The 276796-nt window shown below is 34.5% G+C and overlaps 6 protein-coding genes across 13 annotated transcripts in view; 2 read left to right on the plus strand and 4 right to left on the minus strand.

Annotated features, from left to right (window-relative positions):
- LOC101894539 (CUGBP Elav-like family member 2) overlaps window positions 1-7437 on the plus strand; it is a 382563-nt gene extending 375126 nt beyond the window's left edge. For 3 of the 5 annotated variants that reach the window (XM_059124770.1, XM_059124768.1, XM_059124772.1), the window contains 2 exons: window positions 3912-4055; window positions 6355-7437. In XM_059124770.1, the coding sequence (XP_058980753.1) occupies window positions 3912-4055; window positions 6355-6626 (416 nt within the window). In that variant the 3' untranslated portion in view covers window positions 6627-7437. The remainder of the gene's footprint in view (window positions 1-3911; window positions 4056-6354) is intronic. The other 2 variants (XM_059124771.1, XM_059124769.1) reach the window with 1 other exon arrangement.
- A 20932-nt stretch (window positions 7438-28369) lies between these two features.
- On the minus strand, window positions 28370-29068 carry LOC109612109 (uncharacterized). Its single transcript, XM_020035879.2, has 2 exons — window positions 28732-29068; window positions 28370-28665 (listed from the first exon to the last, which is right to left on the minus strand). The coding sequence occupies exons 1-2, from the start codon at window positions 28870-28872 to the stop codon at window positions 28471-28473; spliced, it is 336 nt and encodes a 111-aa protein (XP_019891438.2). The 5' UTR covers window positions 28873-29068; the 3' UTR covers window positions 28370-28470.
- Window positions 29069-40696: 11628 nt separating this feature from the next.
- Window positions 40697-41119, minus strand: LOC101894859 (inactive lysozyme 1A-like). Its single transcript, XM_011293180.3, has one exon. It carries the CDS (start codon window positions 41117-41119, stop codon window positions 40697-40699), a length of 423 nt encoding a protein of 140 aa, XP_011291482.2.
- A 15556-nt stretch (window positions 41120-56675) lies between these two features.
- On the minus strand, window positions 56676-239909 carry LOC101894701 (uncharacterized). 2 transcript variants are annotated; one of them, XM_059124566.1, is made up of 6 exons: window positions 239623-239909; window positions 201079-201370; window positions 112668-112850; window positions 89533-89681; window positions 85644-85949; window positions 56676-57561 (listed from the first exon to the last, which is right to left on the minus strand). In XM_059124566.1, the coding sequence occupies exons 2-6, from the start codon at window positions 201143-201145 to the stop codon at window positions 56764-56766; spliced, it is 1503 nt and encodes a 500-aa protein (XP_058980549.1). In that variant the 5' UTR covers window positions 201146-201370; window positions 239623-239909; the 3' UTR covers window positions 56676-56763. The 2 variants fall into 2 exon arrangements, with proteins under 2 accessions (XP_058980549.1, XP_058980548.1); XM_059124565.1 differs by lacking the exon at window positions 239623-239909 and adding an exon at window positions 201551-201751.
- Window positions 239910-258083: 18174 nt separating this feature from the next.
- LOC131803399 (CBY1-interacting BAR domain-containing protein homolog) lies at window positions 258084-264414 on the plus strand. 3 transcript variants are annotated; one of them, XM_059124681.1, is made up of 6 exons: window positions 258084-258394; window positions 258459-258618; window positions 260877-261017; window positions 261093-261584; window positions 263206-263364; window positions 263992-264413. In XM_059124681.1, the coding sequence occupies exons 1-6, from the start codon at window positions 258255-258257 to the stop codon at window positions 264343-264345; spliced, it is 1446 nt and encodes a 481-aa protein (XP_058980664.1). In that variant the 5' UTR covers window positions 258084-258254; the 3' UTR covers window positions 264346-264413. The 3 variants fall into 3 exon arrangements, with proteins under 3 accessions (XP_058980664.1, XP_058980666.1, XP_058980665.1); XM_059124682.1 differs by having other exon boundaries at window positions 258281-258402; window positions 263992-264414; XM_059124683.1 differs by lacking the exon at window positions 263992-264413 and having other exon boundaries at window positions 258092-258394; window positions 263206-263669.
- Window positions 264415-266691: 2277 nt separating this feature from the next.
- On the minus strand, window positions 266692-270715 carry LOC101895324 (heat shock factor-binding protein 1). The gene is made up of 2 exons (XM_005187265.4): window positions 270387-270715; window positions 266692-267450 (listed from the first exon to the last, which is right to left on the minus strand). Exons 1-2 carry the CDS (start codon window positions 270483-270485, stop codon window positions 267295-267297), a joined length of 255 nt encoding a protein of 84 aa, XP_005187322.1. The 5' UTR covers window positions 270486-270715; the 3' UTR covers window positions 266692-267294.
- Between the last annotated feature and the right edge of the window lie 6081 nt (window positions 270716-276796).

The following is a 276796-nucleotide window of genomic DNA, read 5'->3' on the forward strand; positions in this document are numbered from 1 at the left end:
TTTGTTCAAGGACCCCAATTAAAAACAACAATAGAAAAGCCAGCAATAACAAAGGATACACAAAACAAAAAGGAGTAACATGCCATTATTATATTTTCTTTGTGAACGATTTGTGCAATTGGGCGCCACTTTTGCAATGAATTGTGTGTTATTTCTTTTCGCCCGTTTTATTTCCCATTTTTTTAATCAGGGTTAACAAAACAATGGTTTCGCACAAAAAACATAATGATTTAACATTTGAAGTTCACACAAGTGTATGTATAATATGTTATACATATGTGTGAAATACATATGTTTATGAATACGCCGAAACAGTGGCATATAAAGGGAGAGATAAAAAAAAACCGCAACAAAGTCAAACGCCATAATTTTTACATTTTTTTTTTTAATTTTATTGAATGAAAGCAAAAAAGATCGGAAATAGCAACAAATTTTAGAATAACTTTAGATTTGTACGAATTGGTCACCTTTGGCACGAGTTATGGACTTCAAACGGCCAATGAAACCGTCACACGCTGCCTGAATGTTACTCTGCGGTATTTTGGCCCATTCCCGGCGAAGCGCTTACTTCAGGTGATCAACACCTTGGTATTTTATAGTGCCAACCTTGCCTTCCAAAATATTCCAGACACAATAGTCCAACGGATTGGCATCCGGAGATTTCGGTGGTCATTGTGCGCTGGAAATGAAGCGAGGAACCTCATTTTGTAACCATTCTTGGGTGGCGCGTGCTGAGTGGGATGGTTCTTAGTCCTGTTGGAATGTCCAAGGTCTGCGTTCAAAAGGTTTGCGTGCCCAAAGATTCAATACACCCTCCAGAATATTTTCGCGATAATATTCTGCATTTATTCTGATGCCACGGACATTTAATACGAGCGGAGAGCGACCATCGGCTGTTATGGCGGCCCACACCGTCACCATGGCCGGCGCTTGAGTTCTGGTGGCCAAGCGAAGGTGCACATTTTCAGCTGACCTCTTTGGCAAGTAAACACGATCATTTTATTTACCAACTGCTGAACAAGGAATATTTTCTCATAGGAGAAAACCAAATTCGACAGCAACTCTTTAGCTCTTTTGAGTCCAATTTCTTTTTGTTGCGGTGTAAGTTCTTGCACTTTTTGGAATTTCAATGGCTTCACCCCGAGCTCATTTTTAAATATTTGCCGAATGGAATATTGCGATATGTTCAGCTCACGAGCCATTTTTCGGCCACTGCGATGCGGGTTTCGATAAAGTGGCTTTTTTACTTTTCAAACCATTTCTTCTGATGTTTTCTTCCGTCCACTTTCTTGACGTCGGTCTACGTTACCAGTTTCACGGTAACGAGTGATGGCACGAGACACAAAAGATTTATTCACGTTTAAATGCTGGAGTGCTGTAACGATAGCGGCTTGTAGTTTCCCAGCTAAATATAAAGAGATCACACTATTACGCTTGAATTCCAACCCAAATATTTTTTTCTGGAAAATTCTCAGTAAAATGCTTTTCTACGCTTGTAAAGAATATAATGAGGTATCACTGGAATAATTTTAACAGCTGTCGGACGAGTGGTTTAGAAATGACTGCAGTCTGAAATTGGTTGCAGTTTTTTCATCTCACCCTGTAAGAATTAAATGAAGCAGAATAATTTTTAAATAGACGAACTACATCTATAAAGGGCCAGTCAGACTCTTTATTGAAATACTGACAGAAATACCAGCAAAACTACCTTAAGGAGTCTATATACATGGCCATGCTGAAGGGGACCTCAGACAGTCTATTTCCATAGACCAGCTGAAGCTCGGGCTTCAGGCAGTCTATTTTCATAGACTAGCTGAAGCTCGGGCTTCAGGCAATCTACTTTCATAGACTACCTGAAGCTCAACCTTCAGGCATAGTCTATTTTCATAGACTAGCTGAAGCTCGGGCTTCAGGCAGTCTACTTTCATAGACTAGCTGAAGCTCGGGCTTCAGGCAGTCTACTTTCATAGACTAGCTGAAGCTCGGGCTTCAGGCAGTCTACTTTCATAGACTAGCTTAAGCTCGGGCTTCAGGCATAGTCTATTTCCATAGACTAGCTGAAGCTCGGGCTTCAGGCATAGTCTATTTCCATAGACTAGCTGAAGCTTGGGCTTCACGCAGTCTATTTTCATAGACTAGCTGAAGCTCGGGCTTCACGCAGTCTATTTTCATAGACTAGCTGAAGCTCGGGCTTCACGCAGTCTATTTTCATAGACTAGCTGAAGCTCGGGCTTCACGCAGTCTATTTTCATAGACTAGCTGAAGCTCGGGCTTCACGCAGTCTATTTTCATAGACTAGCTGAAGCTCGGGCTTCACGCAGTCTATTTTCATAGACTAGCTGAAGCTCGGGCTTCACGCAGTCTATTTTCATAGACTAGCTGAAGCTCGGGCTTCAGGCCGAGTCTATTTTCATAGACTAGCTGAAGCTCGGGCTTCAGGCCGAGTCTATTTTCATAGACTAGCTGAAGCTCGGGCTTCAGGCATAGTCGACTTCCATAGACGAGCTGAAGCTCGGGCTTCAGGCAGTCTATTTTCATAGACTAGCTGAAGCTCGGGCTTCAGGCAGTCTATTGCCATAGACTAGCTGAAGCTCGGGCTTCAGGCAGTCTATTGCCATAGACTAGCTGAAGCTCGGGCTTCAGGCCGAGTCTATTTTCATAGACTAGCTGAAGGGCCGCTGGCCTCAGGGAGTCTATTTCCATTGAAGGGGACCTCAGGCTCCTCCAGACTCCTTATGGAGTCTATTGCCATAGACGAGCTAAAGGGCCGATTTTATGGATATTTTTTTCTGCAATATTTTTTTCTCTTTGGCGCAGGGTATTTCAAATGTATCTCTTCCTAACTTTCGAGGATTTTTAAATATTTAAAAAATGTTGTTTACCCCGAGGGTTCGATGTTAACGTGTGAATATTTTTTTCAGTATATTTTGTGTTATTTATGTATTTTAATAAAGATTCCCTCCAAAAAAGCAACCAAAGCATTGCAGGGCTATGGAACTATATATGTGTGTGTGTGTGTGTTTGTATGTTCGTTTGTATCTGTAGTTATGCTAAAAAATCCCTCTCCGAACGGAAAGAGCTTAAAATTATTACACACTTGTATTCGTATAATTAGAAAGGACTTCACACAGGGGCAACAATTAAAACCAGACAATTACAAAAACAAAAGCAAAGCAAAACAAAAACAACAACAACAACATGCATTCAACATTCATTTATTGTTGTACAACGAAAGTTGTACATTTTCACAAACACACACACTCACACACCATGGCATAGACAATTGAATCCTTTGGTGAATGTCCTTGTTAAACATATTTAAATTTTGTTGTTACCTCCAAAATCCTCACCCCCAATCCTCTCACTTTTTTAGAGTATTTGTTAGCAAGGATAATATTAAACGTTGTTATAAGTCTATTATTATATTTTCTCTTTGTGTGTGTGTATGTGTGTGCGTATGTATTTGTGTGATTGTTTTGTTTTCCAAGTGTTGAAATATATTATTTTTATCTGCAAGAGTTGTTATCTACATGTGAATATATGTGTGTGTGTCCGTTGCTCCATAACATAAGGTCCCTTGCATTCACCATTTGTTCCATGTCCTCGAAAGGGCAAATTTGTTTGCTCTCTTTTCTCCTGGCCATGCTACACTTTCAATACCTCCCCCCCATCCAAAACCCAGTGGAATATTCAAAATAATTATTACAACAAGTTACGAACGCTGTACCCTCCTCAACATTCAGAATTTTATAATGTCCGTAATTTACCCTTTTCTACACAGACACTCTCTCACACACACACACGCACATTAAATGTTTAAAATAATTAAATATTTAAAATGATTTTTTCTTATTTTTGTTCTTTTTTTTTTCTATTTTTTTCCTTTTGTTTTTGCCTCTCCTTTCATTTAGGGACTGGTGCAGATGCTCTCACATCACAGTATGCCCCAACGCTTAATCCACTGACCAACGGTGCCTATGCTGCCGCGACCGCACCACTTGCGGCTACAGCACTGCAGGCAGCCGCTGCTGGTGTGGCTGGAAAACAAATTGAAGGTAAGTACACGGGTTAAGATTATGTTGTTGTTGTTGTATATTGGTGCTATGGGAAATTTTAAATTTGGGGAAAAGAAGTTGTTCATCGAAGGAAAATCCAGGAAATTTTGTTTTAAAATATTTATCTATCCTTTAAAGTTAAAATACCTTTAAGTGATCTTCAATGGATCGAGTGAAGTCAAACAATTTTCATTAGACAGTCTTCTGTAGTAAATTACCACTTTATTGTCTTTTATAGACAGACCAAAAGTCAAGAGACTTTTTAAAGCCTTCTCTCTATACAAAACATACTTCGTAGATCCTCTGGAGACGGAAGACTCTTCAAACGACTTCTTGACTCAAAAAACTCAATAGCGGTCATTCAAAGTTCTCTCGAGACAAAATACCCTTCAGAAATTTGTATTGGAGTCACTTTAAAAGTCTTCTAGAGACAGAGAACACCTCTAAGGGCCAGATACAGGGAGTCTATTGCCATAGGAGAGCTGAAAACCGGCTTGAGGGAGGGGGTTGCCATCAAAGAGCTGAAGGCCCGGCTTTAGGGAGTCTATTGGCGCAGGGTAATCCATTCATCTTCTTCATTGGTCATGTAACCCCTTATTGTTTTCTATAGGCAGACTAAGAGTCAAGAGACATTCTAAAGCTTTCTATTTACAGAACATACTTCGAAGATCCTCTGGGGACGGAAGACCCTTCAATCGAATTCTTGATTCAAAAAACTCCATAGAGGTTTTGTAGAGAAAAAGGGTCATTCAAAGTTCTCTCGAGACAAAATACCTTTCAGAAATTTGTAAATACTGGAGTCACTTTTAAATACTGGAGTCACTTTAAAAGACTTCTAGAGATAGAGAACACCTCTAAGGTCTTCTTGAGACAAAATACCCTTATAGGGCCGGCTTCATGGAGTCTATTGCCATAGACGAGCTGAAGGCCCACCTTCATTGAGTCTGTTGCTATAGACGTGCTGATGACCTGACTTCATCGAATCTATTGCCATAGACGAGCTGAAGGGCCGGCTTCATTAAGTCTATTGCCATAGACGAGCTGAAGGCCCACCTTCATTGAGTCTGTTGCTATAGACGTGCTGATGACCTGACTTCATCGAGTCTATTGCCATAGACGAGCTGGAGGGCCGGCTTCATCGAGTCTATTGCCATAGACGAGCTGAAGGGCCGGCTTCATCGAGTCTATTGCCATAGACGAGCGGAAGGTCCGGCTTCAGGGAGTCTATTGGCGCAGGGTAATCCATTTTCATCTCCTTCATAGGTCATCTAGACACAGATGACCCTATAAAAGTCTTCTAGAGAATGAAAATTCTAAAGGTCGGAATAGGCCTTTAGAGACAGGATGTCTTTCAGATATTTTATAAACAGAAAATACCTTCAAAAGTATTTCAGAGAAGGAGAGACCACATCTTAAAGACCTTCCAGAGGCAGCAGGCCTCCCAAGGTTCTTCCTTCGTAGGAGAAAAACGTTTCAAATGTCGTTTAAAAGCAGAAGTCTCCTTAAATAGTCTTCCACCGGCTGAAGGTCCTTAGAAGATAATTTATAGCCCGAAATTTCGATGGCTGAAGGTCATTATTAGGTCTTCTTAAGATAGAAACCACCTTTAAAAGGGTATGGGACAGGAGACCCTTCGAAGGTATTGATGAAGACTTATTAGCTATTTGTTTTAGGCGGGAGATCCTTTGAAGGATTTCCAAAGGCAGAAGGTTTTTCCAAGATCTTCTTAAGACGTAAACCCCTATGGGAACAGACTGGCTGAGGTTCTCGTTTACAGAAAGGCCATCAGCAGGTCGTCTATAGAAATAGACTCGATAAAGGTCTTCAGCAGCTCGTCTACAGAAATAGACGTCGTGAAGCCGTGCGCAATATTCAATTTGGCAAATATTGAAAAATGAGCTCGGGGCAAAGCCATCGAAATTCGAAAAAGTACAAGAACTTACACCGTAACAGAAAGAAAATAGACTCAGAAGAGGTAAAGAGTTGCTTCGCTTGACCGAAAATGGTGAACTGTCGAATATATGTTTCTCCGATGAGAAAACATTCGTTGTCCAGCAGTTTGTAAACAAACAAAATGATCGTATTTACTTGCTAAAGAGGTCAGCTGTTTGAAGGCCATAATTCGACCAATTCTAAACTTATTCTAAAATTTTATGCTATTTCCGACATTTTTGCTTTCCTTTAATTGAATTGAAAAAAAATAAAAATTATGTCGTTTGACTTTGTTGCAGTTTTTTCATGTCACAATTGTGTTGTGTGTTTTTTTTTTTTTCTAATATTTCTCTTTTTACCATTCCAGGTCCCGACGGCAGTAATCTCTTTATTTACCATCTACCTCAGGAATTTAATGACACCGATCTCGCTTCAACATTTCTGCCATTCGGTAATGTCCTATCGGCCAAAGTGTTTATTGACAAACAGACAAATCTATCCAAATGTTTCGGTTTCGTTTCGTACGACAATCCCCATTCGGCTGGAGCAGCCATCCAAGCGATGCACGGATTTCAGATTGGCACCAAGCGGCTCAAGGTGCAACTAAAACGTTCCAAAGATGCGGCAAAGCCTTATTAGACTTAATGAGAATGCGTATGTGTGTGTGAGAGAGAGAGAGAGAGAGAGTGTGTGAGAGCGCGGTTAAGAAATTAGGAGAAACACAAAAACAAAACAAAAAAATTAAAAATGTAGTTAATTTTGTAATTTAACTAAGACAAAAAAACACAGAAAAAACAACAAACAAACAAATGTTAAAAAAATTCATTCTAAATGTAATATGAGTGCCTTTAGTCTTAAATATTAGAAGAAGAAAAACAAAAAACATAAATATATAGAAGTAATATTAACAAATAATTAAATAATAATTTAAATAACCAAAGGACCAATAATTAAATATAAAATGTTTTCTTTTTTGTTTTTTTTTTATTTTTTGATTTTAATGTTGAAATATTTATATACATAAATGACACATTGTTTGAATAAAGTTAAATATATCTATACAACCACAAAAGAAAAAAAAAAACAAGAAAAACAACAGCAACAAAGAAATATGTAGTAAAACCAAAGAACATGAAAAGAGAAAAGAAATAACTAAAGAAAGGCAAAAATCGCCAGAGAAAAAATAACAAAAAAAAATACAAATGCATAAGTCATATCTTATTAAAAATTAAAAAGAAAAAATATTGACTTTTTCAAAAAGTGGTCTTGGGTTTCATTTTATCCGATCCCATCGCCTTGAGTTGGTACTGCTTTAAACAAAATCCTGTTTTTGTTATATTTCATAAATTTTAATGTTATATTTTCTCATAACCCCAAAAATCTACAACTCCTCCAAAATTTAAAGAGCATATTTTTTGTGGTCAACAAAAAACGAAAAAAAAAAAATAAATATTTGTTGTTTATTTTTTAATAGTTTTTTTAAGTCAATAATAAATAATAATACACCTAAACCTATAGTTTACATTTACTCATATATATTCTACATATATATATATATATATATATATATATATATATATATAAAAAATAAATCTATAAATATACATATATGTATTTCAAAGCCAAATAGTTAAGTAAATTTTGTCATAAATTTTTAAATGTGTTAGACGCAAATTACAAAAAATAAAAATAAAAAACAAAAAGATCTATATCATTTCTAATTGAAAAACAAACAAAATATATCCCCACCCCACCCTTGTCATATACCTACCTACATATATATACATTTATGTGCAATTATTTATAAACATAGAAATGGAAAACACATAATAAAGTGTGAAGTATAAAAAATAATAAACTTATCATAGAATTTTGTTTAGTTTTAAGTTAGCAAAACAAAACAAAAACAAAAAAGAAAGAGGAAGAAATAAATATTTACATTCTAATATTGTTAACCGGCAAAAAGGATGAAAAATGATTGTTTTATTTAGCATGTTTGCTTTCAGAAGGCAATATTTGATCTGAAAGTAGATTGGAATTAAAAAGGTAAGTAAAAGAGACGGAACCGAACTTTTGATACTCTCCAACATTAGGAGGGAAACACGTATAACGACTAGGTATTTGAACAAGATATGTAAGCATTCCATTTAAAATGTAAAATTCTGGAAATGGATCCATTCTTGTTTTTTTTAATTTCGCAAAAAGCATTTTATTGGTAATTATCAAAATACAAATATGGAGAAGTACCTCAATATATTGGATTTTATTACCGACAAATATCAAATAATTTCGTCGAAAATATGGCCAACTAAAATCATAAAAAACTGAACTGCCTGCTGGATTACATTATTTATTATTACTTATAACGATCTTTAAGTACAAAATTTAAAACACTTCCGTTCAAAAGTCGGAAGCTGGTTTAAAAATGGCTTCCATACGATATTTCTAGTATGGTCTGAAACGTTTGGTATAGCAGTTTTCTAATAGTGTTTCATTTATTGTAATAGCCTTATTCTAACAAATTAAGGCATATACATATGTTCCTCAAATCCCACTCTAATTATATCCCCAGCCATATGGGTAGAAAGGGTGCGTATCATTTGATACGGCCAAAACGTACCCGTACCACTTCTTCTGGTACCTCTCATAAGTTCGTAAAACGCAAAATGACCATCCGATTCCTTTCAAACTTGGTACGTATTAATATTTCTATCAACAAAAGGTCTGTTCTTTTCTGATATCGGCCAACTCATTCTGGTACTTCCCCCAACAAAGCTAACATTTTTAAAAAACTTTAAGGGTCATAAAATGCGAATTGAGCATCCAATTCTCTTAAAATGTCACACATACCGAACTAAAGCAAGATCTGGTGTGAAGATGAAATATATAGGACATGTCCCTAAAAAGGATCAACATCTTGAATAATTATATCTGTCATAAAATGCGAAAAAAGCATCCGATTGTATACACATTTCACACATCTCAAGATCTGGAGTGAACATAGGATAGATCGATTCACTCCTTCTGATACCTCCTCCAACAACGGGCCAACATTTTGAATATCCATGAAGCTCATAGAACGCTTAATGAGCATCCGGTTCCTTTAAACCTCGTCACACCTTTATATTTATATCAACACAAGATCTGTTGTGAATCTGGTAGATATCGGCTCACTCCTTCTGGTACCGACCCCAAAAGGACTCAACATTTTGAATAACCCAAATGATCACTAAAAGTGACTTGGACATCCGATTCTCTTCAAATTTCTCACATCGCAAATTTTCTACTTAAACAACATCTGGTTTGAAGATGGAAGATACAGGACCATTTGTTATGGTCCCTTCCCCACAACGAACCAAAATTTGGAATAACCCAAACTCTAATAATATTGCGAAATAAGTTTCAGATTCATTCTAAGCTTCACATATTTCAATATTTCTCCTAACACAAGATCTAGTGTGAAGATGAAATGTATCGGCTCCCTATTTCTGATACGTTATAATTAAATCTCTCATAGCTTTTCAAACTTTGTTTATCTAAATATTTCTCTACACCAGAGATCTAACGTGAATATGGAACTTATCGACCAACTCCTACAAGTCAAGTCAGCGATTTTCATCAAACTTCGTGCATCTCAATATTTCTGTTAACCATAGATCTAAGAGATATTTCGGTCTACCCTTTCTGGTTAAAATTTTAAACCCAATTCTTCCTATAGAATTGTACATAAGTGTCCGATTTTCTTTAAATTTTATTTTTATTAGTATTATATAAAGATTTTCCAGAAATGATCCCATATTATATATAAAGTACAAGTAGTAGTCCACATAGACCAAATCTGACACCTATATATGTAAACAAACAGTTATTGACTGAGGATACACATCTGTCGGCAACAGACGGGTTTGCTTATAAACGAGCTACGTAAAATCAATGCTCTAAGATTCAGAAATTCAGTTACCTTTCTGGTCTATATTTATTAGTGACGCCTAAAAGCAGGCAACATTTCTAAACAACATTATTTTTGTGTTTTTTTCTTGCAAGCTATTACATTTAATGGATCTAGTACGTCATTTTTATACCCTCATACCATACCATAGTATGGATGGTATATTATGTTTGTCATTCCGTTTGTAACACCTCGAAATATACATATTAGACCCCACTAAGTATATATGTATATATTCTTGATCAGCATAAAATTCTATGTCGATTTAGCGATGTCCGTCCGTCTGATCATCTGTCCGTCTGTGGAAATCACTCTAGCATCCGAACAAATTGGAGTATATTGATAACATTTTCCTCGAATGTATGTATGTATGTTATGTCTGCATGACTTTTGTTGTTGAAAATATGCCATGTATAGCCCCCATATAACGGTACCTCCCGATATTCGTTATTTTAATGATTTTAGCGACAGTATTCATCGGAATTGTTTCAAATTTGATATTTGATGTTCGTAATGGATACTACAGCCTAAGACAGAAAATTATCTGTGCAGGTCCACGTCTTCGCATAGCCCCTATATAACGGAACCTCCCTATATTCGGTATACTGATGATTTTAGCGACATTATTCACCGGAATTATTCCAAATTTGGTATTTGAAGTTTTTAATGGATACTACAGCCTATAACAGAAAATTGGCTGTGCATGTCCACGTCTTCGTATAGCGCCAATATGACGGTACCTCCACATATTCGGTATTTAGATGATTTTAGCTACGTTATTCACTGGAATTGTTCAAAAGTTTGTATTTGAAGTTTGCAATGGATATTATAGCCTAAGAGAGAAAATTGCTTGTACAGGTCTACGTCTTCGTATAGCCCCCATATAACGGTACCTCCCGATATTCGGCATTTTGATGATTTTAGCGGCATTATTCACCGGAATTGTTTCAAATTCAGTAATTGAAGTTTGTAATGGATACTACAGCTAATGACAGAAACTTGTATGTGCAGGTCTACGTCTTCGTATAGCCCCCATATAACGGTAGCTCCCGATATTCGGTATTTTGATGATTTTACCGACATTATTCACCGGAGTTGTTTCAAATTTGTTATTTAAAGTTCGTAATGAGTACTACAGCCTATGACAAAACATATTGTAAGCAGGTCCACGTCATCGTATAGTCTCCAATAACAGTGTATATATAAGTGGTGGTTTCCGAAAGTTTTTTTTTAATTTTTCAAGTTCCTTCCAAATGGTGGAGGGTATTAAAAGTTCGGCCCGGCCGAACTTAGATGCTTTTTTACTTGTTTCATGATCATGCAGTTGCGGAACTTCCTCGAATCAAATGCTATTTGTAAATATTCGAATACCGTACACCACATAGTGGTAAAGATATATAGCTATAGTTCCCATATATATGCTTCATCCGATTTGGGGTTTTAAGTCCCTCACATGCGTAATATGCACTCCATATGAATGATATTTGGTACCGGACTTCAGATATTGCTCGAAAATACCTCTGTCAAATTTTATCGAGATCGATTTAGATTAGGATATAGCTCCCATGTACATATATCTTCAACCGATTTCGGGTTAATTGTGCACCAAATAACCAATATCAGTCCAAATTTGGCATATCCAACTGAATTCTGTCTAAAAGCAAGTACATTCAATTTGGAGAAAAATCGGTTCATATATAGCTATAGCTTCCATATATATGTTACTTCCGATTTGGTGTTTAAGTCCCCCACATTCGTAATATGCATTCGACAACTATGATATTTGGTACCAGATATCTTTTAGAGCTCGGATCGCCAAGATTTGAATACAGCTCCCATATATATATCTTTAATCCGGTTTTAGGATTATTGTGCAAATAATTGCTAATATCAGCCCAAATGGAGTGAATTACGAGACTCCCATTTCCATTTTGTAGAATTCGGTTCAAATATATATATTTTCTAATATACATACACTCTATAGCAATGTTATTTGGTATAAAAGATAAAAATGTCTCCGTCAAATTTAGTGAAAATCGATTCAGAATTGGATATGCCTCCCATATATTAGTTCCCTCTGAAACCAAACTATAACTGCTCTAAAGCCAATTGTTGAAAGGTGGTATGATCTACTTCAAATAAATTCCTTTATTTCGGGACCTCTACTAAATATGTATAGTCGTGTAGGGTATCATGGTTATTATAAAAAACATGATTTTCCTCGGAAAACATGGATTTTTTAAAACCATGATTCAGGGAATCGGCTGCAGACTTGTAAAAATACTTGTTTTTTTTTTTCTTGTGCACATTTTCTATTTCGATAGGCTTCTATTTCTTCTTTTATATATATTTTGCATCTGTGCTCACTGCTTGATTGTTCATTGGCATAACTTTACTCGCAACATATGTATGTTCCTGCCACTGCTGCTGCTCTCTTTTTTTCTTCCATTCCCTTTGGGAAGTTTGCGTCTTCTTATAATAAATTTGATTTTCACATAAATAAACTGTCTGGCTGCTAAACATCCGTGCCAACTTAAGAAAACATAAACTGGCTTTTTCCGCTTTTCCGCGTCTGACATGGCTGTTTACATACGCCTCAGAATGCAAATATGTTTATCAATGGTGTTGGTGGATTCAGGCGATTCCGTTTTTTTATTATAGCGCCAGCTAGCTTAGGGCTTATATGCTCTCAATTTTCGTCGCAAAAAAAAAAATAGGAAACAAATAACATGACTTCCGATAAACCATATTGTCGGCTAAGCCAAAAGGCAGTTTTGGAGTGAATGGGCGGAAGGGAGAGGTGAATAATATTTGATTGAATAGATTTTATAAATTATTTAAATGTGTTTAAAGATAGGAATTAATATAAACGTTGCTAGAAATTGATACTAAACATTTTTTTTGGAGATTGCACTTTCTTTTTCTTTTACATTTGATTCTCTGTAAGTAATAAGTCATTTTCTAATCCTTGTCCATTTTCGTTTCAACAAAACTCTTTGTGATTGTGCAAGGAATTCTTCGCCTCAATGTCACAAATGCAAGATATGTGGCACTTTGAATGTAAAAAGAAAAAAAGGAGATTTCAATGAATCCCATGACTGTTTGCGAAACGAAAGAACATTCAATGTCCTTTTCACAGTTCTCTCTCTCCCTCTCTCTTTACATGTACATGCATACCCTACACTATTCGGTGGGGTAATGGATTTAATATAGATTTTTGTTGTACAGAAAACATTGATACTGGCAAAAATTGGAAAGGGAACGTACCACTTTTAGGGTGCCCGGAATTAATCTCCATGCCAATTTTGGGGATAATGTCCGGTTTTTTCTCTTAACCTCCATAAGGAATCGGGGTTGTGTCCGCTACCAAAACGGACTTAATCCCATGGGGACTATGACGGTTTACTGTTGCGATTATGCCCAGAATGCAAACAATGGGCTGTACTCAGATTGACCTGAAATTTTTATCACAGGTAGGTATTTTTAACCTGATTACGGCAATGTAATTTATTCGTGGAGAAAATACCCGGTTATTCGAAAGTCCGACAACAAAATCTGGGTTCTATCCGGTTCTGCAAAACTAATATATAAACAATTAAAAAAACCGTTCCGAACTTTGAATACCCTCCACCATTTGGAACGAATTTGAGAATTCTCAAAAACAATAAAATCCGTTAAAAATTCTGTTAAAATCATAAAAATACCAAAAGTAGCTATTATATTAGGGTCTATACGACGAGATGAACCTGCATAGGCAACTCCTGTCACAAGCCATTACAATATTCAAATGCGAATCTTAAAAAGAAATCGGTTATAATGTCGTTAAAATCAAAATACCGAATATCGGGATGTACAGTTATATGGGGGCTATACGAAGACGTGGACCTGCACAGACAATTTTCCGTCTTAGGCTGTAGTATCCATTACGAACTTTAAATACCAAATTTGAAACAATTCCGGTGAATAAATTCGCTAAAATCATTAAAATACCAAATATCGGGAGGTTCCGCTATATGGGGGCTCTACGAAGGCGTGGACCTGCACAGAGAATTTTCTGTCTTAGGCTGTAGTATCTATTACGAATTTCAAATACCAATATCAAATTTTGTAATTCCAGCCCTATCCTTTCAACCAATACCAAATTTAGTACCACTTACTACTTTTCGTACGAATGTAGTACACATTTCCGAAACCAACACCATGTGTCCAGGCTGCACATGCCTGTTATGAGGTTATGGGGATATATGGGACGACACTTTGTGTAAACGACCATACTTTCCAAAATGACACTTTGTGCAAACAACCATAATTTTCAACACGACACTTTGTGTAAACGACCATACTTTTCCACATGACACTTTGTGCAAACGACCATACTTTTCAACATGACACTTGGTGTAAACGATCGTATTTTTCAAAACGACCATACTTTTCAACACGACAACTTGTGTAGACGACCATACTTTCCAACATGACACTTTGTGTAAACGACATACTTTCTTTTGTACTTTTTGTACAATTATGGTACACATTTCCTAAACCATGTCTATACCTCAATTCTAGATACCAACAGTGATATTAATACCCAATTTCAGGTATTCAGCTCTACTTCTTCTTCAAATAATAAACTTAGTACTAATTAGTACATCTCGCACAATTATAGCACATATTTCCTTAATTTCTCAATCCCAGATACCAACAGAGTCCTCAATATCAAATTTTGTAATTCCAGCCATATCTCTTCAACAAATACCAAATTTAGTACCACTTACTACTTTTCGTACGAATATAGCACACATTTCCGAAATCACCAACATATGTCCAGGCTGCACATTCCTGTTATGAGCTTGGATATAGGGGACGACACTTTGTGTGAACGACCATACTTTTCAACACGACACTTTGCGCACACGACCATACTTTTCAACACGACACTTTGTGTAAACGACCATACTTTTCAACATGACACTTTGTGTAAACGACCATACCTTTCAACACGACACTTTGTGCAAACGACCATACTTTTCAACACGACCCTTTTTTTCAAACAACCATACTTTTCAAAAATATCTCAATTGCAGATACCAACAGTGCCCTTAATATCAAATTTCAGGATTACAACTCAAATATCAAATATAGTACCATTCAGTACTTTTTGTACAATTATGGTACACATTTCCCAAACCATGTCTATACCTCAGTTCTAGATACCAACAGTGATATCAATACCAAATTTCAGGTATTCAGCTCTACATCTTCATCAAACAACAAATTTAGTACTTCTCGTACAATTATAGTACACATTTCCGAAATTACCTTTATTTCTCAATTCCAGAAACCAACAGAGTCCTAAATATCAAATTTTATAATTCCAGCCCTATCTCTTCAACCAATACCAAATTTAATACCACTTACTACTTTTCTTACGAATATAGTACACATTTCCGAAATCACCACCATATGGAACGACACTTTGTGTAAACGACCATACTTTTCAACACGACACTTTGCGCAAACGACCATACTTTTCAATATGACACTTTGTGTAAACGACCGTACTTTCCAACACGACACTTTGCGCAAACGACTATACTTTTCAACACGACACTTTGCGCAAACGACCATACTTTTCAACACAACACTTTGTGTAAACGACCATACTTTCCAAAACGCATTTGCAAAACCACCTCCATATCTTGACCACAGACACCAACATTGACATCTTTATCAAATTTCAAGATTTCAGCTCTATTTCTTCATCCAGACCAAACTTAGTACTTTTCGAAAATTATGGCACGTTTTTCCAAAAAACCACCTCCATATCTCAGATACCAACAGTGCACTTAATGTTAAATTTCAGGATTTCAACTCTAATACCAAATATAGTACCATTCAGTACTTTTTGTACAATTATGGTACACATTTCCCAAACCATGTCTATACCTTAATTCTAGATACCAACAGTGATATCAATACCAAATATCAGGTATTCTACTCTACTTCTTCATCCAATACCAAATTTAGTACTATTTGGTACTTCTCGTACAGTTGTTGTACACATTTCCGAAACTACCTTTATATCACAATTCCGGGTACCAACAGAGTCCTCAATGTCAAATTTTGTTATTCCAGCCCTATCCCTTCAACCAATACCAATTTTAGTACTATTTTACTATTTTTCGTACGAATATAGTACACATTTCCGAAATCACCACCATATGTCCAGGTTGCACATGCCTGTTATGAGTCTGGACATATGGGAAGACACTTTGTGTAAACGACCATACTTTTCAACACGACACCTTTGCGCAAACGACCATACTATTCAACACGACACTTTGTGTAAACGACCATGCTTTTCAACACGACACTTTGTGTAAACGACTATACTTTCCAACATGACACTTTGCGCAAACGACCATACTTTTCAACACGACACTTTGCTCAAACGACCATGCTTTTCAACACGACACTCTGTGTAAATGACCATATCGATTTTTACTAATGGGATTCCATTTGTTGACAACCGCTCTGTAAAATTAACGAACAGGGCTTCGATTAAAATAATACCGCAAAAATCATACAAATCCAACATGATACTTTGTGTTAACGACCATAGGTCATTAAACGAAAACAAAAAAAATATTAAATTTTTTTTTTAAAAAAATATGAATATCTTTATCCATATCCCTTTTGACGTCTTGAAAAAATATTTGTAGGAAATCCACGTCAGATGTCCAGGCTCACAACAGACCTTGAGTTATCAAAAATGTTTGTCTTTGTAAAATTTGAAGAGAGTTGGCTGCTTTCTTTATGCTTTGTTTTACAAAAATCTTGAACCCTACGTGGGGGAGGTACGAGAAAAAATGGTCCCATCCCTACCATTTTTATAACAGATCTTGTGCTGATAGAAATATGGAGATGTGATAAGTCTAAATGAAATCGGATGTTAATTTCGTGTTCTATTCATTGCTTCATTGATAATCAAAAGTTTTATCCTTTGTGGGGGAGTTACCCGAAGGAGTGGACCAATATATCCCATCTTCACAGCAGATCTTTTCTTAGAGAAATAATTTGTTAGTAGAAATAATGGGAGGTGTGAAATATGAAGAGTACCGGTTGCTTATTTCGGATTTTATGATGGTTTTAGTTATTCAAAACTTTGACCCTTTGTGGGGGAGGTGCCAGATGGTCCGATCTCTATCATCTTTATAACAGATCTTCTGCTGATGGAAATATTGAGATGTACCAAGACTGAATGGTATCGGATGTTAATTTCACGTTTTATGATCTTTATGTGTATTCAAAATGTTGACCCTTTGTGGGGGAGGTACCAAAAGGAGTGAACCGATATATTCCAACTTCAGACCTGACCTTGGGTTAATGAAAATATTGTGATGTGTGTAATTTAAAGACAATCGGACTCTTGCATCACATTTTATAGGAGCTATAATTTTTCAAAATATTGACCCTTTGTGGGTTAGGTACTTGATGGAGTGTATCGATATTGTCTATTTGATATATACTGATGCAAATATTGGAACAAACTCGGTTTATGGTTTCTTTTTATGTGCAGCAAAATATTTAATTTTGAAAATTTCGACCTTTTGTGGGGCGGTACTAGAAGGAATGGACCGATATTGCCCGAACTCTGAACTCGATCCAAGTTTGATATTAATATTACGATGTACCAAATCGAATATCCCCTTCAAGAGTTATCGTGCAAAGCAGCCAGTCAGACAGACGGACGGCCGAAAACCTTCAGATCGACTCCAAAACGGATTTGGTTCAAAGAGACCTAGGGTCTAAAACCGTTATTTTGATGAGACACGTTTTGGCCGTATCAAATTATTTATATTAACTCTATCCATATGGCTGATGGTATAACCAGTAAAGAAAGTCTTAAAGTCGGGCGGGGCCGACTTTATGATACCCTTCACCACTTTGCTAATTTAGTAGAGCTCCGCATAACAATTAAAAGTTTTTATGGGATAATTCAATCATACACGCTATGATTATAATTATAATTTAAAGTTCAACGGAATAAATATGCCGAAGCATTTGTATCTTTTAAATTCGGACTTGTATTGCCCATTTGGTGCACAATTAATTTGAAATCGGATAAAGATATATATGGGAGCTATATCCAAATCGGAGTCGATCTCGATAAAATTTGGCAAATATATTTCTGAGCTGTATTTCATATATTTTCCTGAATATCGTTGTTACGGAGTGCATATTACGGCTGTGGGTAACAAATATAACAAATCGGATGAACAGTGTATATGGGAGCTATAGCTATATCTGAACCGAACTTCACCAAATTTGGCATACTAGCTTCTAGACTCAGTTCGGTCGTATGTGCCAAATTCCATCCCATTTGGGCAAATATTAGACGTTTGGTGCACAATAAAAGGTAAATCGGACGAAGTTATATATGGGAGCTATATACAAATTTGAACCGATCTCGATAAAATTTAGCAAATTTATTTCTGAGCTGTATTTGATATATTTCTCCAAATATTGTTGTTACAGAGTGCATATTAACAAATCGGATGAACAATATATATGGGAGCTATAGCTATATCTGAACCGATTTCGATCAATTTTGGCGTACTTATTTTTAGGCCTAATTTGGTTGAATGTGCAAAATTTCATATATTACACGTTTGGTGCACAATAAAAGGAAAATCGGACGAAGATATATATATGAGCTATATCTAAATTTTGACCGATTATCTCCAATTTCAATAGGGTTCATCCTTGGGCCAAAAAAATGTTGTTTGGAAAATTTTATCTCAATCGGATAATAAATGCATTTTGCATTTTGTTCACAAGAATACATGGACAGACGGACGGACAGGCGGACTGACATGCATAAATCAACTCAGAAAGTGATTCTATGGAGATCCTCAAAAGTAACTATGGGTCTATCTCGCTTCCTTCTCCGTGTTACAGACAAATGCACAAAGACATAATACCCTTACCACTATGTGGTGTAGGGTATAAAAACGATAAATAAAATTCACAACATGGCTACAATCGGTTGATAACCTACTTCGTAATGAGTATTTTTGCTGGGAAGTATTCATATAGTGGTATCCGGCGATCACATTCAACCACTTTTTCCTTTATTAGCTGCTTCGTTTTTTTTCTATTTCATTGCCACTTTCTTTGGCTATAAAAATACATTTGCTTTGGCATTTGTTCGGTATTTGCTTCAGCGATACGAATATATATTTAAATGTGTGTAACATGGTGCAGTGTTTTCATCCTCGTCAGCATCGTCGACATCACCATCATCGCTGCAGCAGCAGCTGCATTCTAAAGCAATCCTTTAATCCGCCACTAACACTGAGAGCACTGAGAAACCATTGGAGGACAAAACAGAACCCACTGCATTGGCATGGATCTTGCCAGCCAGTCAACCATCCAGTTACCCAACCAGCTGGCTGGCTGGCTATAACATTTTATCCTTAAAGTTATAAATCAAAATGTCGACAGCTTTGCTCGTTTTGTTGCTCGTGACGTTGAATGCAGTGCAGCGGTAAGCGTGTTAACATATGAAATATGCAAAAGTTTAACCTTTTGATATCCCTATTACTTAGTTTCTGTGCTTTTCTTAAACCCCCTACTCGATGAAATGCTGAAATGAAATGGGAGGGGTGGAGGGGTATATGATAATGGCCGGGGAGTGAGATTCTCTAAAGTGTAATATATTTGTCGCAAATGGGTAACGGGTGAATAATGAAAGCTTGAATTATTTGCTATGGTCAAGGGAGGAATATTTTATTTAAATTATAAATAATGTGGAGTCGTGGAAAAGAAGGCGAGGGAATGGATTTTGAGAGGATAAATGTGAGGTTAGGTATTTAATTGGTACTTATTTAGACTCATTTGAAAATTAATAAGGGGTAGCTTATACATCGGTAATGCGACATTTTTATAAATCAGCCATGTGGCCACAGAGGCTATACATCATTTGATACGGTCACAAACGCTTTTAGACCCTAGGTATCTTTGGATCAAATCCGTTTCAGGACATTTGCAGTCGATCTAGCGATGTCCATCCGTCCCTCTAGCTGGCTAGCGCGCACGATAACTCTCGAAGGGAATATTTGATTTGATCTAAACTAGGTACATCGTAATATTATTATCAAACTTAGATCGATTTCGGACATGGTCAATATCGGTGCACTTCTTCTGGTACCTGCACCACTAAAGGTCGACATTTTCCAAAAAAAAAAAAAAAAAAACTATTTTACTGCACGATTTTATTACAGCTTTGCAAATCCCAACATTTGTATTAGTGCTTAGTTAGGTGCGAAAATGGACAATATCGGCCCACTCCATAAAGTACCTTCCCCACATAGGGTCAACATTTTGAATAATCATGAAGCTTATAATATGCGAAATGAGCACCAGTTTCCTCCAAACTCTACACATCCCAATATTTTTTATAAACGCACTATCTGCTGTGAAGTTGAAATATATATCGGTCCACTCCTTCTGGTACCTCCTCACAAAAGGTCGAAATTTTTAAAACAAAAAAAAAAAAAAAATCCGATTTTGCTCCAACTTTGCAAATCCTAATATTTGAATCAATGCTAGGTCAGGTGCCAAAATGGACAGTATCGGTTCACTCTATCAAGTACCTCCTCCACCAAGTGTCAACATTTTGAATACCTCCTATAAAATGTGATGTTATTGTCTAATTGCCTTTAAATTACACACATCACAATATTTTTACTAACCCGAGGTCCAATATTTTTATTAAGCCTCTCTCACAAAGTGTCAGAATTTTGAATAATCTAAACGATTGTAAAATCGAAAATATACATCTGGTTCTCTTCATATTTTACACATCCAATTATTTCTACTATGACAAGATCTTCTGTGACGATGGGATATATCGGACCACTCCTTCTGGTACCTCCCTTACAAAGAGACAAAATTTTGAATAACCAAAAAACGTTACAAAATTCAAAATAAGTATCTTCTCTTCCAATTTCACGCATCCATTTATTTCTAATAACACAAGATCTGCTGTGAAGACGGAATATATCGGTTCACTCCTTGTGGTACCTCCCTCACAAAGAGTCAAATTTTTGAATATCAATGAAGTTTATAAAACGCGAAATTAACATTCGATTCCATTCAGACTTGGTACATATCTATATTTAAATTAATGCAAGATCTTTTACAAAGATGGTTAAGGTAGGACCATTTTTTCTGGTACACCCCTCCCCACAAAGGGTCAAAATTTTGAATGTCCATGAAGCTCACAAAACGCGAAAATAAAATCCGATTGCATTCAGATTAACTACTTCACAATATTTCCATCAACACAAGATCTATTATACATATGATGGAGATCAGACCAGTACTTCTCGTAACTCCTCCACAAAGGGTCAACGTTTTGAATAACCAAAACGAATATAAAATCCGAAATAATTATCCCCCCAACATTATTTCTACTAACACAAGATATGATGTGAAGATGGGATATATGAGTCCAATCCTTCTGGTACCTCCCCACAAAGATTAACATTTTGAATATACATCAAACTCCTAAAATAACAGCCGATTCCACCGTTCAGACTTGGCTCATCTGAATATTTCTGTTAACACAAGATCTGTTATAGAGATGATAAAAATCGGACCGTTCCTTCTGGTACCTCTCCTCCCAAGGGTCAGAATTAACCAAAACTATTATAAAATCCAAAATAACCATCCGGTTCTCTTCATATTTCACACATCGGATTATCTTTACTAATATAAGATCTGCTGTGAAGACGGAATATATGCTACCTTCCCCACAAAAGGTCGAAATTTTTAATATCTATTAAGCTCATAAATCCTGAAATTAACATCCGATTCCATATAGATTTGGCACATCTGAATATTTCTATCAACACAGAATCTGTATAAACTCGGTAGAGATCGGATCATTCCTTCTGCTACCTCCCCACAAAGGGTTAACATTTTGAATAACCATGAATCTCATAAAACGCGAAACGGACATCCTATTCCATTCAGACTTGTGACATATCAGGCTGGGAGAGATCGGACCATTTCTTCTGGTATCATACACCACATAGTGGTTTGGGTAAAGACACAATGCATTTGTTTGTAACATGGAAAAGGTAGCGAAGTAGACCTATAGTTACTTTTGAGGATCTCTATAGAATCACTTTCTGAGCCGATTTATACATGTCAGTCCGTTCGTCCACGTATTTTTGTGAACAAAATACAGGTCACATTTATTATCCGATTGAGATGAAATTTTCGAAGTAATAGTTTACGAACCCTATTGAAATTGGTTAGAATCGGTTCAAATTTTTATATAGCTCTCATATATATCTTCAACCGATTTCGGGTTAATTGTGCACCAAATGGTCAATATCACTCCAACTGACCTTAATTTGGCAATTCCGACTGAAAATAAGTACTTAAAATTTGGTGAAAATCGGTTCAGATATATCTATATCTCCCATACATACCTTTATCCGATTTCAGTTTTTTTGTACACCAAATGGCTAATATCAGCCCATATGGACTGAATTTTGGCAATTCCGACTGAATTCATCTTAGAAACAAGCACTTCAAATTTGGTGGAAATCGGTTCAGGTGCAGCTATAGCTCCCATATATAGGTTTCATCCGATTTGCTGTTAAAGTTGCTCACATACGTAATATGCACTCCACAACAATAATCTTTGGTACCAGATATCAGATACAGCTCAGAAATAAGTGTTTAAAATTTTTCAAGATCGATTCAAATTTAGATATAGCTCCCATATATATCTATATTCGATTTCAGGTTTTTTTGAGCACCAAATGGTTAATTTCAGCCCAAACTGATGGAATTTTGGCACTTCCAACGGAATTCAGTCTAAAAGCAAGTGCTTCAAATATTGGTGAAACGCGATTCAGATATAGCTATAGCTCTCATATATATGTTTCATCCGATTTGGTGTTAAAATCCCTCACATACATACGTAATATGCACTCCACAACAATGATATTTGATACCGGACATCAGATACTGCTCGAAAATACTTCTACCAACTTTTATCGAGATGGGTTGAGATTTTTATATCTTTCCTTAGATATACATCTCCATCCGATTTTAATGTTATTGTCCGCCATATATGTAATATCAACCCAAATTTGATAGATTTTTTCATATTTAACCGAATTTTTCCATTTGGCGAAACTCGGTCCGGTATATCTATTGCTCCAATAAATATTTATACCCTACACCACATAGTGGTAAGGGTGTTATGCCTTTGTGCATTTGTATGTAACATGGAGAAGGAAGCGAGATAAACCCATAGTTACTTTTGAGGATCTCCATAGAATCACTTTCTGAGTTGATTTATGCCTGTCCGTCCGTCTGTCCGTCCGTAAGTCCGTCTGTCTATGTATTCTTGTGAACAAAATGCAGGTCGCATTTATTATCCGATTGAGATGAAATTTTCCAAACAACATTTGTTTGGCCCAAGGACGAACCCTATTGAAATTGGAGATAATCGGTAAAAATTTAGATATAGCTCCCATATATATCTTCGTCCGATTTGCCTTTTATTGTGCACCAAACGTGTAATATCAGCCCAAATGGTATGGAATTTTGCACATATAACCAAATTAGGCCTGAAAATAAGTATGACAAATTTGATAGAAATCGGTTCAGATATAGCTATAGCTCCCATATATATTGTTCATCCGATTAGTTATTTTTGTCCTCCGCAGCCGTAATATGCTCTCTGTAACAACAATATTTGGGGAAATATATCAAATGCAGCTCAGAAATACCTTTGCTAAATTTTATTGAGATGGGTTCAGATTTGGATATAGCTCCCATATATAACTTCGTCCGATTTACCTTTTATTTGCCCAAATGGGATGGAATTTGGCACATACGACCGAATTTAGTCTAGAAAGTAGTATGCCAAATTTGGTGAAGATCGGTTCAGATATAGTTATAGCACCCATATATATTGTTCATCCGATTTATTGTATTTGTTACCCCACAGCCGTATTATGCCCTCAGTAACAACGATATTCAGGGAAATATATCAAATACAGCTCAGAAATATCTTTGCCAAATTTTATCAAGATCGGTTCCGATTTGGATATAGCTCCCATATATATATTTATCTGATTTCAAATTAATTTTGCACCAAATGGGCAATACAAGTCCGAATTTAAAAGATACAAATGCTTCGGCATACTTAGTCCTTTGAACTTTACATTATAATTAAAACTTTTAATTTTTATGTGGAGCTCTACTAAATTAGCAAAGTGGTGTAGGGTATCATAAACTCAGCCCCGCCAGACTTTAGGAATTTCTTTACTCGTTTTTAATATCATATCATGCACTATACAGCAATGTTATTTGGTACTAGAGGTACAAAAGCCTCCGTCAAGTTTGTCGAAAATCTATTCAAGTTTGGCTATAGTTCCCAAATTGTGACTACTCTAAAGCCTTGATAGGTATTCAAATAAGGTTTATAGTTGGTTTTTGCTACGTGAGATATTCTAAATGCACATAGTGGTGTAGGGTATCATATAGTCGGCCTTGCCGAGTTTTTACCTCTCCTTACTAGTATTTATAATGTTTTTGTGTCATGTCGTGGTTCGGAAATGTAGATATGCATTATGTCTATTTTTTATTGTTTTATGTCTTTGCTCTAAACTTTAATTAAACTTTATCGGGTCCAAAAAATGAATGCGTTCTTCAACCAATAATTGTCCACTTTCCCAGCTCTAAAATTAAATCCATCTCAAAAAATTTAAGATTTTCAATGAATAATTAATATTGCTGCTCATTATTCATATTGCTCTCATTATCCTTGTTTACAAATAGCCGAAAACTTTCTCCTTGTTCTCGTTATGATGATTTTAGTTGCGTTGCAGTTTGTTCGTTGCATTCGTCCATAGCTTTGGTTTTGTCTGTATGTGTGTGTGCGTTTTGGTTTCCAAATATTTATTTAAGCACTGCTTTGTTTTTCTTTCTTTGTCAGCGGACACTCAACAAAAATCCCCAAAGTTCAAAAAGTCTCATTAATATCGGATTAAATCACCAAGAGAGAGAGAGAGAGAGGGAGACAATAATGACATTGTCACCAAATATTTACAAAACCAAAAGCCACAACATTTTCAAGCAAACTGCCATCGAAGAAGAAACTTCTTCAGCAGCTCTAGCAACTGTCAAATTGCAATGATAATATCAACAGCAACAACAACAAACAACAGCTAAAACTGAAAGGGATAAAACTACCACAAACAACCAGTCGAGATGAACAAAAAGTTGTTAAAAATTAGTTGCACTGCAGTTTTTTGTAGTTGTTTTTGTTTTTAGTTCCAGTTGCAATCGCCGCCAGACAACTGCAAATTGTAGTGTCCTCTGTGATGTTAAAGAAAAACACTATCACCATCCACCCCAAAATTACAGTGATGACAGCAATAGAATATCACCGAATCTGGGGAGTTGAGCTGATACCACTTGAAAGCTGGACAAAAGTTGGAAGCGTGATGGTGTTGCTGATTTTGCCGAAAGTCAAGAAGAAGAGCTAAAAACAAATACAAAACTTGGAACTCCAAGAAAAACAATTTCCTGATAGCTAAGATCATCTCAGCAAAAAGGGAAATTAAATGATGACAATGTCTTCGTCTTGGTTCAGGAGCAGAAGGAAATCTTTATGGAGGAAGTTGAAGGGACAGGAAGTCTATTTATACGACACAAAGGTTTAAGGCATCTTCATCGAAAGACGAGCAGAAGAGCCTCAGGGACTCTAGATCGGAGGAAAACCTGGAGGATCTCAGGGAGTCTACTGTGAACGACTGGCTGAAGAGCGACCAGGTAGACTCAATCGATAAAGACGAGGTGGAGAGTCTATCTACATAGGCGAGCGGGAGGGCCTCAGGGACTCCTCCTTAAAATATGAACTGGAGGGCCTCAGAAAGCCTACCATGATAGACGAGATGAAGGATTTCATCGAATTCAAAAAGTTTGGGGTTCACAGAGATAACAGGGCTATAGCCAGGGATATATTTGCTGAAGGGCCATACAGGTAGTCTATCCACATATGTATGTTTTGAAGGGTTAAGGATGTTAGGGAGTCTTCATCGAAAGAAGAGCTGAAGGGTCTTAGGGGCTCTACATCAGCAGAAGAGCAGGAAGACCTCAGGGGGGTCTACAGCGATAGACGAGCTGAAGGGCGACCAAGTACAGAGACAGAAAAGCTAAGGTGCCATTCAGGGAGTCTACATTGATAGACGAGCTGGAGGAAGGCCAAGAAGAGTTTGTCGACACATAAAACCTGGATAGTCTATCGACATAGACGACGTATAGGGCCAGTCAGGGAGTCAGGGAAATTGCTTTAGAGAATCATCATCGAGAGATAAACTGGAGGGATTCAGGAAGCCAACCTCGGTAGACGAGCTGAAGAATCTCCGGGAGTCTATTTCGATAGACGAACTGAAGACCATCAGAAAATTTGCATCGATAAACGAGCAGAAGGGTCTCAGAGAATCTTCATCGATAGACGAATTGAAGGGCCTCAGGGAATCTACCTCAATAGACGAGCTAAAGGATCTAAAGAGGTTTATACCGATAGGCGAGCTGAAGAGACTTCGCGAAGGCAACATATTAATACGTGTTAAATCTCCAGTCGGGAGCTAAAGGAAGGTTTATCTATATAGACGAGCTAAAGGGCTAGGGAGGCTAAGAGGACTTAGAGGAGCTGAAAGACGGGGGAGGCTATATGCATTGGCATAAGCTGAATGGACAGAATGTACACTTACACAGACTAGCTGAAGGACTAGACATTTATGTGAAGGACCACTGGTTTACCTGAAACACTACAGGTTTATCTGAAGAGCCAGAGGTTTATGTGAAAGGCCAGATGTGTACCAGAATAGCCTTAAGTATATTTGAAGGGCTACAGGTCTATATTAAAAGTCAGAGTTTTTTCCGGAGGTTCCAGATTTGTGTCTGAAGGTCTCAGAGGTCTATCTGAGTGATCACAGAGATATGAAGGTTCAGAGGTTTATTTGAAGAGCCGCAGATTGGTTTAAAGGGTCAGATATCTCTCTGAAGGCAGATGTCTATTTCAGGGGCTTTCGGACAGTTCTGCATTTAGACAGACCCGTGGCCATTGGTAGCTCTGAAATGCCTCAGGTCTATTTGAAGGGCTCAAGGTCTGTCGAAAGGGCTAAAGGTTTATCTGAAGGTCTAGAGGTCTACCTAAAGGGCCCAGAGGTTTAAGGGTTCACAACTATATTTGAAGGACCGGGGGTCTATTAAAAGTCCTTTCTGACCGCAGGATTATTTGAAGAGCCAAAGGATTATCTTAGATCTGTCTGAAGGGACATAGGTCTATCTGAAGTATCAGAGGTCTACCTGAATGGCCAGAGGCCGATCTTAAGGGCCAGAGGTTTAGCTAAGGACAAGAGATCTTTCTGAAGGGCCAGAAGTCTAACTGTAGGAGCAAAGACATGTCTGAAGGACAATAGGTCTGTTTATAAAGACTTCCTTAAATTAGTCTATATAAACTACTGTTCAGCTCGTCTATGAAGACACCCTCAGGTTTGTCTATAAAGACTTCCTCATGTTCGTTTATGAGGACACCCGTGCCGCTCGTCTATGAAGACTCCCGTGCTGCTCGTCTATGAAGACTCTTGTTCAGCTTGTCTACTCGTCTTCCTTCGACTCGTCTTTACAGTACTCGGATAAAGACTCCTTCGACTCGTCGAAAAAAACTACCTTCGGCTTACCTATAAAGACTCCCTTTGCCTAGTCTATAAAGACTCCTTCAGATCGTCTTTTAAGACTACCATCGGCTAGTTGATAAAGACTTCTGTTATCGTCTCAGCTCGTCTACAGAAAAAATTAGCTGTAATTTCGTATTTGGCGTTCCAATTTGTTCAAAAGTATTAAACCGGTTTACGTTTTGGTATAACCCTCTTGTAACGATTCCGCCAGATTTTGGGTAATTTAAGGACTCTTTTTATGAACGTTAATATCCTGAATTATCCGTAATCATAACTCCGTACTTTGTTACAATATATGAGGAAAAAAATTCAGTTTGAAATCGATTTAGGTGGCGCCCAACTTGCAAGAAGCTAACTTGTTCCCATATAAATTAGTAAAAAAAATTAATAATTCGAAGGGGGCCAGTTTCAACTTGTATACGCCCTGGAGAGCTATAACTAAGTTGTGCTTTCTCCCTCTATGTTTTAATTCATCTAAAATCTAGCAGGGGACTAAAAATGTATTTCTTCTTCGGTAATAGGTCCGAGATAAAAATAACATGTTTTCTCTGAGAATGAAAAATTGTTCACAAGTTTTAGACTGCAAAGCAATAATATATTTACAAAAATTAAAATAGAATGAACTACATTTTACTTCACACACACACACATATATGCACATAGAAATTTGATAATAATTGACAACTTTTATAAACATACACATAACAATCTTGAAATTACAGATTGAAATAAGGTCATCTGAATTGAACCACTATTACGGCCTGTGCTTCTTGGAACTACTTCGCTCAGTGGTTTTTTGAACATTTCCGATATGAACCCAACAGATTATAAGACCCATGGGCTTTTTCTTATATTCTAAATAATGATTGGTTCTATAGTCGCCTTGAGGTATATAACCGGGTAAATTCATATCATTAATATGATAACCAGTCAGAGTGTAGTTGAAGTTCTGTGAAACCAAAAAACGAAAATCTTTAATGTCTCTAATCTCAAATTTATGCTAAAGCTCTACTACCTTACGAAGTGGACATGTCGGCACTACATTTAAGAATTTCTTAAAATTATCCACATAGGCCACCAGAACTTTCGTTTTCAGAGCCACATCGAGTAAATCACAGGCATTGACGGTTAAATCGAATATTTTTCTGGTTGGCATATTTTTACGATAGAAATGCACCGTTGTTCGTATACTGAAGTCCGATAGTACCGATGCTAGTTCCAATCTTCCGTAAATTAATCCCAAATTATTGGTATCGTTTCGTACGCTACACTCAAAATGTCGTATTCGCGAGGTGTTGTATTGGCAAGAAATTTGAGTGAATTGAATGCCATAGTTGCGCTAGAAAATTGAAAAATTTTATAATTTTATATTCGGAAAAATATACTTATCTAATGAAAATTACCTCAGCTTTAATTGTCAGTGCAAGGAAATAAAGACTAAATATTAACAGAATAATATTTAAACGACTTCCTCGTTCGGCAAACATTTTGAAACTACTTAAATGTTTTATTACAAATTGGCCAGTTTTAGGAAATTTTGTCGCTGAAATGCCAGTACACTGAGAAAAAAATTACATTTCGATGCTAAATAAAAAATTAGTGTAAAATATCTTTGTAAAATTCTGTATAAGGCAAGTCGGCCCATACTAATGGCGATTCAGGGGAGTATTTCGAAATAGTAGAGTTTTGTCATGTTATGGGAGTACCAGGTACCTGAAATTTCTTTTTGTGTTTTTTATACAAATTCTCATACAAATAAAGCAATTGAAAAAATATATACCCATATGGGTATAATTATAAATCAATTTATTTTAGATTGAATTCAGATTAAACGTCTGCATTAAAATTTAAATAAAAAACCACCATAAATTCAATGCCGGTAAATGATTTAAATATTTATAATAATCGCCATCACCATCAATATATATGGCAAATCGAACTTGTTAAACCATCCAATGAACTGGTGATGGTGACAAATCTATGTTAAAATAAATGAAAAATCAGTAAGTTCAGGCGGGCCAAACTTTGAATACCCTCCACCATTTGGAAGGAATTTGGCAATTATCAAAAAAAAAAAATAAATAAATAAATAAAATAAAATAAAATAAATAAATAAAAATATAATAATTATAATAAAATCCTTCAAAAATTCTATTAAAATCTTAAAAATATCGAATGTAGCCGTTATATTAGGGTCTATACTACGACGTAGACCTACACAAGCAATTTTTGCCGTAAGCCATTACAATATTCAAATGCGAAACTTGAAAAAAAATCGGTGAATAATGTTGCTACAATCATAAAAATACCGAATGTCGGGAGGTACCGTTATATGGGGGTTATATGAAGACATGGACCTGTATGGCCTATTTTCAATACCAAAAGCCCTGCAGACATATACATTTGAGTAAAATTTTATCAATCTACTTCAATTCGTTCGGAAGCAAGAGTGATTTCTACAGATGGGCAGACGGATAGACGGACGGACATCGTTAAATTGACATATAATTTTGTGCTGATCAAGAGATTATATACTTTGTGGGATCTAAAATGTACATTTTGGAGGTGTTACAAACGGAATGACAAACATAATATACCCTCCATATTATGGTGGGTACTAAATCGGTGAATAATGTATCATAAAAATACCGAATATAGAGATGTACCATTATATGGTGGATATATCAAAACGTGGACCTGCATTTTTGCCATAGTTTGGACCTGCATTTTTGCAATGTTGCTAAAATCATCAAAATACCGAAAATCAGGGGTACCGTTATATGGGGGCTATACGAAGACGTGGACATGCACAGACAATTTTCTGTCATAGGCTGTAGTATCAATTACGAACTTCAACTACCAAATTTGAAAAAATTCCGGTGAATAATGTAGCCAAAATCATGAAAACTGATCTGTTGACCTTTTTGGAGGGGGTACCAGAAGGATATTGCTAATTTCCGAACTCGATCTAAGTATGATTATAATATTGTGATGTACCAAGTCGGATACTTCCTGGGTAGGGTCAGGAGATTGAAGTTTATTTTTAAGTATTTAGTGGTTAAAATTGACCAAAAATGGGTGATTTTGCAGCTGCTCTACAGGCTACAATAATTAACCAATCAGCGGAATTTTGCATGAGCTTAGAGTTTATGGCTGTGCAAAAGCCTACCAATTTGGATGGTCATCTGACAACAAGTAGATGGTAAAATGGAGCATGACTTTTGTATAAAAAAAATTGAAAAAAATCCATTAAACTGCAAATATTTCTAATCCCGGCAAAATCAGGCGAAGCGGAGCAAAGATGATTGAAAATAATTTTGGGATTGAAATGAACCAAACATTCTTGAGGTAAAAGCCATACCATAGCTTCTACTATTAAAGTTTTTTGGTTGTTTGGTTTTTGGTGTAATGCTCTTAAATAGAGGACTGCAGTCGCTTTAAAGAACCCGTTGTACCACAAATAACTTCACTTGGTTGCTTCATAAAGAAGCCTCCTCAGCTAACCCAAATTTTTTACAATATCTTCAAATTTATTTTTTATAAATTGCAAATCGAAAAAAACACAGATTAAATTCACATTTTTATATTTTTTTTTTTTTTTTTTTGAAATATTTTTATGACCTTTTTCGAGCCGGAAAATACCAACGACATGGTCGAATATAAATCCAGAGCATATCGGCTCAGAGCCATTGTTGCAAATAAATGACTTTGAAATGCCGGAGAACCGAACGGAACGGATGAATGAATGGATGGATGGCTTAATGCAGCCAGCCAGCCATCCAACCAACCGTCCATCCATCCATCCATGTGAATGAACCGGCCAAATGACAGTGGAGTTGGGTGTCACAACGTTCCAGGTAAAATCACTCAGTCACCCGACAGAATTCATAACTATTCTTGTTAAAAACATATTGCAACAACATCCAATGGCCATTGCAACAAATTGCATGGCATTTTACTCGTATTGTCCTCTTTTTTCCCTGCCACTGATGCAATACTTGTATTTTGTGCCTAATAATTCATGTTACATTTTAATAAAAATGCTGAGGCTTAAAATTAAAAAAAAAATGGTAAAAAAGGATTGGGCAATAGCCATAAAACGCCTACATCTGTAGAGATTTGTAGGTGTCTAAGTGTGTGTTTCTATATTTTGAATTAGTTGGCGTTTTGAAATTATGAGGGTAGTTAAATAAGAGAGATATTAAAATTTTAAAAATATTTTTTAAAGGAAAAACGTGGATTTTTGAAGAATATTTTTTCAAGGACCAGTAGACCAATAAACGTGGATTTTTAAAGGATATTTTTTCAAGGAACAATAGATGTGGATTTTTAAAGAATATTTTTTCAAGGACCAATAAACGTGGATTTTTAAAGAATATTTTTTCAAGGACCAATAAACGTGGATTTTTAAAGAATATTTTTTCAAGGACCAATAAACGTGGATTTTTAAAGATTTTTTTCCAAGGACCAATGGACCAATAAACGTGGATTTTTAAACATTTTTTCCAAGGACCAATGGACCATTAAACGTGGATTTTTAAAGATTTTTTTCCAAGGACCAATGGACCAATAAACGTGGATTATTAAAGATTTTTTTCCAAGGACCAATGGACCAATAAACGTGGATTTTTAAAGGATTTTTTTTCCAAGGACCAATAGACCATTAAACGTGGATTTTTAAAGAATTTTTTTCCAAGGACCAATGGACCAATAAACGTGGATTTTTAAAGAATTTTTTTCCAAGGACCAATAGACCAATAAACGTGGATTTTTAAAGAATTTTTTTCCAAGGACCAATAGACCAATAAACGTGGATTTTTAAAGAATTTTTTTCCAAGGACTAAAAGACCAATTAACGTGGATTTTAAAGAATATTTTTCCAAGGACCAATGGACCAATAAACTTGGATTTTAAAAGAATATTTTTCCAAGGACCAATGGACCAATAAACTTGGATTTTAAAATTTTCCAAGGACCAATGGGTTAATAATCGTGGATTTTTATAGAATTTTTTTCCAAGGACCAATAGTCCCATAAACGTGGATTTTTAAAGAATTTTTTTTCAAGGACCAATAAACCAATAAACGTGGATTTTTAAAGATTTTTTTTTTCCAAGGACCAATAGACCAATAAACGTGTTCATCGAATATACAAAATTGTCAAACAAAACTTTCAAACTTCATATTCATTTAATTTTGCTGACTGCAACACGATACGCGACAAATCCTGTAAATTCATATTTTTTCATAAACGCGAAAGGTGGTCAGATGGATGGATGGATAGAAGTTCCGATGAAATAACACCATTGTGAATCTGTAGCTGCCGGTGTCTCCCCCAATGGATAGATGGTTGGTTGGAGTAAAATATTCAACCACGGCCACTGAGGGCTGTTGCTGACATATCCGCTTTGTTGGATTTTGAAAACATAAATTGTTTATAACCGAATAAAAAACCCAACAAGGGAAAATACACCAAAATGCAATATGTATGTATGTATGTATGGCACCGGAATATATTGGCCAAAAACGTATCAACGTTGTGGTATGTTTGTATGTATATTCGCTTGTTTATTGTCATATGTATATCCCGAGTGTAAAGTTATTTATAAACGAAAAAAACACAAAATATTTCAGCTAGGTGAGGCAGCACAACAAAATAAAAAAGAGAATAAATTTTTTCGTTGTTGTTTTTTTTTCGGATTTTTATATATTTTTTTTTTTTTTGTTGAATGCCTTTTTTAAATGTTGAAATTTTTGGTTCTTTGTTTTGTTTTCCCTTTTTGGGATTAGAGCAAACAAATATTAATGTCACTCCTATTCCCTGTTGTGTTGTTAGAAACGTTTTGTGTCCCCGCCCCATCGCAAAAACATAAAAATACACAAATTTTAAATTGTGTTTATGATCCAACATTCAAATTGTATTTATGCTCCATTGCAAAATTTTTATTAAGCCATCATGTTAAACAATTAAGTGGCAGGTGGGGTGATTTGTAGAGAAATGAGATTTTATGTGCACATTTTGGAAAGGGCTAAAATATACATTAGGAGTCTATTTGAGGCAAAATTTAAGTATCAATTAAATATTTAGATATATATTCTTTTATGTATTACATCTGATCAATTTGCCCGATTCAGGCGAAATTTTGCACAAATAATGTGTTTGACCCAAAGACGAACCCTATTAAAATTGGAGATAATCGGTAAAAATTTAGGTATAGCTCCCATATATATTTTCGTCCAATTTGCATTATATTGTGCACCAAACGTGTAATATCAGCCCGAATAGTATGGAATTTTGCACATACAACCAAATTAGGCCTGAAAATAAGTATGCCAAATTTGATCGAAATCGGTTCCGATATAGCTATAGCTCCCATATATATTGTTCATCCGATTTGTTATTTTTGTCCTCCGCAGCCATAATATGCACTCTGTAACAACGACATTTGGGGAAATATATCAAATGTAACTCAGAAATAGCCTTGCTAAATTTTATCGAGATCGGGTTCTATTTGAATATAGCTCCCATATATATCTTCGTCCGATTTGCTTTTTATTGTGCACCAAACGTATAATATTAGCCCAAATGGAATGGAAGTACCAAATTACGATCCAATTGAGTCAAGAAACCAATATGTCTAATTTGGTGCAAATATAGATATCGCTATAGCTTCCATATATATTATTCATCCGATTTGTTGAATTTGCCCTGCATAGCCGTAATATGGACTCCTTAGTAACGATATTCGAGGAAATATATCAAATACAGCTCAGAAACAACTTTGTTGTAAGAGTTCGGGTTAGGAATTTTTAGTGTTTAAAATGCATAATTTATTATACCCTCCACCTTGAAAAGCAGGGTATATTAACTTTGTCATTTGGTTTGCAACATCCCTTAATATTCGTCGTAGTCAACATAAAGTATATAAATTCATAATCAGCTTAAAATTCTAAGTCGATTTAACGATGTCTATCTGAATGTCTGTCTGTCTGTCTGTTGAAATCACGATACAGCCCACATTATTTGACGTGGACTTTCAAAATTTGACAGAATTGTTTGTATTATGTCTATTATGGTTGGTATAGAAAATTAGATGTATCAGTCCACGTTTTGGTATAGTCGCCATATAACGGTACCTCACGATAGTCGGTATTTTGATGATCTTTGGTACATTTTCCCACCAATTAGTCTAAAAAATTGTATTTGTAGTTCGCTATAGGTTGTAGCTCCAGTGGCGGAACATTGTATAGCCTCCATATTTTTTTCGTATAGCCTCCATATAACGGTACCTCCCGATATTCGGTATTTTGATGATTTTAGCTAAGTTTCTCCACCAATTTTTGTATTTGTAGTTCGCTATGATTTGTAGCTCCAGTCGCGGAACTTTGTATATATGGGTTCACGTTTTCGTATAGCTTCCATATAAGGGTACCTCCCGATATTTGGTATTTTGTTGATTTTTGTCATATTTGGATTTGTCTAAAAAGAAGTATTTGTAGTTCGTAATGGGTTCTAGCTCGGATGGAGAAATATTGTACATATAGGTCCACGTTTTCGTATAGCCCCCGTACAACGGAGGTATTTTGATGTTTTTACTCACATTTTTCCACAGACTTGTCTAAAAATTGGTATTTGTAATGGGTTCTAGCTCCGTTTTCCTATAGCGCACATATATCGGAAACTTCGGATATTAGGTATTTTGACGATTTAAGCCACATTTTCTAATAAATTTGTGTGAAATTTGGTATTTGTGCTTCATAATAGATTCTACAACCTCATACCGATCTTACTGGAGTTTATAGTTTAAAGTGGAACGCGTTTTACCTATATGGCATATATTCGTTCAAATTATCTAATATTTCCCATATAACGGCATTCGTAAATATCCGGTACATTGATTATTTGCATCACATTTTTGAAAAGATTTATCTGAAATTTGGTAATTGAAGTTCGGAAGGGGTAGTTATTCTTCTGACAGGAAATATGCCTATATAAGTTTACATTTTAGTATACTCCCAATATATCGGTGCCTCTTAATATTCAATATTTTATTGATTTTAGTCTAATTTTTTGGATTTTGTTCAGGAATTCGATGAACAAAATTCATAATATGTACTTATCTATCAGGCAGAACTTTTTATACCCTACAACACAAGGTGGTCAGGGTATTATGTCTTTGTGCATTTATTTGTAACATGGAGAAGGAAGCGATATAGGCCCATAGGATCTCCATAGAATCACTTTCTGAGTTGATTTATGCATATCAGTCCGTCTGTCCGTCCGTCTGTCCATGTGTTCTTGTGAACCAAATGCAGGTCGCATTTATTATCCGATTGAGATGAAACTTTGCAAACAACATTTGTTTGGCCCAAGGACGAACACTACTGAAATTGGAGATAATCGGTAAAAATTTAGATATAGCTCCCATATATATCTTCGTCCGATTTGCCTTTTTATTGTGCACTAAACGTGTAATATCAGCCCGAATAGTATGAAATTTATTTCATACTATTAGGCCTGAAAATAAGTATGCCAAATTTGATCGAAATCGGTTCAGATATAGCTATAGCTCCCATATATATTGTTCATCCGATTTGTTATTTTTGTCCTCCGCAGCCGTAATATGCACTCTGTAACAACAATATTTGGGGAAATATATCAAATGTAGCTCAGAAATACCTTTATTAAATTTTATCGAGATCGGTTCAGATATAGCTATAGCTCCCATATATATTGTTCATCCGATTTGTTATTTTTGTCCTCCGCAGCCGTAATATGCACTCTGTAACAACAATATTCAGGGAAATATGTCAAATACAGCTCAAAAATATCTTTGCCAAATTTTATCGAGATCGGTTCCGATTTGGATATAGCTCCCATATGTATCTTTAACCGGTTTCAAATTAATTGTGCACCAAATGGGCAATACAAGTCCGAATTTAAAAGATACAAATGCTTTGGCATATTTAGTCCTTTGAACCTTAAATTATAATTATAATCATAGCGTGTATGATTGAATTCTCCCATAAAAACTTTTAATTATTAAGTGGAGCTCAACTAAATTAGCAAAGTGGTGTAGTGTATCATAAAATCGGCCCCGCCCGACTTTAGGACTTTCTTTACTGGTTTTATGTAGGTCTACGGTACCGCCAATATTTGGTATTTTGATGATTTTAGCCACATTTTCAATGGAATTGTGTTGAATTAAAATTACGAAGTCCTTTATTTGTGCCCCTGACAGGAATTTGTTTATACAGGTCCAAGTTTTTTACAGTCCCGTGTAACGGTACCCTATCATTCGGTATTTTTATAATTTTAGCCAAAGTTTGCAACTGGATTGTTTCGAATTTGGTACTCAAATTGATACCAAGCCGAAAATTATGTAAGTAGATTTACGATTTGGTATAGTCCCATTTTAATTTTTTTTAGACTTTCTGGGTTCCACCTAAATCCGTCTTTACTACATTGGTGTCTTGGTGTTGGTGTTTTTTAAATATCCATATATTTATTAAAAAAAAAGTATTTTCGAAATAATTTCCTTTTACAGTTTGACTTCATTATTTAATAAATAAATCATAGCCCACTTGACAGATAGTTAACCATAATTAATTACAGCATTTTATACATATGAATTAAATGGTCGCCATGTGGATGGGTGTGTGTGTGAGTGAGTGTACGTCTGGTCCATGACGGTTCATATACACATATCAGCCAAACGGCCAACCAAACAGCCGACCGACCGTCCAACCAATACTGTTTAATGAATAATTAATGTCATCACAACCACTAACACCTCGACTGCATTCATTAATTTAACACATTTTGTAAGGCCTTGTTAAAATGGCTTACAGCAACACACACGCATACACCCTGTGCACACAAACACATACACACACATTTTGCATAATCCAACTTAATTAAAAATTTAGCAAATATTTTATAAATAAATTTAAAATGAATATAATCAAGAGTCAGTCACTGCCCAATGAGTGAGAGAGCGAACGACCATCAACGTAATAAAATCGAGAATTATGTTGCAAAAACCAAAAACATCTACAACAACATGGATGAATGAATGAAACAAATTAAATTGGCGGAAACGGAAACTGCAATCGAGCATACGTAATTTTAATATTAAAACAATGTACTCGGGCAGGACCAAAAATTACATGAGCAGATTATTAAAAAGCTATGCCGCGTTGTTGGTCCAAATGCAAAATCCATAAGTCAACATTAATCGCAGGCTCATGGCGGAGAATTCAAATGTGAAGAGCGCAACGTATGTTTGGCATTTAATTGCATGAGAGGCTGGATGACGTGCAGGTGTGTATGGGTTGGCGCGAAAATATGGTCAATTGAGAAATCGTGGGTAGGGCTTTAAAGTTCAAATATAAATATGTGACAAAATTACAAAAAAGTCGAAAAATTAAAATACAAAAATATCATTACGTGATATTTTGTGATGTGGAAACAGATCAATAAATTTAAATTAGTATTAAAATATAAACATTTGTTTAATTAAAAAAGTAATAACATTTCAAAAATCTTCTGAAAAACTATTCTTTAGAAATCCTTAAAAATATATATTTTTTAAAAATCCACATTTATTGGTTCTTGAAAAAACATATTTTTAAAAAATCCACGTCTATTGGTCTGTTGGTCCTTAAAAAAAAATCTATAAAAATCCACGAATATTGGCCTGTGATTGCTTGATTTTTTTTAATTACGATTATTGGCCTTTGATTGCTTGATTTTTTTTTAATTACGATTATTGGCCTTTGATTGCTTGAATTTTTATTTAAATCCACGATTATTGGCCTGTGATTGCTTGAATTTTTTTTTTAAATCCACGTTTATTGGTCTGTTGGTCCTTTGAAAAATATTTCTTAAAAATCCACGTTTATTGGTCTGTTGGTCCTTCGAAAAATATTTTTTAAAAATCCACGTTAATTGGTCTGTTGGTCCTTCGAAAAATATTTTTTAAAAATCCACGTTAATTGGTCTGTTGGTCCTTTGAAAAATATTTTTTAAAAATTCACGTTTATTGGTCTGTTGGTCCATTGAAAAATATTTCTTAAAAATCGACGTTTATTGGTCTGTTGGTCCTTCGAAAAATATTTTTTAAAAATTCACGTTAATTGGTCTGTTGGTCCTTTGAAAAATATTTTTTAAAAATCCACGTTTATTGGACTGTTGGTCCTTTGAAAAATATTTTTTAAAAATCCACGTTTATTGGTCTGTTTTAAAAATCCAAGTTTATTGGTCTGTTGGTCCTTTGAAAAATATTTTTTAAAAATCCACGTTTATTGGTCTGTTTTAAAAATTCAAGTTTATTGGTCTGTTGGTCCTTTGAAAAATATTTTTTAAAAATCCACGATTTCTGGTCTGTTTTAAAAATCCACGTTTATTGGTCTGTTGGTCCTTTGAAAAATATTTTTTAAAAATCCACGATTTCTGGTCTGTTTTAAAAATCCATGTTTATTGGTCTGTTGGTCCTTTGAAAAATATTTTTTAAAAATCCACGATTTCTGGACTGTTTTAAAAATCCACGTTTATTGGTCTGTTGGTCCTTTGAAAAATATTTTTTAAAAATCCACGATTTCTGGTCTGTTTTAAAAATCCACGTTTATTGGTCTGTTGGTCCTTTGAAAAATATTTTTTAAAAATCCACGATTTCTGGTCTGTTTTAAAAATCCACGTTTATTGGTCTGTTGGTCCTTTGAAAAATATTTTTTTGAAAATCCACGTTTTCTGGTCTGTTTTAAAAATCCACGTTTATTGGTCTGTTGGTCCTTTGAAAAATATTTTTTTAAAAATCCACGAATATTGGCCTGTGATTGCTTGATTTTTTTTAATTACGATTATTGGCCTTTGATTGCTTGATTTTTTTTTAATTACGATTATTGGCCTTTGATTGCTTGAATTTTTATTTAAATCCACGATTATTGGCCTGTGATTGCTTGAATTTTTTTTTTTAAATCCAAGTTTATTGGTCTGTTGGTCCTTTGAAAAATATTTTTTAAAAATCCACGTTTATTGGCCTGTTGGTCCTTTGAAAAATATTTTTTAAAAATCCACGTTTATTGGTCTGTTTTAAAAATTCAAGTTTATTGGTCTGTTGGTCCTTTGAAAAATATTTTTTAAAAATCCACGTTTATTGGCCTGTTGGTCCTTTGAAAAATATTTTTTAAAAATCCACGTTTATTGGTCTGTTTTAAAAATTCAAGTTTATTGGTCTGTTGGTCCTTTGAAAAATATTTTTTAAAAATCCACGAATTCTGGTCTGTTTTAAAAATCCACGTTTATTGGTCTGTTGGTCCTTTGAAAAATATTTTTTAAAAATCCACGTTTTCTGGTCTGTTTTAAAAATCCACGTTTATTGGTCTGTTGGTCCTTTGAAAAATATTTTTTAAAAATCCACGATTTCTGGTCTGTTTTAAAAATCCACGTTTATTGGTCTGTTGGTCCTTTGAAAAATATTTTTTTGAAAATCCACGTTTTCTGGTCTGTTTTAAAAATCCACGTTTTCTGGTCTGTTTTAAAAATCCACGTTTATTGGTCTGTTGGTCCTTTGAAAAATATTTTTTTAAAAATCCACGTTTATTGGTCTGTTGGTCCTTTGAAAAATATTTTTTTAAAAATCCACGTTTATTGGTCTGTGAGTCCTTGAAAAAATATTCTTTAAAAATCCACGTATGTTGGTCTGTTGGTCCTTAAAAAATATTCTTTAAAAATCCACGTCAATTGGTCCTTGAAATAATATTGATGCTTGAAAAAATATTCTTTAAAAATCCACGTTTATTGGTCCTTGAAATAATATTTTTTTAAAAATCCAAGTTTATTGGGAGTCCTTGAAAAAATATTCTTTTAAAATTCAAGTTTCTTGGTACTTGAAAAAATATTCTTTAAAAATCCGCCCTTAAAAAACCAAATTATTTTAAATTCCACAACATTTTATTTTTCCATCACGAAATTCCCAATTTAAAAGCACGAATTCACACTTGGCAATTTACCCTCACAGAACTTCAGGGTGGACCATGCCTTCCAGCCCTGTTCCTTCTTCACGGTGAGAGCACATTTAATCGAATTATCCAAATTGTCCAACAAATCGTTGCAGGCAATTTTACAACCATTGGCCGTTTTACGGCCGCTGGCATCCTTGCACCACCAACGGTTGTTTATCTGGAACACACCATAATCCCGGGTCCCGTCACGATTCTTAGGTCCAACAACGTGCAGGCGATAATTAGATTCACGGTCCGCAATACAAGCCCATTTGGGCAGCTCTGATTTGGGTACACCCATGGCGTACATTCGCTTCACCAGCGTACAACGATCTATGGTTACGCCGCAGGTTGGTGCCACAATGGCTAAAACAGCGATCACAGCTACGAATATTTTCATTTTTCTTCTGACAATAGAAAAGTTTTAACAGAAATGATAAAAACTAGTCCAAAGGCTCGTCTTTTATAGGAAGTCGTTCCGATTTAAATGTCAAACAATTCATTGCTGATTGAATCGTATTTGTTCAAGTGAAAAATAATTAATGACGTCCATCTTAAAATAAAACTATTTGCGTTGTTTTTTCATTTCATTTGAAACTAGAAAGGCTTAAAATGATAAACAATTGGAAAATAACTCTATGAAATGTGTCTTAAATCTATAAACAGCTCTCTTCGTGTACATATTTAAGAACGTGCCGGAAACAACGCAATTCTTTCGATGCAGGTGAAAAAATAGTATAAAATAAAAGAAAATAATTCATTAAGGAAGAGGGTGAGGTCTTATTTTAATAGAAGACGTTTTAATCGACATAAATGGAAAAAAGGCTCTCTTCTAGACCATGAATAATAAGGACTCATTTTTTGAACTCCTCACTATCAAGTTCACCTTATTGTCGTCTTCTATGGATAGAAAGCCTAGGGATCTTTTATATATTTAGGACTTTTTTTGGTATATTTTATGAATTGGAGACCTCAAAAACGTTCTAACAAGACATGAGACCTTTTTGGGGTCTTCTATAGATTTAATACCCGGTAAAAAAAAAAAAAAATTTAATTGGTCGGACCGAAAATAGTATTTTTGAAAGATCCTCGCTTTTAGACTGAATTCGGTCGGATGTACCAAAATTTAGGTTATTCGGACTGATATTAGCCATTTGGTGCACAAGTAAGCCGAAATCAGTACGGAAGTTATATCTAAATCTGAACCGGACTTGATACAATTTGGCAGAGGTATTTCTGGACTGTATCCGATATCAAACATCATCCTTGTGGGGTGCATATTACGAATGTTGCGGACTTAAACACCAAACCTATATGTGGGAGTTATAGCGATATCTAAACTGATTTACTCCGAATTCCATGTACTTGCCTTTAGACTGAATTCGGTCGGATGTACCAATTAACCCGAAATCGGGTTGCAAAACTGCAACCATCTTCAGACTGCTGTTATTTCTAAGCTGAGACCAAAAAGCATTTTAGTGAGAATTTTCCAGAAAAAAGGTTATTCGTGATGAAATTTAAGCGTGATAGTTCTTTAGCGAATTATAATTGGCTGAAAAACCACAAGTGGCTATCGTTAGAGCACTCCAGCATTTAAATGTGAATAAATCTTTTGTGTCTCGTATCATCGCTCTTTACCGTGATACTGGTAGCGTAGCCCGACCTTAAGGAAGTAGAGGGAAGAAAACAGCAACAGCAGCAGAAATGGTTCGAAAAGTAAAGAAGTGACATGATCGAAACCCACGTCGTAGTGGCCGAAAAATAGCTCGTGAGCTACACATATCGCAATATTCCATTCGGCAAATATTGAAAAATAAGCTCGGGGTAGAGCCATTGAAATTCCAAAAAGTGGAAGAACAGCAACAGAAAGAAAATATACTCAAAAGAGCTAAAGAGTTGCTTGGCTTGGCCGAAAGTGATGAACTGCCGAATTTGGTTTTCTCCGATGAGAAAACATTCGTTGTCTAGCAGTTTGTAAATAAACAAAATGATCGTGTTTACTTGCCAAAGGGGTCAACTGAAAATGTGCACCTTCGGTTGGCCACCAGAACTCAAGCGCCGTGGTGATGGTGTGGGCCGCAATAACAGCCGATGGTCGCTCTTCGCTCGTATTAATCGACGTGACATCAAAATAAATGCCGAATATTATCACGAAAATATTCTGGAGGGTATATTAAAGCCTTCGGCACGCAAACATTTTGGCCGCAGACCTTGGCATTCCAACAGGACTCAGCACCACCCAATACTGGTTACATAATGAGGTTCCCCGCTTCATTTCGAGCGCACAATGGCTACCAAAATCTCCGGATACCAATCCGTTGGACTATTGTTTCTGGAGTATTTTTGAAAGCAAGGCTGGCACTAAAAAATACAAAAGTGTCGATCGCAAGTGCCAAAATATCGCAAAGCAACATTCGTTCAGCGTATGACATGTGACATGTTTCATTGACCGTTGAAGGCCATAATTCGTGCCAAAGGTGACTAATTCGAACAAATCTAAACTTATTCGAAAATTTGACGCTATTTCCGACATTTTTTGCTTTCATTCAATAAAATTAAAAAAAAATGCAAAAATAACGGTGTTTGACTTTGTTGTAGTTTTTTTATCTCACCCTGTAGAATTTGTAATACTTTTCTTACCGTCTTAATACGAATGTCCAAAACCCTGCCTTATCACATACACGAAGACTAAATTCCGTGCACAATTTCAAGATTCTTAATTCAGCCTTTAGTCTTTTTATAAAACACCTTATTGAGTTCAGCCATTTTTCGGAAAACGCTCACAGCTATAAGAGTTTTAAAATTCTTATTGGTAATTTGAGATGCGATGTTTAATAGATTCAGATTTTCAGATCTTCCGTAAATATGAGATTACGGATAGACATACGATTCTCTGATATATTCTTTGTTTAAGAGATAATTTGATAACATCCCCTTCGAGTTGAACTATTTATACCCTGCACAACACTGTTGTCAGAAATACCTCTGTCAAATGTGATCGAGATCGGATCAGACTTGGATATAGCTTCCACATGTATATCCTTATCCGATATCAGGTTTATTGTGCACCAAATGGCTAGTATCAGTTCAAATGACCTGAATTTCGACTGAATTCATTCTAGAAGTAAGTACTTCAAATTTTGTGAAAATCGGTTCCGATAAAACTATAGCTCCCATATATATGTTGCATCCGAGTTGGCGTTTAAGTCCCTCACATGCGTAATATGCACTTCACAACAGTGATATTTGGTACCAGATATCAGGTAGAGCCCAGAAACACTTCTACAAATTTTATGAAGATCGGTTCAAAATTAAATATAACTCTCATGTTTACCTTCAACCGATTTCGGGTTAATTGTGTACCAAATGGCCAATATCACTCCAAAAGTCCTGAATTTTAGAATATCTGACTGAATTCAGTCTAGAAGCATATATATCGAATTCGGAGAATATCGGTTGAGATATAGCTATGTCTCCCATATATAGGTTTCATCCGATATGGTGTTTAAACCCCCCACATTCGTAATATGAGCCCCATAAGAATGATGTTTGGTATTAGATATCAGATACAGCCCAGAAATACATCTGCCAAATTGTATGAAGATCGGTTCAGATTTGGATATAGCTCCAATATATATCTTCAACGGATTTCGGGTTAACTGTTCACCAAAGGTTCAATATAAGTCCAAATGACCTGAATTTTGAGACATCCAACCTAATGCAGCATAGAAGCAAGTACATCAAAATTGGTGAAAATCAGTTCAGATGTAGCTATAGCTCCAAAATATATGTTTCATTCGGTTTAGTGTTTAAGTCCTTCACATGGGTAATATGCATTCGACAACAATGATATTTGGTACCAGATATTTTATAGAGCTCGGAAATACCCTTGGCAAATTTTATCGAGATCGTTTAAGATTGAGATGGTGATAGGTGGTATGATCTACTTCAAATAAATTATTTTGTTACGGGAGCTCCACTGAATATGCATGGCGGTGTAGGGTATCATATAGCCCTGACCGACTTCTGACTCACAATTTTTTTAAATTCACAATTATGGCTCTGAATATCCCGTTTTGGCCTGAAAATTGTTTGTTCTTGTGGCTTAGGATACCAACTGCTTAAGAAATCTATATCTGCTTCTGTGAATACCCCCGAAATAAATTATTTAAAAAAATTAACTTTTGAGGCTGTGGGTATATTTAAAAAAAATAAATAAATAAAAAAATAAATAAATAAATAAACAAATATTAAAAAAGGCGCGTGTGCAGCTGTGTCTATTTCTGAATATATATTTGAAATATCTGCGTTCATGGCGGTGGATGTTCTTTACAAATTAAAAATTAGTAGCTGTGGATATCCTAAAAATATTATTTAAAATTTCAAATTTGTTTGCTGTAAATATCATTGACTTTTTAAATTCATATTTGTGACGGTCTATATATCTGAAGAAAATTATTTAAACAATGCGTGTTTAGGGCTAAACAAAATTACTTGAGGAATCCATGTTTGTGGAGGTTGATACCCTTGAAAATAAATGTTACGAATCCTTAAAAAATGTATTCAGAATTTTACGAATTTGAAAAATCTTCTATGGTAGCGTGAGATGAGGTATATTGTAGATCTCTTTAAGGTCTTCCATAACTTCTATAGAGATAAGATTTTTGTGAGATATTCTATAAAGTTAAGTTAAGCTATTCTTATTATTATTTAGGGTGCAATAACAGGAATTTATAGTTCTTGAAAACAAAAACATATTTTCCCCATGGCTTCCCTAACAAACACGTTGTGGAAAATTCCAATTCCTCTTCAACATGTACCCTAGATGGGGTTCTTTAAAAAGTGATTTTTATTATTTTTTATATTGTTTATTTGTTATTTTTTCCCTTCTATTATTAACAACGACATTTGGTCCTGCCATATTCTAACGAACATAAATGAGACTATTCTGAACTTAACATTCACTTCCATTGAAGAGTAAAGTTGTGTTTAATGCGATTATTTAAATATTGTGCAGATCCTGATGGGGCAATGTGCAGGAATCTTGATGGCAGGAAAAACGACAACAACAACAACATGACAACAAATTGTACAAGCAAATATAAAAAAAAATAAATGCGGACAGAAACTATTTATGGCAGAGTAGGGGAATCTAGCTTCAGTCTGGCATAACTGAGGGGGGATTCCTGCAAAGGGTATGATACAGACACATGAAAATAATTTAAAATATGTGAAATTTTGCAGAACGCCTTATATACAGGGTGAGATGAAAAAACTGCAACAAAATCAAACGCAATCATTTTTAGATTTTTTCTTAATTTTATTGAATGAAAGCAAAAAAATGTCGGAAATAGCATCAAATTTTAGCATAAGTTTAGATTTGTTCCAAACGGCAAATGAAACCGTCACACGCTTCCCGAATGTTGCTTTGCGGTATTTTGGCCCATTCCCGGCGAATCGCTTGCTTGAGGTTATCGACACTTTGGTATTTTTTAATGCCAACCTTGCTTTCCAAAATACTCCAGACACAAGAGTCCAACGGATTGGTATCCGGAGATTTTGGTGGCTATTATGCGCTGGAATGAATCGAGGAACCACATTTTGTAACCATTCTTGGGTGGCACGTGCTGAGTGCGAAGGTCCTAAGTTCTGTTGGAGTGTCCAAGCTCTGTGGCCAAAATGTTTGCGTGCCAAAGGCTTTAATACACCCTCTAGAATATTTTCGCGATAATATTCTTGTATGGCGCGTGCTCAGTGCGAGGAGGGCTGTTTCCTGATGTCCACGGCCTGCGGCCAAAAGGTTTGCGTGCCCAAGGCCCTCCAGAATATTTTCGCGATAATATTCGGCATTTATTTTCATGAGCGGAGAGCGACCATTGGCTGTTATGGCGGCCCACACCATAACCATGGCCGGTGCTTGAGTTCTGGTGGCCAACCGAAGGTGCACATTTTCAGCTGACCTCTTTAGCAAGTAAACACGATCATTTTGTTTGTTCACAAACTGCTGGACAACAAATGTTTTCTCATCGGAGAAAACCAAATTCAGCAGTTCTCCACTTTCGGCAAAGCGAAGTAACTCTTAAGCTGTTATGAGTCTATTTTCTTTTTGTTGCGGTGTAAGTTCTTGCACTTTTTGGAATTTCAATGGCCATACGCCGAGCTCATTTTTCAATATTTTCCCAATGGAATTTTGCGATATGTTCAGCTCACGAGCAATTTTTCGGCCACTGCGACTCGCGTTTCGATCAAGTCGCTTCTTTACTTTTCGAACCACTTCTGCTGATGTTGCTGTTTTCTTCCGTCCACATCCTTGACGTGAGGCTACGGTACCAATAGCATGGTAACGAGCGATGGTACGAGACACTAAAGATTTATTCACATTTAAATGCTGGAGTGCTCTAACGATAGCCACTTGTGGTTTTCCAGCCAAATATAATGAAATCACACTATCACCCTTAAATTCCCTCACGAATAACTTATTTTCTGGAAATTTCTCACCAAAATGCTTTTGGACGCTTGTAAAGAATACAATCAGCTGTCGTTGGAATAATTTTAACAGCTGTCGAACGAGTGACTTAGAAATGACAGCAGTCTGAAGTTGGTTGCATTTTTTTCATCCCATCCTGTAAAGACTGTACCAAATAGGGGACGATATGTAAACCTTTATTATCTTGCGATGGAAAATATAACAAATTACTTAATAAATTTTTCCAATCCATTTTGAAGGTATTTGGAACTACACCAAGAGTACAAGGACTCTCTCAATATTTTAAAGGATTCTAGGAAATATTTCAAAATGTTATAGATATCAATGAATAATTCAAATAAACATTTCAAAATCAAAACCCAACCCTAATCCCATTATATAAACTATAAATATTTTTCAAAATATCATTTTTCGAATTTCAACCCTCCAGTAGAATAAAAACTAATAATTCTTAAAAATTAAAATTAATTTATCAGCTAGACTTTAAAAAATTTTTAAAAGAAATATCCTTATTTGCTTGTTAGTCCTTAAAATTTTGTAAAAAGCATCGTTTATTTACCTATATGTCCTTTAAACATTATTCTTCAATTCCCGAAGTTCATTTGCTCGTTGGTCCTTAAAAAAATAGTTGAAACCAATTTTATTGGTCTGTTGGTCCTTGAATAAAATTTTCTTTAAATATCCACATTTAAGGGTCAATTGGTCCGCAGAAATATATATGTAAAAATCCACGATTATTGGTAAGTCCTTCAGAAATTATTCTTAAACAAGTAAAAAAGCTATAAGTTCGGCTGGGCCGAACTTTGAATACCCTCCGCCATTAGGTACAAATTTGCAGTTTTCAAAAAAGAAAAAAAAAATCCCTTAAAATCCGAACTTCAAATACCAAATTTGAAATAGTTCCGGCTCATTTTCTTAGGCTGTAGTATCCCATTATATCAACTATGAATATAATTTCAAAATTACACCCATCGAATTTCAAGCCCCCTGTAGAACATCCTTTTATTTCCACGATGATCACTTTCCGTACAACCACCCTTGACATCGTCATTCATTTCTCGCAGCATCGTTGTACGTCATCATCATCGTCGTTCCCTCTAATCGTTTTAGTTGTTTTGTATCCTTGCATTTATCCTAGGCCAGACATGAAATTTACATTTCCGTTGAATGTGACCCAACATGGGAACGAACGACTGAGCGATGCGGGTGATTGCCGTTGTCGTTGTTGAATTTCAAAATCCCAACCTAAGTAGGAATATATTTTTATAAATAATGATAATTCTTACAGTTATATGCAATGCATTCAATTCGCCATTCATTCATTCATTCATTCGTTCCATTTGTTGGTTAAGTACAATTGTCATGTTATTCTTTGCTCTTGAATGAATGGCATGATGACAACGATACATACATATATATATCATGGAAAATATGTAAGGGCCTCAACAGCGAAGGGATAATTTCCCATAAATGATAATAAGGATTATTCGCAAATATTTTAATAGAAGGAAAATTGTCGAACAATAGGATTAACATTAATATTTTTATTTTATACAATTGCATAAGTATAGTTCTTAGAAAATACATATAAATACGAAAATAATGTAAATAATTGAAGGTGTGGCTTTAATTGGAGTAATTTTTTTAAATTCTGAGTTGTTTCCTCCGCTCAAATTTGGAAGTAAGCATAATTGTTCTTTTATGTTCAAGGGTGATTTGATCCCTATTCAATAGATCATAATAATCAAATATATGCTGGATAAGTCCTTGAAAACATATCATTAAATATCTATAATTATAGGTCTAATGTTCTTAAAAACTATTCTCAAAAAAAACTGTTATTAGCCTAATATTTTATTTTAAAACATGCACCATTATTTCCGCTTATTTGTCTTATAGTCCTTGAGAAAATAATACTAAAAATCCTAGGATATCGCTCTGATGGTTCTCGAAAAAAATATTTGTGAATAATAAACAAGTCTTGGTCTACTGACCCTTAAAAAATTAAAACAAGTAAGTAAAGGCTACAGTCGAGCGGGGCCGACCGTTGGATACCCTACAACACAATACAGTTTACATAGGCGAAGGAATACTCGAAGGAATTCCACAAGATATTGTGACAAATAATAAAAGAAAACCATCAGGTTTCGTTCTCTAATATTCCAATAATAACAACTTAATCTAATTTGCACATTTCCAATTTATTGGTAGATGTTGCACTTAAATGGTCTTCCTAGATCTGGAACCAATATTTCCCAAAGACCTATAATCTTTCAGAAGTGGCAAAAGATTAACATTTATTAGTGGTTTTTGACTGAAACCCATCTATATGAGATACAGACATTTGCAACAAAATCAGCGTTAACGAAATAGTCAGAAGTGCGTCTTTCCTGTATTTGTCAATTCTCCAAAAAGTCACTGGAGTGGACATTTTCGTATTTTGTCTACAAAAGTTGCCAAACTATATCACACATTGAATGTTTTTGGATGGCCATCCAAAACTGCTTGGATTTTGCAATGTCCGGTAACCCCCATTCAAATGTGCGTGAGGATCGGGCTGACAATTTTGCAGTTTTTTTGTCCATTTCAACCCCTAAATATATGGCGATTATCTCCAAAAAGAGTAGGCTTCTATTCTGACCCTCATCTTATCCCCATGCAAAATTTCGTATGGATCGGGCCATAAATGCGATCTGTATATGATATCCTGATATCCTAACTACTTAGTTTTGTTAGCTGTAGAAATATTAACAAATGTTTAATTCAAAATGATAATATGCCAAAAATATGACAAAACTGAAAAAATTTGAGAAAATATTACAAAATCAATATTTTCATCTTTAGAGAAATATGTTTATGCGATTTTTTAGGCGTTTTTTCTTTCCTGCGAAGAGGCCATTCTGAATTAATGAGAACTGTCGAAATCAGTTCAGCCGTTCTCGACATATAAGAGATCTTTCAAGCATATCTTCTTTGATAGACATATATATCCCACATATTTTGCTATATATCCGATTTGTTGGATGTTAACATCAATGTAAAGATTAGAAGTAACCTTGTCATGGCTTTGTAATTTAGCCGGGATTTAAAATATTAAAAATTTTGAATTTTTTCAACACAAAAGATATGGTCTATTTTACCCGCTAAATATTATCCGATGACCACCCAAATTAGTAAGCTTCTTCCCCGCCCTAAACTCTAGCTACATGCGAAATTCCGTGTTGATTGGTCTATAATTGCGACCTGTATAGCTACTGCAAAATCCGAAATATTTTCAGTATTTGGTCCATTTCAACCCCTAAATATTATGAGATCATCTCCAAAAGAAATAGGGTTCTATTCTGGCCCATTCTAAATATCGTGAAGATCGGACCATAATTGCGACCTGTAGAGTGATTACAAATTAACATGGACAGACGGACGGACGGACATGCATAGCTAGATCGACTCAGCTCGGCGAGCTAGGAAGACCCATATATACTTTCCTATGTGGGAAACCAATATTTCGAGGTGTTACATAATTTTTGGGCCAATCAAACTTATAATACCCCCAACACATAGTGTTGTAGGGTATAAAAATTCGATTTTAGCCTAGATGAGCTTCAAAGGAAAAATCCTCAGTTATTGGACCTTGGAAAATTAATTAATAAAAGCTGTTCAATCTAAGGGGAAAAATGTTTAAATGAATTATACCCTCTGCCAATATCCATTGAATTAAATATATTTTGGCTTAATGGGGGAATTTCCTTAATGGGGAAATTTCCGAACGAGTGGGTCGATATTGTCCGTTTCGATGTGACATAAGTCTGTTATAAATATTTCAACGTGCCAAATTTGTAGTATTTTTTCGCATTTTATGAGAGATATAATGTACTGAAATGTACCTTTAGTTACTAAAAATATATGGATGTGTGATGTTTGAAGAGAATTGGATGGTTATTTCGCATTTCATGACATATATAATTTAATCAAAATTTTGACCCGTAGTGTGGAAGGTACCAGAAGATATAATTCATCTTCATATCACATCTTGCGTTGGTAAAAATGAGCAATGCGAAACTCGAAGTCAATCGGACAATTATTTCACACTTAATAAGAGAGAAAATGTTTACCCTCTGTGAGGGAAGTGTGACTTAGTGCCAGGCGCCAAAAGTAGTAGTCCTTAATGTTTCATTTTCACCCCAGATCTTGCCTTAGTAAGCATATTGGGATGTGTGAAATTTTAAGAGAGTATGAATGCTCAATTTCCTTTTTATGATCATTATTCAAAATGTTTACCTTCTGTTGTGGAGGTACCAGAAGGAGTGGGCTTATATCTGCTATTTTTACACCATATCTTGTGTTGCTGTGGGAAGGTACCGGAAAGAGTGGAACATCTGCGAACTCCACCTAAGTTTGACAATAATATTACGATGCTCCAAGTGTTAACATAATCGTACACTCCTTCCGAGATTTATCGTGTGCACCATCCAAACAGACAAATAGTCGAACGATGATGTTACCCATCTCCGGACTTGATCTAAGTTTGACAATAATATCACGATTTACCAAGTTTGGACCAAATCGGGTATTCCCCTAGGAGTCATCATGCGCACTAGCCCTACAAACGGACGGACACCACTATATGGACTCCCTAAGGAGTAGCAGAATGAGCGGACCAATAAAGCCCATCTTCAGACCTGATCTTGTGTTTATAGAAATATTGGGAAGTGCCGAGTTTATAAAGAATAGGATGCTCATTCCGTGTTTTATGAGCTTTATGGTTATTCTAAATGTTTAGCCTTTCTGGGTGAGTTACCAAAAGGAGTGGTCGGTCCTATCCGTTTTTCATCCAGATTTTGTGTTGGTAAAAATGTTGAAAACGTGTGTGAAATTTTAAGACAATCGGACTTTTTTCACATCTTATAATTATTCAAAATGTTGACCTTATTTGGGGGAGGTAATTCATATCCTTTATTCTTTAAATATCCACATTTAAGGGTCAATTGGTCCTCAGAAATGGTAAGTCTTTCAGAAATTATTATTAAACAAGTTAAAAAGCAGTAAGTTCGGCCGGGCCCTCCACCATTTGGAACGAATTTGAAATTTTTCAAAAAATAAAATCCTCAAAAAATTCTGTTAACATTTTAAAAATACTGAATAAAGTCGTTATATTGGGGTCTATACGACGAGGACCTACATAGGCATTGTTTGTCATAAGTCATTACCATATTCAAATTCGAAACTTGAAACCTGCATAGATAATTTTCTGTTATAGGCTGTAGCATCCATTACAAACTTCAAATACGACATCTCAAACAATTTTGGTGGGTATTGTAGCTAAACTCGTCAAGATACCGAATATAGGGAGGTACTAGTATTTGTGCCTATACGAAGTGCTGGACCTGCACAGACAATTTTCTGTCACAGACTGTAGTTCCCATTACGAACTTTAAATACATAATTTGAAACAATTCCGGTGAATAATGACGCTAAAATTACCAAAATACCGAATATTGGGAGGTACAGTTATATGGGGGCTATACGAAGACGTGGAGCTGCACAAACAAATTTCTGTCTTAGGCTGCAGTATCCATTTCGAACTTCAAATACCAAGTTTGAAACAATTCCGGTGAACAATGTCGCTAAAATCATTAAAATACAGAATATCGGGAGGTACCGTTATATGGGGTCTATCTATACAAGAATGCTCTTTAATTTGTTTTATTTTTTATTTCGGATGTTGTCCAAAAATTATTGCAATCGATTGTCTAGTCATTTTTTAAAAGTTATTAACTTAATACGTTCACCTGCATTTGGATTTTTTTTCACATCCAGAGAGGTAACGCTACATGGGGACTATACCAAAATATATACCTATGTTAAAACGTTTCTGTAAGATGGTTCTCTACCCTCAAAGTGGCCTAAATACACATTTTTAAACAAATAGATTTAAAATGTGGTCAAGACCTGGAAATAGGTAAAATCAGGATGTATCATTATATGGTCGCTGATCCTAAAAATTTAACTACATTTAATGCTTTCTGTGCACAGGTTTTTGGCTAAGGCCGCAGAAATAGCTTAAATAAGAGGATACTTTTAAATGAAGGTTGTACTAAGACGTGGGTCTATATTGATATTTCTGGAAAGGTTGCTTTCTTTTTACTATGAGCTGAAATTACCACAGTTTGCTGAAATTGGTATAAAAAATATGCATAAAATGTAAAAAAAAAACTTGAAATTGGGTTATACCTTTATATGGGGGTTATCAAAACGTGAACCGACATGATCCATATTTTCTATAAATGACTCTACTTGTAACTCAAAGGCCTGTATCAATTTTTGAACCTCTATCTCAAATTTTGCGTAGTATAGAGCTAAATATTTGAGATCCTTATGCATGGCTGATGTTTGATGTAATGAACCCTAAAAAAGTTTGGCTAGGAGCCCCAAACAATTTTAAGATTTTGATCTACTAACCGAATACTATCACCTCCATTATAAATTTCCCACCCCTCCGTCTGGTTGTTGGACAGATTTATTTATAAAAATCAATTCATAAAAACTCATGATTAAGCTCATATTAATATTTCAGACCGATTTTTATATAAATATTACTTACCTAAAAAATCAAATTTTACAAATTAAATTTGTCATTGTAATAACTCTTGTTCAAATATAGCCATAAAATATTTATATTAACTTACCTTCTGTTATAATTTCATGCTCAAATAGACAACAAATAGCCGTAGATATTAAATGTAAATAAATTATTAATTTTTTTATTATTTTCCACAAAGTACTAAAAATTTGAAATAAATTGCCTATATACATTTATTTGTTTTCATTTATTTATTTATTAAAATATTCAAATTTAAATTACAGTTCATTTAGAGAAAATAATTAAGCATTTGCCGTAACTGAATGAATAAATATATATTTGGTTACAGTTCATTAAATACGTGAAAAAAAAATAAAAAACTTAAAAATGCATTTTTTAGTAGAAAACTGGTAAGGATCTTCTGTCTAAATAAGTTGTGTTAAATGCCATCCATTTACCTGAAACCCCTTTGAAAAAAGTTGTTAATTGTCTTTAATCTATAGAAGGGGTAAAAAGGTTTTTTTTCGCAGAATACCATTAAAGAGACTTCCATTTATGGAAGGCTTATGAAAGGTCTTATAAAATACATATCTGTGATTGGTATAAATATCTTAATCTATAATCGTCCTTATCTCAAAATCAGCAAGGAAAAGTTAAAAGTCGGGCGGGGCTGATATTAGCTATCATTTGCACAATCAACCCTTAACCGTTTGAAGATATATATGGGAGCTATAGCTATATCTGAAGCGATTTTCACCAAATTTGGTGCGCTTACTTCTATACTGAATTCGGTCGGATGTTCCAAAATTGAGGTCATATGGACTGATATTGGCCATTTGGTACACAATTAACCCGAAATCGGTTGAAGATATATATGGGAACTATATCCAAATCTGAACCGATCTTGATAAAATTTGGCAGAGGTATTTCTGGACTGTATCTGATATGTAGTACCAAATATTTTTTGTAGAGTGCATATTACGAAAGTGAGGGACATAAACACCAAATCGGATGAAACATATGTAAGGGAGCTATAGCTATATCTGAACCGATTTCCACAAAATTTTATTTACTTGCTTCTAGATTGAATTCATTTGGATGTGCCAAAATTCAGCTCATTTGGACTTATATTGGCCATATGGTGCACAATTAATCCAAAATAGGTTGAAGATATATGTTAGCTATATCTTAATCTGATACGATTATCACTAATTTCAAAAGGATTCGTTCTTGGCCCAAACAAATATTGTTTGCAAAATTTCATCACAATCGGATAATAAATGTGACCTGCATTTTCTTCACAAGAAAACATGGACGGGCGGACGGACAGATGGACAGATATGCATAAATCGACTCAGAAAGGCTGTAGTACCCATTAAAAACTTCGAATACGAAATTTAAAACAATTCCTGTCAATAATGTCGTTAAACTCGTCAAAATACTCGTCAGAATATCGGAAGGCACGGTCATATGGGGGCTGTACGCAAAGGTGGACCAATATGACCCATTTACGAACATAATCTGCCTGCTGGCAAAATACAATAAATTCGTGAAATTGTAGAAACTCTCCTAACTATAGGGAATCTGTGAGTTGGCTTCTTTATATAGAGGGTCTTGAAAAATCTTCGTTTTATAGAAGACCTTTGAAAGGTCTCCGTTCTCCGTTAGAGTTCGTCTGAGGGGATTCGATCTAAAGGATTCCATTAAAAATCTTATATCTATAACATAACAGTTAAAGTAATGCCTACATTTATAGAAGGCCGTATATTCTACAAAAGACATGTTTTCACTGAAAATCTGCATAAGGTCTTATATCCATTGTAGACCTCGAAAAAGTATTCTGCAAAAAAAGATCTGTTAAATTTCAACTGTACATAAAATACCTCAAAGTCGGTTTCTATGCATTAAGCACCTTTGAAAAGTCTCTTATATCTAAAAGACCTGAAAAAAGGTCTACAATATATTTAAACGGTCTTTAGTCTACGGAAAACCTAGAGTTCGTCTATATTTTTTAAAAATTTATGCACGTTTAGACCCATAGATTACCTGTAAAAGCCTATTTTTCTCTAAAAGACTTCATCCCAAATAAAACGCTTTTGCTGTGTTCCAGAACTGCAAGAATGTAATTATTTTTTTATGATAATCTATTTTCCCTTTATAATATGGAAAAAAAAAATGCAAAACTGGTAGACTCTTGCAGGTTCTGGAACAGAGCATTCAGTTTTAAACACTTGACCATATTCTGTAATTTATTTTTTCGATAACAAAAATTTATCGATATTCGAGATTCAAAATAAACATGATGCTTGTGTTGCTACTTAGAATAAAAAATATTTGTTTTCTCTGTTGTTTTTCTTTTCTTTACATAAATAACAAAAATAACATACTTTCGATTAATGAGTGAGTATACGACGACATGACATAGTTAAATAATTTTGGCGAGAGAGAGAGTGCAACTGAGATGACTAATACAACTAAAAAAGTAAAATGACTTATAATTAAAAATAAACATAATTATCCAATAAAAAAATTTGTGCTTCGAGAAAGATAAATACAAAAACAAAAAAAATAAAATCTCATCGTTTTTCTGCTTCGCTCTTCATTCATTCATTCTTTCATTAGATAACTATTGTTGTTATTTGTGGTGAGTGGTTGGGTGGGTGTGTGTGTGAGTGTTAGCAGGGGTGCTCAAAAAGAAATATCTGTTTTCAGTCAAATTTCTCTTTGCTTATTTAAATCAAGAACAAAACAGTGTTAAGTCATTATTTATACAAATATTTTTTATCCATTTGCTTTATAAACTATTTTGGCAAACATTCGTGTTTAAAAACAATTAAATAGAACAGTAAAATATAAAGAAAAACATAATTTTAATTTTCTCTTAAATTATCTCTTTTTTCTCTTCATGTTCTAGAACACGGTTTTGAGCACCCCTGGTGTTAGTGAGTGACATGATTATTATTATTGCCTTTCATTTCTATTTCATTTCACCGCTAAATGACGATAAATGTTCTCCATCATCTTCTGAGCCATCTTCATCTTGTGTCGGCTGACTCAAGGATAACTTCTCAAATTTGGGCATTGCGGCCAGTTTCTGTTTGCCACCAAAGACATCAATGAATTCCGCATCCGGATTTATTGGGAGATCGGGTGCATCATTAACGGCAATGTCATTGGACAAATCAACTGGTTCCACGTCATAGACATCGATGTCATTGCTTAAATCATTATTTTCTTTATTCGGTGCTGAGCCCCACTCATCATAGAATGTGGGATGCATGTCGGCGGCCTCATCCTCATCGTCGTCGGAGGAGGAAATATCTTCACGGGGCTTGGTGCGTATTGCAGCAGAAGCGCCGGCATCATAATTGGAGTGTTTCACATCTTCGTCATCCTCGTCATCGCTGCTGTCGAATTCATTCCGTCTATCCGAAAACTCTTCAGCATTATTCAATGCGGACGATTCATTTAAGTTGTCATTCACATCCTCGGCATCCTCATTATTTTCAATTGTTGCACCGCCGCCATTCATCGATGATGACGATGACGACATATTGGTTTCAAATTCGTTATTTCCGTTTCCGTCGTTGTTATTTTCGTTGGCATTCAACTCTTCTTCTGCCCCAACCTCAGCCTCGTCGACACTGTTGTCTACAACGAAATTCAATTCTTCAGCATTGGTTGGCAACATTGTTGTTTCTTCCGAGTCGATGTCTTCACTTAAGGATGTTACTGTTGTTGCTGCTGGTGTTTCGACAATGTTTTCCCTCGAGTGCTGTGTCGTGGAAGAAGGATGCAAGTGCAAGGTGCCAGAGGGGAAGATGTAAGAAATTGGTGCATTATTGAAGTGGAGTGCAATTATTATTATTTTTATGTTGCGACACAGAAGTTTTGAAGTAAATGTGGGTGCAGATGTTGTTGTTGTTTTGTTTTTGACACAACAAAACCAATTGCATTATTTGAGAGTATCGTGGTGGGATTCAAACGTCACAGTGCAAATTATTGAATTTTTAGGTGGTGGTGTTGCAAATATTAAAATAAATAGAAAAAACAAAAGAAAATAATTGTTAAATGTGTGCAAGAAAATAATACAATTAGAAAGGGAAAATTAATAATTTTTATTTTTAATAGCAAATAAAAGATATACTTTTTTGAGTCCCTTTATGTAAAAAACTAGAGTCTTTTAAAACCCACGTTCTCAAGAGGAAAAAAGGGTAATAAAGTGTGGTTATCGAAATGCATATTCCTTATATTCATTATTTTTACCAGTAGGCACGTTAAGTTCGTAAATGGGTCCACCTATAGCCCCCATATAACGGTACATATATTCGGTATTTTTATGATTTTAGCGACATTATTCACCGGAATTGTTTTAAATTTGGCATTTGAAGTTTGTTATAGATACTACAGCCTTAGACAGAAAATTGTCCGTGCATGTCCACGTCTTCGTATAGCCCCCATGTAACAGTACCTGCCGATATTAGGTATTTTAATATTTTCAGCAAAATTATTCAAATTTCATATTGGGAGATCTTAATGGTTACAACAACCTATGGAAAAAAATTCGTATACAGGTCCACGTCTTCGTATAGCCCTCCCGATATTAGGCATTTTCATGATTTTATCGAATTTATTCTCCAGAATTGTTTCAAATTTGGAATTTAAAGTTCGTAATGGATACTACAGCCTATGACAGGAAATTGTCTGTGCAGGTTCACGTTTTCGTATAGCTCCATATAACGGCAAAGTTTCGCATTTGAATATTTTAATGCCTTATGATAAAAGTTACCTGTGCAGGACCATGTCATAGTATAGACCCAAATATAAGAGTTACATTCGGCATTTTTAAGATTTTAACAGAATTTTTAACGAATTTTGTTTTTTTTTTCAGAATTGCCAAAATTCGTTCCAAATGGTGGAGGGCATTCAAAGTTCGACAGTTTTGCAAGGCAATAAATCCGTTTTAATATAAAAAAATTTAAGAATGCATATTTTCTTTATTTTTTCATTATACAGGGTGAGATGATAAAACTGCACCCAACTTCAGACTGTTGTCAATTCTAAGCCACTCGTCCGTCTGCTGTTAAAATTATTTCAGTGACAGCTCATTATATTGTTGACAAGCATACAAAAGCATTTTGGTGAGAATTTTCCAGAAAAAAATTATTCGTTATGGAATTTAAGCGTGATAGTGTGATTTCTTTATATTTGGTTGGAAAATCACAAGTGGCTATCGTTAGAGCACTCCAGCATTTAAATGCGAATAAATAAATTTGTGTCTCGTACCATCGCTCGTTACCGTAATGCTGGTAGCGTAGCCCGACGTCAAGGAGGTGGACGGATGAAAACAGCAACATCAGCAGAAATAGTTCGAAAAGTAAAGAAGCGACTTGATCGAAACCTACGTCGCAGTGGCCGAAAAATGGCTCTTGAGCTGAACATATCGCAATATTCCATTCGGCAAATATTGAAAAATGAGCTCGGCGTAAAGCCATTGAAATTTCAAAGAGTGCAAGAACTTACATCGCATCAGAAAGAAAATAGACTTAAAAGAGCTAAAGAGTTGCTTCTCATGTCCGAAAGTGGTGAACTGCCGAATTTGGTTTTCTCCGATAAGAAAACATTCGTTGTCCAGCAGTTTGTAAAAAAACAAAATGATCGTGTTTATTTGCCAAATAAGTCAGCTGAAAATGTGTACCTTCGGTTGGTCACCAGAACTCAATCGCCGGTCATGTGGGGCGCCATAACAGCCGATGGTCGCTCTCCGCTCGTATTAATCGACCGTGGCATCAGATTAAATGCCGAATGTTAACGCGAAAATATCCTGGAGGTTGTTTTAAAGCCTTGGGCACACAAACATTTTGGCCGCAGACCTTGTATATTCCAAGTGAACTCAGCACGCATCTCCCAACAATGGTTACAAAAAATACCAAAGTATCGATCACCTCAGGCAAGTGCTTCGCCGTGAATGGGCCAAAATACCGCAGAGCAAGATTCGGGCAGCGTGTGACGGTTTCATTGGCCGTTTGAAGGCCATAATTCGTGCCAAAGGTGACCAATTCGAACAAATCTAAACTTATTCTAAAATGTTATGCCATTTTCGATTTCAAAAAACATTCTGAAATAAATACAACTAAGCATATCAGAAAGTCGATAGAGAAATAAGAACATAAACTTCATAATAATTTGTATTTATTTTACAGCTGATAACAGAAACAAACATTGAATGAATTATAGTACAAATGATTTTATGACGAGGAACTCTGCAACTAATTGGCACTAACATCGCCACCGTGGCGCAATTGGCTAGCGCGTTCGGCTGTTAACCGAAAGGTTGGTGGTTCGAGCCCACCCGGGGGCGTAAAAATTTTTTATGATATTTTCAACTGCCATCATATATTTCTAGACGTTTTGTTAGCAGACAGAATCAGTGCCTCTTGGAATTAAACTATTAATTTACTTTTTGTAGACCAATCGCATTTTTACTAAAAGAGAGGCCTAACTGAAAAAATGCATTTGTGAGTTAGTGATTTCTATATTTACTACGAATCTTACATTTTAAAGCCTCCTCCATAGCATGGAGGTTATATTAAATTTGTCATTCCATTTGTAACACCTCGAAATATAATATTTAAATTTTAAAATTTTAATTCGATTTAGCGATGTCCGTTGGTGTGTCTGTCCGTCTGTGGAAATCACTCGAGCTTCCGAATGAAATGAAGTAGGTAGGTAGTAGTAGTGCAGAACTTTTGGTATTGAAAATGGGTTACGTACGTTATCGTTTTGGAATAGCCCCTATATAACTGTACCGAAAGATTTAAGTTTTTTTTTTGTGTTTTAGTCACCATTTTAGCTCGAATTTGCTGTAACTTGGGAGTATGTGTTCCCATCATGAAAATAATAGCCCTGTATAGAACTTTTAAAACTTTTCACCGGAAATATTTTATGCTTGGAATTTGAAGTTCCTAATGGGCAATACATCTTATGACGGAAACTTGCTCATACAGATCCACGTCTTCGCATAGTCCCCATATAATGGTAACTCCCTGAATTCGGTGATGATTTTAGCAGTGTTTTCGAAAGATTTTTTTAATTATTCCATATGGTGGAAGGTATTCAAAATTCAGCCCGGCCGAACTTTCTGCTTCTTTACTTGTTTTTATACCATACAACACTATGTGTTGGGGGTATTATACATTTGATTGAGCCAAAAATTATGTAACACCATATAGGAAAGTATATAAGGATCTTCCTATCTCGCCGAGCTGAGTCGTCCGTCCGTCTGTTAATTTGTAATCACGATCTTCACGAAATTCAGAATGGAGGTGGGGTCAGGGCCAGAATAGAAGCCTATTGATTTTGAAGCTGATCGCATAATATTTAGGGATTGAAATGGACCAAAAAATGTTTTCCTGATTTTGAAGTTGCTCCACAGGTCGCAATTGCAGACCAATCCAAGAGGAGTGGGGCTAGAGCTTAGGGCTGGGCAGAAGCCTTCCAATTTTTTTGTGGTCCTCGGGATATATTTAGTGGGTGAAATAGACCATAACATTTGTGTTAAATAAAAGTCAAACCGCGAAAATTTTTAATCCCGGCGAAATCACAAATAGACGAACAGGTCAATTCTGACCGTTACGTAGATGCCAATAAATATATCGGATATATAGCGAATCATATACAATGTGTATATACAAAGGAAGGGGGTGTTAGCTAGAATGTTTATATCTCATGAATGGCTGGAATGACAAATTTTATCAATTCAGAATACCCTCTTGGCATAAAAGTATAAAATCTAAAAAAATCGGATAAAAATATGACAATAATGTTTTGTGGTATTTTGTGCCTTTTTTTTCATATTTTTATCGCATGCGACTTTTTTAATTTGACTTATAATATTGAAGTGTACATTTTGGAATATTTTTTTACCTTACAACACAGGTTGGGGTTATTGTATACCAATTGCATTTATCTTCCGATCCTCACGAAAATTTCCATAAGGGTAGGGTTAGGCTCAGAAGGGCTAGGCTTATTGTTTTTAAAGAAACCAAAGGACACGAAATCAAGGAATGGACCACTACTTTTGTGTGAAAAAATACCAGCATTATTTACAGGCGATATCCGCAATACACAAAAAGTGAATTTCGGGCTTTTTTATGCTGATTTCGTTGACTAATATAGCCAAATATCGTAGACAAGCAAATCATATAAATGAGTCTAAATTTAAAGATACGGAGTGGCCTCTTGCTTTTGGAGATGATCGCAAAATTTTAGCGGTTCAAATGAACCAAAAACAGAAAAAATTTCCTGATCACACAATTGAAGCCAATCGACACGCCTGAGAACAGAGTTAAGGACAGGGAAGAATTCTAGCATTTTGGATGACCATTGCTACTGCTAATATCTGAGTAATGCTATATGACATAATTTCAAAAGCGAAATCTTCCAAAATAGATTTGGACATAAGCGTGCCTCTAACATATTGTAGTGTTGTAGGGTATCACATGGTCGGCCCCGTACGACTATGACATTTGCTTACTTGTTTTCGATATTTGTAGAACTCAAGGTGTTACAATTTGTTTAGTGGGAGTTGAAGACATAAATTCACAAAAAAGCATATTCAATTAATGAAGCCCTCAAAAACTTCAGCGTAGGTCTGATCTTGCAAATATATTTAACATTGATAACTGAGGTCCTCTTCGTAAATAAAGGTCTACGTTGTTTTATTACTTTTGTGTAATAATTTTAGTTTGAAGAGTAAAATTTAATCAGTTAGATCATTTGTGTGGGTTTTTTTAAATCTGATTATTTTGAGAAATGGCACTTTCTGAGTAAATGAGCAAAATGTTAACATCTTTCCAGTCATTTTTAAAAATTTAAGAAAAAAAATTAGTTTTTATTCATTTTCCCAAGTTTTGGGTAGATTGTTATCCACTATTTTCATCTTTTTTTTTAATTTTGAAACACTTCATTGGCTTTGTCATCAACCGAAAAATTTGTATGCAAAACATTGTCCTTCACGTTGGTTTAACACATTACAAAATTTATTTTTAAAAGCCGACTCTTGTTTATGCTTTTTGTTTCTTTTATTTTATTTTTTATAAATTACCTTTACGTTTGATTTATTTTTTATTAACCGTTAATTGTTTTGATGTATTTAAAAAGAGCTCTTGATGTTGACAAATAAATTTCCTGAAATTAACTGTGAGCCGAGAGTAATTCATGAATGGCTTTTATATAATTTCATTGGGTATGAGTAAGAACTGTTTAATTAAGAGAGTCTGACGACGAACATAAGTTTAAATTCTCTTATAAATGTGGGCTCTTTACAAAAAATAATATTGTTGGAGTATTTCAAATACTGTTTATACCCAACAAGACTATACTTTGAAAGCAAAATAGTTTTGATTGGACATAAAATTTGGTAATACATCGAAATCTCGGTCTTTGACCCTTCATATATTATAGCGATCATTATATCTATCTATGTATGTGTATGCCCGTCTCTTGATCTAAGTTAATTAGTAATCAATCTACGAGTCACAATTACGGTCCGATCCTTACCAAATTTGGTATGGAGTTAGGGTCAGAATAGAAGTCTATCGCTTCTGAAGGAACGGACTAAAAACATGCCTTTTTTCAGATTTTACAGTCGCTCTAGAGGTCATAACTGTACACCAATCGATGGTAATTTTGCATGGGGTTAGAGTTTAGTACAGTGCAGAAGCCTTAAATTTTTTATAGTTTCAGTTAATATTTGGTGGGTGAAATGTTACATAACTTGTGTGACTTACTACCATTTCCATTTAACTTCCACTATTTGAATGCTAAAAGTCACTACCCTACTAAATCTGAAAAACTTGAAAATGACACTTCTGACCTTTAAATTGCTGCTTATTTAATTGACATATACCGTTAGATATTTCAGATGTAGACAATTTTAATTCGGAGAGAATAATAGAACAGTTTTTATCTCTTAAAAGTTTAAAAATATTTCATTTTTAAGATGAGTATAATAGTAAAACCATTGTACAATGGACCCACTTAATTTTTTTCGTTCTAAACTGTTTTAACTTCTGGTTATGTGATCTATGATATCATAGAAACCAATAGTGACCTCAATTCTAGCTCTAGCTCTATCCCTTTACCCAATACTAAATTTAGCAACATTTAGTTCGCACTTCCGAAACAATCTACATCTCCCCCTTCCTAGACACCAAAATTAGTAGCATTTAGTACTTTTCGAACAATTAAATACACAGTTTCGAAACTAACCCACATCTCAATACCAGATACCAAGAGAGACATCAATATCAATTTTCGAGATTCTATACTTTTCTTTAGTACTTTTCAGTACTAGAATTTTTTTTATAGTACTTTTCATATAATTTTAGAACACATTTCCAAAACCACCTGTATATCTCAATCCCTCTCAACCACAAATGCCAACAGTGACATCCATTTCAAACTTAAGAATTTCATCTCTATAACTTCCCCCAATACCAAAATTCAACCAACTTCAGACTGCTGCCATTTCTAAGCCACTCGTTCGATAGCTGTTAAAATTTTTGCAGTGACAGCTCATTATATTCTTTACAAGCGTACAAAAGCATTTTGGTGAGAATTTTCCAGAAAAAATGTTATTCGTGATGGAATTCAAGCGTGATAGTGTGATTTATTTATATTTGGCTGGAAAACTACAAGTGGCTATCGTTACAGCATTTAAATGTGAATAGATTTTTTGTGTCTCGTACCATCTCTCATTACCGTGATACTGGCAGCGGAAATGGACGGAAGAAAACAGCAGCGTCAGCAAAAATCGTTCAAAAAGTAAAGAAAGGACTCGTCGCAGTGGCCAAAAATGGCTCGTGAGCTGAACATATCGTAATATTTCATTCGGCAAATATTGAAAAACGAGCTCGGGTTAAAGCCATTGAAATTCCTAAAAGAGCAAGAACTTACACCGCAACAGAAAGAAAATAGACTCAAAAGATCTAACGAGTTGCTTCGCTTGGCGGAAAGGGGTGAACTGCCGAATTTGGTTTCCTCCGATGAGAAACCATTCGTTGTCCAGCAGTTTGTTTCCTTGCCAAAGAGGTCAGCTAAAAATGTGCACCTTCAGTTGGCCACCAGAACTCGAGCACCGGACATGGTGATGGTGTGGGCCGCCACAACAGCCGATGGCATCAGAATAAATGCCGAATATTATGGCGAAAATATATTCTAGAGGGTGTATTAAAGCCTTGAGCACGCAAACATTTTGGCCGCAGACCTTGGACATTCCAATAGGGATCAGCACCATCGCACTCAGCACGCGCCACCCAAGAATGGTTACAAAATGAGGTTCCTCGCTTCACTTCCAGCGCACAATGGCCACCAAGATCTCCGGGTAGTAATCCGTTGGACTATTGTGTCTGAAGTATTTTGGAAAACAAGGTTGGCACTAAAAAATACCAAAGTGTCGATCAACTCAAGCACGCGCTTCGCCGGGAATGGGCCAAAATACAGCAGAGCAATATTCGGGCAGCTTTTGACGGTTTCTTTGGCCGTTTGAAGGCCATAATTAGTGCCAAAGGTGACCAATTCGAACAAATCTAAACTTATTCTAAAATTCGGTATTATATCCGAAAATTGTTACTTTCATTCAATAACATTTAAAAAGAAAGAAAAATTATGGCGGTTGACTTTCCAAATTTATACACTCCATTTTAGAGTTCTAGCCCTACTGCTTCCTAAACTACAAAGTGTACCATATGTAGTACCTTTTAGTACTTTTTGTACCGTTCAAGAACGAATTTCCAATATACCAGCCTTATCTGACCCCTTCGGACCACTCAAAATTTCAAGATTTTTGCTTCAGCCGTTTGTCTCGGTCATTTCCTCAAATACAAAGGGTACCATATTTAGTATCTTTTCATAATTTTCGTTCCGTTCAAGAACGAGTTTTCAAACACAAAGCCTTATCAACACTGACTCTCCTGCCAAGACTGACTCTCTAAGGACAAATATTAATTTATTTTAAAACAAAATGAACAACAAAACCGTTTTGGCCAAAAAAAAAAAAAATTGGATAAGAAAATAGAATATATTTCGATATACTTTAAATAAATATTGCCACATTATTTCACATTCAAGGAATGGTGCTGCTATTGTAGGCATATTTTCAATATTTTATGCATTAAGACCGCAATTGCGGTTGAGTTCTATTTAAATTATATTTATTTATATTGAGTTCTTGCAATTGCATATCGTTATTCCATGACCTTTTGATGTCATCTTAATTTCTAAATAATAAAATGTAGAATACATATCTGAACAATGAATGATGTCAGGTAAATTGGGAAAACCTTTTCCATTCATTATCTCAAGTACATGCGAACTCAAAAGGTGTCTTTTCAACACCTCAGATTCATACTCTTTATTGTACGTTCATTCATTGTCGCAGTTGTAGTCAACAATTAAAAGAAGAGAATAATATAAAAGAGAAAATGCATTGTTAAATCTTCATCTCTTTTCGGCATATTTATTAAAAACTAAGAGATGTTTCAAGCTCACATTTGGAATAGAGCTTTCAGCTCTTTGTGTATTACTGTCGAGTTTCTCTTAAAAACAAAACTCTTTAAGCTCAGACAACAACAATGTGTTATTCATCCATTTTGTTTATGGTGATCTCTTTCATGTACCCAAGCCTAGCTGTTAACAAGCATAGCGTCAAATAAGCTAAATATATCGCATGGCGCTGTTTGGTATGCATGAATCATCGCCAGCTTCGAGACAATAGATCGGTGTTCCTCAATGTGCGTTTGAATATTAAAATTTACGGAACAAAATAAGTAAATACAAAACAAAAACATCATTTGATGGATTATTAATTGTTGACGAGGTGGGTATAGAAAGGTCGTTAAATAATTAATAATAAATGTAATTATAATGAGAGAGATATTTATATTAAAAAAAATAATATTTATAATAATTATTAATAATAGTAATAATATAGGATATATACATTTTAACAAATTTTCATTGTTTTGCATTAAAAGCGGTCATATTGCGAGAAACTTGGGCGGACCGTTAAATTTAAATTTAAGTGCATTCAAATTGAAACTTTGAATTTGAATTAATGTTAATATGAATATGTGTGTGTATGAAATTAGAATACGAATACGGTAATCCGAACATTGGCCTTATTTAAATTTCCACGTATACTTAATGTGGTTGGCTATATTACTGATATGTCTAAGGATACTCCTTGCCAGGTTTTAAAGATGTTTAAAGCTTTTGTTGCTATCATTCTTTTTTTATTTATATTCAATTAACACAGTTACCTAGCCCATAGGGCCATGGACGGTTCCAAAAACTTCTATACATAACAAATTTCTAAAATTTATATAACACCCTCGTACTTCATTTGTATGATTGACCGCACTGAGATTTTACAAAATTAAGTCACTACCGTGTGACCGCTGTTGTCATGTTTGAAATTCCAATGAAGCACTGATGATGATGTTGGGTCGGATGAGGATTTCTAAGAATTCTGATTGATTTGTTCGAGCTGCACACAAGAAATGCATGTTCTCCTAGAAAATGCATCTTGGAGTTTCCATGACGGAAGAGAAACTAGGGTAAATAGGAAGAACAATTATAAGTTATTGTAAAAAAACTATTGCTCTTGGCATACAGCTTTTTCTATGAAGACCACCACATATCTATAGGGAGACACTGATGCTCTCGTCGTCCTTTGAAACTTCCTGGCTCACCAGCTCGTCTATAAAGACTCACTGGGTCTCCAGCTCGTCTATGGAGACTCCCTGGGTCACCAGCTCGTCTATAGAGACTCCCTGGGTCACCAACTCGTCTATGGGGACTCCCTGGGTCACCAGCTCGTCTATGGGGACTCCCTGGGTCACCAGCTCGTCTATTGGGACTCCCTGGGTCACCAGCTCGTCTATGGGGACTCCCTGGGTCACCAGCTCGTCTATGGAGACTCCCTGGGTCACCAGCTGGTCTATGGAGACTCCCTGGGTCACCAGCTGGTCTATGGGGACTCCCTGGGTCACCAGCTCGTCTATGGGGACTCCCTTTGTCAACAGCTCGTCTACGAAGACCCCCTGGGGTCACCAGCTCGTCTATGGGTCACCAGCTCGTCTATGGCTCGTCTATTGAGACTCCCTGACCTTCAGCTCTTCTATTGAGACTCCATGACCTTCAGCTCGTCTATTGAGACTCCCTGACCTTCAGCTCGTCTATTGAGACTCCCTGACTTTCAGTTCGTCTATTGAGACTCCCTGACTTTCAGTTCGTCTATTGAGACTCCCTGACCTTCAGATCGTCTATTGAGACTTCCTGGCCTTCAGCTCGTCCTATGAGACTCTCTGGCCTTCGGTTCGTCTATGGAGACTCCCTGGCGTTCAGCTCATCTCTTGAGACTCCCTGGCCTCCAGTTCATATATTGAGATACCCTGACCTTCGCTTCATCGTTGGAAACTAATTGACCTTCAGAGATTTTCCCTGATTCTAACTCGACTGTCGAAACTCTTTGAGACTACAGCCCGATTGTTGTGATTTTTTTAGGTTCCAGCCCGATTCTTGAGACTATCTGACCATTCAGCTCGACCCCCGAAACTCCTTGATTTTCAGCTAGTCTGTCGAGACTCTCTGAAACTCCAAGCGAGATTGTTTTAGACTCCAGCCCGTTTGGCGATATTCCTTTAGACTCCAGCTAGTCTATCGACAACATCAGCACGGCATCCAGCTTGTCGACGCTCTGGCCTCCATCTCGTGCATATCGAATCAAGCTCTTTCCACATTGACTACATCGCCTCCAGATCATCTATATAGAATATTTGGCAATATTCAATATCGATTATTTGGCCTTAAGATTCTTTGGCCTCCAGCTTGTGACTTCCTTCAGCTCCTCTATCAATAGAGACACTCTGACCCATCAGTTCGTCTATGGGTAGATTCTTTCTGACCGTAGACTCCCAGGATCGCCTCATCGATATGGCTTTCGTTATGACCTTCATCAGGTCTTGTGGTGACGGAAGACATTTTTTGGGTCTTCTAAGGAGAGATGCGCTTCGTTAGGTCTTCTAGGGAAAGAAGACTTTTGTCAGGTATTCTGAGAACGGAAGTCGTTCGTTAGGTGTACTGGGCCTTTGTCTGGTCTTCTAGGAATGGCACATCGTCGCCAGTTCTTTTTGGCACAAAAGACTTTAGTCAGGTCTCCAGAGGACGAAAGACGTTCGTCAGGTCTTTTGGAACATCACCAGCTTTCCCAAGGACAAAAGAGCCTATGTAAACCTATAGGCAAAACACCGCTGCTGATCATCTATAGAGTGTAAATACCGATTATGGCTTTGGAGGGTACCAACTAGGGCCAAATTTAAACAGACTACGTCAGCCAACCTTAAAGCCAAATTCATCAGATGCCAAGACTCATCCCTGGCTAAGTGCAGTACACTCATACCCTAGGAAAAATTCTCAGCAAAGTCTACTTTAATTTTTCTCCTGCCCCAGCAGTTCCATAAAGGCTTGATATATTCTTGCTCATGATATCGTTGGTAAATACTTTTCGGTCTAGCTCTTTAGCCCTTTGCTCTTACCCTTCAGCTCATCTATTAAGACTCCACCTTTCCTATATCGTTTTCCTGCCCTTCAGCTTGCCTTTGGAGACTACCTGATCCTATATCGTCTCTATACCCCCTTGTAGCTCGTACATGAACTCCATCTGACCTCATATATAAATCTTTTTGGAACTCATTTATGGCCCCTTTTAAGCCTTGCCTATAGACACCCTTTAAGTTCACCTGCAGCCTTCCTCGAAATTATTCTATAATCTACCTTTGGGCTTCCCTAGAGGCACCCTTTAATTTCATCCATATCCTCCGTTTTGAGTTTGTATGTAAGTCCAATTTAAGCTCTTGTATAAACTCCCTTTATGCTCATCTATGGAAATATAGCGCCTTCGAGCTCGTCATCAATATGTATAACCCGTAATCACTGCCCTTTAATTGTGTAGATGGCTTATTCAGATTTATATAAATATAATAATTTAGAATTAAATCTCTAGTATTTAAAAATAGCTACTAAAAAAATTAATAATCATTTGAAAAATGTGACAGCGATTATTGTCTGTAATTCGAGAAAATTTATTCCGTTTTTTCTGTTGGTTACTTCCCATAATTTTTTAGCAAATAGTCATTGGGTTTTTTATTAGTTGCTCAACAACAACAACTACAGTGGATATGTAAATATTTTAAAAATGAATATTTAATTAGATGCAAAGAATGATATGTTTAATTTTGCTCATGTTAAATATTAGTTGGTGTGTATGTTTGTTCATACAAACATACACAAGTATATATTTACATATATCACTTGCAGATAGTTAGCAGAATTAATACCCTATAATTCAAGTTGAGAAAAATTATGAAAATTAAAAGATATCTTCCACTCTGTGATTATTGAGTTGGAAATATTGAAAATTCCATTACTCCCGACCCAAATTTATTTTGAAGTATCATCGAGGGAGGAACTCATAGAGTACACTGCTCGGTAATTTGTAATGCCCTTCCAAAATACTAAATATATATTAATGATTAGGTATTAGGTTCCATAAAAGGCATCCTTTTGATTTCAATTATTTGGAATTTCGAGTGATCCACTTTGTCTTGCATTTTGAGTTCTTATTTCAATACTCCATTAAAAATACCGCTCTTTCGCCATCCACATTGCCATGCCATCTCATTATATGTTAATATTAACATTAACACACACACAAAAAACTATATTTAATTTATTCAAATATCAGACATTCAGTTATTATTGCATTTCATTTCATTTGTATCCTTGTAGTTGTTGTTGTCTTGTTTTTTTTTCTCTGTATTTGTTGTTACAGTTCATCTGTATTGGCGAAAAAACAACAACAACTTATTTATATCTGATTCGAAATGTCAATAATTAATTTATTTTTTATGTTTATGTCCATTCGATTTCTCTCTTTTTTTTTGCCAAACTCGGACATCAAAGCTAATTGAATTAAATAATAATAATAACATCAACGGTAATACAAAGTCGATATTCTAGTTATAAAAATGTTAATAATAAAAGTTATGTTTAATCAAGCCACTGCTGAATTAAAAAAAAAGCATTTCAATGAAATTATGTGATTTTCTATTGTTGGGCTTTTTTGGGAGCAGAGGTATGCGGAAATTGATTTGATTACACAGGTTAACAAAGTGAGCGAAATTCAAAATAAAAATAGAAATTTTAGGATTGAATCCTTTATTGATTAATTTCAATTAATTCCACCATGATGAGAATTTCATACATATTGTCATGTCTTGGGTTAAGGACAGGTTAATAAATTAATTTATCCCAAACTTGGTGACTGTAAGTGGTGAGGGTATTATATCTGTGTGAATTTATTTGTTGCATGCAGAATGAAGCGAGATAGACCAATGGTTACTTCGATTTATTGCATGCATGAATTCATCCTAGAAACAAGTACTTCAAATTTGATGAAAATCGGTTCAGGTATAGCTATAGCTCCCATATATATCTTCTAACCGATTTGGGGCTTTATGTCCCTGACATGCCCCAAATACCTATGTCAAATTTTATCGAGATCGAATCAGATTAATATATAGCCCCCATATATATACATCTTTGACCGATATCAGGTTTATTGTTCATCAAATGGCTAATATCAGTCCAAATGATCTGAATTTTGGCACATCCAACCGAATACAGTCTGGAAAGAATGACATCAATTTTCGGTTCAGTTATAGCTCTAGCTTAAAAATACCTGTGCCAAATCATATCGAGACTGCTTCAGATTTTTATATAGCTTCGATATACACCTTCATCCGATTTTACGGTTAATGCTCTCCATATATGTAATATTAACCCAAAATAAATATAATTTTTCATATTCAGCCGAATTTTACCATTTGGAGTGAATTTTTCAAAAGAAGGCTTTATTCAAGTACCTTTTGAGAAATAAAGTTGGATTTTTCAAAAGAAGACTTTTTTCAAGGATCTTTTAAGCAATAAAAGTGGAAAGGATCTTCTGAGCAATAATCGTAGATTTAAAAAAAAAAACACTTTTTTCAAGGACCTTTTCATCTACAAATGTGCATTTTTTAAAGAATAAGTTTTTCACGGACCTTCTGAGCAATAAACTTATATATTTTAACAAAGACTTTTTTGTAAGACCTTCCAAGCAATAAACGTGGATGTTTTAAAGAAGCCACTTTTCAGGGCAATAAACGGGGATTTTTAACGAAGACTCTATTCAAGGACTTTCTGACCAATGAACGTAGATTTTTTAAAGAAGCCTCTTTTTAAGGACCTTCCTGGATTTTTTTAAAAAAAAACTTTTTTCAAGGATCTTTTGAGAACTAAAAAAGTATTTTTCAAAAGAAGACTTTTTTTCAAGAACCTTCTGAGAAATAAAAGTGGATTTTTCAAAAGAAGACTTTTTTCAAGGACCTTCTGAGCTAAAAACGTGAATTTTTTAAGGGCCTTCTGAGCAACAAAAGTGGATTTTTTAAAGAAGATTTTTTTCAAGGACCTTCCAAGCAATAAACGTGTATCTTTTAAAGAAGATTTTTTAAGGGCCTTCTGAGCAACAAACGTGTTTTTATAAAGAAGATTTTTAAGGACCTTCTGAGCAATAAATGTGGATTTTTAAAGAACACTTTTTTTAAAGAATATATCTTTTAAGGACCTCCTGAGCAATAATCGTGGATTTTTAAGAAGATTTTTTTCAAGGACCTTAAAAGCAATAAACGCAGACTTTTTAAAAAGATTTTTTCAAAGACTATCCAAGCAATAAACTTGGATTTTTTAAAGAAGACTTTTTTCCAAAACCATCCGTGTAATAAACGTGGATTTCTAAAGAAGACTTTTTTAAGCGCAGATTTTTTGAAAATATTTCTTCAAGGACCTTCCAAGATCTTTTTCAAGGACCTTCCAAGCAATAAACGTTGATTTTTTAAAAATATTTTTTCAATGACCTTTCCAGCAATAAACGTGTATCATTTGGAGCCCCTAATATATCTAAGCCTTTCAGCTGGTCCCCACATAAAGAGGACCCCCTATGGCTGGGGTGTTAGGCGACCATGTGCATATCATAGTTACAAATTTGCAGTAAGTTACCGACGGAGCTTCGTTGATACCTGGGCGCCGAATATGTGGTTTAGCTACTATATCCTTGTCATGGAATGGAAGGGTCGCACTGAGTCCCCTCATAAAACTATGACAAATGGAAGATGAAAATATAAATGAAAGCGTACCGCACAACAGCATGTAATACGCTAAATTATAACGGATATGGGACCGCTAAGGCTGAGTCAGGATAGCATTCTAACATTCTGGAAAAGTTCCGAATATGAATATTACGATAATACATGCCTTGATTACTTGAATGGAAGATGCAAGGATTGTCAACCTGATTAATCGCTAAAATATTAAAAAGACGGAAAATACCGACAAGCCCATGCTTTCAGGGAGGCCAAATCCAACGAGGCAAAGTACAAAAATGTATATCATTGAGCGGTGATGCGTCGAAACCTCATTGATAATGAGTTGCAGCTTATCAGAATGAACCTTCAGTTCGTAAGAAGCTTAGACAGGAATTATTCGCATTGACATCGCTATGGTAGGGAACTATTATGTGGTTTTCGTTTTGCTTGATGGATCAGGTGCTCTACTTCAGGGTTCTTGCCTAAATGGTACGTAGTTTACTGTCCCCAGGCTAACAGGATTCGTTAGCTGAAAATATATTTTTTGACTGGCTCTCATTAACGTAGAGGTTGGCGTATACCTATAACTAACCTAGGAGCACCGATATGGGTTCCCGATTATCTATGTCTCTTACACGACTCGAACATATACGGTTAGATCAACAGAAAGAAAAACTCGAAACCTTCCTCTAAGGCCCCAAAACTGAACCAGCAAAATTCATTAGTTGCTGTATCACTGTTGAAAGAGGTAAAAAACATGTGGGCATGACGGAGTCCGATACAACGAGCAGGTACAGTCTCAGCCAGTGGCTGTGAAGAGGGGAAAAGGAAAATGAGGCGAAGAAAATTGCAAGGCATAGAATAAGAGTTCCTTTTGAAAAAAAATGCATATCTGTCCATGTTTGACAATAAGCCTAATATAGCCAGTCTGACTATTTTTATACCCTCTGCCATATGTCTACAAACTATATATGTAGTTTGATACAGTTAAAAATGTGTCTCATAGGAATTATGGCTTAAGAGCCTAGGCCTTTTTGTACCAAATCCATTTCATGAACTTTGGAGACGATCTTATTATAAAACTTAGATTGAGTCCGGATATGGCAATACCGGTCCACTCCTTTTGGTACCTCCCGCACAAAAAATCTAAACTTTCACAGAGCAAAATATACCTCAAAATTTTGCAATTACAAAATCTGGTGATTTACATTACTTATAATGCTTATAATTAACAAAATAAGCATACAATTATTTTAATTTCCCTTTTTATCCAAATACAAGTGCATACACAATTTTTGGTGAGAATATGAGATATAGCGGACCATCCCTACAAGTAGTCAAAGGATCAACATGTTGAGTACTTATAACCCTTATAATATGTAAAACAAGTCAGTGATTCTCATTAAACTAAGATCATCTCAATTTTACAGTTGACCCGAGATCTGATGTGAATATGATATTTTTCGATCCACTCATTCTGCGTATCTGTTTAAAGTTTCTGAATGCAAGGCTAAATATGATAAATAACCATAACCTCTCAAATCATTTTTAAACAAATTCACTCGAATTGTTATTGGACCTTTGTTAATGTATATATTTTTTAATTATATAAATGGCATATCAACGAAATATTTTTTTGTAAAAACAGGAATATGTATTCGTCAATAATAATATTCAATCGAATTAGTTTATATTTTGACATAAAAGAAAGTAAACAAGTAAAAAAGCTGTTTAAAGTTTCTGAATACCCTTCACCATTTGGTACAAATTTGGCAATCTTCCTAGGAATAAAATCCATTAAAAATTCTGTTAAAATCTCAAAATCACCGAATGTAGCCATTATATTAGGGTCTATACGAAGTACCATTATATGGGGGCTATACGAAGACGTGAACCTGAGCAAACAATTTTCTGTCTTAGGCTGTAGTATCCTGTAGTATTTCGAAGTTCAAATACCAAATGTGATCATCAAAATACCGCATATGGAGAGGTACCGTTATATAGTAACTATACCACAACTTGGACCTACATGGCCCATTTTCCATACCAAAAGTACTGCAGATATAATATACGTTTGAGTAAAATGTTATCAATCTACTTCATTTCGTTCGGCAGATAGAGTGATTTTCACCGACGGACAGAAGGATATTGCTAAGAATTTTATGCTGATCAAGAATATATATACTTTGTGGGGTCTAAAATGTATACTTCGAGGTGTTGCAAACGGAATGACAAACTTAATATACCCTCCATACATACAAAATAATACCGTCAGAATGTAACCATATTTGTAATTAAACAATTTGAGAATATTTATACATTCAAATCATCTTTACAAAATATTATTCATTTTCTTTAGATTTTAATAGAATTTGCTTTTTCAGCATTCTGTTTTTTTTAATTGTCCAATAATATTCCAACCGATATGGTAAAAATGACAAGCAATCTTTTTGACTCAAAAAGTTCGGATCAAAATTCACTTTTATGTGACAGTGAAGATGTACTAATTGACTTTTCTATTTCTTTGAAGAACTCCTAAATAAGTTTGCATAAATAGGATAAACTTCTCAAATAGATTGAAAAGAATAAACGATATATTTAGGGTATAAACGATATATTTAGTAAATGAATTTGTTTATATTCTAATAATAAATCATCTAAAAACTTGACTTCAAATTAATTTTTATTCACATTATGTTTTTACTGAAAGAAATTCCTGCGGCTTCGATTCCTGATTTTTATTTAAATTCCATTCAAGTTTCAACAAAAATGTTGTATAGTATAATAAACTCTTCATATGTTCATTTATACATTCAAAATAAGAATATTACCTTAGGCATATGTTGTCACAAAAATACAAGTTTTAAATCATCATTTTAGCCTGTCATCAACATGTAAAGTCGTGTAATTAAATAATTAAGCAACATGAAAAAAATCAATAACATTTATTTGTTTTTGTCAGATTTCGTTTGGGCTTCAGGTTTATTTATATTATTAAATTATATGCTAATTATTCATTTAAAAATTCTATTATTGACAAGTAATAATTTGCAGGACCCCCCTCTGTGGTGCTTAAAAAGTAATGCTGCTGTGGTTGAAATTGATTTGAAATGACTTTGTTTTTTTTTTTTTTTTTTTTGCAAGAATTTCATTTTTTGAATATTTTAATATGAAATGTAAAAATTGTGAAATGCATAAAATACATACTGAATGTATACACCTGTATGTGTATGTGTGTGTTTGAGTGTGTGTGGAAGGGTAAGTGTTTCTTTCCTCTCCCATTGCCAACTACTTAGCAAATAACCTTTTCCATTCGTCCTCCTCCACCTCACAACTCATTAATATTAAAATATCAAAAAGTTTAGTTTTTGCTCACTTTGTTTTCGTTTTTTTTTTCTTCTTCGTCCACAAGCATTTTTAAGTAGTTTTCATTTCCATTTTGTTTTTATTGTAGCTGCTGTTTGCTTTTTAGTGTGTGTGTGAACAATTTCGTTTTTCCTTTCCATTACCTTACTTCTCGTAGCTAATTTTAGTCAAGTGTTCGCCGTGGATTGCAAGTGGAGAGGAAAAAACTCTAATTGAAAACAGAGAGAACTTATTTGAAATACTTTTTTTTGTTTTTCGGAAAAAAAAATGTGCAACAATGTGATTTTGGAGGAATGTAACGAATTTCGGAGATGTACTATTGAAGAAAGAGAATATAAGATTTCAATAAAAGATATTTTCTTGACTTGTTTTATTTTAGATTTTTACCCTTTATTAGCTTAGATTTTAAGGTATACTTTGTCAAGGACCATCAGCGCTATAATTTTTGTGCTATTTATGAATTTGTACTATTTTTTCCCAACTTTTTGGTATTCTTTGGACTTTCAGGGCTATAGATTTACATTTTTTGTCTCTTTACTACCAGGGCTACAGGACTGGATTTTTAGAAAATAATTCTTGATTTTTCGGACTTTTTCAATTAATATAAGGGTTTTGTCTTTTAATGATATCTTATTTGACAAAAATATAAGCATTTTTTTTTTGAAGATTTTTTAAGGACTATTATGACTATGACTTGGAATTTCAAGAATTTTGGTACTTTTCAAAAAAGGAGTACCTCTTATCAGCGGAGATTTCTATAGTTTACTTTTAATGAATTTAGGAATATAACTATTGATTTATATGAATATATGTTTCATGGTATATACGAATTATCAGCGCTAATGCAATTTGTTTTTCAGGGCTACGGTGGAGTTTTAAGAACAACATTTCAAGCAGTATCAGGATTAAAGTGCGGATTTGTTTCAAGGACTATAAGGACAAGGACAAATCGTAACAAAAACATGGATTTTTATACCCTACACCACATAGTGGTATTATGTCTTTGTGCATTTGTTTGTAACATGGAGAAGGAAGCGAGATAGACCCATAGTTGCCTTTGAGGTTCTTCATAGAATCACTTTCTGAGTTGTGAATAAAATGCAGGTCGCATTTATCATCCGATTGTGATGAAATTTTCTAAACAATAATTGTTTGGCTCAAGGATGAACCCTATTGAAATTTCTGAGAATCGGTAAAAATTTAGATATAGCTTTCTTATGTATCCTCAACCGATTTGGGGTTAATTGTGTACCAAACGACTAATTTTAGTCCAAATCAGCTGAATTTTGGCACATTAGACCGAATTCAGTCTAGCAGCAAGTACATTAATTTCTAAGAAAATCGGTTCAGATATAGCTATAGATCCCATATATATGTTTCATCCGATTTGGTGTTTAAGTCCCTCACACTCGAAATATACAACAATGATATTAGACGACAACAATGATATTAGACGCCAGATATCTTATAAGGCTCCGAAATACCTTTGCCAAATTTTATAGAAAACGGCAAAGATTTTAATATATCTCCCGTATACATCCTTAATCTGATTTCACGTTTATTTTGCAATTTATGGCTACTATGAGCCCAAATGGAGTGAATTTCGGGTGAGATGAAAAAACTGCAACCAACTTCAGACTGCTGTCACTTCTAAGCCACTCGTCCGACAGCTATTAAAATTATTCCAGTGACAGCTCATTATATTGTTTACAAGCAAACAAACCCATTTTGGTGAGAATATTCCAGAAAAAAAGTTATTCGTGATGGAATTCAAGCGTGATAGTGTGATTTCTTCATATTTGGCTGGAAAACAACAAGTGACTATCGTTAGGGCACTCCAGCATTTAAATGTAAATAAATCTTTTGTGTCTCATACCATCGCTCGTTACCTTGATACTGGTAGCGTAGCCCGACGTCAAGGAAGTCGAGGAAAAAAAAACAGCAACATCAGCACAAATGTTTCGAAAAGTAAAGAAGCGACTTGATCGAAACCCGCGTCGCAGTGGCCGAATCATGGCTCGTTAGCTTAACATATCGTAGTATTCCTTTCGGTTCACACTAAAATATACCATAGTGTCGATCATCTCAAGCAAGCGCTTCGCCGGGAATGGGCCAAAATACCCCAGAGAAACGTTCAGGCAGCGTGTGACGGTTTCATTAGCCAATTGAAGGCCATAATTCGTGCCAAAGGTGACCAATTCGAACAAATCTAAAGTTATTCTTAAATTTTATGCTATTTCCGACATTTGTTGCTTCCATTTAACATATTTTTTTTTAAAATGAAAAAATTATGGCGTTTGACTTTGTTGCAGTTTTTTTTATCTCACTCTGCATAGGACCCATTGAAGGTCTCATATCTATAGAAACCCCAAAAGAGTTATTTTATCAATTCATTTATAAAGTCTTCCAGCTATGGAATGGTTTTGGTAGGCCTGCTATTAAAAAAGTTATCTTTTAAGAGGTCTTCTATCAACAAAAAGTCTAAAGGACTTATTAAAGGCCGTTCATATATAGAAAAAAGGAAGATTGTTGGTACGTCGACGAACTATAGAAGACCTTTAGATGTCTATAGAAGACATTCAAGATGTGTCTTAGCTAAAGAATTCCATCAAGATGTCTTTCTCTTTCTCTCCGTTTGTAACTCATCGAAATAATCATTTTAGACCCAACAAAGTATATATATTCTTGATCAGCGTAAAATTCTAAGACGATTACAGGCAGGTCAAGTTCGAAGATGCGCTATATTGGTCCACGATATCATATAGCCCCCATACAACGGTACCCCCGATATTCGGTATTTTCATGATTTTACCACATTTTTCAACGGAATTGTTTGATAATCCACACAAGGAGTTCTTTGTGAGTACTTTACTCCCTGAAAGAAAGTTGTCTATATAGGTCTACGATATCGTATATACCTCCGATATTCGATATTTTCATGATTTTAGCCACATTTTTCAATGGACTTGTCTGTAATTCCACACAAGGGGTTCTTTGTGAGCGCTTTAACCCCTGACATAGAGTTCTCTATATAGGTTAACGATATCGTATAGCCCTCATATAACGGTACCCCCGATATTCGGTATTCTGATGATTTTAGCTATATCTTCCAATGGTATTGTCTGAAAATCCACGCAAGGAGTTCTTTGTGAGCACTTTTGACTATATAGGTCTACAATATCGTATATCCCCCATATAACGGTACCCCCGATATTCGGGATTTTCCATTTACCAATGGAATTATCTGAAAATACACACAAGGAGTTTCTTGTGTGTGCTTTACCCCCAGACATAGATTTGTCTATATAGGTCCACAATATCGTATATCCCCCATATATCGGCACCTTCCGATATTAGGTATTTTAAAGATTTAACAGAATTTTCAATGGATTTTATTTTTTTGAAAATTTTCTAATTCGTTCCAAATGGTGGAGGGTGTTCAAAGTTCGGCACGGCCGAACCTACAGCTTTTTTACTTGTTTCTATTGAACTTGTTTAACCATTCTATTGAACCAGTTTAACCATTTAATAATGCCCATTTACAAATTTCGTAATACATTCACAATGCCCACCAAGCGCTGCGTAGCGTACAAATGACGTAAAAGTGCTCTCAAGCCGTGTATGAAATAAGCACGAAATTGTAAGTCAGCGGGTGTAGTAAAAATTTAGTTTTCCCAACTGTGTTTTTTTTTTTTTTTGCATTTACTCTTTTCTATTTTTGCACACTCATATGCTTGAGTTAAACATACAAATATATTATCAGTGTCCTTCAAAAATGTTCAAGAGAAAGTGGATGAAGGTAAATAAAAATTCATTGCATTTAAAATTAGTAAAAATATTACCTAAAACAAGAGGGAAGAGGTAAACGATGGTTATAGGAACAATGTTAGGGAATGAGTGCTGGTTAAAAATATACTACACCACCATTTTTATACCCTCCACCATACAAAGTATGGACGGTATAATAAGATTGTCATTCCGTTTGTAACTGATCGAATTAATAATTTTAGACCTAAACAAGTAAGCAAATGCTACAGTCGAGCGGGGCCGACCGTTGAATACCCTACAACACTATAATAAACGATACAGTTTATATAGGCGAGATACTCGAAAGAATTCCACAAGATTTTGTGACAAATAATAAAAGAAAACAATTAGGTTCCGTTCTCTAATTTTCGAATAATAGCAACTTCAACTAATTTGCTCATTTCCAATTTATTGGTAGATGTTGCACGTAAATGGTCTTCCTAGATCTGGAACCGATATTTCCCAAAAAAATGAAAACAGACATTTGACTATATTCTTCAACGAAATCAGCGTTAAGGAAATAGTCAGAAGTGCGTCTTTCCTGTATTTGTGAATTCTCCAAAAAGTCACTGGAATCGACATTTTCATATTTTGTCTACAAAATTTGGCAAACTATTTCACACATTGAATATTTTTGGATGGCCATCCAAAACTGCTTGGCTTTTGTAATGTCCGGTAACCCCCATTCAAATGTGCGTGAGGATCGGGCGACAATTTTGCAGTTTTTTGGTCCATTTCAACCCCTAAATATATGGCGATCATCACCAAAAAGAGTAGGCTTCTATTCTGACCCTCATCTTATCTCCATGCAAAATTTCGTAAGGATCGGGCCATAAATGCGATCTGCATATGATATCCTGATATCCTAACTACTTAGTTTTGTTAGCTGTAGAAATATTACCAAATGTTTAATTCAAAATGAAAATATGCCAAAAATATGACAAAATTGAAAAAATATGAGAAAATTTTACAAAATCAATATTTTCATCTTTAGAGAGATATTTTTATGAGATTTTTTTAGACGCTTTTTCTTTCCTGCCAAGAGGCCATTCTAAACTAATGAGAATTTTCGAAATCAGTTCAGCCGTTCTCGACATATAAGAGATTTTTCAAGCATATCTTCTTTGATAAACATATATATCGCACATATTTTGCTATATATCCGTTTTGTTGGATGTTAACATCAGTGTAAAGATCAGAAGTAACCTTGTCATGGCTTTGTGATTTCGCCGGGATTTAAAATATTCGCGATTTAATGAAAAATTTTGAATTTTTTCAACACAAAAGATATGGTCTATTTTACCCGCTAAATATTATCCGATGACCACCCAACTTGGTAGGCTTCTTCCCCGCCCTAAACTCTAGCTACATGTGAAATTCCGCGTCGATTGGTCTATAATTGCGACCTGTATAGCTACTGCAAAATCCGACATTTTTTCAGTATTTGGTCCATTTCAACCCCTAAACATTTGGCGATCATCTCCAAAAGAAATAGGGTTCTATTCTGGCCCCAGTCCCACCTCCATTCTAAATTTCGTGAAGATCGGGCCATAATTGCGACCTGTAGAGTGATTACAAATTAACATGGACAGACGGACAGACGGACGGACGGACATACATAGCTAGATCGACTCAGCTCGGCGAGCTAGGAAGATCCATATATACTTTCCTATGTGGGAAACCAATATTTCGAGGTGTTACATAATTTTTGGGCCAATCAAACTTATAATACCCCCAACACATAGTGTTGTAGGGTATAAAAAGTATATATATATATTCTTGATCAGCATAAAATTCTAAGACGATTTAGCCATGTCTGTACCTCCCCCATATAACTGTACCCCTGATATTCGGCATTTTGATAATTGTAGCCAAATTTATCAATAGAATTGTCTGAAAATCCACACAAGGAGTTCCTTTTAAGTACTTTACCCCCTGGAAGAGTATTGTCTATAAAGGTGTACGATATCGTATATCCCCCATATAATGCTACCTCCTTATATTCGGTATTTCGATTATTTTAGATTCCTTTTTTAATGGAATTGTCAGAAAATCCACATAAGGAGTTTCTTCTGAGTACTTTACCCCCTGGAAGAGAATTAACTAATAGGTCCACGATATCGTAGAGTGTCCACACAACGGTACCTCCCGATATTCGGTATTTTAATGGTTTTAGCCACAGTTTTCAACGGAATTGTTTCAAAGTAGAGTTCCTAAAGGGCCTATAACAGAAAATTGTCTACACAGGTCAAGGTCTTCGTATAGCCCCCAATTAACGGTGCCTCCTTACATTTTAATTTTGACTTCTGTTATGATGATTCAAATTGTTGATCCTCGATGCAGTAGGTTCCGAAGGAATGGGTCAATATTGTCCATTTCGTATAGGCCTTCAATAAAAATTATATTAACACTGCGACCATATCGACTAATTCCTTCACCTTATATGATAATATTTAGAAAATGTAATACTGATAAAAAGGAGTTGATATTCCATATACACACCAAACCTTGGGTTAATAAAAATAGTGTGATGTGTGTGAATTGAAGACAATTTATTACTGAAATCACATTTTAAAAGAGTTATAATTATTCAAAATGTTGACCCTCTGTGTTGGAGGCACCAGAAGGAATGGTCCGATATCTACCATTTTTATAACAGATATTGTGTTGATAGAAATATTGGGATATTCTGAATTGAATCGGATGGTTATTTCGCGTTTTAAGATCTTCATTCATATTCAAAATTTTGACCCTTTGTAGGGGAGGAATGGACCAATACATCATTTTAACGGACCTTGGGTCAATAAAAATATTGTGAAATGTGTAATTTAAAGACAATCGGACTCTTACATAACAATTTATAGAAGGGGGGTGTACTTGTTGGTGTGGACCGATATTGCCCATTTTCGAGCCTGACCTGACCTAATCGGATTATCCTTTCTTTCTCTGTGCAATAAAATATTCTGTGAAAAGTTCGACCTTTTGTTGGGGAGGTACCAGAAAGAGTTGACCGATATTGCCCATCTCCGATTTCGATCTTAGTTTGATAATAATATTACTATATACCAAGTTTTGACTAAATCGGATACTCCCTTCGAGAGTTATCGTGTGCACCAGCCGACCCCAAATGTCCTGAAGCAGATTTGGTCCAAAGAGACCTAGGGGCTAAAATCCTTACTTCGGTGAGGCACGTATTGACAGTGTCAAATGATATATAACCTCTTTCTAGGGTATAAATAATAAACCCGTATTAAACAAGTAAAAAAAATAGAATCCGTTAAAAATTCTGTTAAAATTAAAAATACCGAATTTAGCCGTATATTAGGGTCTATACGACGACGTGGACCTGCATGGGCAACTTTTGTCACAAGCTATTGCAATATTCAAATGCGAAACTTGAAAAAAATCTGTTTATAATGTAGCTTAAATCACCAAAAAACCGAATATAGGGAGGTACCATGGGGGTTATAAAACGTGGACCTGCACAGACAATTTTCTGTCATAGGCTGTAGTATCTATTACGAACTTCAAATACAAAACTTGAAATAATTCCGATAAATAATGTCGCTAAAATCATCAAAATATCGAATATCGGGGGTTCCGTTATATGGGGGCTATACGAAGACGTGGACCTGCACGGATAATTTTCTGGCATAGGCTGTAGTATTCCTTATGAAATTCAAATACCAAATTTGAAATAGTTCCGGTAAATAATGTCGTTAAAATTATCAAAATACCGAAAAAAGGGAGGTACCGTTATATGGGGGCTATACGAAGAAGTGGACCTACATGGCCCATTTTCAATACCAAAAGTCCTGCAGAAATAATACACATTTGATTGAAATCTTATCAACCTACTTCATTTCGTTCGGAAGCTAGAGTGATTTCCACAGACGGACGGACATTGATAAATCAACATAGAATTTTATGTTGATCAAGAATATATATACTTTGTGGGGTCTAATATGTATATTTCGGGGTGTTACAAATGGAATGACAAACTTAATATACCCTCCACGCTATGGTGGAGGGTATAAAAAGTTTTGATGTAATTGCCAGTTCGACAGTATGGAAGCTATTTTGCACTGACCAAGGAAATGTAATTATATCCTATAAACTATTATATTTAATTTTCGAAATTCGACTTTTCACAATTCTATATCTGTTCTACATTTGGAAGAACAATTTGCTAAGCATTCACATCAGTAATGTATCTTAAAATATAAATCCTTAAATCTAAGTTAATAATAGAACATCAGCAGCAGCAGCAAAAGCAGTAGTATTGAAAGACAAAGAAAGACATAGAAAAAAAAACTCATAGAGAATATACATATATACAATTTTCATTTATTTTTATTATTTAGAATATATTTACAAAAGAAAAAAAAAAACAAAACCAAAAATATTGAAAGAAAACATTTCCGAAAAAAAGTTTATTTTTTGCAGCATTTGTTTTATTATTTTATTGGAAGATATAAAACAATTTACAATTTATGGTAGATATTGAGATAAAGACAAATATAAATGAGTAGAATACATTATATAAATATTGGTTAGTCAAGAAAGAGAGAAAAGAGAAAAATATTAAAAAAAAAAACTATTTTTATTAAATTAGCAAGGCTGCCAATATTTTGGGAGGCTCTTGCTGTCATTTATGATAATAAATTGAAATAAAGTTAAGTTCCCAATTAAAAATTTAATTCCCAAAAAATGTGTTTGTAACCTTGCCATTGTAGTATATTAGTATATATTACATAAGTATTCACAGGAAGTAGGAAAAAAATGGTAAAAATTAATAAAGCCAATTAATTAAAGCATTACAGCAAAAATAAAAATTTACAATTTTATACACAAAACAAAAAAAAAGTATCTGAAACTCTATAGCATTTTATTTGGGTATTATTTTCAAAACTGAGAAAATTTACATATACGTTTCAAATATACATTAATAATATATTTATAATCATCATAAAATTGTGTTAATTAGTAATAGTAGTTGTTGTTAGTTTAGAGTTAAATGGAATTTTTTTATTAAACAAATAATAATTATTCATTGAAAATCGCATTGGATATTTGCAGATGTTTTTTGTTTTCTTTTTTTTTTGTAAATAAATATTTGTTTTTTTTTTTATTCCAAATTTTTGGTCTATAAAATAATTATAATTTTTGTTTTCTAATAATTTTTTAATTGAGCTACAGAAAATATTTTCAAAACAAAAAAAATAGTTTTAAACCATTACCACATATTGTTCAATTGTTACCGTAACAATAAAAACATTCCAATAACTCTCATTCCATGTTCATTCCAAATAAAAAATATCAAATAATTAATAGAAAAAAGAAAAAAACACTCACACATATCTCTACTAATGTACAAACATTACTTCGTAATTTTTTTTAGAAAAATTTTTTTAGAAGATTACTTTTTTTAATATTTTACCTCAGGATCATCAATGTTGCGTTCAATTTCATTGTCATTGGTTTTCTTGGCCAAGGGCTCACGACGATCATCATCATCCTCTTCGTCATCTTCGGTACTCTCTCTGGTGGGTTTATTCGACTCGGGCCTAGAGGTAACGGGATTTTCGTTTTTGGTTGCCTCCTCACCATCTCCTCCCGTGCGCACGGTCTCCTCCACAGTTTCGCCATCTTCCAAGGGACGTACATTGACAACACGCACCTTGAAGACACTATGCTCATCACCGTAGACGGTCTCATTCACCTCAACCTTGTGGCCATCGATAACCTATGGGGAATAATATTAATTAATTATGTTTCCAATTTGACCTAAATAAAAATAATTGTGGTATAACATTGCGGCATGAGAGCTGAAAACTTGGCCTTTATATTTACAATTATTTTGTTATGTAAAAAAAAAACAAATTTTTTGACCAATTCTAAAACCAGATTTCCTCTAAAAAAAATTTTAAATGATTTTTTAGTACACGTTTATATTTATACTAAACTAACAAGTGCCAGTCGCTAATGAAGCCAAAAGTTCACATCAAATTTTAGATTTGTTCCAACAGTTCGTGTGAGACCTTTCTAGTACTTGTTTAGTTTGACAAAATATTTCAATGAAAATTACATATATCGTACTAAATTTTCAAACTTTTCAAAAATTATAAATTATTAAATTTTTTTCCTTTTTCGGAAAGAATAATAGGAAAATCTTAACCTATTGCAGGGTGAGATGCAACAAAGTCAAACGCCATAATTTTTACATTATTTTTAAATTTTAATGAATGAAAACAATATATGTCGGAAATAGCATCAAATTTTAGAATATGTTTAGATTTGTTCGCAGTGGTCACCTTTGGCACGAATTATGGCCTTTAAACGGCCAACCTTGCTTTCCAAAATACTCCAGACACAATATTCTAGTCTAATTCTGTCGATTAATACGAGCAGAGAGTAACCATCGGCTGTTATGGCGACCCACACCATCACCATGTCCGGCTTGAGGCTTGAGTTCTGATGGCCAACCGAAGGTGCACATTTTCAGCTGATCTCTTTGGCAAATAAACACGATCAGTTTGTGTGTTTACAAACTGCTGAGCCACGAATGTTTTCTCATCGGAGAAAATCAAATTCGGCAGTTAACAACTTTCGGCCAAGCGAAGCAACTCTTTGGCTCTTTTAAGTCTATTTTCTTTCTGTTGCGGTGTAAGTTTTTGCGCTTTTTAGAATTACAATTATCCCGAGCTCATTTTTCAATATTTGGCGAATGGAATATTGCGATATGTTCAGCTCACGAGCCATTTTTCGGCCAATGCGACGCGGTCGATCAAGTTCGATCAAATCACTTCTTTACTTTTCGAACCATTTCTGCTGATGTTGCTGTTTTCTTCCGTCCACTTCTTTGACGTCGGGCTACGCTACCAGTATCACAGCAACGAGCGATGGTACGAGAGGCAACATATTTATTCACATTTAAATGCTGATGTACTCTAACGATAGTCACTTGTGGTTTTCCAGCCAAATATAAAGAAATCACACTATCACGCTTGAATTGCATCACGAATACTTTTTTTTCTGGGAAATTCTCTCCAAAATGCTAAATAATAATTTTAACAGCTGTCGGACGAGTGGCTTAGAAATGACAGCAGTCTGAAGTTGGTTGCAGTTTTTTCATCTCACCCTGTATTATTCAAGTTTTTTTTTTCTTTTTCGGAAAGAATAATAGGAACATCTGTACCTTTTACACCAAAAAGTCTTCAAAATCTTTCATTTTTAAGTTTACCTAGGAGGAAACGTTGCACAATGGGCCCACATCCAATTTTTCTAACTAAATCTCTATTCCTAGAAGCAAATAGTGACCGGTGTATCGAATTTCGGAATTTCACCTCCAATCCTTCACCCAAATACCAAATTTTATAACATTTAGTACTTTTCGCAAAATGTTAATGCTCGTTTGCAAAATTCATTCCTTTTCTCAAATTTCACGGTTTCAGCTCTATCCCTTCATCCAATACCCCATTAGTTCAATTTGGTATTTTCCCACCAGATCTCAAGGAGAGATACCAACAGAGACCTCATTATCAAATTTTAGCATTCAAGGCCGAGACATTCACCCGATAGCAAATTTAGTACCATTTATTACTCTTACAAACAATTATAGTACACATTCAGCTTTATTCTTTCACCAAATACAAAGTTTAGTACTATATAGTACTTTTCGTACATTAAAGTACACATTTCCAAAACACACTTCTAAAATCACCTACATATCTTTACCACAGACACCATCAGCGACATTTATATCAAATTTTAAGATTGTACCACTTAGTACCACTTAGTACTTTTCAAACAATTATAGTACGCATTTCCAAGCTACCTGCATATCTGGTATCTCACAGATACCAATAGGGACCTTAACATCAAATTTGAGGGTTCCAGTCCTATCCCTTCACCGAATACCAAAAAAAAAAAAAAAACAAGCGCCACCATTTACCTAATTTCATATTTAGTACCGCTTAGTAATTTTCGAACAATTATAGTACACATTTCCATAACTACCTCCATATTTTATCCACAAATACCTATGGAGACCTCAATAATATCGAATTTTAGGATTCCAGCCCTATCCCTTCATCTAATAACAAATTTGGTATCATTTAGTACTTTTCGTACAATTATAGCACGTATTTCCAAAATCATCTGCATATCTCAATTCCAAATACCAACAGAGACCTGAATATCAAATTTGAACATTCTAACCCTATCCTTTCACTCAGTACCACATTTATACCACTTAGCACTTTTCGTACAAATATAGGACGCATTTCCAAAAGCTCAACCTCAATTTTAAATTTCAAAATCTTATGTTTATCCCTTCACCCATTACCAAATTTAGTACCATTTAGTACTTTTCGTACAATTGTTGTAATCATTTCTGAAACCACTTCCATATATTTAGATTACACATGCACCTATTACGAAATTTCAGATTTCAAGCAACATCTTTTCACCCAATACCAAATTGTACCAATATACAACTATTTTGTACTTTTCGTTTACTTGTAGTACACATTTCCGAAACCACGTCTATATCCCAATCCTACCACCAACAGGGACCTCAATACAAAATTTTAAAATTTCAACTTCATCCGTTCACCCTAAACCAAACAGTTCCAAATTTAGTGCCATTTAGTACAGTTCGTACAATGTGTACAATTATAATGCATAATACAATGTAGTACCATATAAGAAGTTTAGCAACATTTTAGAATATTTAGTACTCACTTTTAGTACCCAATCCTTCCCAACTACAGTAATCCCAATTTCAAATTTTAGGGATCCAACCCTATTGGTTGTCACTCATATACACATTGTACTTTATTTAGTACATATAAGCACAAATGTCCAAAACTACCTATATATCGCAATCTTGCACCCCGACAGTAATCTTATTTCCAATTTTCAGGATACCAGCTCTATTGGTTCACCCAAATAGAAATAGTACAAAATTTAGTACCGTTTACATCTACATGTGTATTTATCATACATCAGTGACCCTCATTACAAATTTGAGAGTTGTAGCAATACTGCTATACGAAGGGTACCATATTTAGTATCTTTTTGTATTTTTCGTACCAAACTAGTACGAATTTCCAAAAACCAAGCCTTATCTGACCCCTTCGGACCAAGAGTGTCCCTCTATATATGATATCAAATAAAATATAATACCATTTTTAGCCTGATTTCGATATGTAATGGAATTTCAAAATGGCCATGTTTTCTAGCCATAACGGACCTGTGACCTATGTATTTTCAATGCCTATGCTAATGTCATACCACAGATACAAACCTCCGAACCCATTACAAACCTTTACTGTTGATGTGGTGTTACCCTTCTTGGGATCGAAATTGGTCGAAATGCCAAAGGTATCAGAGCCGGAATTCTCATCGCTGTCGCCATCACCACGTCCCAACAAGGAATGGGGCCAGAAGCGAGCGCTGAAACGACGGAAAATATCTAAAAAAAAAACAAGAAACAAACATATTAAGTACAGAAATTGCAAAAAATAACATTCCAAAAATAAAAGAAAGAAATGTCAATTCATTGCTACTGAGAACTACTGCAGCTGCTGTTGTTGTAGGTTGCTCCCAAGAATTTTATTTTTAAATGAGAGAATGTTGTTGATTTACCTAACAACACTTTGTGCATCCTGTAGATAGATAGATATAGTCAGTCGTCTTTAGTTAATGCTAATGCATTTATTTTTGTCCCTGGCTTTTTTCTTCTTCTCCTCCTTATATTCTCCTCTTTTCTTAAGCTGTAAATGTTCACAAGTGCTTGCAATGGCTTTATGAGAATCCTTGGCAAATAGCATCTTTTACAGTATTTTGCATCTTTCCAAGAATTTGAATTCTATTTCAAAATGCATGCATATTGTGGCTTAATTGAAATCTGAATAAACCAGAATATTTTCCCAAACGAAAATTGAGATTTCCAGGAATTCAATTCAATTTTAGATAAAATGCAAGTTGAGATTTATTTTTGGTTACTCCAATATGCCCTTATTAGTTTCCTAAAGCCACTGTGAGTTGCTCTCTTTTTTCTCCATTCATATTGGCATTAGTTACTTGGCAACATTCAAATAAATTCGCATTATTTCCAGATGTTTGCTAATTACTGGCATTAAAAATCTTTTATTTGATTAAACATTACACAACTGCCAACATCAAAAAGAAGAAGAAAAAGGGTTTTGAATGGAATCTGAGTGGGGATGTCTAGGGATTATTAAAAGTGGAGGTACATTATTTTAATGAATAAGGGAGAGTGATACATATAAGAGACTCCTTTAGGCAGTAAACTTTTTGGTGGCCTTCTACACAGAAATACCTTTCAAATATCTTTTATAAACTAAAGTACTGCTAAATATTTTCCATAAACAGAGGAGCTATTACACTGTGCAAAAAAGTCCATATTTTTCCAAAATTACCAAAAAAATAGTAAGTAAAAAAGCAGCTATGTTTGGCCGGGCCGAACTTTTCACACCCTCCACCATTTGGAAGAAACTTGAAAAATTTCAAAAAAATGCGTCGGAAACTATTACATGGGGGATATACAAAGACGTGTAATAAGTAATTTGTGTCATAGGCTGTAGTAACTGTTCCGATCTTTATATTCGAAATTTAAAACAGTTCCGGTGACTAATGTATCAAAAATCATTAAAATACCGAATATCTGATGGTACAGTTATATGGGCGCAATACTAAAACGTGGAACTATTTAGACAATCCTCTTCTAGGGGTAAAGTTCTCAGATGGAACCGTTGTGTGAATTTAAAGGTAATTCCTTTAAATAAATTAGGCTAAAAAATTCTCTTCCAGGGGGTAAAGTACTCACAAAAAACTCCTTGTGTAGAATTTCAGACAATTTCATTAAAAATGTGGCTAAAATCAGCAAAATACCGAATATCGGCGGGTACCGTTATATGGGGACTATACGATATTGTGGACAGACATAGCCCATCTTCGAGCTTGAAAATTTTAGCTTCCTATCTTGTTTCGTTTTGACTCTTGCGTGATTACAACAGACGGACGTACGGACTAACGGACGGACGGACGGACAGTGCGTCTTAGAATTTTACGCTGACCAGGAATATGTATGCTTTGTTGGGTCTAAAATTATTATTTCGATGACTTACAAACGGAATGACGAACCTAGTATAACCTCAATGCTATGTATGGTGGAGGGTATAAAAAGTGATTTATACTCCCATTATATGATAATAACGGTTTCTTTGGACCAAATCCGTTTCAGGACATTTGGAGTCGATCTAGCGAGTTTCGTCCGTCTGTCTGGCTGGCTGGTGTGTACGATAACTCTCGAAGAGACCATCCGATTCGGTCCAAACTTTGTATTTCGTAATATTATTATCAAACTTAGATCGAGTTCGGATATAGGCAATATCGTCCAATCCTTCTGCTACCCACCCCACAAAATCTTAACATGTTAACATTTAAAATAATTTACTTTACAGAAAGAGAAATGACAATCCGATTTTGATCCAACTTTGCAAATCCTAATGTTAGCATCAGTAGTAGATCAGGTGTGAAAATGGACAATATCGTTCGACTCCATCTAGTACCTCCATTTACATAGAGTCCAAATTTTGAATAATTATAACTCTTAAAAATTGTGATGTAACAGCCCGATTGTCTTCAAATTACACACATCAAAATATTTCTATTAGCCCAAGGTTTGGGGTGGAGATTTCACACATCACATTTTTTCTACTAACACAGGATCTGCAGTGAAGATGGGATATACCGGTCCACTCCTTCCCGTACCTACCCCACAAAGGGTCAAAATTTTAAATATACATGAAGCTCATAAAGCGCGAAATTAACATCCAATTCCATTCAGGCTTGGCCATCTCAATATTTCAATCAACACAAGATATGTTATAAAGATCGTACGATCGGACCATAACCAACAGATTATAAAATCCGAAATAAGCATGCAGTTGTCATCATATTTCACACATTACAATATTTTTTTTAACCCACGATCTGGTGTGAAGATGGAATATATCGTTCCACTCCTTTTGGTATCTCACCACAAAGGGTCAAAATTTGAATATCCATGAAGCTCATGAAGCGCGAAATTATCATCCAATTCCATTTAGACATCTCAATATTTCAACCAACACAAGATCTATTATAAAAATGTTAGAGATCGGGCCATTTCTTCTGGTATCTCTCACACATAGGATTCAAGATTTTGAAAAACAAAACGCGCAAAAAATCGAAATAAGCATCCGACTCTCTTCAAATTTCACAAATACAAACATTTTTTCTAGCACAAGATCTGTTTTGAAGGTGATATATATTTGCGAACACCTTCTGGTACCTCACCCACTAAGGGTCACAATTTTCAATGTTGATACATCTAAATATTTCTCTCAACCAGAAAACTGAGAAGAATATGAAATTTATGATTTCGAACAGTGTGGCTTGGTTGTTCGGGATACCGTAGTATTTTGTTGTTGCAAAATGGTCAGGCTTATCCCTTTATTGTTGTTTTTATAAATGATTTCGCATAAAATTAGTTATAAATGTTGTTTTTTTTTTTTGGAACAGACCTTCTTCATATCTCTTATGTTTCAAAGACCTTCTACAAGTCTTCCTTGAACAATCGTGTGACTACAAGTCTTCACCGATTATAAGTATTCATAGAAAACCGTTTGCAAATCTTTTGTAACTAGCAGAATTTTTACTGATCTTCCATTGTCAAAAGACTTTCTACAATTCTTTCATGGTTAGACGACACGTCTACCATTGCAAAAAGACCTTCCACAATGTGTTTAGGTATAAATTTTTTTGCGGGATTTCTGTGGCCAGAAACCCCTCTACTAGTCTTCTATGTTTAGAATCCTTTCTACAGGTCTGCTATATTTAGAACATCTTGTAAACGGTTTGTTTGGACAAAAGTTCTGCAGCATTTCAACTTGGTTCCTTTAAAATATTTCAATAGCTAAAAGATCATCTTCAAGACTTCGAAGTATAGAATCCATCTACAGACCATATACAGGTCTTCCTAAGTTCTTCTATGGATAGTGAGTGTGTTATTTTAGCTGGTAAATTTTGTAAGGAAAACTCTTTTTTTTTTTGCTTTTTTGCAGAAAATATGCGATTTTAATTATGTTTGGTCTACTGACGATCTAGAGTTTATGTGGTTTTCATTACCAATAGTTTTTACCCTATTTCGGCAATCTAAATTATAAAATTAAAAATAAAAAAATGACGAATTAAAAAAAAATCATTATCTAGTACTCTAAATATAGACTCTTGATGGCTCTTTGGCAAGTACTTATTCTTTATGTCATGTTCTTTTTAAGATAAGGAGCTAATAGGTAGTTTTTATACCTTCCACCATACTATAGAGGGTATATTAACTTTTTCATTCCGTTTGTAACTCTTCGAAATACTCATGTCAGTCCCAACGAAGTATATATATTCTTCACCAGCGCACTATGGTTTTTTTTACGTTTATTTTGGCATAAACTCTAATTTCAAAGCTATTGAATTGAAATTTGGTTTGTATGCATTTTTTATGCTTCCAAGATGACCTACCAATTTTCATATGATTTGGGGCACTATTTCATATAGCTGCTATATAGCCGATTTGGCCGATTTGACCCAACTTTTTTGTTAATGAAGCTATTGAAGTGAAATTTGGTTTGTATTCATTTTTTAAGCCCCCCCAAGATGACTTACGAATTTTCATATGATTTGGGGCACTATTTCTTATGTAGCTGCTATATAGCCGGTCTGGCCTATTTGACCCAACTTTTTTATTTATGAAGCTGTTGAAGTGAAATTTCATTTGTATTCATTTTTATGCCTCCAAGATGACCTACGAATTTTCATATGATTTGGGGCACTATTTCATGTAGCTGCTATATCGATCGGCCAGATCGGCTATGATGATTTGGAGAAACATACTGCTCATTCATTACAATAATTATACTTTTGCTAAGCCATTTTGAATGTTTAGTTTTAAATCGCTCTAGTTTACGGATGCACTTTGGCAAATGCTTTTTTATATAATTAACAGAATCTTTCACTTGTTTTGATATCAAAGGCATTTGGTCTTCATTTAAACTGATATTATTGATATTCTGTAACACATATTTCTCAAGTGCATCTTCTGAGCGATTGTTGCTTCTCCAAATTTCAATGAGCGCTGCATGGACAAACACATGTTTATCTGCAAAACACGTGTTGGCACAAAATAGAACAAAAAAGGCTAGTAACTCATTAATTAACACACTTTTGTTAATAACTTGGCATTTATACCTTTTTGCAATGCTTTGCCATTCGCAAGTTACACTCCACGGAACACAACTACAATTTATAGATTTTATATAAAGCTATACATAAACGAAACAATTCACAGTATTACAACAACAGACAATTATGACAAAAAGGGCACCTCGTCTTAATTTTACATACCTGCACTAACGTTTTCCATAATTACACATTTTATTTTTTTCAATTTTGTCAAATCAGAAGCACTTGAACTTAGCTGATCTTTACCGCCAGTTGTACCAAAACAAAGTGACTTTCAAACAGCTGACTTTAAAAGCTCGCCAGCAAAAAAGGGTTGCCACCCGTATTGATATTAAACATTTTTTTTTTCTAATATGGGTATCTACATTTAGGAAATCAGTTAAATTTCAAAATATGAAACCAAAAAAAAAAATGACTTTATGCCAAAAAATCATGCTTTTTACCCATAGTGCAGCGTAAAGTTCTAAGTCGATTTAGCTATGTTTGTCTGTATGTCTGTCTATTGTAATCACACTATCTTTCGAACGAATTGAGATAGAAGGCTAAAATCGAATTTGAAGTTCGTAATGTACACTACAGCCTATGACAAAAAAAATGTCTTTGCAAATCCACGTCTTCGTATAGCCCCCATATGACGATACCTACCTATATTCGGTATTTTGATGATTTTAGCGGATTTATTCACCGGAATTGTTTCAAATTACGTATTTAGAGTTCGTAATGGGAACTACAGTCTGTGACAGAAAATTGTCTATGCAGGTCGTATAGGCCCCATGTATCAGTACCTCCCTATATTCGGTATTTTGACGAGTTTAGGTACAATATCCACCCGAAATTGTTTGAGATGTCGTATTTGAAGTTCGTAATGGATGCTACAGTCTGCGACCGAAAATTGTCTATGCTGGTCCAGGTCTTCACACAGCTCCGATATTACCGGACCTCCCTATATGCGATATTTCGATGATTTTAGCTACTTTATTCACCGTTTATTTCAAGTTTCGAATTTGAATATGGTAATGGCTTATGACAAACAATGCCTATGTAGGTCCACGTCGTATAGACCCCAATATAACGGCTATGTTCGGTATTTTTAAAATTTTTTATAGAATTTTTTAAGGATTTTGTATTTTGAAAATTTCGAAATTCGATCGAAATGGTGGATGGTATTCAAAGTTCGGCCCGGCCGAACTTACAACTTTTTAACTTGTTTAAGTTAGAACTGGTGCTTAAATGGGATACAGCAGACCTCCTTAATATCTTCCATATATTGAAGACATTTTTATGAACATATTTTAATACAGAAATTAATCTTCTAACAATATCTTACATAATGTCAGGTCCGAAAGAAGAACAAGTAAAAAAACATTAAGTTCGGCCGGGCCAAACTTTTAATACCCTCCACCTTAGGGTAAAAGAAACATTAGAAGAAATGTGGCAAAAACCATTAAAATGCCGAATATCGGCAGGTACCGTTGTATAGGGGCTACACCAAAACGTGGACCTATAATTACAATGTTTCGCTACACGAACTAGGACCCATTATGACCCACAAATACCAATTTTTAGACAAATCAGTGAAAAATGTGGCAAAAACCATAAAAATACCGAATATCGGGAGGTACTGTTATTTGGGGGCTATACCAAAACATGGACCCATACATGCAATGTTTCGCCACCGGAGCTGGAACCCATTATGACCCACAAATACCAATTTTCAGACAAATCCGTGAAAAAAGGTTGCAAAAATCATCAAATTACCGAATATCGGGAGGTACCGTTATATGGGGGCTATACCAAATCATGGACCCATACATGCAATGTTTCGCCACCGGAGCACAACAATGTTTTTTATTTCCCATTTCACCTTAAGACCCCCCTGTAAGAACATTTATATGAGAAAGGTCACATTTATCACTAGAGAAAACCATAAATCTTGTCCCATACCATCCCACAATCACATGACATATGCACTCAATAAAATACAAAAAAAATCCTAGACAAATAAAACATTTTTATCTTAATTTTTTGTCATTAGAACCAAAAAAATACTGAAGACAAGAATATAACTTCAAATTGATGCTACCATTCTCAGGTGCTGCTGCTGCTGCTCAGGTGAGCAGTTTGCTGCCTAAGCTTTAGTTTCGATTCAAAATGTGAACACACAGCACAGAAATGAATAGTCGTAGATGGGGCTTATATTGATTTTAAATGTTGCCCATTAAATTGGGGTTGTTATTGTTATTGCTGCTGTTGTTGGTTGGGTTGGGTTGGTCTCTATTGTTAGCATTGAAAAATTTATATTGACTTAATGTTTTGTACTCTCAGCTGTGTGTGCGTTTGTGTGTATAAATCCTTGGAGAACATTTATGCTATGATTTACTGCCTTGCAGGGAGGTGAGGGGTTTGCAAACTCAGATGTCTGAACATTAGCAAGAATTTACCACACATTTATTTATGGATATTAGATGAAATATGAAGGTCTTTAAAGTGGACTATCGGTGTACACTGGTACATATGGATACTCTATAATAGAGCAATTTGAAACGATTTCTGGAGCTTAAATAAAATAATGTAGGTATTTAAAAATGGATTTCCACAATGGAAAGGTGCCATGAGAACTAAATGTAATTAAAAAAACATTGTTAAGAATGACATACGAAGAGTAAGAAGCCGACCTCAGAAGATAAAGAGTTCCATGTGGCCAATGTACGCTCTTTGGCGAACTATATTAATGAAAACACTGCTATTCCAATATTGTTCCAACCTGCAATAGAGGTTAATTTAGTCGAATTTTCTTTAGGAAAGTGGGTACACAGTTCAACACAAAAAACAAAACTTTGCTGTGAAAAAGATCTGCCAATAGAACTTGAGTCGAACCTGGAGAGTTTCTAGTGTATAATTCGCATATGCTAATTTGCAATAAGTTCGAAATATATACTACTTTCCAGAGAACGGCCCTTGTAAGCCATCATCCACACCAAATATGCCTGATGAGCCGCTTAACCAACGGCGAAACGCGTCGCATAGTGGTGAGTGTGTGATAGTGTCTATCTGGCTTTCATTTTCACTGCAAATTCCTGATCATTAAGCTCGTCTCGAAAGAGAAAACAAACACATAAATCATAAAACATATGATCTTCGCCTTAACGAGGCAAAACTCAAGATTAAATTACATTTATTTTCAGAGTGGACTTCTTTTGATCCTTGTCTATGGGAATACTATGAAAGTAATCGGTACACTCAGAAAAATTTCTCGAACAATATATCCAGTGTAAAAGTCGACGTCGAATGGTGGATTGAAATTCAATTTTCCCAAAAGAAACCTTAATTATTTTTATCACTGACTTCTCAATTCCACTTAAACTCCTTATTTCGGAAAATATCTGCAGGACGAAATAAATATTTGTGAAATTCTACTTAGCAAATTACAGGAATATTTTCTTAATTCGGTAAGAAAATGTTAGAAATTCTTAAAATCAACATGGGAATGATATTTCATTTCTACCTCCATATATTCGAAATGATTTTAACTGCATTAACCACTCAAGTATTTTTCAATTTCGTACTACAATCTGTGATAAAAAAATTAGGTATTACTGGTCCAGGTCTTCGTATAGCCCCTATATTACGGAACATCCCTAAATTCAGTATTTTGATGATTTTTGCGAAATTTTTTTCCAGGAATTGTTTCAAGTTTCGTATTTGAATATTGTAATTGCCCATGACGAAACTTGCCTATGTAAGTCCTTATATTCGGTATTTTTATGATTTTGATGAGTATTTTTCAACGTATTTTTTATACCCTCTTTCGACTAAATCCGTTTCAAAACATTTGCAGTCGATGTCCATCCGTCCGTCCGTCTGGCTGGCTGATGCGCAAGATAACTCTCCAAGGAAGTATCCGATTTGGTCTAAACTAGGTACATCATAATATTATCGTTAAACTTAAATCGAGTTCGGAGATGGGTACCCTCCCTCTCTGGTACCTCTCCCACAAAAAGTCGATATTTTCACAAACAATATATTTTACTCCAAAGAAAGAGAAAGGATAATCCGATTTTGCTTCAACTTTGAAAATCCTAATATTTGCATCAGTTCTAGGTCAGGTGCGAAAATTTACAATATCGGCCAACTCCATCAAGTACCTCCTCTAGCAAGGGTCAACATTTTGAATACTTATAACTCTTATAAAATGAAATGTAAGAAAACCGATTGTCTTTAAATTACCCACATCTCAATATTTGTATCAACACAAGATCTGCTATTTTCTGAGATGGTAGAGATCGGTCCACTCTTTCTCCCCCACGAATGGTCAAAGTTTGGAATAACAAAAACGATTATTAAATCTGAAATAAACATTGTGTTCTCTTCATAAAAAGATGAGACATATCTGTTCACTTTATTTCATATTTCAACCAAATCATCTATAATTTCACTTTTCGGAATCTCAGTGGTTAGCTTAACGGCTCAATTAGACGTGACATACAATATTACAGGGTGAAATAAAGAAACTGCAACAAAGTCAAACGCCATCATTTTTACATTTTTTTTTATTTTTTTGAATGAATGCAAAAAATATTGGAAATAGCATCAAATTCTAGAATAAGTTTAGATTTGTTCGAATTGGTCATCTTTGACATGAATTATGGCCTTCAAACGGCCAATGAAACCGTCACACGACGTCCGAATGTTGCACTGCGGTTTTTGGCCCATTCCCGGCGAAGCGCTTGTTTGAGGTGATCGACACTTTGGTATTTTTTAGTGACAACCTTGCCTTCCAAAATACTCTAGACAAAATAGTCCAACGGATTGGTATCCGGAGATTTTGATGGCCATTGTGGAAATCAAGCGAGGATCCTCATTTTGTTACCGTTCTTGGGTGGCGCGTGCTGAGTCCTATTGGAATGTCCAAGATCGGTGGCCAAAATGTTTGCATGCCCAAGCCTTTAATACACCCTCCACAATATTTTCGCGATAATATTCAGCATTTATTCTGATGCCACGGTCGATTAATACGAGCGGAGAGAGACAATCGGCTGTTATGGCGGCCTACAGCATCACCATGGCCAGTGCTTGAGTTCTGGTGGCCAACCGAAGGTTCACATTTTCAGCTGACCTCTTTGGCAAGTAAACACAATCATTTTGTTTGTTTACATACAGCTGGACAACGAATGTTTTCTCATCGAAGAAAACCAAATTCGGCAGTTCACCACTTTCGGGCAACCGTAGCAACTCTTTAGCTCCTTTGAATCTATTTTCTTTAAGTTCTTGCACTTTTTGGAATTTCAATGGCTTTATCCCTAGCTCATTTTTCAATATTTGCCAGCTCACGAGCCATTTTTCGGCCACTGCGACGCGGGTTTCGATTAAGTCGCTTCTTTACTTTTCAAACCATTTCTACTGATGTTGCTGTTTTCTTCCGTCCACTTCCTTGAAGTCGGGCTACGCTACCAGTATCACGGTAACGAGCGATTGTACGACACACAAAAGTTTTATTCACATTTAAATGCTGGAGTGCTCTAACGATAGCCACATGTGAATTTTCAGCCAAATATAAAGAAATCACACTATCACGCTTGAATTCCATCACGAATAACTTATTTTCTGGAAATATCTCTCTCTCTACGCTTGTAAACAATATAATGAGCTATCACTGGAATAATTTTAGCAGCTGTCGGACGAGTGGCTTAGAAATGACAGCAGTCTGAAGTTGGTTGCAGTTTTTTCATCTAACCCTGTATATGTAAAAGCAGCCCATATTAAATAGGCTTTTTCATATTCACAATTTTTCCGTTTTGGTGAAACTCGGTCCTGTCTATATATTCGCTCCAATAAATATTTTTAATTTTGTTCTTTTCGAGGTCATATTATGCACTATACAGCAATTTTATTTGGTACTAGAGGTACAAATCGGCTGTAAGTTGACTTTTTGGAATCTCAGTGGGTAGGCTTAACTATACGTTATAGTGCCATAGCCATAAATAGCCGTTATTTACATACATTTGCAAAAAAAAAAAAACGATTAAAAAGGCAGTAAGTTCGGCCGGGCCGAACTTTGAATATGCTCCACCATTTGGAACAAATTAGAAAATTTTCAAAAAAAAAAAAAATCCACTCAAAATATCTTTAAAATACCTAATATCGGAAGGTGCCGATATATGAGGGGGATATGCGATATTGTGGACCTAACCTAATTCCTTGCGTAGAATTTCAGACAATTCCGTTGAAAAATGTAGCTAAAATCATCAAAATATCGAATATCGGGGGTAACGTTATAAGCCCCCATATAATATCGTGGACCTATATATATATAATTCTCTTTCAATGGATAAAGTACTCACAAGGAACTCCTTGTGTGGATTTTCAGACAATATCATTGGAAAATGTGGCTAAAATCATCAAAATACCGAATATCGGGCGGCACCGTTATACGGGGGATATACGATATCTTTAACCTATATAGACAATAATCTTTCAGGGGGGTAAAGTGCTCCCAAAGAACGCCTTGTCTACAATTTCAGACAATTCCGTTAAAAAATGTGGGTAAAGTCATCAACATACCGAATATCGGTACCCGTTATATGGGGCTATACGATATCGTGGACCTCTATAGACAACTCTTTTTCAGGGGGTAAAGTACTCACAAAGAAGGAGTTCTGTGTAGAATTTGAGACAATTTCGTTGAAAAATGTGGATGAAATCATCAAAATACCGAATATCGGGAGGTACCGTTATATGGGGGCTATATATGGACCGATATAGCCAATCTTCGAACTTGACCTGCCTGCAGACAAAAGAGAGATCTGTGCAAAATTTTTGCTTCCTATCTTGATTCGTTTTGACTGTAGCGTGATTACAACAGACGGACAGATGGTCGGACGGACAGGGCTAAATCGTCTTAGAATTTTACGCTGATCAAGAATAGGTATACTTTTTCGGGTCTAAAATGATTATTTCGATGAGTTACAAACGGAAAGACGAACTTAATATACCCTCCATACCCCTATGTATGGTGGAGGGAATAAAAACCAACATTTACGGTAAGGGTTATGGCTATGGCGTTATGGTATACCACAAGTAATGAATTACATTATAACCCATAAGATTGGCTTGAACAGCTGTTTTATATTGTTATGGTCATGACACGTCACACGTACCTTCCGCATTTTGAAATTTTTAATTTTGACTACAACATGTTACAAACAAACATATAGACTCACTTAACTTGTGTAGGGTATCAAATGTACCATATATCGCCTTGGGGATAAAAGTTTTTAATAGACACTTCTAAATCATCCTTAGCCACAAAAACAATAATGAATAGCAATTTAAAATAGAGAGGAAAAATATTTATTGTGAAATGCAAGACATTTTTATGGCCAAAGGGTGGTTGGCTATAAATAATAATACAACAAAGATATGTGCAAAAATATAAATAACATGAAATATTTCCTCGATAACGATGTGTGGATACGTTCAGCCATTAAGAAAGGAAAAAAGAAAAAATAAATAATTCCACTTTTATGTATTTCTTTAAATCACTTTAAATTTAGCACAGACCCATTAACCTTCCGCCCTCAACCTAGAATCATTAATACCAATTGTTGTGGTTGGCATTCTTACCCCTACCCTCATAAAAAATATGATTGTATAATTATTTACACGTCATTTGCTCTGAGGTATGCCCACACCCACCGCAAAAAAACCCGTGGAATTTTTTTTTTTTTTTTTTTTTTTTTTTTTGCTTACAAACATAGTTTGTTTTTATTTCATAGGAATTATGTCAAGTATTTGTTTCCATTTGTCATTTCATTGGACCTCTGAGACTTTTTCTTTTTTGCTGCTAAATGTCATCTGACTGTCACCGAAGAAGACAACAGAACATGACTTTTTTTCTTCTTCTTTTTTGTTATTTAGACCTCTTTCCATGTCAATGGTCAGCTGTATGGCAGCTCATTGTTGAATGTTGTGTATTGTAGACGACATAATGACTTGGAGGCATATTCCGACTGACAATTCTGCCACATTTACCTTGAAATCGTATTTACATGTTGTGTATAAGGTTTCATTCGAATACACGGCTTAACAAATATCATCGCCGTATTGTCACCTATTGTCAAGTCACCCACCCACGGGTGGGTGGAATTGTTGGAAATGAATATTGAATCTATGCCAAAATGTCATTACAAAATGTTTTTGCATTAATTGATGTTGTTGTTGTTGTTGTTTTTCTTCTCTCCTTTTGTGCAAATTACAAAGGTGGCCATATGCCACAAGGAGAAGAAATATAGGCTAAAAATAAACGAGAACATGGAGAAAATAATTCTTAAAATAGAATTGCAAATATTTTGGAAGCAAGCTATATGCTGGTGTTCGAGATGAAATTGAGAAGAAGATCATCACAGCTTGACAATGGTATTCACACAGTATTTAAAGCTTTACAAAAATGTCAATGCCTTAGAACGGTGAGTTGGAGTATTTTTTAAGCCCTCCACCTTAGAGGAATGACACCTTGGCGGAATGACAAAGTTAATATACCCTCCTTATATTAACTTTGTCATTCCGTTTGTAACATCTTTAAATATTCGTCGTAGACCCCATAAAGTATATATATTCATAATCAGCATAAAATTCTAAGTCGATTAACGATGCCCGTCTGTCCGCCTGTCTGTTGAAATCACGATACAGCCCACATTATTTGACGTAGAGCGCCAAAATTTAGCAGAGCAATTTGTATTGTGATAGGATGGTTGCTATTGAAAATGAAATATATCGGTCCACGTTTTGGTATAGTCCCCGTATAACGGTACCTACCGATATTCGGATTTTTGATGATTTATGCCACTTTTTTCACGGATTTGTCTGAAATTTGGTATTTGTGGGTGATAACGGGTCCCACTTTGTGTGGCGAGACATTGCATCTATAGTTCCACGCTTTGGTATAGCCCCCATATAAAGGTACCTCCCGATATTCGGTATTTTGATTATTTTTTCCACATTTTTTCACGGATTTGTCTAAAAATTGGTATTTGTAGGTCATAATAGGTCCTAGTTCCTGTGGCGAATCATTGTAATTATAGGTCCACGTTTTGGTATAGTCCCCACATAACGGTACATCCCGATATTCGGTATTTTGATGGTTTTTGCCACATTTTTTCACTGATTTGTCTAAAAATTGGTATTTGTAGGTCATAATGGGTCCTAGTTCGCGTGGCGAATCATTGCATGTAAGGGTTAACGATTTGGTATAGCCCCCATATAACCGTACCTCAAGATATTTGTCATTTTAATGGTTTTTGCCACATTTCTTCCCGGATTTGTCTAGAAATTGGTATTTGTTGGTCTTAATGGGTTCTAGCTCTTTTGGCGAAACACTGTATGTATAGGTCCACGTGTTTGTATAGCCCCGTACAGCCGTATTTCCCGATATTCGGTATTTTGATGATTTTTGGCACATTTTCCCATGAATATATCTAAAAATTTTATATGTGGGTCATAATGGGCTCTAATGTTTTCTTTACCCAAAGGTGTAGGGTACTAAAGTTTGTCCCGGCCGAACTTAATGTTTTTTTTACTTGTTTTTTAATTTATTATCGTTTGTTATATAGATACGACTAAAATATGCCTCATAGAAATACCGATTTTAGACCTTAGGTCTCTATAGACCAAATCCCTTTCCCTTTGAGTCGATATTTTTGTCAAACTTAGATCGAGTTCGGAGATGGGCAATATCGGTCCACTCCTTCTGGTACCTCCCCCACAAAAGGTCGAAATTTTTTGCTCCAACTTTGTAAATCGTAAAATCGTGTGAAAATGGACAATGTCGGTCCAATCCAATGGTCGAAATTTTGAATAATTACTACTCTCATAGAATGTGATGTAAGAGTCCGATTGTCTTCAAATTTCACATATCCCAATATTTATGTGAACCCAAGGTCTGGTGTTAAGATGGCCAAAAACGGTCCACTCCTTTTGATACCTCCCCCATAAATAGTCGAAATTTGCAAAAACAAAAAATATTTTTTCTACACAGAAAGGAAACTTTGCTCTAAAAATGTTGCTCTAATTTTGCAAATCCTAATATTTGCGTCAGTTCTAGGTCTCGTGCCAAAATGGATAATATTAGTCCACTCCATCAAGTGCCTCTTCCACAAAGGGTCAAAATGTTGAATAATTATAACTCTTAGAAAATATGATATAAGAGCCCGATTGTCTTCAAATTTCACACATCCTACTATTTTTATGAACCCAAGATCTGGTAGTAAGACGGAATATATTGGGCCACTCCTTCTGGTACCTCCCCCACAAAGGCTCAAAATTTTGAATATCCATGAAGTTCATAAAAAGCGAAATCAACATCCGACAAACAGACAGAAATCAACATTACAGACTTGGTACATCTCAATATTTCCATCAAAACAAGATCTGTTATAAAGATGGTAGAGATCGGACCATTTTTTTTTGCTACCTGTCCCTCATAGGGTTCATGTCGTCGTATAGACCCTAATATAATAGCTATATTCGGCATTTTTAAGATTTTAACAGAATTTTTAACGGATTTTATTGTTTTTGAGAATTGTCAAATTCGTTCAAAATTGTGAAGGGTATTCAAAGTTTGGCCCGGCCGAACTTGCAACTTTTTTACTTGTTTTTATACCCTACACCACATAGTGGTAAGGGTATTATGTCTTTGTAACATGGAGAAGGAAGCGAAATAGACCCATATGTAGTTTTGAGGATCTCCATAGAATCACTTTCTGAGTTGATTTATGCATGTCAGTCCGTATGTCCGTCCGTCCGTCTGTCCATGTATTCTTGTGAACAAAATGCAGGTCGCATTTATTATTCGATTGAGATGAAATTTTGAACATATCATTTGTTTGGCCCAAGGACGAACCCTATTGAAATTGGAGATAATCGGTCAAAATTTAGATATAGCTCCCATATATATCTTCGTCCAATTTGTCTTTGATTGTGCACCAAACGTGTAATATCAGCTTGAATTTTGCATATAGAACCAAATTAGGCCTGAAAATAAGTATGCCAAATTTGATCGAAATCGGTTCAGATATATCTATAGCTCCCATATATATTGTTCATCCGATTTGTTATTTTTGTCCTCCGCAGCCGTAATATGCACTCTGTAACAACAATATTTGGGGAAATATATCAAATGCAGCTCAGAAATACATTTGCTAAATTTTATCGAGATCGGTTCAGATTTGGATATAGCTCCCATATATAACTTGGTCCGATTTACCTTTTATTTTACACCAAACGTCTAATATTTGCCTAAATTGGATGAAATTTGGCACTTGACACATGACTATAAAGATTTTTCAATAAATGGCTCCCAATTAACCAGACTTTAAAACAATTGTTTGGCACTTTAATTTACCGAAATCTCATTTCTACGAACACAGATGTAATAAAATATGTCTGCATACCCTACAAGTTCCTACCGCCTTTAGAGTGAGTGTTGTATGTGTCAATGTTAAGGACACTTTGGGGTGAGTGGGTGTGCATGAACAATGTCCCCAACAATGACATTGAGTAGCGACAGCGACAACGACGACGGCGACGATGTCTAAAATCCCCTGACGATAGGTCGTTATATTTACAAATGCAATTTAATATGACCTTTTAAGCCATTGCACATACACACACGGGCATACAAACACCCACACACAGCCACAACATCAACCAACCGGGTATTATCTCTGAAGTTCATATGACACCTATACCATAAAATCACGTTGTACATATGCTGAGGTGGTTTTGTATCCTGATGTCCCTCGTTTATGGCTGTAGATCTCCTACAAGCGTCTATGGGCAGGTGCCTATATTTGCGTGGAGTTGTATGGGTGTGTGTGTGGATGTTTGCGTGTCGAATGTCTGGCCGGGTTGTTGGTGTAATAAAATTCGAATTAATTAAAATTTTATGTTGCGTAAAATTGTCACCTCACAATGTGCAAATGTTGCATATTGTCAACGATTTTCGACATCATCACATCTCATCTCATCTCGACTTATCTCGTGGTGCCAGCAGCCAGCCAACCAGTCAGACCGCCCGCCCCTCTGCCTGGCATTGTTGTGCTGCAATTCATGGCAGCTGCAATGGACAGCTGAATATCTGCTCCAAACTCCATTGATGGTAATCTGTGATGATGCCACAACACGATACACGTTAGTCATTTAGAGAGAGAGGGAGAGAGAGAGGGAGAGCAAGGGCAGACGCAGGAAGAGAGTCATAACGAAGAGCACTTGTGTGATATCGATAGCTCTGCGATATCATCACACATGCTCACATTGAATATGGCAGTCATATTTCCATTCACATGCGAGTGTGTGTGTATCGCTGTGTGTGTGTGCTTGCATCTGACTATTATTGCATTTAATGTTTTTGCATTAATTTTATTCCCATATCTTTACGAATTCGATCTCGTTTTTATTCAATTGCTTATTATTGTTATTTCGACGTCGTCCTCGTCGACGTTGTTGTTTTTATTTTTTCAACAAACAATTATTGAATTTCATGTTGTAAAATTAATTATATCAATCGTCTCCATGTTGTTATTGCCATCCTCTGGCCTATGAGTATGTGTTTGTCTCTCTGACAACTCCTGTTACTCATACGCTGTGTGTTTGCATTTATTCAATTGCCATCATTGTCCTTTATTTTTTTCGCCAGAATCCGCTTAAGTGATGAAAACTTTATCGCAACGTTAAAGACATTTTTACATTTCAACCTTCATTCCCATGTTTTTTTACTGTCCTCTTGTGCATTTAAAAAATGTTTTTTTTCCTTTTTTTTGCACTGCATCGAAATTATTGTTTCGTCGAGGAATTTTATTATTTCAGATGTCATGCATACAATTAATGAAAGTGTTAACAAGTCCACTTTGGGAGAGCAGTAGCAGCAGCAGCAGGAAAAAGTGACAAGTTCAACACTTCATGTCATGGTCGCATGATATTCCCACCATTGAAGCGTATGAATATTATGTTAATTGGCTTACCATGCGTATGATTGACGTGGTCAAGTATACGCCAAAAGTCTTGAAAGGCATTCAATTATTACTGGAATTACTTTAAAATTATTCTTTAAATAATTTACCATTTATTGTAAGGAATGGCTGAAATAATTTTCGTCGTAGGTTATTAATTTTTTTATACCCTCCACCATACTATGGAGGGTATATTATTGCCATTATAGATGTTATATTGTCATTTCGTTTGTAACTCCTCGAAATACTCATGTCAGACCCAACAAAGCATATATATTCCTGATGAGCTATCTTTCGAACAAATTGAGATATAAGTGTAAAATTTGTACACATGTTTATTTTTCCAGTAGGCAGGGTAAGTTCGTAAATGGTCATTGCAGGTCCACGTTTACTTATGGCCCCCATATAACGGTACCTCCCGATATTCGATATTTTGATGATTTTAGCGACATTATTCAACGGAATTGTTTCAAATTTGGTATTTGAAGTTCGTAATAGATACTACAGCCTATGACAGAAAATTGTCTGTGCAGGTTCACGCCTTCGCACAGCTCCGATATACCGGTACCTCCCTATATACGGTATTTTAATGATTTTAGCTACATTATTCACCGTTTATTTCAAGTTTCGAATTTGAATATGGTAATGGCTTATGACAAACAATGCCTCTGTAGGTCCACGTCGTATAGACCCCAATATAACGGGAATATTCGAGATTTTTAAAATTTTTACAGAATTTTTTAGGTATTTTATTTTTTGAAAATTTCCAAATTAGTTCCAAATTCGGCCCGGCCGAACTTACTGCTTTTTAACTTGATCTATCTTACATTTGAGAAAGAAAAAGGTCTTGGCTATTATGGGGAAAACATCCTGTGATTCTCTAATTAAATTTCAGGAGCTTCGGATCCTATTAATTTACTATTGAAATAAATCAAGAAGCTAAATTAGAGTAACGTTAGCCTTACAAGTGTGTAGCGTTATGGGAAGCTATATCAGCCATAGACTTTTACCCGAAATATATATTTATTGTAATCAAAATTCGAATTCTTCTACCGTTCCCTTATGTCCAATTAACCCAAGATAGGTTTAAGAAAACCTAAAATAGAAATAATAACTTATACTTTCAATAACCCAATATAGATTGAAAATATATCAGAGTAACCGAGTTAAACGAAATGCAAAAATTCAGTTGAATATGCAAAAGTCCATTTAATTGGGGCTTATGTAAAATCAGTCTGAACAGAATAACCGTGAAATCGGATAAACATATACATGGAAGCTATAGTTATATCTGAACCGATTTTCACCAAATTTGAAGTACTTGCTTCTAGACTGACTATGAAGACATGTGTCAAAATCCACTCCATTTGGGCTGAAATTGGCCACTTGATACATAAAGAACCTAAAATCGGATAAATATATCTATTGGGGCTATATCCAAAAATGAACCGATCTGGATGAAATTTGGCAGAGATACTTCTGTATCTGATATATGGTACCAAATATCATTCTTGTGGAGTGTATATTATGAATGTGAGGGACTTTAACACCAATTCGAATGGAACATATATATGGGAGCTATAGCTATATCTGAACCGATTTGATGTACTTGCTCTTAGACTGAATTAAGTCGAATGTGCCAAAATTTAAGTCATTTGGAATGATATTGGCCATTTTGTGGGAGGGATATCTAAATTTGAACAGATTTTCATCACTTCCAGTAGGGTGCGTCCTTGGGCCAAACAGATTGGACTGATATAATCCATTTTCATAGTTCATTCGATACTTATAAAATGATCGGGGGAGCTTAAAGAAAATCGGAAACTTATTTAAAGATAAACTTATTTAGTCTTTTTGCCGACAGATTTACACCCTCAGCCAATGTTTAATTGCTCAAATATATTTTAACTTCTGTTATGAATATTCAAATTCTTTACCCTCTATGGAGTAGGTACCGAAGGAATGGGCCAATAGAGTCAATTTCGTATCGGCCCTAAATATATATGATATAAATAATGTCACGTGCCAGGTTCGGAGATATATGAGATATGTGATAGAAAATGTTAAAATGTACGTGAGGTAAAGGTCTAGTCGACGGAAGTATATATATTTAGATATAGCAAGTTGTAAGGAATCGCTGACATGTTTCGCATGTTATGACAGATAAAAGCATTGAAAATTGTAACCCATTGTGGGTGAGGCACCAGAATAGGTTTGCAGATATGTATAATCTCCACAACGGGTCTTGTGCATTGAATGCTTATTTTCGCTTTATTTTTCAAAATCTTGAACCCCCAGTGGGGGAGGTACCAGAAGAAATGGTGCGATCCCTACCATCTTTACAACGCATCATATGTTGGTGGAAATATTGACATGTATCGAGTCTGAATGTAATCGGCTGTTAATTTCGCGTTTTACGAGCTTCATGAATATTAAAATTGTTGACCCTTTTTGGGGGAAACAACTGGACCAATATATTCCACCTTCACGCCAGACCTTGGTTTAAAACGTATTGTAGTGTGTATAATTTGAAGACAATCGGACTCTTACATCACATTTTTTAAGAGTTATAATTCTTCAAAATGTTGACCCTTTGTGACGCAGGTACTTGATGGAGTGGACCGATATTGTCCATTTTCGCCCTAGCACTGGTTCAAATATTAGGATTTGCAAAGTTGGAGCCAAATAGGGTGATCCTTTCTCTTTCTGTGCAATAAATTCTTTTCTTTGAAAATGTGGGCATTATGTTGGATAGGTACCAGAAGGAGTGGACCGATATTGTCCATCTCCCTACTCGATCTAAGTTTGACAATAATTTTAAAATGTACCAAGTTAGGGCCAACTTGCCAGACGGACGGACATCGCTAGATCGACTCCCAATGTCCTAAAATGGATTTGGTCCAAAGAGACATAGGGTCTAAAACCGTTATTTCTACTAGGCATGTTTTGAACATATCAAATGATACATACCCTCACTAGCCATAAGGCTGAAGGTATAAAAAGTGCTGATAAGATTCGCATGTTAAAAGAGTTATAATTATCCGAAATGTTTACACTTTGTAGGGGAGGAGTTCATAAAAAATGAGCTATGCGAAGTTTGTAGCAAATCGCTGACTTTCTCGCTTGTTACGAGAGTTTTAATTATTCAACATCTATTTGGATACTCCCTTTCAGTGTTATAGGGTTAAAAGACGGATTACCGGATGAACATAGCTAGATCAACTCCAAATGCCCTGAAATGGATTTTGTTCAGATAGACCTAGGATCTAAACCTGTTTTTCGATGAGACATAATTTGGCCATATACCCGATTATGGTAGAGGATATACAAAGTAGTGAAAATCTACTGTTTCGTTTCGCAGAAGTAAAATATTTTTGGGTTGTCGTGAAGCATCTACTTGGATCACAATACAAACAAGTGAAAAAGCAGTAAGTTCGGCCGGGCCGAACTTTGAATACCTTCCGCACTTGACAGGAATTTACAAATTTTCAAAAATAATTCCGCTAAATAATATTGCAAAAATCATAGAAATACCGAATATAGGGAGTTATCGTTATATTGGTGCCTATACAAACCTGTATATGTATATGGACCTATATATGCAATTTTCTAACATAGACTGTAGTACCCATTGGGAACTTCAAATTTAGAAAAAATTCCGGTGGATAGTGTCGCTAATTTTACCAAAATTCCGAATATAGGGATGTACCGTTATATGGAGGGCCTATACGAAGACGTCGACCTGTATGAGCAATTTTCTCTCATAGGATGAAGTAAACAGTAGGAAATTCAAACTTGAAACATTATCGGTGAAAAGTACGACTCAAATCATCAAAATTCCGACTATGAGGAGGTATGAGACAATTTTCCGTCACAGGCTGTAACAGCCATTAGGTACTTTAAATACGAAATTTAAAAAAAAAATTCGATTGATAATGTCGCTAAAACCGTCAAAATGCGGAATATATGTATGTACCGAAGACGTGGACCCATTCCAATCGACGAGGCTTGTCCGCAGGCAACATTCTTTGCGTCAGTTGAATTTTGTTCGGGAACAAATGCAAATCAATGCGAATAATCCGTTGTAAAGTGGACCCAGCCATGCCCAACTGCTGAAAACGGCGTTTTTGGGATGTTCTTGGGGACCTCTCAACACTGGCTCGTACGGCAGCGAAATTCTCGGCCGATCGCCTTGGTCGACTTTTATATGGCCTCTTCGGATTTGAAAGAGTCTTACCTGTCGAAAATTTTTCGTGTAAACGCTTAATGGTGTTCTTAGAATGCGCACTTCTCACATGTTTTAATGTTTTAAAAGCAGAGCGCAGAGCAGAGTATTGGTTCAAGGTAAAAATCTGCTTGGACTGACGCTTCAAACGCGGTATGTCATTCAGCGATCTCTGTCAAAAGTTATGGCGTTGCCAGATGGGTCCGTCGAATATGGGCAACCCTGTATAAGCAATTTTCTGTCATAGTATGTAGTATCCATTACGAGCTTCAAATTTGAAAATTGCGACACAAATCAACAGAATGGGAACTTATACTGACAATTTACAACAAATTCGGGTTAAAATTGTGACTAAAACACCAAAAAAAAACCTTGTCTACGGTTACATATATGTATGGGAGCAATTCCAAAAGTTGGACCTATATAGACCACAAGTCCTGCGGACGAAACACACATCTGGGTAAAATTTTGTCAACCTACTTCAATTCGTTTGAAAGTTAGAGTGGTTTCCACAGACGAACGTCGGTAAATCGACATAGAATTTTATGTTGGTCAAGAATATATCTACATAATTTGTAGTGTAAAATGTTTATCCGATCAAGAATTTTGCTGCTGTAACAATAGTGTTGGAGAACCCCAAGTTTTTCCAAAGAATGACGGGTAATGTTCATGGGGATTGGGAATTTCACGACAAAATACGCCAAGCGCCCTGTGTCAATTCAAAACGCTGAGGTTGGTAAAAATGATGTGGCCCTTCAAGCGTGTTAGTGATGGCAAATTTTACCTTATAGGTTTTCATTATTACCGTCTTTATTATGAAATTATAAATATTATCAAAAATTATATTTTTCGTCTACTTATCAACTCAATTCTATAATCATTTGATCCAAATAATTTGTGCAGTCATTTATCCCTTGAAATAACTTACCATCAAACGAATCAAAGAATCCAAAGTTAAGTATCGATGGATTGGGTTGAAGGAAAGGATAACCAGATCCGGTGTCAATTACTCCCTTAAAATCATGGAAGTCATCACCATCATCCGTTTCGGCTTTGGTTGATACACGGCGAGGATAGCCAATCACTTCGGCATCATCACTTGGATTGCGTGCTGGAAAAAAAGAGAAGAGATAAATTAATTACTCAATATTATTTAATTAATATATTAAAAATTTTACAATAGAAAAGCAATCAGTTTTAATCTTAAAAAAGTATTTGCAGATTGCTTAAAGCTACTCTAATTAAATTTTAATTTTTCCAACCAACAACAATTTCCACTTTCCTACAAAGTAGACTCAAATCATTAATCACTTGGGTGATTAATGAAAACCAAGGCATAGAACTTTGACGGTAAAGCCTTTTTCATTGTTCGAAAGGATAACGAAGTAATTCGTCTATTTTTAGGGCGCCCACAAAATTTTGCAACAATACACCAGACGCTTGTCCATTAGCTTCATTGTCATTAGTGGAATATTTAAGGTTTTACAACAGATTGAAGCTTTAAACAATTTCTGGCACAGAGAATTAATGGTCAGCAAGAAATGAATGACTACCCCATAGAAATTTATTTTTAAAAAAGTTACAAACTTCCCAAACCTCATTTCAATATTGTCTTAATTTTGACAAATGAACATTGCCGCAAAAGAAGAATTTATGAAACAAAACCAAGGGAGGTGCTAAGACAGCACCAGAAGCAACTGTTGGCGCGCCATCATAACTGAGACAGGTGTTAATGGTTAATGAGTTGATTGTTTTCGTTTTCTTTTATTGTTTTCTTTTTTTCAACAAAAAATTCTAATTAAAATTGTATTGTTTTACACAGCTGGCTCAGCTTATTTCATATTGCGGTAATTGCTCGATTTTGTGAGTCCTACTCCCACAAACAATGACAAGCCGGCCCGAAGGCTTTACTGTTGCGATAAAATCCTTTTGATTAATTTTTGTTAAAATTTGCATAATAAATATTTTAATTCAATGTTCTGCCAAAAATTACACCAGCAGCATTTATGTAATTAAAAATAAAACTGAGGGAGGTTAGAAGTGGCTGGGTAAATTATGTAATGCCCTACATAAAAAGTACAGAATAAACCAAAAATTCGAGAATTTGTTAAAGACTCATATCTATATTAATAAAAGAGTGAAGTAATTTTCTGACTGACTGACTTAAAGATTCGTCAACGCCTATACCCTTTGGTACATCTATCATACACCCCATCAGTGACCCTCACACCAAATGTAAAAGTACTACCTCCATTTCTTCCTCAAAAAAAGGGGATCACATGTAGTACATTTAAGTACTTTTCGTCCCGTTCTAATATCAAGCAGGCTGAAGGTAGAATCTTGAAATGTTGGGTGGTCCGAAGGGGTCAGATAAGGCTGGTTTTTTGGAAATTTGTGCTAGAACGGTACGAAATCTACAAAAAGCTACTACATATGGTACTCTTTGGAGAATAGAAAGCAGTAGAGCTATAAATCTTAAATTTGCAATGAGGGTCACGGATGGAGAGTATAATAGATGCTCCAAAGGATTTTTGGAAACCAATTGCACCAATGGAGCTGCAATCCGGAAGTTTTAAAATAAGATTACTATTCCATAGTAGGACTGAGGTATGTAGGTAGTTTTCGTCTCATAGATATGTAGCTAGTTTTCTTCTCATACAAGACCAGAAGGTCTTCTCATAGAAAACAGGAAGGTCTTCTCATAGAAGACCAGAAGGTCTTCTCATAGAAGACCAGAAGGTCTTCTCATAGAAGACCAGAAGGTCTTCTCATAGACGATCAGAAGGTCTTCTCATAGACGACCAGAAGGTCTTCTCATAGAAGAACAGAAGGTCTTCTCTAAAAAGAAGGGCAGGTCTTCTCTTAAAAGACCAAAAGGACTTCGCATAGAAGACCAGAAGGTCTTCTCACAGAAGACCAGAAGGTCTTCTCACAGAGGACCAGAAGGTCTTCTTATAGAAGACCAGAAGGTCTTCTTATAGAAGACCAGAAGGTCTTCTCATAGAAGACCAGAAGGTCTTCTCATAGACGATCAGAAGGTCTTCTCATAGACGACCAGAAGGTCTTCTCATAGAAGAACAGAAGGTCTTCTCTTAAAAGAAGGGCAGGTCTTCTCTTAAAAGACCAAAAGGACTTCGCATAGAAGACCAGAAGGTCTTCTCACAGAAGACCAGAAGGTCTTCTCACAGAGGACCAGAAGGTCTTCTTATAGAAGACCAGAAGGTCTTCTCATAGAAGACCAGAAGGTCTTCTCATAGAAGACCAGCAGGTCTTCTCATAGACGATCAGAAGGTCTTCTCATAGACGACCAGAAGGTCTTCTCATAGAAGAACAGAAGGTCTTCTCTAAAAAGAAGGGCAGGTCTTCTCTTAAAAGACCAAAAGGACTTCGCATAGAAGACCAGAAGGTCTTCTCACAGAAGACCAGAAGGTCTTCTCACAGAGGACCAGAAGGTCTTCTTATAGAAGACCAGAAGGTCTTCTCATAGAAGACCAGAAGGTCTTCTCATAGAAGACCAGAAGGTCTTCTCATAGAAGACCAGAAGGTCTTCTCATAGAAGACCAGAAGGTCTTCTCATAGAAGACCAGAAGGTCTTCTCATAGAAGACCAGAAGGTCTTCTCATAGAAGACCAGAAGGTCTTCTCATAGAGGACCAGAAGGTCTTCTCATGGAGGACCAGAAGATCTTCTCATAGAGGACCAGAAGGTCTTCTCATAGAGGACCAGAAGGTCTTCTCATAGAGGACCAGAAGGTCTTCTCATAGAGGACCAGAAGGTCTTCTCATAGACGACCAGAAGGTCTTCTCATAGACGACCAGAAGGTCTTCTCATAGACGACCAGAAGGTCTTCTCATAGACGACCAGAAGGTCTTCTCATAGACGACCAGAATGTCTTCTCTTAGAAGAACAGCAGGTCTTCTCTTAAAAGACCAAAAAGTTTTCTAATAGAAGACCAGCAGATCTTCTCAAAGAATACCAGCAGGTCTTCTCATAGAAGACCAGAAGGTCTTCTCATAGAGGACCACAAGGTCTTCTCATAGAAGACCACAAGGTTTTCTCATAGAAGACGAGACGGTCTTCTCCTAGAGGACCAGATGATCTTCTCCTAGAAGACCAGACGGTCTTCTCCTAGAAGACAAGACGGTCTTCTCCTAGAAGACCAGAAGTTCTTCTCATAGAGGACTAGAAGGTCTTCTCATAGAGGACCAGAAGGTTTTCTCATAGAGAACCAGAAGGCCTTCTCATAGAGTACCAGAAGGTCTTCTCATAGAGTACCAGAAGGTCTTCTCATAGAGGATCAGAAGGTCTTCTCTTACAAGACCAGAAGGTCTTCTCTTACAAGACCAGAAGGTCTTCTCTTACAAGACCAGAAGGTCTTCTCATAGAGGATCAGAAGGTCTTCTCTTACAAGACCAGAAGGTTTTCTCATAAAAGACCAGAAGGTCTCCTCATAGAAGACCTGAAAATGGTCTTCTCATAGATGACCAGAAGTTGGTCTTCTCATAGAAGACCAGAAGATGGTCTTCTCATAGAAGACCAGAAGATGGTCTTCTCATAGAAGACCAGAAGATGGTCTTCTCATAGAAGACCAGAAGATGGTCTTCTCATAGAAGACCAGAAGATGGTCTTCTCATAGAAGACCAGAAGATGGTCTTCTCATAGAAGACCAGAAGATGGTCTTCTCATAGAAGACCAGAAGATGGTCTTCTCATAGAAGACCAGAAGATGGTCTTCTCATAGAAGACCAGAAGACGGTCTTCTCATAGAAGACCAGAAGATGGTCTTCTCATAGAAGACCAGAAGATGGTCTTCTCATAGAAGACCAGAAGATGGTCTTCTCATAGAAGACCAGAAGATGGTCTTCTCATAGAAGACCAGAAGATGGTCTTCTAATAGAAGACCAGCAGATCTTCTCAAAGAATACCAGCAGGTCTTCTCATAGAAGACCAGAAGGTCTTCTCATAGAGGACCACAAGGTCTTCTCATAGAAGACCACAAGGTTTTCTCATAGAAGACGAGACGGTCTTCTCCTAGAGGACCAGATGATAGAAGACCAGAAGACGGTCTTCTCATAGAAGACCAGAAGATGGTCTTCTCATAGAAGACCAGAAGATGGTCTTCTCATAGAAGACCAGAAGATGGTCTTCTCATAGAAGACCAGAAGATGGTCTTCTCATAGAAGACCAGAAGATGGTCTTCTCATAGAAGACCAGAAGATGGTCTTCTCATAGAAGACCAGAAGATGGTCTTCTCATAGAAGACCAGAAGTTCTTCTCATAGAGGACTAGAAGGTCTTCTCATAGAGGACCAGAAGGTTTTCTCATAGAGAACCAGAAGGCCTTCTCATAGAGTACCAGAAGGTCTTCTCATAGAGTACCAGAAGGTCTTCTCATAGAGGATCAGAAGGTCTTCTCTTACAAGACCAGAAGGTCTTCTCTTACAAGACCAGAAGGTCTTCTCTTACAAGACCAGAAGGTCTTCTCATAGAGAACCAGAAGGTCTTCTCATAGAGGACCAGAAGGTCTTCTTCTCATAGAGGACTATAAGGTCTTCTCATAGAAGACCTTATGTTCTCATAGAAGTTTTAAATTTGGTACATTTTCGATTTGAGTGAACCGAACATTTAGTATTGATTGTATGGAAAGGGTTAGATTTCCGAATTTGGTATTGACGGCAGAATTGGTATGAAGTGTATTATAGAAAAAGTTTATATTAATTCAGTAATTTTTATTCGAAATCTGGATTTGGAAAAGTACTTCAATGTTGTTGTGCACCAACCTTTTCGCCTAGAATAGGTTCTCTACTCCAAGCCATTGGCTTTGATAATATAATTTTTCCGTTATATAACTTTTTGTTAAATCTTTCCAGGTTATATAATACCTATGGTGTAGGGTATATGTAATGCCAAATATTTGCCCTTATAAGCTCTATTACAGAAGCAACATATCGTGTAACACTTTCAACCAACACTACCCCCAACTAATTTTCATAATTCCTCGTAAGTCGCAATTCTTCTTTGTCTTCCTTTTACACACCTTTGTGGCGGTGTCACATTGTCTCAGCATTTGATAAATTAAGACCAAATCTTTGTGGGTAGCGGTGTTGGGTTATGACGCTGGTATGCAACAAATTTTCACCTTCATAGCGAGCTACTTTATTTTAGTGGGTAACGGTTTGTCTTGGTGTTTTTTCGTGGTTTTGCAACTCATTTGTTAAATGGTATATCTTCTAGGCTGTTTATTATTTAAGGTATATGGTGGAGGACATCCTGACACCTGCACAGATGGACGATACTTTTAGGGTAACTAGCATCATATGGTTGTTTGTCTTCCTACGTTTCTTTCATTTACAATTTGTTGGAAAGTATTTAATACAAAATTATTACAAGGCTGCCCTTCTTGTAGAGGTTTGGTTGTAGGATTTGTGAGATTTCCCACAGTAATGTAAGAAATTCCAACCAAGGGTGGTGCTAGTAATTAGCAAATGAACATTTTGTCACCATTTTTAATAAGTACAACAATTTAGATAGGAAAGTTTAATATTCATTGAAGCTTGAAATAAATTATCAAAGTAGGCCTGTTGGTATTTGGAAAAAAATACTTTTAAAAATCCAATATTATTCTGGCTAAGATAATCTAAAAAATCTATGAATATCCGAGTGAAAAATTCTAATAAAATAAACCGCTGTGTTCAACAAAAAATTATTGAGAAATTATATTAATTGGTCTGTCAGTTCTTGAAAAAAGGTTCGCAATAAAATCAACAATTATTCTTATCCTTAAAAAAATATTTTTTTAAAATCCACGTTTATTGGTCCTTGAAAAAATATTTTTTTAAAAATCCAAAATCTATTAATCTTTGAAAAAATATTTTTTTTAAATCCACATTTATTGGTCTTTTGGTCCTTGAAAAAAAATATTTTTTTTTAAAAATCCAAAATCTATTGATCCTTGAAAAAATATTGTTTTAAAAATCCAAAATCTATTGATCCTTGAAAAATATTTTTTTAAAAATCCAAAATCTATTGATCCTTGAAAAAATATTTTTTTAAAAATCCAAAATCTATTGATCCTTGAAAAAATATTTTTTTAAAATCCACGTTTATTGGTCTTTTGGTCCTTGAAAAAATATTTTTTTAAAATCCACGTTTATTGGTCGTTTGGTCCTTGAAAAAATATTTTTTTAAAATCCACGTTTATTGGTCTTTTGGTCCTTGAAAAAATATTTTTTTAAAATCCACGTTTATTGGTCGTTTGGTCCTTGAAAAAATATTTTTTTAAAATCCACGTTTATTGGTCTTTTGGTCCTTGAAAAATATGTTTTTAAAATGCACGTTTATTGGTCTTTTGGTCCTTGAAAAATATGTTTTTAAAATGCACGTTTATTGGTCTTTTGGTCCTTGAAAAAATATTTTTTTAAACACCACGTTTATTGGTCTTGTGGTCCTTGAAAAATATTTTTTTTTTAATCCACGTTTATTGGTCTATGAAAAAATATTTTTTTTTAATCCACGTTTATTGGTCTATGAAAAAATACTTTTTTTTAATCCACGTTTATTGGTCTTGTGGTGTATGAAAAAATATATTTTTTTTTTAATTCCTCGTTTATTGGTCTTGTGGTGTATGAAAAAATATTTTTTTTTTAAATCCACGTTTATTGGTCTTGTGGTGTATGAAAAAATATATTTTTTTTAAATCCACGTTTATTGGTCTATGAAAAAATATATATTTTTTTTAAATCCACGTTTATTGGTCTATGAAAAAATATTTTTTTTTAAATCCACGTTTATTGGTCTATGAAAAAATATATATTTTTTTTAAATCCACGTTTATTGGTCTTTTGGTGTATGAAAAAATATATATTTTTTTTAAATCCACGTTTATTGGTCAATGAAAAAATATTTTTTTTTTTAAATCCACGTTTATCGGTCTATGAAAAAATATTTTTTTAAAAGCCACGTTTATTGGTCTTTTGGTCCTTGAAAAAATATTTTTTTAAAAGCCACGTTTATTGGTCTTTTGGTCCTTGAAAAAATATTTTTTTTTAAATCCACGTTTATTGGTCTATGAAAAAATATTTTTTTAAAATCCACGTTTATTGGTCTTTTGGTCCTTGAAAAAATATTTTTTTAAAAATCCACGTTTGCTGATCCGTGAAAAAATATTTTTTTTGAAATCCACGTTTATTGGTCTTTTGGTCCTTGAAAAAATGTTTTTTTAAAAATCCACGTTTGCTGATCCTTGAAAAATATTTTTTTTAAATCCACGTTTATTGGTCTTTTGGTCCTTGAAAAAATGTTTTTTTTAAATCCACGTTTATTGGTCTTTTGGTCCTTGAAAAAATGTTTTTTTAAAAATCCACGTTTGCTGATCCTTGAAAAAATATTTTTTTTAAATCCACGTTTATTGGTCTTTTGATCCTTGAAAAAATATTTTTTTTAAAATCACGTTTATTGGTCTTTTGGTCCTTGAAAAAATATTTTTTTAAAATCACGTTTATTGGTCTTTTGTTCCTTGAAAAAATATTTTTTTTGAAATCCACGTTTATTTGTCTTTTGGTCCTTGAAAAAATATTTTTTAAAATCCACGTTTATTGGTCCTTGAAAAAATATTCTTAAAAAATCCACGTTTATTGTATTATGAATTCGTGAAAAAGTACTTTTTAAAAATTCAAATTTATTGTTCTGTTGGTCTTTGAAAATTTACTTTCAATCTCTTCCTATGTCCTATGGACATTTTCTCCAACTAAATTAAATTATTTATAATTTCCACACATGTGGTCTTAATTAGTGTCAAAATAGTCTATCAACATCTTCCTCCTCCCACCATCGCCCACAAACAACTGTTCACAAATTGTCTGATTTATTGATGACATTTCAATTAGTATCGAATTAACACTTCAAATGAATTTCAACACACATATCGAATGGACCAAGTCCACAACGCCATGACCAGATAAAATTAAATTAATACAAAATGTATTCAGGACTCCCCGTTTAAGCTTTCAATTTCCAGCAAAATCTATTCTCTTTTGTATCCGAAAACAAATTCCCAGGATTCCACAGAATATTTGAACAAATTCTCTTTCGTCTTAGACTTAATTTACTTTAACGCTACACAAAGCGATTAGTTGGACATAATGTCTGGGACAATATATCACAGCTGCCTTTGATGATGATGAGGACGACGACGCTGACGCTGATGATGAAGAAAATCTCCTAGACATTCTAATAAAATTAAGGCTAAAACAAAACAAAAAAACCGAAATTGTTGTTGCTTTTGTGAGTAGCCGGCTACTGATGGTGTCCACCGAGAATTGTCAGTAACATGAACATGCCTGTCAATCACACAATGGTCAAATGGGAATTGACTACAAAGAAAGACACTGCAGACCGACCTATGGAAAGAAATAAAAGATGACAAGTGAATTGGGCAAAGGTCAATTAAGGAATACCCTACATATTTAAAAGAATATTTTTTCAAGGACAAAACGAGGATTTTTAAAAAATATTTTTCCAAGGAATATTTTTCCAAGGACCAAGCGTGGATTTTTAAAAAATATTTTTCCAAGGACCAAACGTGGATTTTTAAAGAATATTTTTCCAAGGACCAAGCGTGGATTTTTAAAAAATATTTTTCCAAGGACCAAACGTGGATTTTTAAAGAATATTTTTCCAAGGACCAAGCGTGGATTTTTAAAAAATATTTTTCCAAGGACCAAACGTGGATTTTTAAAGAATATTTTTCCAAGGACCAAGCGTGGATTTTTAAAAAATATTTTTCCAAGGACCAAACGTGGATTTTTAAAGAATATTTTTCCCAGGAATATTTTTCCAAGGACCAAGCGTGGATTTTTAAAAAATATTTTTCCAAGGACCAAACGTGGATTTTTAAAGAATATTTTTCCAAGGACCAATAAACGTGGATTTTTTAAAGAATATTTTTTCAAGGACCAAACTTGGATTTTTAAAGAATATTTTTCCAAGGACCAATAAACGTGGATTTTTTAAAGAATATTTTTTCAAGGACCAAACTTGGATTTTTAAAGAATATTTGTCCAAGGACCAATAAACGTGGATTTTTTAAAGAATATTTTTTCAAGAACCAAAGGTGAATTTCTAAAGAATAGTTGTTCAAGGACTAAACGTAGATTTTTTTGAATAGTTATTCAAGGAAATATTTCTAAAGAGTATTTTTTCAAGGATCAAAGGTAAATTTCTAAAGAATATTTTTTCAAGGATCAAAGGTAAATTTCTAAAGAATATTTTTTCAAGGATCAAAGGTAAATTTCTAAAGAATATTTTTTCAAGGATCAAAGATGAATTTCTGAAAAGTATTTTTTCAAGAATCAAAGGTGAATTTCTAAAAAATATTTTTTCAGGGACAAATTGAACGATTAACCTGGAAAACCATCTTCAGGTCCATTATTATCCCAATGTCACATGTTTGTATGTGATAATAACTCTCCCTCACGTAGGGCACTTGAAACGAATAGACAGGACGACATCAACTACTTGTGTTAGTTCAAGTGACAATGAACCAATCAACACCATACCTTCCCAATGGGACGGCATTCACATATGTACATAGATTGACTGAAAGATACTCACGCATGCACACACATACACATACAGACACAGATAATCTAGAAAAACACTATTCCCTAATGGGGATAAAACAAGGGATGACATTTTTTTCTGTTGCGGCAAATCAATAAACTGCGACTAGTGGCCAAACGAAAAAAGAGAAATGACAAAAACTCCACTTGACAAAGAAGAAGGCAAAAACGTCCCAACAGAAGCAACAGATTTTGATTATATCCAGACGGGGCGAACTTAAACATGGACGTACATATGATGGAGAAGGTCACGCACACACACACATTCGTTGTAGGAGTTTGATTTACTTTTGCCGAGAATTTAGAATTTAGTAATTGAATAATTCAGCATTGATTGAGATTGTCAGGTGTCATTTGATGGATGCCAAAAGGTCTTCTATCGTTATGTAACATTTGATCTTTGTTTTGTGAATTTTCATATGTTTCCCCCAAACATGTCGTCCTTGGTCGTTGAGCAGAACTACGCTCAAGCCTAATTATGTGTCAGCCAGTAAGACATAAAACATCAATTTTAGAAAAGCAAACGATGAAGGTCTTAGGTGGCGATAATGTTGGCATTTTCAAAATATCCAATGTTATATGTAGTTTTGAAAAAGGTCGTGTTTATATTTTTGGTAATGTTGGAAGTATTGGTAAAAGTTGTCTACAGTGGCCTGATGTCCAAAAAACAGTGTTATAGTCTACAGAAGGAGGTATATGTAGGTGATATAACCAACATTGGCTATATTGAATATGGACGAAACCTGAACGAATGTTCAAAGTGAGTCAACCCTTGGACTTTGAAGCCCTAGCTGATCCAGACAGATTTACCAACTCCAGTATAAAAAATAGTTCTGTCAAAAAATGAGTCACCAGGGGTACTCCTCTTTGCTCCCACAACTTAACGAGATACCTAGAATTTCTGATAGACTGTGTACAAATTTGACTTTCTACGCCAACAAAATTCAGCAAAAACCGAGTTCATCTTCCAAACCTGCAGATATAATTTTATTGTAATATTTGATCGTGTGGAACTGAAGGTCTATATGAAAGTTAAATTAACAGCTGATCATATCCTTTGATTGAAAAAAACATGTAGGTACACCAAGTTTGAAAAAAAATCGCAGACTTGCCTTTTTGGGAGAGGTACCACATCGGAACTTGCCTAAGAAAAAAAATTGGAATACATGAAATTTGTATAAAATTATTCCAAATTTTGACCCGTTGCGGTGGAGGTACCAAAAGGAGTGGTCCGACATAGTCAATCTTCACACCTGGTTTTGTGGTGGAAGAAATATTCAGATGTGCTGCGTTTAAAGGGAATCGTATGCTAATTTTGCGTTCTACGAACTGCATGGCTATTCAAAATTTTGACGCCTTGTGGGGGGAGGTACCAAAAGGAGTGGACCGATATAACCTACTTTCACATTATATAGCGTTTAGGTATATATAGTGGGATGGGCAAAATTTGAAGACAGTCGGATTCTTATTTCACATTTTATAAGAGTTATAATTGTATAATTAAATGTTGACCCTTTGTGTCGGAGGAGTGAGCTGATATTGTCCATTTTCGTACCAGATCTAGCACTAACAAAATTTTGAGATTTTCAAAGCCTGCACAAAATCGAATGATGCTTTCACAAAAAAAATATTATTGAATTATTTTCTTCGAAATTTTTGAACTTTTGTGGAAGTTGCAGAAGGTGTGGACAAATATTGCCCATCTTCGAACTCGATCTGAATTTGATATTAATATAACGATGTACCAAGTTTGAACTAAATCGGATACTTCCTCGAGAGTTATAGTGCGTACCAACCTGCCAGAAAGACGGACGAACACCCTAGATCGATTTCAAATGCCCAAAAACGAATTTTCTTCAAAGAGACCTAGGGTTTAAACCCGTTATTTCGGCGAGTCACGTTTTGGCCGTATTAAATGATATATGCCCTCCCTCTAGCCATGTGGCTGAGGGTATAAATAATACTTTGTATTGGACAAACGAAATGAGCTAAAATTCTGAAGTTCACTGATGGAGTGCAGGAAAGGTTTACCAAAGGGTTTTTGGTAATTCGAACGTTAAAGTTACGATAAGTTCTAAAATAATGCTAAACTTCCAAAATGGTACCAAAATGGTATTAAATCTAAAATTTGTTAAAAGGGCCACGGTTCAAGTGTTGCTTGGACATATGAAGGTGGTTTCGGAAATGTGTACCATAATTGTACAAGAAGTATTAAATGGTATTTAATTTGGATTTGAATGAAGGTATGGAAGTAAAATTCTGAAAATGTGATTTTAAGATTTCTGATGGTATCAGTGTTTGAAATTTGGAGGAGGATATGAAAAAGCGTCCTAAAATTTTACGAAAAGTACTAAGTGATACCAACTTCGGTATTAGGTGCAGGGAATAGAAATAGAAATGTAAAACATTATGAAAGTCTTCAGAGTTTTTGAGGTATGGGCTAAGGTGGCGCAAAAGAAAACTTTCAAATCAAGCGATCTTGCTGGCCAGTGAAAATCGCCAAAACAAGAGATTAGGCACCGATAAATGCATCCTTCAGCATATCGACTTTGGCACGTGCTGTGTGCGCCGTTGCACTGTCATGTTGGAACCACATGTTTTTCTTAACCTATTCCAACTCATCAAGTTGCGGCAAAAATAAGTCGTTGATCATTGTTTTGTAGCCTCGCCATTCGCAGTATCCGTTTCTTCGAAGAAAAAAGGCGAAAAAAGACTACACCGAAAAACTCATCATACAGTGGCTTTGAGCGGGTATAATGGATCTTCGTGGGTTACACTCGAATTTTCAGTGCCGCAGAAGCGTAAATTTTGATCATTTGGAAATGGGTCTTATGACTATAGATTATTTTTAATGAAAAACCAGTAAAGAAAGTCTTAAAGTCGGGCGGGGCCGACTTTATGATATCCTACACCGCCTTGCTAATTTAGTAGAGCTTCGCATAACAATTAAAAGTTTTTATGGGAGAATTCAATCATACACGCTATAAATGTAGATATAATTTACAGTTCAAAGGACTAAATATGCCGAAGCATTTGTATCTTTTAAATTCGGACTTGTATTGCCCATTTGGTGCACAATTAATTTGAAATCGGATAAAAATATATATGGGAGCTATATCAAAATCGAATAAAATTTGGCAAAGATATTTCTGAGCTGTATTTGATATATTTCCCAGAATATGGTTGTTACGGAGTGCATGTTACGGCTGTGGGTAAAAAATATAACAAATCGGATGAACAATATATATGGGAGTTTTGGCTATATCTGAACCGATCTTCACCAAATTTGACATACTAGCTTCTAGACTCAATTCGGTCGTAAGTGCCAAATTCCATCCCATTTGGGCAAATATTAGACGTTTGGTGCACAATAAAAGGTAAATCGGACGAAGTTATATATGGGAGCTATATCCAAATCTGAACCGATCTCGATAAAACTAATAAATATTGTATGTTACAAAGTGCATATCACGGCTGCGGAGGACAAAAACAACAAATCGGATGAACAATATATATGGGAGCTATAGCTATATTTGAACCGATGTCGATCAAATTTGGCATACTTATTTTTAGTCCTAATTTGGTTGTATGTGCAAAATTCCATACTATTCGGGCTGATAGTACACGTTTGATGCACAAAAAAAAAACAAATCGGACGAAGATGTATATGGGAGCTATATCTAAATTTTGGTCGATTATCTCCAATTTCAACAGGGTTCGTCCTTGGACCAAACAAATGATTTGTGCAAAATGCAGAAATAATTTAATTGTAATCTTTGACCGTGTGGAACTGAAGGCCTATACGAAAGTTAAATTAACTGCTTCTCATATCCTTTGATTGGAAAAAAGGAAAAAATATACCAAGTTTAAAAAAAATCGCTGACTTTCCTTATTGGGAGAGGTACAACACCGGAACTTAGGTAAGGAAAAATATTGGGATACATGAAATTTTAAAAGAATTATTCAAAATTTTGACCCGTTGCGGGGGAGGTACCAAAAGGAGTGATCCGACATAGTCCGTCTTCACACCTGGTCTTGCTTTGATAGAAATATTGAGAAGTGCTGAGTTTAAAGGGAATCGGATGCTAATTTCGCGTTCTACTTCATGGCTTTTCAAAATTTTGACGCCTTGTGGGGGAGGTACCAGAGTGGACCGATATAGCCAGGAGTGGACCGATATAGCCTACCTTCACACTAAATTGTGTGTAGGTAGAAATATGGGAATGGGCAAAATTTTAAGACAGTCGGATTTTTAGTTCACCTTTTATAGCCTTTGTGATGGAGGTACTTAATGGATTGAGCCGATATGCTCCATTTTTGTACCAGATCTGGCACTAACAAAAATATTACGATTTGCAAAGTTTGCACAAAATTGAATGATTCTTTCTCCAAAAAAAATTATTATTGAATTATTTTCTTCGAAAATTTTGATATTTTGTGGAAGTTGCAGAAGGAATGGACAAATATTGCCCATCTCCGAACTCGATCTGAGTTTGATAATAATATAACGATGTACCAAGTTTGGACTATTAGTTATTGTGAGCACCAGTCTGCCAGATGTACGGACGGACGAAAACCCTAGGTTGATTTCAAATGTCCTAAAACAGATTTGCTCCAAAGAGACCTTGGGTTTAAAACCGTCATTTCGGTGAAGCACGTTTTGGCCGTATCAAATAATATATACCCTCCCTAGCCATATGGCTAAGGGCATAAGAAATACTTTGTATTGGACAAACGAAATGAGGTAAAATTCTGAAGTTTGTAACGCGAGTCACTGATGGAGAGCAGGATATGTTTACCAAAGGGTTTTTGGAAATTCAAACGTTAAGGTACCACCTGGTATTAAACTAAATGGTATTAAATCTAAAATTTGTTAAAAGGGTCACTGTTCAAGTTTTGCCTGGACATATGAAGGTGATTTCGGAAGTGTGTACCATAATTGTACAAGAAGTATTAAATGGTATTTAATTTGGATATGAATGAATGTATGGATGCGAAATTCTGAAATGTGATTTTAAGATTTCTGTTGGTATCTGTGTTTGAGATTTGGAGCAGGATATGAAAAAGCGTTCTAAAATTGTACGAAAAGTACTAAATGATACTAACTTCGGTATTGTGTGAAGGGATAGAAATGGAAATGGAAATGTAAAACATTTTGAAAGTTTTCAGTGTTTTTCGGGTATGGGCTATTCGCCCAGGCGATCAGAGGAGGGGGTTTTTACAAGGTGGCGCAAAAGTAAACTTTCAAATCATGCGATCGCCAAAACGGGAGATTAGGCGCCGGGGGAATGCATCCTTCAGCATATTAATTGTGGCACGTGCTGTGTGCGCCGTTGCACCGTCCTGTTGGAATCACATGTTTTTCTTAACCTATCCCAATTCATCAACTTGCGGCAAAAACAAGTCGTTGATTATTGCTTTGTAGCTTCTTCATTCACAGTAACCGTTTGGCCCGCGGCGTCTTCGAAGAAAAAGGGCGAACAAAGGCTACAGCGAAAAACACATTATACAGTGACTTTGAGCGGATATAATCGTTCTTCGAGGGTTACAAGCGAATTTTCAGTATCCCAGAAGCATAAATTTTGATTATTTACGTACCCGCAAAGATGGAAATGGGACTTATGACTATAGACTATTTTTGATGAAAAATCGTCTTCTTCTGGGCGGGGATTAAGGATGGCTTGAGCGTATGTTAGACCGGATGGGACTTTGATGCCTTTGGACCTAATTTTTGCTTAAAGACCGTCGGTTGATATACATTTGCGTAGCTCGTCGTATGGGCAATGTCGACGGCGCTTCCATGACATCCTCGGTTACAGCAGCAATATTCTCTGCATAACAGATACTCCGGGGTCTGCCACGCCCTCAGGCATAAGGTATTCTATCTACAGAACCCTGACAGATCTTCAGTAGCCATTTTATGGAAAAAATACCAAAATCAGGACTTTTCGTATAGATTCATTTAGATTCCTTGGAAACACAGTAATCTGCATTGTACCCTTTCTGTGGCGATCAAAAAAAAAAAAAAAAAAAAAAAAACAAAATAGCCAATAAAAAGACGAATACAACAAAAGCCCCTCGTACAAAGCAAATTGAATGAATAAATGAATCTTTGACAGCAAAGACTACTACTTTTGTGCTTCTTCATTTGTCTGTCTATCTGTCACGGGGTGCATTTGTTCTATGTCTGTCAGGCTGGCATCCAATGACAAAAAGGGAGACAGACAACTTAGAAAAAAAAAAAAAACATGAAAAACGACTCAAACGACCGACCACCTGTCGCCTGTTGTCGCTCTGTTTGCTGCTGTCCATCTGCCGGCCAAGTGTAGCAACTCTTAAAAGTGAAAGCGCCGAAGATTTCTATCAAACATCCATAGTCGAGAGCATTTGTTCATACAAATGTGTTGTATGTGTGTGTGGGTATGATGTCTGGCAATGAAGTGGGAATCAATCCTTTTTTTTGTCATTCTTACTTTTCCAATAAGGACATGTGTGCTTCCATCATAGATTCATTCTTCAAAATGGCTGTAGCAACAGCGTTGGGAATAACAAATAAACTTCGGCACTATTCAAACTCTTCAAGAGTCAGATACAGACACAGACTCGCAACGAGAGGGCGAAAGAGCGGGAGAGTTCGTTTGGATGTTAACTAATATGAAAGCAACTGCTGATGATGCTGCTCGTCCACTGCTGCTGTTGTTGTAGATTACCCTCATTGTAGGCATCAACATCGAACTCATCAATGAATGAATTGTGGCCACTACTCTTATCCATGGCGCATTTGGTTTTGTTGCTGTTGGTAATACAATGCCAAGCAGTTGGGTCAGTGTTGAAACTCTTTTCATTCTCGGCAAAGTATGATCCAGCAACCAATGTTGGCAAATGTATTGCAGTAATGTATATTTGAAGATATGTAGTAGATATCAGTGTGTGCATGTGTGTGTGACAACATATGTTTGTATTGCAAATATGTCTGAGTAGTTTGCATGTCCTATTGAAAATGGCCATAGTAATAAAAGAGCCTGTCGCAGCTGTTGCCATTTTTTAAGTGCAACCAATGTATTCATGACAAAAGTGCCTGCAATGTGGTTATAGAAGGACTTATGAAGGCGGATGATATGGGTTTCGGAATGTTTGAGGTCTGAGGCAAGTTTTGTGTTTGTTCTTCAAATGTGATAAATTTTCCAATGTTGAGCATTTAATATAAAAACGTTATCTTTAAATAATTTTTAAAACTTTTATGAAATTTGAAAAAATTAAAAAATCGATAGTTTTTGAATTCAATTTTTTAAACTCAGGATTTTTTTAAGAATTTGAGACTTTTTGTTCTTTGGGTATGATATCTGAGCCATTCCTTACCACGTAAATGAGTTTTTCTTGCGTATAATTACCTGAAATGGAAAAGAAAAAATAATACATTAGTATGTCGGTATTGATTCGTAGGAAAATATTTTACGCACTGCATTTTTATACAAAACAAAAAAAAAACGAGTAAAAAACTGCAAGTTCGGCCGGGCCAAACTTTGAATACCCTCCACCATTTAGAACAATTTTCAAAAAAAATAAAATCCATTAAAAATTCTGTTAAAATCTTAAAAATACCGAATTTAGCCGTTTATTAGGGTCTATACGACGACGTGGACCTGCATAAGCAACTTTTGTAACAAGCTTTTACAATATTCAAATGCGAAACTTGAAAAAAATCTGTTTATAATGTAACTAAAATCATCAAAATACCGAATATAGGGAGATAAAATGGGGGTTATAAAACGTGGACCTGCACAAACAATTTTCTGGCAAAGGCTGTAGTATCCTCAAATATAAAATATACGGTCTTCAAATATAAAATCTGAAATAATTCCGGTAAATAATGTCGCTAAAATCATTAAAATACCGAAAATTTGGGAGGTACCATTATATGGGGGCTATACGAAGACGTGGATCAGCACAGACAATTTTCTGTCTTAGGCTGTAGTATTCTATACGAACTTCAAATACCAAATTTGAAAAAAATCCGATGAATAATGTCGCTAAAATCAACAAAGAACTGAATATCCGGAGGTACCGTTATATGGGGGCTATACGAAGACGTGAACCAGCACAGACAATTTTCAGTCTTAGGTTGCGGCATTCATTACAAACTTCAGATATCAAATTTGGAACAATTCTGGTGGAAAATGTCCCTAAAATCATTAAAATACTGAATATCAGGAGGTACCGTCATATGGGGGCTCTACGAAGACGTGGACCTGCACAGACAATTTTCTGCCTTAGGTTGTAGTATCAATTACGAACTTTAAATTCCAAATTTGAAACAATTCCGGTGAATAAATTCGTTAAATCATCAAAAAACAGAATATCGGGAGATACCGTTATATGGGGGCTATACGAAGTCGTGGACCTGCACAGACAATTTTTTTATCGTAGGCTGTAGTATTCATTACGAACTTCAAATAGCAAATTTGAAACAATTCCAAAAAAAATGTCGGATATAGCATAACATTTTATAGTAAGTTTAGACTCGTTCGAATTAGTCACCTTTGGCACGAATTACGGCCTTCAAACGGCCAATAACGGCCGTCACACGCTGTCCGAATGTTGCTCTGCGGTATTTTGGCCCATTCGCGGCGAAGCGCTTGTTTCAGGTGATCGACACTTTGGTATTGTTTAGGGCCAACCTTGCTTTCCAAAATACTCCAGACACAATAGTCCAACAGATTGGTATCCGGAGATTTTGGTGGCCATTGTGAGCTGGAAATGAAGCGAGGAACCTCTTTTTGTAACTATTCTTTGGTTGCGCTGAGTGCGATGGTGCTGAATCCTGTTGGAATGTCCAAGGTGCGTGCCCAAGGCTTTAATACACCCTCCAGAATATTTTAGAGATAATATCCGACATTTATTCTGATGCCACGGTCGAATAATACGGGCGGAGAACGACCATTGGCTGTTCTGCTGATGGCGACCCACACCATCACCGTGGCCGGCGCTTGAGTTGGTGGTGGCCAACCGAAGGTGGACATTTTCAGCTGACCTCTTTGGCAAGTAAACGAGATCATTTTGTTTGTTTACAACCTGCTGGACAACGAATGTTTTCTCGTTGGAGAAAACCAAATTCGGCAGTTCACCACTTTCGGCCAGGCGAAGCTACTCTTTAGCTATTTTGAGTCTATTTTCCTTCCTTGCGGTGTAAGATCTGGCACTTTTTGGAATTTCAATGGCTTCACAACGACCTCATTTTTTAATATTTGCCGAATGGATATTTGCGATATGTTCAGCTCACGAGCCATTTCTCGGCCACTGCAACGCGAGTTTCGATCAAGTTGCTTCTTTACTTATCGAAACATTTCTGCTGATGTTGCTGTGTTCTTCCGTCCACTTCCTTGACGTCTGGCCACGCTGTCAGTATCACGGTAACAAGCGATGGTACGAGACATAAAAGATTTATTCACATTTAAATGCTGGAGTGCTCTAACGATAGCCACTTTTGGTTTTCCAGCCAAATACAAAAAAATCACACTATCACGCTTGAATTCCATCACGAATAAATTTTTTTTCTTGAAAAATCTCGCCAAAATGCTTTTGCACGCTTGTTAACAATATAATGAGCTGCCACTGGAATAATTTTAACAGCTGTCGGACGAGTGTTCTGGAAATGACCGCAGTTTGAAGTTGGTTGCAGTTTTTCCATCCGACCCTGTATATTTCAGACGTGATCTTTGTAAACATAGCACATTTCACCCTCATTTTTCCAATTTTCAAACTCCCGCCCTGCCAACACTGTGCACTTAAAATTACTTAAACGGGCAGTCAAACAGATGATGTTTCAAAAGTCCTGTTTGATTTAAACTGCTCTTATTTGTTCGGATGGATGGGAGAATGGACGGTTTGTCGTACCCACCGACGGAGAGGCCATCTCGTCGTTATGCTTTGGTAATTTATTAAAGTTTACCTCTAAAAATGGTTGGAGGAATATGAGCGTTGGCAAATGTTTGCATATCATCGCACATATGCTCAAACCAGGACACACAAATACCAACATACACATGAAAGCTGTCTCCTCTCTCTCTTTCATTGCCTGCCCTACAATCAAATAAAAATCAAAGAGAAAAATATGCCGCTGTTGCTGCGGCTGCAGCTACTACTGTTACGGTGGCTACTACCACGGCTACTATTCTCGACCGGCCGTCTGTCCGTCTGTCTCTGTGTTGTCTGCCAAGCTTTTGTACGTGTACAGACGTTATGTGACGTTGCTAGACTGTCAATGATTGACATTTCATAGCCAGTGACAGCTTAATCCCAATAGGCTAACAAAAACTGATTGTCTGCCTCTGTTCGGTATGAAGTGTGAGTGTGTGTGTGTGTCAGTCGTGCATGTGTGTGTTTGTCTGGATACGACCATTCATCTGTCGTTGTCTAACATTTGCAAGTGTTGACCGTCACAAGAACGTGACTTATTTGCTATGCATTGCAACAACACCAACAATGCAAATAAAAATAGCAATGCCAACAACAACAACAAGATTGACAGCGAAAAACGTTAGCTAAACAACAAAACCCAAAACTAGAAATTAACCAAGAAAACAAAAAAAAAAAAACAGAGGAGGAACACCAGGAGTGAAACACAAAAAGGCAACCACAAACGCCCGCATCAAAATTCATCCCACCCAAAAAGCGAACACACAGGCATGAAGCACTACACACACACCTACATGCGCACCTCATAGCCAAAAAAAAAAAAAAAAAAAACAAAGATATTGTCAACTTTATTTTTCATGCCAGCAAATCTGCCCAAAAACGCTGGTGGTCACTGTGACTGACTAACGAGGCACAGTGGAGCGAGTTGGGGTAATTTTCTACAGAAAACAACTGAATAAATGGCAGAAAGGACTCCAAAGCTCTAATGATCCTTAGGGAATCTTTTTCATACAGAGCAAATAAAAGTGGAATTTTAAGAAAATTTTTGAAGGACAAGCAACCATGAAGTTTTTAAGGATATTTTATTAAGAACCAATTATAGCGAAAAATCCAAGATAATTGGTCTGTAGGTCCTCCTTTAAAACTCACGTTTGGTCCTTAAAATATATTCCTTAAAAATCAAAGATTATCAGTCCCCTAAACAAATTTCTTTAAATATTCGTGTTTGGCACTTGCAAAATATATAATAAAAAAATAAATAATAAAAATCAAAGTTTATCAATCTGTTAGTCCTTGAAAAAATATTTTTTAAAAATCAAAATTTATTGGTCTGTTAGTCCTTGAAAAATATTCCTTAGAAATCAAAATTTATTGGTCTGTTAGTCCTTGAAAAATATTCCTTAGAAATCAAAATTTATTGGTCTGTTAGTCCTTGAAAAAATATTCTTTAAAAATCAAAGTTTATTGGTCTGTTATTCTTTGAAAAAATATTCTTAAAAAATCCACGTCTGTTAACCCTTAAAAAATATTCTTAAAAAAAATCCAACGTCTGTTAACCCTTAAAAAATATTTTTTTAAAAATCCACGTCTATTGATCCTTGAAAAAAATATTTTTTAAAAATCCACGTCTATTGATCCTTGAAAAAATATTTTTTTAAATCCACGTCTCTGATCCTTGAAAAAATATTCTTTAAAAATCCACGTTTATTAGTCTATTGGTCCTTGAAAAAATATTCTTTAAAAATCCTCGTTTATTAGTCTATTGGTCCTTGAAAAAATATTCTTTAAAAATCCACGTTTATTAGTCTATTGGTCCTTGAAAAAATATTCTTTAAAAATCCACGTTTATTGGTCCTTGAAAAAATATTCTTTAAAAATCCACGTTTATTGGTCCTTGAAAAAATATTCTTTAAAAATCCACGTTTATTGGTCCTTGAAAAAAAATATTCTTTAAAAATCCACGTTTATTGGTCCTTGAAAAAAAATATTCTTTAAAAATTCACGTTTATTGGTCCTTGAAAAAAATATTCTTTTAAAATCCACGTTTATTGGTCCCTGAAAAAAATATTCTTTAAAAATCCACGTTAATTGGTCCTTAAAAAATATATTCTTTAAAAATCCACGTTTATTGGTCCTTGAAAAAAATATTCCTTAAAAATCCACGTTTGTTGATCCTTGAAAAACTATTCTTTAAAAATCCAAAAATCTGTTGATCCTTGGAAAATATTCTTTAAAGATCTACCTCTGTTGATCCTTGAAAAAAATATTCTTTAAGAATCCACGTTTGTTGATCCTTGAAAAACTATTCTTTAAAAATCCAAAAATCTGTTGATCCTTGAAAAATATTCTTTAAAGATCTACCTCTGTTGATCCTTGAAAAAAATATTCTTTAAGAATCCACGTTTATTGGTCCTTGAAAAAATATTCTTAAAAAATCCACGTTTATTGGTCCTTGAAAAAATATTCTTTAAAAATCCATTGGTCCTTGAAAAAATATTCTTTAAAAATCAACTCCTTTTGGTCTTTGAGAAGATATTCTTTAAAAATCCACGCCTTTTGGTCTTTGAGAAGATATTCTTTAAAAATCCACGCCTTTTGGTCTTTGAGAAGATATTCTTTAAAAATCCACGTATCTTAATCCGTGAAAAATATTATCTAAAAATTACGTTTATAGGTCTTTTGACCCTTGAAGAAATGTTATTTAAAAATCCCCCATTATTCACCGTTCTCTACTTTGTGCACCACTGTCATCCAACTCCAACTCTATGACTAACTAACGAGCCTAGACCAACACCGAAACAAAAACAAAACCCACAAAATAACGCTCAGAGAATGAAAAACAACACCAACAACACTCACGCGCAAACGATATAAAACTGTAACCATCATCAGTCAGAATGTTCTAAAATTACCGTGATGTATGTCTATGTCTCGGTGCATTCTATCTTCTCGATGAGAATATATTGACAATAATCCCAAAAAAAGAAACAGAAAAACTGGAAAGGGGGCAGTCGAGCCAATACACATACATCCACACTGCCCGCCGAGTCACCTATCCGACTAGCTGTCCAGTGATTGTAAAGTTCGGTCGTTAATACTTGAAGTAGCTCCTCTGTATTAGATACGGTACATTAAAGTTGATGTACCTCCAGGGAGGCCAATTAAAATACCCATGAATTTATTGTCAAAGTCCAAGAAGACAAAATGACAACAGAGAAACACTCATATCACACACACACATATCCATGTAGAGCAAGTAACGCCAGCCAGGAATTGGCTGGCTTTTGGTCAAATTGTTGTGGACATTGATGAACGAAACTGGATTTGGCCAACAGTGAGAATTTGAGTGGTTGTGTGTGTGTGTGTGTTTGAATCTGGCTATATCCAGATACCTCTATTGGCTGGTGTATTGTTGTCATAAATTGAATTTTAAATTTCACCTGGTTATTTGTTACAGATTGGAGTATTGCGGTATTAGCCTGGCTTGTTGCTTGCCGGTCGGTAGCACTTAATGTGAATGGGAATTTTAGTTTTGCAGTTGCTGCAAACGAAACCATAAATCATCACTTACTGCTAATCGATGGGGATAGGGTGGATAACAGGAAGGATGTTAAATATGGAGAACTTTTTATTACAGTGGATTTTTAAGAATACCCCTAAAGGGCTATAATGTCTATAATTCTGGGATCTTTTAATATTATTATGGAAATAATAACTAATTTTTCAAAATGTGTTATTACATAAAAAAATACACTAAAAATTTAAAGTAATTACAGCAGTAACAGCTTTTTAAAAAAAATTCAGGACTTTGGAGTTATTATTCGTATTTTTTTGAACCATTAGAATTTAAGGATTTGTAAACCATACCTTTTCAAGAAATAGCAGATCCATATCGTGACCATCCTATTGACCAGTAATCATGTATTTCCTAAGAATATAATATCAAAGACCAACAGCACAAAAATTGTGATTTTTTTATGATTTTGTTCAGAACAATTTTTTTTAAAGGATCAAAGATGAATTTTTAAAGAATATTTCTTAATCGACGTTGATTTTTGGCTCTCAGAACAATAAACGTTGATTTTTAAGGAAATGTTTTTAAAGGACTCTCAGACCAATAAACTTGGATATTAAGGAAATTTTTTTAGAGGACTCTCAGACCAATAAATTGTATTTTTAAGAAAATATTTTTCAAAGAACTCTCAGACTAATAAATGTGAATTTTTAAGGAAAATTTTTTAAAGGACTCTCAGACCAATAAACTTGGAAATTGTTTAAAGGACTATAAGAACAATAAATGTGGATATTTAATGATTTTTTTAAAGGACTCTCAGACAAATAAACTTGCATTGTTAAGGACTCTTAGACCGAACTTGGATTTTTAAGGAAATTTTGTCAAGAACGAAAAGACCAATAATCGATATTTTTTAAGGAAAATTTGTTTAAAGGACTCTCAGACCAATAATCTGGGTTTTTTTTAAGGATTTTTGTTCTTAAAGAACTCCCAGATCAATAATCGTGGATTTTAAAGGACATTTTTAAAGGGCTCTCAGACCAATAAACGTGGATTTTAAAGGAAATAATTTTTAAAGGACTCTCAGACCAATAAACGTGGATTTTTAAGGAATTTTTTAGTGACTCTCAAGCCAATAATCGTGATTTTTTAAAGAATTGTTTTTTCAAGGACGGAAAGATCAATAAACGTGGATTTTTAAAGGAAATATTTTTTAAAGGAGTCTCAGACAAATAAACGTGGATTTTTAAGGAATTTTTTTAAGGACTCTCAGGCCAACAATCGTGATTTTGTAAAGAATTGTTTTTTCAAGGACGGAAAGACCAATAAACGTGGATTTTTAAAGGAAATAATTTTTAAAGGACTCTCAGACCAATAAACGTGGATTTTAAAGGAATTTTTTTTAATGACTCTCAGACCAATAAACGTGGATTTTAAAGGAATTTTTTTAATGACTCTCAGGCCAATAATCGTTATTTTTTAAAGAATTGTTTTTTCAAGGACGGAAAGACCAATTAACGTGGATTTTTAAAGAATATTTTTTCAAGGACCTTCAGACCAACAAACGTGGATTTTAAAAGAATATTTTTTTCAAGGGTCTTCAGATCAATAATCGATAATTTTCAATGAATATATTTTTTAAAGGACTCTCAGACCAATAATCGTAGAGTTTTAATGAATATATTTTTTAAAGAACTCTCAGACCAATAATCGTGGGTTTTTAAGGACATTTTTTTAAAGGACTCTCAGACCAATAAACGATAATTTTTAAGGACACTTTTAAAGGACTCTGAGACCAACAAAAGTAGATTTTTAAGAATTTTTTTTTAAAGGACTCTGAGACCAATAAATGTAGATTTTTACGGACATTTGTTTAAGGGACTCTCAGTCTAATAAATTTCGATTTTTAAGGAATGTTTTTAAAGGACTTTCAGGCTAATAAACGTGTATTTTGTAAAGGAAATATTTTTTAAAGGACTCTCAGACCAATAAACCTGGTTTTTTAAAGATTTTTTTAAGGACATTTTTTAAAGCACTCTCAGATAAATAAATGTGGATTTTTAAAGACCATTTTTTTAAGAACAAAAAGACAAATAAAAGTGGAATTTTAGAAAATATTTATCAAAGACCAACCGACCAATAATCGTGGATTTTTAAAAAAATATTTTTCAGGGACCAAAGGGGCCAATAAACGTGGACTTTAAAAAAAATATTTTTCAGGGACGATAGGGCCAATAAACGATAATATTTAAAAAAATATATATTTTCAAAGACTAACGAACCAATAAACGTGATTTTTTTTCAAGGAACAACAAACTTGGATTTTTTAAAGTTGGAGTTTTAAAGAATTTTTTTTTCAAGAATCAATAGACAAATCAACATGGATTTTTTAAGAATATTTTTTTTAGGCCTCAACAGACGTGGATATTTAAAGAATATTTTTTAAGGATCAATAAATTAGGATTTTTACAGGATATTTTTAAAATGAACGTCAATTTAAAAAAAATCAAAAAAAAAAACAATTTTAAATTATTCAAGGACTAATCATGAACTTTTCATGTATATTTTTTTAAGGACAAATCGAAGATCATTTAGAATATTAAAAGGAAAAACCATGAACCAATCGTAGAATTTTAATAATACTTTTCAAGAACTAAAGGTGGGGTTTAAGAATGTGATTGCCTAGGGTCATTTTTATTTAAGGACCATTGGTGAAATCTTCAAGCATTTTTAAAGGGATTTTTAAGAAAATATGTTAAAAAACCAAGAGAGAACCAAGAACTTTAAAGAGACTATTTTTCGAGGCCCCATCGTGGATTTGGATTTTGGGATTTTATTGTCATGGACCAATGGTGGATATTTAAGAGCAATTTTTCGAGAACTTAAAAAAAAATTTTTTTTTCAAAAATAGCTCGTGTATTATGAAAGATTTAAGGACCATTGGAGAATTTTCAAAGAAAGAATGTTTTTAGGACCAATCGTGGACTTTCAAAAATATTTTTTCAAGGACCAATCAAGACATTTTTCGAAGATTTATTCATTGGTCAATTTTCTAATTTTAGGCATATATTTTTCAGGGACTTATCGGACCTTCTTTGGAGCATTTGTATCAAGGACCACTAGTAGATTTATTTGAGCTTTTCAAAGACCATACGTGGGTCCTAGGGATGTTATTGTCAAAGACCAATGTTGGATATTAAAGAATATTTTTTTTTTTTTTTTTGAGGATGAGTAGGAGCATTTTAAGATGTTTTTATCAAAGGCCCAACGAAGACTTTCAACTATTAATGACATTTTTGCCAAGGGCCACCGCTGAACATTTTTAAGGACCAATCGTGGATTTTTAAGAAAATTATTCAACCGTCTATTTTAAGATTTTTTTTAGAAATCAACCAATTATCAAGAAAGTGCTTTCAAGGATTAATTGTAGATTTTTAAAATACTTAGACATTTAAGGACCAATAGTGGACTTCTAAGTATATTTATGTCAAGGACCAAGGATTTTAAACATAATTTCTCCAGGGTCAATTGTGGAAATTTTCAAAAATAAGTTTCTAGTTATCAAAAACATTAATTTAATTTCGAACATTGAAGGGCATTACATTTTTAAGAAACTTAAACCTATTTTAAAAATTTCATTTTTTTTCATACACATATTTTTAAGGACTTCTAAGGCTCTCTAACTTTTTACATTTATTTTGTAAACAAATTTGTGCTTTATTACATTTTATATATTTATTTTGCATAACATTTTAAATGTTTCCAAATATTTCTATATTTGTATCAGCAATTTTGACTAGATGCCAATGCAACACCTGAGTATAAAAATATGTTGCCAATGGAGTTTTGTTATTTCTGCATGGTATTTATGAACAAATTGCAATAATAAATTGATACAGATTTCTGTATTGTAAATATTATTGAGCAAATCCTCTCAAAACACCTAGGCCGCGCAAAAACTGGCCGCGACTCAATCACGACACACAATTTAATTTTCGGTGAATGGCTGGCGCCCAACAACCATTTATGTGTTCACCCAATTATTGGGAATATTTTATTTTTGTGTTTATTTGAAAGCGTATAAAAATAAATTGATTTCATTATTAGCTTTTAACGATTTTTGCACACATTGCCGAGCCAGGTGAGGAGGAGGAGGAGAATGGTTGGGTAGATGTTTTTATTTCAAAACAAGCTACAACATCAAATGTACCAAATTGGATTTATGTATCGTTTAAATTGTTTGTGTTTTATTGTAGTTGTTGTTGATGTTGTTTTTTTTTTTTTTTTTTGGAGCCCATAAATTTCCCTTGCTGACCTTTAACATTTTCTTAAAATTGTTCCATTGCTAAGGTATTTCCACTTAGGGTTTCCTTGTTACGCCAGGTACACATGTCAATTGAACGGCTGTTGCCGTTGCTGCCGCTCAGCCTTATTCGTCTCAATAAATTTTATAATCACTTAAATTATTTTTTATTTCTGCCTTCCCAACCGAAAAACACACTTGTTTGTTTATTTATTGGTATTACCTTTGGTTGAAATGAAAATAAAGGAAACAGTCAGAACAACATGGAATCCAATATATTTCATCATTAATTTTGTGTTACCAACTGCACAGAGAGGTAATATCAAAGATATGAAGGAATTAGGTATTCACAGTGGAACAAATGTTTAAAAATCCTGAATTTTTAAAGAATATTTTTTCAAGGACCACTAAACGTGGATTTTTAAAGAATATTTTTTTCAAGGACCAATAAACGTGGATTTTTAAAGAATATTTTTTAAGGACCACTAAACGTGGATTTTTAAAGAATATTTTTTTCAAGGACCAATAAACTTGGATTTTTAAAGAATATTTTTTTCAAAGGACCAACAAACGTGGATTTTTAAAGAATATTTTTTTCAAAAGACCAACAAACGTGGATTTTTAAAGAATATTTTTTCAAGGACCAACAGACGTGGATTTTTTAAAGAATATTTTATTCAAAGGACCAACAAACGCGGATTTTTAAAGAATATTTTTTTCAAAAGACCAACAAACGTGGATTTTTAAAGAATATTTTTTCAAGGACCAATAAACGTGGATTATTAAAGAATATTTTTTTTCAAGGACCAATAAACGTAGATTTTTAAAGAATATTGTTTCAAGAACCAATGAACGTGGATTTTCAAAGAATATTTTTTCAAGGACCAATAAACGTGGATTTTTAAAGAATATTTTTTTCAAGGACCAATAATCTCAGATTTTTAAAGAATATTTTTTCAAGGACCAATAAACGTGGATTTTTTAAAGAATATTTTTTCAAGGACCAATAAACGTGGATTTTTTAAAGAATATTTTTTCAAGGACCAATAAACGTGGATTTTTAAAGAATATTTTTTCAAGGACCAACAGACGTGGATTTTTAAAGAATATTTTTTCAAGGACCAACAGACGTGGATTTTTAAAGAATATTTTTTCAAGGACCAACAGACGTGGATTTTTAAAGAATATTTTTTCAAGGACCAACAGACGTGGATTTTTAAAGAATATTTTTTCAAGGGCCAATAAACGTGGATTTTTAAAGAATATTTTTTCAAGGACCAATAATCTCAGATTTTTAAAGAATATTTTTTCAAGGACCAATAAACGTGGATTTTTAAAGAATATTTTTTCAAGGACCAATAATCTCAGATTTTTAAAGAATATTTTTTCAAGGACCAATAAACGTGGATTTTTAAAGAATATTTTTTCAAGGTCCAAACATTGTGGATTTTCAAAAAATATTTTTTCAAGGCCAAAAAATTGTGGATTTTCGAAAAATATTTTTTCAAGGCACAAAAGTTGTGGATTCTCAAAGAATATTTTTTCAAGGACCAATAAACGTGGATTTTTAAAGAATATTTTTTCAGAGACAAACAGACCAATTAACGTGGATTTTTAAAAAATACTATTTCAAGGACCAACAGACCAATAAACGTGGATTTTTAAAGAATATTTTTTCAAGGACCAACAGACCAATAAACGTGGATTTTTAAAGAATATTTTTTCAAGGACCAACAGACCAATAAACGTGGATTTTTAAAGAATATTTTTTCAAGGACCAACAGACCAATAAACGTGGATTTTTAAAGAATATTTTTTCAAGGACCAACGGACTCATAATCATAGATTTTTAAAGAATATTTTCTCAAGCACCAACGGAACCACAAACGTGGATTTTTAAAGAATATTTTTTCAAGGACCAACGGACTCATAATCATAGATTTTTAAAGAATATTTTCTCAAGCACCAACGGAACCACAAACGTGGATTTTTAAAGAATATTTTCTCAAGGACCAACGGAACCTCAAACGTGGATTTTTAAACAATATTTTCTCAAGGACCCACGGACCCACAAACTTGGATTTTTAAAGTATATTTTCTCAAGGACCAACGGACCCACAAACGTGGATTTTTAAAGAATATTTTCTCAGGGACCAACGGACCCACAAACGTGGATTTTTGAAGAATATTTTCTCAAGGACCAACGGACCCACAAACGTGGAATTTTAAATAATATTTTCTCAAGGATCAACGGACGCACAAAAGTGGTTTTTAAAGAATATCCTTGCGCGAATCATAGAATGTGGATTTTTAGAGAATATCCTTGCATGAATCATAAAACGTGGATTTTTAAAAAATATCCTTCCACGAATCATAAAACATGGATTTTTAAAGAATATTTTTCAAGGACCAACAGATTAACAACCGTGGATCTTTAAAGATCTTTATTCAGGGTTCAGTAAACCATCTAAACGAACAAATGACCAACCGAAGGTGCACATTTTCAGCTGACCTCTTTGGCAAGTAAACTCGATCATTTTGTTTGTTTACAAACTGCTGGACAACGAATGTTTTCTCATCGGAGAAAACCAAATTCGGCAGTTCACCACTTTCGGCCAAGCGAAGCAAATCTTTAACTCTTTTCTCTGTTGCGGTCTATTTTCTTTCTGTTGTGGTGTTAGTTCTCGCACTTTTTGGAATTTCAATGGCTTTACCCTAAGCTCATTTTTCAATATTTGCCGAATGGAATATTGCGATATGTTCACCTCACGAGCCATTTTTCGGCCACTGCGACGTGGTTGCGGTTTCGATCAAGTCGCTTCTTTACTTTTCAATCCATGTCTGCTGATGTTGCTGTTTTCTTCCGTCCACCTCCTTGACGTCGGTCTACGCTACCAGTATCACGCGAACGAGCGATGGTACGAGACATGAAAGATTTATTCACATTTAAAAGCTATATAGCCACTTGTGGTTTTCCAGCCAAATATAAAGAAATATCACTATCGCGTTTGAATTCCATCACGAATAACTTTTTTTCTGGAAAATTCTCACCAAAATGCTTTTGAACGCTTGTAAACAATACAATGAGCTATCACTGGAATAATTTTAACAGCTGTCGGACGAGTGGCTTTGAAATGACAGCAGTCTGAATTTGGTTGCAGTTTTTTTCATCTCAACCCGTATATTAGTTCCCTCTGAAACCAAAATATAGCTGGTCTAAAGCTTAGTATTAATAGGTGATATAATCTACTTCAAATAAATAATTTTGTTTCGGGAGCTCTACTAAATATGCACAGTGGTGTAGGGTATCATATATATCCGGCTACGCTCGACTTTTGACTTTTCCTTACTGGATTAGACATATATATTACTATCTCTTATATGTTTTGTATTAAATCGTATGTTATCCAACTTCGTGGAAATTTTCAATTTATTGTGTTAGTATCTCAAATCTCCCTATATTCCACTGTAACCCCCATACCCTCTTGGAACACACGTTTTTTTTGCGCATTTGAATTGGTCACAAATTTCTAAAGTTTATTTCAGCACACAATCAAAGTTAAGTGCGTATCGTCGTCGTAGTCGTTCATTTCCTTTATGGCTGCTACCTTCTTTCCGATTCTTGGCTTAAATTGGCTGGCAGCAAGCAGGCCTATGTAAAAGAGAATAACAACATTTACCATTTTAGGAAATCATAGCACGTTCTTACCGTTCTGGAAGATTAAAAATTACGTTTGTTGTATTTTAATGATTTTCTACTTTACTTTTTTCCGAAGGCATGGGGGGATGTTGTTATTGGCGTTGTTAACGTAGTTGACTTACTTTATTGGCTCCATGAGCCGAAAAAATTATGGTGATGGTCTTACTTTCATTTAAGTTTCGTTGGACTTGTTTTTAGAGCGGATGTTGTATTTGAGGATGGTTTCAAAATTGAAATGAGGTTGCAAATGAAAAATTAAGAAAATAAAGGAGACTAGTTTCAGAGCAGAGGGAGAGGCCTATGAATTTAAATTTAGAATTCTAGAATAAACACTTCTCCTTTCTATTTTCTTTGTGGAAAATAATCGACCGTGGCATCAGAATAAATGCCAAATATTATCGCGAAAATATTCTGGAGGCTGTATTAGAGCCTTGAACACGCAAAAATTCTGGCCGCAAACCTTGGACATTCCAACAGGACTCAGCACCATCGCAGTCAGCACGCGCCACAAAAGAATGGTTACAAAATGAGGTTCCTCGCTTCATTTCCATCACTCAATGACCCCCAAAATCTCCGGATACCAAACCGTTGGACAGTTGTGTCTGGAGTATTTTGGAAAGCAAGGTTGGCACCAAAAAAATGCCAAAGTGTCGATCACCTCAAGCAAGTGCTTCGCCGGGAATGGGCCAAAATACCGCAGAGCAACATTCGGGCAGCGTGTGACGGTTTCATTGGCCGTCTAAAGGCCATAATTCATGGCAAAGGTGACCACTTCCAACAAATCTAAACTGATTCTAAAATTTGATGGTATTTCTGACATTTTTTGCTTTCATTCAATGAAATTAAAAAAAAAAAATAAATAAAAAAATTAAAATTTGACTTTGTTGCAGTTTTTTTTATCTCACCCTGTATTGTCCATAGCTAAGTTCATATTTTTTTAAGATATTTCAAAAAATATTTAAAATTGCAAACACCCTCGTATTTAAAATATTCGGTAAATTGATCGAATTTACACTTATTTTTCTTTTAGAGGATGGTGCGAAATATTGCTCTTCATTCCCCAGCCATCTAAAATAGTTATTTGTGAATTGTGTTGTTGCATAAATCTGATTTTGCAAAATATAAAATGCTACAAACAACCAGGGTAGTATTTAAAATTGTACATTTATAATATTGTATGCTCGTGTTTGAAATGCATGTTACAGTAGCTAGTGTTGTGCAAAATTCTCTAGTAAATATTCGGGTTCGAAATATTTTGGTACCCATTAATTAAAAATAAACAAAAAATGCACTAAATTCGAAATTGAAAAAATAGGAAAATATGCACCAGCAGCTAATATGTTTAGGAACCTAAGTATACGCTGCCTTACCCCCTTCAAAACATTACCATCGTTCTCTACTAATAATCAAACTTAGTTTTTATAAAAACAACAATAATGGGATTAAGCCCGACTTTTTTCAACAACAAACTATTTTTAATATTAACAATTCCTAGTTCCGCGAATGCGCTAATATATCCACCATTTTATGAGTTATCCAATCTAAAAATATGATTACCAAATAATGAAGTTATGAAGTACAATTTGCCACAGAAACCACTTACAGAACAACTGTCTTACCCCTTATTATACCTTCAGCCATAAGGCTACAGAGGGTATATATCATTTGATACGGCCAAAACGTGACTCATCGAAATAAGGGTTTTAGACCCTAGGTCTCTATGGACCAAATCTGTTTTAGGACATTTGGAGTCGATCAAGCGATGTCCGGCTGGCTGGATGGCACGTATGATAACTCTCAATGAGAGTATTCAAACTTGGTACATCGTAATATTATTATCAAACTTAGATCGTGTTTGGAGATAAGCAATATCAACTCCTTCTGGTACCTCTCCACAAAATCTCGTAATTTTCAAAAAAAAAAAAAAAAACTGCACAGAAAGAGAAAGGATTATCCGATTGTTCCCAAACTTTGCAAATCCTAAAATTTGCATCAGTGGATCGGTCAAGTACATCCCCAACAAATGGTCAAAACTTTGAATGATAACAACTCTTATAAAAAGTGATAGAGAGCCCAATTATCTTCAAATTACATACATCCCATTATTTGTACTAAAAAACAAGATCTGCTGTGAAGATCGGATATATCGGTTCCTTCTGGTACCTCCCCTCCCAAAGGCCCAACATTTTGAATATCCATGAAGCTCATAAAACGCGAAAATTGTAGAGTTCGGACAATTCCTTCTGGCTCCAAAGGTCAAAATTTTGAATAACTAACACTAATATAAAATCTTAAATAAGCATCCGGTTCTCTTCGTATTTCATACATTCCATTATTTCTACTAACACAAGATCTGCTGTGAAGATGGGATATATCAGTCCAATCCTTCTGATACCTCCCCCACAAAGAGTCAAAATTTGGAATATCCATGTAGGTCATAAAACGCGAAATAAACATCCGATTCCATTCAGATTTGGTACATCCCAATATTTCCATCAACACAAGATATGTTATAAAGATGTTAGAGATCGGACCATTTCTTCCGGTACCTACGCCACATAGGGTTCAAGATTTTGAAAACAAAACTCTCAAAGAAAGCGAAAAAGGCATCTATCTCTTTTCAGATTTCACGATTGTCTTCAAATTACACACATAGAACGTAAACAATTTGAATAATCATAACAAAAGTCAAAATATATTTAAATAATCGAAAATTGGTTGAGGGTATACATCTATCAGGAAAACCGTGTTTAATGTGCAAATAATGGCTTATATCAGCCCAAATGGATCGAATTTTTACTCTTCGACGAATTTCGGCCCAAAAGCAAGTGCTTCAAATTTTGGTTGAAATCGGTTAAGATATAGCAATAGCTTCATATAAATGTTTCATCCAATTTGGTGTTAAATTCCCTTACATGCGTAATATGCCATCCACAACAATAATATTTGATACCGAATATCAGATGCAGCTCGAAAATACCTCTGCCAAATTTTATAGGGATCGGTTCAGATATTAATACAACTCCGCCATATACGTAAAACTGGCCCAAATTGGTGTAGGATTTTCTTACTGTTTTGAAACCCTCCACCATTCTATGAAGGGTATATTAACATTGTGGTTTCATTAATAGACATACATATATTCTGGATCAGCGTAAAATTCTAAGACGATCTAGCGATGTCCGTCTGTCTTGCATACATGCATAGTTTACCAATAGGCAGGTTAAGTTAGTAAATGGCCCCCATATAACGGTATCTCTTGATGTTCGGTATTTTCACATTATTTACCGTAATTATTTTTTATTAGGGTAAGTGTACCAGTAGTCGGCACTTTTAGGATTTTCGATTTTTCAATCTTTCAACATTCTGAGTGAGATCTTTCAATTGCTAAAAAATAAAGTTGTTCAGATCCCAAATTTTGTTTAGTTTTCGAAATAATAAACAACAATTAAATTTGTTTTTATTAAATTGGCAAAATTTGTAATTTTACTAAAATTGTAGTTTTTTGTCCAGTAGTCGGCACCATTTTCCAATGCTCGGCATGTCTATTTGCCAGTAGTCGGCATATGCTATTTCAATAAAAAAATATTATTTTGTATATTTTTTTATTTCAAATAGTATAAAACAATGCTATATTACTAATTCACAGTTTAATCCAGAATTTGAAATTAATTTCGTTTTTAAATAGTGCTTTATTTAATTAACATTACCTTCAGTAACGTATGGATTTTCAATTAAAATGAGATTTAATAAAAAAAAAAAGAAAAAAGTACCTTTCTTATATTTGGAATTTGTGAACTGATCTTTTTCCTTTAGATAGCCAACATTTTTTTTTTTTTTTCAAAAATGCCAGCGCTATCTAAAACATCAAATAGCTGATTTAAAAAACCTACTTAATTTAAAAAATTTGGTCAAAAAGCACAAATAAAAGCAACACCGACTCAAACTATTTTTTTATTTGAGTAGTTTTTGGATTATTTTTTAATATTTTTCTCAAGTTTTGGTGAAATTGGTCAAAAATGATATTTTTATAGTAATCGGCACCTCCTGCCGACTACTGGCACTACTCTTTTTTTCTGTTCCTAATGTCGGCATTAAATAATATAACAGAAAAATGCTTGATTTTTATGTTTTTTAAGTTATAAAATTATCTTTAGACTGTTATTTACTATTATAAAATATTTCTGATTCCAAAAGTATTAAATTTAATATACTTAAATCGATTATTAAGTTGACGCCACCACTATTTTTTTCTTTACAAACAAGCACCATCGCACGCGTTGGAAGACACTCACTGACGAAAACCGTTATTCTCTCGTAATAAATGATCGGTGGTCATTGTTTTTTACAGAAAGAGAGCAGAGAACACTGTTGATGTTTTTTTGAAATTATTTCATTATTTGGTCAATTCTAATCTTATTTATTTAAGTTTTAATTTCAAAACTGCCGACTACTGAGGCATGCCGAACTTAGGCACACTTACCCTATTACCGGAATTAAGTTTCGTATTTCATGTTCGTAATGGGTACTACAGCCTATGACAAAAATTTTTGTATGCAAGTCCAAGTCTTCGTATAGCCTTCCGATATTCGGTACATTGATGATTTCAGCAATATTATACACCGGAATCGTTTCAAATATCGTACAGGAAGATGGGTACGGCAACCATACACAAAGTACCTTATTCCGTATTTTCATGATTTTAGCGACATTTCTTACCGGAATTATTTCGAATTTCGTATTTGAAGTTCGTAATGGGTACTACAGCCTATGATAAAAATTTTAATCTGCAGGTCCACGTCTTCGTATAGCCCCCATATAAAGGCACCGATAGTCGGTATTTTGACGATTAAAATTTCGTATTGAAAGATCTAAATGGGTACTACAACTTATGGCAAAAAAGTTCGTATGCAGGTCCACGTGCTCGTAACGGGCACTGACAAAAAAAAATATATATACGCGTCCTCGTCTTCGTATAGTCCCTATATAACGGTTTTCATTTAAGTGGTAGTTTTCGGATTTTTTTGAAATTTTGTTGACTTGTTTTTTTTTTTTTTTTTTTTGAAACATTGATACAACTATTTTTTAATATGAAGCACAGAACAGAAATTTCTTTTCGTTGGTGACTTATAGTGAAATTTGATGAGGAATATTTTTGTCTTTGATATTGACCCTCCAAAATGATGCTTTGCAGAAGATTTTTGCATAAACTCACATAAAGTACAGTTTTACCCTCTATTTACATTACTATACGATTTTTACTTTCAAAACGCCGACAAACTTATATTATTGTTTAGCTCTTCTTATATAATCTGATTTATTTTCCCCGTAATTATTTTTTGTGCTGCACAATGTGATTTTTATGGGGAAGATGAAAGATTAAATTCTCCAGGATGTGAAAAAATGATCGAGATGGTTATTTGTACGATAATGTCGAAATAGAAACTTTAAAAGGCATGTAACTGTGATTAAATGTTCTAGTATTTCCGCCGGGCATGTCTGGTATCAACGTTCCATTCAATCAATCTTACAGAACATTATAAAATAATAACCGGTTCTTTATGAACCTTGCACATCAATCATCCTTGTAAATTTGTTTGCCAAGCATTTAATTTCACATTCACACATACATACAAATCTATTTACTACACACATAATCCAATAAGTTTTAATTTGCACTCGTATTTTATGAACGTGGTCACATATGAATATGGGTCTCTTACCAATTGTTGCTCAGCCGTAGCCACCCCTAACATTTTCACCTCCTCCTAACATTTTCTCCACCCCTCCCTATTGTTATTTTTCCTATAAATCCAAATGCATCCTTTGCCTTCTATTTTTTGCCTCAATTTTGCCATATTTGCAACTATAAAAATGTTGTTATCCTAACATTTTTCGAAAAATAGAAAATTAATTTTTATTTTATTGGTTTATGCGTGTTTTTCAAATTGATATTCGTGTAATCGAATTTTATTACAATCTCAGCCATGGACATTCATCTGCGTACACTTTTGGTCTGGATGACTGGCTGGCTGGCTTGGTTTGGTTGGAGTTGTATGTCTCTTTTTGTGTCTGCGGCTCATTCCACTTGGTTTACTCATTCATTCAATGCCAGCTGAATGGTGGCTTAGTTGGGTTATTTTCAAAATGTACATTATAGGGTTGCCGTTTTAGGTCTGTGACAAAATTCCAAAATTTCCTGCTATTTACAAAATATTCTCGGCGGTGTATTTATTTTCGTTCGTAAGACCCCAAAAAAGGAAAAAAGGCCCAAAAATCTGTTTTAAAATGGGTTTATTCCTCAAAATAAATTTATATGGGTCACAATAGTCTATATGATACTTAACATTTTTGTCTCCCGAGACAAAAAGAGGGCCAAATAAAAGAGTAAAAAATAAATAAAATTAATTCAAATTTCCCAGACCCCAAAGATGGGTATAATAGCAACATTTTGTCTAAAATCGAGAGAGAGACCCTACACCACATAGAGGTAACGGCATTATGTCACTTATGTCAGTCCATGTATTTTTGTGAACAAAATACAGGTCGCATTTATTATCCGCTTGAGATGAAATTTTCCAATAAATATATGTTTGGCTCCATATTAAAATTGGCGAGAATCGATTCAAATTAAGATATAGCCCATATATATGTCTTCAACCGATTTCGGGTTAATTGCGCACCAAATGACCAATATCAGTCCAAATGACCTGCATTTTGGCACATCCAACCGAATTCAGTGTAGATGCAAGTTCATCAACTTTGAAGAAATTCGGTTCAGGTATAGCTATAGCTCCCATATATATGTTTCATCCGATTTAGGTTTTTAAGTCCCTCACATGCGTAATATGCAATCCACAAGAATGATGTAAGATACCAGATAACTTATAGAGCTCGAAAATACCTCTGTAAAATTTTATCGAGATCGGTTCAGATTAGGATATACCTACCATATATACCTTTATCCGATATCAGGTTTATTGTGCACCAAATGGCTAATATCAGCCCAAATGAACTGAATTTTGCCAATTACGACTTAAGTCATCTTCGAAACAAGTATTTCAAATTTGGTGAAAATCGGTATAGATATAGCTGTAGTTCCCATACATATGATTCATCCGTTTAAGGGTTTTAAGCCCCTCACATGCGTAACATGCACTTCACCGATTTCAGGTTTTTTGTGCACTAAATGAATAATATTAGCCCAAATGGACTAAATATTGGCACTTCCGGCGGAATTCAGCTTAGCAGAAAATGCTTACATTTTGGTGAAAATCGGTTCCGATGTAGCTATAGCTCCTGTATATATGTTTCATCCGATTTGGTGTTAAAGTTCCTCACATGCGTCATATGCACTGCAGAAGAATGATGATGTAGCTCCGATATGATGATTTTATGTAGCTCCGATATTGATCACATATATAGGGTGAGATGAAAAAACTGCAACCAATTTCAGACTGCTGTCATTTCTAAGCCACTCGTCCGCCAGCTGTTAAAATTATTCCAGTAACAGCTCATTATAATGTTTAAAAGCGGGCAAAAGCGTTTTGGTGAGAATTTTTCAGAAAAATTCTGATAGTTAGACTTCTTTATATTTGACTGGAAAACCACAAGTGGTCTTCGTTAGAGGACTCCAGCATTTAAAAGGGAATAAATCTTTTGTGTCTCGTACCATCGCTCTTTACCGTGATACTGGTAGTGTAGCCCGACGTCAAGGAAGTGGACGGAAGAAAACAGCTACATCAGCAGAAATGGTTCGAAAAGTAATGAAGCGACTTGAACGAAACCCGCGACGCAGTGGCCGAAAAATGGTTCGTGAGCTGAACATATCGCAATATTCCATTCGGCAAATATTGAAAAATTAGCTCGGGGTAACGCCATTGAAATTCCAAAATTGCAAGAACTTACACCGCAACAGAAACAAAATAGACTCAAAAGAGCTAAAGAGTTGCTTCGTTTGGCCGAAAGTAGTGAACTGACGAATTTGGTTTTCTCCTATGAGAAAACATTCGTTGTCCAGCAGTTTGTAAACAAACAAAATGATCGTGTTTACTTGCCAAGAGGTCAGCTGCACCTTCGGTGAGCCACCAGAACTCAAGCGCCGGCCATGGTGATGGTCCGGTGTGGGCCACCATAACAGCCAATGGTCGCCCTCCGCTCGTATTAATCGACCGTGACATCAGAGTAAATGCCGAATATTATCTCGAAAACCAATGACTAATTTGAAAAAATCTAAACTTATTTTAAGCTTTTTCCGACAATTTTTGCTTCCATTCAATAACATTTAAAAAAATTAGAAAATATGGCGTTTGACTCTTTTGCCGTTTTTTTATCTCACCCTGTATAGTCGGCTTTCTTATTATTATTATTATTATTATTATTATTATTATTATTATTATTATTATTATTATTATTATTATTATTATTATTATTATTATTATATTATTATTATTATTATTATTATTATTATTATTATTATTATTATTATTATTATTATTATTATTATTATTATTATTATTATTATTATTATTATTATTATTATTATTATTATTATTATTATTATTATTATTATTATTATTATATTATTAGTATTATTATTATTATTATTATTATATTATTATTATTATTATTATTATTATTATTATTATTATTATTATTATTATTATATTATTATTATTATTATTATTATTATTATTATTATTATTATTATATTATTATTATTATTATTATTATTATTATTATTATTATTATTATTATTATTATTATTATTATTATATTATTATATTATTATTATATTATTATTATTATTATTGTTTGTTATTATTATTATTATTATTATTATTATTATTATTATTATTATTATATTATTATTATTGTTTTATTATTTATTATTATTATTATTATTATTATTATTATTATTATTATTATTGTGTTATTATTATTATTATTATTATTTTATTATTATTATTATTATTATTATTATTATTATTATTATTATTATTATTATTATTATTATTATTATTATTGATTATTATTATTATTATTATTATATTATTATTATTATTATTATTATTATTATTATTATTATTATTATTATTATATGATTATTATTATTATATTATTATTATTATTATTATTATTATTATTATTATTATTATTATTATTATTATTATTATATTATTATTATTATTATTATTATTATATTATTACTATTATTATTATTATATTATTATTATTATTATATATTATTATTATTATTATTATTATTATTATATTATTATTATATTATCATTATTATTATTATTATTATTATTATTATTATTATATTATTATTATTATTATTATTATTATTATTATTATATTATTATTATATGTATTATTATTATATTATTATTATTATTATATTATTATTATTATTAGTGATTATTATTATTATTATTAGTTTATTATTAGTATTATTATTATGATTATTATTATTATTATTATTATTATTATTATTTATTATTATTATTATATTAGGATTTTATTATTATTATTATTATTATTATTATATTATTATTATTATTATTATTATATATTATTAGTTATTATTATTATTATTATTATTATTATTATTATTATTATTATTATGATTATTATTATTATTATTATTTATTATGATATTATTATTATTATTATTATTATTATTTATTATTATTAGTATTAGTATTATTAGTATTATTATTATTTATTTATTATTATTATTAGTATTATTATTATTATTATTATGATATATTATTATATGATTAGTATTAGTATTATTATTAGTATGAGTATTATTATAATTATATTATGATTATTATTATTATTATTATTATGATGTATGATTATTATTATGTATTATTATATTATTATTATTATTATTATTATGATTATTATTAAGTATTAGTGAATTATTAATGATTATTATTAGTATTAGTGATTATTATTATTATTATTATTATTATTATTTATTATTATTATTATTATTATATTATATTATTATTATTATTATTATTATTATTATTATTATTATTATTATTATTATTATTATTATTATTATTATTATTATTATTATTATTATTATTATTATTATTATTATTATTATTATTATTATTATTATTATTTATTATTATATTATTTATTATTATTATTATTATTATTATTATTATTATTATTATTATTATTATTATTTTATTGTTGTTATTATTATTATATTATTATTATTATATTATTATTATTATTATTATTATATTATTATTATTATTGTTGTTATTATTATTATTATTATTATTATTATTATTATTATTATATTATTATTATTATTATTATTATTATTATTATTATTATTATTATTATTATTATTATTATTATTATTATTATTATTATTATATATTATGATTATTATTATGATTATTATTATTATTATTATATTATTATTATTATTATTATTATTATTATATTATTATTATTATTATTATTATTATTATTATTATTATTATTATTATTATTATTATTATTATTATTATTTTATTATTATTATTATTATATTATTATTATTATTATTATATTATTATTATTATTATTATTATTATTATTATTATTATTATTATTATTATTATTATTATTATTATTATTATTATTATTATTATTAGATTATTATTATTATATTATTATTATTATTATTATTATTATATTATTATTATTATTATTATATTATTATTATTATTATTTTATTATTATTATTATTATTATTATTATTATTATTATTTTATTATTATTATTATTATTATTATTATTATTATTATTATTATTATTATTATTATTATATTATTATTATTATTATTATATTATTATTATTATTATTATTATTATTATGATTATTATTATTATTATTATTATTATATTATTATTATTATTATATTTATTATTATTATTATTATTATTATTATTATTATTATTATAGTATTATTAGTATTATTATTATTATATTATTATTATTATTATTATTATTATTATTATTATGACTTATTATTATTATTATTATTATTATTATTATTAATTATTATTATCTTCTAGGAACTATGGTAGAATTGTATGATAAATCATTTTGTAGAATAATTTTAGAGGCTGCGACCACAGTTAAAGGGAGTTTTAAATCATATTTAAAAAAAAAAGACCCCTTCGATGACTCGCTTGAGGGTTAAAATTTCAAGCAAAATATCCTCGCATTTTTATGTGTAATATTGCCGAACACACTATATACCTAAAATTAAACGTATTTTAAAAAATCTCATCCGAAAATGTTCAAAATTGTGGAAGAGGGGGACAAGTTACCTCCACCATTTTTGTTACTTTGCGATATAAACCAACAAACCCCCGGTACACGATATTCTACTCTAAGCTTTACTTTCATAATCTACTGGATTTTTCCTGTAATTATTAAAAAAAAAATATTTTTTGTAATTTTTACCCCAGAAATATTCGACCACTTAAACCGTACACTAAAAAGACATGGCAACCCCATTCCCCATTCAACACCATTTTGTCCATTTTATTATGGCTCATGCGAATGGCTACTTTTTCAATTTTTAGCTACAAAAACTAATTAAACTTTATTTCAATGTTTTTGTACTTTTTCTCGTTTTTGTTGCAACTGTTTTTGTTGTTGCCATTTTATTATTTGCTGCTGCCTCGGATGAGTTCAATAATCTGTTGCTATTGCCGGCAATCAGCTTCCGTACACAGATTTTTATTTTCATACATCATTTGTTGTTCGTCTCGCTCAATAGCAAATGCTCCAAATGAATTGAATTGGGGGGTGGCCAGAATTCGAGCGGGTGGGAGCGGCAGCTTTATCAATGAACTATGCAAAACTTTACTTTTAGAGTTGTTAATTATTTCCAATTATTAGTTGTAGTTTAATTTTATTTCCCAGCCCAGCCGCGATTCGCAGAGAGAAGAAGAGACAATTTACATAATTTAATGAAATTTTAATTTGCTAATATATTTTCGCCAGCGTTAGATGATGGGAGGATGGCCAAAGGATGCAGTTCCATCCACTAATGGAAATGAATTGTGTTGTGTGGACATTAAAGATTTAAAAAACAGAGTGGAAAATTTGTTGTATTGGTGTTAAATTAAATAGATAGATGCTTTTGAAAATTGCTCTAATTCAATCCACTGTGCTCCTGCATAAAAATATCGAATTAAAATTGTTCAAAAAAATTGGGAAACTTTTTATATATTTTGAGACCCATGGTATAACAAAAAATTTTGTAGAATATTTTAACTTGCTACGATCCCGTTTAAAGGTAGTTTTTTAACTATATTTTTTAAAAACACGATCAAAAAGACATCTTTGTTGACTCACTTTTTCGAACAAAATAATCGATGTATTTTATTTGGCATAAGGCCGAAGACACTATATACTAATACCTAACTATATACTATATACCTAAAATCAACGGATTCCTTTCATAATCTGGTGGTTTCGTGATCCTGGACATTTTATTAAATATTTTAGATAAATTGGTAAATGTTCCTAAATGACAATCAGAGCCACATATGTGGATTTTTATACCCTCCACAACACATAGTATGGAGGGTATATTAAGTTTCTCATTCCGTTTGCAACTCATCGAACTAATAATTTTAGACCCAGCGTAAATTTCTAAGACGATTTATCCCTGTCCGTCCGTCCGTTCTTCCGTCTGTCTGTCTGTTGCATTCACACTAGATTCAAAACGAATCAAGATAGGAAGCTAAAATTTTGCACAGATCCGTCATTTGTCTGCAGACAGGTTAAGTTCGAAGATGAGCTTTATCAGCCTACGATATAGTATAGCCCCCGTATAACGGTATATTGATGATTGTAGCCAATTTTTTCAATGGATTTGTCTGAAAGGAGTTCCTTTCGAGTACTTTATCCCCTGCAACGGTACCTCCCGATATTCGGTATTTGCATGATTTTAGTCACATTTTTGAATAGAATTGTTTGAAAATCCACTAAAGGAGATCCTTCTCAGTACTTTGCCCCCTGAAAGGGAATTGTCGATATAGATCCAGGATATCGTATAACCCCCATATAGCGGTACCCCCTATATTCGGTATGTTGATGATTTTAGCGACATTTTTGACCGGAATTGTTTAAAATTTCGCATTAGAAGCTCGTAATGAGTACTACAACTTATTGTAGAAAATTGTTAGGGTCCACGTCTTCGCATAGCCCCCATATAACGTACCTTCCCAATTTTCGGTATTTTGATGATTTTAGAGACATTGAATTGTTTCGGAATTGTTTCAAATTTCGTATTTGAAACTCGTAATGGGTACTACAACCTATAGTGGAAAATTGTCGGTGTAGGTCCACGACTTCATATAGCCCACATACAATGGCACCTCCATTAATTCGGTATTTTTACGATTTTAGGGACAATTTTACCGGAATTGTTTGAAATTTCGTATTTTAAGTTCGTAATGGGTGCTACAGCCTATGACAAAAAATTGTATAGCCTTTCCTTTAAGCGGTATTTTTTTGGAAATTTTTCAAGTTCCTTCAAAATGGTTCAAGTTACATTAAAAAGTTCGACCCTGCATTAAAAATCGTAAGAAACTATCCGAGCTAGTTGAATAGTGTATTTTTTTAAGAATATTTTCTGAGAAAGTATTAATGATATTATTTTTAAACTATATTTTTAAAGACTCTCAGTACTTTTCTTATCAATAAAAAGATCATCAGTCGTGGATTTTTAAGAATATTTTAAAACCTATTTTTTCAACGCGCATCAAAGCTAATATCGTAGATTTGTCTGGTGAAATATCACAAGGAATATTAGGGCTATGATCAGACACTTTTTTGGCCAATAAAAGATTTAATTGGTGAGCTTTCAAACAAACTTTTCTGATGGACTATCAGAGTTACAATCATGAATTTTTTAAAGACCATACAGGTGGCAAATTTGTATTTAATAGAAGTATTTTCTTAATGTCTTTCAAAACTAAAATCGTGGACATTTCAAAAATGATCAAATTGAAAGATTATCAAATTTATAATAGTGAAGTTTATGAGAGAGTTTGTTCAATGGTTATTGACTGGGATTTTTAACGATATTTTTATACGCTATCTGGACAAAAAAATATTATATTTTAAAAATCTATTCAATTTTTTTAAGAGAAAACTCTGTAATTGAAGAATGTCGGAATTTTGAAGGAATTGTTAGTTATACAAGTGTAGATTTTTTCAGGATATTTTTTGAAGAAATTTTGGAACTATTATCATGGATACATTGAACATATTTCTCAGACCAATAATTGTGGATTTTTACGACCCATTTGTCAAGAACATCAAAACTCGTAAATATTGGGAACTAGTGTTCTAAATGTTATCCGACGTGGATTTTAACAAATATTCTTTAGGGGGCAATCGGAGCCATTCTTGTGAACATAAGAAAAATATATTCGGAAGGATCATCACAACGAATTTCCAGAACACTGTTATTGTTAACACCGGAACACTAACAAAAGAATTTATTTGAAGTAGAATACCACCTATCAACATTTGGCTTTCAGAGGGAACTAATATATGTGAGGCATATCCAATTCTGAATCGATTTTCACTAAATTTAACGGAGACATATTTATCTTCCATACCAAATAACATTGCTAAAGAGTCCAAAATGTCACTTCGAGAAAGTTTATATGAAACAAGTAAAAAAGCTGTAAGTTCGGCCGGTCCGAACTTTGAATACCCTCCACCATTTGGAACGAATTTGGCAATTCTCAAAAACTATAAAATCCGTTAAAAATTCTGTTAGAATCTTAAACATACCGAATGTAGCTATAATATTTGGGTCTATCTATCTGTTTATAATGTAGCTAAAATCATCAAAATACCGAATATAGGGAGGTTCCATGGTGGTTATAAAACGTGGATCTGCACAGACAATTTTCAGTCATAGGCCGTAGTATTCATTACGAACTTCAAATGCGAAATTTGAAACAATTCCGGTAAATAATGTCGCTAAAATCATCAAAATGGGGGCTATACGAAGACGTGGACATGCACAGATAATTTTCTGTCATGGGCTGTATTATCCAATACGAACATCTAATAGCAAAATTGACAATTCCGGTAATAAAATGTCGATAGAATCATCAAAATACCGCATATCGGGAGGTACCGTTATATGGGGGCGAAGACGTGGACCTACATGGCCCATTTTCAGTACCAAAAGTCCTGCAAACATAGTACACATTTGACGGACAGACGGATATTAATAAATCGACATAGAATTTTATGCTGATCAAGAATATATATACTTTGTGGGGTCTAAAATGTATATTTCGAGGTGTTACAAATGGAATGACAAACTTAATATACCATCCATACTATGGTGGAGGGTATAAAAATAAAATTTGGCAGAGGTATTTCTGGGGTATCTTATCTCTGGTACCAAATCGGATGTAACATATATATCGGAGCTGTAGCTATATTTAAGTCGATTTTCTCCAAATTTGATGTACTTGCTTCTGGACTATATTTGGTCGGATGTGCCAAAATTCTAGTTATTTGGACTGATATTGGTCATTTAGTGCACAATTAGCTCGAAATATCCAAATCTGGCAGAGATAATTTTGACCTCTATTTGATACCTGGTACCAAATATTATTCCTATATAGTGCATATTACGCATTTGAGAAACTTAAACACACCTAATCGGGTGAAACATATATAGCAAACTTGATGGACTTGCTTCTAGACTGATTTTGGTCGGAGGTGCTAAAATTCAATCAAAATTTTGAACTGTTGTGGGGGGTACATAAAGGAGTGAAACGATATATTCCATCTTCGCACCAGAACTTGTGTTGGTAAAAATATTAAGATGTGCGAAACCTGAAGACAATCTGATTCTTATTGCACAATTTAACACCAGACCTTTTTTAGTAGAAATATTTGCGGACTCATATTTCATATTTTATAAGAGTTAAAATTTTTTTCAAATGTTGACCCTATGTGGGGGAGCTACTTGGTGAAGTGGGGCGATCTTCTCCATTTTCGCACCTGACCTACCACTGACAAACATATTGGGATTTGCAAAGTTTGCACAACTTCGAATGATCCCATCTCTTTCTATTTTCTTTGAAAATTTTGACCTTTTGTGGGGGAGGTACCAGAAGGAGTGGAACGATATTGCCTATATCTGAACTCGATCTAAGCTTAGCAATGTGACGATGTACCACGTTTGAATGAAATCGGATACTCCCTTCGAGAATTATCGTTCGCACCAGCCAGACAGAGGGACGGACAGCCTTAGATCAACGCCAAATGTCCTGAAACGGATTTGGTCCAAAGAGACCTAGTTTCTAAAAAAGTTATTTTCCTGAGGCAGGTTTAGACCGTGTCAAATTATATACCTCTGTAGCCATATGACTGGGGGTATAATGAATATTTCGAGGGTTACGAACGGAAGAATGGTGGAGGGTGTAAAAAACACTTTTTTAAGAAAAGACCATTGGCCTTGAAATCATTTGTTCTTCAATAAAGAGACAATTCGGAACCTTATGCAAACCTCATTGGTCTTTTTCAAAAAAATGTCTTGTTTGATTTATTTAGTCTTTTTTAATTCAACTTCCTGTAAAGCGGATTAAATCTTAAATACGTTCTGTGTTTGTTTTGTAACCTGAATAGACTCTGGACAATTTTAAGGGCTACTGTAAATAATATATGCGAACAATGGACTACCAGGAAAGTTTATAATTCTGGCAATTATTTTGACATTTTCAAAGCTCTCTCTCTCTCTTTTGAAATGTAAATTGTTGCACAACTTAAATATTTAATCTGCTACAACAACAAATTTCCTTAAAAAAATCCGACTTTTTTCGAAAATTTAAGTTAGAAATTATATAAAGTTCTTTAGAAAGCTGCCATATGGGCGGCAGCAGTCATTACCATCCCATGCCCCTGCTGCAGGCCACCACACATGGCACTCATCTATCTGCATATTTTATTTAACCACTTTGTTATGATTCTTGTCAAAACAAGCAAATATGCTGTAGACATTTTTTAATCGGCTTAAAACAAATGCTGGCTGCTGCATTTCTCTCTATGCTCGGCAAAAAAAGAGGTAGTCAAATACCGGAGACCAAAAAGACAGAGCAGCAAAAAAAAAAACAACACAAAATAATTCCAACATAACAAAGGCAAAGAAGACGAAGATGAAGAATGGTGTCACCGCATGGCCCTGATGCCCTTTTCTGCTGCTGTTCGCTTTTTCGCCTCTTTTTTTGTTTCTAGGTTTTTGTTCTGGTTTAAGACATATTTCTCGTAAGGGTGTCACGTTCATATTACGCATCACGTACGTCGAGCTATAGCCCCAACCAAGTATTTGCATTTCTTGTTTGTTTGATGTGGCCGTTAACGTTATTATATTCCGGCGAGCACATAGACTACTAGCTGAAGGTAGTAGTGCTGCAGCAACAATCCCTTGGACATTCCAATTCTCAGTAGCTCTCTGGAGGTGGAGCGAGGAACATGAATGGAACTAACTAAATTTCAAGCATATTGCGTAGTTATGCAAAGAAGTGTTCCAGACAACCGGCACACTCACGCATAACCACTGGCAACGGCAACAACGAAAATCAAGATGAATGAAGATGATGATATGTGCCAACATATGCGGAAAAAAGGCGTACTGAAAAAAGCTAAGAATATGAAAATATGCAAATGAGCATATTTGAATAGTAAAGATGCGCTACAGTAATCCATGGAATTGCTTCATTTATACGATAGGAAAAGGCAGAACTATATCAGGTTAGTCACATATTCGCAATTGGGAGTTCCTCATATAAAAGGCAATCGTTGAAGGGCAGTCTATGAAGGGTCTGTTATATTTTTCGGAGGGCTAACATTTTACACACATGTGTATTTTTTTCAGTAGGTTCACGTTTTCCGTACCTCCAGATATTCGGCATTTTGATGGTTTTAGCGACAATATTAGCATGAATTTTTTTCTAATGGGTACTACAGCCTATGAGAGAAAATTTCATATGCTATTTCAGATCTTCGTATAGCTCCCATACGATCCCGGTACATCACCATGTTCGGCATTATGATGATTTTAGCGACATAATCTACCGGAATTGTTTCAAGTTTTGTACTTAAAAACCCAGGTCCAAGTTTTCTTATAGGACCTAATATAACGGTAACTCCCTACATTCGGTATTTTTATACCCTCCACCATACTATGGAGGGTATATTAACTTTGTCATTCCGTTTGTAACTCCTCGAAATACTCGTGTCAGACCCAGCAAAGTATATATTCTTGATCAGCGTAAAATTCTAAGTCGATAGCGATGTCCGTCCGTCTGTCTGTCTGTTGTAATCACGTTATCTTTCGAACGAATTGAGATACAAGGCTAAAATTTTGCACACAGGTTTATTTTTACAGTAGGCAGGTTCAGTTCGTAAATGGGCCATGTAGATTCACGTTTTCATATAGCCCCCATATAACGGTACCTCCCGATATTCGGTATTTTAATGATTTTAACGACATTATTCAGCGGAATTGTTTCAACTTTGATATTTGAAGTTCGAAATGGATACTGCAGGTTACGACAGAAAATTATCTGTGCAGGTCCACGTCTTCGTATAGCCCCCATATAACGTTACCTTCCGATATTCGGTATTTTAATGATTTTAGCGACATTATTCACCGGAATTGTTTCAAATTTGGTATATGAAGTTCTTATTGGATACTACAGCCTATGACAGAAAATTATCTGTGCAGGTCCACGTCTTCGTATAGCCCCCATATAACGGTACCTTCCGATATTCGGTATTTTAGCGACATTATTCACCGGAATTGTTTCAAATTTGGTATATGAAGTTAGTAATGGATACTACAGCCTACGACAAAAAATTGTCTGTGCAGGTCCACGTCTTCGTATAGCCCCCATATAACGGTACCTTCCGATATTCGGTATTTTAATGATTTTAGCGACATTATTTACTGGAATTGTTTCAAATTTGTTATTTAGAGTTCGAAATGGGAACTACCCACGGAAATTGTTTGAGATGTCGTATTTGAAGTTCATAATGGATGCTATAGCCTATGACAGAAAATTGTCTATGCTGGTCCAGGTCTTCGCACAGCTACGATATAACGGTACCTCCCTATATACGATATTTTGTTGATTTTAGCTACACTATTCACCGTTTATTTCAAGTTTCTAATTTGAATATGGTAATGGCTTATCACAAACAATGCCTATGTAGGTCCACGTCGTATAGACCCTAATATAACGGGTATATTCGGTATTTAAAATTTTAAACAGAATTTTTGAAGGATTTTATTTTTTTTTTTAATTTCCAAATTCGTTACAACTGGTGGAGGGTATGCAAAGTTCGGCCCGGCCGAACTTACTGCTTTTTAACTTGGTTTTTTTTTTTTTTTTTTTTTTTTTTGAGATCCTTCAAAGTCCTCAAAATCTTCGATTTTTAAGTTTACCGTGGAGGAAAAATTGCATTTTTTTTTTGCAAATTGCAAAACTAAGTACCGCAGGCCTACATCCATCTTTTTTTGTCCAAAACTATTTCAACATCTTCATATGTAAAACCTAAAAATTATGCGAGACCTCCATATCAAATTTCAGAAATTCAGCTCTATTCCTTCACCCAACACCAAAGTTAGTAAAATTTTGTAAGCATATCTAAACAATCTACATCGCTTTATCGTAGACACCAACAGTGATTCGAAATTTGTTCAATTTAGCACTTTTCGAACAATTATAAACCACCATTAAATCTCAAACACAGATACCATCAGTAATCATAAAATCAAATTTCAGAATTTTATCTCTATCCCTTTAACCATACCATACCTCCATACAATTCCAAAATCACCTCCATATCTCAATCCCAGATACCAACTTCACCATATACCAAATTTTGTACTTTAGTACATATTTGGAAAACCAGCTTTAAAACTCACTTCAAGCTATCAAAAGAGACCCCAAGATTAAAATTTGAGGATTTTACCAAATTACAGTACACAATTCCAAAAACACCTCCATACATCATTTCAAGATGCCAACAGAGACCTCATTACCAAATTTGAGGATTCCAAATCTTTCCTTTTGCTAAATACCGAATTAAGTACCATTTAGTACTTTTCGTACAAATATAGAACGTACTTCCAAACCACCACGGAATCTCAAACACAGATACTATCAGTGATCTAAATATCAAATTTCAGAATATCGTTCAGTACTTTTTGTACAATAATGGTACACATTTGCAAATTCACTTCCATATCTCAATCCCAGATACCAACAGAGACCTCATTATCAAATTGTAGGATTCCAGCCTTATCCCTTCACCCAATACCAAATTTAATACCATAGAGTACTTTTCGTACAAATATAGGACGCATTTCCAAACCACCGCCAAATTTCAAATACAAATACCACAACTTTAGTACCATTAAATACTTCTTGTACAATTATGGCACACATTTTCAAAATCCCCTCCATATCTTAATTCAAGCTACCAAAAAAGACCTCAATATCAAATTTGAGGATTAAAACTCTATCTCTTAACCCACTACCAAATATAGTACTATTTAGTACTTTTCGTGCACTTGCAGTACAAACTTTAAAATCCACCTCCTTATCTTAACCAGAAACACCAACAGTGACATTTATATAAAATTGCAGGTCTATTTCTTCACCCAGTACCAAAATTAGTTCCATTTAGTACAATTCGTACAATTATAGAATACATTTAAAAAAATAAACTCCATATGTCCAGGCTACACATAAATAACGACCTTAAAATAACATTTAAGATTTTAGGCAATACCAAATTGTACAAAAAATATAGTACGGTTTAGTACTTTTCGTACATTGTAGTACACATTTCTAGGACACCTATTTATCACAAATCTACCACCCCATACAAAAAATTCCAGCTTCATCCTTCCACCCTAAACCAAACTGTTCCACATTAAGTACCATTTGGTTCAGTTCACACACTTAGTACATATTTCAAAACCACATTCATGTGTTAAAATTACTTTCCAACCTTTTCAAAGTTAGGTATATGTACCCTGACTTCGGGACTTAAACGGGTTCATGGAGGACTTACCCGAGTTCATGACCTGGATCCGGATTTTCGAATTTTTATGCTGTTTTCTCAGCCGGTCTTCGACTGGGGCTTCAGATTTTCTCATCTTAGTTTTTACTAAACCAGAGTTAAGCCGATTACCTTGTCAAATTTCAAGTTTTTAGTTTTTACGTTCACATAATACCAAATGGTACCATTTTAGTATTTGTGTACCATTATAAAACTTTTTGTAGCCTAAAAGTTCGAATTTCCAAAAACCATTTGATACAACTATCCTGCACTGCATCACTGAGTCTCATTGCAAATTTCAGAATTCTAGCTCATTCTGTCTTTCAATAGAAAGTATTACATTTTTAGTACGTTTTAGAATCTTTCGTACCCTTTTAGTACGAATTTTCGAAATCCCAGCCTAATCACATGCTTATGCACCAATACTGACCCTCGTGCTAGATTTTAAGATTCTAGCTTCAGTCGTTTCGTCTGGATGTTGATTCTTAGTCGATCAGTTATTTCACTACTCTTTTAATTAGGTTTAATACGAGGTCTAATATTTATGTGAGGTCTAATATATAATATATCTTAAGACACGTAATTTTTAGGAATTTTTTTTAAATAAAAATTTAGAATTTCTTGGAATATTTCCTGAAGGGTGGATTTTATAACAATAATTTTTAAATGGAAACCGAAACCGTTATTGTATAAATATTTAGAATATTTTCTGAAAATGTGGTTTTAGCATATATTTAGTATTATATCACAAACATGTAGTTAACTTATATGACCACCCACAAACTATACTTCCCTCTCATAGCACTCACTTGACTTTGTTCCACTATGTTTGTGCCAGATCCTTGACTGCTTGCATTCGCACAAAAAAAAAAAGAAAACAAACCCCATCAAAGAAAAAATCTCGGAACGTACACGACGTGTTTGGTTGTCAGAACATGCTTTGCTTTGTTGTGCGGCATCCCAAGAAAAGCATATGTTATGCCATGTCATGCCATTCGAAGCAAAGAATCGCTCTGTAGCTTCGTGGTGTTTACTTTCCGAATACCAACAAATAAAACTATTGACAATGATTTATGACATTCATACTTTGCATAGATGACGACTACGGCGGTGTAAACAAATGACATTTAGTTGTCATGTCAATATCAATTTCTTTAGAAAACACACACACACACACTCACGTACTCACACATGAAAACAAATCACTTTGTGCTCCATAAACTGCGTGAAAATCATGTCACATGGAGGAGAATAATGATGATGTAAAGGATGAAATAGAAATTGGCGAATAAGAGATATTTTTATCAATTGCTGCCAATTGGAGAAAGTGAAGTTAAAAGCCTAATAATAATAATATGTCTTGGTAAATTTTTACAAATTTCTTTAAGATTCCTGAACCTAATACATACCAACAATTATTTCATTGTAGAATTTTTAAACGTCAAAGTAAACAATAATTACCTGCAATAAAAAGAAAATAGTAATTAGACAATTAGAAAAAATTTTAAAATTTTATGGTGAAAATAAATGTATTTTTCTGGGAAAATCTCGATATAATTGATTCGTTTTCTTCGAAAATATGCAAGGAGTGGCCTTTATGTTACCGGGCCATGCTAAACGATTTAAGATTACAACAGATAGGCAGACGGACATCGCAAAATCGACTTAACATGAGTATTTCAGAGAGTTTCAAACGGAATGACAAAGTTAATATAGAACGGTTGAGAGTAGAACAATATTTAAAGGACTTTCAGCCTTCAAAAAAAGATCTGATGGTCATTCATAAAACAATGTAAAAATTCAGCTTTAAAGGATTTTTGACATTCAGAGAAAGTTTTAAAAAAACACGTCCTTCAAAAAATATATCTGTTAAAATCTCTGTTTTCAAAATATTTGAGTTCTTCGGAAAATGTCTATATGACCCAGAGAACATCAGAACACTATTTTAAGAACCCCTTTAATAAATCACACAGTCCTTCAGAAAATGATATTCAAAATTCGAGAGTCCTTCAGAATTATGTATTGTGTCCTGCAGAAAATATTATTGAAACTCTACGTTTCGGAAAATGTTTTTGAGAAACACAGTCTACCTCAGAACCTCAGAATATATATTTTCAGAACCCCTTTTATCAACCCCAGAGTACTTCAGAAAATGATGTTCAAAATTCCAGTGTCTTTCAGAATTACATATTGAATTCACAGATTTTTTAATCACGTTCAATAGTTATTGAGAACTTGAAAATATATTTAAATTTCGCCTTTATCAGTCCCTAAATCCCAGAAAATTTATATCCTTTGATTTTTTTTTTTTTTTTGAGATTAAAGACTAGATTTCCTATATTTTTTTAAAAGAATTCGATTTTCTTTATCGCAAAATCCTTCAGAAAATGTTGTTAGAAATGCAAGTTTAAAGGTCACTGTGTCTTTCAGGAAATTCTATTAAAATCCACGTTCCAGGATTACACAACCCGGGATAAAATTCAGTTACAATTTTATGTATCCAGGTGCTTTAGAAAATACTGCTTAAAATCCACTTTTAAAATACCGCATACAATTCTCTTAAGAATCCCCCTTTATAGGTCCCGAGTACTTCAAAACAAATGTTGTTCTACATCAGGTAGTCTTTTAAACATTTTTATTAAAAATTTAAATCTTATAGGTAGGAAAGTCCTTAAGAAATATAACTACAAATTATAGATATGAAAGATCTAAAATTAGAAATTTTTTTATATCCTTTACCATAATATAAGTAACACCTCGAAATATACATTTTGGACCCCACAAGGTATATATATTCTTGATCAGCATAAAATTCTATGTCGATTATAATCACTCTAGATTCCGAACGAAATAAAGTAGATTGATAAAATTTTACTCAAATGTATATTATGTCTGCAGGACTTTTGGTATTGAAAATGGGCCATGTAGGTCCATGTCTTCGTTAACCCCCATATAACGATACCTCCCGATATTCGGTACTTTGTTGATTTTGGCTACATTATTTACCGGAATTGTTTAAAATTTGGTAGTTGAAGTTTGTAATGGATACTACAGTCTAAGACAGAAAGTTGTCTTTGCAGGTCCACGTCTTCGTATAGCCCCCATATAACGGTACCTAACGATATTCGATATTTTGATGTTTTAAGCGACAGTATTCACCGGAATTGTTTCAAATTTGGTATTTGAAGTTCGTAATGGATGCTACAGCTTGTGACAGAAAATTGTCTATGCAGGTCCAGGTCTTCGTATAGGCCTCATATATCAGTACCTAACAATATTCGGCATTTTGACGATTTTGGGTACAATACTCATCGAATTGTTTGAGATGTTGTGTTTGAAGTTCGTAATGGATGCTACAGCCTCTGACAGAAAATTGTCTATGCAGGTCCCGGTCTTCGTATAGCCCACCTATAACGGTACCTCCCAATATTCCGTTCCAAGGGTATTCAAAGTTCGGCCCGGCCAAACTTACTGCTTTTTAATTTGTTTTTTTTTTTTTCTAATTCAAGTTCACATGTCACTGAGTACTTTAGGCAATTTTATTAAAATCCACGTTCATAGATTCCAGAGTCCTGCAGCAAATGCTGTTAATATTCAATGTTTCTACATCTCCAAGTCCTTCGGAAAATATGACTAAAATCGACGTATATAGATCCCCGAATGCTTCAGAAAATGTAGTTTTAAATTCAAATATGCCGATAGCAAAATACAAATACAAATACAAATCATCATAAACAACCCACGTTTATAGGCCTCAAAATTCTTCAAAATTTGTTTATTTAAAAGCATGTTTTTATTTGAAAGCATATAAATATGAGCCCTTTAGATTCGATTTTTTTTTTTTTTTTTTTTTTTTTTTTTTTTTTGTTTACCTATCCCCATTTATATTTTTAGATGTCGTTAAAAAACGTTATTAGAAAATTCTCGCTTATAGTCTGAGATTCCTCTAATACTTTTTATTAGGACACCAAAGTTAGTTGGTCTGCGGTTTCTTTAGAAATTGTTATCAAAAATCCACCTTTATATGTCTGGAAAACCTTTAAAAAAATTTGATTAAAAATTGGAGATTTTTCTAAAAATCTATGTTTTTGGGTCAAACAGGCCATTAATATTTTTTTTTTATCAAAAAATCCTTTTAGTGTCCTGAGAATCCTTAAGAAATTAAAATTAAAAAATTCACGTTTATAAGTTCGAGAGTATTTTAGAAGTTATCATAAATATCCACATTTATAGGCCTGAGAGTCCTTTAGACATTTGTATTAAAAATCCAAGCTTATAAATCTAGATTCATTTAAAAATATTAATTTTAAAATCCACGTTTTTAATTCGGTTAGGATTTTGTATTAGAAAATCACGTTTATAATTGTGATAGTCTTTAAGAAATGCTTATTAATATGGGTGTCCTTAAGGCATTTTTTTAGTATGATAATCCTTTAGAAATTGTAATGAAAAATTTACATTATAAATGTCATAGTCCTTTACAATATTAAAAAAAAAAACAATTAATCATTATAAATCTGGTAATTCTTTAGGAAGTTATCTTTAAATTCCACATTTATATGTCTCAGATTAATATTGAAAATTTTATTACAAAAATCCAAGATTATATGACTGAGATTCCATTAGAAATTTTAAGGAAAAAATCACGCTTGTATGTCTAAGAATGCTTCAGAAAATCGGTGGTGTTTTTTGTGAAATTTTGTAGTTTAAATTATGCAGTATAATTTTGCCGTATTCGTCATTGTGAATAAAATAAATACCAAATTGAATTTAAATAATTTTTTTCCTTTTTAATAGACATACATAACAACTGACCAATATCTCACTTTTAGTGTCCATATATTCTTTGAAATGTCTGCGTTTAAAAACGAGAAACAATTTGTATGTGTTGAAATTGTGACTTTAATTCCATTTGATGTTTGGCATGGTATTGCCGGCCACATATATAATAATATTTCACAGGAAAATCGGACAAAAATTTCCCAAACGCACACCCAACCACACATTTGCATTCAATATTGTAAAATCAGTGGCAAATCCTTTCAAATGCTGCTCTTGCTTGGCTAACTCCTGTGTACATCCTAACTGGAAGACAAACCGAGAGGGGGAGGGCATGATATTGGCATTATTGCATAAACGCCTATGGGGTCACAGATTGATATTAATATTTGATGTATTTCTCTGTAAACTTCAATTGCCTAGCTTGTTGGCTCGCTAGCTGGCTCCCTCAGTAGTCAGTAGTCATTTGCTTTCTCTCACCGTTGATGTTTTTCTGTGGATTGGAGAGGGGGAGAGGGTCTGCAAATGGTTGAAACACCATAAATGAATATTCATTTTGACACATACACAAACGTTTGAAACGGAGCCACGGGAGTCAGTGTTCGAATGGACGCGAATTGCTGGGAATGGTGATAAAATGCAAAGTGGTATAAGTAAAAGAGGGGTCTCCTCTATACCACGTAAAGACTCGATAATCAGACTAGAGTTGTTGGGGACTTCTGAAATTTGGAGATTTGCAGAGGCCTCCAGAAGCATTTCGATGTTTAGATCTCCTGAAGCGTCTTCGTAAAATATGAGTCATTTTTGAAAATTTTTTACTTATACAACTTTGCCTTTTACCCCCATTGTTTTATACATTCATTTTGACATGTGCCTATGCATACACACATGAATTTTAAACCATATAAATATGAAATGTATTTATGAATAGACATACATTTGAATGGACGGACAGCCATTGCACATTAGGCATTTGGACGGACGGACATATTGACAAACAAACATAAATAGACATAAAATGGATTTGTGCAAATAGTCAAACATAGCGTCAAACATGAATGCGGATATGCATAGATCTGATCTGTGTTATGTGCAAACAATTCTATTTTTAATATACGAGGGCAATTAGGAAGTGAATTTCAAAGGACCGCATTTATTGGTCCCAGAATCCGAGGGAGTTCTACAAAAAACACGCAGAGACATTTCGAAATTTGTATTAAAAAATCCACGTTTATAGGTCTTAAAATCCTTTTGAAAATTTTATTAAAAATCCACGTTTTTAGATCTGAAGGTCCTTTTGAAAATTTTATTAAAAAATCCTCGTTTATAGGTCTTAAAATCCTTTTGAAAATTTTATTAAAAATCCACGTTTTTAGATCTGAAGGTCCTTTTGAAAATTTTATTAAAAAATCCTCGTTTATGGGTCTTAAAGTCCTTTAAAAAAATTTATTAAAAAATCCACGTTTATAGGTCTTAAAGTCCTCTTGAAATTTTTATTAAAAAATCCACGTTTATAGGTCTTAAAGTCCTTTAAAAAATTTTATTAAAAAATCCACGTTTATAGGTCTTAAGTTCCTTTGAACATTTTTTTTTAAAAAATCCACGTTTATAGGTCTTAAAGTCCTTTTAAAATTTAAAAAAAATTTATTAAAAAATCCACGTTTATAGGTCTTAAAGTCTTTTTGAAAATTTTATTAAAAAATCCACGTTTATAGGTCTTAAAGTCCTTTTGAAAATTTTATTAAAAAATCCACGTTTATAGGTCTTAAATTCCTTTTGAAAATTTTATTAAAAAATCCACGTTTATAGTTCTGAAAGTCATTTGAAAAATTTTATTAAAAAATCCACGTTTATAGACCTGAAAGTCCTTTAGAAATTTTTATTAAAAATCCACGTTTATAGGTCCAATGGTCCTTTAGAAATTTTTATTAAAAAATTCACGTTTATTGGTCAGAGGGTCCCTTAGAAATTTTTACTAAAAAATCCACGTTTATAGGTCCAATGGTCCTTTAGAAATATTCATTAAAAAATCCACGTTTATACGTCCAATGGTCCTTTAGAAACTTTTATTAAAAAATCCACGTTTATAGGTCTTACAGTCCTTTTGAAAATTTTATCAAAAATAACGTTAACAGCTCTTAAAGTTTTTTTTTTTTGAAAATTTTATTAAAAAATCCACGTTTATAGACATGAAAGTCCCTCAGAATTTTTTATTAAAAAATCCACGTTTATAGTTCTTAAAGTCCCTTAGAATTTTTTTAAAAAATTCCACGTTTATTGGTCAGAGGGTCCCTTAGAAATTTTTATTAAAAAACCCACGTTTATAGGTCTTAAAGTCCTTTTGAAAATTTTATTAAAAAATGTACGTTAATAGATCTTAAAGTCCTTTTGAAAATTTTATTAAAAATCCACGTTTATGGGTCTTAAAGTCCTTTTGAAAATTTTATTAAAAAATCCACGTTTATGGGTCTTAAAGTCCTTTTGAATTTTTTATTAAAAAATCCACGTTAATAGGCCTTAAAGTCGTTTTGAAAATGTTATATAAAATTCCACGTTTATAGGTCTTAAAGTTCTTTTGAAAATTTTATTTAAAAAAAAATCACGTTTATAGGTCCCTTTGAAAATTGTATTAAAAAATCCCTTAATATTTTTTATTAAAAATCCACGTTTATTGGTCAGAGGGTCCCTTAGAAATTTTTGTAAAAATCCACGTTTATTACTCAGAGGGTCCCTTAGAAATTTTTATTAAAAAATCCACGGTCATAGATCTGATAGTCCTTTAGGAATTTTTATTAAAAAATCCAAGTTTATTGGGCAGAGGATCCCTTAACATTTTTATTACAAATCCTAGTTTATTGATCAGAGGGTCCCTTAGAAATTTGTATTAAAAAATCCACATTTATAGAACCCAGAGCCCTTTAGATATTTTTATTAAAAAAATTCACGTTTATAGTTCCAATAGTCCTTAGAAACTTTTATAAAAAAATTAACATTTGAAGGTCTGAGAGTCCTTAAAAAGTCCACGTGTGAAGATCTGGGAGTCCTTTAGAATTTTTTATTTTAAAAAATCCACGTGGATTAGCCTGAAGAACTTTATTAAAATAAACGTTTACAAGTCCAAAGGACCTTTTCGAAAATATATAGATCTGAGACTCCTTTAGATTTAAATTCACATTTTCTTCGGAAAATTGTTTTTCTTTCAATTTTTTCCTTCTACTTCCCTATCTACCTCCATATACTTTTTCTATTCTGTTTATCATTCCCCTCCAAAAATATGTCAATATGTAAATATGCTCATATCATATATCACACTACATGATAGTCGAAAAAAAATCACACGCAAAAAGTTAAGTTTGGGTGAATTTTGTTGAAACCGCAAATTGCTATTAACGAAAATCTAATCATAACCGGAAATTAATTTGACAGAAATCTCATTAAATTTACAGCTACCACAAAACATATGTATGTATATCGTATCGTGAATGTATCATCAAACATTATAGTAAAGCCTGATATATATATTATGGCTGAAAACAATGGTACAAACTGAAATATGGACAAACACATACCCACATACATTACTGACATTTGGATCTCCATTTCGCTAGTGGATAAAAGGGAAGGACAGCAACGATGATGAGGATGTTGATGCTGACGATGATAATGGCAATGGCAATATGACAGCATAGCTTATGGCTGTTTGTTCGATGATGTTGATGCTGATGTTGATACTGGCCAGTAGTTGTCGACTGACTGACTGACAGACAGACTGCTGGCTAAGCTCATTGCCAGTAATTTAGGTTTGATTTTTGCAAAATGTTGTAATCATTTAGAGATACAAAATTCGAATATATTTGGAAACGACAAGAGCATAAACGCATCAGAAACCTAATAGGCCACCCACCACCACCCCATTCAATGGCCTACAGAAATTCCAAATGTCAATAGCAATGGCAGCGGTTGCATCAGCTACTCTTTGCTTCGTGTTGTGTTGCAACATCAGTAATCCAAATACGATTGAAAATTTTGAGCTAGTCATTTGTAAACCAAAATCATAATATAGGCTTTGATGGAATATTGTAGGCATGCCAATATTTCCGGTTCTCTGGCAATGTAATGAAATTAAAAGCCTAGAGAATATTTGCCGAGGTTTCATAAATCAAATATTTAAGGGTATTAGCAGATGTGCAAAATATTTGGGTTTTTAACATATCGATAATGCTTAGAAAACGTTTGAAAGATATTTTGAAAATCTAAAATCCTTAAGAGTCCTTTGAATACCTTAATGTCTAAAATGCTTAGGAGTATTTTTAAACATATTCCAAAGAAATTACCATGACTGGAAGTATTTGAAAACATATTCTTTAAAATCTAAAACATAATGAAAGTCTTCTTTTCATTTAAAAATGAACGTTTAAGAGTTCTATAGATTTATTTATTTATAAATCCACGTTTGTGAGTCCTTTCGATTTTTTTTATTTATAAATCCACGTTTGTGAGTTTTTTCGATTTTTTTTATTTATAAATCCACGTTTGTGAGTTTTTTCGATTTTTTTTTTATTTATAAATCCACGTTTGTGAGTTTTTTCGATTTTCTTTTTAATTAAAAATCCACGTTTGTGAGTTTTTTCGATTTTTTTTTATTTATAAATCCACGTTTGTGAGTCCTTTCGATTTTTTTTATTTATAAATCCACTTTCTATGGTCCTTCAGAATTTTTTTATTTAAAAATCCACTTTCTATGGTCCTTTAGAATTTTTTTATTTAAAAATCCACGTTTCTATGGTCCATTATATTTTTTATTTAAAAATCCACGTTTTTGAGGCCTTTAGAATTTTTTTATTTAAAAATCCACGTTTTTGAGGCCTTTAGAATTTTTTTATTTAGAAATCCACGTTTCTATGGTCCTTTAGAATTTTTTTTTTTATTTAAAAATCCACGTTTCTATGGTCCTTTAGAATTTTTTTATTTAAAAACCCACGTTTCCACGTTTAAAAACCCACGTTTAGAATTTTTTTATTTAAAAACCCACGTTTCCACGTTTAAAAACCCACGTTTAGAATTTTTTTATTTAAAAATCCACGTTTCTAGAGTCCTTAAGAATTTTTTATGTAAAATCCACGTTTCTAGAGTCCTTAAGAATTTTTTAGTAAAAATCCACGTTTCTAGAGTCCTTAAGAATTTTTTATGTAAAATCCACGTTTCTAGAGTCCTTAAGAATTTTTTTATTTAAAAATCCACGTTTCTATGGTCCACGTTAATGAGTCCTTAAGAATTTTTTATTTAAAAATTCACGTTCATGAGTCCTTAAGAATTTTTTATTTAAAAATTCACGTTCATGAGTCCTTAAGAATTGTTTATTTAAAAATCCACGTTCATGAGTCCTTAAGAATTTTTTATTTAAAAATCCACGTCTCTATGGTCCTTTAGGATTTTTTTTTAAAAACCCACATTTCTGAGTCCTGTAGAAGTTTTTGATTGAAAAATCCACGCTTGTAAGTCCTTTACAGTTTTATATTTAATAATCCACGTTTATAAGTCCTTCAGAATTTTTTTTATTTAAAACTCCACGTTAATGAGTCCTTTAGATTTTTTTTTTATCTAAAAATCCACGTTTTTGATTTCTTTAGAATTTTTTTTTTAAAAATTCTATTTCACAATTATGAGTCCTTTAGAAATTTTTATTTAATAATCCACGTTTGTGAGAAAGTAATATTAGAAAATCTACATTTATAGGCATGACAGTCATATAGAATTTTTTTTTTCGGTCAGGAATTGCTCCAGCCTTTTTTTAAAGACCACATTTTGCAATCTTTAGGGACTTTGAAATATTTTAATAAAAATTCCACGTTTTGGGGTCTGATTCTGATAATTTTATAAAAAGGTCCAAGCTTTGGGATCTGAAAGGGATTTTAAAAATTTTTTTAAAAATATCTCGTTTTGGACTCTGAAAGGGCTTCGAGAATTTTTAATAAAACTTCGGAATTTTAGAGCATGAAAGGGCTTTTGAAAATTAAAAAAATAACGTTCTGCAGTCTGATGGTGCTTTAGATTTTTTTTATCAAAAAGTCCAATTTTAGGTTCTGAACGGGTTCCGGAAAATTTTGATAAAAAATCCACATTTTGAAGTCTGAAAGTACTTAAAAAAATGTTATCGAAAAGTCCATTTTAGTGTGTCTTTTAGATCATTGGATTTTGTACTAAATCCACGTTTATGGGTTTAAGGGTCCTGCAGGAATTTTCATCAAAAAATCTGAAAAATCTGAGGCTAAAATGTTGCACACATGAATAGTTTACCAGTAGGCAGCTCAAGTATAGGCCATGTTGGTCAACGTTTTCGTATAGCCCTCATATAACGGTACCTCCCAATATTCGATATTTTGATGATTTTAGTGACATTATTTACAGGAATTATATCAAATTTCCTATTTAAAGTATATAATGAGTAATAGGTAGCTTATGACAAAAATGTGTATATGCAGGTCCACGTCTTCGTATAGCCCCCATATAACGGTACCTCCCGACTTTCGATATTTTATTTAACCGAAATCGTTTCAAATTTCGTATTGGAAGATCTTAATGGGTACTACAGCCTATGAAAAAAATCGTAAGCTGGTCCAAGTCTTCGTATAGTCCCCATATAACGGTTTTCATTTAAGTGGTAGTTTTCGAAATTGTTTTGGAAAATTTTCAAGTTCCTTCCAAATTTTGGGAGTATTCAAAGTTCGACCCGGCCGAACTTAGCTGCTTTTACACTTGTTTCTCTTAAAAAAGTCTCGTTTATCGGTTCAAGAGCCTCTAGGAAATTGTTATGAATAATCCAAAGTTATTGGGCTAAGGGCCTTTGAGAAATTTTAATTATTTATTTTTAATGAAATTTTTTAACCAGAAATCCAAATCTAAGTAATTAAGAAATATTTACAAACCCACGAGGCATGATGTCTTTTATAATCGGAAAAAATATTGTAAAGAGTCAACAATACCCAGAAATCCTTCAAAATCCACAATTTGTATAAGAGAAATTGAATCGTTGATAGATTACCCTAGAAGAAGTCCTCGAAGTCGAAGCTCGTTTTAAAAACAAAAACAGGAATTTCTACTAGTCTTTGAGAATATATTCCAAATACTCCGTGAGGTCTAGAAATCCTTGAAACAAAAATATTTTTGAAAATATACAATTTGTCTAAAATCACAAAAAAAAATAAACAATCTACCATGCTTAGAGGCACTGGAGAATTTGTTTTCTTTAAAATTCAGGACACATAGTAGTCCTACAAAATTTTTTTAAAGCCACGGTAAATATTTAAAATCTTTATTAAATTTCCCCAAAACAAAAAGTTTTTGTAAAATACTCGCAAAAATCGATGTCATCTTGAAGACCATTACTTGTCCTTGGGAAAATACAGTAAAAAATCCACGTTCCTAACAATCCATGTTTATAAAAAAAATCCTTTGAAAATCTACAACCAACTACTTTACCTTTAACCTCAATCCTCTGTGGAACTCCACATGTCGTCCTTTTCAATCTTCTATACAAATAAAATAAACAAGTGAAACTTTCATAATAAGTTAAGCAAATAACAAATATCGACTTCGTCTTCTTCTTCTACTTCCAACTCCATTGTGAAAGTTATTTGGAAATGGAAAAAATATGCAAAAGAAAAGAATTGTTGTGTCGCATGGGTTTTGCCCTTTTGACAATACTTTCTTTTGTCCACACACACACAAGACAGATCCTTAAAGAAAGGACAAGCAAGCCAACATCCTAATAAATATATATCTGACAAGAAACAAACATTATTGGCCATCCACTTCTTCGGACATAACATATACACATCTGCATGGCCAGTGACAACAGCCAGACCACTTGACAATCACACAAAAGAAGTTGTTTAACATTATCAGCCAACCAACCAAAAAGAAAAACCGACCAACAATCGAGACGAACAAACAAACAAACAGAACCATTGAAGATTTGTGTCCAAAACTATAAAATTGTTTTTCAATCACTTTATCAGTTTCAATTGCAATTAGAGCATTTCTTTTTTTGGTTTGTATTGCGTCCTTGTTTGGGATATGTTCGTCTTTTTTGTCCTTTGTGTGGTATTTGTGTTGGAGTTGAAGTTGTTTGTCATATGGTTTGTTTTGGGCAGATTGAGGACACAAGAAAGATTTAAAGTGTGGTTGAATTGTTTGTAAGGTAATTTGGAGTAAAGAAGATGCAAAACGTGGACCATAAGATTTTTGAGATTTTCTGCAAATTCGAAATAACAGAAATCAAATGTGAGGTGTGGCAGAAGACTCAAATCAAACCATAATACATATATAGAATTGTTCTAAATGTCTCTATTGAGAATCAAAGTTCTGTATTGACTATTATCTAGTCCATATCAAATTTTTTAGAGTATATAAAGCATCCTACGAATTTTTTTAGTCAGATAGCTACACATATTTTTCGGATTTTCTTTACAAACGTTGAAATTTCAACCCCGCCTAGTGCTATTAATAAATTGGGAATATTGGATATATATTTTAAAATATCTGGTTTGTGATTTGTCTATAATATTTTTGTAAAAGCGCTTTTGCCTATAGGCAACATTGGTCAAGAGTGGTAATTTCTGAACAGTTTACATTTCTTTATGTATCAATAAGCTTGATGATTGCGCTACGTCAACGAGGAATATTATCCGTTGGGACAATCCGAAGCAATCGTTTGAAGAACTATGCTCTAAACAGTGAGAAGGAGCTTCAAAAACGAGGACGGGGTTAATTCGATTGTGATTATGTGGCAACACACAAATTGATTTTTTGCCGTTGGTATGACAACAAAAGCGTTCACTAGTTTCGAACTATATAGGTAAAAACCCCACGAGTGAGTGCAAGATATGGTGCCGAAAGGAGAAGAATTACATGATAATATCTCGTCCTATTATGGTGGAATGCTATAACAAACATATGGGTGGGGTTGATCTTGCTGACATGTTGATGGAATTATACAAGCTTTTCAACGTAACTCAAACAACAGTTTCACCAAGGAAAAGGGTCGCCCAACATCGCTTCTTTCAACTCCTGTATCACCAGATTCTATACCATCCGCTCCATCATCGCCAGTTCTTTCGACGGCCTCGGAATTAAGTTCCCACAAAAAGCATATGTTGCCAAACCTCCCAAATCCAAACCATTTGATAATATTGGTCAGTGGGTAGAATGGGGAGCAAAAGGTAGATGCAGGCTATGCCACAGTGGTCATCCGTGCTCCAAGTCTAGCAAATGCAGCGCATATTTGAGCTGTAATCCACAAAGAAATTGTTTTCTATCTTTTCATACTTAAATTTCAATAAAAAAAAAATTAATAAAAAACAAGTAAGCAAAGGCTACAGTCGAGCGGGGCCGATCGTTGAATACCCTACAACACTATAATAAACGATACAGTTTATATAGACGAGATACTCGAAAGAATTCCACAAGATATTGTGACAAATAATAAAAGAAAACCATCAGGTTTTGTTCTCTAATTTTCGAATAATAGCAACTTTAACTAATTTGCTCATTTCCAATTTATTGGTAGATGTTGCACTTAAATGGTCTTCCTAGATCTGGAACCAATATTTCCCAAAGACCTATAATCTCTCAGAAGTGGCAAAAGATTAACATTTATTATTGGTTTTTGACTAAAACGCATCTATATGAGATACAGACATTTGACTATATTCTTCAACGAAATCAGCGTTAACGACATAGTCAGAAGTGTGTCTTTCCTGTATTTGTGAATTCTCCAAAAAGTCACTGGAATGGACATTTTCGTATTTTGTCTACAAAAGTTGGCAAACTCCTTCACACATTGAATATTTTTGGATGGCCATCCAAAACTGCTTGGCTTTTGCAATGTCCGGTAACCCCCACTCAAATATGCGTGAGGACCGGGCGATAATTACGACCTGCTGACAATTTTGCAGTTTTTGGTCCATTTCAACCCCTAAATATATGGCGATCGTCTCCAAAAAGAGTAGGCTTCTTTTCTGACCCTCATCTTATCCCCATGCAAAATTTCGGATCGGGCCATAAATGCGATCTGTATATGATATCCTGATATCCTAACTACTTAGTTTTGTTAGCTGTAGAAATATTACCAAATGTTTAATTCAAAATGAAAATATGCCAAAAATATGACAAAATTGAAAAAATATGAAAAAATTTTTACAAAATCAATGTTTTTTTGCGATTTTTTAGACGTTTTTTCTTTCCTGCCAAGAGGCCATTCTGAATTAATGAGAACTGTCGAAATCAGTTCAGCCGTTCTCGACATATATAAGATCTTTCAAGCATATCTTCTTTGATAGACATATATATCGCACATATTTTGCTATATATCCGATTTGATGGATGTTAACATCAATGTAAAGATCAGAAGTAACCTTGTCATGGCTTTGTGATTTCGCCGGGATTTAAAATATTCGCGGTTTAATGAAAAATTTTGAATTTTTTCAAAACAAAAGATATGGTCTATTTTACTCGCTAAATATTATCCGATGACCACCCAAATTGGTAGGCTTCTTCCCCGCCCTAAACTCTAGCCACATGCGAAGTTCCGCTTCGATTGGTCTGTAGAGCTACTGCAAAATCCTACATTTTTTCAGTTTTTGGTCCATTTCGACCCCTAAATATTATGCGATCATCTCCAAAAGAAATAGGCTTCTATTCTGACCCTAGCCCCACCTCCATTCTAAATTTCGTGGAGATCGGGCCATAATTGCGACCTGTAGAGTGATTACAAATTAACATGGACAGACGGACAAACGGACGGACGGACATACATAGCTAGATCGACTCAACTCGGCGAGCTAGGAAGATCCATATATACTTTCCTATGTGGGAAATCAATATTTCGAGGTGTTACATAATTTTTGGCCCAATCAAACTTATAATACCCCCAACACATTGTGTTGTAGGGTATAAATATATGTTTTATTGAAATTTACTGATATGGCCTAATTTTGCCCATAGGCAACATCCCGTACCTAATGAAACAGGATATCAAGGACTTTGATTTTTTTACCAGTTCGGGCAGGGTTAAGGTGCAAAAACGCATGAATCGCAAGTGGGCACCATCACTGTCCTAAAAAAGTTCGAAAGTATTAGCGTTAAAGCAATTCCAGACCTTTCCCACAATGGCTCAAACTGTTGATTATTAATTAATTAATAATAATATTAATAATTAATTAATATTAACGATGTCCTCGGAAGGTATAGAAACTAGTGGGCACTATGAAGGACAAAACCAAATTCCAAATACTAAGTGGCTACAGCAGCTACAATCATATAAAACCCTATATCGGGAAGAAACTTTCCATAGAGGTTATACGACAATTCCCATAGGGAGCGTTTGCGCTGACCCATGACTGACTGAGAATCAACGCGAGACGAAACGGCTGAGGTTAGAATCTCGAAATTTTGCACAAGGGTCGGTCTAGGTCGTTGGCGTTTGTAGGGGACGACAAGTACTAAAATATACTAAAAATGGAATGCTTTGTGTTGGACAGACGGAATTAGTTAGAAACAGCTAAGTAAAGGCTATAGACGTGCTAGGCCGACCATGTGATGCCCTACTAGGTCCAAACCCATTTCAGTCGCTTTTTTTTTTTTTTTTTTTTGAAACTATGCGATAGATTTAGTTTTTGACCAGGGTCATTTTAGCTGTATTTACGCTCTCTATCGTGCTAAAAGGTATTCAAAACAATTTCACACAAAATCTGTGGTCTATAGCGACTGAAAAATCAGAAAAAAACTAATTTTCTGGTCCATTTTAAAGACCTAAATATATATCTTTGAACAATTTAGGTTTCTGTTTTGACCATGCCCCCCCCCCCCCCCTCCATGCAAAATTTCATGAAGATCTGATGTTAATTGTAACCTACATATATACCTTTGGCATATAGTGTTGGCAATTAAAAAAAAAAATAAAATCCGTTAAAAATTCTGTAAAAAACTTAAAAATACCGAATGTAGTCTTCATATTAGGTTCTATACGATAACGTGGACCTGCATCATCAAAATACCGAATACAGGGAGGTACTATTATATGGGGGCTATACCAAAACGTGGATCTGCACAGACAATTTTCTGTCATAGACTGTAGCATCCATTACGAACTTTAATTTCAAATTTGAAGCAATTCCGGTCAATAATTTCGCTAAAATCATCAAAATATTATATGTCAGGAGGTACCGTTATATGGGTGTTATACCAAAACGTTGATCATTTTCAATACCAAAAGTCCTGAAGACATAACATACATTTGAGTAAAATTTTATCAACCTACTTCATTTCTTTCGGGAACTAGTTTGATTTCCACAGTCGGACAAACGGATAGACGTACAAACAGACGGAAAGCGCTAAACCGACATAGATTTTTATGCTGATCAAGAATATATATACTGTGTATTTCGAGGTGTTACAAACGGACTGACAAAATTAATATACCCTCCATACTATGGTGGAGAGTGCCGAACCCTCCACTATTTGGATAATGCAGGCAAACTTTACAAAAAACCATAAAGAGGGTCATACCAAAAAGGGAACCTATGTAGACAATTTTACAAATTTGCAAATATTTCGGGGGTAAATGTGTCTAGGTTTATCAAATCTTGAATATCGATGGGTACCGTTGAATGTGCGCTATATCAAAACGTGGACCTACATTTTCAATTTTGAACTACAAACACCATTTTTTAGAAAAATCCATGGAAATATGTGGCAAAAGCATAAAAATACCGAATATCGGAAGGCAACGTTATTTGAGGGCTATACGAAAACATGGACCTATATGTACAGTGTTCCGCTATCGGAGTTGCAAATATAAATTTTTCAAAAAATCCGTGGGAAAATTTTTCAAAAATGTTTCGCAATGTTTTGGCCATACAATGTTTCGCCACCGAAGCTAGAACCCATTATGACCTACAAATACTAATTTTTAGACAAATCCGTGAAGAAAATGTCGAATATTGGGAGGTAACTTTATATGGGGGCTATACAAAAACGTAGACCATACAATGTTTCGCCACCGGATCTAGAATCCATTATAAACTACAAATGGCAATTTTTAGGCAAATCCGTGAAATAAATGTGACTAGTATCATCAACATACCGAATATCGGGAGGGACCGTTATATGCCGGTTATTCCAAAACGTGAACCGATACATGTCATTTTCTCATTTTTTCTTAGTTGATACTAGAGGTACAAAAGGCTCCTTTAAAATTTGTTGGAAATCGAGCCATGATACGCATTCAAACAAGGTTTATATTTGATATGGTCTACTTGACATAAATTCCTAATATAAAATTTTTTTAATGGGAGCTTTGGTATTTAGTAAATACACATAGTGCTGTAGGGTATCACATAGTCTGCCCCGACCGACTTTTGACTTTTCACTTCTTGTTTTTTTTATACCCTCCACCATACTATGGAGGGTATATTAACTTTGTCATTCCGTTTGTAACTCCTCGAAATACTCATGTCAGACCCAACAAAGTATAAATATTCTTGATAAGCGTAAAATTCTAAGTCGATTTAGCCATGTCCGACTGTCTGTCTGTTGTAATCACGCTATCTACGAATTGAGATAGAAGGCTAAAATTTTGCACACGTGTTTATTTTTCCAGTAGGCAGGTTAAGTTCGTAAATGGACCATGTAGGTCCACGTTTTCATATAGCCCCTATATAACGGTACCTCCCGATATTCGGTATTTTGATGATTTTAGCGACATTATTCACCGGAATTGTTTCAACTTTGGTATTTGAAGTTCGAAATGGATACTACACCATATGACAGAAAATTATCTGGGCAGGTCCACGTCTTCGTATAGCCCCCATATAACGGTACCTCCCGATATTCGGTATTGTGATGATTTTTGCGATATTATTCACCGGAATTGTTTTAAATTTGGTATTTGAAGTTCGTAATGAATACTACAGCATAAGGGAAAAATTTGTCGGTGCAGGTCCACGTCTTCGTATAGCCCCCATATAACGGTACCTCCCAAAATTCGATATTTTGATGATTTTAGCGTCATTATTCACCGGAATTGTTTAAATTTACGTATTAAGAGTTCGTGATGGTCTGTGACAGAAATTTGCCTATGCAGGTCCAGGTCTTCGTAAAGGCCCCATATATCAGTACCTCCCTATATTCGGTATTTTGACGAGTTTAGGTACAATACCCACCGAAATTGTTTGAGATATCGTATTTGACGTTAGTAATGGATGCTATAGCCTCTGACAGAAAATTGTCTATGCTGGAACAGGTCTTCGCACAGCTCCGATATAACGGTACCTCCCTATATACGATATTTTGATGATTTTAGCTACATTATTCACCGTTTATTTCAAGTTTCGATTTTGAATATGGCAATGGCTAATGGCAAACAATGCGTACGTAGGTCCACGTCGTATAGACCCCAATATAACGGCTATATTCGGTATTTTTAAAATTTTAACAGAATGTTTTAAGGATTTTATTTTTTGAAAATTTCCAAATACGTTCCAAATGGTGGGTGGGTATTCAAAGTTCGGCCCGGCCGAACTTACTGCTTTTTAACTTGTTTTTCTTCCAAATGCTTTCTTTAAGCCAACTCTACCAAGAGTACAACATGATATAAAACTCTTATCGAATGCTAAATTACAAAAAGTCGCCTCTTTACATCCATTTCCCGACAATACATTTCCCTTCCACCCTAATACACACAAAAGTTATAACAACTTTGATACCTCTTTCTCGCCAAGGTTTTAGTTTGCTCAATTTAAGTTGTAAAGAGTTTTGTTATTAAGTTCGGTTGATGCTGCTCGTTGCTGGGGCACTGATTATGCTGCTGCTGCCTTGCTCCGCACCAATGCTGCTGCCAATGATGTTGATGATGATTTTCTTGTTGTTATAGTTTTTCCATTGTTATTGTTATTATTGTTTCCTGTACATACAAGAGGCAGCGGCAACGCAAAGTACCCAAAACAAGAACAACAAAAGCAGAAAAGTATTTGTATATTATTCTTACCGAACTCCAATTGGACGTTGGAACATAGTGTTGATATCCTACCATGCCTTCTTCGGCCTTGAGGAAGGTGTGTGAGAGAGAGAGAGGAAGGCGTTTTTCCTTTGCTCCTTTCGGAATCTTTTTTGGTCGAAATAAGAGGATTTAATTAATTTGTAAAATAACTTCGTTCGTTTTCTTTTTGGATGCTGTTGTTAATGTTTTGTTTGTTGTTGTTGTTTTTTCTTTTCTTTTGGCATTTTCCAGGTTCTTTTATTGTTATTTGTAATGTTAAGTGTATTTGTGAATACAAAACTTGATGATTTGCTCAATTCAAGTTTTGTTTGTTTTCCGTTGATGGGGGGTTCTTGAATTGGGATTTAAGATCATTAAAAAAACAAACTAACCTCCATCCTCAAAAAGAGAAAAGAAAACAAAAAACAATGATTTCAAACTAAAGCTATTTAACTTTTAACATCCAATATTAACGGAATACAAAAAAAACCATGGCGATTAGAAAACATTGTTTCGTAAGACACGTCTTTGCATTGTATTGTTGTTTTTTTCTTTTTTTGCTATTGCAGTTTTGAAAAAGAACTGAAATTTGCATTGAATTGAAATTCATTTGAATTTGCTTAACTCATCTGTCGGATTTTTTTTTGTAGCTGTTGTTAGCTTAGGAAATACCACACCAATTGTGGCGATTATTTATGACCACTGGCTTGACAAGAAGCTATTATTTATTTATTTTTTTTTTAAATTTCATAACAAATTCTAATTCCTTATCTGTCTTACAAATGACATGACAGGGGAATCGTACAAATTGTTGTACATTCTTGGAAGATAACTCATCATGTTTAGTGATATTTTTTTATTCAGTGTTTATAAGCTACACCACATAGTGGTAAGGGTATTATGTCCTTGTGCATTTGTTTGTAACATGGAGAAGGAAGCGAGATAGACCCATAGTTACTTTTGAGGATCTCCATAGAATCACTTTCTGAGTCGATTTATGCATGTCAGTCTGTCCGTCTGTCTGTCCATGTTTTTTGTTAACAAAATGCTGGTCGCATTTATTATCCGATTGAGATGAAATTTTCTAAACAACGTTTGTTTGGCCCAAGGACGAACCCTATTGAAATTGGAGATAATCGGTCAAAATTTAGATATAGCTCCCATATATATCTTCCTCCGATTTGCCTTTTATTGTGCACCAAACGTGTAATATCAGTCCGAATAGTATGGAATTTTGCACAAATCATTTGTTTGGCTCAAGGACGAACCCTATTGAAATTGGAGATAATCGGTAAAAATTTAGATATAGCTCCCATATATATCTTCGTCCGATTTGCCTTTTATTGTGCACCAAACGTGTAGTATCAGACCGAATAGTATGGAATTTTGCACATACAACCAAATTAGGCCTGAAAATAAGTATGCTAAATTTGATCGAAATCGGTTCAGATATAGCTATAGCTCCCATATATATTGTTTATCCGATTTGTTATTTTTGTCCTCCGCAGCCGTAATATGCACTCTGAAACAAAAATATTTGGTGAAATTTATCAAATACTGCTCAGAAATACATTTGCTAAATTTTATCGAGATCGGTTCAGATTTGGATATAGCTCCCACATATAACTTCGTCCGATTTACATTGGATTGTGCACCAAACGTCTAATATTTGCCCAAATTGGATGAAATTTGGCACATACGACCGAATTGAGTCTAGAAGCTAGTATGTCAAATTTAGTGAAGATCGGTTCAGATATAGCTATAGCTCCCATATATACTGTTCATCCGATTTGTCATATTTGTTACCCACAGCCATAATATGCACTCCGTAACAACGATATTCAGGGAAATATATCAAATAGAGCTCAGAAATATCTTTGCCAAATTTTATCGAGATCGGTTTCGATTTGGATATAGCTCCCATATATATTTTTATCCGATTTCAGATTAATTGTGCACCAAATGGGCAATACAACTCAGAATTTAAAAGATACAAATGCTTCGGCATATTTAGTTCTTTAAACTTTAAATCATAATAATAATCATAGCGTGTATGATTGAATTCTCCCATAAAAACTTTTAATTGTTATGAGCAGCTCAACTAAATTAGCAAAGTGGTGTAGGGTATCATAAAGTCGGCCCCACCCGACTTTAAGACTTTCTTTACTGGTTAGTTATTTTTTTATGCGAAATAGTTAAGAGTCATATGTAACACTTTCAGAGAATTGTATTATACAGTAAAGAACATCTTAAGCCTTTCTTCAGGACCTTCTTAAAGTCGTCAACATCATCAGTTCTTCCAAAAAAAAGGTATGAAACCCCATATTTATACTTTTCTTCAGGCCTCTAATGACCAAAGTCTTTTTATGACCTCATTTAAGTTCATTAATAGATGAAGAATTATTTTTAAGACCCCTATAGCCTACACTCCCCTTTTAAAGCATTCTATAGGCGAAAATCTGCTTTAAGTTCTCCTACAGCCGGCGACCTCTTTTGAAGTCTTTTGGGGTCTTCTGCAGAAAAATATATCCTATTGAATATTAAATATGACCTCAATTCTTTGAGAGATGAACCTTAATTGAGGTCTTTTATACCAAGATACCACCTTTGAAATCTTCAACAGAGGTATAGCCCCTTTAAGCTTAGGTATAACATAAGATTTTCTATAGTATAAAAATACATATTTGAGGCCATCTATAGTAAACGTAAAACGTAGTAAACGAACACTTCTATAACATTCTCTAAATGTGACGAATCCTTTGGTTTCTTGTGTAGGGGAAAACATTTATATAGGGAAAGACCTCCTTTCGGGGTTTTTACCGCAGAAGATCTTGGAAAATCTTTAAAGAGCTCTAGTAGAAGCTAAAGAAGATGCGTTTTCAAAGGGCTTCTACAGACAAAACATCAGAATGGACTTCTATAAAAGAAGGTACTTTAAAGATAGTTAGATAGTAGATTTTTCATAGGCCTTCCAAAGACAGGAAGACGTTGAAAGTTTTTCTTTTTGGTTATTTAAAAATTTTCCATACATAGAATAGCTTTATCTATAGAATAACTTTCGGAGTGTTTCTTTTACAGAAGACTTCTTAAAGGTCTCCTATAGACATAATAAATTACACGTGTGTTTTTTTAGAGGGTATATACTCCATGAGTTCTATGGCAGAAGACTTCTTTGTATCTCAAATACACACTTTTGAAGGCTCCTTCAAACACACAGGACCTTTGGAAGTGTTTTATCTACATAAAACCTTTGAAAGTTCTTTTGTGTACAGAAGACCTTTAAAAGCTCTCCTAAAAACAAAAGTACTATAAAAGCTCCTCTATGGACGGATAGAAGTCTCTGTAAAGGTAAGCTTTTATATCGCAACAACATTTAAAAACTTTTCTAAATATGAAAGATCTGTGAGAGCTCTGCTATGGCTAATAGACCTTTGAAAACGACCCTTTGGATAGAAGACCCTGGAAAGCTCTTCTATAGAATGCATTTTTTTGAGATCTTCTGTAGGCAGGAGAAGTGTTTTTAACGTTATTCTATACTCAGAAGACTTTTCGAAGGTTATTTATTGACAAAGACCTGTGAAAGTCCCTCTATAGACACAATGCAGCTAAAAGCTCATCCTTAGACAGACAAACTTTGAAAGTTTGGCATTTGGTAGAAACCATTTAAAAGTCCTTCTTTAAATACAAATTATCTTAACAATCTTCCCTAGGCACAAAAGTCATTAAAAGTTCTTCATAGACGGAAGGCATAAAGCTGTTCTATAGAAGAAAACTCTGCCATAGACATGAAACCGTAGGAAACTCTTTTCGAGATACAAAACCTATATTTTAAATATATGCTATAGAATGAAGATATTTGAAAGCTCTTCTTTTTACAGTAACAGCTCATCTATTAAGGTCTTATATTTATGAAAAACTTTGCAAAGGTCTTCTTTTTACGGAAGTCTAAATAAAAGTAGAAAACCTGTGAATGTTACCCAGAAGGCTTTGAAGGAAAGCTCTTCAATATACGAGTAATAAAGAATTTTGAAAGCTTTTCAACGGATCTAAGACATTTTCAAACTCTTCTATTTATAGAAGATTTTACAAAAGTATTCCAACCTTTCGAGGCTCTTCTAAAACGTTTTAAATCATTTCTATTTGCAGAAAATCCTACAAGGGTATTCTAAGTTTTAATAGCTTTCCTAAAGACAAAAACTACAGTTTTTCTGTCAGCAGAATATCTGATAGAAATCTTTAATAGCAGAATACTTTACGACAACAGAATACCTTTTGAATGTATTCCATGGACTGAGGTCCTTTAGCATGTCTGTCCAAAAATCCTTTCATAATGCAGTTTTTGTTGTTGTTTACAATAAAGTGATTTTTAGTTATTGTAGTCAAATGATGACAACGCCGCTTAGTTTTTTTGTCAATTTTATCCGCCATCATTAGATAACATTACAAATGAGATTCACAGGATTTTCATATTTATTTCCATAGCAAATCCCGACTATGTTTTTTGAATAGAGGACAAAAGAGAAAATAAAACTGTCCTTGTTACAGGATTGTTTTTAAGATTGTTTGCCTAAGAGCCACCAAGAAGCACACGAACAACAACAACAACAACAACAAAAATCATAACATTTGAAGTTGTTTACGAGAAGGACTTGAAATAAATGATGGAAAAATAATGGCCTCGATGATGTAGCCGATGATGCTGATGACGACGATGATGGCGATGTTACCAGAAGACCTCATCAAAAGAAAGCTAGATTTTAGGATAAGTGTGGCTGTTGTTGTGAGTTTTTTAGTTTGGTTAGAGGAAGTGGTGGTTGGTCGAATGGCGTTTTCTTGTCCTATTATCAACATTTAATGATGAAGCAGTGGTGTTAAGCGGGGGAGGGACGGAAAAAGAAAATCAAAGATATTTCTATATTCTATTATCATAAAAATATCATTGAAAATAATGATTGGAAATGTTGTTCCTCGCTCTCCATTTCCCAAAAGTTCATGGCTGGTGAAATGATGTGATTATTGATTCATCGCCAGTTTTATTGCTGAGGCATCAGCATCATCATCATCCTCATCATTTTCTGTGTGGACTTTTTCTATAAATAATGCGAAATAAAAATGTTATTGTTGTTGCTGTTTGTGTATAGATTGTAGCAAAAAGTCAACAACAAAAAACCAGAAATATTTACTTCTGCGAAATAAAATGTTTATAATGGTTTTGTTGTTGTCACTTGGACTGTGAGACTGGTTCTTCTTTGATAAGTTGTAAATTATCACTGCGATTATGAGCGGATTTTTTTTTTGCTGATGGTGGTGCTGTTGCCTTGGCAAATGCATGAAGGATAATGGCTCTGTTGGATGGCATGGTTATGGATTTGTTATTTTCCTCTCAAATAAAACATTTGAATTTGTCATTAATGAACGGAAAACAATTATGATTGTTTATGTTTTATGAACCGTATTGATTTAATTAAGATTCGATGGGCATTTCTAATAGCTGGGGGAGTTTTTCGGTCTTTAGCCGGAGAGTGTTGCCGTATTACAGATGGAAAGGGGTGGTAGAGTAATCCTTCGTAGGGAAATTTAATACGCGTTAATATCCTGTGAAAAGAATTAAGTTACTTGCAACCCATAGTGCCAGCAAGTATTTATATATATGATCACATCCAAAATACCGTCGAAATCCAATGACTCCTCTGCCATATACGTGGACGCCTTGGCTACCACAAATTAATCTGAGGCAGATGTACCAAAAACTAATAAAAAAAGAAAAACTGTTTAAGAAAACCAAGAACAAGATGGGAGACTGGAACGGAGAAGAGGTAAGGCACATTGTTTGAAATCCCATAGTAGATTCCATAATTCTATTCTATGTTAAGACTTATCTTCTTTTATAGAGGACCATAGACGAGAAATTGTGGCCACAAAAGATTTCAGACGAGATTTTCCACGACAGAATTCTTCAAAGGAAGTCTCCCATAGACATCGTCTATGAAAGGTTTCAAGGATGGTCTTCTTTTTTTCAGGGGAGATCATCTTCTGCTATAGAAGGCTTCAAGAGAGGTTTTCTACTTGAGAAGACCTCAAAAGAGGGCCTCTATTCGAGAAGACCTCACGAGAGGGCTTCAACTCGAAAAGACCTTAAGAGGGGTGTTCTACTCGAGAAGACCTCAAGAGGGGTGTTCTGCTCGGGAAAACCTCAAGAGGGTGTTCTACTCGAGAAGACCTCAAGAGGGGTGTTCTACGCGAGAAGACTCTACTTCTACTCGACTACTCTAGAAGACCTCAAGAGAGGTCTTCTATTATAGAAGACCTAAAGATATCCTCTGCTATAGAATACCTCAAGAGAGGTATTCTACTCGAAAAGACCACAAGAGAGGTCTACTACTCGAGAAGACCTCAAGAGACGTCTTCTACTCTAGAAGTCCTCAAGAGCTCTAGTAGACGAGAAGAGAAGTCTTCCGCTATAGAAGACCTCAAAAGAGGTCTTGTGCTCTAGAATTCTGTAATTCTTCCGCTAAGAAGACCTCAGTGGAAAGTCTTTTTCTCTGTAGAAGACCTCAAGAGGGTCTCTGCTATAGAAGACCACAAAAGAGGTCTTCTTCTGTGGATACCTCAAGGCAGATCTTCTTCTGCAATAGAATACCTCAAGAGAGGTGTTCCTCTGCTATAGAAGGCTTCAAAAGAGGTATTCTGCTGTAGAGACACCAGGAGAGGTTTTCCGCATCAGAAGACTTGAAAATAGGTATTTTGCCATGGAGACCTCAAAAGACATCTTCTACTCTAGAAGACCTCAAAAGAGGTCTTCTGCTGTAGAAGACTTCAAAAGATGTCTTCTGCTATAGAAGACCTCAAACCAAGTATTCTGCTCTAGAAGTGTCCAAGAGAAGACCTCTCTTGAGGTCTTCTCTAGCGCAAAACCTCATATCTTGCTATAGAAGACCTTAAAAGTGTTCTTCTGCTATAGAAGACCTCAAAAGAGGTCTTCTGCTGTAGAAGACCTCAAAAGAGGTCTTCTGCTATAGAAGACCTCAAAAGAGGTCTTCTGCTATAAAAGACCTCAAAATAGGTCTTCTGCAAGAGAAGACCTCATGAGATGTTTCATGAGAGGTCTTCTGCTATAGAAGAATTCATGAGAGGTATTTCTTATATAGAAGACCTCAACACCTGCTTCTGCTCTAAAACACCTTAAGAGCGGAATTATACTCTATAACATCTATAATATCTCTTCTGTTGCGACAGGGTTCGTTTGCTATAGAATTCCTTAAAGGTGATACTCGTATATATTTATGTAGACGACTTTTAGGAGGGATTCTTTAATAGCAGACCTTTAGGGATGCCTTCTTCTAGCAATGCGTGGAGGGCCTCAATTATGTTCTCTTGGTAAAGACATCAATGGATATCAAGGAAGACTTTCCCAATAGAAAACCTTAAATGGCTGTGCTTTACACATTGGGCGTTTCAGAGACCTTTTTCAACTGAAGAACTAAAAATATGATCCTTTTAATAAAGGATCTGAAAAAGATTAATCTAATCTGAGGTGAGAGCAGTTATGTTTTGTATAGAAAAAAATTACGGTCAGGGTCTTTTAATGTATTCCAATAGAAAATATTCTCCAAAGGATCGATTTTTTTATATATATCTTTTTTTTACTGAAGATCGGCTTTTATTTTATTTATTTATTTATTTTTTTATACCCTCCACCTTGGAAAGGAGGGTATATTAACTTCGTCATTCCGTTTGTAACATCCCTAAATATTCGTTTTAGACCCCATAAAGTATATATATTCATAATCAGCATAAAATTCTAACTCGATTTAACGATGTCCGTCTGTCTGTCCGTCTGTCTGTCTGTCTGTCTGTCCGTCTGTCTGTCTGTTGAAATCACGATACAGCCCACATTATTTGACGTAGAGCTCCAAAATTTAGCAGAGCTATTTGCATTGTGTCTAGGATGGTTGGTATTGAAAATGAGATATATCGGTCCACGTTCTGGTATAGTCCCCATATAACGGTACCTCCCGATATTCGGTATTTTGATGATTTATGCCACATTTTTTCACAGATTTGTCTTAAAATTGGTATTTGTAGGTCATAGCGGGTCCCTGAGCGTGTGGCAAAACATTGCATGTATAGGTCCACGTTGTGGTATAGCCCCCATATAAAGGTACCTCCCGATATTTAGTATTTTAATTTTTTTTACCACATTTTTTCACGGATTTGTCTGAAAATCGGTATTTGTTGGTCATAATGGGTTCCAACTCCGGTGGCGAAACATTGTAATTATAGGTCCACGTTTTGGTATAGCCCCCATATAACGGTACCTCCCGATATTCGGTAATTTGATGATTTTTGCCACATTTTTTCAGGGATTTGTTCGAAAATTGGTATTTGTTGGTCATAATTGGTTCCAGCTTCGGTGGCGAAACATTGCATGCATGGGTCCATGATTTGATATAGCCCCCATATAACGGTACCTCCCGATATTCGGTATTTTGATGGTTTTTGCCACATTTTTTCACTGATTTGTCTAAAAATTGGTATTTGTGGGTCATAATGGGTTCCAGCTCCGGTGGCGAAACATTGTAATTATAGGTCCACGTTTTGGTATAGCCCCCATATAACGGTACCTCCCCATAATCGGCATTTTAATGGTTTTTGCCACATTTCTTCTAATGTTTCTTTTACCCTAAGGTGGAGGGTATTAAAAGTTTGGCCCGGCCGAACTTAATGTTTTTTTACTTGTTTTTTTTTTTTTTTTTTGATATACTTGTTTTACTGAAGATCGGCTTTTCTAAAGAAAACCCTGTTCCTCTTCCCAAAATTTCAATTGGAAAATTTCTTTCTCCTGTTTAAGATGTGTTTTCATTTTATTATTCTTCATAAATCATTGCAACCCATAACTCCCAAAATAGGTCAAAAGCAATAAATGCCATTCGAAAAAATGTTCTGAAAACAACTGCGAATGAAATTAATGACTTGCAATTTGTATTGTAATCCAGTTAATTGTTAACATAAGGCATTCCCAGAAGGAGAAGAAGAAAAAACAACAAATTTAAAATCCACCAAAAGCTGCCCTACTCCCTTCAACAACAGTGAATCGCCGAGCAATTTCAACTGTCGTCCAAAATGAAATAATTTAATTTTACAAACGAATTAAAAATATAAATTGATGCCAAGTTAATTTGTAATACGTGTGAATGTGAATGTCAAGTTTGTTTAACCAGAAAACAATAACAATTTCATACTTTCTTTCATTGGCCAGCAAAAACAAGTGCTATTGTTGTTGTTGCTGCGCTGGATACCAGCGTTCCCATTCACGTGCATCAGCATCAGCCTCATCATTGCTGGCGCATTCATTACCACTCTGTGCTGATGGTGATGAGCTGGCCACCTCACTTGGCCACCGTGGTGAATGTGAAAGCATGTGTGTGTCGGGCCAAAATCATTGCAATTCACATGGCCTAAATGAATTTCTGGCCCAAAAGAACACAAAAAAAATCGAAATATGTACGAGTATTTCAGGCTTTTTAAAATATGCCCTGTTTTCATTTATTATTTCTGCTGCCGTAGCAATCGGTTCTGTGTTTAAAAATTATTTCATGTTCATCATAAGTTGAGGAATTTTTACTACTTTTGTTTCTCCGGCAGCTATGGCCAGCCAAATGGCCAGCAATTAAAAGTAAAAATTGTCGCACATCCATTTCTCGCTGGACACATGACGGCGCTTAAATTGGTTCATTTCTTGGTGTTTATTTTTGGTGGTGGTGAAAAAAGAAAACCGAAGTGGGAGGGTGTCAATATAATTGAGTCATAAAACATTCAACAAATATGACCAGATTTTCCATGAAATCCCATGGCTTCATAGATGGTTTTTATTGTTTTCTTTTTTATTTGGGAACAAATTCTGCTATTATTCATTGTTTTTTTTTTTACAATTTCACATTAAATTGAAAATATAAATTGTTAATAAAAATTTAATTCAGTTTTCGTACATTGTATGACAGGTTTTTGTTATTGTTGTTGTTTAACAACTGCAAAACAATTTTTTGATGGCATTTAATTGTGACAATATAAACATACATTTATATGAGACTCAAATGGTCAACATCTTCAAAAGGTAAAAAAAATCTGACCTGGAAAATTTCGCCATGCACGAGGAAGCACATGGGGTAGCATTATACCTATACTCTAGAACCTCTAGGTCCTAATTATACCCTACACCACAAAGTGGTAAGGGTATTATGTCTTTGTGCCTTTGTTTGGAACAGGGAGAAAGAACCGAGATAGACCCATAGTTACTTTTGAGGATCTTTATAGAATCACTTTTCTAGTCAATTTATGCATGTAAGTCCGCCTATCCGTCCGTCCATGTATTTTTTGAAAAACATGCAGGACGCATTTATTATCCGATTGAGATGAAATTTTGCAAACAATGTTTGCTTGGCCCAAGGACGAACTCTATTGAAATTTGTAATAATCGGATCAGATTTAGATATAGCTCCCATATATCTTCAACCGATTTCGGGTAAATTGCGCACCTAATGGCTGTATTTTGGTACATTCCACCGAATTCAGACTAGAAGACTGATATTTGGTACCGGATATCATATACTGCTCAAAAATACCTCTGTCAAATTTTATCGAGATCGGTTCAGATTAGGATATAGCTCCCATATATATCTCCATTCGATATCAGGTTTATTGTGCAGCAAATGGCTAATATCGGCCCAAATGGACCAACTAATTTCACCCTATAAACCAGTATTTTAAATTTGGTGAACACTGGTCAGATATAGCTATACAGTTATTTATTCTAAAAGTTATTCATTTTATGCTATTTCCGACATTTTTTGCTTTCTTTCAATAACATTTAAAAAACTGTAAACATTATGGCGTTTGACTTTGTTGCAGTTTTTTTATCTCTCCCTGTATACATGGGATCTATATCTAAATCTGGACCACTAACAATCGGCCAAGGCCGATTTTACAAAAATTTGGATTTTTTCTATCATGGGAGATGAAACCTTCCCCGAACTCCAAATTTAAAAAATATCGCCTGAACAAGTAAAAAAACATTAAATTCGGCCGGGACAAACTTTTAATACCCTCCACCTCATGGTAAAGGAAACATTAGAAGAAATGTGGCAAAAACCATTAAAATACCGAATATCGGGAGGAACTTTTATATGGCGGCTATACCAAAACGTGGACCTATACATGCAATGTCTTGCCACACTCACTGGGACCCGTTATGACCTACAAATACCACTTTTCAGACAAATCCGTGAAAAAATGTGGCATAAATCATCAAAATACCGAATATCGGGAGGTACCGTTATATGGGGACTATACCAGAACGTGGACCGATATATTTCATTTTCAATACCAATCGTCCTAGACACAATACAAATTGCTCTGCTAAATGTTGGCGCTCTACGTCAAATAATGTGGGCTGTATCGTGATTTCAACAGACAGACAGACGGACATCGTTAAATCGACTTAGAATTTTATCCTGATTATGAATATATATACTTTATGGGGTCTATGACGAATATTTAAGGATGTTACAAACGGAATGACAAAGTTAATATACCCTCCTTTCCAAGGTGGAGGGTATAACAAGTAAAAAAGCTGTAAGTTCGGCCGGGCCGAACTTTTAATACCCTCCATCATTTGGTACAAATTTGGCAATTTCCAAAAAAAAAAATAAATAAATTCCGTAAAAATTCTGTTAAAATCTTAAAAATACCGAATGCATATACGACGACGTGGACCAGCATTGGCAACTTTTGTCATAAGTTATTACAATATTTAATTCCGAAACTTGAAGAAAAATCTGTTTATAATGTAGCTAAAATCGTCAAAATACCGAATATAGTGCGGTAATAATATATGGGGCCTATACGAAGACCTGGGCCTGCACAGACAATTTTCCATTACGAACTTCAAATTCCAAATTTGAAACAATTCCGGTGAATAATGTCGCTAAAATCCTCAAAATATCAAATATCGGAATGTACCGTTATATGAGGGCTATATGAAAACGTGGACCTACATGACCCATTTACAAACTTAACCTGCCTACTGGCAAAATAAAGATGTGTGCAAAATGTTAGCCTTCTATCTCAATTCGTTCGAAAGATAGGGTGATTATAATACACAGACAGACGGACGGACGGACAGACAGACTGACAGACTGACAGACAGACAGACGGACATCGCTAGATCGTCTTAGAATTTTAAGCTAATCCAGAATATATACTTCTGTCATGGGAGATAGAACCTTTTGCGAACTCCAAATTCCAACAATTTCATATGGGTCCAATCATCAAAATACTGAATATAGAACGTTAACGTATTATGTGGGGCGATACCGATGACCTGCTTTCAATACCAACAATGTCACAGCACTAAAATATTTATACCCTACAACACTATGTGTTGGGGGTATTATAAGTTTGATTGGGCCAAAAATTATGTAACACCACGAAATATTGGTTTCCCACATAGGAAAGTATATATGGATCATCCTAGCTCGCCGAGCTGAGTCGATCTAGCTATGTATGTCCGTCCGTCCGTCTGTCCGTCTGTCCGTCTGTCCGTCTGTCCATGTTAATTTGTAATCACTCTACAGGTCGCAATTATGGCCCGATCTTTACGAAATTTGGAATGGAGGTCGGGGTCGGGCCAGAATAGAACCCTATTTCTTTTTGAGATGATCGCCAAATGTTTAGGGGTTGAAATGGACCAAATACTGAAAAAATGTCGGATTTTGCAGTAGCTATACAGGTCGCAATTATAGACCAATCGACGCGGAATTTCGCATGTAGCTAGAGTTTAGGACGGGGAAGAAGCCTACCAATTTGGGTGGTCATCGGATAATATTTAGCGGGTAAAAGAGACCATATCTTTTGTGTTGAAAAAAATCTAAATTTTCCATTAAACCGTGAATATTTTAAATCCCGGCGAAATCACAAAGCTTTCACAAGGTTACTTCTGACCTTTACATTGATGTTATTATCCAACAAATCGGATATATCGCAAAATATGTGCGATATATATGTTTATCAAAGAAGATATGCTTGAAAGATCTCTTATATGTCGAGAACGGCTGAACTGATTTCGACAGTTGTGTTTAATTCGGAATGGCCTCTTGGCAGGAAAGAAAACACGTCTAAAAAAATCGCATAAAAATATCTCTCTAAAGATGAAAATATTGATTTTGTAAAATTTTCTCATATTTTTTCAATTTTGTCATATTTTTGGCATATTTTCATTTTGAATTAAACATTTGGTAATATTTCCACAGCTAACAAAACTAAGTATTTAGGATATCAGGATATCATATACAGATCGCATTTATGGCCCGATCCTTACAAAATTTTGCATGGGGATAAGATGAGGGTCAGAATAGAAGCCTACTCTTTTTGGAGATGATCGCCATATATTTAGGGGTTGAAATGGACCAAAAACTGCAAAATTGTCGGCAGGTCGTAATTATCGCCCGATCCTCACGCACATTTGAAAGGGGGTTACCGGACATTGCAAAAGCCAAGCAGTTTTGGATCGCCATCCAAAAATATTCAATGTGTGAAATAGTTTGCCAACTTTTGTAGACAAAATACGAAAATGTCCATTCGAGAGACTTTTTCGAGAATTCACAAATACAGGAAAGACGCACTTCTGACTATTTCGTTAACGAATATAGTCAAATGTCTGTATCTCATATAGATGCGTTTCAGTCAAAAACCAATAATAAATGTTAATTTTTTCCCACTTCTAAGAAATTATAGGTCTTTGGGAAATATTGGTTCCAGATCTAGGAAGACCATTTACGTGCAACATCTACCAATAAATTGGAAATGAGCAAATTAGTTTAAGTTGCTATTATTCGAAAATTAGAGAACGAAACCTGATGGTTTTCTTTTATTATTTGTCACAATATCTTGTGGAATTCTTTCGAGTATCTCGCCTATATAAACTGTATCGTTTATTATAGTGTTGTAGGGTATTCAACGGTCGGCCCCGCTCGACTGTAGCCTTTGCTTACTTGTTTTGACTTAAATTTTATCAACCTACTTCATTCCGTTCGGATGTAGAATTAAAAACTTAGTATTCCCTCCTTATAATGTGTTATATGCTCTTTAAGAAACAAAGAAAATAACTGATGTATTTCGAACTTAGTACAGCATAGTGAGTAACTACAAAGCAACCTATTAAAACATTATTTTTACAAAAGGCTTGTCAACCGAAATAAACGAATATTACTTGACCCCAAAAATTCGAAAAAGAAGCCGAATTTTTATTTTTAGAATCTACTTTGGTGCCGTGTCATTTGGATTATGGTTCCCACGGACATAGTTTTTTCGTGAAAATGGCAAAAAAAATAATTTTCCTGGGAGAAATATTCTAAAATACCCCGTTATTCGATCCGAAAATTGGGGTCGGGACTTGAAATTTTCTCCTCTGCGGTATGTCTTAATACCTCATAATGAGTCCATTTTCGACTCTTTAAAAAGTCCCGGAACATTACATTTCATGTATTGCTCCGAAACCGGTTCAAACAACCCCATCATATGAATTGTTGGATAAGTATTTCCATAAGTTTCCAAGTGATACCAATTTTGTATAAATCCGAATCCAAATTGTTGCGTCAAAAAAAAGGTTTAAAATAACATGTAATAAAATTTTCAGGTCAATACGAGAATATCCCCTAGTTCAATTTAAGCTTTGTTTTCTTCTGGAGATAATGTCCGAAAATTTGTCTGACATAAATTTCCCTCCCAATAATCCCCACTCCACTTTCAAAACTGACATAAGCCCCACTTTATGCGGGGATCATGATAAAAAAAACCGTACATGATCCCCATAATTGGAATCGCGATTATATCCGGGCACCATCCACGTTTCCACTATTTTTCTGCAGCTGGCATTGAACTTGCAGCCTTATGATTATATTTATGTGATAAACATTGCAGATTGATCCGAGCATAGCCCCTAATTCAAATTAAGCTTTGCTTTTTTCTTCTAGAGATGATGTCCGAAAACTCGTCGGACATAAATTTTCGGCCATAATCCTCACATCAAACGGTCATACTCCGCTTCCAAAACTGACATAAGCCCCACTTTATATGGGGATCATCATCAAAAAACACGTACATGATTCCCATATTTGGAATCGCGATTCTATCCGGGCACCATCCACGTTTCACTATTTTTCTGCAGCTGGTATTGAACTTGAAGCCTTATGATTAGATTTATGTGATAAACATTGCAGGTTGATCCGAGCATAGCCCCTAATTCAAATTAAGCTTTGCTTTTTTCTTCTGGAGATAATGTCCGAAAATTCGTCGGACATAAATTTTCGGCCATAATCCCCACTTCTAACGGCCATACTCTGCTTTCGAAACGGATCTAATTCCCACTTTATATGGGGATCATGACTAAAAAAAACCGGACATCATCCCCATAATTGGAATCGGGATTATTTTCGGGCACCATTCACTTTTCCACTATTTGGTTCTCTGCTGATATTTAACTCGCAACCTGTGATTTGAAGTTGAATACATTTCACACTATGCCCCCGACCTGAAACTCATGGTATTTTAATATTTATTTCTTTGTATGCCGACGCTTAGTCTCGGCTATGTAGTCAGACACACCATACTCATTACTTGGTAAGGAGGAAAATAAGAGATTTTGTTTTGTGCATTTTTAGGAGATAATCGATTACTTTCAACCTGCTGGTATTGGGTTTAAATGGTTCATTGGGCTGATACAACTCCCAATTTTTAGCTAGAATTTGCCACGAAACTCCCTTCCACAGAAGGTCAAAATTTCCAAAAAAAAAAAATAACAGCTCTCATAAAAATTCAATTTTATTTTCGATTTTTTTAAACTTCGCATATATTAATATTTATGTGTAATTAGGTAAAATTGGGAAATATCGATCTCACTTTCTGTTACCTTCCCGATAAACGGTCAAACCGATTGATACTTTCGACTCCATTCATAATTTTTAAATCGGTGATGTCAAAGTATTGGGATTTTGAAATCGAATTCTGAATCGTTCTGGCATATAATTTTACTGTCATCGATAATATTTATATAGCCTCATCTTATGGCGAAACCAAAAATTTCATACCAAACATTTATTGAATAACAATTTTTCTTCCTATCATTACACCCTAATGTCCACCCGCGCCGACATATTTGGAAGCCATCAAAAAATAATACCCAAAAGCCTCACACAACGTAAATAAAAAAGCGTAAATACGCAAATAATTCTCAATTTATTTTAATTCGGTTACGTTTTGACCCACTTACCTGGTAATGACAAAACGCCATTCAGAGCCAGCAAGGTGACAGCGAATAGACCAATGAAAGATTTCATTTTGTCGCTTTCGATGGGGGGTATTTGTTGTTGTTGTTGTTGCTGTTTTACTTTTCCTTTTCTTTGCTCAACAATCACTCACGCAATTGGAAAATCTTTATTTGGTTATTTTTTCTTCTCTTTTATTTGAATATTTGTTGTTTTCAATATTGATTTTTTCAAAATATTATCTGGCACTTCTTGTTTTTCAAATTTGTTTTTTCAACTGCGAACAAAAGAAAAATTCTAGAACAAAAAAAAACAGAAGACGTTTGGTTAAATTAATATTTTTATTTATTTGTTTTTTTTGGTGATTTAATTAAAGGTAATTAAATTGTTGTTATTGTTGCTGTTGTTGTCGTGTGTATGAATAATAAAAAACGAAATAACAAAAATATGACAGCTCGCACACACAGACACACACACCTTTTTTATTTTTTGCGGAACGTCACTTATTTCCGTTTTGAATTTTATTCAAAATTATTTTCAAATTTAATTTTTTTTATTTTTTCAATTTCTATATTGGTTTTGAAATATTCTTGTCGTCGTTGTTGTTGTTGGATTTTTGTTTGTCTTGTCTTTGCGCGTCTGCAGTCTACAAAGGTTTGTTGAAAACTTGGCCGGTTTTGGAATACAATTAAAAGCGACAGGTTCTCAGTCATTCAGTTTATACTCAATTCTAGTTTGGGACAGACACTCCGTTCGGTTGGGGGCTTCAAAGCGACAGAGCACAATGACGGCGGTGTAGACGTCAACGTCATTTATGGCTATTATTTATTCTAGAAGTAAGAATGCTTGTTGCGCAGTTGACTTTGCTGTCTGGCTGACTTGTCCGCTTGCTAACCGCCGCTAGCTTGTTAGTCTACCAGCATGTTCTGACTGTCAGTGTGTTGTTGTTGTTGTTGCTGTTTTTTCAGCTGCAATGACATTTGTGAGAATCAATGCGATTCCATACAAATGAGCAGCTTACTGCTACTGCACCGTATGAGCTGTTAAAGCTATGCCGGCTTGCGTACCGAACCCTTTGACGAAATTATACCTTCCATCCGACGTACACATGAGTGAGTGACAATAATGGGTAGTTGCTGGATAGTTGTATGATTATTGTGTGTGTTTTTTACATTTCGAATTTGGACATACAATTTCATTATATTTTTGTACACTTCTTCGCGGAATGGGGGGTGAGGTGACGAGATTGTCATTTCATTTCTGAACTAATAAAGAACAAGTCTAAATGTTTCAGTCGATTTTGCCGACCTCAGCCAATATTCGATTATTTAAATATATTATGACTTCTGTTATGATTATTCAAATTTGTTGACCCTCTATGGAGCAGATTCCGAATATTATCCATTTTGTATCGGATCTAAATAAATATGATATAAATATTGCGACATGTCAGGTTTGGACTATAGATAAAAAAACTGCAACAAAGTCAAAGTCTGATTGGTGTTGAAAATGAGCTAAATGGGTCCACGTTTAGGTATAGCCCCTATATAACGGTACCTCCATATTTTCGGTATTTTGAAGATTTCCGCCCCAATTCCCAACCGAATAAGCTAAATCTTTATATTTAGGGTTCATGATAGGTGTGTTTTCTCCCAGCAAAAAATTTTCGCTGGAGGTCGTCTTATTGAAAATGTGGTTCACATCGGTGCCTTCCGATTTACGGTACTTCAAAGGTTTCTGTACAATTTCCAAACAAATTAGCTGAAACTCGACAATTGGGGTTCTCGGTAGGTCTGTTCACTCCTTGCAAAGAATGTTCGATTCACGTATAGCAATACCTCAAAGGTATTTTTAAGGTTTCTGCCGCAATTTCCAACGAAATTAGATAATAATATGGGTTTCGCTATTTGGGTTATTCTTTATTTTAACTAATAAGGTTTGATATTCTTAGTTAAAATACAGGGTGAGATAAAAAAACTGCAACAAAGTCAAACACCATAATTTTTACAGTTTTTTTTTTAATTTTATTGAATGAAAGCCAAAAATGTCGAAAATAGCATCAAATTTTAGAATAAGTTTAGATTTTTTCGAATTGGTCACCTTTGGCACGAAATGTGACCTTCAAACGGCCAATGAAACTCTCACACGCTGCCCGAATGTTGCTCTGTGGTATTTTGGCCCATTCCCGGTGAAGCGCTTGCTTGAGGTGATCGACACTTTGGTATTTTATAGTGCCAACATTGCTTTCGAAAATGCTCCAGACACAATCGTCCAACGGATTGGTATCCGGAGATTTTGGTGGACATTGTGCTCTGGAAATGAAGCGAGGAACCTCATTTTGTAACCATTCTTGGATGGCGCGCACTGAATGCGATGGTGCTGTGTCCTGTTGGAATGTCAAATTTCTGCGGCCAAAATGTTTGCGAGCCCAAGTCCTTAATACACCCTCCAGACTATTTTCGCGATAATATTCGGCATTTATTCTGATGCGAGCGGAGAGCGACCATCGGCTGTTATAGCGGCCCATACCATCACCATGGCCAGCGCTTGAATACTGGTGGCCAACCGAAGGTGCACATTTTCAGCTGCCCTCTTTGGCAAGTAAACACGATCATTATGTTTATTTGCAAACTGCCGGACAACAAATGTTTTTTCGTCGGAGAAATTTGGCAGTTCACCACTTTCGGCCAAGCGAAGCAACTCTTTAGCTCTTTTGAGTCTATTTTCTTTCTTGCGTTAGTGGAAATAATGGGATGTGTGAAATATAAAGAGAGCCGGATGCTTATTTCGTATTTAATAGTCGTTTTGGTTATTCGAAACTTTGACCCTTTGTTAAGAAGGTACCAAAAGAAATGGTCCGATCTCCACCATCTTTATAACAGATCTTGTGTTGATGAAAATATTGAGATGTACCAAGTCTGAATGGAATCGGATGTTAAATTTGAATTTTATAAGTTTCATGGACATTCAAAATTTTGTTGAAAATGTTGACATGTTATGTGGGAGGTACCAGAAGAAGTGGACTGATATTGTTCATCTCCTGACTCGATCTAAATTTGATAATAATATTGGGATATGCCAAGTTTGCACCAAATCGGATGCTCCATATTTGCCATAAAATGGGCCATGTAGGTCAACGTTATGGTATAGCCCCCATATAACGGTATCTTCCGATATTCGGTATTTTGATGATTTTTGCGACATTATTCACCGGAATTGTCTCAAATTTGGTACTTGAAGTTAGTAATGGTAGCTACAGCCTATGACAGAAAATTGTCTATGTAGGTCCACGTTTAGGTATAGCCCCTATATGGTATAGGGAGGTACCAACCTATATTCGGTATTTTGATGATTTTAGCTACATTGTTCACCGATTTTTTTCTAATTTCGCATTTCAATATTGTAATGGTTGCCTATGTTGGTCCATGTCGTCGTATAGATCCTAATATAACGGCTAAATTCGTTATTTTTATGCCCTACACCACAAGGTGGTCAGGGTATTATGTCTTTGTGCATTTGTTGGTAACAGCAAAAGGAAACGAGATAGACCCATAGTTCCTTTTGATGATATGCAAAAAATGACATTCCGAGTCGATTTAGGCATGTCTGTCCATGTATTTTTGCAAACAAAGTACAGGTCGCATTTATTGCTCGATCCAGATGAAATTTGGCACAAATCATTTGTTTGATCGAAGGACGAACTCTACTAAAATTTGAGATGATCGGTCAAAATTTAGATATAGCTCCCATATATATCTTCGTCCGATTTTGCCTTTTTACGTGCACCAAACGTATAATATTTAGCTCAAATGCAATAGAATTTGGCACTTACGACAAAATTGGATCTAGAAACAAGTATGTCAAATTTAGAGAAAATCGGTTCGGATATAGCTATAGCTCGCATATATTTTTTTCATCCAATTTGTTGAATTTTTCCTGCACAGTCTTAATATGCACTCGGTAGTAACGGGAAATATACCAAATACAACTCAGAAATACCTTTGCCAAATTTTATAGAGATCTGTTCTGATTTGTATTTAGCTCCCATATCTATATTTATGCCATATTCGTTGCAAATGGTGGAGGGTATTCAAAGTTCGGCCCGACCGAACTTACAGCTTTTTTACTTATTTTGATTTCAAATTATAACAAATCCAAGTGATCTACCATATGACGATAATGCCAGGTTTTCCATAGAAGTGAACTTTCAGAATTCACTCTTTCTCCTTTATAAATCTTTGGTTTAGATGGTGTAGGCTTTCAAAGAGTTCGGTCCAACCTAATATTTATTTCTTATTTTATATTTTATTTGATTTGACTTATTGCATTTGTTTTTTGTATTTTCATGCTTTAATCAATGTTCGTGCTTAAGCGTAAATACATTTGTTGTTTTTTTTCTCGTCGTCTTCTTCTTCTTCTTTAGCAACAAAATAACTGAAAATTACAACAACGACATTACCGGTCAGTCAAACATCAGCAGTTGAACAAAACAAATTAAGGGAAATTCAATGTTTTATTGTAGCTGTTGTTGTTGTCGGTTTCATTTGTTGTTATTTCAATTACAGAGTAGCAAACGTTGCAAATACATTGATGGACATTTAAATAGCAATGCAATCTAATCAAAAATATTAACATCTTGACACTATCTCTCTCATCAATTTTCCCATCGACCTCTAATGTTAACATTTCAGATGAGAGCGTTATCTCTATTAATATTAGAAAGATTGACTGAATGAGGTTTCGCCCAGGCGAAACGGCTGAATGAGCAGCACTCCTAGGGAAGTATGAAAAATACTAACAGTTACGAAATTGCACAACATTTTGTTAAGAGATAGATAGGATCATTGAAATCTGGCTTTATTCCTATAGAGGAGAAGAATTTTATGAGATGTTTGTACATTCGCAGTCTAAACCTTAAACTTTTAAATGTTTAATGGGATTGATTTTGGATAAGAAAATTGACCTACAGCGGGATTTTCTATAAATTATCTATTTCAAGATATAGAGTATGAAGATTATACACAGGGTGAGATGAAAAAACTGCAACCAACTTCAGACTGCTGACATTTCTATGCTACTCGTCCGACAGCTGTTAACATTATTCCAGTGACAGCTCATTATATTGTTTACAAGCGTACAAAAGCATTTTGGTGAGAATTTTCCAGAAAAAAAGTTATTCGTGATGGAATTCAAGCGTGATAGTGTGATTTCTTTATACTTGGCTGTAAAACTACAAGTGGCTATCGTTAGAGCACTCCAGCATTTTAATGTGAATAAATCTTATGTATTTCGTAACATCGCTTGTTACAGTGATACTGATAGCGTATCCCGACGTCAAGGAAGTGGATGGAAGAAAACAGCAACATCAGAAGAAATTCTTAGAAAAGTAAAAAAACCACTTGATCGAAACCCGAGTCGCAGTGGCCGAAAATGGCTCGTGAATATAAAAATGAAAAAAGACTCAAAAGAGCTAACGGTTTGCTTCGCTTGACCGAAAGTGGTGAACTGCCGAATTTGATTTTCTCCAATGAGAAAACATTCGTTGTCCAGCAGGTTGTAAACAGAGAAAATGATCGTGTTTACTTGCCAAAGAGTTCAGCTGAAAATGTGCACCTTCGGTTGGCCACCAGAACTTAAGCGTCGGCCATGGTGAAGGTGTGGGCCACCATAACAGCCGATGGTCGCTCTCGGCTATTATTAATCGACCGTGGCATAGCGAAAATATTCTGGAAGGTATATTAAAGCCCTGGGCATGTAAACATGGCCGCAGACCTTGGACGTTCCAACGAGACTTAGCACCATCGCACTCAGCACGCGCCATCCAAGAATGTTTGTAACCATTCTTCATTGCGCTTCATTTCCAGCGCACAATGGCCACCAAAATCTCGGGATACCAATCCGACTATTGCGTCTGAAGTATTTTGAAAAGCAAGGTTGGCACTAAAAATCACCAAAGTGTCGAATGGGCCAAAATACCGCAATCGGGCAGCGTGTGACGGTTTCATTGGCCGTTTGAAGGCCATAATTCGTGCCAAAGGTGACCAATTCGAACAAATCTAAATTTATTCTAAAATTTGATGCTATTTCCAACATTTTTTGCTTTCATTCAATAAAATTAAGAAAAAAAATAAAAATTATGGGGTTTGACTTTGTTGCAGTTTTTTTTTTATTGTTCACCCAATTTGGATAGATTTTTTCGTATTCAACCGAATTTTTCCATTTGGTCAAATTTGTTGTAAATCGATTCAGAGTTGGATATAGTTCCCAAATTGTGCTGCTCTAAAGTCATGATACACATTTAAATAAAGTTAATAGTTTGTATGATCCTCTTCACCTAAATTCCCAATATTAACTTTTTTGTTACGGAATATCTTCTAAGTTCGCATATTTGAGAAGGGTATCATATAGTCGGCCCCCTGACTTTTGACCTTTCCTTACTGTTTTTTTATTGATTTTTTTTTTTGTAGACTAGGGAATAAAATACGACTTGAAAGACCGCTAGGGACCAAATCCCTTTCGGGACATTTAGAATCGACCGGAGAGAGTCTCTTAAAAAAAGTATCCGATGTTGTTCAAACTTTCTTCATCGAAATATAATTATTAAATTTATATGCAATATCGATCGACTTCTTCTGGTACCTCCCTTCAAAGGACAACATTTTCACAGAAAAAAAAATAGTAAAGAAAGTCTTAAAGTCGGGCGGGGCCAACTTTATGATACCCTACACCACTTTGCTAATTTAGTAGAGCTCCACATAACAATAAAAAAAATTTTATGTAAGAATTCAATCATACACGCTATGATTATAATCATAATTTAAAATTTAAAAGACTAAATATGCCGAAGCATTTGTATCTTTTAAATTCGAACTTGTATTGCCCATTTGATATATTTCATATATTTCCCTGAATATCGTTGAGTGCATATTACGGCTGTGGGTAACAAATATAACAAATCGGATGAACAATATATATGGGAGCTATAGCTATATCTGAACCGATCCTCACCAAATTTGACATACTACCTTCTAGACTCAATTCGGTCGTAAGTGCCAAATTCCATCCCATTTGGACAAATATTAAACGTTTGGTGCAAAATAAAAGGAAAATCGGACGAAGTTGTATATGGGAGATATATCCAAATCTGAACCGATCCTGATAAAATTTAGCAAAGGTATTTCTGAGCTGTAGTTGATATATTTCCCCAAATATTTTTGTCGCAGTGTGCATATTAAGGCTGCGGAGGACTAAAATAACAAATCGGATGAACAATATATATTGGAGCTATGGCTATATCTGAACCGATTTCGATCAAATTTGGCATACTTATTACTAATACTAATTTGGTTGTATGTACAAAATTCCATGCTATTCGGGCTATATATGGGAGCTATATCTAAATTCTTACCGATTATCTCCAATTTCAATAGGGTTCGTCCTTGGGCCAAACAAATGATTTGTGCAAAATGTCATCTGGATCGGGTAATAAATGCGAAGTGTACTTTGTTCACAAAAATACATGGACAGACGGACGGACATGCATAAATCAACTCAGAATGTGATTTTATGCAAATCATCAAAAGGAACTATGGGTCTATCTCGTTTCCTTTTGCCTGTTACACCTTTTGGTGTAGGGTATAAATAGGGATAGTCCATATTGGTGCAAACTTTGCAAATTCTAATATTTGTATGAGGGCTAGATCAGGTGCAAAAATCGACAATATCGGTCCAATCAATCAAGTACCTCCGCCACAAAGGATTAAAAATTTGGATTAATATTACTTTTATAAAATGTGATGTAAGCGTCCGATTGTCTTCAAATTATATACATCACATTATTTCTACTAACACAAAATCTGTTGTGAAGATGGTATATATCGGTCTATTTCTTTTGGTACCTCCCCCACAAAAAGTTAAATTTTTCTTCAGAAGGAATGGATTAAAAATAGAAATTTTTTTACCTTGTGATTTCCAACAAACCCCCATAACACCGCCCTAGACAACCAAACATTTTCTTCCTCATAGTATCCGATTTCCTCTCACCTTAGATTAGATTTCCTCCAATTGGACAGCAACAAAGAGTTACTGCCTCTATTGTTGATAACAATAAGCAAATAAAAACCAAATTACGGACACATTAAAGTGATAGTTCCACATTGATGTAACCGAGCACCCGATGCTGGACACCGGCGTTTTGCAAAATGATCACCAGTCAGCCAACCAAACAACCAACAACAATAAACACAATATGCCGTTTAGAATTTCCATTAAATTAAAGTGACTGTAATGGGTTTCTAGTTTTTTTTTTATGACATTAACTGTCTCTTCCTCTCCATGCATCGCAACGGCCGACCGAATAGTAGAATAATAGCTAATTACAGAAACAGAATTGCAATCTCCACTGAGTCATCTACATAGAGAACTCTAAGTACACGTAATGACGACTGTTTGTAAACAGTCGTCTCGCGAATATTCTGCGAAGCTATTAGAGAAATTCAGAGCAATTAAGTAAGTCTCGAAAAATTTAAATGCAAACGCAAATCACTGTTTGTTTTGATGTTAGAAAATGGATAAGGAAATAGCTGAATATTGCATCAGAGTGTTAAGGTCAATGTTTGCGGTACTACTAGAAGTCGAGAAGTTTTCAGTAATAGGGAAATAGTTATTTTCTAAAATAATTCGATCCATGGAAGATCCCTATAATATTTGACACAAAACTTAATTAAAATAAATATGCTAAATTGTCCATCTATAGTCTACCAATAGGCGAACTTTCGCGCCCAAGGCTTTAATACACCTTCCGGAATATTTTCGCAATAATATTCGGCATTTATTCTGATGCCACGGTCAATTAATACGAGCGGAGAGCGACCATCGGCTGTTATGGCGGCCCACACCATCACCATGGCAGGAGCTTGAGTTCTGGCTGACCTCTTTGGCAAGTAAACACGATCATTTTGTTTGTTTACAAACTGCTGGGCAACGAATGTTTTCTCATCGGAGAACACCGAATTCGGCAGTTCACCACTTTCGGCCAAGCGAAACAACTCTTTAGCTCTTTTGAGTCTATTTTCTTTCTGTTGCGGTGTAAGTTCTTGCACTTTTTGAATTTTCATTGGTTTTACCCCGAGCTCAATGTTCAATATTTACCGAATGGAATATTGCGATATCAAGAACTAGAAATATCCTCTTCCAGGCTTTTATGGTAACAAGAAAGTCTTCAGGTCTTAAGGAAAACTTTATTTCGATTATTTATAGACAAAATAAGGCCTTTTCTGAGGTAGATCTTTAAAGGTCTTCACTAGAGAGAGAAGAACCTTTTGAGGAGGGAGAAGACATTTTGAGGTGTTTTCTGGGAAGAAGATATTTTTGAGATGTTCCCTAAAGAGAATACCTTTTAGGCCATTTCTAAAGAGAAAACCTTTTAGGGTCTTCTGGGGAAAAGGCCATTTTCAAGAATTTTGTACGGAAAAGATCTTCTTCAGACCTTCAGAACTTCTTCATACTTTCTATAAAGAGAACAATTTCTGGTCTACGGATAAGGACTTTCTTCAGGTCTTCTCTAGAAAGAGACCTGTTCAGGTCTTCTCGAAGAAAGACATCTTTAGGTCTATCCTTAGCAGGGGATTTTAAGGTTTTCGCTAGAGTGATTTTTTTTTTGAAGAGGGAAAAGATATTTTGGAGTGTTTTATGGGGAGAAGACCTTTTGAGATGTTCTCTAGAGACTTACTTATTTAGGTCTTATCTAAAATATTTTTTCATGTCCTTTCTAGAGAAATTGCATTTCTCAGATCCTCTCCAGAAAAAATGACTTGAGGTGGTATAGGAAGATCTTTATCAGATCTCCTGTAGAGAAAGTGTATTCTTCAAGTGTGCTTTAGAGAAGATACCTTTTTCTGGTCTTTTATAGGACCTCTGTAGACACAATATTCTGGTCTTCAATAAATAGAAAACTTGCTTCAGGTATTCTGAAGAGAAATCTTCAGGTCTTGTATAGAAAAAGCGTCTTCAAGTCTTTTTTATAGATAAGAACCTCATACCTTCTATGGATATATTGCAATCTTCAGCAGTTTTCCAGACCGAAAACCCCCTCGGGGTCATCTGTAGACGAAAGATCTGTTTAAGGTCTTCCACATACAGAAGATATCCAGTTTTCCATAGATAGAAGATCCTTCCAGACCTTTCTTCCGATCTTCTGTTGAAAAATCATGTTTCTTATACTCTCTACCATAACTTGGAGGGTATATTAAGATTATCAATCCGTTTATAACTCATCGAAGTAATCATTTTAGACCCAACTAAGTACATATATTGATGATCAGAGTAAAATTCTAATTCGATTTACAATGACCGTTCGTCCATCCGTTCTTCTGTTGTATTCGCGCTATCTTCCGATGGATTTGAGATAGACTGCTTAAATTTGGTACAAATGCGTTATATCGGTCAACTTTTTCGTATAGGCCCCATATTACGATACCCCCTAATTTTAAGCATTTCCACGATTTCGTCATATTTTAGAACGGAAATATTTAACATTTGGTATATGAAGGTTTTTATAGGTCCCTCACCAACTTCCAAAGATATTCCCACTTGGTCATATATCTCTAATATAGCTGTACCCCCTATTATAAGCATTTCAACGATTTTCAACACATTTTTCCGAGGAATGTGGTATTTAAAGGCTGTTACAGGTTCCTTACGCCCTTGCAAAAAACTGTTAACATAGGTCCACATTATGGTATGTGGCCCATATGGCAGTACATCCCTTTATTTGGTATTCTGATGGCTTTCCCCAATTTTTCCCCAAATTTTTAGACACCCAACTGCCTAACCAAAAATTTTTGATATAGGTCCACATTTTGACATTTTATATATGAAGGTGGAGGGTATCAAAATTTCGGCCCAGCCGAACTTACTTCTATTTTATTTGTTTTGTCTTCTGTAGATGACAGTCTCAAATCGTAGAAAACCTATTCGAGTCTTCTGCGATAGAAGGATGTCTTCTATAGCCCTTAAACGGAGAGAAGACTATTGCCAGGCTTAATTTGGGTAGGAGAACTTTTCAAGTGTTTCTTACCTTTTTATAGGCCTTCTATGGAGAGAACATATTCTTTGGGTCTTCCACAGACACAATGTTTTCTAATAAGGACATGAGAAAGATCTTCTGTGATCAAAAATGGATTTTTTTGTACAGAAGACCAAAAAGTTGTGTATTCCCATAAAGGACTCAAAGATGAAGGATTTCTTCAGGACTTCTTTGTGAAGATTTTGATTGGAAAGTTTGGTTGTATCTCGTTCATCAAATTTTTCATTGATTTACTCGATTTATACGTTCCCCCAGATACCATTATCTTTGGCAAATTTCAAATCAATTACAACTGTTACACTTTGTATTCGAATTGAAATCAATTTCAATTTAATTTCCAATGCTGACATTTACGGCTCTATACTAGGGGAATAATGACGGCGACTAAAATTAGTAATACGATTGAAATCACTATCTCGCCCAAATGCGGGTGTTTATGAAAATCAATTTAAAGGGCAAATACACACACACACGTCCATATCATTTATGGAAATTTAGAATTTTATGCATTAGCAGCAGGTTCGTAACGCCCTCACTCCCCTGCCCATGTCTTTGCTATCAAATGACAGATTTCAATTTGATGCCATTAAACAATAGAGGGCTTTTGCTAAAATTGTTATTTAAATGATTTAATTAAGCCGCTATATGTATATGTAGTTTGTGTAGACATATATGCATGTGTGTGTACATGTGAATTGTTGTCATCATGACGATAATGACAGTTCTCAATTGTGCGCGGGAGATTGTCATTTTTACACTGATTGCTATCGGTGAACATGAAAAATGAGGGCATTGTATGCATATATTTTTTTGTGTTGAAAAGAGGTGCCTTAGGAGTTAAAGCGGAGGGATTTTAAAATTTAGTTGGCTATTTGTAAACCCAAATTTAAACAAAAAATCTTTTGGGATATGTTGTGTAAAGTGTACAAAATGTATTGTTAAAGGATATTTTTATACCATACACCACAAGGTGGTCAGGGTATTATGTCTTTGTGCATTTGTTTGTAACAGGCAAAAGGAAACGAGATAGACCCATAGTTCCTTTTGATGATCTGCATAGAATCACATTCTGAGTCGATTTATGCATGTCCGTCCGTCCGTCTGTCCGTCCGTCCGTCTGTCCGTCCGTCCGTCTGTCCATGTATTTTTGTAAACAAAGTACAGTTCGCATTTATTGCCCTATCCAGATGAAATTTTGCACAAATCATTTGTTTGACCCAAGGACGAACTCTATTGAAATTGGAGATAATAGGTCAAAATTTAGATATAGCTCCCATATATATCTTTTTTGGGCACCAAACGTGTAATATCAGTCCGAATAGTATGGAATTTTGCACCTACGATCAGATTGGACCTCAAAATAAGTATGCCAAATTTGATCGAAATCGTTCAGATATAGCTATAGCTCTCATATATATTGTTCATCCGATTTGTTATTTTTGTCCTCCGCAGCCGTAATATGCACTCTGTAACAACAATATTTGGGCAAATATACCAAATACAGCTCAGAAATAAATTTGCTAAATTTTATCGATATCGGTTCAGATTTGGATATAGCTCCCATACATAACTTCGTCCGATTTACCTTGAATTATGCACCAAACGTCTAATATTTGCCCAAATTGGATGAAATTTGGCACTTACGACCGAATTGAGTCTAGAAGCTATTATGTCAAATTTGGTGAAGATCGGTTCAGATATACCTATAGCTCCCATATATATTGTTCATCCGATTTGTTGTATTTGTTACCCACAGCCTTAATATGCACTCCGTTACAACGATATTCAGGGAAATATATCAAATACAGCTCAGAAATATCTTTCTCAAATTTTATCGAGATCGGTTCAGATTTGGATATAGCTCCCATATATATCTTTATCTGATTTCAAATTAATTTTGCACCAAATGAGCAATACAAGTCCGAATCTAAAAGATATAAATGCTTCGGCATATTTAGTCCTTTGAACTTAAAATTAAAATTATAATCAAAGCGTGTATGATTGAATTCTCCCATAAAAACTTTTAATTCTTATGTGGAGCTCTACTTAATTAGCAAAGTGGTGTAGGGTATCATAAAGTCGGCCCCGCCCGACTTAAAGACTTTTTTTACTGTTTTTTTTTTGTCTTCTTGAAAACCTGTAGGCGAGACGTAGGGCATAAGTAAAAATGTGAATTTTTTGAAATACCACAAAACTCGAATTTAAATAAGTTAAAAAGCAGTAAGTTCGGCCGGGCCGACATTGAATACCCTTCACCATTTGGAACGAATTTGGAAATTTTCAAAAAAATAAAATCCGTTAAATTTCTGTTAAAATCTTAAAAATAATATAATAGGGTCTATACGACGACGTGGACCTGCATAGGCATTGTTTGTCATTAGCCATTACCATATTCAAATTCGAAACTTGAAATAAACGGTGAATAATGTAGGTAAAATACCGGTATATCGAAGCTATACGAAGACCTGGACCTGCATAGACAATTTTCTGTCACAAGCTATAGCATCCATTACGAACTTCAAATACGACAATTTCGGTGAGTATTGCAACTAAATTTCGGTGTGTATTGTACCTAAAATCGTCAAAATACCGAATATAGGGAGGAACTGACATATGGGGCCTATTCGAAGACCTGGACCTGCATAGACAATTTTCTGTCGCAGGCTGTAGTTCCCATTACGAACTCTAAATACGTAATTTGAAACTACTTCGGTTAATAATGACGCTAAAATCATGAAAATGCCGAATATTGGGAGGTACCGGTACATTAGGGCTATACAAAGACGTAGACCTGCGAAGACAATTTTCTGTCCTAGGCTGTAGTAATCATTACCAACTTCAAATACCAAATTTGAATCAATTCCGGTGAATAATGTCGCTAAAATCATCAAAATACTGAATATAGGGAGGAACCGTTATATGGGGCTATACGAAGACGTGGACCTGCGAAGACAATTTTCTGTCCTAGGCTGTAGTATTCATCCGGTCAATAATGTCGCTAAAATCAACAAAGTACCAAATATCGTGAGGTACCGTTATATGGGGGCTATACGAAGACGTGGACCTACACAGACAATTTTCTGTCTTAGGCTGTAGTATCCATTTCGAAATTCAAATACCAAATGTGAAACAATTCCGATGAATATTTTCGCTAAAATTATCAAAATACCGAATATCGGGAGGTACCGTTATATGGGGGCTATACCAAAACGTAGACCTACATGGCCCATTTTCAATACCAAAAGTCCTACAGACATAATATACATGTGAGTAAAATTTGAATAACCAACTTCAATTTGTTCGGAAGCTAAATTTTCACAGAAACACAGACGGACGGACATCGCTAAATCGACATAGACTTTTATGCTGATCAAGAATATATATATATATATATATATATATATATATATATATATATATATATATATATATATATATATATATATATATATATATATATATATATATATATATATATATATATATATATATATATATATATATATATATATACTTTGTGGAGTCTAAAATGTATATTTCGAGGTATTACAAACGGAATGACTAACTTAATATACCCTCCATACTATGGTGGAGGGTATAACAATAATAATGGGTTTAAGCCTGACCATATTGCAACAACAAAATGCTATGGTTGCCCGAACAAACATGCCAACACTGTTCTACAATTAAATAATGAAAAGAGTAGAACATTTTAACTTAGAATATCAAGCCCTTTTAAGTAAAATAAAAAACAAACCCAAATAGCAAAACCCATCTATTCATCGAATTTATTTGAAAATTCTGGCAGAAACCATAAAAATACCGAAAACCGGGAGGAATCGTTATATCGAGGCTTTACCAATTAGTAGAAGTTAATCGAACATTTTTCGCAAAGAGAGTATAGGCTTACAAAGAACCCCAAATGTAAAGTTTCAGCTGATTTGGTTGGTAGTTGTGATAGAAACCTTTAAAATGCCGAAACCCGGGAGGAATCGTTATGTGGGAGGCTATATCAATTAGTGGATCTGAATCGAACATCTGAGAGAACAGACCTTTCAAGAACCCCAAATGTCAAGTTTGAGCTGATGTGGTGGGAAATCCTGGCACAAACCTCAAAAATAACGAAAATCACGAGGTACCGTTATGTGATGGTCATACCTAAACATGGACCAATATAGCCCATTTCCAATACCAATCAGCCTGCATATAATATAAAGCTTTGTGTCAAATTTCATAACTCTAGATTAAATAATGTGGACTCTATCGTGATTTCAATAGACAGACGTTCGCCCACATGCAAATTGTGCCAAATGTAGTACCACTTGGTGCAGTTCCTACACTTACTACACATTTTCAAAACCACCTCCTTAAATCAGCCCTAGTTTCCTAATTCTTATACCAAATGTCTACATTTAAGCTCTATCCGTTCAGGTAATACCAAACGGAACCAAGTTTCTTAGTACACTCTTATAGTAGGTTTATATATATATGAGGGTTAACCCACTGGATTTGGATTTAAATTGTAATATCCATTACTTTTACTTCAAATAAATCCACTCAAAGTAGGTTAACCCTACAAAAAGTTCTAACGTAAACATGGCATTAGTTTTAATTTCAAAAAACCTACACCCCATCAACGACCTTTATTCCAAATTTCAGAATTATTCCTCTATGCTTCAATTATAAATAGTATAACTAACATAGATAAAGTTTAGAATTAAGGGATAAATAAAGGATTATTTTCTAAGATATTTTTTGGGCCTAGGTATAACGTAAATTTTTATTAGAGACAATAATGTGGATATTTTGAGACATTATTAGACTCTATTCCGTGATTCCAAAGGCTTATTTGCCTTTTTTAAATATTGCTGATGATGTATATTTTTTTTTTATTTTCCGACAGATTGTTAGAGTTTTTAAAAATGTTTTCTAAGTGTCTAAGTATTGCACCAATAAGGCGATTTTTTTAAACCTTTTCTGAAAAAAAATTAAAAATGTTTTCCTGATATTATAAATTCTAATATTCTATAGACAATTGTCTAGCTATTGACTGGTCACCGCCAAACCACTAGCCGCCAGACAATTGTTTAATCATTATTTTGTTTTGTTAATTTTTTATTTATTTATTTTTTTTTTTTTGCATTTCCCCTTTTTCATGGAATTATACAATAGCTGTTGTTTTTGCTTAATTTAATATTAATTGAAAGCAAACAATAAAAATTAATAATAAATTAAACATTTATTAACAAAAATAAAAACAATGGTGAAGCCACATTAACACAGTCACGATAAATCTGATATTTAAAATTATGGCCACAAATGAATATGGCCAACACACAATTAAAACGTGTAGCATAATCGTTAGTTAATGTCGGCACAAGACGACTATATTACATGGTACTTATCGATTATTGAACTATAATAAGTACAAATCGTAAACAAATGAATTCTTAAATGTTTTCAAAAAAAATAAAATAAAATTCACTCTTTGAGTTAATGAACGTTGTATAGTTTCAATCAATAGGTTCTATGAGAAAATGACCGAAATCGGTTCGTTCCTTCTCTTACCTCAACCACAAATGCTCATAATTTTGAATAATTATATTTCTCATGAAATACATAATAAATAAACGATATTTCTTTTAACTTCTCATAGCGCAAACATTTGCCTACAGCAGATCTAGTGTGACTATGGACTTGATGATCAACTTCTACTGGTACCTCCACCACAAAGTGTTAAAATTATATTTTTTTGCAAAAAAATCACAATTTTTTTCAAACTTCGTATATCTCAATATTGAAACCAAATATATATCTAATGTAAATATGGGAAATGTCGGTCGACACCTAATAGTACCTTCTCAACAAAAGGTCTTTATTTTGGTTAACAATTATTCGCATGAAATTTGAAATAAGTGTCCAAATTTTTACATTAGGTTCGAAATTATTTAATACTGGCAAGTGCCAAAACCACCTCCATATCTCACTTCCAGACACCAACCGAGATCTCAACATCAAATTTAAGGATTTCAGCTCCGTCCCTTCACCTACTACCAAATTTAGTACCATTTAGTACTTTTTCATACAAATATATGACGCATTTTCAAACCACCGTCAATTCTCAAACACAGATATAATCAGTAATCTAAATATCAATATAGTATCGTTCAGTACATCTGGTAAAATTATAGTACAAAACCACCTCCATACGTCCACACTTGAACAGCGATCCTAATACCATATTCTAGATTTCGAGCACTATCAGACCAGACAAAGTACTATTTAGTACTTTTCGTACACATTTACAAATCACCTCCATATCTCAATCTCATATACCAACAAAGGCCTCAATATCAAATTTTAGGATTTAATCTCTTTTCCTTCACGCAATACTACCATTTAGTACCGTTCGCACAAGAAAAGTACACATTTCTGAAACCACGTCCATATGTCCAGGCTAGACATGAACAGCGACCCTAACACCAAATTTCAAACTGCAAGCACTATCTGTTCACCCAATACCAAATTATACCAAATATAGTACTATTTTGTACTTTTCGTGCACCTGTAGTACACTTTTTCAAAACCACCTCCATATCCCAAATATTTTTGGTACAATTATAATACGCAACCACCTCCGTATGTTCAGGCTACACATGAACAACGACCCTAATACATAATATCAAGCACTATCAGTTAATCGAATACCAAATTGTACCAAAAAAATATAGTTCAATTTAGTACTTTTCGCACAATTATAGAGCAGATTTCCAAGCTCCTCCATATCTCAATCCCAGATACCAACAGAGACTTCAATATCATATTTTATGATTCCAGCCTTATTCCTTCAACCAATACGAAATTGCACCACATTAAGTACCGTTCTATAATTTTCGTACACATTTCCAGAACAAACTTTAATTCTCAAGCTTACCACCAACAGGTACCCCAATATAAAATTTCCGGCTTCATCCGTTTACCCTGAACCAAACTGTTTCAAATTTAGTACCATTTACACTTAGTACAAATTTCCAAAACCACATTCATATATCAATCTAATTTCCAGACAATACCAAATTTAGTACCATTTTATAACTTTTCGTAACCTCTAAGTTCGAATTTCAAAAAAAAAAAAGCTTATCCAAGTTTCAGAATTAAATCTCATTCGGTTTATCCACTACAAAGTATTAAATTTTTAGAACATTACAGTATTTTTTGTACCCTTTTAGTACGAATTTTCAAAATCCCACCCAAAACTGACCCTAGTGCAGAATTTTAAGATTCCAGCTTCTTCCATTTCTTCTGGATGTTTTTTTCTCAGTCATTGGATTGGCTCACTTCGGCGGTATATCCCCCATAAAATGTTAACATTTGCCTCGTATTACAGAATGTAGCCTTAATTTACTTGATTCCCTATTTTTTTCCGGGACAGCGTGAGAAACCTATAATGCCTACACCTTGCATTGTAGGGTAAAGCCCGTTTGAATTGCATTTCAACAGAACTATCCAGCCAGTATTGGATATTTATTCAGAAATTAAACATTTGTTAATCACTTCACAGTTTGAGGATAATGATGCCGATGATGGTGATGATGATGGATATACAAATGCAACAGAGCTACTATTATCAACTATAATCTTCCGGAAACAACGAGAGATAAATCATAATAATGGATAATTGTTAAGAAGAAATTGTACTTTAATGAGTTTTTTTTTTTTTGAGTTTTAAATGACCTTCATAATTATGGGAGGAGCAAATTATGGTAATAAGATTTCGAAAGAATATCATTATCTAGTCATAAGAAAAAATAGGTAGTTTCTTTGAGTTTTTGCGGATTTTTATGAAAAATGTTTTTGATTATATAAATCTACGACGTGTCTATGCAATTATTATTTATTACCCTCCCTCCATTTGGAAGAAACATGTAAAATTTCCAAAATTCTGGAATGGCCTCTGAAAGTATTAAAATATACGAAAAATTACACCTAGCCGTACAGGTTGTTTTTAGTCAAAGAAGTACATTTTTTATCAGAGGAGGCGGTACCTATTGTAACTTAAAAACACCAATTCCGTTGAAAAATCTGGTAAATATCGAATATTTGAAGGTACCATTATGTGGGTACAAATACGAAGATGTGGACCTAGATAGGTGATATTCTCTCATAGGAAGGTATTCCCATTACAAACTCCAAATACCAAATTAAAAAAAAAAACAAGTAAAAAAGCTGTAAATCCGGCCGGGCCGAACTTTTAATACCCTCCACCATTTGGTACAAATTTGTTAATTTCCAAAAAAAAAAAAAATAAAATCCGTTAAAAATTCTGTTAAAATCTTAAAAATACCGAATGCCTATACGACGACGTGGACCTGCATAGGCAACTTTTGTCATAAGTTATTACAATCTTTAAATGCGAATCTTGAAGAAAAATCTGTTAATAATGTAGCTATAATCAACAAAATACCGAAGACGTGGACCTACATGGCCCATTTTCTGTTTTACGCTGCAGCATCTATTACGAACTTCACATGCGAAATTTGAAACAATCCCGGTAAATAATGTCGCTAAAATCATCAAAATACCGAATATCGGGGGTATGGTATATGGGGGCTATACGAAGACGTGGACCTACATGGCCCATTTTCTGTTTTATGCTGCAGTATCTATTACGAACTTCAAATACCAAATTTGGAACGATTCCATTAAATAATGTCGCTAAAATCATCAAAATACCGAATATCGGGGGGTACCGTTATATCGGGGCTATATGAAGACGTGGACCTACATGGCTCATTTTTTGACTTAGGATGTAGTATCCATTTCGAACTTCAAATGCCAAATTGGAAACAATTCCAGTGAATAATGTAGCTAAAATCAGCAAAATACCGAATATCGGGAAGTACCGTCATATGGGGGCTATATAATAACTTGGACCTAAATGACCCATTTACGAACTTAACCTGCCTACTGGCAAAATATACATGTGTGCAAAATTTTAGCCTTCTATCTCAATTTGTTCGAAAGATAGCGTGATTACAAGAGACAGACGGACAGTCAGACAGACAGACAGACACACAGACAGACAGACGGACATGGCTAAATCGTCTTAGAATTTCACGCTGATCAAGAATATATATACTTTGTTGGGTCTGACATGAGTATTTTGAGGAGTTACAAACTGAATGACAAACTTAATATACCCTCCATAGTATGGTGGATGGTATAAAAATGGTGAAACGTGCGACATAATACCGATTATCGTTAGGAACAATTATATAGGGGTTATACGAAAATTTGGGCCTATGTAGCTTATTTTCTATGAGAGAAGATAATATTTACTGGCAACACTAAATGTCAACTTTGAAATAATTCCTTTGAACAATATCGCTAAAAAATTGTCAAAATACCGAATATCAGGAGCTACCGTTATATGGAGCTATACAAACTCCAAATACCAAATTTGAAACAATTCCGGTGAAAAGTATGACACAAATCATCAAAATACCGAATGTCACGAGGTGCAGATATATTGGGTCTATAATAAAACTTGGACTTATATGAAGAGTTTTCAGCAAGGAACTTACCTACAAGAAACAAATTGCCTGAAAACACATTAAATCTGCCAGGATAGTTAGTTATATGGGTATGGCTGTAGTTATATTGTATACCAAAACATCGACCAATATAGCCTAGGTTCTATACCAAAACTTCTACGGAACTAAAATGAATTTGAATGAAATTTTTGTCTCCCTACTTCACAACGTTCGGACTCCAAAGTATTTTCATCAGACGGATAGACGAACGGACTAAATCGACTTATGGGAACTATAGCTATATCTGAATCGATTTTCACCAAATTTGAAGAACTTGCTTCTAGGATGAATTTAGCCATTTATTAGCCATTTGGTGCACAATAAACCTGAAATCGGATACAGATATATATGAGAGCCATATCCAAATCTGATCCGATCTCGATAAAATTTTACAGAGGTATTTCTGGGCTATATCTGATATCTGGTACCAAATATCATTGTTGTGGAGCGCATATTACTAATGTAAGGGACTTAAACACCAATTCCGAGCTATATCTGAACCAATTTTCACCAAATTGGATGTACTTGCTTCTAGATTGAAATCGGTCGGATATTCCAAAATTCAGGTCATTTGGACTGATATTGGCCATTTGGTGCACAATAAACCTGATATTGGAAAAAGATATATATGAGAGCTATATCTAAATCTGATCCGATCTCGATAAAATTTTACAGAGGTATTTCTGGGTTGTATCTGATATCAGGTACTCTGGTGTTGTGGAGTGCAGCGACTCAAACACCAAATCGGATGAAACATATATCTGGAAGTTATAGCTATATCTGAACAGATTTTTTTTACCAAATTTAACTGAATTCGGTCGGATGTGCCAAAATTCAGGTCATTTGGACAGATATTGACTGTTTGGTGCACAATTAACCTCAAATCGGTTGAAGATATATATCAGAGCTAAATTTGAACCGATTCTCACTAATTTCGATAGAGTTCGTCCTTGGGCCAAACAAATATTTTTGGAAATTTTCATCTCAATCGGATAATAACTGCGACCTGCATTTTGTTCACAAAAACACATGGACAAACGGACGGACAGACGGACTGACATGTATAAATCGACTCAGAAAGTGAGTTACGGAGTGCATATTACGGCTGTGGGTAACAAATATGACAAATCGGATGAACAGTATATATGGGAGCTATAACTATATATGAACCGATCTTCACCAAATTTGACATACCAGCTTCTTGACTCAATGTGCCAAATTTCATATAATTTGGGCAAATATTAGACGTTTGGTGCACAATAAAAGGTAAATCGGACGAAGTTATATATGGGAGCTATGTCCAAATCTGAACCGATCTCGATAAAATTTAGCACACGTATTTCTGAGCTGTATTTGATAGATTTCCCCAAATATTGGTGTTACAGAGTGCATATTACGGCTGCGGGGGACAAAAATAACAAATCGGATGAAGAATATATATGGGAGCTATAGCTAAATCTGAACCGGTTTCGATCAAATTTGGCATACTTATTTTCAGACCTGATTTGGTTCTATGTGCAAAATTCCATACAATTCGGGCTGATATTACACGTTTGGTGCACAATAAAAGGCAAATCGGACGAAGATATATATGGGAGCTATATCTAAATTTTGACCGATTATCTCCAATTTCAATAGGGTTCGTCCTTGGTCCAAACAAATGATTTGTGCAAAATTTCACCTGGATAGGGCAATAAATGCGAACTGTACTTTGTTAACAAAAATACATGGACAGACGGACAGACGGACGGACGGACATGCATAAATCGACTCAGAATGTGATTCTATGCAGATCATCAAAAGGAACTATTGGTCTATCTCGTTTCCTTTTGCTTGTTACAAACAAATGCACAAAGACATAATACCCTGACCACCATGTGGTGTAGGGTATAAAAGGGTTTTCTTTTAAAAATGTCAAAGTCTAGTGGCCAGCAAAAATTAGTGGCTCATGCAATAAAACCACGTTTCAAAGTTCAAAAACAACAAAAAAACACCTACATAAGTATATATTTCTGTTTATACGAGTTATGTATGTCATTAAAATCATACACACATACATATATCACAATTGACATAGCAGAACAGCAAAACGTATAATGTTGTGTATTAGTACAAATTGTACCCCCTTATCTATTTGACAATTTTTGTGGCGTGTTATACCCACAATGAGTATAACGACCCCAAAAACAAAAGAATTATCACCCGCCGCTAACATTGAACACGCGGCCCCTATGCTATGGAAATTATTTAGTTTTGTATGTGTATTTTCCTCAACTTCTGGAAAATGCATCAATATATTTTACAATCAATGACATTGAGTTTTGCAAGTTCTAAAAGCGACAACAAATTGTTTTGAAGGCCCGTCGTGGTCATTGCCTAGTGTTGCTGATTTGATTATTGCATTACAACAAACACCATCCAATTAAAATTGCAAAATGTGAAAAGAAAGAAAAAACAAGTAAAAACAAGTAAGCAAAGGCTACAGTCGAGCGGGGCCGACCGTTGGATACCCTACAACACTATAATAAACGATACAGTTTAAATAGGCGAGATACTCGGAAGAATTCCACAAGATATTGTGACAAATAATAAAAGAAAACCATCAGGTTTCGTTCTCTAATTTTCGAATAATAGCAACTTAAACTAATTTGCTCATTTCCAATTTATTGGTAGATGTTGCACGTAAATGGTCTTCCTAGATCTGGAACCAATATTTCTCAAAGACCTATAATCTCCTAGAAGTGGCAAAAGATTAACATTTATTATTGGTTTTTGACTGAAACGCATCTATATGAGATACAGACATTTGACTATCTTCTTCAACGAAATCAGCGGTAACGAAATAGTCAGAAGTGCGTCTTTCCTGTATTTGTGAGTTCTCCAAAAAGTCTCTGGAATGGACATTTTCGTATTTTGTCTACAAAAGTTGGCAAACTATTTCACACATTGAATATTTTTGGATGGCCATCCAAAACTGCTTGGCTTTTGCAATGTCCGGTAACCCCCATTCAAATGTGCATGAGGATCGGGAATTACGACGTGCTGACAATTTTGCAGTTCTTTTGGTCCATTTCAACCCCTAAATATATGGCGATCATCTCCAAAAAGAGTAGGCTTCTATTTTGACCCTCATTTTATCCGCATGCAAAATATAGTAAGGATCGGGCCATAAATGAGATCTGTATATGATATCCTTATATCCTAACTACTTAGTTTTGTTAGCTGTAGAAATATTACCAAATGTTTAATTCAAAATGAAAATATGCCAAAAATATGACAAAAATTGAAAAATATGAGAAAATTTTACAAAATCTATATTTTCATCTTTAGAGAGATATTTTTATGCGATTTTTTAGACGTTTTTTCTTTCCTGCCAAGAGGCCATTCTGAATTAATGAGAACTGTCGAAATCAGTTCAGCCGTTCTCGACATATAAGAGATTTTTCAAGCATATCTTCTTTGATAGACATATATATCGCACATATTTTGCTATATATCCGATTTGTTGGATGTTAATATCAATGTAAAGATCAGAAGTAACTTTGTCACGGCTTTGTGATTTCGCCGGGATTTAAAATATTCGCGGTTTAATGAAAATTTTTGAATTTTTTTCAACACAAAAGATATGGTCTATTTTACCCGCTAAATATTATCCGATGATCACCCAATTTGGTAGGCTTCTTCCCCGCCCTAAACTCTAGCTACATGCGAAAATCCGCGTCGATTGGTCTATAATTGCGACCTGTATAGCTACTGCAAAATCCGACATATTTTCAGTATTTGGTCCATTTCAACCCCTAAACATTTGGCGATCATCTCCAAAAGAAATAGGCTTCTATTCTGACCTTAACCCCACCTTCATGCAAAATTTCGTAAGGATCGGGCCATAATTGCGACCTGTAGCGTGATTACAAATTAACATGGACAGACGGACAGACGGACGGACGGACATACATAGCTAGATCGACTCAGCTCGGCGAGCTAGGAAGATCCATATATACTTTCCTATGTGGGAAATCAATATTTCGAGGTGTTACATAATTTTTGGCCCAATCAAACTTATAATACCCCCAACACATAGTGTTGTAGGGTATAAAGAATCGGTCGGTTTTACCGACAGATGTATACCCTCAGCCAATGTTCGATTATTTTAAAATATTTTTACTTCTGTTACGAATTTTCAAACTCTTGACCCTCTATGGAGGGGTTTTGGAAAGAATGGGTCAATAATGTCAATTTCGTATCTGACCTAAATTAATATGACATAAGAAAATCTAACATTTATACCCAATTTATGGGAAATCATAAATTCCTTATTCATCTCAGGATTCTGTATGAGAGACATATATTTAGATATAGCAAGTACTAAAGAATCGCTGAGTTGTTCCACAATTTATGCCAGATAAAAGTATTGCAAATATTGTCCCTTTGTGGGTGAGGTACCCGAAATGGTTCGCAGATATATATAGTGTCTTCACAACAGATCTTGTGCTAGCAAAAATGTTTGTGTGTGTGAAATTTAGAGAGAGTTTGATGCTTATTTGGTTTTCTGTGAGTTTTTCAAAATTTTGAACCTTATGTGGTGCAGGTACCAAAATAAATGGCCCGATCTCTACCATCTTTATAACATATCTCGTGTTGATAGAAATATTGAGATGTACTATGTCTGGAATGAAATCGGGTGTTGATTTCGCTTTTTATAAACTTCATGGATATTTAAAATTTTGAACGTTTGTGGGAGAGGTTCCAAAAGGAGTGGACCGATACATTCCGTCTTACTACCAGATCTTGGGTTCATAAAAATAGTAGGATGTGTGAAATTTGAAGACAATCGGACTCTTACATCATATTTTTCAAGAGTTATAATTAGTCAAAATGTTGACCCTTTGTGGGAGAGACACTTGATGGAGTGGACCAATACTATCCATTTTGACACGAGTCCTACAACTGAGGCAAATATTAGGATTTGCAAAATTAGATTATTGCTTCCCTTTCTGTGCAGAAAATATATATTTTTTAGCAAATTTCGACCATTTGTGGGGGAGGTACCAGAAGGAGTAGACCGATTTTGCCCATCTTATCACCAGACCTTGGGTTAATAAAATTATTGGGATGTGTGAAATTTGAAGACAATCGGACTATTACATCAATCACATTTTATGAGAGTTGTAATTATTCATGTTGTAGTATTCATACTTTTCAATTCAAATACTTTGTTGAAATGTTTTTGTGTGCTTTTCTTGTCATTCGGTTTTGAGTTTTCTTTTACATTGTTTCCTGAATTTTTCTAATAAACCTTTTTATAAAAATCTTATATATTACGGATTTTCAATTTAAGAGCTTGTGGACTCACGGTGGATTCTTACTGCGTGAGATAAATACACAGAAATAAGGAGTTAATCTAACAAAGGTTATGGGCCCAGATTTCCGAAGTTCTTAAATATAATTTTGCAAATTGGACATCTGGGAATAAGGGAAGTAAAATGGCTAATTCTGTGGCTAGCATAGAGAAACTAAACAGCGAAAATTATGGAACGTGGTGTATCCAGGTAAAGAGCTTGCTAATAACGTTGGATCTATGGAATACTATTGAGATTGAATGTCCTATTGGTGCTGCTGAAAAAACAATTTGGATGAATAATGATAGAAAAGCTTTAGCAACGATAACCCTTTCTGTGAAAGCGAGCGAATTAATACACATCAAGAATTGTGCGACAGCTAAGGAAGCATGGGATGTACTTAGTTCATTATACAAGGCTGACACGGCATCCAGAAAGGTGAAGTTATTCAAGAAGTTGGTTCGGTTCAAGTTCAGACATGCTGAGAAATTTTCAGTGCAAATAAATGAATTTTGTTGCACGATTGATGAACTAAAGGAAATTGGAATAAGTTTGAATGATGATTTATTGACCATTTTATTGCTCTGTAGTCTTCCTGATGAAATGGAAGGTTTTGTTATAGCTATTGAGAGCAGAGACAAATTACCCACCTACGATAAATTAATTTCCAAGATTTTGGAGGAAGAAACCCGACAAGGCGACAAGACTGTGGATAATGGCGAGACTGCGTTTGCCGCAAACTCCAAGAGCGGTAACAAAAGTCATAATAAAGATCAAATTTATGGGCATAATCTGAAAAATGAAATGCATTCGCAACAATCAAAAACCAATTTCAATAATAAGAAATCGCCTACATCAAATATGAAATGTTTTCGTTGTGGTAAGATAGGACACATCCGATCTCAATGTAAAAATGGTGATAGTGAGAAGAGAAGAAGAGATTATGCGTGTTCCTTATATGATAATAGACCGAAAATTGCAACATCATGGATTATGGATAGTGGGGCGACATCACATATGTGCAGGAACAAACTGTTTTTTCAATCATTGACAGAATCAAGACAGCAAATTATATTGGCATCTGGGGAAAGTATTTTTGCTGAAGGAATTGGTGATATCAAATTGCAGACTTCTACTACAACTCTGACATTGCGAAACGTATGGTATGTACCCCAACTTCATTCAAATTTCTTATCAATCTCAAAGATAATCAAAGCCGGGCATTCCGTGGTATTTCACGATAATGGAGCAGTAATGAAAAGTACCCATGGCGTTAATATATTGATGGCTGAATTGGTGGATGAGATGTTTATTGCAAAGGTTAGAATGGAAAATGAAGTTCAGTCTTTGAATGTTGCTGTTGACAAGGATGTAACTCAAAAATGGCATAAACGATTTGGTCATATGAATGTACACGATATGTGTAAATTAGTGACAAAAAACATGGTTAATGGATTGGTATTGAAAGTTCCTGATAGCATAGATTGTGTCACATGTGGACTTTGTAAAATATCTGCCAAACCATTTAAAGCTTATTCTACAATTCAAACGAAAGACGTATTGGAATTGTTGCATATGGATATATGCGGACCTATGGATGTGCAGTCGATAGGTGGATCTTCGTATTTTATGACCATTATAGACGATTTTTCTCGTTTCACATTCGTATTTTGCTTGAAGAAGAAATCTGAAGCTTTTGAAGTTTTCGAACGTTTTGCTGCAACCGTAGAGAAGCAGACAGATCGTCAGATTAAGGTTGTTCGTAGTGATAACGGTAAGGAATTTATAAATATCAAATTCCAAAATTTCTTTGCAAGAAAGGGTATAGTTCATCAAACGACAGTTTGTTATACCCCTCAGCAGAATGGAGTAGCCGAGAGAGCTAATAGGACTTTAGTGGAGATGGCCAGAAGTTTACTGCATTCGTCTGGTTTACCACAAAGATTGTGGGGAGAGGCAATTAATACAGCTGCCTACATAAGAAATAGAGCTCCCACTAAGGTTCTTGGAGATGTTACTCCATACGAGAAATGGATAGGTAGAAAACCATCCGTACATCATTTTAAAATTTTTGGGTGTGATGCAATTGTCTTACAAAAAGGTCCGAAATCTAAGGGAAGAAAATTTATGCCGAAAGGAGTCAAAATGAAATTCGTTGGTTATTCCACTTCATCCAAAGGATATCGGTTATGGGATTCTAAATCAAAGCAAATTCGCGTTGCTCGAGATGTTTTATTTTACGAAGAGTCGTTTGAAAAGTTATCGGATGAATCAATCGAACCTGAAGTGTTTTGTACAGAGATTTTGAAGCTGACAAACGATCGAGAAACTAATAATACTCGTGTCGAGGCATCTGAATTGCCATCATCAAACATACAAGAGCCAATTATTCCAAATAATAAAAGAAGGAACAAATGTATTATTCCACAGACAGATAGAGTTCTTCGACCAAGGATAGTCGAAAATGTAGAAATGTTGAACTCAATAATTGAAAACCCTCAAACAATTGCGGAAGCACTGGGTTCCGAAAATTCAGATAAATGGAAAGAAGCAATGGTAAGGGAATATGAATCCTTAATGAAGAATCAAACGTGGACTCTCGTTGATCGACCCAAGGGGAAGAATATCATAGGATGCAAATGGGTGTTTTCCCTGAAACGCAAACCTGATGGTTCCGTTGAAAAGTATAAGGCTAGACTTGTGGCGCATGGATGTTCCCAGAAGTATAATGTGGATTATAAAGAAACATTTGCTCCTGTTGTTCGACATTCGGTCATACGATTATTCCTGTCATTGGCTGCACAACATAAATTGTTGGTAAATCATATCGACGTTGTAGCGGCATATTTGAACGCGGATTTAGATGAAGAAGTTTACATGATGCAACCTCCTATGTTTGACAATAACACAAGTCGAGTATGCAAATTACAAAAATCTTTATACGGTTTGAAGCAAGCAGGCCGTGAGTGGAACAAAAAGGTCAACGATATTTTGATGAAAAATAATTACAAAAGATGCAAATCCGATACTTGTGTGTATGTCAAAAGGGAAGGAAAAGATATCAGCCTGATTGCTTTGTATGTCGATGATATGTTAATAGCATGTTCTACTGAGAGGCAAATGAACGAAATTGTATCGAATTTGAATAAATATGTAGAAGCTATAGATCGTGGTCCTGTGAAGTTTTTTTTAGGCATGGAAGTTGAACGTGATGAACCCAGAGGTGATATAACTATCCATCAAAAGATGTACTGTGAAGAAGTACTGAAGCGTTGGAAAATGTCAGACTGTAAGCCTGCAAACACCCCATGGCCTAATGGTACTGTTTTGGTCAAGTGTGATATGAATTGTACAGACTTGGATCCACATTCGTATCAGAGCTTGACAGGTGCTTTAATGTATTTGGCGGTAATTTCAAGACCGGATCTAATGCACGTAGTGTCAAAACTGTGCCAATTCAATTCTCATCCACACAATGAGCACTTTCAAGTAGCTAAGCATGTCTTGCGATACTTGAGAAATTTCCCAGAGGGAAGAATTACGTTAAAAGCCAATTCAGGAAATCTTAATTGTTTTGCGGATGCTGACTGGGGATGTGATGTGAATGATCGCAGGTCCTACTCAGGTTTTGTCTTGTTTATGGGAGACGGTGCAGTAGCCTGGGAATCACGCAAGCAATCAGTGGTAGCTTTAAGCACGATGGAAGCTGAATATATAGCCTTATGTCAAGCTACTAAAGAAGTGTGTTTCCATCGAGAACTACTTAATGAGTTAGAATTCAACATGTATGTAGAATACCCTACCAAAATTCTATGTGATAACCAAGGAGCTCAGTTTTTGGTAAAAAATCCAACAGTTCAAAAGAAGAGCAAACATATTGACATCCGCTATCACTATGTACGCGAAAAATATGATGATCATGTAATTGATATCGAATATATTTCTTCTGATGAAAATGCAGCAGACATTCTAACTAAAGCATTGGGAAAACAACGTCATCAGCACAATTGTAAACTTTTACATATTACAATGTAATATTTGCATTTGTTATTTTAAGAAAGCATTTGATTTGAGGTGGCAATTGTTGTAGTATTCATACTTTTCAATTCAAATACTTTGTTGAAATGTTTTTGTGTGCTTTTCTTGTCATTCGGTTTTGAGTTTTCTTTTACATTGTTTCCTGAATTTTTCTAATAAACCTTTTTATAAAAATCTTATATATTACGGATTTTCAATTTAAGAGCTTGTGGACTCACGGTGGATTCTTACTGCGTGAGATAAATACACAGAAATAAGGAGTTAATCTAACAATTCAAAATGTTGACCATTTGTCGGGGAGGTACTTGAGGGCGTGGAGCACTGACGGAAATATTAGGACATGCAAAATCGGATTATATTTTTTGAAAATTTCGAACTTTTGTGGGAGAGCTACCAGAAGGAGTGGACCGATATTGCCCATCTCCGAACTCGATCTAAGTTTGACAAAAATATTACGATGTACTCAGTTTGGACCAAATCGGATACTCCCACCGAGAGTTATCGTGCGCACCAGCCAGCCAGACAGACAGACAGTCGGACGGACGGATGGACGGACATCGCTAGATCGACTCCAAATGTTCTGAAAAGGATTTGTCCAAAAGAGACCTAGGGTCTAAAACCATTATTTCAACTAAGCACGTTTCGACCGTATCAAATTGTATATACCCTACATTTGGCACCATTACGTATCATGTGAACGGTCAGAGCTAAAAACTCGAAATTTGGAATGTGAATCAAGCTTGAGCAGTATCGAGCCAACAGCTCAACCTTATAAGGAGGTAGTTGTGGAAGTGCCTACTCAAATATACGAAAAGTACTAAACAGTACTAAAGTTTGTACAATTCGAATTTGGAGGAACGGATGGAGTTCGAATCGTGAAACATGAAATAAACATTACTGGCGGAGAATAAGATTGGGATATTGAGGTGATTTTCGAAATTTGTACTTATGTGCATGAAAATGGTACTAAATGGTACTTAATTTGGTACAGTTTCGATTTAGGTCAACCCATAGAGCTGGAATGCTGAAATTTAGAAATAAGATTAATATTGCATTGTTGGACCAAGGTATGTGTGTAGTTTTTGAAATTCGTACTCATGTGAACTAAATGGTTTGGTATAATTTATGTTTTGGCTAGAGTTGGAATTTTGAAATTTGGAAGTAAAATTACTATAGCACTGTGCGACTGATATATGTTGGTACTTTTTGAAATTCGTACTTATGTGTACTAAATTTGGATTGCATAATATCGGTATTTTTGAAAAATTGTACTTATATGTACTAAATTTGGTACAATTTGGATTTGGGTGAAACGATAGAGTGGGAATCCTTAAATTTGGAATTAAGATTACTGTTATAGTGTACAATTGGGGTATACAGACAGTTTTGGAAATTCGTACTTATGTGTACTAATTATACTAAGTTTGGTACAATTTAAATTATGGGAGGACCAATAGAGTTAGAATCCTGAAATTTGAAAATAAGATTACTATAGCATTGCGAGACTGAGGAGTGTAGATAGTTTTAGAAATTCGTACTTTTGTGTACTAAATTTGGACAATTTAAATTTGGGTGAACCGGTAGAGTTGGAATTCGGAAAAATAAGATTTCTATTGGACTGTATGGTGTAGGTCGTTATCAAAATTTGTGCTTAAGTGTATTAAATGGTACTAAATTTGGTACAATTTGGAATTGGGTTAACCAATAGAGCTGGTATCCTGAAATTTAGATATTAGATTACTATCGGAGTGTAAGATTTAGTTATATGGAAATTTGTACTCGTAGGTACTAAAATGTACTTAATTTGGTACAATTTGGATTTTGGTGAACCGATAGGTCTGGAATCCTGAAATAAGATTAATTTTGGAGTGAAGGATTGGATTACGCAGGAAGCTTTGGAAATTCGTACTTATTTTTAATTTGGAACAATTTGGTATTTGGTCAACAGGTATTGCTTGAAATCTTCACCTTCTTATTAAGGTCGCTGTCCATGTATGTCCTCGAGGTGGTATCGGATATGTGTACTATAATTGTACGAAAATTACATAATGTTACTGTATTTGGTATTGGATAAAGTGATAGAGATAAATTTCTGGCATTTGATATTTTAATTACAGATTGTATCTGTGTTTGAGATTAGGTGGAGGTTCGGAAATGCATCCGATGAACATATCGCAATATTCCATTCGGCAAAGCCATTTAAAAATTTCAAAAAGTCTAAGAACTTACACCGCAACAGAAAGAAAATAGACTCAAAAGAGCTAAAGAGTTGATTCACTTGTTGCTTTTTCTCCGATGAGAAAACACTCGTTGTCCAGCAGTTTGTAAACAAACAAAACTATCGTGTTTACTTGTCAAAGAGGTCAGCTGAAAATTTGCACCTTCGGTTGGCCACCAAACTCAAGCGACGGCCATGGTGATGGTCTTGGCCGCCATTATATTCTGGAGGGTGTATTAAAACCTTGGGCACGCAAACCTTTTTGCCGCAGACCTTGGACATTCCAACAGGATTCAGCACCATCACACTCTGCACGCGCCACCCAAGAATGGTTACAAAATGAGGTTCCTCATTTCCAACACACAATGGTCACCGAAATCTCCGGATACCAATCCGTTAGACTATTGTTTCTGGAGTATTTTGGAAAGCAAGGTTGGTACTAAAAAATTCCAAAGTGTCGATCAAAATACTGCAGGGCAACATTCGGGCATAGTGTGACGGTTTCATTGGCCGTTTGAAGGCCATAATTAGTACCAAAGGTGACCAATTCGAACAAATCTAAACTTATTCTAAAATTTGATGCTATTTCTTTCAATAAAATTTAAAAAAAAAAAAATTTTTTTTTTTCACCCTGTATTCCACTTGATTTCACCAAATATTGGAATTTGAAGTTCTTATTATGTAAAAACGCTACTAGAAAAATATTATCAATATATGTCCACGTTTTGGACCCTATTTAAAAAAGAGTTTTGTTCATACTTTCCAATTAATTTTCTGAAAATTTGTATTTTTTAATTTCTTTGGTGATAGAAAACCTTCAGAAAATTTTGACAAAAATAATAAATTTTTTTTTTGACAAAAATAAAAAATGAAAATTTGCTAAACCAAATCAGATTTTCAATCTCTCAAAACAAAATTATTTAATATAATTTATTTGCATATTAAAATGTTTTAGTAAATCAAATAATATCTAGTTGAAATGTGTAATTCATTCACAAAAAGCACCTGAATCATATGTCACGCTCTGTTGGAATAGATAAATTGCACAAATTAAAAAATCGTAGTATAACGTTTGTATGTCACCTGGCCAATTTCGTTCTAATAAAGCTTCAATTGGCTATGTTATATGGCGTAACACATTTATTACGAATGTATCACTCTCTACCTCTCTCCGATGGAAGTATGTCAAACAGCAAAGCCGGTGTTTTTTGAATTGAAGATATCTGTTTTTTTGTTAAATTAATTTCATCTCTCCAAATTTACAACAGTCGATAATTAGAGAAAAGTGATTTATAATTTTTTTTAAGTCCAAGTTTTATTTGTCAGCCATAAAAAGTAATTTTTAAATATCAAGTAAAAAAAGTTTAGGACGGTCGGCAGATGTATACTCTCAGCTAATGTTCGATTATTTAAAAATATGTTGACTTCCGTTATGATTATTCAAACTCTTGACAATATTTAGATATAGCAAGTTGTAAAAAATCGCTGAGCTGCTTCTTGTGACACCTTGTGTATGAGGTACTACAAGGGGTTCGCAGACCGATATTATCACCTGACCTAGAACTGAAGGCAATCGAACTCTTACAACGCATTTTATAAGAATTGTATTTTTTCAAAATTTTGACCATTTGTGGTGGAGGTACTTGATGGGGTGGACCGATATTGTCAAATTTCGCACCTGACCTACAACTCATTAAAATATTAGAATTCGCCAAGTTAGAGAAAGATCCGATTATCCTTTCCATTTCTGTGCAGAAAATGTATTTTTTAAAATTTAGGCTTTTTGTGGAGGAGGTACCAGAAGGAGTCAACAGAATTATTGGGATATGTGAAATTTGAAGACAATCGGACTCTTACATCACATTTTATAAGGGTTGTATTTATTCAAAATGTTGACCATTTGTGGGGGAGGTACTTGATGGGGTAGACCGATATTGTCCACTTTTGCACCTGACCTAGCACTCATTAAAAAATTAGGATTCGCAAAATTGGAGCGAAATCGGATTATCCTTTCTCTTTCTCTGCCATAAATTATTTTTTTGAAAATTTTGATATTTTGTGTGCGAGGTACCAGAAGGAGTGGATTGATATTGCCCATCTTCGAACTCGATCTAAGTTTGACAACAGTATTACGATGTACCAAATTTGGATCAAATCGGATACTTCCTTCGAGAGTTATCGTGTGCACCTGCCAGACAGACGGGCGGACGGACATCGTTAGATCGGATTTGGTCCTAAGAGACCTATGGTCATAACATTTTTCTTGTTCTTTTATTTCAAAACAATTAAATTTGTATTCGATTTCCAAAAAATTAAAAAAAAGTAAAACCAATTATCATTCCCACAGCATCGTCATCAGCACCAATTCATTAATCCTCCTCCAAAAAAATCATTATATTTACAACAAAACATTAAAATACTCATTTTACATACTCATTTTAAATTCACCCATCCATCCCGACACATATAATTTATAACGCTGTTTATTTACAATGTTACGAGACTACTGGATTTACCCATTGACCAAATCACTGCAACACGACTGGAGAATATTGGCTGTAATTAAATGTTTATCAACAACATCAAGATAAGGCATAAATTTCAATATGATAATTGGTGGCGAAGATACCCGATTTTCGGGAGAAAAATACGTGACTACAACAAAGGCACACAAAAAGAAAAGTTTATATCACAGACAGATCGTGAGACATGTTAAAACAATTTGGTTTGCAGTAAGAAACAAAAATATTTATATTTTAATCGAAATTGGGTTGTTGTTATTTTTGTATAATAACAATGGAGTTGAGATAAAAAAGTATTTATGAAGAATTCATGTTTACAAAAAAGTAACGTTTTATAGCTATGATGTACATTATTCTAAAAAATCGGCGAAAATTGTTTCTTATATTCCTATAAAAATAAATACGTCATAAAAAAAACTTTAAATTTAAATTATTTACAAGTGTTAGTAAAAATTCATGTTTGGTCGTTGAAAATTTTATTAAAAATATTGAAGTTCATAGCTGGGGTAAAGTTAAAAAATTAAAAAAAAAATCTTTTTAATATTACTTTTAATTCTTTAAATTTTTTTTTAACAAAAAAAAATATAATTTCGACCGGGCTTCGAATACTCACCACCATTTGGAACGAATTTGACAATTCTCAAAACCAATAAAATCCGTTACAAATTCTGTTAAAACGGGTCAAGGTTTAAACGACGACATAGACCTGCATACATTACAATATTCAAATGCGAAACTTAAAAAAAATCGGTGAATAATGTCAACGAAAATCATCAAAATACCGAATATCAAGAAGTACCGTTACATGGGGGCTATACGAAGACGTGGACTTGCAAAAACAATTTTCTGTCATGGGCAAATTTGAAACAATTTCGGTGAATAGTGTCGCTAAAATCAACAAAGTACCGAATATCGGGAGTTACTCTTGTATGGGGACTGTACGAAGTAGTGGACCTGCACAGACAATTTTCTGTCTTAGGTTGTAGAAATCGAATTCCATTTCGAACTTCAAATACCAAATTTGAAACAATTCCGGTGGATAACGTCGCTAAAATCATCAAAATACCGAATATCGGGAGGTACCGTTACATGGGGGTTATACCAAAACGTGGACCTACATGGCCCATTTTTAATATCAAAAGTCCTGCAGATATAATATACATTTGAGTAATATTTTATCAATCTACTTCATTTCGTTCGGAAGCTAGAGTGATTTCCATATACGGAGAGACGGACAGACATCGCTAAAACAATCCAGATTTATTGCTACAATGGTTTTTAAAAACCTTAAAAAAATCTAATTAATAAATAAATATTATCCGATGGCCATCCAAAGTTCTAAGCTTCTGCCTTGTCCTAAACTTCAATCTTATGCCAAATTCTATGTAGGTTAGACCTGTAAAGCAACTGAAAAATCAGAAAAACTTTCTGTTTTGCCCCATTTCAATTCCTAAGTATTTTGCGATCATATCCCAAAGGGGATTTGTAGGGGCGTCCGTCCGTCCGTTTACATGCTTGGAGCGCCAGATAACTTTCGAAGAGAGAATCTGATTTTGGTCCAAACACAAATAACAAATTCTGGCTTTTGCGCTTATTTCGTTGACGAATATAACCAAATATCTAAATTTGGAGATACAAAGGGGCCTCTTGCATTTGGAGACGATCGTAAAATGTTCAGGGGTTCAAATGAACCAAAAATAGAAAATTTTTCCTGATGAAACCAGTCAACATGGAAGAAATTTAGCATTTTGGATGAACATTGGATTATATTTAGCTGTAAAATGGACCACAACAACTAACAGCACGATGGAGTGCGTACATATTGGGCAAATGTCCCTAGTCAAAATGCTAAGGGTAATATCTATGCAGTGCTCCGTGACATAATTTCAAAAGCGAAATTAGATCGAATTCGGAAATGTGTTATATCGCTCAACTATTACTGGTACCTCTCCTACAAAAGGTCAAAACTGCAAAATAAAATAACTTACTTTACAGAACAATCAATCACCCAATTTTGTGCATACTTTGCAAATCGTAATTGTTTTTAAGTCCTGGAAAATGTGCGAAAATAAACAATATCGCCTCATCAAGTATCTCCCCCATAAAAGGTCAAAATTTTGGAAAAATTATATATCCATTAAATGCGAAAAAAGCACATGCTCTTCCTCAAATTTTACTAATTCCAATATTTCTACTTAGATCTGCTATGAAGACGACAGTTATCGGCACACGATTTGTTTTAAATATTGAACATCCGAATATTTTTATCAATTTAGATTTCAACATTTTTTAAAAATAATCATAATAAAGTGAAGGATATAGTCCAAATCCAGTACGTTGACTAAGTGTACACGTCTGTCGGCACAACCGACAGATACTTTTTAATTTGTTTTAAACGTGGAATTTTTCATACATATTTTTTAAAAATCACCCGAGTTATTTACTCGGATATTTTATATTTTTTCAAGAATCATTCAATTTTAAACACGGATTTTTTGTTTTTGACATATTTATTATTTGCTTGGATATTTTATATTTCTTCAAAGCAAATTCGGGGAAAATCTACAGGGATATAACTTCATTCAAATTGCGGATTGTAAAAATTCCTAAAGTGCGATTCTTAAAAAAAATCCGAAAAACCTCAATTAATAAAGAGGATGGACATAAAAAATAGTCTTAAAATCCACTTTTTTTTAACTCGGAGAGTTATTCTAAAAATTCAGGGTTTGTCTTCGAAAAAAAATTTTTCAATAGACATTTTAACCTGAGAATGATCTTAAAAAAAAAACTATTTAAAAACCCATGTTGGTAGCACTATACGATATCTTGCACCTATATAGACAAATCTCTTCTAGGGGTCAAAGTACTCACAAGGAATTCCTGGTGTCGATTTTCAGACAATTCCCTTGAAAAATGTACAGTTGTATGGGGGCTATACGATATCGTGGACCTATATAAACAATTATTTTCCAGAGGGTAAAGTACTCAGAAAGAACTCCTTGTATGGATTTTTATTTTATATTGGACAAATGTGGCTAAAATCCTCAAAATACAAATAATAATATCGGGGGGTACCGTTATATGGGGGCTATACGATATCGTGTACCGATTTATTTATTATTATTATTTATTTATTTATTTATTTTTTTTTTTTTTTTGAAATGTATTCTGTGAAAGATATTTTTAATGAATGCACGTTTGTAGTTCGTATGGTAATAGAAAAACATTTTTTTAAGAAGTTGTCTGGAGTACTATTAAAAAAAACAGGAAAAAATATTGACAAAAATTATATATAAAGAAAATATTTGTTTATTCATTGAAAAAATAATAATAATACAAGCTATTAAAACAAAATATTCCTAGAAATACTTTTGAAAATACCCACATTTATAGCTCCGATATTATTTAAAAATGTTCTTAAAAAAATTTAAAACCATTTAATTTCGTTTTCACAAAAATTCTCACAGTCCATCTTAATATGTGTTTCTTATTCTTTGTTTAATTTAATTACTTTTGTTTTCATTCAATCCGATCAATGCGTAATTAATGACCGAACATACTGAGAAGAAGCGACGACAAGGCACACACACACACCACACAACCTTTGTCAAGGCAATTTCAAATCATTGTTTAACCAAAAATAAATATTGAATTTGTTTTGCGTTTTTTTTTTTCTGGCAACAACAACATCAATAACATTCTACACAAAATTATGTACAACAACGAAATCTAAAAATAAAACAATTCACACACTTTTTTATTTATTCTTCTTCGTCTTCTTTTGATTAGCTAGCTGCTGATGAATAATATGTGAACTCTTTTGCTATGGGATTTCTGCTTCGCCCGACTTCTCGCACCACAAACGCACACACGCACTTGCCACAAAAAAATCACAATTTTTGTCACTTGTGTCTGTCTGTCTGTATCGATAAAGATCGGAACGTTTTGAATAATCAATCTACAACATATAGGTGAGATGTCGTGAATCATGCACAACCAACCGCGGTGCTATGATCGTTTTATGGAAATTCGCGTTTTCGAACTAAACCATTGCGTACGAATTCATTTGGTTTTATACCAAAGAGGAAAAAATTTTGAAAACATTTTTTTCTTTTGTTTATATTCGAAATAGACTTAATTTTGGGGGGAGACGACATGTCGCATAGACCAATGAGAGTAAAAATTTGGTGTGTGTGTGTGCGAGTATTCTGCAGAGATCTCTGTGATCTGCAGAATTCTCTGCTTTGGTTTTTTTGTTCTTCTCTGAGTCTGACCATGCATGGACCACGCAGCAATGCTGTTTGATTCATACAAACAATGCAAATGGGAAATATTTTTTTTTTTATTTGATTTCCCCATAAAATTATTCATTAACAAAAGCAATGAAGACCACATAAATGAGGAAGAATATAAATACCAAAAAAAGTGTGGATAATGGTCGAATAAAATTAACCTGCGGAAATGATAAAACTTATAAAAAGAGAAAACAAACATATAAAAAAATATTTTTAAAGAATATTTTTTCAAGGATCAATAAACGTGGATTTTTAAAGAATATTTTTTCAAGGACCAATAAACGTAAATTTGTAAAGAATATTTTTTCAAGGATCAATAAACGTGGATTTTTAAAGAACATTTTTTCAAGGATCAATAAACGTGGATTTTTAAAGAATATTTTTTTAAGGACCAATAAACGTGGATTTTTAAAGAATATTTTTTCAAGGACCAATAAACGTGGATTTTTAAAGAATAGTTTTTCAAGGACCAATAAACGTGGATTTTTAAAGAATATTTTTTCAAGGATCAATAAACGTGGATTTTTAAAGAATATTTTTTCAAGGACCAATAAACGTGGATTTTTAAAGAATATTTTTTCAAGGATCAATAAACGTGGATTTTTAAAAAATATTTTTTCAAGGATCAATAAACGTGGATTTTTAAAGAATATTTTTTCAAGGATCAATAAACGTGGATTTTTAAACAATATTTTTTCAAGGATCAATAAACGTGGATTTTTAAACAATATTTTTTCAAGGATCAATAAACGTGGATTTTTAAACAATATTTTTTCAAGGACCAATAAACGTGGATTTTTAAACAATATTTTTTCAAAGATCAATAAACGTGGATTTTTAAACAATATTTTTTTAAGGACCAATAAACGTGGATTTTTAAACAATATTTTTTCAAAGATCAATAAACGTGGATTTTTAAAGAATATTTTTTCAAGGACCAATAAACGTGAATTTTTAAAGAATATTTTTTCAAGGACCAATAAACGTGGATTTTTAAACAATATTTTTTCAAGGATCAATAAACGTGGATTTTTAAACAATATTTTTTCAAGGATCAATAAACGTGGATTTTTAAACAATATTTTTTCAAGGACCAATAAACGTGGATTTTTAAACAATATTTTTTCAAAGATCAATAAACGTGGATTTTTAAACAATATTTTTTTAAGGACCAATAAACGTGGATTTTTAAACAATATTTTTTCAAAGATCAATAAACGTGGATTTTTAAAGAATATTTTTTCAAGGACCAATAAACGTGAATTTTTAAAGAATATTTTTTCAAGGACCAATAAACGTGGATTTTTAAAGAATATTTTTTTCAAGGGACTAATAAACGTGGATTTTTAAAGAATATTTTTTCAAGGGACTAATAAACGTGGATTTTTAAAGAATATTTTTTCAAGGGACTAATAAACGTGGATTTTTAAAAAATATTTTTTCAAGGACCAACAGACCAATAAACGTGGATTCAAGGACCAACAGACCAATAAACGTGGATTTTTAAAAAATATTTTTTCAAGGACCAACAGACCAATAAACGTGGATTCAAGGACCAACAGACCAATAAACGTGGATTTTTAAAAAATATTTTTTCAAGGACCAACAGACCAATAAACGTGGATTTTTACAAAATATTTTTTCAAGGACCAACAGACTAATAAACGTGGATTTTTAAAAAAATATTTTTTCAAGGACCAACAGACCAATAAACGTGGATTTTTACAAGGACCAACAGACCAATAAACGTGGATTTTTACAAGGACCAACAGACCAATAAACGTGGATTTTTACAAGGACCAACAGACCAATAAAGTCTGTAAATCCGCCCGGGCCGTACTTTGAATACCCTCCTCCATTTTGAACGAATTTGGCAATTTAAAAAAAAATAAAATTTGTAAATTTGGAATTCTGTTTAAATCTTAACAAGAAGGCAAAGGCTACAGCCGAGCGGGGCCGACCGTTGAATACCCTACAACACTATAATAAACGATACAGTTTATATAGGCGAGATACTCGAAAGAATTCCCCAAGATATTGTGACAAATATTAAAAGAAAACCATCAGGTTTCGTTCTCTAATTTTCGAATAATAGCAACTTAAACTAATTTTCTCATTTCCAATTTATTGGTAGATGTTGCACGTAAATGGTCTTCCTAGTTCTGGAACCAATATTTCCCAAAGACCCATAATCTCTCAGAAGTGGCAAAAGATTAAAATTTATTATTGGTTTTTGACTGAAACGCATCTATATGAGATACAGCCATTTGACTATATTCTTCAACTAAATCAGCGTTAACGAAATAGTCAGAAGTGCGTCTTTCCTGTATTTGTGAATTCTCCAAGAAGTCACTGGAATCGTCATTTTCGTATTTTGTCTACAAAAGTTGGCAAACTATTTCACACATTGAATATTTTTGGATGGCCATCCAAAACTGCTTGGCTTTTGCAATGTCTGGTAACCCCCATTCAAATGTGCGTTAGAATCGGGCGATAATTACGACCTGCTAACAATTTTGCAGTTTTTTGGTCCATTTCAACCCCTAAATATATGGCGATCATCCCCAAAAAGAGTAGGCTTCTATTCTGACCCTCATCTTATCCCCATGCAAAATTTCGTAAGGATCGGGCCATAAATGCGATCTGTATATGATATCCTGATATCCTAACTACTTAGTTTTGTTAGCTGTAGAAATATTACCAAATGTTTAATTTAAAAATGAAAATATGCCAAAAAATATGACAAAATTGAAAAAATATGAGAAAATTTTACAAAATCAATATTTTCATCTTTAGAGAGATATTTTTATGCGATTTTTTTAGAAGTTTTTTCTTTCCTGCCAAGAGGCCATTCTGAATTAATGAGAACTGTCGAAATCAGTTCAGCCGTTCTCCACATATAAGAGATCTTTCAAGCATATCTTCTTTGATAGACATATATATCGCACATATTTTGCTATATATCCGATTTGTTGGATGTTAACATCAATGTAAATATCAGAAGTAACCTTGTCATGGCTTTGTGATTTCGACGGGATTTAAAATATTCGCGGTTTAATGAAAAATTTTGATTTTTTTCAACACAAAATATATGGTCTATATTACGCACTAAATATTATCCGATGACCACCCAATTTGATAGGCTTCTTTCCCGCCCTAAACTCTAGCTACATGCGAAATTCCGCGTCGATTGGTCTATAATTGCGACCTGTATAGCTACTGCAAAATCCGACATTTTTTCAGTATTTGGTCCATTTCAACCCCTAAACATTTGGCGATCATCTCCAAAAGATATAGGCTTCTATTCTGACCCTAACCCCACCTTAGTGCAAAATTTCGTTAGGATCGGGCCATAATTGCGACCTGTAGCGTGATTACAAATTAACATGGACAGACGGACAGACGGACGGACGAACATACATAGCTAAATCGACTCAGCTCGGCGAGCTAGGAAGATCCATATATACTTTCCTATATGGTGTTACATAAATTCTGGCCCAATCAAACTTATAATACCCCCAACACATAGTGTTGTAGGGTATAAAAATACCGAATGTATACGTTATATTGTCATAAGATTGGAAAAAAATCGGTGAACAATGTAGGTAAAATCATCAAAATACCGAATATAGAGAGGTACCATTATATAGGGGATGTAGCAAAACAGGGAGCTACACAGACAATTTTCTGTTAAAGGCTGTAGTATTCATTGCGAACCTCAAATACCAAATTTAAAACAATTCCAGTGAATAATGTCGCTAAAATCATCAAAATGCCGAATATCGGGAGGTACCATTATATGGGGGCTATACGAAGTCGTGAACCTGCACAGAAAATTTTTTGTCTTAGGCTGTAGTATCCATTACGAAATTCAAATACCAAATTTGAAACAATTCCGGTGAATAATGTCGCTAAAATCATCAAAATTCCGAATATCGAGAGATATCGTTTTATGGGGCTATACCAGACGGACAGACGGACGGACATCGCTAAATCGACATAGAATTTTATGCTGATCAAGAATATATATACTTTGTGGAGTCTAAAATATATATTTCGAGGTGTTACAAACGGAATGACAAACTAAATATACCGTCCATACTAATGTGGAAGGTATGAAACTGTAAAAATTTTCGTTGCAGCTTTTTTATCTCACCCTTTGAGAATAAATTGTCAAGGCCCATGCGAACTTTTATCATTAATTATTTCGAATATCGGTTTTTCTGTATTTGGATCTTCAAAATTGAATTTTAAGTAATATTCAAAGTATGTATATCAAATTTTCAAATCACCTCCCGAATCGTTGTATACCAAATCAAGGTGTGTAGCGCCAACACTCAGATCTTCCCAAGAAAGATAAACAACATTATGAGTAAACACGCTGTTACTCTCCGACATCACGTCCATTGCCGACGGACGTATGACCAGTTTCACAATACTCTCCTATATCGAAATTCTCACACACGCATTATCGTCTGCATGTGAGTCCACTCACTTATCTACTAGACGATCTCGTTGAGGCCATGCATAAAATTAAATGTTTGCACTTTGTCAAAGAGTTGCACAATGGGTCTTTTGGATACAAAAATAGAAATATTCGGCAGTGTCTCGCAATTTCACAGACAATTTGTTAAATCCAAAATCGAACTTCTTTACACAAGAAGAAAGTCTTCGAAATCTTTCATTTTGAAGTTTACCAAGGAGGATTTTAGTAAAACCATCTTTAAAGCCTTGAAACCAATAATGACCTCAAAAACAAATTACAGATTCTCCAATACCAAATTCAGTAAAATTTAATACCCATATCCAAAACAATCGACGTCTCTCCATCCTAGACACCAAAAGTGATCCGCAATTACCATTTAGTACTTTTGGAACAATTATAGTACGCATTTGCAAAGTCACCACCAGAGACCTCAATATCGTACAATGATGGTACACATTTCCAAAACAACCCACAAATCTCAATCCTAGATACCAGCAGAGATCTCAATATCAAATTTTGGGACTCCTGCTTTGCCTTCATCATATACCAAATTTTGTACCATTTAGTACTTTTCGTACAAATAAAGCATGCATACCCAAACCACCGCCAAATCTCAAACACTGATACCATCGCTAATCTAAATATCAAATATGAGAATTGTATCTCTATCCCTTCACCCAATACTAAATTTCGTAACATTTAGCACTATTCGATCTACTATAGTACGCATTTTCAAACCCACCTCTCAATCTTAAGCACAGTGGCATTTATATCATACTTTAGGATTTAAGCTCTATTCGTTCATTCAATATTACATTTGTACTATTAAGTACTTTTCTACATTAAATGTCCAGACTACACATGAAAAGCGACCCTAATACCAAATTTCAGATTTCAAGCACTATGTGTACACCCAATACCAAACTGTACCAAATATAGTACTATTTAGTACCTTTAATACACATTTTCAAAATTATCTCTTTATCACAAACCTACCACCAAAAGAAACCACAGCACAAAATTTCGGCTTCATCCAACCTAATCCAAACTGTTAGAAATTTAGTACTGTTTAGTACAGTTCGTACAATTATAGTACACATATCCGAAACCACCTTAATATGTCCAAGCTACACATAAAGAGCGACCCTAATACCAAATTTCAAACTTCACGCATTATCTATTCACCCCATAACACATTGAATCAAATATAGTACCATTAAGTACTTTTCGTGCGCTTGTAGTACACATTTCCAAATCCACCTCCTTATCATAAACAACAGAAACACAAAAATAAAATTTCAAAATTCCAGCTCCATCCTAACTAAACTGTTCCAAATTTAGTACCATTCAGTACTTTTCGTACAATTGTGGTACACATTTCTGAAACCGTCCCCATATGTCTAAGCTACACCAAATTGTGCCCAATACCAAATTGTGCCACGATTAATTAATTTAGTACTATTTAGTACTTTTTGTGCACTTTGTAGTACACATTTCCAAAACCACCTCTTTCTCATAAATCTAAAACCAACAGGGACTCCAACACAAATTTTCAGAATACCAGCTTCATCCGTTCACCGTAAACCAAACTGTTCCAAATTTAGTATCATTTAGTACATGTTGCACACTTAGCACGCATTTCTTAAACCAGCTTCATATATCGAACTTACTTTCCAACCTCGATTCTCTTATCAAATTTCAAGTTCCTAGCTCTCTCCGTTCACATAATACCAAATGGTACCATTTTAGAAGTTTAGTAACATTTTAATACTTTTCGTACCTTTGAATTTCCAAAAACCCTATGGTACTTATATTCTGCACTCCATCAGGGACACTCAGTTCAAATTTCAGAATTCTAGCTCATACTGTTTGTTCAAAATTAAATTTTGAGTACAATTTAGTACTGTTCGTACCCTTTTAGTACGGATTTCCAAAAATCAAGCTTTATCACATGCCTACACACCAAGACTGACTCTTTGCAAAATGTTAAGTTTCTGGCTCCAGCTGTTTCGTCTGGATGTTGATTCTAAGTCGATCAGTTAATTCACTCCTATTTTGTATATTGATTTAGTACCATTTAGTACTTTTCGATCTTTTTGTAAATATTTCCAAAGCCACCCTCAAATATCAATACTACTAATTCAATACTACTAATGACCACAATATCGGCATTTCAAATTTCCAGCTCCAAATCTAAATTGTACCAAATTTAGTACTACATAGTGCAGTTCTTCACTTCAAAATATTTATTTTTAAAAAATCGACACTTATTATAATTTCGAACATCTTAAGAATTCCATGTTTCCAATGCGGTTGACCTTTAAAAATTTATTTCTAAAAATCCTCTTAATAATGGGAACGGCCCTTGAAAAAATATTCTTAAACAAGTAAAAAGGCAATGTAGTTCGGCCGGGTCGGAATTTTTATACTTTTCACCATTCGGAAGGAACTTGAAAATTTTCAAAAAAAAAAATTTCCGTCGAAAAATACCGCTCAAATAAAAACCTTTATATGGGGCTATACGAACACGTGGTGCTGTATAAGTAATTTTCTATCATAGGCCGTGGTACCGATTCCGAACTTGAAATACGAAATTTGAAACAATTCCGGTGAATAATGTCGCTAAAATCATAAAAATACCGAATATCGAGAGGTACCGTTATATAAGGGCTATACGAAGACGTGGACCTGCACAGACAATTTTCCGTCATGGGTTGGAGTGTCCATTACGAACTTCAAATACGAAATTTGACGCAATTCCGGTGAATTATATTGCGAAAATCCTAGAAATATCGAATATCTCGGGGTAGCGTAATATGGTTGCTATACTAAGACCGCTCTCTTCAAGGGGGGAAAAGTACTCAGAGAGAACTCCTTATGTGGATTTTCAGACTTTTCCATTGAAAAATGTGGTTAAATTCATCAAAATACCGAATATCGGGGGCTACCATTGAATGGGGGCTATACGATATCGTGGACCTATATAATAATTCCCTTTCAGGGGGTAAAGTACTCACAGAGAACTTCTTGTGTAGTATTTCACACAATGCCATTGAAATATCGAATGTCGGGAGGTTCCGTTATATGGCGGTATACGACATCGTGGACTTATATAGACAATTATCCTTCAGGGAGTAAAGTACCCACAAAGGACTCCTTGTGTGGAATTTGAGACAATTCCATTGAAAAATGTGCCTAAAATCATAAAAATTGTTAAATATCGGGGTGTACCGTAATAAGGGGGCCATTCGATATCTTCGAACTTGACCTGCCTGCACACAAAAGACTGGTCTGTGCAAAATTTTAATTTTATATGTTAATTCGTTTTGAATCTGGCGTGATTACAACAGACGTACAGGGCTAAATCGTCTTAGAATTTTACGCTGATCAAGAATATATGTACTTTGTTGGGTCTAAAATGATTATTTCGATGAGTTACAAACGGAATGACAAACTTAATATACCCTCCATACTGTGTACGGTGGATGGTATAAAAATTCACGTTTTCAGTTTTCCCGATCCTTCCTTAATCGATTGCCCACACAGTCAAAAATTAATCATTCTTTGGTGATCTATGCTATTGGAACTCCCACCAACTCTCAAATCTCTAGCAATCGGTCACCCCCAACTTGGCGAAGTTCCAAATCGTTGCATGCAATTCATAGTCCGCAAATCATTAATAACATTTATTTTCGCATTTTTATGATGCGTTTGGCTTGTTTACAACTCTCCTCAATTTTTTGTTGCCTTACTGAAAACTGTTTGGCAGCGTTTTTTTATTATTTCTCGGCGATAATCTGTTTGGGGTTTCCTTGTAATTCCTGTTTTTCTTTTTTTTTTTTTTATTTCGTCTTTCATAAAATTTTCATGAATTGTTGGCAGTTCATAAATACCGACATTTTATAATTTTTTTTTGTTTGCTTTTATTTTTGGGGACTTTTTATTATTTTTTAACCGCAGATCTGTTATTTAGTTAATGGCTGTGCAGTCCAAGCGGTCAGCGCAGAAGTTAAATACATTGAATTTATGTCTTTTGTGATTTTTTTTCTCCTGAACCGGATTTGTTCTGTCGTTACGTTAACCATTGTCTGTCCATCCGTTAGTCCGTCCATTCATGCAAAAACATTCCAAAATAAAACCATCCAGTTACTAAAATCAGAATGTATCATCAATTCAATTGAAAGTGTCGACCGACAGTCAGTGACTGATTAAAATTTATTTTTTTTTATTTTTGTGGGAGAAGCTTGTTTTTTTTTTTGATAAAGCTTCCCCTACCTTTGAGCCGATGATTTCTGTTTTCGTTGTTGTTTTTGTTATTTTTTTTTATTGTAAATGTCAAGGTCGCCACTGTAAATGCCATAATAATTCAATTAAAGTCTTCCATTTGAAGATTTATAATGCCGTCACATTGACTGGACACGCAGGATCATAAATCACGTGCGGTTTACAACCCAAAAGAAGATTTAAGATCCGCAAATGTATCCTGGAACTATGAAGACTGCGCAAATGAAAAGAAAAAACAAACAAAACAAAACTTTTGTACTCTGTAAGGCATATAAATTACTTAATAAATAGTTAAATAGTTAACACTTTACGCTGCAGGGGCAGTGCTCTGTTGAGGCAGATATGTTAGGTGTGGAACTTAAAAATTACCATTTTTGTTTAAAACAAATAAATTAATTGCACTGTGTAACAACAAAAATATTAATTACAAAAAAAAAAAGAAAACTGTTGCCTAGTGTGATCTGATGAAAATTTTATAGCGAATTCGGAGTCGAAAATAAAAAAGATTTTTATACTTTCAGCCATATGGCTAGAGAGGGTATATATCATTTGATACGGCCAAAACATGCGTCATCGAAATAACGGTTTGAGACCCTAAGTCAATTTGAATCAAATCTGTTTCAGGAAATTTTGAGTCGATCTAGCGATGTCCGTCCGTCCATACGTTTGTTTGTCTAGCTGGCTGGTGCGCACGATAACTCTCGAAGGGAGTATCCAATTGGGTCTAAACTTGGAACATCGTAACATAATTGTCAAACTTAGAACGAGTTCGGAGATGGGTAATATCAGACCACTCCTTTTGGTACCACCGCCACAAGAGGTCGAAATTTCGAAAAATACTTTACTGAACAGAAAAAGAAAGGATAATTCGATTTGGCTTGTACTTTGCAAATCCTAATGTTTGCATCAGTCCTATGTAAGGTACGAAAATGGACAATATCGGTCCACTCCATTAAGTACCTCCCCCACAAAGGGTCAAATTTTTTTAATATTTATAAATCTTATAAAATACGATATAAGAGAGCGATTGTCTCAAAATTACACACATCACAATATTTTGTCTAATATGGAATATGTCGGACCATTCCTTCTGGTACCTCCCCCACAAAGGGTCAAAATTTTCAATAAAGAAAACAATTATAAAATCCAATCATATTTCATATGTCATATTTCACACATCCCTTTATTTCTACTAAAGGAAGATATGCTGTAAAGTTGGGATATACCGGTCCACTCCTTCTGGTACCTCTCCCAGAAAGGGTCAAACTTTTGAATATCCCTAAAGCTCATAAAGAGCGAAATTACAATCCGTTTATATTCAGATTTGGCATACCTCAATATTTCCATCAACACAAGATCTGTTTAAAAGATGGTAGAGATCGGACCATTATTTCTGGGTCAAAGGGTCAATTTCTACTAACATAAGATGTGCTGTGAGTATTCGATATATCGGTCCACTCCATTAAGTACCATACCCACAAAAGGGTCAAAATATTGAATATTCATGAATCTTCTAAAGGGTGAAATTAACATTCGATTCCATTCAGACTTGGTACATTTCAATATTTTCATTAACACAAGATCTGTCATGAAGATGGTAGAGATTTCTTCTGGTACCTCACCCACATAAGGTTAAAAAAAGCTCGAAGAAAGCGGAATAAGCATCCAACTCTCTTCAAATTTTACAGGTACACAAAAATCTGAAACGATGTCGATAAAATTTGGCAGAGGTATTTTCGTGCTGTATCTGATGTACGATATCAAATATCCTTATTGTGGAGTGCCTATCACGCATGAGAGGGACTTAAAACTCCTTATCAGATGAAACATATATATGTGAGCTAAGGCTACATATATGAATCGACTTTCATCAAAATTTGAAGTACTAGCTTCTGGGCTGAATTTCGTTGGAATTGTTAAGATTCAGTTTATTTGGTCTGATATTAGTCATTTGGTGCATAATTGACCCGAAATCCGATGAAGATATATGTGGGAGCTATATCCAAATCTGAACCGATTTCGACAAAATTTAAGGCACTTATTTCAGAGCTGTATCCGATATCTGGTACCAAAGATCATTGTTGTGGAGATCATATTACACATGTGAGGGTCTTAAGGCCCCAAATCGTATACAACATATATATAGGAGCTATAGCTATATATATATTGAAGCTATATCTAAATTTTGAACGAATCTCAACAATTTCAATAGGGTTCGTCCTTGGACCAAAAAAATATTGTTTGGAAAATTTCATCTTAATCGGATAAAAACTGCGATCTGCATTTTGTTCACAAAAATATATGGACAGACGGACGGACAGACGGACTGACATGCATAAATCGACGTGATTCTATAAAAATCCTCAAAAGTAGCTATGAGTCTATCTCGCTTCCTTCTCCATGTTACAAACAAATGCTCAAAGACGTAATACGTAATAATCAGGACATAGTTCTTAAAAAAACATTGGAATAGTAAACTTCTTTTAAGTTCGTACTCTTCGAGAACTCCCACTCTCGAGTAGAACAAAAAATCGGCGCTCCCTTGAAACGAACTGAAATACCAATTTAAACCAGAAAAAAAAGTCCTAAAGTCGGGCGGGACCGATTTAATGATACCCTATACCACTTTGCTAATTTAGTAGAGCTCCGCATAACAATTACAAGTTTTTATGGGAGAATTCAATTATTGTAATTTAAAGTTCAAAGGACTAAATATGCCGAAGCATTTGTATCTGTTAAATTCGGGCTTGTATTGCCCATTTGGTGCAAAATTAATTTGAAATCAGGTAAAGACGTGTATGGGAGCTATATCCAAATCTGAACTGATCTCGATAAAATTTGGCAAAGATATTTCTGAGCTGTATTTGATATATTTCCCAAAATATTGTTGTTACAGATTGCATATTACGGCTGTGGGTAACAAATATAACAAATCGGATGAACAGTATATATGGGAGCTATAGCTATATCTGAACCGATCTTCACCAAATTTGACACACTAGCTTCTAGACTCAATTCGGTCGTAAGTGCCAAATTCTATCCCATTTAGACAAATATTAGACGTTTGGTGCGCAATAAAAAGTAAATCGGACGAAGTTATATATGGAAGCTATATCCAAATCTGAACCGATCTCGATAAAATTTAGTAAAGGTATTTCTGAGCTGTATTTGATATATTTCCCCAAATATTGTTGTTGTATTGAGTACATATTACGGCTGCGGAGGATAAAAATAACAAATCGGATGAACAATTTATATGGGAGCTATAACTATATCTGAACCGATCTTCACCAAATTTGACATACTAGCTTCTAGACTCAATTCGGTCGTAAGTGCCAAATTCCATCCCATTTGGACAAATATTAGACGTTTGGTGAACAATAAATGGTAAATCGGACGAAGTTATATATGAACCGATCTCGATAAAATTATATATATTATTATATATTTCTGAGCTGTATTTAATTTATTTTCCCAAATATTGTTGTTACAGAGCGCATATTACGGCTGCAGAGGACAAAAATAGCAAATCGGATAAACAATATGTATGGGAGCTATAGCTATATCTTAACCGATTTCGATCAAATTTGGCATACTTATTTGTAGGCCTAATTTGGTTGTATGTGCACAATTCCATACTATTCGGGCTGATATTACACGTTTGGTGTACAATAAAAGGCAAATCTGACGAAGATATATATGGGAGCTATATCTAAATTTTGACCGATTATCTCCAATTTCAATAGGGTTCGTCCTTGGACCAAACAAATGATTTGTGCAAAATTTCATCTGAATAGGGCAATAAATGCGAACTGTACTTTGTTATAAAAATATATGGACAGACGTACAGACAGACGAGCGGACGGACAGACGGACATGCATACATCGACTCAGAATGTGATTCTATGCAGATCATCAAAAGGAACTATGGGTCTATCTCGTTTCCTTTTGCCTGTTACAAACAAATGCACAAAGACATAATACCCTGACCACCTTGTGGTGTAGGGTATAAAAATTGTGCCAAATACATAAGTCAGATCTGTGATTTATTATGCTTCAAAAAATATGCAATAAAGACTAAAAGTACGGGTCGGCTACGCGGGCCGGACCAGCTAGTATTATTATATATTTATACCATATATCAACCGATTGAAGGTCTGGAGGCTAGAAGATGGCAAAAAGCCAAAGGCAGAAACCAAAACAAACTAAAAATTTGCATCACATGTTCATATTGTATTTTTGGAATATTTCAACAACAAACGTATTTTAAAAATATATTCTAGTATATTTTTTGAAAAATACAACAAAAAACAACAAAAAAAAACTTTTGTGACTCACAGTCGTGTGCATAAAGATGTTTATGGCCTGTGCAAATTGAAAGTATCCACATTGTCTACTTCCTTATTCATGGATATGAATTGGGCCCATGGAACATTCGGCAAATGTATTTCCTCAAGCCGATTGTTTTTTTTTTTTTTCAACGGATAATAAAAATTACAGAAAATTAATAAATACCAAAAATAATTTATTTCTTGTTTTTTTTTTAACAAAAATATGCTGTTTAATTATTTCCACAGAATTTAAAATGAATGCATGTTTGGCGACATGTCATATTAATTATGGGCTCACAAAAAATGCAATTTTAGTCATCCAAATTGCTCGGAGATGCATCTGTTGTTTTTTATGTCATTGTGACATCTAAAATTAATAAATTGCCTGTCAAAAATCTTCTAAGAAACCGAAATTTTGTATTTTACTCAAGGTGGTGACAAAAAATGCCGAAATATTTTACTTGAATTCCTAGAAATAATGGATGAGTACTTAAATTTAATTGCTAATTATTAGTGATTGGTTACACATTTTTAAATAATATAAACATATGTACGTTATGTATGTGTTGAACAAAAAAATATTTTAAAAAAAAATCTGATAGTCCCTCAAAAAAAAATTCCCTTTTATTAGGGTTATGATAATTGACAAAAAAAATTCTTAACAAAATCCACAATTGTTGTTTTGATAGTCCTTCAAAAAATATTTTTAAAAATGCACGATTACAGGGTGAGATGAAAAAACTGCAACCAATTTCAGAGTGCTGTCATTCCTAAGCCACTCGTCCGACAGATGTTAAAATTATTCCAGTTACAGCTCATAATATTGTTTACAAGCTACAGCTACAAAACCATTTTCGAGAGAATTTTCCAGAAAAAAAGTTATTCGCAATGGAATTCAAGCGTGATAGTGTTATATTTGGCTGGAAAACCACAAGTGGCTATCGTTAGAGCACCCAAGCATTTAAATGTGAATAAATCTTTTGTGTCTCGTACCATCGCCCGTTTCTGTGATGCTGGTAGCGTAGCCTGACGTCAAGGAAGTGGACGGACCAAAACAGCAACATCAGCAGAAATGGTTCGAAAAGTAAAGAATCGAATTGAACGAAACCCGCTTCGCAGTTGCCGAAAAATGGCTCGTGAACCGAACATATGGCAATATTTCATTCGACAAATATAGAAAAATTAGCTCGGGGTAAAGCCATTGAAATTCCAAGAACTTACACCGCAACAGAAAGAAAGCTAAAGAGTTGCTTCACTTGGCCGAAAGTAGAGAACTGCCGAATTTGGCTTTCTCCGATGAGAAAGCATTCGTTGACCAGCAGTTTGTAAACAAACAAAATGATCGTGCTTACTTGCCAAAGAGGTCAGTTGAAAATATGCACCTTCGATTGGCCTCCAGAACTCAAGCGCCATGGTGATGGTGTGGTCCGCTATAGCAGCCGATGGTCGCTCTCCGCTCATATTAATCGGTCGTGGCATCAGAATGAATGCCGAATATTATCGCGAGAATATTCTGGAGGCCGTATTAAAGCCTTGGGCACGCAAGCATTTCGGCCGCAAGCATTGGACTTTCCAACAGGACTCAGCACCATCGCACTCAGCACGCGCCACCCAAGAATGGTTACAAAATGAGGTTCCTTGCTTCATTTCCAGCGCACAATGGTCACCAAAATCCCCGGATACCAATCCGTTGGACTATTGTGTCTGGAGTATTTTGGAAAGCAAGGTTGGCTCCTAAAAATACCAAAGTGTCGATCACCTCAAGCAAGCGCTTCGCCGGGAATGGGCCAAAATACCGCAGAACAACATTCGAGCAATATTCAGGTTTCATTAGCCGTTTGAAGGCCATAATTCGTGCCAAAGGTGACCAATTCGAGCAAATCTAAACTTGTTCTAATAGTTGATGCTATTTCCGACATTTTTTGCTTTCATTTAATAAAATTTAAAAACAAAATTAAAAATTATGGCGATTACTGTATTGGTCCTCCTGCAAAATATATTCCTAAAAAATAAACGACTATTGCTTTGATAGTTCTTAAAAAAAATATATTTTTAAAAAATCCACTATCATTGCTTTAATAGTCCTTCAAAAATATTCTTAAAAAATCCACGATTATTGCTTTGATAGTCCTTTAAAAATAATCTTAAAAATTCACAATTAGTGCTCTGATAGTCCTTCCAAAAATATTATAAAAAAATCAACGATTATTGCTTCGATAGTCCTTCAAAAGATATTCTATAAAAAATCCACGTTTATTGGTTTAATAGTCCTTCAAAAAATATTCCTAAAAAATACACGACTATTGCTTTGGTCCTCCTTGCAAAATATATTCTTAAAAAATCAACGACTATTGCTTTGATAGTTCTTAAAAAAATATTCTTAAAAAATACACTATCATTGCTTTAATAGTCCTTCAAAAATATTCTTAAAAAATCCAGGATTATTGCTTTAATAGCCCTGAAAAATCCACGATTATTGCTTTGATGGTCCTTCAAAAATATTCTTAAAAATTCACAATTAGTGCTCCGATAGTCCTTCAAAAAATATTCCTAAAAAATACACGACTATTGCTTTGATCGTCCTTCAAAAAATTTTTTAAAAAAAATCTACGATTATTGCTTTTATAGTCCTTCAAAAAATATTCTTAAAAATGCTCGATAGTCCTTTAAAAACTACTCTTAAAAATCCACGATTATTGCTTCAATAGCCCTAAAAAATTCTTAAAAAATCTACAATTATTGCTTTAATAGTACTTTAAAAAAACACAATTATTGTTTTGATAGTCCTTCAAAAAAATATTCTAAAAAAAATACGCGATTATTGCTTCTATAGTCCTTCAAAAAATATTTTTAATAAAATCAATGGTTATTGCTTTAATAGTCATTCAAATATATTCTTGAAAAACCCCTCGATTATTGCTTTGATAGCTCTTTTAAAAAATATTCTAAAAAATCACAATTATTGCTCCGATAGTCATCTACATATCAATCGACAAACCAAAAAATGGTTCGTGTCAATGCTAAAAGTAATACCTTTGCTGGTATTGCCACATTTGCCAATTTACACATCTTAAAGGCATTGCCATTCATACGCAACAAAATTCAGATGGTGTAAACATTATATACGCATAGGTTTTTACAATGGTAGAAGAATACAGGTAGATGCATCAACACTTGGGAACATTGATACGTCAAAAATGTTTAAATGTTTCTTCAAAAATAAGTAGATTGGTATACGTTTTCCTATACGACGCCAATTGGAGGTTGTTATGATATGCATTTTTTTAACAATTTTTAAAAATTTAAATAAATTTTCGTTCAAAAATTCCAATTCCAAAATTGATTTGACAGTTTATTGTCCCAGCAGCTGTATCGATGCGATTACCTACATTCTTCTACCATGGGATCTACTAAGCATGGTAGAAGAACATAGGTAGACGCGTCGACACAGCTGCTGGGACAATGAACTGTCAAACCAATTTTGGAATCGAAAATTTTGAATGAAAAATTATTTAACGTTGTAAAAATTGTTGAAAAACGCGAATTATAATAGCCTCCGAATGACGTTATATAAGAAAACATATGAAAATCTACTTATATTTGAAAAAACATTTAAATTTTTTTGATATATCAATGCTCCCAAGCGTTAATGCATCTACCTGTATTCTTCTGTCATGCTACTAAGGGATTATTTACATTCTTTTTCAGAATTTTTATAGCATACTTTTAGGATGTACCCACAAGTGTTTCAACTGAAATGCTCAGTTTGACAGCATTTATATTTTTAATATACATACCTACATACTGCACTGTGATCAGGATATTATTATACCCTCCACCATAATATGGAGGGTATAATAAGTTTGTCATTCCGTTTGTAACACCTCAAATTATACATTTTAGAACCCACGAAGTATATATATATATTCTTGATCAGCATAAAATACTATATCGTCTGTACAAATGTATATTATGTCTGCAGGACTTTTGGTATTGAAAATGAACCATGTAGTACCACGTTTTGGTACAGCCCCAAAATATTGGTACCTCCCTATTTTCGGGTTTTTGATGATTTAGCGACATTATTCACCGAAAATGTTTCAAATTTGGTATTTGAAGTTCGTAATGGATACTACAGCTTATGACAGAAAATTGTCTGTGTCCACGTCTTCGTATAGCCCGCATATAACGGTACCTCCCGATATTCGGTATTTTAATGATTTTAGCGACAATATTCACCGGAAATGTTTCAAATTTGGTATTTGGTATATTTGTAATGGATATATATTTTTTCGGGTATCGTATTTGAATATTGTAATGGCTTTTGAAAAAATTGCAGGTTCACACCGGTACGTATAAACCCAAATATAACGGCTACATTTGGTATTTTTAAGATTTTAAACGAATTTTTAAAGGATTTTATTTTTTTGAAAAATGTCAAATTGTTTCCAAATGGTGGAGGGTATTCAAAGTTCGACCCGGCCGAACTTACAACTTTTTTACTAGTTTGTTTTGAAAAATATTTTCAAAAGCAATGTTTGAAACAACGGTACATTGCGGGCGTGTATTTAAGATATTAACCATTTCTTACATGGAATTGAAAGATTGAACAGTTTGGATATTTTTTTCATAAAAAATCAAAGCTTTTCATTAATTTTTCACACTTTTTAATCATTTTAAAAATAAGGAAAAAGATTTCGATGTTTTGCAATACAGGAACAAAACTATTTTATTTTGACATCAGTACAAAGACAACAACTGACCTTACTGTGTCACCTTGTGAATACACGAAACGAAACAGGCATTTCCCCTTTTAGCACCTGTTGTCATTTTATATTCACCACCACTTTACTTTCTTAACCACCCTGTGTTGTCATGACAACCGTTACATCTGACACTTCAGATGGAAAAGGAATACAACGCGTTGCAACAAAACGAAACACTGCAAATTCTCAATAAATTATTAAACTAAGTTTCGTTTTCTAAACAATGTTTCGCCGTTCCAAGTTATCATTTCCAAATACCAAAGATGATCGCATTAAAATCATCAACGAACGTATTAATTTAACCGAGAAACATTTAATGGATATGTGTTTGACATTTTCCGATTGCACAAGGAAAATGGCAAAGTAAATATGTATATGACATCGTTGCTGAGCAAAAAAGTGCTAATGGCTTCTATCTTTCTTCTAGGTTTCGTGATTGCTATGATGAACTGTCGAAAAGTTTAAAGCATTATGCCGACGAGGAGGACATAAATGAAAGTCTGACCGAGGGCTTGAAAAATGTCACAAATGCCGTGACAGTTATGGCCGATTATATGGACATCCATGTGCATCGCATGGAAATAAAGGTAAGTATATTTTAATTTAGTGCTGAGGATTTGAAGGAAGGTATATTTGAAAAATCCTCGGACCCTCCATTTCAACTCGTCCATCGTACATATTGGAGACCATTTACGGGTATAATTTGATATCCGATCTTCCAGGCTGAAATCATTTATATGTGCCAAAATCCATTCAATTCGGACCTATATTATTGAAAACGAGTAAAGATATATACGGCAGCTATATCCAAATTTGAACCTATCTCAATAAAATTTGGCAAATGTATTTAAAATTTGGCAAAGGTATAATTTTTAAATTTCCCCGAATATCGTTGTTAAGGAGAACATGTTTTATTTTGGCTATGTAGGACAAAAATTACAAATCGGATGTACAATACATATGAGAGCTATAGCTAGATTTGAACCAATTTCCAACAAATTCGACGTACTTGTTTCTAGACTCAATTTTGTCGTATGTGCCAAATTCTAACCTATTTTTAAGAATATTACACATTTGGTGCACAATAAAAGGCAAATCGGACAAAGATATATGTTTAAATTTTAACCGATTATAGGGTTTGCCCTTGGGAAATCCAAAATTGCAGTGGGTAATTTAACTCCTCACAAAAAATATTTAATGTAGGTCAACGTTTTAATATAGCTTCCCCGTTTGCTATTGAACTAAAAAGAAACAAGTTAAAAAGCAGTAAGTGAATACACTTCACCATTTAGAACGAATTTGGAAATTTTCAAAAAATAAAATCCGTTAAAAATTCTGTTAATATCTTAAAAATACCGAATATTGACGTTATTTTCGAATACGACGTGGACCTACATAGGCAGTATTTGTCATAAGCCATTACCATATACAAATTCGAAACTTGAAATAAACTGTGAATAATGTAGCTACAATCATCAAAATACCGTATATAAGGAGGTATCGTTATATCGGAGCTATACAAGACCTGGACCTGCATAGACAATTTTCTGTGACAGGCTGTAGCATCCATTACGATCTTCAAATACGACATCTCAATCAATTTCGGTGCGTATTGTACCTAAAATCGTCAAAATACCGAATATATGGAGGTATTGATATATAAGGGCCTATGCTAACACCTGGACCTACATAGACAATTTTCTGTCACAGCCTGAAGTTCCCATCACGAACTCTAAATACGTAATTTGAAACTACTCCGGTGAATAACATTCATCAAAATATCGAATATTGGGAGGTACCGTTATATGGGGGCTATACGAAGACGTGGACCTACACAGACAATTTTCTGTCATAGATTGTAGTATCTATTTCGAGCTTCAAATACAAAATGTGAAACAATTCCGGTGAATAATGTCGTTAAAATCATCGAAATACCGAATATCGGGAGCTGCCGTTATATGGGGGCTATGCGAAGACGTGGACCTGCACAGACAATATCCTGGCATAGGCTGTAGCATCCATTACAAACATCAAATACCAAAATTGAAACAATTTCGGTGAATAATGTCGCTAAAATCATCAAAACACCGAATATCGGGAGGTACCATTATATGGGGGCTATATGAAAACGTGGACCTACCCATTTACGAAGTTAACCTGCCTGATGGCAAAATAAACATGTGTGCAAAATTTTAGCCTTCTATCTTAATTCGTTCTAAAGATAGCGTGATTACAACAGACAGGAAGACGGACATCTTTAAATCGACTTAGAATTTTACGATGATCAAGAATATATATGCTTCGTTGGGTCTAAAATGTATATTTCGAGGAGTTACAAACGGAATGACAAAGTTAATATACCCTCCATAGTATGGCGGAGAGTATAAAAAGAGCATTATCTATAATATTCACGATTAAATTCGGTAATAGTCCTTCTCGAATGTTGTTAAACAATGTTCACGATGATAACGCTAATAGTCCTTTTAGAATATTTTTAAAAAAATCCACGATTATAACACTTATATCCTTTTTGAAAATTCTCAAAAAGTATTAAAAAAATCTACGATTGTTGAATTAAAAGTCCACAAAAATATTCTTTAAAATCCACGGTTATTGGACTAAAAGCCTTTAGAAAAAATATACTTAAAGAAATCTGCGATTGCTAAACTAAAATTCTTTGAAAAAAATATTCTTTAAAAGCCACTCTATAGTTTATTTTCTAACTCAGTCTACAGTCCTTGATTGTACTTCAAAGCTCTACTAAATTGACTCTTGTGCTAGGAATAATTTTTCAACAATTTTTAATTACAGATTTAATTATTTATTTATTTTTTTTTCATTTCAGATTATAAATGAAATGACTCAATTTGAAAATTTGTGCAAAACGAGCAGAGACAATTTGCGCACCGCAGTCATAGCGCGAGATAAGGAGGTTTTAAAGCAAAGACAGATGCTAGATTTAAAAAACAAATTCTCAGCCAATAATGTGAGTGGAACCACATACTATATAATTCAAAATTTCCAATTATAATCCTCTACATATTTCCGTTATCAATTTCAGTCGGCCGCCGATTCCGAGTTGCTTGAAGCCCAAAAGGATTTAAATCGTACAAATAAAGAAATCGACAATGTTATTTGTGAATTTGAAAAACGTAAATTGTCTAATCTCAAAACAATTTTGACGGATTTCATTTTGATTGCAATGAAATTCCATACGAAATCATTGGAAGCGCTAACGGCCAGCTATTACGATGTCTCAAATATTGATGAGCGTGGTGATTTTATAGAATTTCAAAAACTTATGAAATCGAAGACTGAAACACAAGATAAGAAGACAACAAAGAATAAAAAGGCAAATAGCCTTAGATCATCTCAGTCAATGGAAAGTTTGGATAGGGACCAATTGTTGAGTCCCCTCAAGAGAATGGGTCGCATGTCAAAATCAACAAAAAATTTAACGGAAGCAAAAACCGATGACGACGATGATGATGATGACGACGAGGATGAAGAAGAGGATGAGGAGGAAGATGATGAGGATGAGGAAGACGAAGAGGTACAATTATATAATGTTATACAAAATAAGGGGTATATAGAATAGGAGGAAGGGTCTATATAGACACCGCTAAAGTAGTTTTATCAGAATCCTTTTAGAGGAGTCTATACAGACTCCTATTAGAGGAGTCTAAACAGACTCCTTTTAGAGGAGTCTAAACAGACTCCTTTTAGAGGAGTCTAAACAGACTCCTATGGATGAGTCTATATATACTCCTTTAGAGGATTCTATACAGGCTGAGATAAAAAACTGCAACAAAGTCAAACGCCATCATTTTTACATTTTTTTTTTTAATTTTTTTGAATGAAAACAAAAAATGTCGGAAATAGCATCAAATTTTAGAATAAGTTTAGGGCGATAAAACCGTCACACGCTGCCCGAATGTTGCTCTGCGGTATTTTGATCCATTTCCGGCTGGGCGCCTGCTTGAGGTGATCGACACTTTGGTATTTTTAGTGTCAACCATGCTTCCCAAAATACTCCGGACACAATAGTCCAACGGATTGGTATTCAGAGATTTTGGTGGCCATTGTGCGCTAGAAATGAGGAACCTCATTTCGTAATCATTCTTGGGTGGCGCGTGCTGAGTGCGATGGTGCTGAGTCCTGTTGGAATGTCCAAGGTCTGCGGCCAAAATGCGCTTTAATACATCCTCCAGAATATTTTCGCGATAATATCCGGCATTTATTCTGATACCACGGTCGATTAATATGAGCGGAGAGCGACCATCGGCTGTTACGGCGGCCCACACCATCACCACCATGGCCGGCGCTTGAGCTCTGGTGGCCAACCGAAGGTGCACTGCTGGACAACGAATTTTTTCTCATCGGAGAAAACCAAATTCAGCAGATCACCACTTTCGGCCAAGCGAAGCAACTCTTTAGCTCTTTTGAGACTATTTTCTTTCTATTGCGGTGTAAGTTCGTGCACTTTCTGGAATTTCAATGGCTTAACCCTGAATGAATGGAATATAGGGGTTTCGATCAAGTCGCCTCTTTACTTTTCGAATCATTTCTGCTGATGTTTCTGTTTTCTTCCGTCCACTTCCTTGAAGTCGGTCTACGCTACCAGTATCACGGTAACGAGCGATGGTACGAAACACAAAAAATTTATTCACATTTAAATGCTGGAGTGCTCTAACGATAGCCACTTGTGGTTTTCCGGCCAAATATGAAGAAATCACACTATCACGCTTGAATTCCACCGCGAATAACAATTTTTTTTTTTTTGGAAAATTCTCACCAAAATGCTTTTATACGCTTGCAAAGAATATAATGAGCTGTCACTGGAATAATTTTAACTGCTGTCGGACGAACGACTTAGAAATGACAGCAGTCTGAAGTTGGTTGCAGTTTTTTTCATCTCACCCTGTACATACCCCTTTAGAGGAGTCTACACAGACTCCTTTGGAGGAGTCTATACAGAATCCTTTGGAGGAGTCTATACAGACTCCTTTGGAGAAGTCTGTACATACTCCGTTGGAGGAGTCTATACAGACTTCTGAGGATTCTAAATTTGAAGGAGCAGCTACTACTTCGATGAATAAAAATATTTATCTTCTTTTTATCTGAAACCTCTTTGTTAACCGCTATATTTATCATTTCCATTTTTTCATTTTCAGGATAAATCCAATGAAGAAGACACCGACGCAGAAGATGTGGGCGAAGCTATATCCGATGACTCAGCCTCTGATCTTAAGGCAAATACCACTTTTAATTATAAGAAACCCCTGGCAAAGCCACAGGTTAAACATCCCTTCAAAGCTGTGGCAGCCACCCATGTAAGGTTGCAAAAGCAAATGCATGTCCAGTATTAAAACAAACGAGTTGACAATCACGTTTTTCATGCATTTTCTAACCCAAAAAATAATAAAAAACAGTATTGGCTTTTTTCTTATATTCAAACACTTGGTAATTTTAGCTCTTTGATATGAATATCGTCTGTAGCACAGGCAATTCACAATTTCCTTTCATTATTGCTCTCATGGCAACAGAATCAACAAATCAACTCCATCTAACTTCTGGCTACTTTGTTTATTTAAAACAAACAAACAAATTCATTAAATAAATAAATCATTTTCCTCCATCCCCTATGAATTAATTTGTAGGTCATTGCACTGTTACCTATTAATGACATTTCCCATTCCTACCATCAACACCCACATTGTTAGTTGTTGTATTGTTTTTGTTACTCCCAACAAATTTCCTATGGCAAATTTGCATAACCACCAATGCAATCGTTGAGAACTCAGTCAAATTTGGTTATAACGGAGACAATGGGGTGAGTCCTCAAGTATCCGTTATTACCAAGTTTGACTGCTTCCTTTCTTTCTACCATTTTTTTTTTGTAAAACCTAAATGCATTTTCCCAATTTATATTTTGTATTATTGTATGTGTGTGCATGTAGGTTCTCAAGAAACCCAAATTAAAAGAGGGTGGTGGCGGCCCAACCATTGCTGGCAAAAGTAAAAATGTTTTTGTAACGAAACGTTTAACAGGTGTTTCCTCTAGTACGGGTATACCACGCTTGGTTAACAGACATGACAACCCTAACAAACAGAAACAGAAACTATCATCGTCAACTCCCCTCAAGGGGGAGGATGATGAAAATGATGGTAGCAATAGTGATGATGGTATTGGCGGTGTTGACGACAAACGTCGCCAGGTTACAATTGTTGAGACAAAAAAGAAACAAAAATCGAGCATTGAAAAGAATACCGCCGAAAATATTATCAACTGCACCCGCAATAATAGAAATTAATAAAAATATTGTTGTTGTTATTCTGCTCTTCCGTAGATATATTAACTTATTTTGAAAATCAAATAAATACATGAAAGGATTTGTTGCTTGGACTTTTTTTAATTTTTGGGGGTAGTCTAACAAATTTAGCCGGGAATTTAAACGTCTATGAAGTCTAATCTTAGACGTCTTGAAGACTCGTCTATAGACCTCTAGAAAGACACTTTAACAGACGTCTATAAGGATTATTTCATAGTATAAAAACTATTTGTATAAACATATACAAGGCTCTTTTATACTCTACCCCAAATAGTGTGAAGGGTAGTATGTGTAGTATGTGAGAAGGAAGCGTGATAGACCCATAGTTACTTTTGAGGAACTTCATAGAATTTTTTTCTGAGTGGTTTATGCATGTCAGTCCGTCCATGTATTCTTGTGAACAAAATGCAGATCGCATTTACTATCCAATTGAGATGAATATTTTTTTGGCACAAGGACGAACACTATTGAAATTGGTGATAATGGGATCAGATTTAAATATAGCTCCCATATGTATTCAACCAATTTCGGGTTTCGGGTTGTGCACCAAATGGCCAATTTCAGTCCAAATGACCTGAATTTTGGTACATCTCACAGAATTCAAACTAGAATCATGTACAGGGTGAGATAAGCTAACTGCAACAAAGTCAAACGACATAATTTTTATATTTTTTTTTAAATTTTATTGAATGGAAGCAAAAAATGTCGGAAATAGAATCAAATTTTAGAACAAGTTTAGATTTTTGTCGAATTGGTCACCTTTGGCATGAATTATGGCCCTCAAACGGCCAATGAAACCGTCACACGCTGTCCGAATGTTGCTCTGCGGTATTTTGGCCCATTCCCGGCGAAACTCTTGCTTGAGGTGTTCGACACTTTGGTATTTTTTAGTGCCAACTTTGCTTTCCAAAATACTCCAGACACAATAGTCCAACGGATTGGCATCCGGAGATTTTGGTGGACATTGCGCGCTGGAAATGAAGCGAGGAACCTCATTTTGTAACCATTCTTAGGTTGCACGAGCTGAGTGCGATGGTGCTGAGTCCTGTTGGAATGTCCAAGGTCTGCGGCCAAAATGTTTGCGTACTCAAGACTTTAAAACATCCTCCAGAATATTTTCGCGATAATATTCCGCATTTATTCTGATAAATACGAGCGGAGAGCGATCATCGGCTGTTATGGCGGCCCACACCATCACAACCATGGCCGGCGCTTGAGTTCTGGTGGCCAACCGAAGGTGCACAACTCAGCTGACTTCTTTGCAAGTAAACACGGTCATTTTGTTTGTTTACAAAACGAACGTTTTATGATCGGAGTAAACCAAATTCGTCAGTTCACCACTTTCGGCCAAGCGAAGCAACTCTTTAGCTCTTTTGAGTCTATTTTCGTTCTGTTGCGGTGTAAGTTCTTGCACTTTTTGTAATTTCAATGGCTTTATGCCGAGCTCATTTTTCAATATTTGCCGAATGGAATATTGCGTTATGTTCAGCTCACGAGTCATTTTTCGGCCAATGCGACGCGGCTTTACCCCAAGTTCATTTTTTAATATTTGCCGAATGGAATATTGCGATATGTTCAGCTCTCGAGCCATTTTTCGGGCACTGCGACGCGGGTTTCAATCAAGTCGCTTCTTTACTTTTCGAACCATTTCTGCTGATGTTGCTGTTTTCTTCCGTCCACTTTCTTGACGTCGGGCTACGCTACCAGTATCACGGTAACGAGCGATGGTACGAGACACAAAAGATTTATTCACATTTGAATGCTGGAGTGCTTTAAAGATATCCTCTTGTGGTTTTCCAGTCAAATATAAAGAAAACACTCTGTCACGCTTGAATTCTGTCACGAATAACTTTTTTTTCTGGAAAATTCTCACCAAAGCGCTTTTGTACGCTTGTAAACAATATAATGAGTTGTCACTGGAATAATTTTACAGCTGTCGTACGAGTGTCTTAGAAATGACAGCAGTCTAAAGTTGGTTGCAGTTTTTTCATCTCACCCTGTATTCATAGACATCTACAATAATTCTTTTTTTAATCGAGGCATATATGAAGTCTCTCTTATAGACGTCATAGAAGACTTCTTAAATAAAATTCTAAAATTCTAGAGACTATTTTTAAACGTCTATATATATTTTACAGACCACTACAAAAACTCTTTTTTAGACGTCTTAAAAGACTGCTTTATAGACATCTATAAAGGACTCTTTTACAGACGACTATGAAGACCCCTTTATACATATTTTTGTTGTGCGTTCTCTTCAACGTTCACCATTTCAGACTTCGTTGATGTGTTGTTCTCTCTTGTAACTCTCATTTAAATTTCACATAGTTCAACTTAAACTCAATATTTTTATTACTTCATATTCTTCTTCTCTTTTTCATGCTTCTTGCTTATCAAACTGTGTTTTAATTTAAGATAAATTATACATACATTAATTACAAACAAAATATCACTCCAACAAAACTGTAATCCATCTCTTTTATAATTTATATTTTAATTTACATAAAAGATTCCCTTCTTTTTTTGTTTTTGTGTAAAAAATATAATGGTAAATTTCTATCATAATTGTACTGAAATGAATTAAATACAGTGTTATGACACGCAAAATACAAAAATACAGAGACGTATGAAGAAAACTATACAGCAAAAAACTACAATAATGTAATAAAATTCTAAATATATAAGTTATTATTTGGGGGAAAAGGCAATATGCGTTAATGGGTAATGAAACTAAGCAGAAAAAAATATAGAATGAATTGTGGGAAATTTAGTGATTTTTGATTCTACTTTTTTTATTTTGATATATGTGTTGTGTTGTTATTGTTGTGGGGTTGTTTCTGTTTGAGCATCCTCTTTTCTCCCGCACACATATGGAGATCGTCATCAGTGTTTCTTCTGCCATGTTGTTTCTTACTTTACTTTGGGTTAGTTTTATTTCTCTGGACCCTCAACACCTGCTTGATTCATCAGATCAGCAATACTTTTTTCTAAATCATCTATCCGATTGCCCATGTCATCGATGCGAGTTATAATTTGATCCGACATGGTTTGGAATTTGTCCTGTACATTTTGCAAAAGGCTTTGGACCTTAAAAAACAAGGAACATTAAAAGAAAATGGATTAATTAAATGGAAAATCAAATATAATGTTGATTGAATTATTAAATTAAGTACGTAAAGTACACAGTTTATTTCTAGACCATACACAAAACTTATGGAAAACTATGCTACTGACTTATAGATAGTTTATTTTAATCAGAAATTTTATTGCAAAGCCATCATGTTGCGTATTGGGTCATTTGGCTATAATGGCAATCCCTCGCATGAAAGATTTCTGCCATAGAATGTAAATGTACCATAGTTTTTTAAAATTTATGTATCTGATTATCATTGTGTAAAAAATTTCATTTAATTTTAAAAACACTCCTTGTTTGGATCTCCTTCAGAAGAAAATTTTTTAATAAATCTTAGTTTATATGACTCTGTAAGTCTTTGAGAAGACAAATTTGTTAAAGAGTATACATACAGGGTGAGATAAAAAACTGCAACCAACTTCAGACTGCTGTCATTTCTAAGCCACTCGTCCAACAGCTGTTAAAATTATTCCAGTGAAAGCTCATTATATTGTTTACAAGCGTACAAAAGCATTTTGGTGAGAATTTTCCAGAAAAAAGTTATTTGTGAATTCTAGCGTGATAGTGTGATTTCTACATATTTGGCTGGAAAACCACGAGTGGCTATCGCTAGAGGACTGCAGCATTTAAATTTGAATAAATTTTTTTTGCATCGTACCATCGCTCGTTACCGTGATACTGGTAACGTAGCCCGACGTTAAGGCAGTGAACGGATGAAAACAGCAACATCAGCAGAAATAGTTTGAAAAGTAAAGAAGCGACTTGATCGAAACCCGCGTCGAAGTGGCCGAAAAATGGCTCGTGAGCTGAACGTATAGCAATGTTCCAAATGGCTACAATGACCACCAAAATCTCCGGATACCTATCCGTTGGACTATTGTGTCTGGAGTATTTTGAAAAGCAAGGTTGGCACTAAAAGATACCAAAGTGTCGATCAGCTCAAGCAAGCGATTCGTTGTGAATGAACGTATGAACAATGAATTTTTCCGGGTCTTTGATAATTTTTGGGTAGATTTCTGTTTTATAAATCCACATTTTATGTTGCCTTATAGATCTCGGGAAAAAAAGAAACTTGTAAATAGTGTTCAAAAGTCTCAGTGTAAATTGAAATGAAATTTGTAAAGGATATCCTTTTCATAGACCTTTAACCTCGTTGGTCGTTATTTTGTAGTCTCTAGGTGGACAACAGTTTAAAAGCTCCTCGTTTCATAGACCTTCTACCTTGTGGGTCGTTATTTTGTTGACCTTAAATTGACAACTTTTTGATAGGCCCTCGTTTCATAGACCTTCGTTTATATTCCTCAAAAATTTATTAATGAATTCTGGTTTCGTTGACTATTTTAGGATCATTTAGACAGATGACTTTTTAAGGATCCGTGATAGTTCTTCGCTGGCTTTGAAATACAGACAGTGTATATCATCTGATACATTTCAAATCGTGCTTAATGACGTTCCAGGATATTTTGAATCGATCAAACTGTGTGCGTTCGTCTGGCTGGCTCGATGTAACGATAAATATCGAAGAGAATAATTGATTATTTTTGCATTTCTGCTTATTTCGATTATGGAAAATATGGTTTCACTATTTCTTGTTCCTACCGCACAAATTACAAAAATTTTGATTGCTAATAACGCTCAGGGTATGGGTCCCTGATTTTTATTTAGCAATTTCACAAACGTTGTGGACGCATCGGAAACATTAATCTGGAACCTGTATTATATTTTGGACAGTCTCCAAGAAGGGCAATCTAGGACATTTTGTGTTCACTCTTTCTGGCCGATTTTCCTATAACTTTTCACATTTTAATACGTTTTCTACTACAAAGATAGGATACTGCGGTCCACTCTTTATGGATATGCTCTTGGGTCAGTCCTCATTGAAGTCACCAAGAGAAGCCTTAGAAGTTTATAGTTGTGTAATGTATATTCTGGAACCGCTATTCTTTGAAACAGAAAGTGGACAAAGCTGACATGACTAACTTAGAATATTTAGGTATATTTTGAATACAGCCATAGGAAATAGACCAAACCGTTTAATTTCGCTTTCACTTAGTTACTTGAGTTTTAACTCCATTCATGTGGATATTTAGGTTCCTGGTAGAAACTTGTATTGGATGGTAGCTGCATCCATTTGAGTTTGATTCTTAATCATGTTTTTTTAAATTTCCATAGCCTGAAGCACACTTGACTTATCGGATAGAGTTACAATTATATCAATAAATTTATTCAATACATATTCTAATACCTTTGCTATGTGCTGTGGAAAGGGGGAATAACTCCAGTATTTTCATGGACAAATGATGTACTTAAGAAATTCTAGAATCCTGGGCGGTTTACAAATTGCTACAAGATATACATCTTTCCTTTACGCAGTTATTCCCTCTACAAAATATTCAATTGTAAAGTTACTTGTATTGGGAATGCATTTGCAAATAAATCTTGGGGGTTTCCCGAAAAATCAAGCAAACAATTTCCCTCAGTTCGATCACAAATTTTTCGGTTGTAATAATTTTCTGTGGAGTTTTTTCTTGAAACGTCCCATGGACCAATAGATTGATGAGAATCGTTCTTTTTCGCAATCAACTTGTAAGTCTCATTAATTAATCATTGTCGATATCTATTCTATGCTGCACCATCGGCTCACTTGAACTTGGTTGTTGCAGTGTCCGCCCATTTTTGTTTACACAACAAAGAGACAAAAGTAAACAAATTATGTTAACTGCATGATAATCAGCTGGAGGGGAGGATGATAAAGTCAATTTCCTCGAACCAACCATGTACGATAAGTTGTTAAAAAGAAATTATCACATTTAATATGCAACAAGCTGCGTTTCCCCTTCCGGGCGCTGTACTGTCTTTTTATTGCCTCAATCCAAAATTCAATACTCACATAAATTGTCAATTCCTGCATGTTCTTGGGATCTGCATTGCTGTTCAGCGAATAGTTCTGATCCAAATCACTGTCCATTTCATTCTTCATATCAGTCATGTTTGCGGGGTGCTGTGTGTGTGGATACTGTTGCTATAAAAGTACAAAATGTATTTTGTTTATTGGCAAGATTTGTTGTTCACTGTTTTGTTGCTTCGTTTCTTGCGTAGCTTTATTCTTTCTTGCTAGTCTTTTTTGAATTAAATTTGCTTGGCCAAAATATAAGTGCCACTAGTCTAGTTAATGTTGTGTGCAGACAACAAAGCGCAACGGTTTCTCATCGTCGGCGACTCAGTGAGTTGTTGATAACTGGCGGCGGCGTTCCGCCTTTGTTATAGGTAGGGATGTGTAGGTCGACTAATTGACTATCGTTGAAGAGACTCGATTCAATTAAATAAATCGAATTTATTTTTAATTCATTAAAAAATGAAAAAGAAATGAAGACAATCACTCAAAATCTATTTAGATTGAGTTTCTTTTAACAGATAGCTTTCTTTTGACTGGATTTACGGATACCATACGATATTTTACTTAATTGAAAAAGTCTTTTCACGCTACAAAAACCAAATTCCAATATATATGTTAAAATTAATAAAACATTTTTCATTATAAATGAAAATGAATATTGAGTCAATTTGTTTTGGATTTCTTGAACGAAAATAGTGGTGGACGTATAAGAAGTGTTTTAATTCTGGACACAGATAATAGTTGTGTTCCAGTACTTTTTAGTAGTAAAACTAGCAGAAGAGAGAACAGTTCGAAATGTCATTCTCATTTAGGTTTGCTCAAAAAATAAGGGAACGGAAAATTAGCAGAAATGCGATAAAATGTCAAAATTCAAAATTCCAAAAGTAAGCAGCCTAAATCGGGCTGGTGAAACCTTACTGAAAAGAGCGCCAACATTTAAAAAATGAGTATTGAAGACGATAAGTTAAAATTAATAATTTATAATAATAATTAATAATCTGATTCCTCATTCAGCCAGTCCTCTTCACTGCTGGAATCATCCAAAAGTGAATACATCAGTTGCTGCATATTTTCTCTTTTTGTTTTTTGCACGACAAATATTAGTTTTTCCTTTAGTTTTCAAGTTGATCATTTTCTTTATTGAAATGTATCAATACATTTTTCAACCTTGTTAGCTCTGCCAATTAAATGTCAAATTTACAAACTGCACATTTCTGCTCGGCCAAATTCATGTAGCTAAAACAAGCAGAAATGTGCATCACTCAGCGCCATTTTTTTCTCGAGAGAGCTGCAAGTTTTGCTAGTTTTTGGAGTACGGGAACGCGTTGTAGCAGAATTAGTGCTAATTAGTACTAATTTGCAGGTTCTGGAACACAACTTATGATTTTGCTAATATTCCTAAACTGAACAACTCAAAACAAAGTGACCGCATTTTACGATCAAGTAAAGTTTTTACATAAACACATTACTATAAAAAATATTTCCATTTCCTTTCGAGTTGTCGATTCTCGTCACCATAAAAGGTAGGAACAAGCAGTTGGATGAATCCATTTTTTTGGACATGATTGGGCCAAAAATTATGTAGCGCATAGTAATGTATACAGGGATCTTCGTATCTCGTCGAGCTGAGTCGGACTAGCTATGCATGTCCGTCCGTCACGGTCACGCTACAGGTGGCATATTTTTCCAGATCCTTAAAAAGGACCAAAAGCATAAAAATGTCCTGAGTTTGCAGTTGGTCTAGAGGTCATAATTATAGATCAATCGACTCCGAACTTTTCATGAAACTAAAGTTTGGAGCTGGGCAGGTAGGTAATATTTAGCTGGTCAAAAATGACCTAAATTTAATACAAACAAGTAAAAACATAAACTTTTAATACCCTCCACCTTAGGTTAATGGAAATACTAGAACCAATGATGACCCACAAATACAAATACCTATACATACAATATTTCGCCAAAAGAGTTAGAACCCATTATGACCAACAAATACCAATTTTCAGACAAATCCGTGAAAAAATGTGTCAAAAATCATCAAAATACCGAATATTGGGAGGTACCAAAGCGTGGACCTATACATATAAAGTTTCGCCACACCAACTAGGACCTAATATGAGCAACAAATACTAATTTTTAGACAAATCCGCGAATATCGGGAGGTACCTTTATATGGGGGCTATACCAAAATGTGGACCAATAGTTGTAATGTTTTGCCACACGCACAGGGACCCGTTTTGACCTACAAATACCAATTTTCAGATATACCGATATTTGGTATTTTGATAATTTATATGGGGACTATGCCAGAACGTGGACCGATATATCTCATTTTCAATACCAACCATCATAGACACAATACAAATTGCTCTGCTAAATTTTGGCGCTCTACGTCAAATAATGTGGGCTGTATCGTGATTTCAACAGACAGACGGACATCGTTAAATCGACTAAGAATATATATACTTTATGGGGTCTACGACGAATATTTAAGGATGTTACAAACGGAATGACAAAGTTAATATACCCTCCTTTCCAAGGTGGAGGGTATAAAAATACGAAAAATTAAACCGCAAATGTAACTTAAGAACGACTAAACTGATTTTGAGAACTCTCGCCAATTCAAAATGGTCCTTTGGCAGAAACATTTAGAAAAATTGCATAAAAAGATGATAATAAAAATGTGATTACTTAAAAAACATGTGTTGACCAACAGACATGGAATTCTTTATGAGCTGAAGCCTAGCATTTTCATATTTGGCCGGTGAAAAGGACCCTAATTTTGCGTGAAAAAATGCCAACATTAACGAAATCGCAAATGCATGAATGACGCACCTTTGACCTTAACATTGACTGGCGAACACAACAAATATTAATTATAAACTAAACTTTTCACAAAAAGTGCTTTAATTCTCATTAATCTGCACATGTTGAAGTACACCATTCAATAAAATTAGTCAAATTACATTTTATACTTCGATTTTTCTTAAAAATAAGTTTATGCATTGCAACTATAAAACCCTACATTAAATAAATACGACCAATCACAATAACTGTATTTTCATTTCTAGATACAGGGTGATTTGTGTATTCGTTTAACAAAGGCGACAGGGTGTTCATTGAATGGGGTGGTTTTGCAACGGTTTGTTGTTGCTAATAACAACCGTTATTTTCAATAAATAAATAAATTAGGAAATGGTGATATGAATTACAAAAGGGTGAATTTAAATTAGCACGGGCTCAGTCGTAAACACAAATATATTTTATGTGGACAATACAGCCATTTTAGACATAATTTCAAAGGACTATTATTCATGTTTTAGTAACATTTTCAAAAGAGATTTTCATAGATTTCTACGAATATATCAGATAAAATATCAGAACATTTTCTGAAGAAAAATTGTATGTTTTTTTAATATGTTGGACCATTTATATTTAAGGATATTTTACAAAAGACAACTAAAACAAGAGTTTTTAGAAATAATCCTGGAGTATTTTTGAACTGAAGAACTTTCAAATAAATTATTGTGTTTTTAAAAATATTTTGTGGCAGATTTTCAGACCTGTAATCGGTAACTTTCAGAAGGATTAATCATAGATTTTTTTGAAAACTTTCTAAATAACCAACTAATCGATATTTTTCAAAATATTTTCTGAAGTACTGCCAAAGCTGAAATCTAAGATTTTTTTTTAAATAATTTCAGATGAACTCAAACCGTTTTTGTTTCAGAATGTTTTCTGAAGAGCTAAAATAATGGAAAATAATAGATATTTTCAGAAAATATATTAGATATAAATTGTGGACTTTCTTAGAAATATTTTTCAAGCTAAAATTGTCAATTATTTAAGTATACAGGGAGATATTAAAAACTGCAACAAAGTCAAACGCTAATGTTTTTTTTTTAATTTTAACGAATGAAAGCAAAAAATGTAGAAAATAGCATCAAATTCTAGAATAAGTTTATATTTGTTGGAATTGGCCACCTTTGCCACGAATTATGGCCTGCAAACGGACAATGAAACCGTCACACTCTGTCCGAATGTTGCTCTGCGGTATTTTGGCCCATTCCCGGCGAAGCGTTTGCTTGGATTTTGGTATTTTTTTAATGCCAACCTTGCTTTCCAAAATACTCCAGACACAGTAGTCCAACGGATTGGTATCCGGAGATTTTGGTGACCATTGTGCGCTGGAAATGAAGCTAGAAACCTCATTTTGTAACCATTCTTAGGTGGCGCGTGCTTAGTCCTGTTGGAATGTTCAAGGTCTGCAGCCAGAATGTTTGCGTGCCCAAGGCTTTCATACCCCCTCCATATTTTCGAGAAAATATTCGGCATTTATTCTGATGCCACGGTCGATTAATACGAGCGGAGAGCGACCATCGGCTTTTATGGCGGCCCACACCATCACCATGGCCGGCGCTCGAGTTCTGTTGGCCAACCGAAGGTGCACATTTTCAGCTGACCCCTTTAGCCACGATCATTTTGTTTTTTACAAACTGCTGGACAACGAATGTTTTCTCATCGGAGAAAACAAAATTCGGCAGTTCACCACTTTGGGCCAAGCGAAGCAACTATTAAGCTTATTTGAGTCTATTTTCTTCTTGCTGCGGTGTAAGTTCTTGCACTTTTTGGAATTTCAATGGCTTTACAACGAGCTCATTTTTCAGTATTTGCCGAATGAAATATTGCTCAGCTACCGAGCAATTTTTCGGTGATGTTGCTGTTTTCTTCCGTCCACTTCCTTGACGTCTGGCTACGCTGCCAGTATCACGATAACGAGCGATGGTACGAGACACAAAAGATTTATTCACTTTTAAATATTGGAGTGCTCCAACGATAGCCACTTGTGGTTTTCCAGCCAAATATAAAGAAATCACACTATCACGCTTGAATTCCATCACGAATAACTTCTTTTCTGGAAAATTCTCGCGAAAATGTTTTTGTACACCTGTAAACAATATAATGAGCTGTCACTGGAATAATTTTAACAGCCTTCGGACGAGTGGCTTAGAAATGACAGTAGTCTGAAGTTGTTTGCAGTTTTTTTCATCTCGTCCTTTATTCTTATTTATTTCGGAGGGATTATAAGGGAATGTATTGCGGGTTCTCTCTATTTTTTAAGAGCATGTTCTAAACAATCAACAGAGTAATAATCGAAAGATTTAAACAAAATTTTCTTAAATATTACCAAAGATGTAATCGAGAATTTTCTTAATTTTACTTAGGGATGAACTATGTATTATTGCTGAAATCTTGGCTCAAAATCAGAAATACCATACCTGAAAGATAGTATCCGATTTGATCCAAAATTGACAAATGCCAAAATTTTTGACAAACTGAGATAAAGTTCGAAAAAAAGTATATAATATTTTTATCAGGTCTAAGTTTGGATTGAAAAATGTCAATATTGGCCCACTAATTTTTAAGAATATTATTTGACCTACTATAAGAACCCATAATTGTGGATTTTTAAAGATTGTTTCTAAAAGACTATCAGATGGCTAATAAACCAATATTTTTCAATATGTCCATCCACAACGACCTTCAGTGTAATCTTCATTCTCAACCTTACAATATACAATTGCAGTGTATAAATCAGTTTTTTCATTATTTTCCTCATAATCCATAATTATCATCTGCTTGCCTTTCTTTACAAATGAACTTTTAATGAAATTCAACTTTCAAAAGATTCTTTATTACCTGCACTTTGAAGCTCTTCGCCACATTTTTCATAACCACTTCTTGTTCAATTAAAAAAAAAAAAAACGAAGAACTTTCATTCATTTTCTCCGCCTCCTCCTTTTGGTTGGCCGAAATGCATGTGCATTCGTATGTAATATTTGAATGTGTGTGTGCGTTTGACTATATTTGTGGTTGAATCCGCAAAAATTGTAAGCTGTGCACTTGACACTCATTAAAACTTAATAAACTTCATGTTAGACCTGCCTTGCGAAGCAAACCGCCGCCGACTTGTCATGCCCCCAAATTAAAGGTTGCCAAGCGTATTTGTTTTCCTTAGCGAACTCTAGTGTGGACTAGCACTGAGCGTTGGCATGCATCGAATGACAGCCGAAGTCTTGTAATTTCAAATTATCCTGGCAAAAAAAAAAAAAATAGTTTGAGGGAATATGTATGATCTTTAGAAGGATTGAAAAGGAGGTTGACATATAGTACCACCATAGGACCACTATATAGAATATTTTATTTAGTTTTTCTATAGTCATAGGATCTACTTCTGATCTACCATAGATAGAAGACCTTCCACAAGCCACCTATAGGTCATCTGTATACAAGAGATTTTCCCTCTTTAATGGAAGGCCCTGTACAGGTGCCATATAAATAAAAATAACGTATATAACGGACCTTCTATATATAGTAGACCTTACATAAGTCTTCTCCAATTAAGA

This window comes from Musca domestica, unplaced genomic scaffold (assembly GCF_030504385.1).
Source record: "Musca domestica strain aabys unplaced genomic scaffold, Musca_domestica.polishedcontigs.V.1.1 3, whole genome shotgun sequence".
Classification (NCBI taxonomy): domain Eukaryota; kingdom Metazoa; phylum Arthropoda; class Insecta; order Diptera; family Muscidae; genus Musca; species Musca domestica.

Excerpts from the sequence above, each read along its gene's own strand:
- LOC109612109 (XM_020035879.2), bottom strand. The coding sequence starts at position 28,872 with ATGCCAACCAGAAAAATATTCGATTTAACCGTCAATGCCTGTGATTTA. Across the intron at positions 28,666-28,731 it reads CGACATGTCCACTTCGTAAG|AACTTCAACTACACTCTGAC; the intron begins GTAGTAGAGCTT and ends TTGGTTTCACAG.
- LOC101894859 (XM_011293180.3), bottom strand. The coding sequence starts at position 41,119 with ATGAAAATATTCGTAGCTGTGATCGCTGTTTTAGCCATTGTGGCACCA.
- LOC101894701 (XM_059124566.1), bottom strand. The coding sequence starts at position 201,145 with ATGAAATCTTTCATTGGTCTATTCGCTGTCACCTTGCTGGCTCTGAAT. Across the intron at positions 89,682-112,667 it reads ATTCTTTGATTCGTTTGATG|ATATTTTCCGTCGTTTCAGC; the intron begins GTAAGTTATTTC and ends TTTTTTTTTTAG. Across the intron at positions 85,950-89,532 it reads ACACCACATCAACAGTAAAG|GTTATCGATGGCCACAAGGT; the intron begins GTTTGTAATGGG and ends TATTCCCCATAG.
- LOC131803399 (XM_059124681.1), top strand. The coding sequence starts at position 258,255 with ATGTTTCGCCGTTCCAAGTTATCATTTCCAAATACCAAAGATGATCGC. Across the intron at positions 258,395-258,458 it reads TGCACAAGGAAAATGGCAAA|GTTTCGTGATTGCTATGATG; the intron begins GTAAATATGTAT and ends TCTTTCTTCTAG. Across the intron at positions 261,585-263,205 it reads AGGATGAGGAAGACGAAGAG|GATAAATCCAATGAAGAAGA; the intron begins GTACAATTATAT and ends TTTCATTTTCAG.
- LOC101895324 (XM_005187265.4), bottom strand. The coding sequence starts at position 270,485 with ATGACTGATATGAAGAATGAAATGGACAGTGATTTGGATCAGAACTAT. Across the intron at positions 267,451-270,386 it reads TGCAGGAATTGACAATTTAT|GTCCAAAGCCTTTTGCAAAA; the intron begins GTGAGTATTGAA and ends TTGTTTTTTAAG.